Genomic DNA, 259,314 nt, shown 5'->3' with positions numbered 1-259,314 from the left:
GGGTCTGAATTCCTCATTATTATAGCTCTACAGGCCCATTTTCTACCCATTTGCTGATGTGTGTCTGTGAGCAAGTCGTTTTAAAGCGGCCCCTTTAAATAAAAAGGAGTTGCGTCTTTCCCCGCCCGCTCTCCAGGTCGCTGAGTTCACTGTCAGTTCAACTCCCCTCGTTCGGCCATTATTGTAGTTTGATAAGAGATATACGATTACTATAGCTTCAAAGAACATTTTTATTCACACGTTAACAAAATGTCAACAATGGAAGACTTGTCCATCAAGCCTTACATATTTGAGCCAGAGCGAGCAATTCGAAAAAGACGACGACGAACCTGCAGAACAACGTCTTCATATGGATGCAGTGGTGGTATGTAAGTTAACTATTTTGTGTTATTAGTGAAAGTCGACTATTTCTCTTGTTAAAACAAGCACACCCATACGGAAATGTAATATATGACATATATGTCCCTGCAAGTGACGCTGTCATATATGCTAAATATATGACAATATATTGCTATGACATATATCTCAGATATATCTTGATATAGGTTTATAACATATATAAATTGTCCATATTAAATGAGTATATTGACATATATTAATACAACATATGATTATTCTTTATATAATTTTGTATGTTATAACCATATATTTCACTGATATGTTAAATTTATATATGCCAAAATATATTTAAAAAACATACATTTCACATGCTTATGGTTTCCTTTTTATTGTATTCCTTTTCCTTATTTGAACATCTTTTAAACAAGTCTACACAATCCACATTTATTTTCAATTTCTATCCCATTTTAGAATTAGCAATTTTTTTTATTTTAATTTTACCTTATGTTAACTGGCTCATAAAATAAAACAAATACTAAACAAATTATATTTGCAAAATTTACTTTTTTTCATACAATCAACCATATATCAATAAAGTCAATTTCTATATGTAAGACAATATACAGTATACTTTAATACATGCACTACATGATACAGAATAATACACAGTTAATGTCTCCAACAAAGCATGATAGAGCTGCAAAAAACTGATGTCACTGATGAAAAAAATTAAAATGTTCCTTCATAATTATTTAGAAAAGTCACCAGCATACATTGAAGCAATTCATTGAAGAAACCTTTTATACTGACAGCAATTTTTATAACCTTTTATAATATAAATAATAATAATAATATGTTTATTTTATAAAATAAACTTTCAAAGTTCTCAAGGTCGCTTTACAGTTAAGTACAAGTGAGCATCACATAACAATATGACATATAAACAATACAAAATGTTGATACATAGAAACATGACATAGAAAAAACAAATATAAATTGAGATAGTGGTACCAAAACAAAGAAATCAGCAGAAACAAGAAGCGAAAAGATAAGTTTTAAGGTGAGTTTTGAAATTTATGTAATGTTGAGAGGTCTCGGATGTCTTGGGGAATAGAATTCCAGAGAGTTGGGGCAGCAGTACAAAAAGCCCTTCCACCAAATGATGATAGTTTGTGCCGTGGAATCCTTAAAAGACCAGTATAAGAGGATCTAAGTGTGCGAGCTGGGGAGTAGGTATGGATGAGATCAGAAATATAGAGGGGGCAAGACCATGGAGTGCTTTGAATGTGATAAGGAGGATATTGTAGTTAATTCTAAAGCATACCGGTAGCCAATGAAGTCTGCGTAAAATCGGAGTGATGTGGGAAGATTTCTTAGTGTATGTGAGGACCCTAGCTGCAGAGTTCTGTATGTATTGGAGTTTATTTATAGAAGAGTCGGGTAAGCCATAGAAGAGAGAATTGCAGTAATCAAGCCGTGATGTGATGAAAGCATGAACCAAAGTTTCAGCATCGCTGATGTTCAGAAATGGACGCAAACGCGCGATATTACGAAGGTGGAAGAAGGCAGACTTAGTGAGCGAGGAAATGTGTGGAAGGAAGGAAAGAGAGGAATTAAAGATTATACCAAGGTTTTTAACAGTAGTGGAAGGTTGAACCGAAACTCCAGCAATGTGAACATTGTCAACACAGAAACGGGGTGTGATTCGAGGTGAGCCAATAAGAAGTAGATCTGTTTTGTCGGTGTTGAGCTTGAGAAAATTACTAGTCATCCAGGCATTTAAATCATCAATACAGGCTGATATGGAATTTGTGGGAAAAGGAGAATTGCATTGAGAATGAATGTATAGTTGGGTGTCATCAGCATAACAGTGGAATTTAAAGCCATGATGACGGATGATGTTACCTAATGGGAGCATGTAGATGATGAAGAGAAGAGGCCCAAGAACAGAACCCTGGGGAACACCGTGTGGGACAGAGAGAGTAGTGGACTTAGCCTGGCGAATGGAGATGTAATGCTGGCGGTCGGACAGGTAAGAAGTGAACCAAGTTAGTGCAGTTCCAGAAACACCAATAGCAGAGAGTCGCGAGATGAGAATACTGTGAGAGATTGTGTCAAATGCAGAAGAAATATCTAGAAGAATTAGAATACTAGTGGAGCCGGAGTCGGTGGCCAAGAGGAGATCATTGACAACCCTGAGAAGTGCTGTTTCAGTGCTGTGGAGGGTGCGGAAAGCAGATTGAAAACATTCGTAGTGGTTGTTAGCTGACAAGTGTGTTTGAAGTTGGGCAGAGACCACCTTCTCGAGCAGTTTCGATAGAAATGGTAGATTTGAGATTGGTCTGAAATTGGCCATGTTGGTGGGGTCAAGGCCGTGTTTCTTTAGGACAGGAGTGACAGCAGCAGTTTTTAATTCCAGAGGAACAGAACCAGTACTTAGTAGTTGGGAGATGAGAAGTGAAATCGGCAGAGAAATCACAGATGCACATTTTTTCAGTAAAGTAGTAGGAGCAGGATCAAGATGACAGGAAGATGTGTTTGCTTTGTTGATTAGCTCAGAGATATAAGCAGGGGTTGGGGGGGTAAAATTAGTGAGAGTACCAGGTGTAAATGCAGTGGCGAAGTCGTGTGTGTAGACAGGCGAGATCATGGATGGGAAATGATTGTGAATGCTATCAGTTTTATTTTGAAAGAAATGAAGGAATGATTCACAGAGGTCTGCCGGGTTACTAATGACAGGTGCAGGAGGGTTGGTGAGTTTATTGACCACCGAAAACAGTGCTTTGGGACGTGAAGACGCATTATTAATAATAGTAGAAAAGTAACTAGAGCGTGCAGTGTTTATAGCAGATTTGTACAATTGGATATGGTCAGTGTAAGCAGTAAGATGAACAGTCAAACCAGTTTTCCTATAAAGGCGTTCAAGACGACGACCAGCTGTTTTTAGCTTGCGAAGTGCAGGGGTAAACCAGGGAGATGTGTGTGTAGTAGGGGTTTCATCAACTAGTCGACTAGTCGACTAGTCGACTGTCACAACCACTAGTTGGCGCTGTTGGCCTTAGTCGACTAGTCGGAAACAAAATGATGACAAATATATAGATATATTTTTTGTTAACTATCCCTTTAAATACAAGCGGCAGTACTATATACTATAAGCACTATAAGGCGCACCTTCAATTACCTATTTTAGAACATTTTTCAAACGTTTGACTGGGTTTGCATTATGCATCCACTAGATGTGCTAAAGGGAATGCAGCGAGTGCGCGGCGTCAGAGGTGAGGCGTTTATTTAGTAAGCGTGAGCGCGCTGGGGCGAGCACGTAACTTACATTCGCAGCCTGCTGACAGCAGTGTCTGTTCGTGTGTGTGTTAGAGAGAGCGCTCGTGAGTGGGAGATATTTTATACGAGGTTGAACTGGCCGTGTGACAAAGCGGGCAGAAGATGGACACGAGCGCGAGCAATTGATATAATGCGCTCCGGATTATAAAGCTTGAGAAAAGGCCGGATTGAGAAAATTAAAGGCTTTTAAGTGCGCTTTATAGTGCGGAAAATACGAGTACTCTTGCTTTTAGACCAGCACGCGACGTGTTTAATATAGACGCATATTAGCCTACACCAGATTTTCTCTCAAATGTTTGCTTTCACTTTCTATATGGGGAGGCTGCACTTTAGACATAGCCAATTCTGTTTATGTAAATATTGTGTGTATTTAACAGTATTAGCATAATAAGACTTGAAAGATAACTTAGTCCAGCGCTGTTTGACAGGCTTCTAATGCCTGTGAGCGTCGGGGATATGCCGCGTGCTCAGGAAAGCGCACGTTAGAACAGCGCGTGAATTAAATGTTTAACCGGCAAGGCTTATGCAAACAATGAACTTTTGTTAATTGCAGTGTCCCGTACCTATTCCTTAACGTGTGATGTGTAGGCTACGTCGCGTTGTACAGTTGAGAGGCGCCAGAACTGATAGAATGCACTGTAACACTATACTACGACCATATTTCTTCAAAAGCAGATCGTGGAGACATTTACTATTCGTGATGTCGCACACCGCTAGAATAAACCATTTAACGACTAGTCGAATAGTCGTCGACTGTTATGCAAAACTAGTCGACTAGCAAAAATCAGTAGTTGTGAAACCCCTAGTGTGTAGAAGGTACAACTCTACTTTTAAGAGGAGCATGAAATTCAAGGGCAGTGGAAATACCAGCATTATATTTGGTAAGGATATCAAGAGAGCTAGTGTGTTCAGTAATATCAGAGAGATACGTTTGTGCAGATTCAGAAAACAGTACTGGATTTACAGAATTGAGGTTACGGAAGGTTATAGTGGATTTCACCCTGAGGCGGGGAAGAGGCATTTCACAGTTTAGTTCAACAAGGAGGTGATCAGACAGTCCAATTTGAGAACCAAGCACAGAAACATTATATAGACCAGTAGTGCAGACGAGATCCAGTGTGTGACCTTTAGAGTGTGTAGCAAAATCGACATGTTGTACAAGATTGAAACATTCAAATAATGACATAAGTTCACGCGATTCTGCACAGTCAGTATCAACATGTATGTTGAAATCACCAAGTAATATAACACAAGAGGATAAGGCAGAGGAAAGGGTTAACAGTTCATGCAGTTCACTGAAGAAATCTGAGATTGCTTTAGGTGGACGATACAGGAGAATCAAGATCATTGGAGATGTACCAGAAACTTTGAGAGCTAAATACTCAAAAGTTAAAGTCACGTGAAAATCAATAGTTTTGACTGGAATGCTGCTGCGGTGAACAGCAGCCAGGCCACCACCCCTTGATGTCAAACGAGGTTTGGCCAGGTAGCTGTATCCACAGGGAGTGAGAAGATTTAGGTGGAAATAGTCATTAGGAGTTTGCCATGTTTCAGTGAGGAGCAATAAGTCGAAGTTTTTCTCAGTTAGTAGTGAGCAAAGCACAGTAGCCTTATCTGTTAGGGATCGACAGTTAAATAGCGCAACTGCAGGATGAAACACGCAGTCATTGCGCGTTTCGGTCAGAGACGGATCACATGAAACTGTTTTTAATGAGGAAAGGTTTATTCCACGGTGACGAGAAGACACCATAGAACAGCGGGTATCCGAGCGGTTCGACCAGATGGAAGGAATGGCTGAAGACGACAAGCAGCGCGATGAGAAGTGGAGGCGACAGGAGCGATGGACATAGCGGGGTCGCCTAGCAATCCCGAGCTCCGTGCAGAGTCTGTATGTAGTCGCGTCAAGACGAGGACGCGTTTTCATGCAACGCAGTTGGAGTAGCGAGTAGTTAAGCGCCATGGGTACGACACAGCAGAGTAATAATCCCAGAGTTAGAACTCTAGGCAGTACCGGGACCGGGACGTTGGATGCAGTATACATAGTTAGACCGCAAACATGTAGCAACAACACGACATCACTGGCAATTTTAAGAACGCACTTCCCGTTGCAATAGAGTGCAAGAAAGCAGTTACACTCTCAGCGCTAATTATGCACGATCAACGCAGTATGCAGACCTTATCAGATAAATTGAATGATAGGGGGTAATCTGCCACTCAAAAAACTGTCCACAATAGATAAGCGAGGGAGTGGAGACTCACCAGCCACCTACGTAGAAGGTACAGCAGCGCGAAGATCGGCAAACAGCAGCAGAGTAGTGTAGGTTGGATGAGTGCCAGTGATGAGTTGGAGAGTTGTCAGTTGTCAGTATCCGCGATTCCGCGTTAAATCCACAGGGAAATGACAATAATAAAGTCCAGGAAAACGACTGTTCAGTAAAGAAGGAGATGAGCCGGTAGACGCAAAGCAGCAAAACAAACAAACAAACAGAAAAGTTCCAGCAAGAAGCGGCAGCAAGGTGCGCACAGAGTACTCTCACCGGAAACGGAAATCGTTTTATGTCATTTGGTCTGGAAAAAAACTTAATAGTTAGTTCTTATTACCATTCTTTGCTGACAAATCGGTGTCACTGTGAGCAAATGACTTGCATTCCCGCTTTAAAACGAGTATACTTTTCAAATAAAAGTTGCATTCATGCGGTCCCTATAAGCAAACAAAGTCATGTCATAAATTATAGGAAACCTGTAGGAAACCCAGCAACGGCGATTATTAGCTTCTCTTCCATTTTCTACTAATGTTTTGGTAGGAAGTAGGAACAAAAATTTTACTTTGTATGTTTCTCCGGAATCAGCCAGCGCGAAGGACGTCTATATTCCGATTGGTTGCTGGCGTTACGTCATTGCCTAGGCGCGCCAAAATTCAAACGGAATCAAAAAGACTTACGCGCATTCAAAGACCAACGGATGAAGAATGTTCGCCTTGTCGAGTGAGAAGGGGCTCTGCAGACAGATATTATTGTGTCGAGTGGAAAGAAGAAGCTGATAATTAAAGTTGGAGCACTGTTCCATCCAACATCACACATAAAAAACTTCAATATGAATGATTTCTGACGAACTTGATGAGATCTGTAGGCTTTTAATTGAGTGGAGAGGTGGACTGAAGAAAAACTAAAGGCGGATGGCCGTACGAATCAACTGTGTTGCAGCCTTGTTGCAGGTAAGTTAATTTCTGAACTTTTATTATAATTCAAACATTGATATTGCACATTAATTAAAATAATAATCGCTGAACTGCATGAGCTATTTAAAATCTACTGATGATATCGAAGCTAGTACAGATCGGATAATTGAGCAGATATTCAGTGTTTAACTGTTAAGGTTTTTTATTTTTTATTTTATGTATTTTTTTACGCTAATATTATCGTTAACTGCTTTATTGTGTGCGTTGCATTTTCATGTTCTCATGAGTCATTTTCGTGGTCATGTTTACAAGCTGTAGGCCCAGATTAACGTTCAATTTACACCGCAGTGCATCATTCTAAGATATTTAAATGTTTTTAATGTGGGAATAATATATTTTAAAAAAGTAACGTTAAAGATGAACTGAACTGAAAAAAATCGACGATGAAAACGTGTTGTTTATGACAATTAAAAGTAAATTACACTAAACATTTTAATAAAAAATATTAATATAGCTTTTTATAAGCAACGCAAAATTGCGCTTGTTAGCGCTGGCAATTTCGATGACGTCACTGGCATGGTAGGACCCGCGGAGCTCTATAAACAACAGCTGCAGGTCCCATATACACAGACGAAAATGAACACTTTTAACGGCATGGATTACGCATTTGAGCCCGCGAGGGACAGGCCGGTAGTGTCTGACTACCACCACATGGAGGACGATCAGTTTTAGGCTTCACTTATGCCTCGTTTCCACTGAGGGGTACGGTACAGTACAGTACGGGTCGGGTCGGGTACACCATGATCAGGCTTGCGTTTCCACCGCCAACAGTACCCTTACTTGATAGGCGTGGTATGCTGGAAAGAAGCGATCGACGTCATTTTCGCGCGAAGAAAGCGATAACAATGGATGACAGACAGCAGATCTTGTTCTTGCTTCTCGGCATGTTTGTCACTAGAAACAAGCGCTGGCATTAGGCGTTTCCAAGAAGCCAACGCAAAGTCCGACTCAGGAGAATGATCCCGAGGACGCGAGTCCAGTAATTCTGTTTATGGAACAGCGCGTTCTTGAAAGCGGCACTCAGCTCGCTCTGGCTATGCGACTCCGGTTCCCTTTCGTAGTCACTTCGAGTTACGTCAGAAGTGACGGAGATTGGGGGTTTCGCATAGAAAGCCAATCCTCTTCGAGTATTTAAAAACGAGCCAATGGCATGCAATGCCTTGGGGCTGCGGAATTTTGCATAGCGTACTCCGCCCTACTCCGTGAGTATAAAAGGAGGAAGTGAACGCAACCGCAGTATGTTTTCGCTTCGGAGCCAAGAGAACTCTTCACTCCTGAAAGCCATTCTCATTGTTCAAGACTCTTCGAGACGAGCGTCCTCTTCAGTGTTGGTGTGACGGCGGTACCCAGCGAGACTCTGCATTGCCTGCGATCTGAGCAGTGGTCTGCCAGACTTTGCGCTTCTCCCTGGTCGCCTCAGCGCTGAAAGAGTGAATTTCCTCCTCTCTTTAAGTGAAAGAGCTGCACGCGGCACGTCTTTTTAAAGACGACTCGCCCGTGTTCTTCTGGGTGCGTTCGTCTCATGTCATTCTCTGATGGTCGCGATCGCTGCTCTGTGTGTGCCTGGGCTTCAGCATGCAGAGCAGCGTTCGCGGATGTTTCATGTTCCTTCTGAATGGGAACATGAGCATCTCTACACTGTGATCGAGACTCAATGATCTGATAGTGAGAGTCCCCGTGTCCGTTACTCGTTCTGCTTCTTAAAATAGAAGCTGTTCGACTCGCGGATAGGGTGATATGACGGTGAATGTGTGACAAAAAACCCCGACGTTAGTTTCTCGGGTCACACCCACCGCTCAGTGTTAGAGCCAGTGAGCGCTGTATCGCTTCAGACGTCTGCTTCTCTGAGGTACCGTCTGTTTCGCTCGGCGCTCCAGAGAATGATGCGATGACGATCGCAGCATCACAAGGCGGGCTTGACTCCTCGGGAAGTGAGGATGCGGCCGCGGTGCCTCCCTCGGGAGCGTCGGCGTCGCCGTGTCTGATCCCGCGATGATGGCCGTGCTATCTCGGGCCTCCGTGAGCATCGGGTGGGGGTGGAACTCCGCCCTATCCCGATCTCTCGCGGCTGGATAATTGGTTTTTGGGTAACGCTGCCGCCTTACGGCCACGGCCACGGCCAACCCCAATTTCCTTTTTTTCCCCGAGTTGCATGCGGAACTGACACGCACTAAAAAAAAAATAAATAAATTAAAAAAAAAAAAAAAGCGTGCTTCAGTTCCCCGCCCTTCCTCCCCTCGGCGATGCGGCTGTCTGTGGGTACGCTGGGGCTCCCCCGGTCAACCGGCGGTTGCTCTCAGATGCCCCTCCAAAGCCTATGGGTTCTCGTCGTCTATGGCGGCGCGATTCTGTAGAGCGGCGGGACAGGCAGCCTCCGCCCTGCATATGATGAGCACCTACAAAGCTAGCTGCTCAGGAATGTGCACGAGGAGGTGACGGACCAAGCGAGCTGCGAGCCTGCCGCCTACCTTGTCCTTAAACGGGTCACGGAGGCGGTCGCTCGCTCCCTTGGTCAGGTGATGCCCACCGCTGTGGTCCAGGAGCATCAAAAAAAAAAAAAAAGTTCGGCGGTGCGGTCCAGGACTTTGCCCAGCACTTCTCGACCGCCTAGGAGCAGACGAAGGCGGTTTCTCTGCCCCGACGGCCAGCTGCTGCCTCCAACCAGCCGTCGGCTTTGGACGCCTCCGCCAGCTCGCCGCCGGGGACGCCCCCCTGCGGCTCCCTTCCCTCCCACGCGGCCCCAGCAGCAGCCTTCAGCCGGTTCGCGTCGCGGAGGAGGCCACAGGTAAGCGTCCCCCCCCCTCAGGCCGTGTGCCCCGCTAAACGCCAGGCGAAGCGATGTTCCTGAGGCGGGCCGCTCAGTGATAGTGTCATGGTTTTTTTCAGGAGGCGGTGGCAGGGCCCCTCCTTCCCCGGTGGAGGGCCGGTGGAGAATCTTTTGTTCTAGCTAGCTCCCTGAGCTGGTTGAGGAAAAGCTGACACTGTCATTGAGCACACAGACTGGAATGAGCGCGCACGACGTCCAGTGCGTCGCCCCGTTCATTCCTCTCTGTCTCGGAGGGCGCGGAAGGGTGCGTGTGTCGTCCCCGGGCTACGCCAATCCCTTCCCCCTCTGTCGCCAGACCCCCGGCAGAACAGACCCCCGTGCAACGCTCTGCCTTCCCTGGTCTCTTCTGTTGGGGAGCGGGTTTCGACGGTGCATCCGGACGGGGTAACTCCTGCACGCATGCCGGTCGACCCGCCTCGCTGCCCCTCCGGGGGGACGTCTGTGGTTCGCATGACCCCGTTGGCTCACTTCCTGGAAGCCTGGCTAGCGCTTCCCGGGTATCCCGCTGGGTCATCAGAACGATCAGATTCGGCTACGCGATCCAATTCGCACGGTCTCTTCCCCGCTTCAGGGGAGTTCGCTCCACGATGGTTGGTGGCAATGCCCCAGTCTTGAGAGCGGAGATTGCGACCCTGCTGGCGAAGGGTGCAATCGAGACGGTCCCTCCAGCCGAGGTGAGGTCCGGGCTTTACAGCCCCTACTTCATTGTCCCCAAAAAAGACCGGTGGGTTACGACCGATCCTGGACCTGCGCATTTTGAACCGTTCTCTCCATCGACTACCGTTCAAAATGCTCACGGCCAAACGCATTTTCGAATGTGTTCGGTATCAGGATTGGTTTGCAGCGATCGACCTGAAGGACGCGTACTTCCATGTCTCCATTCTCCCTCGACACAGACCGTTTCTTCGGTTTGCCTTCGAGGGCTAGGCATACCAGTACGCCGTTCTCCCATTCGGGTTAGCTCTGTCCCCTCGCGTCTTCACGAAGATCGTCGAGGCAGCCCTTGTTCCCCTTCGCGAACACGGGGTTCGCATCCTGAACTATCTCGACGACTGGCTGATACTAGCACACTCTCGAGCTCAGGTTTGCGAACACAGAGACCTGGTGCTACGGCACCTAGCCCGTCTGGGCCTTCGGGTCAACCGGGAAAAGAGCAAACTTTGCCCCGTGCAGAGGATCTCTTTTCTCGGCATGGAGATAGACTCGGTCGCCATGTCCGCGCAGCTCATGAACGAGCGCGCGCACTCACTGCTGGCTTGTCTTCGACAGTTCGAGGGCAAGAGTGCGGTTCCACTGAAACTATTTCAGAGGCTCCTTGGGCATATGGCATCCGCGGTACGCCGCTCGGTTTGTTCATATGAGACCGCTTCAGCTGTGGCTTCGCGATCGAGTCCCGAGGTGGGCATGGCATCGCGGCTCGCTCCGAGTTCCAGTGACTCCGACGTGCCGCCGAACCTTCTTCCCGTGGTCGAACCTCAGCTTTTTACGGACAGGGGTCCCTATTCAGCGAGTTTCCAGGCATCTCGTTGTCTCCACGGATGCGTCTACCACGGGTTGGGGTGCCATGTGCAATGGGCATGCAGCCGCCGGTTCCTGGACAGGAGCCCAGCGCCTCATGCACATCAATTGCCTCGAGCTGTTGGCAGTACGGCTCGCCCTGCACCGCTTCCAAGCGTGCTCAAGGGCCAGCATGTGCTTGTCCGCTCAGACAACACTACGGCAGTAGCGTACATCAACCACCAGGGGGGGTCTACGCTCGCGCCGGTTGTCGCAGCTCGCCCGCCACCTCTTGATATGGAGTCAGAAGCACCTGAGGTCCATTCGTGCAGTTACATTCCTGGAGACCGGAACTGGGCAGCCGACGAGCTGTCCCGGGCCCGTTCCATCTCCGGCGAATGGCGACTCCATCCCCAGTCGGTCCAGCTGATTTGGGACCAGTTCGGGGAGGCACAGATAGTCCTGTTCGCCTCTCGGGACTCGTCCCACTGCGCCCAGTTTATTCTCTGACCCGCGGCTCTCTCGGCTCGGATGCGCTGGCGCACAGCTGGCCACGGGGCCCACGCAAGTGTGCGTTCCCCCAGTGAGCCTCCTTGCACGGTGGTGTGCAAGATCAAGGAGGACGAGGAGCAGGTCTTGCTGGTAGCCCCCTACTGGCCCACCAAGACGTGGTCCTCTGAACTCATGCTCCTCGCGACAGCACCTCCTTGGCCTATTCCTCTGAGACCGGAAAACTCTCTCAGAGACGGGGCACTCTGTGGCACCCTCGTCCCGATCTTTGGAGGCTGCACGTGTGGCTCCTGGACGGGACGAGGCAGGTTTGAGTTCGCTGCCACCTGCGGTGGCGGCAACCATCACTTCCGCAAGAGCGTCGTCCAAGAGACACCTTTATGCGTTGAAGTGGAACCTCTTCGTCAGTTGGTGTTCTTCTCGCTGAGAAGACCCCCGGAGATGTTCGATCGGAGTCGTGCTTCCTTCCTGCAAGAGGGGTTGGAGCGTAGGCTGTCGCCCTCCACCCTTTGGATTTATGTCGCGGCCATTGCCGCGTCTCATGATGCAGTGAAAGGTAAGTCTATGGGAAGCATGACCTGGTCATCAGGTTCCTGAGGGGAGCGAGGGGGCTAAATCCGCCTCCCTCCCCTCCTGCCCTCTGGGGACCTCTCAGTAGACCTGGGTGCTCTGCAGAGGCCTCCCCTGGAGCCTTTGCAGTCGGTGAGTTTTTGCCCTGTCCTATGTAGACAGCACTCCTGATTGCATTGGTCTCCATCAGGAGAGTAAGGGACCTGCACGCACTCTCTGTTGACGAAGTGTGCCTGGAGTTCGGGCCGGCTTACTCTCACGTATTCCTGAGACCCCGGCCTGGATATATGCCCAAGGTTCCTACCACTCCCCTCCGGGACCTGGTGGTGAACCTGCAAGTGCTGCCCCTGGAGGAGGCAGACCCAGCCTTGGCACTGCTCTGTCCGGTACGTGCTCTCCGCACCTATGTCGACAGAACGCAGTGTTTCAGGACCTCAGACCAGCTCTTTGTCTGTCATGGGGGGAGCCAGAAGGGAAGGGCTCTCTCAAAGCAACGGCTGTCACACTGAAAGAGTGGACGCCATCGCTTTGTCTTACCAGCAGCTAGGCCGGCCGTGCCCCCTTGGTGTGACGGTCCATTCCACTCGGAGTGTGGCCTCCTCTTGGGCTCTAGCGCATGGCGCCTCCCTAACAGACATCTGCAGAGCTGCAGGCTGGGCGTCACCCAACACCTTCGCCAGATTCTATAATCTGCGAATAAAGCCGGTATCCTCTCACGTACTCGTTCGGCCAGTTCTGGATCCGCTCAGGTGTCTTCGCTTGCTCGCCACTCCACTCCCCGGACTGGATAAGTGTGATATCTCCTCAGTTCTTCCATTGAAGTCTTGAGTCCTCCAGCACCGACGATGCGGGCACCACTGCTGTTGCTCTGGATGCTGGCTAGGTGCCTCCATGCGTACGGTTCCCCTTGGTAACCGTCTCATGTGTATTATCCACTGTAAGCCTCTCTGAGCATGTGTCTTCCCTTGGCAAGCCATCTGCCACCCCTGGAGTTGAATTTTAGTAGCCACCTGCGGTTGGTGCTCCAGTGTTTCCATATGCGTTCCTATGTGGCCATATGTGTATTCGTAAGTCCTCCCTTCGGTTGGCAGCTGGTAGCATGTCCCTCCCGGGATATGTTTCCCAGTGTACCTTGGCAATCCTGTGTCAAAGTGGGATCCCCAAAAAAAAAAAAAAAGGTAAGGCAGGGGTCCAGACTTTCGCAGGGCACTGGAAGACAGCTTGAAGATGGCGTGATGGCACAGACCCCCAATCTCCGTCACTTCTGACGTAACTCGAAGTGACTACGAAAGGGAACGTCTCGGTTACGTATGTAACCCTCGTTCCCTGAGTAGGGAACGGAGACGTTACGTCTCCCTGCCACTTCTGCTGTATCGCTGGGTAGACGCCGAGTTCAGTCTTGGCTCCTCAGCGAAGACATACTGCGGTTGCGTTCACTTCCTCCTTTTATACTCACGGAGTAGGGCGGAGTACGCTATGCAAAATTCCGCAGCCCCAAGGCATTGCATGCCATTGGCTCGTTTTTAAATACTCGAAGAGGATTGGCTTTCTATGCGAAACCCCCAATCTCCGTCACTTCTGACGTAACGTCTCCGTTCCCTACTCAGGGAACGAGGGTTACATACATAACCGAGACGTTATCTCTGTATGTTCATTTTTGTCAACAATAAAACGAAATATGCTATAAAACAGCACTCTGCTTCTTTTCGATTTCATTTCAATACATTTTAAACATTCTAAAGCACACAAATGTGCAACGCATAGCCTTGATTATTCACTGCATGTATTTATAACAAAACTAAATATAAAACAACCTTGCCTCTTTTCGTTTAAATTTAAAAATATTAAACATATTCCAGGCAATATGTAGCCTAATGTATTGCATAGGCTATCGCATTGGTACAAATGTTGCAAAAAACAACATTACAGATGATCTTGTAATAAAATAAAAAATGACAAAACTATCTCTTTTCGTTGAATTTCAGTTTTATCAATAATAGCCATTATAAAAGTATAAGTAAAAAGTACAAAAAGATATACAGTAAAGCTTAAATATAACATCAAGAAATTCAGTCAGTCAAATAGCCTACTCAGCGCTCAAAGATATGAAACTTCACGTAGCCTTCTGCCAAAACTATTGGCCAGGGAACGAATTATAGATTCACGAGACCAAAGATCACCTGTTAGGTTTATACAAGACGAACTATATCTCATGTTTAACCACTACAAAGAAATCCGAGTCAGCGGCAAACATCAGAACGACTAGCCGAGGAAAGGCTGTTCCAGGCGGGGGACACGAGCGCGAGCGTCCGGTGATCGCTTAGAATGGATCTCAGTCAAATTATCATAAATCTATAAATAAACCACAGATTTGAGCTTTAAAAAACTACTTTCTCGCCTGAAAAACTCTTAAAACTACATTTTGTGACACAATAACAGTAGAATTATATTTCAACTGTATGCTTCTAATGCCCTTGTAGCACGCGCGAGTGACGATACTCTGTCCACCAATCACCGTTCTGCAGTGAGTCTAGCTCCACCTTTTAGTACCCTTTCACTGTGCTAGGTACCCTAACGAAAGGGTACCCAAAAAGTGGTACGGTACGGTTCGGCTTTTTGGTACCATTCACAAGTTTTGACAGTGGAAACGCAAATAATTGCGTACCGAACCGAACTGTACCGTACCGTACCACTCAGTGGAAACGAGCCATTACAGTACAGGATCGTTTGGGGAGAAGTGATGTGGGCGCGAGCGCTGTGGAGTATGCATACTGCACAGGAGTCGATCTTTTGCAGAGAGGTCAACCTGGAACATTTATTGATCGGCGAAAAAAGGAATCACCGTCGTGCACCGTTCATTTCGGATGCTGTTCGGTGAGAGAAACGTGTTGGAGGAGGCTATGCTGTCTCTAATGGATGTCCGAGCTGAGACGCGAGCGCCCCATCAGTAGCAGGGTATTTTACGAATAGGCGACTAGGCTGGGCTAACTTGTTATACTTTTCTCAGACTGTTTAGATTAACAGCGTACTGGCAGTTCATTCTATGTGCGAGGGTGCATTTAGAAAGGAGAATCCCATCCTTTACCGTGAACTATACATCAGGAATCTTTTCCCCTCAGCCGAATATCAAGGATTCGTGTAACGTTAACGTGATGTGCTGAACTTGTAACTTGTGTAAATAAAACATTTAATGCAGACATTGTCAGACATTTCATGTACTCATTGACGAAAGTACATATCTCTAGATAGTGTGTCGCTAAAAATTCTGTTTCTTCAGCCATGTCAGCGTGCCTCAGACTGTTTACAAGCTACAGCTGTTCTGCTGGTGCGGGTAGGCAGCGGAGTGGCTTACCATGCCAGTGACGTAGTCGAATGTTGAAATCCAACATGGCGGCGCCCGTGTAACAAAAACAACACTTTCAATGTACCATTTTATCCCTTTTAACAAATTCTGCCATTTTAAAAATTGTACCAATGATAATTAATACAATACATCTGTTATGTCACCTTTTTTCAAATTTCAGTTCAGTTCATCTTTAAGGTTTCAGCTGTCAAACACATCATGTAACGTTAAGTTAGTGGAGGAAAAAAATACAATATATGCCTTTAAAGTCTAGAACTACTAACGTTAATACAATTATACTAAAGTAAACATATCTCAAATGTATGTCAATGTAAACTTGCATGATATTAAATTCCTGTCAGTATGTGTGCTAATATTTTGAACACTGTCCCCCATTATGACATCAATAATTTTGTGGGTGCATAAACGTTTACATTTGGTCAGCCTATGTTGTTGTCATTATCATAGCCATATTTGTATCTTTTGTTTTAGATTCTGCATTTTCTATTCCCCCTTTTTCCCCACAGAGAGACAGTCCACCCTAGGAAAACAAATGAGGACATAACATCAGCCCAGTCCAAAACTTCTGAGCAAAAGAAAATGCAGGCTAAACCCTAGGCTTGTTGAAGAGGAGACCAATACGGATCATCTAGACACAAAAGGTCATAAGATTATTTTTTTTTACCAACCTAAAACTAGCATCTGCATTTCAAATGTAAAAAATAACTGGCTGCCCACTATAAAGTTGTTGCTTCAGGATAAAATAAAACAAAATCATTATTACATATTAATTAAACAAATTCTTAACTACATTTAGAAATTAAATGCTTTAAAAACTTTCCATAGATCTTGACAGTCATTTTTCACAGCCAATTCCAGTACATGCAGTCTGTCAGGTGTTTATGTTGCTTTGCCTGTTTCTACTTATATACAAGTCTATATCTGTTTATCTGTTTTAATGCCATCAACTAATCCACTCTGCTAGGCCAGCTGATCTTCATTTTCTGCTAAAGAAATTGAAAATACTGATTATCAAATTTTTTGTGTGTGTTTTGCTTACTAGAAATGCCAAAACTCCTTAGTACAATGGGCAAGCTGGGAAAATGTCATGAAGCGAAGGAACAGAGCTCACAGGAACAACTGGCATCACCTTCCAGCCTACAGGAAACTGAGTATGCTGTTTTTCCAAACTACCGTAGTACAGCAAGTTACAACAGTAAAGACTTATTAAAAACAAATTCAATAATTCCAATAAAACAATTTGTCTTTTTTACAGATGCAGTGATCCAGAAATTTCCTGGAACCACGAGGGGCCAACTATTATTCAAAGTCACTGAGCTGTGGACATCCAAAAATCTCAACAAACTTAAACAATGAACTTTTCTGCTTTGCTTTTCTGGGTTTGTTTTATGTTTTGTTGTAATATTGTATTTGTATATAATAGTGATGGGAAATCTGGTTATTTTCCGCAAATCTGTTCTTTCAGACAGTTTGTTTCAATGAACCGGTAAAAAAAAACAAAAAACGTTTCACCAGTTCTTTTACGTCCTCTCAAGTAATGATGTCAATTCTATCATCCCGGCCGATAAAAATACTTTCAGAAAAAGGCATTAATTAGCCTAGAAACCAAAATCTAGTCAGGCCAATCACGTAGTGTATAGAGTCGGTGGGTGCGCTTAATGATGGCAGAGTTGTAATGGTTCTGCCTCCGTGTTCGGTTCAGAGACGGGGCTATCATGCATGCTCAGTATCTCCAACTCATCAGTTCGCTGTATCGAACGTGTCCAAAACTAAAAGTTCTCGGTTCCGTCCTGGTGATCTCAGAACTGCTGTAGCAGTACGTGCGGCGTATATAGCCTATATATATAGCGGCGTATAGAAACCTGAATATAGCCTATAGTCGACAAAACTAAAAAGTCGATGCATGTCTCCAGTATGTTTAATACGTTATGTTTTGATTAGCACATTATAAATATTTATTTTGCACTTTTAAAATCTTGGCTAGAGTTTACGTCAAATATCAACTTAGAAATTAAATGAGCTGTTCCTGAAAATAATGTTTTAGTATAATAATAGTTTAGCTTTAAAATCTATTCGTTTCCAATCTTTAAAATAATACAGTGAAAAGGCAGTAATTAAGTGATAAAGATGTTTACAATATGTTTTATTTTGTTACACTTATTGGTGTTCAAATAAATACTTAAGAAACATGCATTTCCACTGCATGAAAAAACTGAAAAAAATTGTACGCATGCTCAGCTCATCGGTTCTCAGTATGTCGAAACGTGTCCGAAAGTAACAATTCTCGGTTCTGTACTGTTGATTGAGAAACGGCTGTACCTGTGCGTTCGGTAGTATGTGTATGCTCAGTATCAGCTGCTCGTGCTCATCACTTCTCTCAGCACATGTCTCAGTTCAGTGAACTGTTGAAATTACTGGAGTAACATATACTCCAGGATATTGCTTTATTTCAAGTCAGATGTCTGAAAGTGAGTAGTTGTGGATGCGCTGACGCAAGACGCAAACTGTTTCGCTCGATTCATTCCGATTTGGTGTACCGGTTCACTAAAAACAACCAGTTCAAAATAACGATTCGTTTCAGAACCGGACATCACTAGTATATACTGTATAATAAAGTTGTGTGTACTGTGTACAGTAGTTTTCTAATTTTGCTCAGCTTAACAATTTTTCTTTTTAAATTAAAACGGTTTTAATAAAGTTTTAATGTTTTAACTGTTTTACTGTATTACTTCTTTTTTGCTAACTGCACCGTTTGACATTTAAGGTTTAGGCATGTCATGTGCATTGCATTGCACGTGTGTAAGTAAGTCAATATAAGACAATGTAAGTAAGACAATATAAAAACGTATTAGGGACATATGAAGAGCTCTTTTCCAAAACGCTATTAATCCATTTCAATAGTTTTCAGGAAAACTACATTTTTTACCTAGACCCACACATTTTGTGAATATTCAAATTATCCTGTTTAAATGTTTTATTGGTTCAGTCTGAACATTTTGAGCAATAATTATTAAATCAAACAACAATATTGTTAATGATAATTTAAAAGTTAATTTTATTTTTTTCCAAAACGCTATAAATCCATCCATTTTTTGTATCATTTTTAGTAAAGTCATTTTTAGTAAAGAGTCAAACCTCAAACAAATAGTACCAATTTCAACATATGCATGAAAAAAAAACGAATTATTAAAAATGATCAATATATGATAACGATATTCAAAAAAGGGATGGGCACCCCTCCAGCACATGCACACACACACAGGCTACATAACATGTGAGCAAAGCGGAGCAGCATGACGCTTAAATATAAGTTAAAAAAAAAATAATAAATAAATAAACATAAAATATACGTTTCACATTTGTTTTTAATAATATTACATTACTTATTTTTATTATTTCATCTATGTTGAGTAGGCTATGAAAAGGGAACCGCATGAGATGAGTAAGATAGGATCAAAATTCAAAAGCTGCCCAATATCGGAAAATATTTGGAGTGCGTCAGACATGATTTTGACCACTTATTAAGTTTTGTTTTGTAGAAAGCTTGTAAATTTCGTTTCATATAAATTGTATCTTCATTTTAATAAATGTTTCATCGACAAATTGACTGGATTAATACATTAGAAGTAAATATCAGACAATATAATCAGGACACAGAGGCGCGCAGGTGAACCGGAGCGCGTCTCATAATATGAACCGAACCGAAGCGATGCTTGCCTCACACAGGCCTGAGAACTAAGCTACAGAAAGCTTTAAATATCTACTTTTAAACAAAACAATTAAAAACTAAAATAAATTGGCAACTCTCTGCGTATGTAGGCTAATTCGAAGTATGCGTTTCTCTAGGCCTATGCGCGTTCACTCCGAAGATGGCGAGTAAGCATCATCAACTTTATCTTTGTTGCTGACACTGACAGAAAACACTAGTTTATTAATAAACAATTCAAATGTTTCATGCATAATCATTACTTTTTGCCGGTTCTTTTATGCATACGTTGAAATGCGGAATAGGCAATTAAAAACGCTCATATGGTTTCTCTCCCATTTAATTAAATCAATATATGTGATTACTGATAATACAAATGGCTTAAATGATCTACTACTAGTCGACTAGAAAACTAGGACTCATTTTGAGGAATAAATGAACATAATAAACCTCTGTTCAGAGTGCCGCCGTGCTGGATTGTGTAGAGCGCTCATTGAATTTGAGGATTTATCGTGTTTAGGCTAAAAACAGGGCTGGCGCTTATCGCGGCTTGGAAAGAAACTGTATCTTGCAGTACATTTTAAACAAGGAAATATAGCGATTTGGCATGAAACGTTGATGGAGCAGTGAAAGGGTTCTGTCCACAGCAGAATGACACGACAAACTCATTTTTTTTTAAAATGGCGTTTATCGCTTTTTGGAAAAGAGCTCTTCATATATATGTCACATGTATGTAAGCAATATACTATGCATATATGTGTACTTTGTAGATTGAACATATATACAAAATTTTATATGTCATGTATATTGATAATTATATATGTGACATATATGTATATAAAATACTTTTATACATATATAAAATATATGGGCTAGTTTTATATGTCAATATATGAAATTGTTCCATTTTCGAATAGGTTTTATATATGGGCAGATATATATGTACATATATGTTTTCACTGTCTATGTACATATATTTAATATATGCGTATTTCATACATGTTCATATATTACATTTCCGTATGGGCACTGACAAGATAAATGACTACGGTCTAATCTTACCACTAAATCTGTATTGATAATAATATGATAACTTATGTTTAGAAAAGCATCAGAAAACACTAAATGGTAGAAGGAATTTACCCCTCATTCAGACGAAGTCGATCGGCAAACCCTTCTTTATACTGGCAGAGGTTGTTGAAGTGGGGATCCTTGAAGTGCTTCAGGTCATTACATCCAACAACGGAACATTTTGACTTGCCCTCTCGTAACTTCTGCATCATTGAGCTTGGACTACAAAATCGGAGCGAGAAATAATAATGACGGATTGCTCGAAGTGTTGTACCGGTAGTCGATGTCCTTATTTGTCAGTTCCGCTGCAAATATTGTGACGTAATTGTTAAAATGTAAGAGAACAGAAAAATCTGTACAGGTTGAAAAATATGACCAAAACAGAATATAAAGATATAAACGAAGCACCTGAAGAGAATAATTTCATCTTTTCTGTACTTATAAACACTTCAAATATACAGCAAAATGCATTTAAGGGCTAAAAAAGTGGATTTTGCATGATATGTACCCTTTAAAGGAGTAGTCCACTTTAAAAAAAAAACAAAAAACGTTTGCTGATAATTTACTTACCCCCATGTCATCCAAGATGTCCAAAGGGGTATTGCACAAAAGTAGAATTAAGAAAGCCAGGATAACTGAACAGTCGCGGTTTGACCTAGTCTGATCAGTGCATCCTGGCTTAATCCGTTGCATGTTTGCTGAGCCAGGATGAGAACGCGCGGCTATGTCAAGCCAGGTGTATATAGTTTGGATAAATGCACGTTCACGGCATTCTTAAAAAGAGCGCGAAATCGATCACAGAATCACCGATCCAAAAGTGGACAAAACGCGTGCGGCATACTTTTCACCTAATGAGCAACAGCTTCTTATGGAAACGTATGAAGAAGTGAAACATATAATGAAACATATAATATGTAAAAAAGCCAATACAGATGCTGTAATAAAACAAAGAGAGAATGCCTGGCAAACAATAGCAGACCGATTGAATGCTAAGTCCATAAATATAACCACACTCTAAAAAAATGCTGGGTTGTTTTAAGCCAATTTTGGGTCAAATATGGACAAACCCAAATGTTGGATTTAAAAATGCAATTAATAAATTCAATCCAACAGCTGGGTTTGTCCATATTTGACCCAAAATTGGTTTAAAACAACCGAGCATTTGAGTGTGCAGTGCTCCATTGTAACCCTCATAATTACAATTTGAGGAGTTACTTGTCATTTAAAAAAATAATTGTATATTTTGCCTTAAATGTGACCAGTGGACATACATTTAACATGAAGAATAATTGCAAACACTTACCTACTATGTGTATATTTTATATATTTAGTTTATTTTATGTCTATTATCTCTTTAATCTTTTTACTCTTATCTATTTCTATGTAGGTTTTGTTTCTAATTGATTTAATGTAATCTATAATCAGATATTTTGCACTATTTTTATCCATCTAATCTATTTTATCATTTGTATCTATTCCTCTTAAAGAACAAACATGTCTGGCCAAAAAAGGACTTGGCAGAAAGTCTAGATTAAATACAAGAATATTTTGCAGGCTGGTAAGTGACTTGTCTGCAGAGAACATGGTGACATGTTTGCTGACATTTAATCGTCTGTGCTGATTTTAGCAATAAAAAAAAGTCATATATCTGGTACGGGGGTGGCCCTCCAACCCAAGACTTCACCACAGCACAGCACCACAGGCCTATAAAGGGAAGCCAGTGATTCCAATGGGTCTGCCCTATCTCGGATGACTCTTTCATGGCTGAATGCTCGTCTGAGTATTAAAACTTCCTCATCAACTACATCATCCAACAAAGGGCAAGCCATTGTGAATAGGAAAAACAAATCTTTAGTCTATATATACTATATATTGACCTTGTTGTTACATGAAACCACATTTACGACTTAATGAGCCATTTCTTATTATCTCATCAACTGCAATAAAATAGCCTATAATTTTTTTTTTCAACTATACATTTCTACTCTATATTTGCATGCATAGATATACATAGTCTTTCTATTTCTCATATTGTATAGTAGTTCTTTTGCATGTGTTGGCATTTATTGTGGACAGCAAAGTTATAATTGCTCAGGAAAATCTGCTTTCCTCACTGCAGGTGTATGCCAATAAACGCTTTGAATCTCAAATAATATATTCATCAAACCTCTGACAGTGAAATGAACAGCAGTTTTTAATAATAACTAAAATAGCAGTACGCATTCTTAGATGAATGGCAGTATATCTAGTATTTTAATGCAGGAGCATAAAGTAACTAAAACATTAATATCTAGGATTTAGGGAGGAACTAGTCGATAAATCACTAGGATTAATCTTAGCCTGGTTGTTAGCCTGCTCTGGAGCAGGCTAGCTGCAAAGTGTAAATCTCCATAGTAACTTAATGTAGATTAATTTAGCCTCCATTCGTGCAACCGAGTCAGGGCTAAATTCAGCCAGGATAACTGGAAAATCCCAGCTTAATCCCTTATCTTGCTTTTGTGCAATACCCCCCAAGTCTTTCTTTCTTCAGTCGAAAAGAAATTAAGGTTTTTGATGAAAACATTCCAGGATTTTCTCCATATAATGGACTTCATTGGGAACCAAATGGTTCAAGGTCCAAATGAGAGTTTCAGTGCAAACTGCAAACTGTTCAAAGGGCTTTAAACGACACCAGACGATGAATAAGGGTCTTATCTAGCAAAACTATCGGTCATTTAAAAAATAAAAAAAAGATTTTACAAGCACAAATGCTCGCCTTGCTCTGTTCTGTGATGACTCTCCTGTTCAAACTCATTTATCAAAATGAACGAATCTTTTTTTGAGTCAATTCGTTCATTTCTTTCGTTGAATGAAACAAATGACACGAAAAAAGATTTGTTCATTTCGTTCATTTCATCAGTTCGAACAGGAGAGTCACAAACACGCATCACAGAGCAAGGCGACCATTTGAGCTTATACAACTTAAACTTTGTTATTTTATTTTTTTAAATGAGCGATCGTTTCGCTTAATAAGACCCTTATTCATCATCCGGAATCGTTTAAAGCCCTTTGAACAGTTTGCACTGAAACTGTTTTTTGGACCTTTAACCGTTTGGTTACCAGTATGTCCATTATATGGAGAAAAATACTGGAATGTTTTCATCAAAAACCTTAAAAAACCTTAAAAAAAAATCGCTCCCCAAATGTAGATCTACATTTTGCTTCATTTCGCTCAGACATTTAACGCCGTGTACATACACGTGGAATCACTCGGACATTTCGTTTCGCCGTGGACATACACGCAGATAGCTCAAAATGCAATAGATAACACATCACTTGACTTGAAAGTTTTGAAATGTTTTGAAAAGTGACTTGAAATGTTTACGCAAAGTCATGATGCCATGTTGCGCAGTTATAAATAAATAAATAAATGAGATTTAATTCAAGATTAATACTTAACCAAAATGTCACTTTTAATACTAGTCACTGGTCATTATCTTTACATAACAGTTTCAAATGTTTAGAAAAAAACAAAAGTTAGCAAATATGAGAATGTACTTTAAAAAAAAAATGTATCTGGGAAATTGATACATCATGTACAAAAATATTTATATTTACCATAGCATTACGCTCATTCCTCTCCACCTGTTCCTCATCTTCTCTCATTATCTTGGCTTCTTCTAAACCTCTCTTTCCCTATTATCTTGGCTTCTTCTAAACCTCTCTGTCTTGTTGTCAGATAGTTTTATGTCTCAGATACTCAGTTACCAGAGTCTTTCTCAGTCCTGTCCTGTCTACGGAATAACTTCTACTGCTGGAATTATTCTGTGCTCGTCATTGTACATCCACAGAACCTTACCTGCTTAAGGCTGAAGCTGTTTACCTGCTCCGTGTTCGCCAACTGTATCCAGCTCCATCTGTTTCTCCGTGAGTTTCACGAGTTCACACTTACATATAATTTTGAGTGAGTAAGATTCAATGCGTATTTGGCGTGCTGTCCGGAGGGAGGGCTCCGTGCTCGGAATTCTGCCCGAACCCAGAGTACTCCCCCCGTATGTAAGTGATTTTTTAGAAAGAGGAGTGTGCAGGACTAGGAGTGTGGAGAAGGGGTGGAGGAGGGATGCTGCAAACTGCCAATGGATCGAGGTAAGACTGCTGAGTCTATATATACCCTCTTATCATTGGTTGCTGATTGCTGATTGCCGTCCACTCGTGTTAATTATCTGAACGTGCTCCTCCCGAACTTAGTTATTAACAAAACTTCATTACGAGAACCGCTTCACCAGCCTTCTGTTCGTCCCTACCACAGAGGAGATTTATGTTCATGTGATATTGCCAGTTCTACTGGTATCTTCGGTTGCTGATTATTATTGAACTTTCAGTTTGGATTACCCGTGGTCTGACATTTTAATTCTATTAAAGAACTGTGATTGTTACTCTCGTTTTTTAGTCCTCTCTAACCTCATCACAGTTATAGTGTAATGTTTATTCAGTGTATTTTGTATTAGTAATGTGAGCATTAAAGGATTACTAAGTTATCAATAAAGATAGGTAATGTTATTTATTTTTAGATGAGATCCTAAAAATCTGTTATTTCAAAAAGTCACAATTTAATATGCCATAAATAGTTAGATCCAAATGTTAATAAATTTGTAACATAATAATTTCATTTTTTTAACACTATACATTTAGAACTACTAGTTAATAAAAAAGAAACACCTTACTAGGTTTGCGATGCTAATAACTGGAATCGCATCACCACTGTCTGTGAAAAATGGTCCATGGGTTAAATTTTGTTTAACGTACTACTTGAATGGGCATGAATGCAATTTAAACCCTTTAAATTAAGGAGCATCTTGATAGTTAAAGGAAAGGTAGTAGAAAAAACTTCCTTCATTAATGGTGACGCAATACCAACAGTTTCTGAGAAGCCAGTGAGAAGTCTTGGTCGATGGGGATCTAAAGGACACAGTTCGAGTGGGAGAAGTTAGACGACAAGCAGTGGAAGGGTTGAAGAGCATAAACCACTGTGCTCTATCAGGCAAACTTAAACTCTGGTGCTTTCAGTTTGGTCTACTGCCGAGGTTGCTGTGGCCACTGACTGTGTACGTATATGTATATGTTTCTTTGACAACAATGGATAAGCTGCAATCGTTAATAATAGGGTTTGTACACCTTTTCCAAGGTCAAATTCAAGCACTTTTCAAGCACTTTCAAGGTCCATTATAAAGTTTTTTCCAGGATCTTATTCACCGTAAATTACAAACCAATACATAGTAAAAAAAAAATATTATTTTGCGTTTTTTCCACATTAAAAGAGATAGTATGAAATAAACAGGCAAAATTGTGTTTCGTAATAGCAGAAGGATCAGATATTGAAGCAAAACACAGGTTTTATTTTTCAAAATGTTGTTAGAGGATTTGATCCAAATGACATGCAGTAGGGGTGGGCGGTATGACCAAAATTCTGTTTCACGGTATGACTAACTTTATTTCACGGTAACGATATATTTCATGTTATAGTTATTTATACATGTAGTTAAATCATCATAAAGGGCTTTGTATACTAAATAAACCCAAATACTTCAGAAATGAAAAGTTATTTTCCTTGTTTGACTTTTATTTGGCAAATAATTTTTTTGGCAAACTATTTTGATAGCTAAATATAGTGAAAAAAACATATTAACTTTTAGAAGAACTTCCCCCAACTGACTGATATTAAATACAACTCATAGGTATAATTAAACTTTAAATAAAGTGTTGCTGAATAATTTTTTAATCTCATGTTATTGCTTTACCTTATCAATCAGTTAATATCTAAATATTTTAATTTGAACTAGTATTCATCATAATTTAGTAACTTCCTTTTAATTTGGTAGGATAATATTAGCAATACTATTATGTTTAAATGTGTTCACCTGGAGCTTTCAAGAAACGTTCAGAATCAGTTGCGTCAAGTTCAGAAGTGACTAGAAGGAGAGCAGCAGTATGAAAACCGTACAGCAGCTACTGTTAATGTTGACTCAGTTATACACACCTATATTATACACACCTTGTAACTGCGTCATTATTTAATATGTTACAACTTACCACAGCCGCGGCCCGCGGTACACACTGAAACACCGAGATCCCTCTCAGTGTGTGCACGCGCGTGCTTTGCATCAGTAAAATGCGATCGGTTCATTTGAGCGTCAGGTTGTATCACGGACCGAATCAAATGAAGATTTTATCAGCTGGTTCAGAGGCCAATTGTTTAGAGTTAGAAATTTATAATTCGCGCTGCATATTTAGTAATTTTGCCTCAGGTACCGAATCTGAGACTACCTGGAGGAGGTGCTCCGAGTTCGGCTGCTCCCGAACCATGCCGCGGTTCGCGTGAATGTGAAAGAATCACGGACAGGACTCGGGTGCGCACTTAGTAAAGTGACCTGCGCATGCGTTTTACTTTTAGCTGATTATGATGTAAAATAAAAACACATGTATAAGGGATGATAGTGTTGATGATTTACCTTGGATACGAGCGAGAGTAAGTCTACAGTGTATTCGCACACACATATAGCGCGTGGACTCAGGCTAACAAATTATAGAAGACGTCCACTGTCTCCTGCGTTTGAAATCAGCAGAGAGCCAAATGCGATACACAGTAAACCTGTTGTTCACTCAGCTGCGCATAATAACACCACATTAATAAAAAACACAATATATTGACCCGCGTTCTGTTTTCTATCATGCGTCGTGCACGTTTGTGATGACGTAGGATGCAAGCAAACGCACCAGGATTTGATAGAATCAAGTTGAGTGTGAAACCAGAAACCAGGCCTACGCTGCGGGGCGGGGCGCCGGTAACAAACGCGCTCGGGCCGCAGCAAACGATTTTTTTCGCCATTTAATAAACAAAATATCAGTCAGATAGGTATTTGTTGTGAAAGAAACAGTTACAATTTCAAGCACTTTCAAGCATTTTATCCAAAATTTAAGCACTTTTCAAACCTTGAAAACACAACATCAAAATTCAAGCATTTTCAAGGATTTCAAGCACCCGTACGAACCCTGTAATAAGTTCATACATCAGGAAATGGTTGGGAGTTCCACGCTGCCTCAGCAGAGTGGGACTTTATAGTAAAGGAATATTGCAGCTGCCATTCTCTGCTTTAACCGAGGAGTTTAGAGGTCAGACTGGAGGTCAGGTCAGACTGGAAATGACCTCAGTAGAGTCACAAATGTGTAAGGGAGGCAGCACCTGTGTTAAAAACTGGTAGAAAGTGGTCAGCAAAGAAATCTAGGTAGAGGCAAAGGCTGCCCTTCAAATTGGTGATATCGTGGGACAGGTACAGCATGGAATAGGGGGTTTTGGGCTCAGTTTAGCTCCTCCTAAATGGCACAAGGCAGGCCCAGCTCAAAGGAGAAAGCTGGTAGTCAATGAGGTGCGAAAGCAGGTGGAGAGGATGAGGAAACTGTGTGTCTGCGCCATTCATTCACACAGAGACATGCAGAATATGCAGGATTCAGAAGTCTTTTTACAGATAATTATATATATACACTAGTCTATAGACTAGGGTTGGGCGATGTCTACCAATTTGGCATCAGACAATGTCTACAGTGAAACATAGATATCGGGAGGAAGGTAACATTTTCATTTTCGCAATATTCTCATTTTCGTCTAGATCTCATCAGCAATTTTGATATCGGCAGCTCTGCACCAGCAAATTTCATGTATTTCAGGAGAAACTGATGAATTCATGTGCTGTAATAATAACTTAAATCCAACAGACAGGAATCTCTTAACTGCAGCCCGAAATGTCAGCTAAGCATCATGATATCCAACGCATTCTCACCCCAAGGCGTCACCTTTGACCATGCTTCAATATTTGACGCTTAAGGCGCCCTTTAGCATCAGTTACATGACGCGATCCTACGGCGTCATCAGAGAAAGTCTAATATGAGGAGAACTCCCACTCACATTAAACTTCCGGGTTCTGAACTGTTGCAGTTCCACTCTGGTTCCATATGAGGGCGCTCACAGGCGGAGTGCAGAATGAATGGAGGTCTATGGAGCAATACCCCTAAAAATCCACTTTTCTCATGATATAATTTTTTTTTTTTTTAGAAAGAAGATGCAAATAAATTACACATTACTAGGTGTTCGATTTTTTAGAGTCACTTATTTGCTTTAAAAAGTCTTTTAAAAATGTCAATGACGTCATACACATCGTACGACCAGACACCTGCTTTACGGCAATCCTCCAGTCAGTGGTGCTTCCGCGCATAGACAGATGAGAGAAGCCGCGAAACTTAAAAATACTACTGTTATTGTGTGACGAAATGTGATTTTAATAGTTTTTCAGTCGACAATGTAGTTGTTTAAAGCTCAAATCTGTGGTTTATTTATAAAAATAGCGCCTATTTTAAAATTTGATCTTACATTTTCGAAGTGTGACATACAAGGCTTTACCGGCGTCTCAGCGCTCTGCACCCCGCCTGAATCAGCCTTACCTCGGTTAGTGCTTCTGACGTTTGCCGCTGGCTCTGAAGTCTCGTCTTGTGGTTAAACTTGACATGTAATTCGTCTTGTGTATATCTAACGGGCGATCTTTGCTCTAGGGCACCTTTAAACATTGGTACATATTCAACAGTTCTCTGAGATTTGTTTTCATGATTATCTAATGTAAAGAGTTTTATCTCTAACAACTGTTTAGCTCATAATGCTAGTATATGGGGCATTGAGTAATGAAAATAAAAATCGCTAGTTTGTACCACTAACAAGGCTCAAAATAGCCCAACACTAACTCGGTAGCATAATGAGGGTCCCTGAATGCAAAACAAAGCCTTGACAACGTTGTAAGTGTACAGACCGTTTAATAAGAAGATACTTTATAAAGACGGTTCACTTCGCGAAAACAGGGATGAGCCATCTTTGGAAAACAGACTCGATAAGTCGAACCACGAACAACGAGCCAAGTGCGCTGGTTAGATGTGAATGAGCCAGAACTTTGCTCGTCGTTCGTGGTTCGACTGCTCGAGACTGTTTTCCAAAGATGGCTCCTGTCTGTATTTGTGAAGTGGACTGTCTTATAAAATATTTTTTTTATTAAACGGTCTGTACACTTACAAAAGTTCTCAATGCTTCATTTTGCATGTAGGGACCCTAATTATGCTACCGTGTTAGTGTTGGGATATTTTGAGCCTTGTTAGTGCTATTAACTAGCAATTTTTACTTTCATTACTCTATGCCCCATATACTAGCATTATACGCTGAACAGTTTTTAGAGGTAAAACTCTTTACATTCAATAATCATGAAAAGAAATCTCAGAGAACGGTTGACTATGTACCAATGTGTAATTAGAGCAAAGGTTCATTTTGCGCCGGAGTTCTCCTTTAAGTCTTGTAAATATTTTTTTTTTCCATCTGCTTTTTTAGGATGAGAATTCCACCTTACCAGACCAAGCTGGCCATAGTGAAACAAGAACTGTATCTGCACTTAGAGGAACGCCTCCAATCACCCCTCAGGAATCCACTCCATTGTGGAAGAACAGCCCAAAGAAGACCCTACAGCTTCCCAGTCCTCCAGAATATGTGGTTTATACAGACAGTGAGTTGGAGCAAGCTCGTAAGCATTTCTTTGAAATTTCTTTGAAGTTTAGCATCTATGTTTATTTTTGTCTAACATTCTTTATCTGTGACAAAGCTCGAAGTTTCCCTTTTTAATTGTTAGCTCAATGTGACATTTTATTTTCCACAGCTGAGTATTTACAATAATCTTCACAAGAGGCTTCAAAACGTAAAGTCTCCACAAAAGAGACAGGGACCAACACCAGAGAGGGGCCAACCAAAGAAAAGGTGTCGCATTGACTTCTCATCAAGTGACAATGGAGATGATGATGCGGACTCAAGTGGTGGATCCACTGTTATTTTGCATGAAACACCGGGGAGTAGTTCTGATGATGGCCACCACAGTGCGTGTAAGTTGATTACAACAAGGCTGGGCAATATTATGATACTTTTTAATATTTTATATTACAGATATTTATATTTTACTTTTCTGATTGGGTTTTGATATAATGTGATTAAACAGATGACTGCTAATTTTTCTTATTACTTTGTGTGTTGAGGGTTATCATTTATATAACGTGTGTTATATCTATATTTTGCACTTTTAACTGTCAAATTGTTTTTAATGTCATTATGCAGCCAAAAGAGTCTTTATTATGATTTTTTTAAGGGTGGGTCTGATTATAATTTCACCAACAGTAATTCTGGATTGCCTCCACCAAACAAGCAAAAACAGCAGTATGCGGGCAAGCGTGGACCACTAGTGTTTCTTCCACTGGCTCATGGCCTGATTCGAGATAGCTCGTCAAGCAGGATGGCATTCTGCGCGTGTATAGGCCTTCTGTTTTTTGCCCTCGTAACATGAGCGTGAGATTCAGACTAAATAAACGCGTTCACATATTGTGTCTTGCGCTCTCAAGTTCGCTATTTCAAATGTAGGCTTGTGGGTCGCGGTAAGCGCTCTCATAATTGAAAAGATTTTTCCAGACGCAGCAAGATGAAAACTCTTCAACTTTTCAGAATGCAGCAAGCGCATCGCATTTCATGTGACAAGAACCAACCACCATTGAAAGCTCAGTAAACGTGAAGGATGGGGGTGCGCCCAAACACTACCGGTGTTTTTCTCTTCTCTGTAAATAAATCTTGTAGTCGAGCAGAACTATAGAAAGCGTTTTTTGGTGGTGAAAATCTATCAGCTACTAAAACTTCTTTGTCGTTGTGGAGAGCACAGTGCATGGACTGAATTTTACTATTAATTATAAAAGATAAGCTAATGTGCATTAATGTAAATGTCAAGTAATTTTTTTTTTGACTCATTCTTTTTATAAAAATGATTTTAAGGCTGAAATATGTGAGGTTTATCTTTTTATAACACCTTTTGGTAACACTTTAGAATACGGTTCCTTCGTTAATGAATAACTACACAAGAACTAATGAGTAACACAATATTAACAATCTAGTAACTATTATTAACTAACAAGAAACTCTGATTAACAAATTAGTAAGTAATAGCGCACAGACGAAAGTGGTAGTTTACTATTAAGTTATCAATAACTACTATTTTTTTAACACTTCCCAGAGAACTACTGAAAAGTTTATTAATAATCTAGTAACTACTATTAACTAAAATAAATTCTTATTAACGAATTAGTAAGTAAAACTCACAGATCAAAATGTTACTAGATACTTCTGTGGGAATTACTAATTATTTGGATTCGTATTATAAAGTGAAGATCATTGGAACTAACTAGTAATTACTCAAGTGTTACTAAAGACATTTTCTAAAAGTATACTAAAGTTCACCAAAAATCTCAAACGTTTGCACAAATCATCATGTAGTAACACTTGAGTAATTACTAGTTAGTTCCAATGATCTTCACTTTATAATACGGATCCAAATAATTAGTAATTCCCACAGAAGTATCTAGTAACACTTTCATCTGTGAGCTATTACTACTAAATATTTGGATCCGTATTATAAAGTGAAGATCATTGGAACTAACTAGTAATTACTCAAGTGTTACTACATGATCTAGTCATGATTTGTGCAACCGTTTAAGATTTTTTGTGAACTGTAATACACTTTTAGAAAATGTCTTTAGTAACACTTGAGTAATTACTAGTTAGTTCCAATGATCTTCACTTTATAATACGAATCCAAATAATTAGTAATTCCCACAGAAGTATCTAGTAACACTTTCATCTGTGAGCTATTACTTACTAATTTGTTTACTTACTAATGAGTTTCTTTTAGTTAATAGTAGTTACTAGATTGTTAATAAACTTTTTCAGTAGTTCTCTGGGAAGTATTAAAAAAATAGTAGTTATTGATTAGTTAATAGTGAACTACCACTTTCGTCTGTGCGCTATTACTTACTAGTTCGTTCATCAGAGTTTCTTGTTAGTTAATAATAGTTACTAGATTGTTAATATTGTGTTACTCATTAGTTCTTGTGTAGTTATTCATTAACAAAGGAACCGTATTCTAAAGTGTTACCCACCTTTTTTGTGAAAAATATTTCAAGCCTGAAATATGTGAGGTTTGTTTTTATAAAACCTTTTTTTTTTGTGTGTGTGTGTGTGTGTGTGTGTGTGTGTGTGTGTGTGTGTGTGTGTGTTTGTGAGTGAAAAAATGATTTAAAGGAGAACTCCGGTGAACAATGAACCTTTGGTTTAATAAAACATCGGTACCTAGTCAATCGTTCTCTGAGATTTGTTTACATGATAATCGAATGTAAAGAGTTCCCTTTCGTAGTCACTTCGAGTTACGTCAGAAGTGACGGAGATTGGGGGTTTCGCATAGAAAGCCAATCCTCTTTGAGTATTTAAAAACGAGCCAATGGCATGCAATGCCTTGGGGCTGCGGAAATTTGCATAGCGTACTCTGCCCTACTCCGTGAGTATAAAAGGAGGAAGTGAACGCAACCACAGTATGTTTTCGCTTCGGAGCCAAGAGAACTCTTCAGTCCTGAAAGCCATTCTCACTGTTTCAAGACTCTTCGAGACGAGCGTCCTCTTCAGTGTTGGTGTGACGGCGGTACCCAGCGAGATTCTGCATTGCCTGTGATCTGAGCAGTGGTCTGCCAGACTTTGCGCTTCTCCCTGGTCGCCTCAGCGTTGAAAGAGTGAATTTCCTCCTCTCATTGAAAGAGCTGCACGGGGCACGTCTTTTTAAAGATGGCTCGCCCGTGCTCTTCTGGGTGTGGTCGATTCATATCGTCATCTGATGGTCACGATCGCTGCTCTGTATGCCTGGGCATTCAGCATGCAGCAGCAGCGTTCGTGGATGACTCATGTTCCTTCTGTGGGAACATGACCATCTCTACACTGAGGTCGAGACTCAATGATCTGACAAAAGTGAGAGTCCCGGTCCCCGCCACTCGATCGGCTTCTTCCATGAGAAGCTCGTCGACTCGGGGATCTGGTGATCTGACGGTGACGGTGTGGAATAAAGCCCCGACGATTCCTCGGGCCACACCTCCCGCCTCAGTGGCAGAGCCAGTGAGCGCCAGATCGATTCAGTCGGCTGTCTCTTCAGGGGCGCCGGCAGTTTCGTGCGGCGCTCCAGATGATGATGCGATGTCAATCACAGCATCACAAGGCGGGCTTGATTCCTCGGGAGATGAGGATGCGGCTGCGTTGCCTCCCTCGGGAGTGCCAGCGTTGCCCGTGTCTGATCCCGAGCTGACGGCCATGCTGTCTCGAGCCGCTGGGAGTATCGGGTTAGAGTGGAACCCTCCGCCCTGCCCCGATCTCTCGCGGATGGATGATTGGTTTCTGGACAAAGCTGCCGCCGACTCCAGTGCCTTTCTTCCCTGAGCTGCATGCGGAGCTGACGCGCTCTTGGAAGGCTCCCCTGTCCTCTCGAGAGCGCGATCTAGTCTCCCCCGCCTTTCCTCCCCTCGATGGTGGGGCCGCCCGCGCGTACACTGGGTTGCCCCCGGTGGAGCACTCTGTTGCGATGCAACTGTGTCCACAGAGCGCCTCCTCCCGTGGTCCTCCTAAGCACCCATCCAAAGCCTGTAGGTTCTCGTGCGGTTCTATGGCGGTGCGTTCCTATAGAGCGGCGGGACAGGCGGCCTCCGCTTTGCATGCGATGAGCACTTTGCAGGTTTTTCAAGCGAAGCTGCTCAGAGATATGCACGAGGGCGGGACTGACCAAACGGCATTTAAGGATCTGCGAGCCGCCACTGACCTTGCTCTCCGGGCGACGAAGGTGGCCGCTCGCTCCGTTGGTCAGGTGATGGCCACCAGTGTGGTCCAGGAGCATCATCTCTGGCTCAACCTGGCAGACACTCGGGACGCTGAGCGGACTCGTCTGCTCGACGCCCCACTCTCCCAGGTTGGCCTTTTCGGCTGTGCGGTCAAGGACTTTGCCCAGCAGTTCTCAACTGCCCAGAAGCAGAGGCGATTAAATATATTCTGCCCCGACGGCCAGCTGCTGCTTCCACCCAGCCGTCGGTACAGACGCCTCCCTCTGCTAGCCGCCGAGGACGTCCCCCTGCGGCTCCCCTCCCTCCCACGCGGCCCCAGCAGCAGCCTTCATCCGGGCCGCGGCGTGGAGGAGGCCGCAGGCAGGCGTCACAGCCCCCTCAGGCCGCACGCCCCGCTAAACGCCAGGCAAAGCGACGTCCCTGAGACGGACTGCTCAGTGATGAAGTCGAGTCTTTCCCAGGAGGCGGTAGCAGGCCCCCTCCTTCCCCCGGTGGAGGGCCGGGGGAGAATCTTTTGTTCTCAGCTCCCCGCTGCTCACCCACGGGTGGGCAGCACCCTGAGTTGGTTAAAGAAAGACTTGACATCATCACTGAGCACACAGTCGGGCATGAGTGCGCTTGACGTCCCAGTGCGTCAGCCCACTCATTCCTCTCTGTCTCTGAGGGTGCGGAAGGGAGCGTGTGTCGTCCCTCGACTACGCCACTCCCCTCCCCCTCTGTCGCCAGACCCCCGGCAGAACAGACCCCCGAGGAACGCTCTGCCTTCCCTGGTCTCTTCTGTCGGGGAGCAGGCTTCGACGCTGCATCCGGGCGGGGTAACTCCTATGCGCATGCTGGTCGACCCGCCTCGCTGCCCCTCCAGGGGGACGTCTGTGGTTCGGATGACCCCGCTGGTACACTTCCTGGAAGCTTGGCTAGAGCTTCCCGGGGTGTCCCGCTGGGTCATCAGAACGATCAGATTCGGCTCCCCGTTTCAGGGGAGTTCGCTCCACGATGGTCGGTGGCAATGCCCCGGTCATGAGAGCGGAGATTGCGACCCTGCTGGCGAAGGGTGCAATCGAGACGGTCCCTCCAGCCGAGATGAGGTCCGGGTTTTACAGCCCCTACTTCATTGTCCCCAAGAAGACCGGTGGGTTACGACCGATCCTGGACCTGCGCATTTTGAACCGTTCTCTCCATCGACTACCGTTCAAAATGCTCACAGCCAAACGCATTTTCGAATGCGTTCGGCTTCAGGATTGGTTTGCAGCGATCGACCTGAAGGACGCGTACTTTCATGTCTCCATTTTGCCTCGACACAGACCGTTTCTTCGGTTTGCTTTTGAGGGCCAGGCATATCAGTACATGGTTCTCCCATTCGGGTTAGCTCTGTCCCCTCGCGTCTTCACGAAGATCGTCGAGGCAGCCCTTGTTCCCCTTCGCGAACACGGGGTTCGCATCCTGAACTATCTCGACGACTGGCTGATACTGGCTCACTCTCGAGAACAGGTTTGCGAACACAGAGACCTGGTGCTCCGGCACCTAGCCCGTCTGGGCCTTCGGGTCAACCGGGAAAAGAGCAAACTTTGCCCCGTGCAAAGGATCTCTTTTCTCGGCATGAAGATAGACTCGGTCGCCATGTCCGCGCAGCTCACGAACGAGCGCGCGCACTCACTGCTGACTTGTCTTCGACAGTTCAAGGGCAAGAGTGCGGTTCCACTGAAACTATTTCAGAGGCTCCTGGGGCATATGGCATCCGCGGCCACGGCAACGCCGCTCGGTTTGCTTCATATGAGACCGCTTCAGCTGTGGCTTCGCGATCGAGTCCCGAGGTGGGCATGGCATCGCGGCTCGCTCCGAGTTCCAGTGACTCCAGCGTGCCGCCGAACCTTCTTCCCGTGGTCGAACCTCAGTTTTTTACGGACCGGCGTCCCTATTCAGCAGGTTTCCAGGCATCTCGTAGTCTCCACTGATGCATCTACCACGGGTTGGGGTGCCATGTGCAATGGGCAGGCAGCCGCGGGTTCCTGGACAGGACCCCAGCGCCTCATGCACATCAATTGCCTCGAGCTGCTGGCAGTATGCCTGGCCCTGCACCGCTTTCGAGCGTTGCTCAGGTGTCAACATGTGCTTGTCCGTTCAGACAACACCACGGCAGTAGCGTACATCAACCACCAGGGGGGTCTACGCTCACGCCGGTTGTCGCAGCTCGCCCGCCACCTCTTGTTATGGAGTCAGAAGCACCTGAGGTCCCTTCGTGCAGTATACATTCCAGGAGACCGGAACCTGGCAGCCGACGAGCTGTCACGGGTCCGCCCTATCTCCGGCGAATGGCGACTCCATCCCCAGACGGTCCAGCTGATTTGGGACCAGTTCGGGGAGGCACAGATAGATCTGTTCGCCTCCCGAGACTCATCCCACTGCGCCCAGTTTTATTCCCTGACTGAGGGTACGCTCGGCTCAGATGCACTGGCGCACAGCTGGCCGCGGGGCCCACACAAGTATGCGTTTCCCCCAGTGAGCCTTCTTGCACGGGTGTTGTGCAAGATCAAGGAGGACGAGGAGCAGGTCTTGCTGGTAGCCCCCTATTGGCCCACCAAGACGTGGTTCTCCGAACTCGTGCTCCTCGCGACAGCACCTCCTTGGCCTATTCCTCTGAGACAAGATGTACTCACTCAGAGACGGGGCACTCTGTGGCACCCTCGTCCCAATCTCTGGAGGCTGCACGTGTGGCTCCTGGACGGGACGAGGCAGGTTTGAGTTCGCTGCCACCTGCGGTGGCGGCGACCATCACTTCCGCTAGAGCGTCGTCCACGAGACACCTTTATGCGTTGAAGTGGAACCTCTTCGTCAACTGGTGCTCTTCTCGCGGAGAAGACCACCGGAGATGTTCGATCGGGGTCGTGCTTTCCTTCCTCCAAGAAGGGTTGGAGCGCAGGCTGTCGCCCTCCACCCTTAAGGTTTACGTCGCGGCCATTGTCGCTTCTCATGAAGCAGTGGAAGGTAAGTCCTTAGGGAAGCACGACCTGGTCATCAGGTTCCTGAGGGGAGCGAGGAGGCTACATCCGCCTCGTCCTCCCCTCGTACCCTCTTGGGACCTCTCGGTAGTTCTAAGTGCTCTGCAGAGGCATCCCTTTGAGCCTTTGCAATCAGTAGAGTTAAAGTTTCTGTCCATGAAGACAGCACTCCTGGTTGCATTGGCCTCCATCAAGAGGGTGGGGGACCTGCACGCATTCTCCGTTGACGAAGCGTGCCTGGAGTTCGGGCCGGCTTACTCTCATGTGATCCTGAGACCCCGGCCTGGATATGCGCCCAAGGTTCCCACCACTCCCTTCCGGGACCAGGTGGTGAACCTGCAATCGCTGCCCCTGGAGGAGGCAGACTCAGCCTTGGCACTGCTCTGTCCGGTACGTGCTCTCCGCACCTACGTCGACAGAACGCGGTGTTTCAGGACCTCAGACCAGCTCTTTGTCTGTCATGTGGGGAGCCAGAAGGGAAGGGCTCTCTCAAAGCAACGGCTGTCCCACTGGATAGTGGACGCCATTGCTTTGTCTTACCAGCAGCAAGGCCGTCCGTGCCCCCTTGGTGTGACGGCCCATTCCACTCGGAGTGTGTCCTCCTCTTGGGCTCTAGCGCACGGTGCCTCGCTAACAGACATCTGCAGAGCTGCAGGCTGGGCGACACACAACACCTTCGCCAGATTCTATAATCTGCGAATTGAGCCGGTGTCCTCTCACGTACTCGCTTCCGCCAGTACTGGACCCGCTTAGGTGTCTTCGCTTGCTCGCCATTCCACTCCCCGGACTGGATAAGTGCGATATCTCCTCAGTTCTTCCATTGAAGCCTTGAGTCCTCCAGCACCGACGATGCGGGCACCACTGCTGTTGCTCTGGATGCTGGCTAGGTGCCTCAATGTGCACGGTTCCCCACGGTAACCGTCTCATGTGTATTATCCACTGTAAGCCTCTCAGAGCATGTGTCTTCCCTTGGCAAGCCATCTGCCACCCCTGGAGTTAAATTAAATCCTACTCAGGGAACGAGGGTTACATCCGTAACCAAGACGTTTTATCTCTAAAAACTGTTTAGTGTATAATGCTAATACTGGGGGCGTTGACTAACTAAAAAGAAATTGCTAGTTTATACCATTAACATGGCTCAAAATAGCCCCACACCAACACAGTAACATAATGAGGCTCCATACATGCAAAACGAAGCATTGAGAACTTTGTAAGTGCACAGATCATTTAATAAGAAGATAAGTTATAAAGACAGTTCACTTCATGTATACATACAGAAGCCATCTTAGGAAATAGTCTCGATAAGTCAAACTACGAACGTCGTGCTGAGTGAGCTGAACTGTATGAAGTTCAACAAACTTCTGAACTGTATGAACGGCGTTCGGGGATCGACTTATCGAGACTATTTTCTAAGATGGCTTCTGTCTGTATACGCGAAGTGAACTGTCTTCATAAAGTATCTTCTTATTTAACAGTCTGTACACAAAGTTCTCAATGCTTCATTTTGCATGTATGGAACCTCGTTATGTTACTGCGTTAGTGTGGGGCTATTTTGAGCCTTGTTAGTGGTATAAACTAGCGATTTCTTTTTAGTTAGTCAATGCCCCCAGTATTGGCATTATACACTAAACAGTTTTTAGAGATAAAACTCATTCGATCATGAAAACAAATCTCAGAGAACGATTGACTAGGTACCGATGTTTTATTAGACCAAAGGTCCATTGTTCGCCGGAGTTCTCCTTTAAAGGCTGAAACATATTTACTATGTGCCTAAGGGTAGGCCGGGGATGGCAGGGGTTGGTGGCAATGCAAGTATCTGGATATTTTCCGCAGGGCGAGGGCTTCGATTACCTCTCTCTTTTTTGACCATACATGCGTTTGCATCCCTGGTCTCTAGTACACTGTATTGCTGTGTTCTTGCTCAGACATGGGTGTATGATTGTGTATATTGCCAATGTAATGCCGATTAAACAAACCTTACTGTGATTGACATGACAACGTATGAAACGGCTTCACACACATCATTTTCAACCACAAAGTATATTTATGTGTTAAAATAATTAAAAGTATTTGGTTAAAAGTTTTGATTTCAGATGTAAACACTGATGTTTAAATAAGTGATCAAATAACCCTTTGAAAGTAACTTTTACGCTTCACATAAAGATTGCATCGCCAACATGTTGTGCGACAAATACTGATTGTTTAAAAATGTATTTGTCATTGAATCATTTATTCAAGAGATTCAAACAATGCTGATTCATCCAGTAATGAAATAAGTGAAGTCTTTATAAGTGAATCATTCATTCAGACCAATGTTGTTGTTTTATAATTTTCTTAACTAAGCATGGACCTGATAATTGTCTTGTTTAAGAAAAATAATTGTGAAGTAAAAGTTTATTTGTTCTGTTGTAGTGGAATATGCCATGGCACTATTCAGGGCACTCCCCACACTCTTTCCTTCTCCAACTGCACCACCTAAGAAGATGGGACATGCCAGTGAGGCATTGCTTCATGTCCTTCAGGTGAGAGTTTGTTCACATTTTGTCACATCCAACACTTTTTTTTCTGGTAGTATGCAATGACTTTTATACATTTTGATGATTTTATGTTCTACCCTAAAGAAATTTGTCAGGTTTTTTATTTTTTTACTTTTTTTCTCAGCCAGAAGAAGACCCCACCATCTACCTTCAGAAGAGATCTCTCTCCAGCCCTGTTATAATCTTTGATGGTTCCAACTGTCTTCTCGCTATTGGAACCACTCCCATCACCACATTTGCAAAGGAAGACCTCAGTGAAGGTCTCCTTTATCTGATGGCTTACTACTACACCCTTCATCTTACCTATCCCAAATGCGTGGCGACTCTCCTTTCTGTCATTCAGAACGAAATATTGCAGGACACACTCCATGAGCTAGACGCCACAGCATCATACAAAAAAGCCATGGCAGAGTGGAAGGATTTTATTGGGAATTAGAAGTGTTAAGAATAACATTTTAGCACTGCCAGTAATTTTGAGTAACATCTGAGGTGAAAGTGAGCCATAGTTCTGTGTTAATGAAATGTAAGAAACAACCACTGTTGCCACTGTCGCCTTGCTTTTGGCTTGCTTTGAGCTTGCTCAGTTGGGGTTATTTAGCAATGTTGTTGATCTATGTTGTGCTACTTTCATGTTATCAGTGTGAAGCTGCTTTGATACAATCTGTATTGTGAAAAGCGCTATATAAATAAATGTGACTTGACTTGACAAATGGAGATGCAAGTTTAATTATTTATTTATTTATTTGTTCTTTATCTGCTGTAACACAAAGTACTTACTGGGTTTTTTTTCTTGACCATCTTTGCAACAAGTTGTTCTGGATTCCTATTTCAGTTCCAGTGACAGTTCCTTGAGCTAAAACATGAATGTTATGCACTATTGTACCATCATTTGTTTTTCCTGAGTGTCAGGGAATCTCTTTCAAGTGACAGTTCAACTTTGTGAACAAACTTTAATTTGAAATATTGAATAAATAATTGTTGGCTGTACTAATTCGGCATGGTCTTGATTTCAGTTATTATTTTCTTAAGTAATCTTGTTTTAAGTTTAAATTCTTTGTCTCATTTTAAGACAGGAAAACTAATTTTGACAATTCTTAAATAAAGAAGAACTCCCTTGTTTAGTGGCCCTGGTTTTAAGATCTTTTCTCACAAATTAAGAAAGAAGAAAACACTTAAAAAATAATTTGCAAGCTATAAGTTATTTTGACTAAATGCACTGCTTGGAATACGTATATTATTACTTCTTTCAAAAGATTTTGCACTTTTCCGAAGCCTGATATTTTTTTCTTATTTCAAGAAATCTTATCAAGTGTAATTATCTTACTGCACTGGCAGATAATTTGACTTGTTTTTAGTCTGTATCTTCTTAAATCTAGCATTTATTTCTTGAATTTAGAGTTAATTTTTGCAGTGAAAAACCCCGTAAATGTGGCTTTTCTTTAAGGATAACAACAGAAAAACAACGGTACCGTTGTTTTTCTGTTGTTATCCTTAAAGAAAAGCCACATTTACGGGGTTTTTGTTTTGTTTTGTACTTTTACAGAATTCATAGATTTTAGAGTGGAAGCTAATTCCAATTTTTGTGTATTTTATATCTATTTTTGTCTTGCCTTGGTTTCTAAACCATTTTCAACCCCAAAAAGACAAAGCTATTGTTAATGCTGTGAACCTGTGGTCACAGTCGGAAATAAAAGACCCTAAATTTAAGTTTGCCTGTGTTTTGACCTTTCATTCCTTGACGGCAAGTGGTCAGCTGGCAACATACCTATATACTGGGTGACTATCCTCACCTAATTTTTTAAATACTCTCTTCCAAATGTTTTTTTGTTTTGTTTTTGCAAATTCACTGCTGCCAAAGGTTAATAAATCATTTTTATGACTAAAAAGAGACAAGCAAAAATATATAAGAACAGCAACCATGACTTCTAAAGGCAAATTAAATATTATGATTATAATCTTAACAAACCTTTAATCCTTAATAATAAACGTCAGTGTGTAAACTCAGCAGTACCTATTTTTCTATGAAATAAATACTCTTTCCATATAGAAAAAAAATAATGCAATAAACTCAATGGTGTTTAGTTTCATTTGCAGCCTGTGTTCAAAGTTGGCAATAAGCACTGTTAAAATACATGAAATGCAATACAATAAATAAAACTAAATAAAAATAAAACAGATAATCTCAGTGACACACAATGAAGCAAACTATTTTCTTTGGGCCTTCATACAAAGAAAAATGTATGCCTTTACACTTTGTATTCAAATGTTTCCAGAGCAAAACTCCTTACTGGTTTTCAACAATAACATTTTATATCAGCCTCTGTACTATCTATTGTCTTCTATACTTACTAGCTACACACAGATTACTAGATGCTTAGAAGTGGGACACTTTTAGATTTGGTCTAAACTGGAAGCATTCTTCCAGTTCTAAAATTCGTAGAATTCAAATCTGCCTTACAATATGTTCAAATAAAAAACAACATCACAAATTTACAAATTGATTTGGCTCCGACTTAAATGTACACAAAAAGGTGCAATATTTTAGGAGGAGAAAAAAAAACCCTCATGTAATGGTTAAGTAAAAAACATACACACACACACACACACACACACACACACACACACACACACACACACACACACTCACTCACTCACGCACACACACGCACACACACACACACACACACACACACACACACACACACACACACACACACACACACACACACACACACGCACACACAGTGGGGTTTACAGTGTGCTGCTATAGTATATAATGGCAATCACCTATGAATTTTAGCTATGTGTGACTCTTTAAGAATGATTTTTTATGTATGTTATACGTGTATGAGAAATCTGGTTTCAATAAAATTTTTATTATCACACTGTTACATTTAATTGCATCACTTTGGACAAAGTGCGATTAATAACAATTGAGAAAGGTGAAGTAGTTAGTATTAGTAAAGCAGCAGCAGTGGAAGTAGTAGCAGTTCTTGTTGCTAATTTTAATTATAGTTTTTTTATAGTTTTAACTGTATAACTTCAACAGAGTATACACCTTCCAGGAAGTTTGTCAATGGAGAGTGGCCAGACTCTTTTTGTAAATGAAATGAAGTATGAGAGTCTGGTGGGACCAGGCTAACCTGTCTTGGCCACTGCCTGGAAATCCTCCTAAGGGTCTGCTCCAAAACCACCTCAGTTCTCTACAGGGACTCATTTGACACAATCCATCTGCACACATTCCACTCCGCATACACTAAGCCCCACTATCCAGGTTTTTTTGATAAATCCTCCCAGTTCCATATTCCATGCATGAGCTCTTCCGCTTTATACAACATCACATCTCATATATCTCTGGACTGCCCTGGGAATGGGGTCTGGTGCTGTTTATGTTTATTTAGATCCAAGGGACAATGACCAACCATTTCTCTAATCTGAGATCTCTGGCTGCTACTGTTTTGTCTAAGGTCAGGGAGAGAGAGTTGTTTGGGGTAGGCTCACATGTATTTTGTGACACACATGGATATCACATGCCAAAATTAATTTAGGCTACACATGCCACCTATATTTAAGTGTGCAAAATGTACACCTTGCTAGTATGTTTATCCAGGGCTGCTTAATTGTTTGCTGTATAGATTATACAATATTTTGGAAATTCCTTATCAATAAACTTCAACCGCAGTTGTTGATTTCCCCACTGGATCTCCCACACCACCACAGCTGAAAGATGGTCTACAAGGCAGTTGTAGCAAATTTGGCACCAGAATAGGACAGTCAAGTAATTGTCATGTTCAAGAAACTGAAATTATTCAAGTCTTGGGATACTATCCTGCTGAAAAAGCCATCAGAGGATGGTTATAGTGTGGTCATAAATGGATGCAGATGGTCTGTCACAATACTGACAGCTGTGTCACTGAAACAAAGCTGACTTACACCCAAGTATGATAAGACAATCCCCCTACACCATGACACCACCTCCAGCACCATGACCCATTGAGACTACACATGATAGAACATGTAATTTAAGACATACCTGGCTGTGTATTTGCTGACTGATTTTAATCTGCCAGTAAGAGTTTTTGACAGTTTCCTGTTCTTATCTGTCAGAAATGACACTAGGTGAACAGTTAGTAGGCCTATAGGCCACCTGCCTTGAGGTTGAATGTTTGGTGCACATTTAATTTGTCAGTTTTCTATCAGTTTGTCAAATCTTTTTGTCTTTTCAGACAAATCTGACCTCTCACAAAAAGCTCACTGGATATTTTTGTTTTCATAAAAGTGGGCTCTTAGTCAAAACTTAACTTGATTATCCTCACCATGCCTAATTGACTCAAAGTTACTAGCATGTGATATGCTACCTGGATATTTCAGTTATCTAGCTGTTCAACAGCTGCACATATGTAGTCTATGTTGCAATATTGCTCAATGTGTATATTGAAGGGGATAACGCCAAATTTCACACCAGCTACATTCTGTTTGTTTGTCCCAGGATGTGTTTAAATCTTGATGTTGCAAAACTTGAAAGGTGCACTGAAAGATCTGAGAGGTGGACTAATGTATGGTTGCTTAATACACTCCTGTTTAATATACTCACTGTGTTATAAAATGTTGTTCATACCTATAATGTGACACAGATGTAGAGCCTACATAACTACAAACCACCATAGCTAGCAAGCTAGTGTAATGATATTTATCAGTTTGGCAAAGCTATAAGTCGTGTTAACAGGTTAAAATGAATCTTTTAAAGAGGCAAGGGATAATTCTGACCCCAACGATCATCCCTTGCCTCTTCACTTTCAATGTGATTAAAAACATGAGCATCATGGTCCCTCAAATCTTTAACTTTTTATTTAGGTAGGTAGGGTGTTGAGCGGCAGAGACAGTCACAAGGACAGGATATTCAGGTACAATAACTGCAGGTTTATTGAGAGGGACTCAACATTGAAAAAAAAACAAAAAAAAACATGTAGACCTTTATTCATTAAAACAGAAATACAGGCTAACATTTAGAAAGCAACATGCCATCCCATTTATTTATCTAGTATTAAAAAGTCCATTAAACATCTTCACCTCTATGATCCGCAAACACAATAAACAGTCCCAACAGTGTGTGTGTGTGAGTGTGTGAGTGTGTGAGTGCGTGAGTGAGTGAGTGTGTGAGTGAGTGTGAGTGAGTGAGTGTTACAACTGGAAATTGCCAAAAATATTTTAGGTGTTCACCGAAACACACCCACTGCCGCCTGCAGGGCTGAGCTAGGCCTGTACCCGCTGAACATTGAGATCCAGAAGAGATCTGTTCAGTTCTGGCATCATCTCCATCAGTCTGATCCAGAGTCAGTCCATTATAAGCCCTCCTCGCCAATGAAAGCTCAGCAGAATCTCTTCCTCTACACACACTCGCTCTTCAACTCGTCCATCAGACCCAACTCCCCACTGACCACAGCTGCAACCCCAAAACTATTATTAAAGAGATCCACACACACCTAAAAGACACTCATGATCAATCACTAAAAGCACATTTTGACCTCCAAAATAAACTCCAATGTTACTCGACCCTCAATAGAACCACTAAATTGGCCAGCTATCTATTTATTAAACATTTTAAAGAAAGACAAATCCTCTCCAAATACAGACTAAGCGACCATGATCTAGAGATAGAGAGGAAGACATAGACACACATGGACAGAGAGAGAGCAGAGGATCTGTAGACACTGTGATCTACAGCACATAGAGGATGAGGAACACTTTCTGCTCTTCTGTCCCAAATATAACATTAGAGAAACTTTTCTGCCCAGATTTGAATCCTTGATCCCATCATTCTCTGATCTGAGTGACACTGAGAAAATGTTCTTCTTACTCGGAGAAGATGATGATACAGCTGCACTAGCGGCTAAATATGTGTTAGCTATTCACAAGGCCAGAGACAGCTAATTGTATTTATTCATTTCTTTATATATACTGTGTTTATTTATTTACCATGCTACATATGACATGATCTGTACATATATGTTCTGTTTGTTTGTTCTATTATTTATATATAATATGTTGATGCTTTGGCAACATTGTGTTACACAGCCATGCTAAGCTATATTGAATTGAAAAATTGAATTGAGTGAGTGTGTGAGTGAGTGTGTGAGTGTGTGTGTGAGTGAGTGAGTGTGAGTGAGTGAGTGCGTGAGTGAGTGTGAGTGTGTGAGTGCGTGAGTGAGTGTGAGTGAGTGAGTGAGTGTGTGAGTGAGTGAGTGTGAGTGAGTGTGAGTGAGTGCGTGAGTGAGTGAGTGTGTGAGTGAGTGAGTGTGTGAGTGAGTGAGTGTGAATGAGTGAGTGAGTGAGTGCGTGAGTGAGTGTGTGAGTGAGTGAGTGAGTGAGTGAGTGAGTGAGTGCGTGAGTGAGTGTGTGAGTGAGTGAGTGCGTGAGTGAGTGTGAGTGCGTGCGTGAGTGCGTGTGTGAGTGTGAGTGAGTGCGTGAGTGAGTGTGTGAGTGAGTGAGTGAGTGTGTGAGTGTGAGTGAGTGAGTGCGTGCGTGAGTGCGTGTGTGAGTGAGTGAGTGAGTGAGTGTTAGTGAGTGCGTGAGGGAGTGTGAGTGTGTGAGTGCGTGTGTGAGTGAGTGAGTGTGAGTGAGTGCGTGAGTGCGTGTGTGAGTGAGTGAGTGTGAGTGAGTGCGTGTGTGAGTGAGTGTGAGTGCGTGTGTGTGTGTGTGGTGTGAGTGTGTGTGTGTGGTGTGAGTTACCCAGACAGCAAACTGACATTGAATCAACGTGGAAACGACGTCTCTCGTGACATTGAAACAACGTTGATTTTGCTCATCGAATTAACGTTGAACCAACGTCAGACGCGGCATTCTTCAAAGCTAAATGAAAATCGAAAATTGGTTTGCTTTCATAACGTTGAAACAACGCGTTGATTTCAAGTTGATTTTCCGTTAGTTTTGAAAGAATGACGCGTCTGACATTGGTTCAACGTTAATTCGATGAGCAAAACAATGTCAGATCAACGTTGTTTCTATGTCATATTTCCACGTTGATTCAATGTCAGTTTGCTATCTGGGTAGTGTGTTTGATAGTTTGTGTGTGAGTGTTTGTGTATGTGTACCGTATTTTTCGCACTATAAGGCGCACTTAAAAGCCTTTAATCTTCTCAAAAAACGACAGTGTGCCTTATAAATGGATCAATTAACGTTAGTTAACAATGCTCCGCGTTATTAAATTCGGGCGCGAACTCGCGCTCGTGTCCATCTTATGCCCGCTTTGTCACACGGCCAGTTCAACCTCGTATAAATCAGCTTATGTGTGTCTCCCGCTCACTAACAGACACACTGTCCCCGGCACAAGCGCTCCTCGTTCACAGTAACGGGTCGTCTCATTCAAAACAGCCAGCCGTTGCTTTCAGTGAGCCGCCGCACATTGAATACTCATATGAGTCAGGCTGAGGCTGCGAATGTAAGTTACTTGCGCGCCCCAGCGCGCTCACACTAATAAACGCCTCACTTCAGGCGCCGAGCACATCGCACATAGTGGATGCATAACGCAAACAATCAGGTGCGCCTAAAGTGCGGAATACAGTATGTGCATGTGTGTGTGTGTGTGTGTGTGTCTGATTGGAGCTCAGTACAAGGTGTTAACACAGCAAAACTAAAGCAAAACACTGGAAAGGGGCCTCCTCCGAGCAGGACATTGTTGTCCCGGGCATTATAGACGCTTGAGGAGTCGTCGATCCAACACTGCCACTGCTCCTCTACATCTCCCCATCACCATCATCAGCTCTGAATCGTTGAACATCTCCGTAGGAGCCTGTAAAACATAAGAAGGGTTACAATGGGACAGCAAAAACAGTCCAACATAAAAATCATACAACAAAAAAACTACAACCACAGTCATGAATGTATCCATCTAGATGTGTGTTGGGGGCAGGGGGATAATTCATCGATAAGATTTAGCCAACCTATGTACTGTTCTATGAGACTACCTGTATTACAGCTTAACGCACACATGTTGTATGTGAGTTCAATAGACCTTTCATTTCACTGTAAAGCATCCAATGCCAACCTAATTGTCCAGTCAAAGTAGCCAATGGCTATTTATGGCAATTTACCAATGGCAATTTACCAATGGCTAATGACAAGACGATTTAGCAGGACTGCACAGTAAGGTAGAAACAAGGGCAGAAGCACAACACATCAGACCAACGTAGGACTTTTGTCTGAAATGAAAGAATATTAACATTATGCATTTTTTATGTTAATAGAATATTTTGTTAGTTTCAATTAATTCATAACATATAAGATGGATACAAAGGTCACTTTAAGGTATTCTGAGTACATTGGTAACAAAGCAGCTGCAAGTTAAATATAGAGGTTATCTTATCAGTGCACTACTTGTGGGTATGTTGCTCCTAATATAGACTTATACATATTGTATCTACTGACAATGCCATTCAATCCCGTGATAGTGTAGCTGGTTTAAAAAAATTGTGAAATATAATTAAGATTGTTAGTGAACTTCATCAAAACTTAACTATTTTTGTTTTCGTATTTTGTGTGAGTTGTAATCCGATAAAATGTACATAGTTCTAGTGGGATCCAATTATGCAGAGTACTGTTGTATATGGGGCACATATTGGTGACGCAACGATAGCTCGTGCGATGTGCGATCACCGCCATATTTAGAAGCACATTTTCCGCTGACGGGGTCGGGTGTGCTCTCTCTCGCTCATCTGACGAGCGTGCTGGTAAGAACATTTTGAAGTATATTTAACTATGTAATCGACTTATTTCATGAGATAAACAATGTTTAAGTGAAATGTGATGTCATGAAATTGAATGTAGTTAATTGCTTGAGTGTTTTACCGAGACTGGTTTTGCTTACTAGCTTTCTCTGTGCTGTATGAGCTGTATGAGACTGAGAGGGAGAGACGTGTATCCCACGGAAAAAAGAGTATTAATTGTGCTCTGTATTTCTGCAGGTATGTTAAACTGTTTGTGTTTTATGTTGAGAAATGTTTGAAATGTGTTTGATACATACAAAAAAAGTGAGGTCTGTATGCAAAAGTGATGTGATTGTGCAATTAACCTGTGTTTTGTGTAATTTAACCCCTAATTTGACATTTTTCTCCATTTAATGTGTTTACTACTGCAAGTAAGTGGTGAAGACATTATGTTTTCCCTTTTATATTATTTTGTATGTCATTTAAGGGTGACCTATATGCTTTGTGGCGTTCTGTATTTTGTGATTTTATTTAATTTTATTATTTGCCCTATGTTTTGTAACTATTAGCTGATTAAATTAACATCTAGAGAAGCACATTTTCCGCTGACGGGGTCGGGTGTGCTCTCTCTCGCTCATCTGACGAGCGTGCTGCTTTCTCTGTGCTGTATGAGCTGTATGAGACTGAGAGGGAGAGACGTGTATCCCACGGAAAAAAGAGTATTAATTGTGCTCTGTATTTCTGCAGAATAAAGATCCTGAGACCTCTTCAATCGGCGTTGTCTTCATTGAATAGAAAATAAACACAACCAGAGTAAAACTGCTACAATAGCATTAAAATGAAGTCCCCATTCAAGCTGGGGTTGATTGATCGTACATACTACACTGCAAAACAGCAATGCATTTAACAAAGAATCAAGGAATGTCTTGTTTGCTGGGCAATTGACATAACTGTCATGTTAAGAGTAAAGGGTCATATAAAAGGAGATTAATATATTCACGTCTTTCACAAATTGTACTTGTTTACAAAAACTAAATTTAATTAAAAAAAAACTTCAACAGAACTTTAATAAAAAACTTCAGAACTTTAATAAAAAACTTTAACAGAACCTTTATAGAAAACTATTACAACTTTTATAGAAAACTTTAGTGTGCATGTGTTCGTGTGTGCGTTGAACTAAGTGCAGTATTCAATGTTTTTAGTAGGCTCCCAGGAGGGCCTCCAGGTCTCTCCACTGGAAGAAGAAAAAATACAATTACATTGCTTAATCTTATGAATCTGACACAAATAAGCAATTACACTTTTAACAATAGTTTGACTAAAACAGGCTATTGAATTGGACTCACAACTAAACTGTAAACTACACTGGAATAAATAGACTCACCATCCCTCACAGGACTTCCAAAAACATAGACGTAATCCACTCCCTATGGATTATAATAACATTTAAATGTCAGGGGTAAGTTAAATGAAGTTACATTAACGTGAGGCCAGGCAAAGAAGTCTTGCAACCTTTATACACACCTTTTTTTGTTTTGATTGTCCCAATTTGCACGCCTCGAAAGCATCAGCATAGGGATGTATTTCGCAGTCTGGATAAACAACAAAAAGACAAAAATGGTGTCCCAATGTGGAAATGGTGTAACTGCTGTGATCTTTATAACTGTAAGCGGGGCGGCCTACGAACTCCTGTTTGAGTCTTGAAGATGACTTCTGCTGATGAAACTGCAAACTATCTTCAGTAAAACTTTTCTTTAATATATTATACTTCTGACTCAAGGTCTTCATTCTTCATATCTGGTTCTGGGTCTTTGACTGCATACCCCTTACACTATAAACCCATTTCCCTTGCGTCGCAGAAATTTAAAATCCAGTTAGCTCAAGTTGCCAGTGCAAGACACAACTGTCACGGGGTGCGGTGGTGAGAAGGTTGAAGACAGGAGACTGAAGAGGTTAAGGCTCCAATTCTAACACTTTACTTAATTTCACACTGAAAAACAGGAACGGGTACAGGCAGGAGGACAGGGCAACACGGGTAACATTTAACATCGACCGACAATGACAGATTGAATAAGGAGGAACTAAATACACAGAGGAATCAAACTAAACGGGGTGCAAACAGGTGAAAATAATGATGACAGGACGAGGAACAGGTGGCTGATTGGGGAGTGAGTCCGGGAGTAGAAACAAAAGGATCCGGGGAAGTGTAGTGCAGATGACGAGACAGACTGGTGCAGACGGAGGACTGTGACAACAACGACAGTCACACCTGCATTTAATTTCCCTCCTGGGATTGATCAATCCCAGTAGTAGTACTGTAAAATGTCTATTATAACATCAAGAAACACTCCACCTAAGCTAAGAGAAGAAAACCTTTCTTTCTTTCACCACATTTACAAACACACTGTATTACTGTAATATGGTTTATAACAGACTACCATATATTCAAGATATAAACACTGTTCAACAACCAGAGATAAGACACCCATCTAAAGACACCATAACACAGTAATAACAATAGTACCTATGTTTTAAGTCACCTAGTAATTATGCCTGTAGTATTATGTAGGAAAAAATAAACCCACCTCTGGAGGTTTGTCTCCTCTTCTTGACCATGATTTTTAATTGCTGGATCTGCAAGAAAATGACAGTGGGATTGCATGAGACCAATAAGACGGAATGCACTATTCTACCTACTGTTTACTTGTTTGATAATACTTAAAAAATGTTGTGGCAGAAGAATTGGACCAACATCCAGTATTGTTGGCTGGCTTTCAGTTTGACACATTTGAGTAAGCAACATTTGCTCCAGGAAAAGGCACAGTAATTGATGTCTGCTCAAAACGTCTCGGGTTATGACTATAACCCTTGTTCCCTGAGAAGGGAACGAGACACTGCGTCGATAAAATCGACTCTTTGGGGACGCTCCCTAAGCGTGCGCCTCTGAAGTATGAATGAAACTAATCCAATCCTGATTGGTGTTGCGTCGTGACGTAACATGTGACGGCATACCCGGAAGTATAAAAGTGACGCTGTCACAACACACACTAGCCTCGCTATGAAGCAAGACGCTCAAGGGTCTGAAAAAGGGGGCGTGGCAACACGACGCAGTGTCTCGTTCCCTTCTCAGGGAACAAGGGTTATAGTCATAACCCGAGACGTTCCCTATCGAGGGAACTCAACACTGCGTCGATAAAATCGACTCTTTGGGGAACGAGTACCCACTAGGCCACGCACCGAACAGACCCGCCCCAGAGTGAAACTGATTAGGCACTCAGCAAGGGCCAAGTACGTGTGCACCGGGCGTACTGGGAAGGCTGAGACTGTAAGACCTGATGAAAGTATGCGGGGTAGCCCAGCCGGCTGCCTCACAAATCTCCTGCAGAGGTACTCCCGACAGAAGGGCCCTAGAGGAAGCCATGGCTCTAGTCGAGTGAGCCCTTAAAGTCCCCGTGAAATCAAAATTGAACCTATTTACTTTGTTAGCCCATATTACTAGTCTTGTGGTGAACAATTAATCCGTGCAAGTGAATATATATTAAAAAAATGTTTTACCTTAGTAATCTTTAATCAAAATCTGAAAAGTTACTTCCGGTCTGGAACGGTTTCTTTTTCTGATGACGTAGGTTTCACAGTTTGGGTGGGGAAACGCTTAACCACTCCCCTCAAACCGTTAGTTTGCTATGAGCGAGAGATGGAGAGGAGGAGCGCTAGAGTAAAACCCTGCCCTCTGTTCAATATTCCGTTTCACTTGGAAATACGTCACAGCACTGGAGAAAAATCGTTTGCAACTTCCGGTTCACGGGGACTTTAAGGCCAAAGGTGAAGGAACCCCACGCACCTTGTAAGCCTCAGTAATAGCCTGGACAATCCAGTTACTTATAGTTTGTTTGGTCGCCGGGAGCCCCCTCTTAGGTGACCCAAAGCATACTAACAACTGGTCAGATCTTCTCCAAGAAGCAGACTTTTCCAAGTATACACTCAAAGCTCTGACGGGGCAGAGCAAGTGAAGCCTCTCTTCTCCCGCCGACACATGAGGTGGAGGATGGAATGCCTGAAGGACTACAGAGCGAGCCGTACTCGAAGGAACTTTAGGCACGTAGCCCGGACTCGGGTGCAAAAAGGCCTTTACTTTGCCAGGGGCAAACTCCAAGCAAGCTGGCGTTACCGCCAGGGCCTGGAGATCTCCCACCCTCTTAAGAGAGGTAATCGCTAAGAGAAAGACCATTTTCAGCGTTAAGTCCTTAGGCGAAGCCGACTCTAAAGGTTCGAAGGGAGCGAGGGACAACCCTTCCAGAACTATTGCCAGATCCCAGGCAGGCACCCTGGACCTGATCGCCGGCCTCATCCTCCAAGCACCACGGAGAAACCTAATGACCAATTGGTGCCTCCCCAGAGGTCCACCATCTACTGGCGCGTGGAAAGCCGAAACGGCAGCCACGTACACCTTAAGAGTGGACGGGGAGAGACCCGCAGAGAAACGATCCTGAAGGAATTCCAGAACTGAAGCCACTGGGCAGTTTACTGGATCCAACCTTCGTTCTCCACACCAAGTGTGAAACACCTTCCACTTGAGGCCATATAATCTCCTGGTAGATGGGGCCCTAGAGCTAAGTATGGTTTCAACCACCTCAGCTGATAAGCCAGCATTTAGGTACTGAACCCCCTCAGAGGCCAGACCCACAGCTTCCACAACTCTGGGCGAGGGTGGAAGATTGTGCCCTCCGCCTGAGACAATAGATCCCTCCTCAGAGGAATCGGCCATGGCGGAGCTATGAGGAGTGATATTATATCCGAGAACCATACTCGTGTCGGCCATCTCGGGGCAACCAGAAGTAGACTGATGCCCTCTTGACGGACCCTCTCCAGGACCCCTGGGAGCAGAGCGATCGGGGGGAAAGCATACAGGCGAAGCCTCGGCCAAGCCTGTACCATGGCATCCAACCCCAGCGGGGCTGGATGTGAGAGGGAGAACCAAAGTGGACAGTGGGACGTCTCTCGAAACGCAAACAGATCCACTTCCATCGGTCCGAACCTCTCCCATATCGACTTCACCACATCCGGATGAAGTCTCCATTCCCCGGGCCTCAGCCCCTGCCTCGACAGGATGTCTGCTCCCCGATTCTGAACCCCTGGGATATACATTGCCCTTATTGACAATATCTTTCCCTGGGACCAAAGGATAATCTGATGCGCCAGTTTGCACAGAGGGCGCGATCTGAGTCCCCCCTGTCGGTTCAGATAGGCCACCACTGACGTATTGTCCGTCCGTATAAGGACGTGGCGACCCCCGATGTCTGGGAGGAAGCTCCTCAAAGCCTTGAATACCGCCATCATCTCCAGGCAATTTATATGCCAAGTGCGATGATGGTCCTGCCACAGCCCCTGGTAAAGCGGCCGTCCATGACCGCGCCCCAGCCCGTAAGGGAGGCGTCTGTCGAAACGGTTTCCCGGTGACATGACACCCCCAACACTGGCCCTTGGGATAGGAACCAAGGCTTCTTCCATATTTGCAGAGACTGAAGGCACTTGCGCGTTACTCTGATCATACGGAACGGATTTCCTTTGGGTGAGAACCACCACTGGAGGGGCCTCATGTGAAGGAGGCCCAGAGGAATAATGTTGGATGCCGCTGCCATGAGGCCCAGCATCCTTTGAAAGTGTTTCACAGTGACGGCCTGACCTAGCTTCACCCTGGACACCATCGCCAGAATTGACTCGATACGTGCGGGAGACATACGTGCCTGCATTGTAATCGACTTCCACACGACTCCCAAAAAGGTCGTGCCCTGGGACGGTTCTAGCACACTCTTCTTCAAATTGAGTCTTAACCCCAATTTTTGAATATGGCCAAGAACGACATCTCGATGCCGAACTGCCATCTCCCGAGACTGGGCCAAAATAAGCCAGTCGTCGAGATAATTCAATACGCAAATCCCCTGAAGTCTCAGTGGAGCAAGGGCCACGTCCATACACTTGGTAAATGTGCGGGGAGAGAGTGCTAGGCCGAACGGAAGAACCCGATATTGGTATGCTTCGCCCCCGAAAGCGAACCTCAGGTACCTCCTGTGACAAGGAAGGATGGAGATGTGAAAATAGGCGTCTACCAGTCCTCGGATCTGATTTGACTCACGATTGTTGGTAGACCGGTTCAACACCCTGAGATCCAAAATTGGCCTTAACCCCCCATCCTTCTTTGGAACTATAAAGTACCGGCTGTAAAACCCGGACTCCCTGTCTACCGGAAGAACACGTTCTATGGCTCCTTTCGACAGCAGAGTCTGTACTTCTTGTTCCAACACCTGAGCCTGCTCTGGGACCACCGCAGTGAGCACCACCCCAGAGAACTTGGGGGGGCGGTGCGCGAACTGCAGTCTGTACCCAACTCGTATTATCTGCAGGACCCATGGAGATATGTTGGGAAGATGATACCATCCCTCTACAAAATCTACTAAGGGTACCAGCCTCTCAAGGCTGGCCTCTGGTGTCTTTTCGCTGGAAATTGATGCGGCCCGAAGCGCTGTTAACGGCGGACCTGCATCTTTTCCTAGAGGGCTCCGCTGTGAGAACAACCTCGGTTGTCTCACTGCGGAGGGGGCAGCCCTCTGAAGTCCTGCCTTGGCTAGGACCTCTTTTCCGAAGTCCTCTTAGCCTGAATGACGTCCCTCAGGTCGCCCCTCTGGCCGGAGGACTTCGGTTTTTGGGAGCGTTTCCTCTGTTGCCAAGACCCCGGAGGGGGGGCTCTAGAGGAAACGCTCTCCTTCTGCTCTGCCCTGTGGGAGGAGCTGGCTGATGGTGCTTTGCCCCCCCCTACTAGATTTGGCCTTCGCCTTCCGGGGGAGGTACTGCTGGAACGCCGCAGATTGTTTTCTCGACTCCTGAAACCTGTCGACAACCGAATTAACGGCGTCGCCGAACAGGCCAGAAGCCGAAAGCGGCGCATCCAGCAGGAAGGACCTATCCTTTTCTTTAATACCGGATAAGTTCAGCCACAGATGCCTCTCCGTGGCCACCATGGCCGCCATAGAGCGGCCAATAGCGCTGGCCGCTTCCCTAGTGGCCCGGAGAGACAAATCTGCGGCCTTTCTCAACTCCGCGACATCTTCAGGAGTAGGCCCCTCCCCCTCATCCAAATCTTTCAGGAGGTCGGCCTGGTATGCCTGCAAAATCGCCATCGAGTGCAGACACGAACCAGCCCGACCCGCCGCCATGTAAGCCCTGCCCACTAATGCAGATGTCTCCCTGCAGGGCTTACTAGGCAACACCGGGGTCTTTAGGGAAGACGCCGATTCGGGAGAGAGATAGCTCGCTAAAGCCTCCTCCACCTTCGGCATCTTCCCATATCCCATATCTCGAGCCCCCACAACATTGCTGTAATCTATTACATCGGGACTCGAAATACGGGACGAATGCGGTCTTTCCCACGTTCTCGAGATCTCTTTATGGAGATCGGGGAAAAACGGCAGACCCCGGCGGTGAGGCTGTGACCTGCGCTGCAGGTAACGCTCGTCCATTTTACTGGTGACTTGCGTTTCCTGCTCATGTTGTGGCCAGCTGATGTTTAGTCTGGCCACAGCGCGTGTCACAACCTCCACCAGCTCCTCATAACCCAGGCCGCGTGATGGCGTGCTGAGATTACGGTCGTCCGCATCGATGCTGAGCACGTCCGCTTCCTCAGAAGTAGACAGCTCAAGCACCGGGACCTGATCGCGGGTAGGAGAAACCGCAGCGCGGGCTCCCACACCACTCTCAGAGGCCGTGGGATCAGCCGATGGCGAGCGAGAAAATGCCTCAGCATTCTCACTCTCCTCCGCCAGATCCCGCTGCGAACCCCAGGATCTCAGTCGCCGCATCGCGTCGACATATGCGGGTCCGGAACCCTGGGGAACGCGAGCCTGACCGTGCTCGTCAAAGCACGCCAGCCGGGAGCGCAGCACTCTAATAGGCAAAGCCTCACACATTTCACAAGCAGCCCCCTTGAGAGCTGCCCGTGCGTGCTGCACTCCCAAACAATACACACAGAGAGAGTGTGCGTCCCCACCCGTGATGAAACGAGGGCAGGGATGCACACACCTCTTGAATTGCTCACTGGCCATACTTTCTTCTTTCAATAATAAGACAAACAACACCAAATAAGACAGACAGTTTCAACATAAAGCGCTTGCTGAAGAGCGAAAGCTAGTGTGTGTTGTGACAGCGTCACTTTTATACTTCCGGGTATGCCGTCACATGTTACGTCACGACGCAACACCAAACAGGATTGGATTAGTTTCATTCATACTTCAGAGGCGCACGCTTAGGGAGCGTCCCCAAAGAGTCGATTTTATCGACGCAGTGTTGAGTTCCCTCGATAGGGAACAACAATTCTTGCCACTGGACTTGAAGACTCCTCTCCTCTGTCAACCACAGCAGCCTCTCCAGTTTTTTGGGTGGCTTTAAAGAGTTTTTTTAATTGCTGGATCTGAGTAAGCATGACAATATGATATTTAGACATGCACCAATTACTCAACTTTTGACTGAATCTGTCATTTTTCACGTGATTTGCAGTGACCAGTTGTGTTTGCTGTAAAGTAGTTCAAAACAATGACAATTGGTCAAATTTGGTATAGGCAGGTCAAACTCTATGAAAACTCAGAAATTGAAAACACACCAGAAAATGGCAACTGGTGCGTGTCTAATGACATTAACTGCATCAAAAACATAAGCTGCGTCCCAGTTCGCCTACTTATGCTACGCCCTAAAAGTATGTACTCTTTTTGTGAAGAAAAAGTTGAGAGTGTGTTACTACTTTTGAGTGTGTAGTAAAAGAGTAGGCAAGCTTTGGGACATACTATCACGTCATCTTTAACGGACAGCTCTGTCACGTGCGTCCTATCACAGTAAACTGCCCTGTCAATCATCTCATCACAGTTAAAATCCTCCATTCAATCTAATTTAATTCCCTACCGTTTCAGAGAGAAATGTTGTTGCACGTTCACCTGCCAGTCACCTGTCTAATAATGTAGACAACGTTGAATAAATACATTTTCGTCAGGTTAGATATTGATAGTGAATCACTCAAACCCCTTTATCTAAACCTCTCTACACAACTGCCGGGCTCGCAAGTTTTTATTTTATTTTTATTTTTTTTGCTCGTGTTTGTAGTTCTAACCGAATCCTCATCCAATGCGCGATGGGTTGCGGGTAGGGATGCACCGATCCACATTTTTTCACTTCCGATCCGATCCCGATACCCGACTTTGGATATCGGCCGATACCGATACTTTTCCGATACCAGAGCTGTGTTTGCTTTAATATCATTTATCATTATTGTTGATTTTAAATGATGTTGAAATAAACTCTCTACAGGCAAGGATGATATGTGCGTATGTATGTCAGTATATATATTAAACAATAGATAGACAATTAAACAAAGATACACATTATACAGGCCTACACAGTGCTTTAATTTCAGGAAGGTCTAACATTATTCAGGTATGGTCTAAAAAGAATTATAATAAAGTAATCAAAAGTAAAATAGCACTGCAAAGTTTACCATAGATAGATTTATGCTTATTAGAGCTGAAGTAATTCATTCAAGAGCTGTGAGTGATTTTCTCTTTGCCTTTTGTTGTTTGACTCTCAGTAATGTCGCAATCGTCACATTTATACTGCTGCCCCTTTAAGAACGAGTTCAGATTTCTGATGCACCATATTTTCTCCCAACTACTTCCATAACTACGTTCATTTTAGACATAAACGGTTTAAGTGTTAATCTCCAAGACGGTCGGTTTGACATTTTTCTTGTGCAGGCTACATTTGATCGTTTAGACGCGCATATGAAGCCCAGATTATAATTTGCTTGTCTTGTTGCAGTCTGTTTCGGAGCGCGCGCGCATTGGGAACAGCATTTCTTGCGCAAATTTTGTGCTTTTAATAGCTCTCTTTATTATTAAAAGTGTCCCGCAATTTAGCAACAGCAGAGCCTGCATTTTACAACAATCACAGATCGTGCTGATTCTGTCTTTAAGTTTTAGTATTAAGGAGAAGTGACAGCGCACCGCCGCGATGGGAAGAAAGTTGGCTAGACAGAATGCGGCTATTGTTTTTAATGTTTTTTTACCTCAATATATTCTTTAATCTTTGGAAATCAGACTAATATCATAGATATAACCAGGCTACGTTTCCTCTGTCGTCACTCATTAAGCAGGGCTGTCGTGTTGTGCGTGCTGTGGGACTGCGTGAGAGATCTCTCTCTTTCTCTTCTGGACTGCGAATTGCAAACATGCATCACAGACAAATAGTTTAATTAATACGGCTTTGCAAACATTGCATTTTGCGGTCTTGCTCTGCTGCGGTGTTTCCAGTGTGAAGTATTTCCACACAGCGAACATGTTGGTAGCTCAATCCTATCCTGCTAGCTGGCTGCAAACTGCGGAATGGATTTCCTGAGTGGGGGTCTGTGTGTCTCATTGAGCCCTATTTTTTACAGTCTATGATTGAGCTGCACCTCCGTTCAGAATATCCATTCCACAGTTTGCAGCCAGCTAGCAGATTAGCAGGCCCGGGGAATCCCTTTTGCAGTCATTTCAGCAGACAACGTTAAAGCGCAGACATGGATCATAAATATCGGATTTCTCCGCAGGTTGGATCGGAAAAATCCGATACGTGAATTACGCTGGTATCGGTCCCGATACCGATACTGGATCGGATCGGCCCCATCCCTAGTTGCGGGCATATAGTAGTCCATCCGGGTATCTTTGAAACACTAATTTCTACATACTACGATTTGGGACATACTAATTCTATTCTCGAATACTATTTAGAATGGATAGTATGCGAATTGGGACGCAGCAAAATAGAGAAAATTAACATGGAAATCCCCACTGATAAACACTGATTTCTACCACTGAAACCGGAGGCTCTACAGCCCTCCTCTTTCCCCTCAGAGGTGCAGCAGCAGCAGCCTCTTCCTCCTCCTCCTCCTCTGTCATTTGAGGTGCAGCAGCAGCCTCTTCCTCCTCTCTGCTCGGAGGTGCAGGAGCAGCCTCTTCCTCTTCCTCCTCCTCTGTCATTTGAGGTGCAGGAGCAGCAGCCTCTTCCTCCTCTCTGCTCGGAGGTGCAGGAGCAGCCTCTTCCTCCTCCTCCTCCTCTGTCATTTGAGGTGCAGGAGCAGCAGCCTCTTCCTCCTCTCTGCTCGGTCATAGATGAAAAATCTACACAATTAGTCTGAAAATACTCATCATTAAGAAATATGCCATTAGTGACACTGGGGTTGAGACAAGGGATATACCTGGTTCAAAGCCATAAAAATACATTTTACCAACCTCAATCATGACATTGGTTTTACAATAGTTTAAGTTATGATGCAGAGTGTCATCTCTGATTTACAATGTAAATAAATTAGAACTTGACCTTGTAAATTATGAGGGTATGCCTGCAGTCCAATCACACATTATTTACTAATATACCATACTGTTAAGCAATATAACACACTGACTAGAAGGATGTCACTCGCACTCAAGCCTATCTTTGCTCACGGAACAGGACAACAGAATCAGCAACAGGCACTGGGACACTTCTTGAGGCCAAAGGCAGGAAAGACCAGAGAACATTGTTATGCAGGTAAAGAGGACCCAACAGCGAGGTAACAGAAACAGAGTCTTTAATGAAACGTGAACCCAGGATAGACACAGTGAGGCAGACTGATCTTCTTATTAATTAACAATGAGGAAATAAACTGCCCGCAGAGCGGGCGCCGAAACGAAACTCAAGTCACTGATGAACTTCAAAAAGTCTTTAGGCAGTCGAGAGGAATCTCTGGGTTACGGCAACAGACTGCAGGTCTCACCAGGAAGACGCGGAGAGAGTGGGTACCAGTTCAGATGTAGCCTCAGGAGAACTGGACAGGGTAGATATCAGAGGATTAACAGGTAGCACTAACCAGACGGACACCAACAGGACACGACAGGACAGGACGACGGTGAAACAACCGAGACAGAGGTTTGCTTCCAACATTAGATGCTCAAAAGAGAATCTGACAAAGAACGCAGCAGTGGCAGGGAGAGAAATAGAGAGCTAATCAGGGGAGAAAGGGAACAGGTGGAAAGAGGGAGAACGAGGTAGTCAGAGGAGATGAGGAACAGCTGGAAGAGCGGAGAAAGAGAAAGTAACCTAATATGACCAGCAGAGGGAGACAGAGTAAAGAGAGAGAACCAGACACAACACGACAGGACATGACAAACATGGAATTCTTTTGTCTTGTTCATTATGGGCAAATAAGGATTCAACAGTGGGAGAAGGGGATATGTCTTTTTTATTATGTATTGGCATTACACTTTGACAATGAGTAATACCTGGCTGGGAACAGTTCTCAGGGGAAAAAAATGGCCCACTGATACTGGGGGTCAGGGGTGAATGGGCAGTCTGGTTTGAGCTGATAGCAAGCCAACAGTAACTCAAATAACCACTCGTTATAAAAGTGCTTTTAAGTGCGTTAAAAAGCATCTCTGAATGTACAACACATCTACATTGAAGAAGATCAGCCACTTCAAGTAGATCGTACTAGATGTCACTCCTGCAAGCTTAAAAAAGGACACCGAGGTTAAAATTTGCATAGGCTCAGCAAAATTGGTCAATAAAAGATTGGCCAAACATTGCCTTGTCTGATGACTCTCGATTTCTCTAGTTACATTCTGATTGTGGGTCAGAGTTTTGTGTAAAAGCCATAAATGCTTGACTAAAGACTTCCAGGAAATTTAGGAGATAAGATAAGAAATACTTTATTAATCCCAAAGGAAATGTCTTTGTCACAAATGAGCAGTCACAATTTCCATGCCTCGAAAACATCAGCATAGGGATGATTTATTTTTTTTTAATCTCTGCCCTCTCAAGCACTCCCTTTACATTGGTGGTGACTACCCTTTCATTCATAGAGCATGTTTGACGATCACATAATAAAAAAAATAATAAAAGGACAAAAAGAAAAGGTAAAAAATGAAAAAGAGAGAATAGAAACAGTCTCATGTCGTTCTCAAGATGCTGGTGCTGATTTTCTCAGAACGCAGGGATATGTGTCATCATGCGTATCCTCAAGAAAAACAGTTACTTACTGTGACCTCAATGTCATCAAGAAAATGGCTGACATTTCTGTTGTGCCTCATCCCCTTTGCCCACTCGGCACTCTTCTCCATAAAGGAGTTGAGGCGCTTCTGTACCCTTGTTTTGGTGGGCATGTTTTTCTTTTCTGCCATTTTCTGAAAAAGAACAGATTAATAAAAATTTATTTAGTGTTTGCCCAATAATATATTGAGTATGCTAACGTCACACATAGGCTATTGAACATCTTTGATTGCCTGTAAAGGTCTCTAATAGGTGTGTGAATCTTCACTGATCTCCCCATTCTATTATGATTATCATGTCAGCAATTCGATATCTCGATGCATCATGATGCGTCAAATACATTTTTCTATTAAAGTCATGTAGGATATTTAATGCATGCAGTGCTCTAATACAAAATACAATGGAAACAGAAAACTGCAGCACTAAGCACATGACACTTCCTGAATGTGCAAAACTTAACAGAATAAGTAAAGAGAAATGTCCACGATTCGATGCATCGATTTTTTTTATTTATTTCAATACCTCTAGTCTCTACTAGGGCAGGGTCAGATAAAAAGTATATGATTTTATGATTGTAATCAACCTGAACAATGGTCTCTAAAACACAAGTACCAGGGTATTTGTCAATGCTGCTAACAGAAAACATTAAGTTTTCCATTAAGAGTCTCTATGGTATCTAGTTATGATATGTTATCATTTATCAAATAGTGAGGTATAGGCTAGGAGGAAGCAATAGGCCTAGAACTACTAAATCACAGGTGTGTTGCAGTAATCATGATCATTGATAATATCTCAAATAATTTTTTAGCATTAGTTAATCACAGCCTAATTTCAAAATATCTTTTTTAGTTGATGTCACAATAGAATGCAACCCGCGTCAAATTAAAAAGATTTACATGTTAAATTATTGACTTCAAAGATCTCATTAATAACTTCATTCCACGTTTCTTTGCATATTTGTCACACTATGTGTTACTTTCCACACTTAAATCATTTCTACACATGTGGCAAATTTTAACAAGGTCGAAGCATGACTTTCTGCCACCAGTAGAATCAGAATATTAATGGAATCAGAATATGTGTAACACTAACACTAAATGGGTACACAGAATAACATTTGTAGGCATCTATCTACCTATAAAAACATACTCAATTTGGACAAGCCTACCCCATACTTAAAGGACAACTCCGGCGCAAAATGAACCTTTGGTCTAATTACACATTGTTACCTAGTCAACCTTTATCTGAGATTTTTTTTTTTCATGATTGCTGAATGTAAATAGTTGTATCTATAAAAACAGTTTAGCCTATGCTATAAAGATAGTCTATAGGGCATAGAGTAATGACAAATAAAAATCGCTTGTTATTACCACTAACAAGGCTGAAAATAGCCCCACAGTAACACACATAATAAGAGTCCCTACATTCAAACCGAAGCATTGAGAACTTTGTCAGTGTCCATACAGTTTAATAAGAAGATATTTTATACACACAGTCAACTTCGCGAATAGAGGAAGAAGCCATCTTTGAAAAATAGTCTCTACCAGTCAATCTACGAACGCCGATCCAAGTGCGCTGGTGAGATGTGAATAAAGTGATATGGTGAGCGCGAACAGTAGGCAACATGTACATATTAAAGAGAAGAAAATGGTTCGTGTTTGTGTTTCTTCCGGAAAAAATGGACCATATGAGATTCTGCACAGTTCAGCGCACTTGGATCGGCGTTCGCAGATCGACTGGTAGAGACTATTTTTTAAAGATGGCTTCTTCCTGTATTCGCGAAGTTGACTGTGTGTATAAAATATCTTCTTATTAAACTGTATGGACACTGACAAAGTTGTCAATGCTTTGGTTTGAATGTAGGGAGTGGGACCCTTATTATGCTACCGTGTTACTGTGGGGCTATTTTGAGCCTTGTTAGTGGTAATAACAAGCGATTTTTATTTGGCATTACTCTATGCCCTATAGACTAGCGTTATACTAGCGTTATAGGCTAAACTGTTTTTATAGATAAAACTATTTACATTCGGCAATCATGAAAAAAAATCTCAGATAACGGTTGACTAGGTAACAATGTGTAAGTAGACCGAAGGCTCATTTTGCGCCGGAGTTGTCCTTTAACACAGATTGGGTTCGATTGCAAATGCTTGTCTGATATCGGAACTTGCGATTCTGCAACAAGTAGAATCAGAATGTGTGTTACACTAACACTAAATGGGTACACAGAATAACATTTGTAGGCATCTACCTATAAAAACATGCTCAATTTGGAAAAGCCTACCCTATTCTTAACACAGATTGGGTTCGATTGCAAATGCCTGTCTGACGGGAACTGGCTATCGTAGCTTAACAGCCTTTTAAATACGCGTTTATAGACCACCACGTCCACCAGACAGTCATAGCATAGACATGGTTGCTGAATGTAATATTCGAGCTGACGCAAAGCATGCCAAAAAAAGTAACGTTACTTTTGCATTTAGCAAATTCAGTAAAAGCTACCTCACCACACCTGCTTTTCCGATTTGAGGAAGGAATCACATCCGGGTTCGTTTCAGGGTTGACCGGCACGCGGAATCACGTTTCTTTTTGGCGTTGACGTGCACGCGAATAACTCAAAATGCGTACAGATAACACGCCACTTTGTTTTAGAAAGTGGCGTCTATGTTTACGCAAAAGTCATGATGTCATAGTCATGATGTCATGTTGCAAATAGAGGCCAGATCTGTTTTTTAGTTTCGGGTTGTTAATCTTCTAAAACCGTCAGATTGTCCGCTTTTTGGCGTCTGCCAAAGCAAATTTTTGTCCTGCCAAAGCCTATTTTGATCGGTGAGTGATGTAGAATAGAAACTGCTGCGCTTGATAGGGCACATAAGGAGCAGAGAGAGCACACCAGACACTCTCACGTCTTCAAACAACACGAGCGCTTTCTTGCTCTCTCTCCCTCGCGCATAATCAAATCAATTGACACGATAGTAAAAGGTTGGAAGCCCGCATTTTCAGGTGGAGCATTTGGAGATTTTTAGAGATTATAGACTCAATGAACAATATCTCAACACTAAATTATAAAGGCCGGTTTAGACGCCTGTCTCAAATACAAACTGGTGCAGTTCGATGATTTGGGAAAATAAGAGCCTGGGCTATTATTTTAAGTTTTACGGTATGTACGTATACACAAAGACTGTATCAAAAGGTAACTTCGCGTCCACTGCCAAGATGGATCCATAGAGATACACAAACTGCTTCGGTGTTGCATAGACATCGTCATCGTCTTGCCGCTCCCTCCCCGTGTTCTGTAATTGGTTCCCTAGCTCAGGCGAAAATTTGGTTCATGGTGTCCAGGCTGCCTTGCAGCGTGAATAAAATCGCGCTGTGGCAAGACAGCATGGGGAAACCCAGGCTAGGCGCTTGCACAATCCAATCACGTTTGAGAGGGAAACAACAAATTGAGGGTTTCCAAGATTTTTCTTATTTTCATTTTTTTTTTAGAAGTAGTAATGGGTGCTCACGGTTATGGATAGAAATGTAGTGGAGTAAAGAGTACAATATTTCCCTCTCAATTATACTTGAGTAAAGTCAAGAGTACTCCCCAAAAAATGATCCTCGAGTAAAGTACAGATCCCTCAAAATTGTACTTAAGTACTGTACTAAAGTAAATGTACTCTGATACTGTCCGGCTCTGCTAACTACATACATTTTTGTTTTACAAGATAACTTGTAAAACAAAAATGTTACTTTTCATGTATACTTTCACTGTGATTGTTCTGTGAGGTTTAATTGTGAGTTTTATAGGAGTAAAATGAAAAAATAAGCCCATTAGGGTGTATTTTGGGCATATTCGATTAGTAAATTACTCATTTGCATATTCAAATTCATTTTCAAAGAAACTTCTAATACAAAATGTTTTACTTTTCTTGTAGACTTTCATTGTGTAAAGTTTTATTGTGGTAGGAGTAAAGGAAAAAAATAAGCCTGTTTGGGTGTATTTTGGGCATATTCGATTAGTGTATAGCTCATTTGCGTAATAAAATTCATTTTCAAAGAAACTTGTAATACTAAATTTGTTACTTTTCATGGATACTTTCATTGATTAAAGTTTTATTTTGATAGGAGTAAAGGAAAAAAATAGCCCCATTGGGGTGTATTGTTGTCTGGCCTTACTGCCACACATTTCCAAAAAAAGTGGAGTATCCCTCTAAAGTAGCCTATCTTCTTTTATGTTCAACTGAACACAGAAACTCATACACGTTTGAAACAAGATTAGAGTGAGTATATGATGATATAATTTTATTTGGGTGAATCCCTTTGATAATAAGCCAGAAGCATTAGAAAGCTCAATGTATAATTGTCCCTAACTCATGAACATTCATGAACATAAAATAGTGATCTGTGGTGCATCATACATTAAAACGTATTAAAATGTATTACGTTTATGATGAAAATATACCATCTAACTTTTCTTGGAGAACTTTTATTGGAGGAATCTTATTTACTGCATCAATAGGGTTTTATGTCAGTTTCAGGTTGTTGCAGGCATTATTCAGTTGAACAACATTAATATTTTGCTTTTAAAATAAACAAAAGGCCTACTACAATTCATTAATTTTACGACTTAATAAAATGTCATAGAAGCAAGTCATATTAAAGTAAGTTTTATTTGTAACATTTCTGCTATTATCAAATTATGCATTTTTTTGCTGGATCAGTCAGATTAATAAGATCTGACTCAAAAGAACACCCAACACCCAACGAATTTCGCACACAGAAAATAATTACCAAATGCGAATTCTGAAATGCTATCGAGCGAAACTTTGTTCGCAAAAAGGAATAAATGGCACCACGTGATGCAAATTAATTAACTAGGTCAATCTGACAGGTGCGCTTACCAGTCAAAATGAAGCGCCACGCGACAGCTGATCTATTGAAAAAAAAAGAAGAAGAAGAAGAAGAAAGACCTCGAATTAATCGGTACAAAATTGTTTTTGAAGAATCCGTTTTTCATTTATCAAAATCATACAGTTGGCAGAAATTATCTTTATGGTCATGTGTTTCGTTTCTTTGCTGTGGTGAGTTTGAATTTTTCCCTAATAAGGAAAATTTAGCCTAGGGGATCGTGATTATCTTTCAGATAAGAAAACATTGTTTTTCAGGTTTCTTTTGTTGGGTTTATGTCCTATCTCTGTTCCTGATTCCATACCTATTGGTAAGCAAACATGGTTTAGTTCAAGTGTTTCAGTTAATGCTTTTCTATAGCTAGACAATTGTACTATGGACGACAAGGCATTTTAAGGTGTTATACATTTCTCAGGTATGTTCAGGACAGAGTGCCATGATCGTCATTTCTGGTTGTCTGTCAACTCAAATTTCCTTGGCAGCAAGTTTAAGTTTGATGTTCAAGGTATCAATTTTTTTAAGCATCTCCTTTAATTAACTGTATGTTTTGGATTCTTGTCAAAATTTAACATGCCTGAATTTCTCACTAAATTGTTCCTGGTTTCAAGCATATTGTGTGGGTGAATTAGACCCCGTTTACACCTGGTATTAAAATGCGATCTGTATCCAGATAAGTTATCCGGATAATACGTACTGATTCCATTTACACCTGGCCACATAAATGTGTTTTTGCAAAACGGATATAAATCCGATCTTCACCTCCTGCGTGCAGATTTAATGGATTGCACGCCACCAAAAGCAACAGATCTGAGCGGCATTTTATTGATCATCAGCTAATTTCAAAATCAGAGACATCAATAAGAGAGAGTGGCAACAGGCCTGGTAAGATAATTTCGTTTCTTTATTTGAAGATGTGTTAACTGCGTCTGTGACTTACTTTCACTTTTATTTGCGATGTTTGCACGTTGAATAGACGCTCAGCTGCTCATCTGCGGTGATGCGTGTCGCGTGTCGCATCTGACTAGGCTATAACATGACATATAGCCTATATAACACGCTCTCACTCGTTTATTTTTTAGCATTTTTGGGAGGAGTAAAATATACATATGTGGTTTCAACAACCAGATTGCGTTTACACCTAGTAAAGATCCGGACACAATGCGAGCCAGACTACCTCCAGATGTGGTCAGGCAGATCCGATCACGATCCGATCACAACGCGTTTACACCTTGCATTAGCATGCGTTTTTTATTATCCAGATAACTTATCTGGATACAGATCGCATTTTAATACCAGGTGTAAACGGGGTAATCCAGGGCAGTTTTGTCATTTTGACTTAAAGCTACAATACCTAAGATTTAGCTGCCGCTATAGGGCGCTACATTCAAAACAACAACAACAGCTTTGCTTGATGACGACGTGGAGGAACGCGGAATGATGGGAACTGTTGTTTTCAACTCCACCGTGGATAAATCAGTCAGACGGGAATCAAAAATTAGTTGTCATGTCATTGTCATTAAACTGAAATAACCGCAAAAAAGTCAGGTTTAAAAGTAAATTAGTTATCACAGATGTTACTGTACGAGTCACTGGACGAAGCTATGGTGGAGAGGGTTTGAAGGGGCAGGTCTCTTGAAAGGAGTTGACGTGGCTGGTCCTTCTTTTTGGTAACTTTATAAAAATAAAAAATCAATTTAATGTACATTTGACGCATCTTTTCATGTCGTGGAAGTATTCAAGCACAGCTACAGTTTCACAAAATTAACGTTAAGGGGGTCGCACACCGGACGAGAAGCTCAGCGCCGCGTCGCGCCACATCTTTAAAATTCGAACACATTATTATCTGTAAGTGTACACACACCGGCGGCGCGATTCGGCGTCTGTCCGCAGCGCCCAGCAATGCCTCAGGACCGTGTTCAAAATCCTGCTGCGCCAGAGCGCCATTTACATAGTTTTATATAAAAATGTTTTATTATTTTTGTCTCAAATCGTTGCTAATGGATCCTGACTTCGCCCTATGCTGCAATATGCATTTAGTTTTGCTTATTTAGTTAATTTCCTGTCATTAAACATAACAATATTGCTGGCCATACACTGAGAAAGTGTGTGTCCGGTGTGCGATACTGTGGAGTTGTCCTAAACGTGGCGCGGTGCTTCTCGTCCAGTGTGTGACCCCCTTTACAGCCAACAGTTCACGTTCCGAGAATAAATGAAAAGAATAATTGTGCTCCATTCCATAACAAATGCGCGAAACAAGCTGACGTTTGTTGCTTGATAGATGCTAACGCACAACTACCGCATTTATCCAGGACTACACGCAAGTACGAGAGGAAACCGAGGTAAGCGGATATGACTCGTTTGACTCGCGACTCCCAGCTCACCCCTGCTCACACGCCCCGTTTCCTTGGTTAAAATCGCGATTTAAACATTGTTTGAAACATTTAGAATATTGTAAGTTATCACCTTAACTAAATATAGAACACTGGCCTTGTGATTTGGGGATATTTTAATGCAAAAATCTTAGGTATTCCACCTTTAAGCAATTTATTGTAAAGTCAACACAACACCTGTTGACCAACAAATGATACCTCAATCACAGGACAAAACAAATACAAGATCATAATGGCTTACTTGATCTTAAGGTAGAGTAGGCTTGCTTATTACTGGAGCAAATTTGTACACCTCAGAGTTTAAATATCTAAATTGCCCAATGTCCCAGATTATCCTAGATAATAATGATTTTCCTTCCCTGTATCTTGTCATCAGTGGCGGCTGGTGAAAATTATTGTAGGGGGGGCTGAATAAGAGGGGGGTCTGGGGGTTCCCCCCCAGAAAATTTTGAATTTAGTAGATGTGATTTCCTGCATTCTGGTGCATTTTAGGCCTTAGGCCATGCCCTTACCTATACCAATAAAATAACTTAAACCAGTCAATACCAATGGTCAAATAATACAATAATAATAATAACAGTTTGACAGTTAATGATAATGAACAAGTTGCATGTTTATTATGCTCTGTGTGCGGACAGAAAAAGTGCAAACGCATAATATTGATAAATTATAATATAGGTAATACAAAAAAAAAAAAAAAAAAGGTAATACAACAATCTAGTTTAATCAATCCCCAGCTGTAGACTACATATTTTTGACAAATTGACAATTGGATAATGGATAACAATGTGTTGATACTAGAGAAAGAGAGAGAGAAAAGGCTCTGAAAGAGAGGGTGGGACAACGTTCTTGATTGTAACACCCAAGTATGAGAAGAAAGTTGATTTTAACTAGTATGAAACACAGTAATCTAGCTCAGAACTTTAAAACATCAAAAAACAAGGCAAACACACAGGTATTAATATTCCTATAACTATTTTAATATCAAATGTGTGTGAAACAGTGTTTATGTGCGTGTGTGTGAGTGAGTGAGTGACAGAGACAGACAGGTCAATTCCCACGACTAACTTTACATTATTTCCACTCGACGTCACTGGCGCTGCCATTCTTCTCTCATCTGAGGTAAAAAAAAAAAATGTCCCGTGGTGCGCGTGCACAGTGCACTCCCCTAATCTGATACTGTGGGCGATATTTTCAGCGCCCCCAAACTATAAAATTTGACGGCGCTGATTGGCGAAATATAAACTTTTTTGCATAGCAACCGGGGAACCATTGGCTTAAATTCCAGCACTGTGGGGCTGAGCGAACTGGCGCCCTGAGAAGACAGCCTATTGGCTATACTACTACACCAACGTAATAAAAGTAACGAAAGTGAATGCAAATATCATTCTGGTGAGTTCAAAACACTTTTCAAAGTAAAACCATTATTAGCATATAATTAACACAGATTATTTTTCAAAATTATAAATTATAATATATATTAAAAAAATAGACAGACAGGTCGGAGGGAGGGCGGCGCCCCAGCGCCCTCTATGGGCGAGCCGCCCCTGCTAGTCATTGAAATTATGTAATTGCCTTCACTCTCACAGAAGACTCTGAGGTCCATGAGGTTTCTGGTCAGTGGGCGGCAGAGTGTGGCTATACTATGGCTCTTGACTCCTGGGGTGATTTACTGCTGCGTGTTTCCTACCTGGCCTGTCTTGTGGAGAACCAGGTAAGATATACTTAAATGTTGTTCAAAATTAGGCTTTTCCATACAATAAGTTCAAAGTCAACCCCATGTCACTGAGTTTTCATATATTGAATTTATTTATTTATTAGTAAAACTTCTTCACATTAAATACACTGTAAAAAAAAGTTTTAATAAAAAAAACTTTATAAGTGCTTAACATAAAACATAACATATTTACATAACATAAAAATCTGTTTGTCGGTTCAGTTACCTTACTGAGATAACTGCAAATTGTTTAACATTGCATTAAATTGATTTAAATATGATTTATGCTAGACTGGTTTGGTTGTTTGTGGTTTCAGAAGGAGACAGAATTTCGGTTGCTGGTGTGGTTTATAAATCAGGACTCAAATTGGGAGGAGAAATCCTACCCTTTACAGCTCACCTGCCCTCTTCAGGTCCCATGGGGGCCTCGGGAGCTTGTCTGTGAGCAGAACTACATGGAGGTGAAACAAATCTCTAATATTTTATATTTATAAGTTGCAAATTTCCAAATATAAAACTGTTGTTTGGAAACACAAACCAGTCCCATGATGCTTCTCTATTTCCAAGGTGTCGGTCCTGAAACAGCTGCCTCCTAATAATCACATGGGTACAGCGTGGGTAACCCCAGCGCCTGTGGTAAGAGACTGTGTGCATTTAGACCATTTGGATTTAATGTAACCTAAGCCACGCCATTGATTACTGCCTGAATTCAGCTACTTAAAGCCATAAGCTATATTCCTCAACATTGTAGCTTAAATGATTGCCAATAAATTGATGATTGCTCTTTGACCGTCATCTATTTTACACTTAAGACAACCTAATTTGAGTCTTTATTGATTTTTTTTTTTTTTTTTCAAGAATTGTTTACTTGCAGCAAAATGGACCATTATCTGCTCGAGCATCAGACTTTTCAATTGTGACATCCGATCATGTTTTCATTAAATTTTTTAGAGCATCGCTTGGTCTTCACACTTGTATCATCTTTGTATATCATCATATCACCCAGCCCTACAACTTGCTCTATGATCGCTCTTGCTCTAGCACTAAAAGGCATTACGTACAAAACAGTATGACTTTCTCTAAACCTGCATTGAACCAATACGTATTGTGAAAAGCACTATACAAATAAATTTGACTTGATTGACAGATCGTAATTCATCATTGTAACTCAAACATATTGTAGTTGTGTTTGGTGCTGCTATTGGTACAGAAATTACACAATTCACCATTTAACAGTGTTGTGTGAGCCTCAAGCCCTCCCCAGCTATCAATACATGTTTTTTGTTCATCTTAGGAGCTGGATGAGGGTCTGAGGGAATGGAGGGTGGTGTTCCGCATACCTACGCTTCATCAGGAGGGTGGCATGAAGGAGGAAACTGTGCCAGTGAGAATGGCACACCTGCTGGGCTACCACATTAACACCACTGACAGTCGCATCCTCCTGCGTTGTGCCTACAATTCCAAGCTGGCATACATGCTACAGGTAAAGGATAAATCAGAGGACTAGGGTTCAAAAATGTTCTACTTCTCTTGAGCTTCTCTTGTATTCTTGACATTGCTTTAATTCCAGTTGTAAATGAAATTATAGAATACTCCACCCAAAAATGACAATCGCTATCATTTACTTGCCCTCATTTTGTTCCAAAATGTTATTACTTTATTCTGTGTAACATAAAATAAGATATTTTGAAGAAGATGCATTGATATTTTGGAATTCAGTATGCTCCAATGATGTGTTAAAATTATATTTTGTTTTTTTGTATTAGGAAGGTTATGGACCTGTATTTACACAATGACACAAGGGTGATAAAAGTAGTCCACCCAAAAATAAAAATTAAGTCAATGCTGATGTTCCTTGGTGTAAAAGCCTAAATTTAAAGGGGTGGTTGATTGTGATTTCACTTTTTTCATTTTAAGTAGTGTGTAATGTTGCTGTTGGTGCATGAACATTATCTGCAAAGTTGCAGCACTGAAACTTCAGTGTAGTTCAGTCTTTTAAAAATTATGAAGTTTAATGCCTACAAAAACGACTCTAATGGGACTACACCGGGTTTTATACGTAACTAACCCATACATTTGCATCAACCCTCCCTCCGGAAAATGCAAAAAAGGGCATGGCCATATTTCTGCGGCTCGTCGAAAGTGTGTTATGTTCACCCACCCGTCAGGTCTTTTGTGTTCGGGCTTCTCACGGACGTTGTAGTTCGTCAACAATGGATACAATTTATGTCTATGTTCCTGAAAATTACAGTCGTAATTTAGCTCTCTGTGCTGCGCATTTACGGAAGACAGCTTCCAGAATCTCCACGAATTCAATGCCGGATTCAACAAGAATCTGTTATTAAAACATGAAGCAGTTCCAACTTTAAAACCAGAGGCAGCAGTGGCTGGGCAACAACCTGTAAGTAAGACTCATTTTAAATGTGTTTGCATGTATAATTTCAGACGTAATGTTTTAGTTTTATCAAATGCCAGCGCTGGCTTTATAGCCACTTAGTTATGCTATTTTGTGTCTACCACAAACGCATACAAACATTTTGGACCTGAATTGTATACGTACTAATTTTGTAAATCTATTTTTCATGTATATACTTTGATGTTATTTTTCGATTCGATCAAGAATGTAAGCCAATGCTGTTTGTCTATATTGTAGCCAGTTAGTTTGATGCTATTGTGTAAAACGTGTATAAAGTTAAAAAAATATAGGCAAATTACCATTCAGAAACATTTTGTAAGAGCTGTGTTTAGGGAGGTTCTGCTTGACTCTCTTCATTGCCGCTTTCTGGGTCTGATTCTGGCTCAAACTGAGACTGCAGTACCGTCACCATTATGTACATTTGACAGGAACAGATGCAATTCTCGCCCGTAAAGGTAATGGGCGTGAAGTATCTGGACAACGTGCACAACAGTTTAGCCAATCACAACACACCAGCCCAAACTAACCAATCTGAGCCCATTGCCTGTTTCTGAAGGAGTGGTTTCATTGAATCAGGATGCAAACCGGCCGTTCAAATGATGACAGAGGAGAAAGTTGCTTACAATAAAATGTATTGAAATGTATGAAAAATAAAACTTTTTAAAAAAAAGAAAAACCACGAATACGTTATATTGCACCCCATGAACACAACAGGGCCGGCCCGTGGCATAGGCGGTATAGGCAAATGCTAAGGGCGCTACCACTCAAGGGGCGCCAAAATGAGTGAACGAGTGCATTTTTATTTATTTTTAATTGTTTTACTAATACTACTTTAAAACCATTAATTCAAAATACTACAAAATAAAGCAAAACAACTGCACAAAAACTTAACTAAGACCCCTGACTCCGGTCCGGTGCATCAATCTCCCCCATAGATCTCCCCACGCCCAGCGAGTGCTTGAAGTGCGCCAGAAACAGAGCGCGGCGCGCGAGATCAGTTTACTGCTGGTAATTTTAGCGTCGCCCCTCGCAGTCGCCGCATCTAATGTAGACAACATTGCTTTCGTTTGAGGGTTTACACTCAAGCACTCCCTTCGAAACGGGCCTCGCAGCCATCTAGACACGGTGAAAGTTTCCTCATTGTGACGGATGGCCGAATTTTCATCAAATTAGCATTATAGTCTGCTGCGATAGATACAGTGCCAAAAAGAAGATACAAGGGGATAAAGACAGAGCTAAAGTGATGTAATGAACAGTTTATCTAATTGCATAGTATTAAGATGCTATAATTTAATGGCAGTTATTTATTTCCTTATAACTTTATGCTAATAGTGCTGAGTTCTTCAGATGCGATTTGTAACAAACATGTCAGTCCTTTTTAGACGCATAACTTACTTTCACTTTTATTATTTAATGTTTTACTATACAGTTGGGATATATGGCATTTTTTTATTTAATTGCCAAAATTAATAACGATATTTATAGGCTACAGGTTTATTAAAAGTAGCTACCAGGGTTTCTTGTAAAATTTACATTAAAGACATTTAGCAGTTTCATTCATGTTGAAAACATGAAACATGCCATAATTTAGTGGAAGATTGCTGCCATCAACACCCAAACAAACACTTTTTCTAGTGCTCAATGAATAGTTTGTGCATGAATGACATTTGGAACATGACATCACTGTTGTTGTTGGTTTATTTTTTTGTAATTTAAAAAAAACAAAAAAAAAACCCATCTCTGAACATGACTTGATTATTGCACTATTTTCTTCTGGATCTGCTGTACAGGAGAAGCAAACTTGGTTGCATTATTTTCCTGTTATTAAAGCTGCTTGAAATAATCTGTGTTGTAGGCTAAAAAGCGCTATATAAAAATAAAGGGGACTTGACTTGAATGCTAGATGTAATGCTCTTGCTATATATATATATATATATATATATATATATATATATATATATATATTTGATCACATTTATACTAAATATCAATTATAATGACTAAATAATCAACACAAATGATGGGGTGAAATGGGCTGTAATGCATGGGGCGCCAGGTAAAATCTTGCCTAGGGCAGCAAATTGGTCAGGGCCGGCCCTGGAACACAATCATGCAAAGAAAAAAAGCAGTAAACCACCCCTTTAAATTTCACTGTGAGATGTTCTACAAATCACATTGTTTTTCTGAATGGTTTCAGTTGGGTGAGACAAGCGTGGAAGTGGTCAGTGCCACCATCTTGTACAAGCTAAAATGGACCTTACTGACTATGGACATGTCAGTGGCCTGCACTATGAGTATGTTATTCTTGCGGTTTCCCATCTCCCATTTTAGTCCTCCTTGTTGAGATTTATAGCTCATAAACTGTTGCTTTAGGATGTACTATGTTTCTGAACTTGATTATCTTTTATGCAAACGTTCAACCACCTCAACAAATCCTCTTGTAGGTCAGGCCACAATGGATGGTTCAGATGTGTTATGGTCTCTCCCACGCAACCTCCCCCCTCTGGTCCATCCTCCCTTCATAGAAAAAGGCCTTAAGTTAGGTGTCGGGGGACGTTACCTGTCCGAGTGTGTTGCCCAACAGCGTGGTTACATGATTCATGACAACAATGGAACTTTGGAGATTCGTATTCCTTTTGGTGCTGAAGGAGGATTCATCAAGGTATACCAGAGATCATATGCCCTCAGTGTTTGGTTTAAATGCGTCACCTTTTCTTTTACCCAAATATAACTTTTTTTTAATGTAATGTTTCTATTATCGACTGTCTGTCTCCTCCCTCGGCCAGAGTCACGTGATTGATGGACATTACTCTCAGTCATATTTTGTTGACGTCTTCCTGTTGCGTGAATGGGAGGATACAGCGTGGAGTCTGACTCAGCAACGGACATTCAGAAAACTTTATATTTATCACCAGCCCCGACCAATCATGCTTATTAACAGTGAGAAACACAAACCAAACCGCCTACACATTCTTCTATAGATGCTACGTTACTTTTCACACATAGCCTGGTACAATCTATTTGCAGAGGACAAGGCCATTTGACGCGTGTGTGTGTGTGTGTGTGTCTCCATCTATCTCTCTCTCTCTGTGTGTGTGTAGAGACACTACCCTCACAGGGAGAGTTTTCCATCTCCTTGTGCTGTTTTCCTCATGATGTTTCTCTGGGGAATGTGACTGTTGCTGGTCAGCTGGTGCTCTGGGAGGAAATGGAAAGAAATGGCGTTCGTCTCTCTCAAAACCCTTTTCCGAACAACACATACATGTATCTGTTTCAGATGCCCTTCTATCATCCACTCATCTCACAGAAGGTGATGCACCGCATACATTTATTTGTCAAAGTCTTTTTATAGATGTGTTTTATAAAGCATGCTTCCTTCCCTCTCTGGTGGTTTAGTACTTGGGAGACCGTTTCAGAAGATACACTTTTTTGGGGGTCTTCTCTTTCATTTTGTCTCCTGATGGAGAGATCTACAACTATCCTGCTTCTGCTGAGGCAGACCTGCAGGATGTAGGTATGTAATGTCCACCCACAAAAAAATCTTTGTGGCCAAGGCTATTTACGCTTGCTCTGCCAACAAAATTGCTCATCAGACAAAATTACAAAATAAACTTACCTGGTAACTGGAAGAATTGCATAGGGAATAAGAATAATAGATTTAGCTTTTGACCTGACTGACCCAAGTTTGAATCCAAGGTAAGTTGTAGGGGTTGAATTTTTGGGATAAGGACAAGGAAGGTCCCAATAAGGCAGCATCCATTTATAATTATAATAAAAATGATAATTTACACAATGTTATTCTTGCATACTGTTTCATATACTACAATACACTGATGTTCAAATAGCATCAACCCCTATTTGCAGGAAGTATAAATGGCATCTTACACTCATTGCAAATTGCAGTATTTTCTTTGGACTACATTTTCACTTTGTGTACAGGGCATCTGTCACTATTTGCACTTACAAATTGCCTCTCTTAAAGTCAAAGGTAATCAAGCTAATCTCAAAATGAATACTGTACATTACAATATTGTGATGCCTAAATTCACTTGTAGCATTTAAAAATATTTTACTTCAGTTACATCCTGAACAAGTGCGTACCAGAGTACAAGTTGATTTTACATTCATGCGATATTAGAACTAGTGCATCTGAACTCAGTCCATCTCCTACATGTAGTCTCTGGATCGGTACCACTGTCTATATGGCAGTTTTCACATTATTATTTTTAACTAAATTGCCAGTGTGAAAGCCTCATAAAATGGTGCATAAATGCAGCAAGTCCAAAATGAGCGGCTAAGGCAGCACTGAATGTGTCCTTAATGAATAGAGCAATTACCGAATACATTTATTTTTATCTGTATCCCCTAGTCTTGCCCAAGCTGGAAGGGGAATGTACGGTGCAAGGTGTGCGTACATTGGCTTACTATGGTAATATAGACTCCTCTGAGTGGAGTTTGTATGTAGGAGGAATGAAGCTTAACTGGGAGCTGGTGGAGCTGGGGGGATTCTCACTAGATCCGCATGAGCTCTACCTCAGCCTGGAGGTGCCACTTTATGCCCCTGGCATGGCCTATGAGGTACATGAAAGGCCTGAGACCAGCCATTATTCATTGAAGTCATGTAAGATGATTGTTATGTCAACTTTATAAATGTAAACCCTGAAAGATTAATATACTGGTTTCCATTGTTTCTTAGGGCTTGGGACTGCAAGGTCTGTTAGTGAGCGTTCTGGTGAGTTTAGTTCATCTGGAAACAGCAGAAGAACAGACTCGTGTGCAGCATTGTGTGTTCCCTGTGAGAGAGTTATTGGGTAACTTATACAAGCCACTGTACTCTTGATGGAAACTTGCTCTATACATACTCTAACTTTATCCAGAAGATCAAAAAACATGTTCCCTCTCTGTGCAGTGTGTCTGCCTGATGGAAGAATGGTGGTGATGGTCGACACAGCTGGTGCCTCTCCCCCAGTGAACCCCAATCACACAGCCCTCTTGGATCCTGCCTGTAGACCACTGGAGACTGACCACTCCAGAGCCATATTTAGCTTCTCCATAGACTCCTGTGGCACTGTTGCAACAGTAGGTGTTTGTCAGCCTCGGTGTATAGAGAAATAGAGAAGTTTCTAGTCTAAAGGTGGGGTAAGCGATAATTGAAAAACGCTGTTTGGAAGTTAGTTGGACGGGCACACAAACCACAAACATACTGTATGAAGGTGGAGGAGACAGAACGAGCAAGAGGTAGATTTGAAGAAAGACTGCAAAAATGGATATGGTTAAGGTTATGACTGGGCAAGAGTTTTAGGACCTGTGTTAATATTAGAAAAGCTTTCCAGTGCTGGAGAGAGCAAAGTGGGAAGGCCTGAAAATAGACATGGAGGTTGCTTTGATACTGCACCACACATGAGTAACACTGGGTTTGAGTGTCATTGTTTGTCTGGAGCTGCTGTGCTGTTGGCAACTAACAACCAACTCATAACTGTTTGTAATTATCATTGTGTACTCTATGTACATCTGCGCTTTATTTTTCGTGAAGCATTATTTTGTTGCGCTTCTGCTATGATAAATAGACCTCCACTCTTGGATTGCATGCGTAACGTCAGCTGGTGAGAGTCGTGCTGATGACGGCTAGAGAAGGGTGGTTGGGATTGGAGGGGGAGAAATGAAGAGAGGGGTGTATTTGTTTGGGTTGAATTCAGATATTAACAATGTCCAACAGCGTTTTTGAAATGTCACTTGCCCAACCTTTAAGCAATGCATAACGGCTGTATTTAGCCTTAAAGTACATTCAAAATTTACATTAAAATCTTTTCTACATTAATAACTTGTTTACAATATCAGTTAAAAAAAATATGGTACCTCTATCAATTTTAGGCAATTTCAGTGGCATAATAATGCATAATATTGAGATTCAGCTTTTTTGGGGTTATTTTAATGTGCCCTGGTTACGGTTTAATTATATATTGAAGTACTGTGTAATATTAATTAACGAGCCCGTTCTCATCCCAAAGCGCCATATAGGACGCTTTTGCAAAAGCGTAAATATCCAACGCACATGGCACCCTTTAACGTGAAATGGGACGCAGATATATTTGGGCAGAAGGCGCCCCCTAGTGGTCTAACCCTTACCCTACACCTTACCTAAACTTAACCCTAACCGAAGCGTCTCATTAGACGTTAAAGGGTGCCATGTGCGTTGGATATTTACGCTTTTGCAAAAGCGTCCTATAGACCATTTCAAAAGATGTAAACAACACTGGTCCAGAAACACTTCCTGTTTCAGTTTGTAACTGTTTTCTTTATTTCACATGTAAAGAAAACATCTTAAAGATGTTTGTTTAACTTTTTGATTCAGTTTTAAATGTTCTGTTGGTTGTATTTTATCCCAGCTTTTATGTAGTGTTAAAAAACTGAAACAGGAAGTGCTTCTGGACCAGTGTTGTTTACATCTTTTGAAATGGTCTATATGGCGCTTTGGGATGAGAACGCGTTGAATTAACATGTACTTGCTATAGGGTTAGAGGGAATAGAGTTTGGTTTCGGGTTAGTTGTATGTAATTATGGATAGTTTACTGTTATTAAAGGGTTAGTTCACCCAAAAATGAAAATTCTGTCAGTATTTACTCACCCTCATGTTGTTCCAAACCTCTGTGTTTATTTGTTCTGCTGAACACAAAGGAAGATATTTGGAAGAATGTTTTAATCAAACAGATCTCATTCCCCATTGACTACCATAGTATGGTAGTCAATGGGGAATGAGATCTGTTTGATTAAAACATTCTTCCAAATATCTTTCTTTGTGTCCAGCAGAACAAATAAACACATAGAGGTTTGGAACAACATGAGGGTGAGTAAATACTGACAGAATTTTCATTTTTGGGTGAACTAACCCTCTAATGCAGGAAGTTCATGCAACGCATAACGACACTAAAATGAAAGGTTACCCTTTTTGTAATGGCATAATTATAAATATTTAATTTAAATGTATCTCCCAGTCCTATTTACTGCAGTTTTCCTTTTTTGGCTTTCAGAACTTTATAATTTAATGAACATGTTTTAAATGCAGCATGATGGTGATCAGGTGATATACAGGAATGAGGTGAGAAACATGCCCCCTTTTCCTCCACAACTGAGACCTCTCAGCCAACCTCAACTACATTACAGGTATAAAACCCCTTTCTAATAAATTAATAACAAGCTCATAGTGCACAGTTTGACAGATGAATACAGTCTTCTGCCTTATGTTAGGGAGAATTCTCCAAAAAAGACAGGGCATTGTAGAGAATATCAAATGCACATTGAAACACTAAATGGGGCTTATGAGAGTGTATTTCCTAAACAGTGATGTATATTGCCTGTGTAGCACCAGCTACGTAAGCAAATAAAACTTCAGACAAACCTTATTAAATGCTGTATTTCTCTGGGGTTCAGGGTTCCACTTGGCTGTGTCCATCCGGAGAATGGAAATCGCACTCTTGCCATCTACCTGCCGTCCCATCCTCCCACACCTCTACCTATGAAACAAACGCTCAAAACTGCCTCACTCTCACACACAAGGCATCTTGAGTACCGAGGTGAGGAACTGATCTGTCATTAACAAGATTTCAATCGTAACAGGTACACAACCTACTAAGGTATTTGGCACTCTTTTGGTAGACAGTAGCAGCGAAACCATGTCACAGGCCATGTCACATGTTGGTATCCTTCTCCTTCGCCTTCTACTGTGTGACAGGTGGTTTGACACCAAAGTATTGTGTATATTTGGGCACATTGCCCTCCCATCTGAAAGCTGATTAGTCTGTTTATTTTGATGTCCTAGTTATTTTGCTATACGCTGTTATTTGGTTTGTTTTTAATTTATACGGTAACACTTTACAATAAGGTTCATTAGTTAACATTAGTTAATGTATTAACTAACATGAACTAACCATGAGCAATACATTTGTTACTGTATTTGTTCATCTTTGTTAACATAGTTAATAAAAATACAGCTGTTCATTGTTTGTTCATGTTAGTTCACAGTGCATTAACTAATGTTAACGAGATTTAAATAAAATATTAGTAAATGTTGAAATTAACATTAACAAAGATCAATAAATGCTGTATATGTGCAGTTCATATTAACTAATGTAGTTAACTAATGTTAACTAACGGACCTTATTGTAAAGTGTTACCATTTATACTTGTATTCTACTTTCACAATGGGAAAAAGACAGACAAAATGCACTTTATGGTCTCAGAATTTTGTCGATGGAATTGCAGTGATTTGTTATAGAAGCTAAATTATACAATTTTGTAAAATTAAAAACAACCAAAAGGCAACATAGCATTTTTTTTTTTAATAAAAACGGGATCAGAGTAAATTTTACATTTTATTTATTGAAGTGTTACAACAATAAAAGTTGGACATTTCAAGTGGTAGTTAAAATAATTTACATACAGGTATGTAGAGGTTCAGCTACAGTACCAAGGTTTGGGAACCCTGGTGCTGTTGCATAAATAGCTGCAAAGTTAAGACTAATTTGCCTTAACTAATTGCTAGTTGGGCAGATTAGCTCTTAAGACACAGTCTTACTTTTCATATTTAAATTGGACCAATCTACCTTTTTTGAAAACTTATAAAACATTATGATTTGTCTTGGGGGGGAAAGAGATAGTCTTACTAACTTGTAAGACTAGTCTGGTAACACTTTAGAATACTGTATCTTACTTACTGCAGAATTAATAAGGAATTATTGACGAACTAATAGGTAATTCTTCATTAACTACTTCTTCACTACTGTTCACTACTAAGGAAGATGTGTTAACTAATTAGTATGTAATATAATTTTATGATTGTGTTAAGTATCAGTTAGTTAATCAATAACTAATGAATTCTGTCATCCCTCCTGAAGAACTACTACTAATTATCTACTAATTAAGGTTCAAGAAAAATAACTAAGAAGTAACTACTGAACAGTCATACAAAACTAACGTCAAATTATTTGCATATTTTATATACAGTACTGTGTGTGTCTGTTTTCCTCAGCATAGAATGCCACTGAGTAAATTCATGTATTTAAGACAACGACTGAGGGAAACTGAAAATATAGAGAACTTATTAGTAATTAATAAATAAGTATCAAATAATTCTGCAGGAATTACTGAGAAGCTGGAACAGTATTTTAAAGTGAAAATATAGGGAACCCATTAGTAATTAATAAAGAATTATCAAATAATTAACCAGGAATTAGGCTACTTATAATCTGAAACAGTCTTCTAAAGTGAAAATATAAGGAACTTATTAGTAATTAATAAATAACTTTTAAATAGTTCTTCAGGAATTACTTAGAAGCTGGAACAGTATTCTAAGGTGAAAATACAGGGAACCCATTAGTAATTATTAAAGAATTATCAAATTAATTATCTAGGAATTAGGCTACTTAAAACCTGAAACAGTCTTCTAAAGTAAAAATATAAGGAACTTATTAGTAATTAATAAATAATTATTAGATAGTCCTTCAGGAATTACTTAGAACCTGAAACAGTATTCTAAAGTGACAATGTACGGAACCCATTAGTAATTAATAAAGAATTACCACATACTTCTGACTCAAATCAAACTTACTGTAAACCTTACTGTAAACTTACTAAAACCTTATAATAATAAGGTGTAATATACATGATATGTTTTTGCTTATTTGTAGATCATAGCCTATAGGTAAATGTTTGCACTTCTCTTTCTTATTAGTGCTGAAGAATAACAAACTGACTACTGTGTATGACTGTTAATTAGTAGTTACTTCATAGTTATTTTTCTTGAACCTTAATTAATAGGTAATTAATAGTAGTTCTTCAGGAGGTATGATGGAATTCATTAGCTATTGATTAACTGATACTTAACACAATCATAAAAGTATATTACATACTAATTAGTTAACTCATCTTCCTTAGTAGTTAACAGTAGTGACTTAAGTGTTAATAATGAATTACTTATTAGTTCTTCATTAATTCCTTATTTGTTATGCAGTAAGTAAGATACAGTATTCTAAAGTGTTACCGACTAGTCTTAGCAGTTTATGAAACCGGCCACTGGTTCTGAATGTTATAGTGCATATTGCATCCTAATTTTGGTACTAAGGTATTAAGATTAGTATGACTTTATACATGTACATGCTTTATAACATGCACATTCTTAATGTCTTGCATTAACTTATTTATTCAATATACTCTTACAGATAAAAAAAGGCCCTCAATACCAGTTGGAGGATGACACCCATAAAGGTAATCATGTTTATTTAATCATGTGTATTTGGGTAAATAGAATTACATGGTAGTAAATATTGATGTATTGATTATTTTAAAGAATTACAGAGTAGTAAACATTGAATTGTTTGACCTGTGAATAGGGCATTTCTACACTCACCGGCCACTTTATTAGGTATACCTTTTCAACTGTTTGTTAGTGCAAATATCTAATTAGCCAATCAATGGTGTCAACCAAATATATTTAGGCATGTAGACATGGTCAAGATAATCTTTTGAAGTTTAAACTGAGCATCAGAATGGGAAAGAACATGACATGGTGGTTGGTATTTCAGAAACTGCTGATCTACTGGGATCACACACAATTACCTTTAGGGTTTACAGAAAATGATCCAAAAAAAGAGAAAATCCAGTGAGTGGGAGTTCTGTGGGTGAAATTGTGCCACTCCTGTCTACTAGGAACAGAAAACTGAGGCTATAATTTGCACAAGCTCACCGAAATTGAACAGTATGGGAAATTGTTGCTTGGTCAAATGAGTCTTGATTTCTGCTGTGACATTCAGATGATAGTCCGCATAAACATGAAAGCATGGATCCATCCTGCCTTGTATCAATGGTTCAGGCTGCTGCTGGTGTTATAATGGTGTGGGGGATATTTTTTTTTTTTTTGGCACACTTTGAGCATTGGCACACTTTGAGCATTTAAAGGTGCCGCTTGAATGCGTTGACGTATTTGAATTTTCTCTCTGATATCTACATAGAGGGTATGTGGCTTTATATGCAGTGGCTTTTAAAATGTCCAGATATGGTTTTGCAGGTCCATTTTCAACTAGAATGAAATGGTCTGTTTTTACCTTAATTTGGAAGGGTCATGAATGGTAATGAGTTCTGTTCTGATTGGATGTTTCACAGCGGGCTCAGTGAAACAAATGTACTAATGTTAGATGCCTTGTCAAATAAATATAGCTTCAACTTATGCGGTGGAGAATGTGATGTTAACTAGTAGGATGAAGTAGGGCTGGACGATTAATCGAAAAATAATCGAAACCGAAATTCAGAGCCTATAACCGATGTCATTTTACCATTTCGCTTTTTGAATCCTATTTATATTTCCGCCCACTGTGTGTTAATGTACTTTCCTCTTAAAACATAACTCCGCCCCTTCCAGTCTGCGACATTGAAGCAACATGAGCCCCTTTCACACAGTGTGTTGATCCCGGTAAATTGCCAGAACAAACACCTTCTGTGTGAACACAATCACGACCCGGGATTGGTGCCAGTTGTTGTAATGATGGCGCTTAAGCCGGGATCGTTCGCCAGCGTGAAACAGTACTAGTTTATGATCGAATCAGAGACAAAATGCATAAGTGGTTTCTTGAGAAAGAAATCGCAGCTCATAAGCAAACTATAGACGCCGCTGAGATACGTGACGTTTTTGAGGGTTGTGTGTGATTACATTCTCTGATTCCTTAAATACTGAGTCAAATCAGCAACAGGAGCTGCTTGTACCAAAGAAACACGTGGAAAAAAGAGAGAGACTGACAAACGCCCAGCAACAATTGCCTCCACTCCACAAAGCAGCTTTCGATAACACGAGCATTTACAAACGCTACACAATATGAAAAGGATTTGTTTTTTAGTTTTATAAAAGTTATATTTTGCTTTTACGATGGCAATATTTACAATAATTTATTTTGTTTACAAAAAGAAGCATTTTCTACTTTTTTTTAATATTTTGAAATATTAAAAAGCATTAAAAGCTATCTGTGTTTCCATATTTTAGAACCACATAGAATTATGCACTCTTTCATTAGAAAAAAAACATTTTTACAGTATAAGCCTTGCCAGTGACATGAGATTTTTTTTTTTTAAATAATCGTTCAATAATCGTAATCGAGGTAACTTGTTCGATTAATCGCGATCATGATTTTAGCTAAAATCGTCCAGCCCTAGGATGAAGTGAGCTAACATTGTCTGTGAGCAACTAAACTAACGTAGTTGGTCCCTGACTTGTTGTTGATGAAAGTAAATTTGACAAAAGGGAATTTACATGGGCATCTACAGTATTATTTTGTAGATTTGACAACACAGGCAAGAAATACTAACCTCAGCGTAAATACTTTTAGTTATACTCTTTAGTTATGTGTGCTCGTTACTTGGAGTTTTCCATTTGTTGCTGTGCTAGGATGGACCGTAACACTCATGTTACTGTACGCTGGATAGATAACACAGTGTAAATTATTAATAAAATCACTACTTAACGCTTAAGGGAATGTAGTTGGAATTGCCCCCTTCTTCAGTATGCGACGCTGAGAGAAGCCTGCTTGTTATTGTCCCAGGTTAGAAAATAAGTCTGTGGTGAAATGGCAGAGCAAACTAACAACTTTGTTAGGCTAACGTTATCTGATTCTAGATAAACCTCAACCACGCCTGTTGACATTCTTTTCTGTGGGAAGGGTATGGAAACTCCTCCCATCCCCTGAACAGCCTGGAACATAACATTGTTTCCATGATCTGCCATTTTCCCTATGATCCTCGCTTGTTTGTTCACCTGCAGAACTTCCGATGATTTTGTATGTCCATGTACTGAACTCTTGTTGTTTAACTATGCCAAGATAAATTCAATGTCTCATTCTAGGGCACCTTTAAATGCTACAGCCTACTTGAGTTTTGTGATGGACATGGTTAGCAACTTTGACCACAGTATACCCATCATCTGATGGCAAAGCTCAAGTGATCTCAAACTGGTTTCTTGAACATGACAATGAGTTCATTTCTCGAAATGGCCTCCAGTCACCGATCTCAATCTAATAGATCAACTTTGGGCTTTGGTGGAACTTGTGATTTGACACATGGGTGAGAAGCTGACAAATCTGCAGAAACTGCGTGATGACCAGAATCTCTGAGGAATGTTTCCAGCACCTTGTTAATCTTGAATTAAAGCAGTACTGAAGGCAAGAAAGATGTCTAACTCTCTACAAGCAAGGTGTACCTAGTAAAGTGGCCGATAAGCGTATACTGCTATTTATAATCAAAACCTTTGCATTAAGCTGCATCCAAGGCAATGCATCTCAGAGTAAAGTCCAAGACTATGGTTTTATCCATTGTATCCCAAGTGTTTTATTTGCTAACAGTGGGGTAAACATGAAAAAGGAGCTAACTGAAAATGTCTAATTGTTGTGTGTTTGTTTGTGTTGGATTATTACAAATGTAGCAATAAAAAAACTTGCCTGCACTGTTTCTATGGAGCTGAAGGTGGACCCTAACAGCACAATGAAAGGGGCTCATCCCGTCACATCATAACAACAGTTCTGTCCAATAAAAGTTTCTTCTTGATGAACAATCCATGCTTCCGTTCTGACATTTGTAAAATTTCTCTTGATTTTCTAAAGATGACATTTGTAAAGGAGTTACTTATTAACCAGAACTTCCCATTTCAATAAGAAAGGTGTCACACCACTTCATGTTGTCTTTAAAAGTCAGTTTTTTTTTTCCATTTAAATTGGGCATAAGTTATTATGCTATTGTGGAGTGATGGGGATTGGGATGGGTAGCGGTTGCCTCTGGTACTTTTAGGATAAGTCATTAGGAGTGTTTTCACTGGTTGTTTGGGAGATTTGGTACTGCTGTCTCACGTTCCGTCGTCTCTGGTGATCACTGGTTACTTCTAGCACGTTCACTGCTGGAAACCAGCCCTTCTTTCCATCACAGAGACGCATGCCTTCATACCAACCTTAAGGAGAGGAATGAACATGGAAGTCAGTTTTAGTAAAAGTCCATTAAAAATTTAAGTGATTTTATTTTAACTGTACCTTCACTGGTTTTGCGCAGCACATTGATGACATCAGATGGCTCCAAGTTAAGCTCGTCTGCCTGTTTTCCTACATACTGACTGACGCACTGGACTTGAGGACAATCTGACACACACACACACACACACACAGTGACACACACACTTTATAGAGCAAGATGCACTGTGTAACACAAACACCTTGTCCAAAGTATAATTGGGGTAGCTTATAAGTCTATATTGGAACCTTTTACAATAGCGGAGTTATTTCTCACTTTAGTTTTGAAACATTGGGGCATATACAATAGCAGTATTTAGAGTAAATAACCATTGACTTAATTTTTTATTTTCCATTTAAAGAAAATGCTAAAAGACTGTGTATTCCTTCTCACAGTGTCTGTGATGAAATAAACTCAAAGCTTACCCCAGTCCTCATAAATCTTCTCCTCTCCAAGTGCCTTTTTAATCAAAGGGAAAGCAGCTATCCACCTATGCATGTCTGACCTGGAGAGGGTTAAAAAGAATGAGAGTTGTGAATGTTTAAAAATGTAAAAATACTGGTTATTTACAAAATGGAATAGGCATGCATGTCATGTGTCAACAATCTATTCTACTCTGAATAGATCCAGATGTATGAGTAAAACCATTAATCTCACTCTGTATTAGCCTTGAGCAGGTGTTCACAGGTGCGACCCCGATGGTTTTCCAGGAGGGTCAGAGAGAAACAATGATCCAAGTGTGGTCCCAGAACGTTTTCTGTAGACTGCACCTGAACCAGAGATCGATGAGCATGATCGATCACCACAAATCGGTCTGGACATCCACTGTGGAGGGAAGGGAGGCAGAGAAGTCACTCCACCGAAATTACATGGAACAATTTGTCCCAGAACTTTATTCCCCAGACCCGTTGATGTCTGCATTTCCATTGTGGTCTAAAAGTACTGTGTAAATTAGGCAAATTATTCTAGTAACGTAGAACAACGTACAATGTTCCAGTTCCTGGTGTATTTAGCCGTCCAAATATAAGCTTAAAGGTACAATATGTAAGAATTTTGTAATAAAATATCCAAAAATTACTTGCACAGTGTGATATATTTCCTGCAGTTGTGTACTTACAATATACCAAAAGTCTCCAAAGATTTTCTTATTTCAGAGAAATTCCAGTTTTAAATAAGTGGCCGTCCCGGAAAAAATGTCGCCTGTCAATGCGCAATATTCGCGCTATCCTCGGTTTCCGTTCATACTGCCATAGCCATGACGAAACCATGGCGACAGATAGGGCTGTAGTACTCGAGTCCAAGACCGGACTCAAGACCGTTTTTGGAATTCGGACTCGGACTTGTCTCGGCCACTGGTCTTGCCAAATATGGCTTTTGGTCTGGACTCGAGACCGTTTTTCTATGGTCTCGGACTTGTCTCGGACTCGCTGAAATTCGGACTCGGACTTGTCTCGGCCACTGGTCTTGCCAAATATGGCTTTTGGTCTCGACCGAGTCCAACATTTTTGTATGTGTGTTCATTTATTACTAGACTATCAGGGTAACGTTAACTTAGAAAATGCCAAAATTAACTGACCAAGTGCTCACTACAACGGAGCGCGTTGTAGAGAATCGAGGCGAATCAAACACAACTTAATCAAATTAATCTCTCATGGGATTAATTCACATGGCTTCAACACTCCAAAAGTTCTGGAGCCAACAAAGACCATGACAAGCAGACTTTGGGACAAAGAAGAAGAACTAAAACGAGGATCAATATCAGCGTGGTGTTTTTGAGATGCAGAGAGCTCCACATCCGTGACTAATTTGCACTTGACAGAGCTTCACGAGTCACGACTTAACAGCTTTATTAGATGGGTGAGCAAATATACATAAAACAAATCAATTTATATAACGTTAGCTCAACATGATGAAATGTTTTGAATCTGGTCAGTATGTTATTCTAATGTTGATCTAGCTTCCTTATAGTTTGGTATAGCAAATGAACTAACATGTAGTATAACATTATAACTTTCAACACATTTAAATGCTGTTTAGTGTGTAACGTTAGACCAAGTGAAGCAGCGCTGCGTTACCTCTGTAACGAATTGAAGCAAATCAAACACAACAGAACCTATGTGAGTTAAACACCACATTCCAGAGTCACGGGATGGCTCCAGAGTGTCTGGTTTGGGATAAGGAAAACCCCAGATAAGTTTTTCTTTATGGCCGCAGGCCCAAAAGATGGGCACTAAACAGGAAGAACTGTCAATGCGTTAATGTTTTACTAAGACAGATCTACTAAGACAGATCTGCTCAGAAAGGCCTGACCACCAAGAGGCCTGACCACCTTTTGACCTCCCCCAGCATCATCACTGTTGAGCCGGACAAAGACATAACACAGACCACCTTTCATGGAACATGAGAGTAACATAGACTTACACCCTTTTCACAGAAACTTACTTACTTACAGAACAATTACTGATGGACTTACACATTCAATTCTGTGTTTTCTATTGCCTCCTACAATATAGGTGTGTGGTTATTATGTCTTCCTGCAATTCATGTCTTGTGTTTATTATGCTTAGATCACATATAAGTCATGTAATTGTGACATAACTCTTTTGTGTGAATGAGAGTATCATGCTTCCTATCAAAAGAATCATACGCTTTTAATTCAAAAGATGGCTTGATTGAAATCTGTGTAAAATATTTTGTATAATCTATGTTTAAACTGTGGTCTTTTGTCTCTCTGCTAAGTGCTGGAGACCAGGCAGCTTATGATAAGTAGAAGATAGATCCCTCTCCGAAATGATGCCATTGTCTCATTGGCCAGAAGTTTTCTGGGAGGTTGGACTAACTTTTAAGTTAAAGTTCCGAACAAAGGAGCAAGACCTCATTGTTCAGTTCGTTTGATGTTCGTTCAGTTTTTGTAACTGTTAAGTTTGCGCCTCTCTCAAAACAGCAAGAGTGTTCCTGTTCGCGCTTCTCTCTGAAAACAACAAAAAGCGTGTTTGCATGTTTCTACATCGACCAGACCAAATTTGACCAGCAGACCAATAACCCATCAAGATCGGGGTTAAAACATCTCGTCTCCCTTTCATTTCTTTCCTATTTTTTCTTTTTCGTAAAAGTCTCGTTTCAAAGTTAAGTTTGCTGCAAAGTTCGTTCAAACGTCTCTCCTGCAACGCGCTTCGAATAGTAAAGACTGCAATTCGCCTGCCAACCACACGTGACCGGCAGCTCAGAAACTTCCATCCAGGCACTTCAAAGACAACCAGCCACGCGGACCCGGGAAACCCCTTCGAATCAACACGACAAAGGGAATTCCCTAAGCAACGCAAAGACAAGCAAGTAGTCCAGACTCTAACTGAACTGGTGCTTTAATGTAAATTTAATAACCTCTCTAAGAAACGAAGGTTTAAATTAAAGGACAACTCCGGCTCAAAATGAACCTTTGGTCTAATTACACATTGTTACCTAGTCAACCGTTATCTGAGATTTGTTTTCATGATTGCTGAATGTAAATAGTTTTATCTCTAAAAACAGTTTAGCCTATAGCGCTAGTATAATGCTAGTATATAGGGCATAGAGTAATGACAAATAAAAATCGCTTGTTATTACCACTAACAAGGCTCAAAATAGCCCCACAGTTACACGGTAGCATAATAAGGGTCCCTACATTCAAACCGAAGCATTGAGAACTTTGTCAGTGTCCATACAGTTTAATAAGAAGATATTTTATACATACAGTCAACTTCGCGAATACAGAAAGAAGCCATCTTTGAAAAATAGTCCCTACCAGTCGATCTACGAACGCCGATCCAAGTGCGCTGAACTGTGCAGAATCTCATATGGTCCGTTGTTTCCGGAAGAAACACAAACACGAACCGTTTTCTTCTGTTCAATATGTACACGTAGCCTACTGTTCGCGATCACCTTATTCACATCTCACCAGCGCAATTGGATCGGTGCTCGTAGATCGACTGGTAGAGACTATTTTTCAAAGATGGCTTCTTCCTGTATTCGCGAAGTTGACTGTATGTATAAAATATCTTCTTATTAAACTGTTTGGACACTGACAAAGTTCTCAATGCTTTGGTTTGAATGTAGAGATCCTTTTCTTTCCCATATTGCTTGAAACCTGTGGCCTGCTTTATAATGTGGAACATCCTTCATAGGTCCCATTTACACTGCATGGTTTAAGTGACCCAAATCCGATTTTTCCCTCTCATGTGGCACAGATTGGATATGGCCGGTGAATGTGTAAGCAGGAAAACAACGCATGGATTCCGATTGATTCAGGCCTCACCCTAGCCCCTTTTCCACCAAAGCATTTTGAGAGCCGGTTCGGAGCCGGTGCCTGCGCGCGAACCAGTTCTTTGTGTTTCGACAGCCAAAGAACCGGTTCGCGGCCGGGAAAACTGGTTCCAAAGCTGCACCAACTCTTTGCTGGACTAGAACCATTCTTTTAGCACGTCATGTTTACGTTGGGGGCTGGGGCGGGTTTAGATGTGTTCTAAACATCTTTTCTGACCATCGCAAACCCAGGAGAAACTGCAGAAACACGAAAGCGTTTTTATTTATTTATTTTTTTTATTTGAAACATAAGCAAAGAAGAAAACTGTCACGATATAGAACAAATAAATGGAAAGAAAAAAGACACAAGACAGGGGCACATAACTTATCAGAAAAGATTACATATCAAACGAAAAGATTAAAAGACTTACATATTTCAATTGTTTTTCAAAAGTTTTCTTGGTACACGAGTTAGAGATAATCCCAAAGCAATGTACTTGCAAGCGTTTCTAGTGACGTGCACAGTGACGTAACGACGTCGTTCCCTGGGCGCTCTAGTCAGTGGAAAAACAAACAGGTTCTGATCGGGTTCGCAAGTTGAACCAACTCCGAACCAACTTTGAACCAGCACCAGTTCCGAACCAGTTCTTTTTTTTCGGTGGAAAAGGGGTGTCATATGTGGTAATAATTCAGATATTAATCGGATACGTGCAGTTGTGTGTGCCACGCAAGCATACAAATCGGATATTCCCCAGTAATGTGAGTCGTATGTCATTAAAAAAGTGACATCAACTCAGGTGGACAGCATCAACTGAGATCACATGACTTATTATAGGCGCGATGGAAGACAGAGGATACACACAGTGGAGCAATGCGGAGGTTTTATGTCTCTTGAGTGTTTGGGGCGAAGAGCGCAGGCAAAAATCCTGGGTTGTTACAGAAATGAATCCATATTTGAAGATATTTCATGAGATATGGGGAGGCATGGTTTTAAGTGCTCGTGGCTACAGTGCCAACAAGGGCTCTCCTCTTTTTCAGATTCCTTTATTTGTCATTTTCATGGTGTACATAAAAACGAAATTGTGTTTCACACATACACTATTCAGTAATTCAGTGCACAATTTAAATATAAGTATAAGAATAATAGAATACATTAAAAAGAAAAAAGAAAATTAATAAAATAAATAAAAATGAAAATAATAAATAAATATATAGTTCAAATCATGTTCTCTGGTTAAGAAGTCTAATAGCTGAGGGAAAGAAACTGTTTAATAGCCTACTAGTTCTTGCCCTGATACTTCTGTATCTTTTACCAGACTGAAGGAGTATGAACGTGGCACATGAGAAATGAGTAAAGTCCTCAATGATGCGATTTGCTCTGTACACACAACGCTCTCTGTAAATGTCCTGAATATGTGGCAGTGACACACCAATGATTTTTTCAGCAGTTCTCACAATCCTGTTAAGCTTATATCTCTCCTCTGCCGTACTGTTCCCAAACCAGCAAGAGATACAGTATGTGAGAATGCTCTCGATGGTGCCTCTATAAAACATGGTCAAGGCTGGAATAGGGAGATCTACCTTCTTCAGTCTTCGAAGAGAATGAAGGACTCGCTGTTGGGCCCTCTTGATTATAGCTGTTGTGTTGTCACTGGAGGTCAGCTCATTTGTCAGATGGACCCCCAGGAACTTGACGCTGTTTACTATATCCACCTCAGAACCGTTAATGGTCAGAGGGAGATGGTGCCGACGACTAGTCCTCCTGAAGTCGACAACCATCTCCTTAGTTTTTTTAGTGTTAAGGACAAGGTTGTGTGTTTTACACCATACTGTCAGCTGTTCCACTTCCTCTCTGTAAGCCGATTCATCATTGTCAGTGATGAGGCCAACAACTGTGGTGTCATCAGCGAACTTTAAAATATGATTGGTGGTAAAACTTGCAGAACAGTCATGTGTCAACAAAGTAAACAGTAAAGGGCTAAGTACACACCCTTGTGGTGTACCCATGCTCACTGTGGTTGTCTTAGATATTCTTTTACCTATTCTGACGGTCTGCCGCCTCTCCGTCAAAAAGTCCAAAATCCATCTACACATGCCATGATCCACTCCCAGCACTATCAGCTTTTCAATCAGTTGTTGTGGCACAATTGTATTAAAAGCAGAGCTAAAATCAATAAATAAAATTCTTGCAGAAGTGTTCCTGTTTTCCAGATGTGTCAGACTGAGATGGAGCAGGATAGATAGAGCATCCTCCGTTGATCGGTTTGCTCTATATGCGAATTGCAATGGGTCCAAACTGGTAGGGAGACATGATTTGATGTGGTTCATGACAAGCCGCTCGAAGCATTTCATGACTATTGGGGTCAGGGCCACAGGACGATATCATTCATGGTGGCAAATTTGACGTCTTAGGCAGAGGTATTATAGTTGCACTTTTGAAACAGATGGGCACTCTGGGTTGGCTGAGGGAGATGTTAAATATGTCTGTAAAGACATCCTTCAGCTGTTCGGCACAATTCTTCAACACACAACCTGGGATGTGATCTGGACCAGCCGCCTTTCTATGGTTGATTTTAGAGAAAACCCTCTTCACGCTGTCTGACGTCAGCTGGAATGCCTGGTTGATGGAAGGCAGAATCTGCCTTTGTGCTAATTTATCATCTGTAATCTCGAACCGAGAGAAAAAGTTGTTAAGATTATCTGGTAGAGAGGGATCATTTTCTGTTGTTTGGACAGTAGGCTTATAGCCTATAGCTGTCCGAAATCCCTGCCACAACCGCCTTGTGTCCCTGGTGTCATTGAAATTACTTGACAACTTTCTTCCATACTCTCTTTTTGCCTCTCGAATTGCTCTCTTTAGATCATTTCTTGCTAAATTGTACGCTTCAGTGTCACCAGATCTAAATGCAGCATCCCGAAGCCTTAGCAATGATCGAACCTTTTCTGATCCTCCTCGATTGATGACTTTTCAAACATCGGATTTGGGCATCAAAACATCCAGTACAAATGCACCCTTTAGTAGTTTTCCTTTAATTGGGCTCACCTTGCAAACTAATTATCACAGGTGTCTGAGATTGATTTCAGTGATCCAAAGAGGAACAACAGGTCCTCGACATAATAGAGCAGCTGTGTTTGCAAATGCAAACAGACGAAAAGGGTTTGCACCAACATAAATGTGACTGAATGCATCCATGATCACCAAAGCCAAATGAAAATGAATACATAGGTCGCTCTTTTGACGCAGGTGTAAGTTCTGTCGCATACTGTGATGTCGGCTGCTCAAAACTCAGTTTTTCTGTTTGCATGCAAACATGCAAACAAAGTTTTCCAAAATGAGAGTTTTTAGAAAGAATCCTTTTCAGAGGCGAATTCTCCATTTGCGTGTAAACGAAGGGCACCAACGAATGGAAATGTTTTTCAAAATAACCATGTAAACGGGGCCTAAGTCTTTGATTAGCTGGTTCATGTAGGTTTTATTGGGGTTGGAGCTAAGCTCTGCAGGACAGTGGCCTGCCAAGAGCAGGATTGGATACCCTATAGACCAGGGGTTCTCAACACTGACCCTCAAGGTCCACTTTCCTAGAAAGTTTAGCTCCAATCTTGATCAAACTCACCTGTCAGCTAGCTTACTAATGCTGAAGACCTTGATTAGCTTCTTCTGGTGCTTAGCCTATTCAGTTGCATACTCATGACACATAGCAACACAGATAAAATAATTCTTAATACATTGAATCTTTTATTGAAAGTAGTCTTCTTTTACCTGTTGAGATGTGGCTTCTCAAGCAATTGTGTAAAAGGAACTTTACATTTTAAAAATATTTTAAAAGTTTTTTGTAATACCTTTTTTTAGTGGTGAGAATGAGAAGGTCATTGAAGAGGAACATGTATACAGGAGTACATTTGTTGCGGATGCTGAAGAGAGACCCTCTTTTGCTTAGCTCTTGTAGTTCCCCCTGTTTTTCTAAACAGCGTGTTTTAGAAACAAGTGGAATGGCCTGTAGAAGTCAAGAAACACAAATTATTATTGTAAATTTTATCGGTTAAATCCAGCAAATAAATATATTATTTTGGCATATTAAAATAATACATGTCTGCCTTTTATATGTTAGTACAAGAAAATGGTAACTTTCAGAAATTTCTAACAATATGGTAGCTGAAGTTTTATTTGACCTATTCGAACTCGTTCATCAAAATGAACAAATCTTTTTTCGAGTCATTTCGTTCATTTTGTTCATTGAATAAAAGAAATGACTTGAAAAAAATATTCATTCATTTTGATGAACGAGTTCGAACAGGAGAGTCACGAACGTGCATCACAGAACAGAGCAAGGCGAGCATTTGTACCAATAAAACTTAAACTTTTTTATTTATTTTTGAAATGACCAATCGTTTCGCTAGAAAAGACCCTTATTCATTGTCTGGTAGCGTTTAAAGCCCTTTGAAGCTGCACTGAAACTGTCATTTGGACCTTGAAACTGTTGGAGTCCATTGAAGTCCATTATATGGAGAAAAATCCTGTAATGTTTTCATCAAAAACCTTAATTTCTTTTCGACTGAAGAAAGAAAGACATGGACATCTTGGATGACATGGGGGTGAGTAAATTATCAGCAAAGTTTTTTTTAGAAAAGTGAACAAATCCTTTAACAGTTCCATTTATGATATAAAGTAATAAATGTATAAAATTATAAATTCATATAAATTATTGCGCTTAACACTCTCCTTGAGAGGCTTACTGTGACTGCTGTACATGTCCAGATGAGATTGCATCTGTAGGATCAGTATGTGTCTGCTTAGGTGCATTTTGTGTCAAGGTGGGGTGACCTGTCCCTGTGTATGTGCACTTATTCCATCGAAATCCATAAGATCCCTGCATTCAGGTTCCTCTGTGCATTCTTGTGTTGCTGAAGGAGTGTGCTCCTGAAGGCAACAACGATTTCTCCTGATCAGCTTTCCTTCTGTCGATTCTGTAATGTTTACGATTTATAACATGTGACTTATTTTATATTATTTCCACATGTGATGTGTTTTAGTTTGGAAGCAGACATTGTTTATCAAGTCCACAAGGGGGCGTTGGAGTTTCATAGTTGAGTTGAGACTGCGGAAGCAGTGGTGGGATTCCGTTAAATGTGTTGACAAAGAAATTAAAAAAAATTGTAACGGAGATTGAGAAGTTCACTAAAAAGTCTGAATACTACTTTGCTGTGTCAGAGTATTATTCAGAAACTTTACAGTTTCTACTACATAAGACCTTGTTGTGGAAAAAGAACCTTGAATGGTCCACTGGTTGGTCCAGGCTTTTTGTTTGTCCAATCTGAATCCTTAACGCAGGTAAGTTTCTTTCTTTATTTCTGTGATTGTTATAGAATTCTTGTTTACCTTCTGCTAGAGTATCAGTATTTCTGACTTCTGGCCAGGCAGGTTTCAGGTTCTCTTCCAGTTCACGGACAGCGTCTCCTTAACGCAGGTAAGTTTCTTTCTTTATTTCTGTGATTGTTATAGAATTCTTGTTTACCTTCTGCTAGAGTATCAGTATTTCTGACTTCTGGCCAGGCAGGTTTCAGGTTCTCTTCCAGTGAAGTAAGTGTGTTTCTAATTTTCATCCTTCATCCCATGAGTAGTTCTGCTGTGCTTGAACCCTTTGGAGACTGATGGGGTGGCGCTGTAAGACATGAGAGCCAGCAAAGAGAGTCTTTTAGCCTCAGAATGATCTTGGCAATCTGTACGGCCCTTTCCTCATGGACATTGCTCGATGGGAAGTGGGGACTTGAAGTAAAATGAACAAACTCAGCTTGCATGAGATCCTGGAACGGGCAAAGGTGGCAATGAGTTTTTTCAATCACTTGGCTGATAGAGGGAGGAGGAAGTGACAGGATCTGGACCAGGTAATTACCAAGTAATGGCATTTATTGTGTTCACACAGGCTAATGGCCATTTTCTCCCAGGTCCTACTGGGTAATTCACTTGGACAATGGTTCCTTTCATTGTGCTGCCCTTGTTTCGTCTCAGTATGAGCCCTCCTGCAAATTCGGTTAAATGTCCTCTGAGATGTTAGGCCACCAAACTGTCTGATTAGCCCTTTTAAGACACCTATGTAGGCCTTAAAGAACAGGATGGGTTCTATCGATGATTTCCTTCCTCATACAGGTAAGAACATGTATAATCTGCATAATCTGGCCAGCCATTTCCAAACTACCAGAGCATTGACTGCAGCTGGCTGTAAGATTCAGTCACGTCCAAGTGATCTGAGGCCGCGGGCACTTCGGTCTGTGCAAGCCCTGGAAAGCACCGGAAGTGATCTCTCTCACGGTTGCGAAAAAAATTTAATGCTGTCTGTTGATGTATTGAAATCGTCTTCCATTGCGATTTCCTGTATATCTAAATATGTTTAGATTTTCACAGTGAAAGGTAACACTTCCGAAATCTCTGTGTAAACAATGAGTGAAGTACATGCGCGAGATATCATTTCTGGCGCTTGTGCAGACCAAAGTGTCCACACCCTCAGATCACTTGGACGTGGCTGTGGTTACATGAGGTAAAAACAATATGTTCACTTTCTCACACAAACCACTCGTTTCGTGTCTTAGGCCATCAATGTGTACTTACATTTATGAGTCATTAAATCATGTTTAATTTGGACTTCTCTGTGTATGCTCTTTGAGGTGGACCCCATATTATATGACTGACAGACAAGAACGGTTTGAAAATTGAAAATACTGTGGAAATAAAGACACCTGCATCTTGGATGCCCTTGAGCTAAGCTAAAACATATCAAAAATTACATTTCAAAGTGAACTATCCCTTTAAGAGGGATTTAATAAACTCCACTAGCTGAGTCCAATGAGCCAAATATCTTGGCAACAGAGAGATAACCTCTGTTGTGGAAAGAACAAATTTCTCCCTCATTACTGCCTTATTTAGCTTTCTCAAATCAACACAGATGCAAACATCTTCATTGGGCCTTGAGCACTGGAACTATGGCTGCACACTGGTTTGGTTACTTAGCCATATGGAGAAAGAAGGCATCATTGACAGAGTTCAGCTTTCACCTTGGGCAGAAGAGAAGGAGGTAGATGACTTGATTCACTGCATAGGGTTTAGCTCCTTTATTTAAGACAATTTCCACTAGTTCTGTTTTCAGCTTGCTTCCCTGATGTGAAACATCTTTTATTTTATTTATTTGCATTTATAGTGTCAAAGTTGGTGTGACCAGGTGTTCTCCTCCCATGTTGTTTATTTTAGTTAACTAGTGCTCGCCGCCTACAAATTTTCTTTAAAGGGGGGGTTGACTGCTTTTTTTCTTTGCATGATTGTATTTATGGGGAGCAATATAACATGTATTCGTGTTTTTTCTTTTTTTAAAAGTCTTATTTTTCATAAACTTCACCTTTATTGTCAGCCACGCTCTCCTCTGTCCCCTGAACGAGCTGTTCACTTCCTGATTCTATGAAAACACTCCCTCAGAAACACGTAGTGGGCTCAGATTGGTTAGTTTTCCCCGGTGTGTTGTGATTGGCTAAACTGTCGCTCACGTTGTCCGGAAGGTTTACACCCATTACCTTTACAGGCGAAACGTGCGTGTCATGAGCTTCGGTCCAGATGTAAATATATGTCGAACTGCAGTATCAGTTTCAGGCATAATCAGACCGAGAAAGCCGCGATGAAGAGAGTCAAGCAGAACCTCACCACATACTACAGCTCTTACTAAATGTTTATGAATGATAATTTGCTAAATTTTTTAACTTTATACACGTTTATTTTACACAATAGCATCTGACTGGCAACAATAGCAACTGACTGGCTACTAATGTTATACTCAAACAGCGTTGGCATGTTTAAGTTCTTGATCAAATCGAAAATAACGTCATAAAGCATATATCCATGAAAAATACGTTTAAAACATTAGTACTTATAGAAAATTCAGGTCCATAATGTTTGTACGCGTTTGTCGTAGACACAAAATAGCATAGGCTAACTAGTAGTGGCTATAAAGCCAGTGCTGGCATTTGAAAAAAATAAAACACAAGGCTAAAGTCGGAACTGCTTCATGTTTTAGTAAAAGTTTCTTGTTGAATCCGGTGTGGAACTCGTGGAGATTCTGGAAGCTGTCTTCCGTAAAATGCGCAGCACAGAGAGCTAGATTACGATCGCCATTTTCAGGAACATAATCAAACATAAATTGTATCCATTGTTGAGGAAGTATAGCGTCCATGGGAAGCCCGAACACAGAAGACCTGACAGCTGCGTGAACAACATACTCGACGAGTTGACGTGCCTCATAAATATTCGCATGCCATTTTCTGCATATTCTGAGGGAGGGGTTGATGCAAATGTGTGGGTTAGTGATGTACCATAACCCAGCTGTAGTCCCAATCGAGTCATTTTTGTAGGCAATATACTTCCTGATTTTTAAACTTACACTGAACTTTCATCACTGCAACTTTGCAGATACTGTTCATGCACCAACAGCAACATTACACACTATTTAAAATGAAAAAAGTGAAATTGCAGTCAACCCCCCCTTTAATCAATGACGTATCATTTTGATCTGCTATAAATAGCCTATCTCTACTCTTGTTGACACACATAATTTCCGACTGACCCGGGGGTTCTCCTTTGCGTGGTGACTGCAGCTGTATGCCAGTTTTTCCCGCTTTTGAAACGACACTCTTTCTTCTGGTAAGCTGTTACCTCAGTAAGCGGTTGAAACTGCTGAGGAGTTTGAGCTCATTCTTCTTCCTTGCCTGTTGCCAGAATTTAATACGAGGAATCGCCGTTGTCCATACCACCTACTGTTTTGTGTGTTATTTAGCTAATATGCATGGTTTATTATATGTTAGCTGAATGACTGTTATTACTTTGTTTTCTTTGTTTTGAAATGATTTGCTGCGAAAATTCTAGTGTTTGTTGATTTATCATTATCTGGGTTTCTGTTGATTTATAACCCAATTGTGATTTTTCTGATTCTCTTTGTGTTAGCTGAATGACTGCTATTACTTCGTTTTCTTTGTTTTGAAATTATTTGCTGTGAGAATTCTAGTGTTTGTTGATTTATCATTATCTGGTTTTCTGTTGATTTATAACCCAATTGTGATTCTTCTGATTCTCTTTGTGTGTGTGTGTGTGTGTGTGTGTGTGTGTGTGAGAGAGAGAGAGTTAATTGCATTTTTTGCTAGGGCTGCAGCCAGGAATCCTCCTCAGTTTTCTACGCGTGTTGGTGGTGGTTTGAAAACTGTGCGTGTTGGTGGTGGTTTGTGTGCAGTAAGGCGCATGGACTTTGTCTGAAACTTACAATTTGTAGCAAGTTCATACAGTGAGTGAATATATGTCTCTGCTTTCTCCCCCGGTAGCTGGTGTAATGTTCCAATAAAGCAACTGAGTTTCTCAAAGTCTGAGCTTTATTAACAACAAGCTTTTGACCGTAACTTACATGCAAACATGCAATGTGACTACTCTAGATAACTGCAGACTAGCATTCTCCTTTGGTTGTCTGCAACTTGAATCTTAACATAAACTCGGTTGCCACATAATGGAGTAAAGACACATTAACTATAACAACGATATAAACGTTGTTTACTTAACAAATGTAACATTGAACTTTGAAATTACAATAGTCAGAAACAACATTTGTTTTCTTTTTTTTTTCTCAAAGTCTTTCTTAATCTTGCAAAGTCCTTGAAGTCGGAGTTGTGATAATTCGTCCAGACATTGTTTGCACTCTTTTTGGTGAACTAACTGTAATGTGACTGTAATCAGACTCAGGTAGATCAGTTCCTGTTTGTTCATACTGAACTGTGCTGTCTGGGACGTTATTCGGCGCAGTTACAAGTTGATTTTGACCATGAACTTAATTTTTACTCTGAAAATTTTTACTCTCACTCGTTGAGAGGTTGAATGACCTCTGAGAGATGAGGAACATACCTGCCCAGGTAATGAATCATTCCTAGCATTCTCCGTAGGTCTGAGATGTTCTTTGGCTTTTCAAGGTGAGTGATAGCTTCGATTTTTGCTGTGTCTGGGCGAATGCCCTCTTTGTACCTACATGTCCCAGGTCCTACATGTCCTCAGGTACCTACATGTCCCAGGTACCTGAGTTGACTCTGACAAAACAGGCACTTTTCCGTGTTTAGTGTGAGACCAGCCCGGTCAATGGCTTCCAGAGCCTTCTGCAGTCGCTGCTTGTGTTCCTCTGGAGTGTTGCTAAATTCTAAAATATCGTCCATAAAGACTGCAACTCCTTCAAGGTCTTTGAGGATTACCGACATTTGCCATTGGAAGATTTTGGGTGCGCTGGTGATACCGAACGGTAGCCTGCGGAAAAATATCTTCCAAAAGGAGTAATGAACGTTGTCACAGTTTAGCACAGTCCATATCCAGTGGAAGCAGCCAGAAGTGACTACTACTACTTATTTTCCCTGTCTTCTTTGGAATGGCCACCATAGGGGCCAGTGGCGCAAAAAGTGGGTATGCGCTAAATGCGGCGCATAGGGGCGCAGCACAATGGGGGGCGCCAAAGCGATGGTTAAAAAAAAAAAAATTCTATGTGTAGCTGCCGTTGTGCGTTTCTAAATAATTTCTGCATTCCTTCAATGTTATATAAAAGTTTAGAGGACTAACAGCCAGGCTAGAGTAGGCGCCCTCATGGAGAAGGGGGGCGGGTAATATCGCGAGCGGGCGGGGGCGCCGTGAGCGCTGAGCGAGCAGGTACGAGTAGTGAGTTGTCGTCGAAAAAGATGGATAAAACAAAATGCTGTGGGGCTAAAAATAGAAAAAGAAAGAGAGAAAAGGAGATGGCATGTCAATTGATGCGACAGCAGCTAAATAACTGCTTGCATTGTAGGATTTAAAATGTGACATCCAGGCATGGCCATCGGGACTACCGGGAGATTCCCGCTGGGCCGACGTGCTTTTCAGCCAATACATTTCATCCTTTTTTAATTTATTTGTCTTAACGGCCCACAAAACTCATACGGCGGCCCATTTGTTTGTTGTTTGTTTTTGTTTTGTTTTTTGCTTAATTGGCGGCGCTGTGCTAGTGTAATGCATTGGTAAAAAAAAGTCAGCTTTAGTTTTTTTTTTTTTTTCTGACACACTGGCCCATGAAATATGTCATTATGCGCTTATTTTTTTCAAGTATAGAAATTAGTGCAAAACTAATTATGAAAGTTTCCTTTATTTTTCTGTGCATTTGTTTTACAATAGCCTTTATCTATTACTATCATGGGATTAATATTATAACTATTATTATGTAGGCCTAGTAGTGTAATGTAGACAGACACTAACTAAGGGGTTAAAATTTTTCTCTGTTTAATTTGCACCCTGAATATGGGTTGGAGCTTTTAATTTTGAACTCTCAAAGTGCACCAGACTGCTGAATTTAACATTACAGAACACAAAATTTTCTTACGGGGGAGCATGCCCCCGAACCCCCCTAGAGAAACAGAGGTTCACCTACCACAGTTTTACCTAAAATCCTGTTAGAAACACTGGTATTGCTGTTCCAATGGAGCTTATAGTTTTCTTAGGGGGGGTTCATCAAGGTGGAGTAGCTATAGTATAATTGTTTTAATAAACAACAATTTTGCACTTTTTGCACAGAATTTTTTTTTTCTGTTAGCTCTCATTTCTTCCTACTCACTTATTACACAGCACACTTACATTACATTTATTTTTCCTTTTTTTTTGGGGGGGGGGGGGGGGGTGGGGGGCGCTAAAATTGTTGCTGCATACCCCTCTGAAACTGGGTAGTGGGGCGCACCACTCAGTAGGCTCAGTGATCTTGTGAATGTAGATTGTACCATTCTCTCTAGCTCCGCCTTGACTTCTGGAAGCAATGGTACGGACACCATCTTGCAGCGTGCACACTGTATGGTACAGCATCCTCTTTCAGGCAGATTTTAATGGGTTTTGTCTTCACTAATCCTCGTGTGGAATCGTGCACGCTCGTAAAATAACATTAACTTTCACTCCAGTACAAAGTAGTCATCAAGCTTCCCGATCACAGTCTCAAAGCTGTCTGGGGGTTTCTGAGTTTCTCAAAGTCTGAGCTTTATCAACATCAAGCTTTTGACCGTAAATGAAAGCTTTAGCATAAGTTCTGCCAGGAAGACTTACCGCATCACTTGTTACCTTCAGGTTATCCAATCACGTTCTTATTCTTGTCAAATAAAAGATCGGTACTTACACATGTTTGAGTTTGCAGATGCCGACGCGACAAAAAGTAGATGCTGCATTTATTCATGCTCTCGTTTAGTCGCCAGGCAACATGTTTCAGGATATTGCTTACAATTTTCGAGATTCGACGATGTCCCGCCCTATTTCCTACTGCACCTTGAGGTTCCCGCGCTTAGTTTTTGCATCTCCCCGTAGACACAGCGGTCTTCGGAGAGTTTTGATCAGCTAAGGCCGAGAAGTTCTGGCTGTCTTTAGGCTAAAGCACTCAGGAACCGCGCTGTCTGCACAGGTGCCATTATCCCGCAAATCACCGATCCACCGACATGAATCAACAACTCTGCAAATCACGAGACGATCTAGCTCTCACTGGTTTCAAGTTCAAACTCCACTTCCAAGGCTTTCAATTCGTTTTGGTAGGCACCGCACCTCCACCAACCACTGTTAATGTGTTCCCTCTACCTGATTAAAATTCATTCAGGTAAGTATTTCTCCATGGCTTCCTATACGGCTGAGTTGAAATCATGGTTAAAATTGGCGTCCACAATGTCGATGACGTGACGCTATCTGATCTTTACGGCAGATCTGCAGACGGGCCGGATAGCTCGCCTTAATGCTATACCAAGTGTAAGCAAAGTTTTGCGTTTCCGTCAGTCCGATATTCCACATTTAAGTTGTGATCTAATAATATCAGTGTTGTCAATACCACGCTCTCATTTGCAGTTTGCAAATACCCACTAACATCTGTGTAACTGATTAAAAAATCAAGCATGTTTTTGAGTTCTAAAGAGCTCTATACTTATGCAATATCACAGTGTCGCGCTCGTCATCACATCTGCTTACTCAAAGTTTGGTTGCGTGTGTTTATAAAACAAATAAAAAAATAAAAAAATAAATAAATAAACCTGAGCTAAAGAGAGCAAGTTTATCATTTGGCTGTTATGCTTATATTGCAGTGGACATATCTACAATGGCAGCAAGTTACATATTAATTGTGTAATAGTAAATTCACAAACAACTATTTTCACCATATTAGTCTATAGCCTACTTTAAATTCAAATAAGTCATTTAATATTTAAATGACTTGGATCTACAACATTGGAATTGTGTACAATCGCCGTAATACTCAACCTTTCTGTTGGCTACTTAATCCACTGAAATGTGTGATCGGAATAATAATTAATGTGAGGGGTGTTTTCACATTAATTTACAGAGATGCAGACTAAAGGATCAAGGCAGCTGTGTGTCTCTGGTTAAAGCCATATAAAACTGTTAACTCAGTAGAACTAATAGTCATATTACCGTAGTATTATTTATGAGAAGTAATCAGTGAAGAAGGCTCCAGTGACATTGTCTTCGCTCAACTGTATGATTTACATTTCATGTATCATTCTATTCAAGAGTCTCAACTGGTTGTGGCCAGCGATCTCCCAGCCATGAATAGGGCTATTTATGCAAGAGCAACTCGGGAGCCATGGCAGTCATATGCTTCACACCTGAGAAAAGGATTCCACAATCAAGAGACAACAGATCAAGTATCACTTAGATTCTCTTTTCACGTTCTGATCATGGCTGGCTGTTCCTTCCTCGTATACAATTATGGAAATTGTAATTTAATATTTCTTCCATTCATAGTTTGCTTACAGGCATCCAAATTCATGCAAGTATTTTAATCCTAAATTTTTCAATTCTGTTCACTGTACCTTCTCTTTGTTGCTTAAGGCATAGCAAACTATGACTTATAACAGTGATCGAAGTTTCAACAGCACGTTTGCAGCTTCGATTAACTATCACCGCAAGTTTAAAACGTTTTAGTTCAATCAGAATCGCACCAGATGGAGTCTCAAGAAGTGTCAACATATAGTCAACATTCCATCGATGAAATATGTAGTTCATGCATTGCTATTATGATTAGGTTATTCTGTCTCAACATCTATATTGTAAATCATGTCCTGTTGGCAGGATTCATGTAAATTTAGTTTGTGATGCACTAACCTGGAGAGATGTCACTAGCTCCTCCCAGTGCTGTTATAATCTTTAAAAGAATTCTCAAATGAATTTCTCTCACTCTTTAAACTTTGAGTGTTTAACCTTGCAGTTGTTGGTTATGCTTGAACGGCAGCATTACACTCCAGTCAGAAGCAAAATCCATTTAACCCCTTCGATTACGTCTGTCTGCAATGGTCTCTTTTTCTAGTGATAATCATATCGTAGCTGTCTGTCACAGCGTTCATGGATCATACATTCAGGGGATTCACTCCAGGGGCCCTATTTTAACGATCTGAAACGCAAGTGTCAAAGCGCATGGTGCAAGTAACTTTGTGGGCAGGTCCCGGCGCTGTTGCTATTTTCCCGGCGGGATAAATACCTCTTGCGCCTGGCGCAAATCTAAAAGAGGTTGGTCTGAAGTAGGTTCATTATTCATAGGTGTGGTTTGGGCGTAACGTGAAATAAACCAATCAGAGCGCCATCCAAAATACCCTTTAAGATCAGGTGCGCATGTTGCATGATGGATTGTTATAACGGCGGGTTTACCAGGCAATGACCAATTGTCTTCTGGAAGTGTAAAATAGCACCAGGGAATGTTTGCGCCGAAACATGCCTCCTTTTTGCGCCGATCCGCCCAGGGAGTGCAAGTGCGTCTGTGGAGGGGAAAATCCCGCTTTGCGTGCGTGCAAAATAGGAATGAGACATGCGTTTGTGTATAAGTCATTTGCGCCGGGTGCAAGATAGGGCCTCAGGAGTTAAATACTCAGATTTTCCCCATGGTCTCTCTAATTACGTTTATCCCTTATTTCCTTCCTCTTTTTCTTAAGAACTAAGAATGACTATAAAGGCTCGGCATCACATTATCAATTTATAAATTTGCAAATTCTGTCCCTTCTCATCTATGGTCAAATTTCGATTTATCATAACTAACGGAGCACTACTCTCTAAACCTGGTTCAGGACTCGTCAGTTCTGAAGTCTATCCTCCTCCCTGTGTACTGGCATTCCTAAAGGACTGGGGCTGCCATGACAGCAGCCGAACGTGGTAGCCCAGCAAGCTCTTCAGTGATAATTAGGTAAATTCTATACAATTACTGGTGGTGGTATCAGGCAATGGCCTCGTCTCTATGTGGCGCAGTAGCCATATAGTTATTCATATATAAGCCATATATTTATTCATATATAATAAAAAAAAAAAAAGGATACGGCCTATCATGGCTATATCCGCGTGGTCTACGGAGACCTGTCTATGTCTGGCCATCGTGGCTATCTGTGTGGTCTAACGAGACCGGTATGTGTCTGGCTTTCGTGGCTGTATCTATGGTCTACCGAGACCCATCTATGTCTGGCTATCATGGATGTATCTGGTATATCAAGTCCAGTCTATGTCTGGCTATCGTGGCTGTATCTGTGGTCTATGGAGACCTGTCTACGTCTGGCTATCATGGCCGTATCTGGTATATCAAGTCCAGTCTACGTCTGGCTATCGTGGCTGTATCTGTGGTCTTTCAATACCTGTCTATCATGGCCATATATGTGTGGTCTAACGAGACCTGTCTATGTCTGGCCTATTGTGGCTGTATCTGTGGTCCATCGAGACCTGTTTATAATCTGTGTGGTCTAACGAGACCTGTCTATGTCTGGCCTATTGTGGCTGTATCTGTGGTCAATCGAGACCGGTCTATACATGTATCTGTGGTCTATCGAGATTTCTCTATGTCTGGCCTATTGTGGCTGTATCTGTGTGGTCTAACGAGACCTGTTTATGTCTGGCCTACATGCCATATGCATGCATAAGTTCCGCATTTCAGCTTCCGGTTGGGAAGATTAAAGCGGAGGAAAACCAAGGAAAACGGGAGAGTCTTAAATTACTGTCCTCCCGTCTTTGAAACGAAACTTTCATACGTTTAAATGTAATTTTATATATAGTTATGTTTATTTAATACAATTTTAAAAAGAAGCATAAACACAACGAGGGGCGTCTGTTTTGTCTATTTTTGTGACAAATGTTTCTTTTGTAAACCATGGAGTATAAAATTCAATATAAATTCTCGGTATTGCATTGGACTCTTCGATCGGCGGAAGTTATCAAGCATCTTTAAACCTTCACCGGCAATACCGCCGTGCATAGAGCCCACTGTGGCTGTATCTGTGGTCTATCAAGACTTCTCTATGTCTGGACAATCGTTGCTGTATCTGTGGTCTTTCGAGACCTGTCTATGTCTGGCTATAATGGCTATATCTGTTGTCTAACGAAACCGTCTATGTCTGGCCTATTGTGGCTGTATCTGTGGTCTATTGAGACCTGTTTATACCTGTCTCTGTGGTCAATCGAGACCGGTTTATGTCTGACCATCATGGCTATATCTGTGTGGTCTATCGAGACATGTCTATGTCTGGCCTATTGTGGCTATATCTGGCCTATCGTGGCTGTATCCGTGTTTTTTCAAGACCTGTCTATGCCCGGCCATCGTGGCTATATCTGTGGTCTATCGAGAGCTGTCTATGTCTGGCCATCGTGGCTATATCTGTGGTCCATCGAGACTATGTCTGGCCTATCGTGGCTGTATCTGTGGTCCATCAAGACCTGTCTATGTCTGGCCTATCGTGGCTGTATTTGTGGTCTTCAAGACCTGTCTATGTCTGGCCATCGTGGCTATATCTGTGATCTATCGAGACCTGTGCATGTCTTGCCATCGTGGCTATATCTGTGGTCCATCAAGACCTGTCTATGTCTGGCCTATCGTGGCCGTATCTGTGTTCTGTCAAGACCTGTCTGTGTCTGGCCATCATGGCTATATCTGTGTGGTCTAAGGGACTGTTCGTTATTTATTTAAGGGGCCACCGGAGGAGATTTGAGATCTGTAGTCAAAAAAGACTTGACCCTTCCCTCGCCAGCAATATTTTTTTCTATGACCCTCCAAAATGATTGTGAAAAAAGGCATGACCCTCCCCGATAATTTATTGATTACTTCTGTACTGGTTTGCGCTTGGCAAAGATGTTCAGAATCAGAGAGCCATGATACACGACTAAACTCCTGCTTTCTCATCTTACTAGGGCTGTAACGATAGACCAAACCTACAATTCGTTTCGTATCACGAGTTTTGATTTGAATTTTTTTTTTTTTAAATCATGTTTTCGGTGCTGATGCAGTGGTGACGTTTGTAACGTGCAATTTTGTGCTTAAGTTGAAAGGCATTTTGTGCATAGTAAAACATATCTGCAACATTTATCAAGTACACTGATAATTGTGCTTGCATTTATTAATAATTATGATACTAAAATCATAATAAAGTAGTATGCTTCCCTTTCAATAGTCCAAATTAACGGCCTTTTTCGTCTTTCTTCTGTCGATTTCATCAGCTCCTGATTGATCAAAATTCAGATAGATCGACAAACCGGCTCATTCAACCGCACAGCGCACACACTTCACGAATTCAAGCTTACAGCTCAGATTTACTCACCAACACTGTTCTGGAAACGCAATAAGAATGGAAACTAAAATATGGTGGCACATATCAGCTGCAGTTCGGGCGCCTCAGTCCCAATACACTCGACATAGGCCTACATTCACATTTATGTTAATGCAGCAGTAGAGTTACACACACAGGACAATGCACTTATTCACAATAACAAACGTTCATTATTTGCTCGTGCTTTAAAGCTTTGCCGGGTAAACATTTATTTGCCGTTCTTTTCTAATGCACTTTTTCTGAGCGCGTACTGAAACGCGCGCAGACTGTCAAACAGCGCCACTGCGCCACTCGGATTTTTGTTGGGTCAGACCCATCTGACAGCGATGGCCCGGGGGCCGAGACCGAGAGAGCTACATGGAAAAAATATGCACCAAACAAGCCACTTGAAATTTACCTGTTTTGATCAATAGAAACGTTGGATGACCCTCCCCTATAGACTAAAAAAAGTTGGATGACCCTCCCCTCATCAAAGAATAAAAAGACATGACCCTCCCCTATTTTCCTCCGGTGGACCTTTCCATAAATACCGCACGGTCCCTAACGAGACCGGTCTATGTCTGGCCTATCGTGGCTATGTCTGGCCTATCGTGGCTATGTCTGGTCTATCGTGGTTGTATCTGTGGTCCATCGAGACCTGTCCATGTCTTGCCTATTGTGGCCGTATCTGTGGTCTATCAAGACCTGTCTGTGTCTGGCCATCATGCCTATATCTGTGTGGTCTATCGAGACCTGTCTATGTCTGGCCTATCGTGGCTATGTCTGGCCTATCGTGGCTGTGTCTGCGGTCTATCGAGACCTGTCTATGTCTGGCCTATCGTGGCTGTATCTGTGGTCTATCGGACCTGTCTATGTCTGGCCTATCGTGGATGTATCTGTGGTCTTTCGAGACCTGTCTATGTCTGGCCTATTGTGGCTTCATCTGTGGTCTATTGAGACCTGTCTATGTCTTGCCATCATGGCTATATCTTTGTGGTCTAACGAGACCAGTATGTGTCTGGCTTTCGTGGCTGTATCTATAGTCTATTGTGGGGTTCGCCGGTCCTGGTCCTGGGGGGGCACTGTCCCTGCGGAGTTTGGCTGCATCCTGATCAAACACACCCGAGCAAGCTAATCAAGGACTTCAGGATCAGTAGAAACTCACAGGTAGGTGTGTTTTGATCGGGGTTGGAGCTGGGCTCTGGTGGCCCTCCGAGGCCGAGATTAGTGAACTGAGGTCTATCGAGTCCAGTCTATGTCTGACCTATTGTGGCGTATCCGTGTTCTATCAAGACTTTTTTTATGTTTGGCTATCATGGCTGTATCTGTGCAGTCTATCAAGATCTGTCTATGCCTGTATCCGTGGTCTATCGAGACCCGCCTGTGTCAAAAGTGTCTGACCACACGCGTGGACATCACCTAAATCAGGGAGCATGCGGTCACCTTCGGCGACGGTATGCAGCTCAAGGATGAGCTCTGAATCAGCCCTACCCAGTTCTTCAGGGAGTGGTCAGGCCCACACCTTCCCCCGGTGGAGGGCTGGGGGAGAATCTTTTCTCAAAGAGCTGCATTCCATCTCCGAGCACACAGAGCAAGGTGAAAGTGCGCAACGGCCCCGTGCCTCGCCACTCTCATTCTCCTCTGTCTCTGAGGGTGTGGATGGGAGGTGTGCCGTCCCTGGACCACGCCGCTCCCATCCCCCTCTATCACGAGCCCCCGGCAGAGCAGACCCCCGTGGAACGCTGGTCCTTCCCTGGTCTCCTCTGTCGGGGCGCGGAGCTCGACTGTGCACCCGCGGGGAGGTAGCACCTCCGCGTCTGCTGGTCTCTCCGCCCCGCTGCCCCTCCGGGGGGACGTCTGTGGCTCGGGTATCCCACTGGATCGGGTCTGGGAGCTTGGTTAGAGCTCCCCGGCCTGTCCCGCTGGGTCGCCCGAACGATCAGACTCGGCTATGCAACTCAGTGCGCACAATCTCCTCCCCGCTCCGGGGAGTTCGCTTACGGTGGTCGGTGGCTATGCCCCAATCATGAGAGCGGAGATTGCCGCCCTGCTGGCGAAGGGTGCAATCGAGACTGTCCCTCCAGCCAAGATGAGGTCTGGGTTTACAGCCTTACTTCATTGTCCCCAGGAAGACCGGTGGGTTACGACCGATCCTAGATCTTCGCGTTTTGAACTGTGCTCTGCCGGTCAAAATGCTCACGGCCAAACGCATTTTCGAGTGCGTCCATCCTCAGGATTGGTTTGCAGCGATGGACCTGAAGAACGTGTACTTATGTCTCCATCTTACCTCGACAAAGCAGACCGTTTCTCGGTTGCGCTAGAGAGAGGCATATCAGCACACGTTTCTCCTATTCGGCTTAACTCTGTCACCTCGCGTCTTTACGAATATCGTCGAGGCAGCCCTTGTTCCCCTTTGCGAACACGGGGCTCGCATCCTGGATTATCTCGATGATTGGCTGATTCTGGCACACTCTCGAGAACAGGTTTGCAAACACAGAGACCTGGTGCTCTGGCACCTAGCCCGTCTGGGCCTTCGGGTCAACCGGGAGAGGAGCAAACTTTGCCCCGTGTTTCTCGGTATGGAGATAGACTTGGTCGCCATGTCCGCGCAGCTCACAAACGAGTGCGCGAAATCACTGCTGACTTGTCTTCGACAGTTCGAGCGCAAGAGTGCGGTTCCACAGAAACTTTTTCAGAGGCTCCTGGGGCATATGGCATCCGCAGCCGCGGCAACGCCGCTCGGATTGCTTCATATGAGACCGCTTCAGCTGTGGCTTCCCGATCGAGTCCCGAGGTGGGCATGGTGTCCCGGCTCGCTCCGAGTTCCAGTGACTCCAGCGTGCCGCCAGACCTTCCTCCCGTGGTCGAACCTCAGCTTTTTACGGGCCGGAGTCCCTCTGCTGTGAGTTTCCAGGCATGTCGTTGTCTCCACGGATGCCTCTACCACGGGTTGGGGTGCCATGTGCAATGGCCATGCAGCCGCGGGTTCCTGGACAGGACCCCAGTGCCTCATGCACATCAATTGCCTCGAGCTGTTGGCAGTACGCCTGGTCCTGCACCGCTTTCGAGCACTGCTCAGGGGTCAACACGTACTTGTCCGTTCAGACAATACCGCTACGGTAGCGTATATCAACCACCAGGGGGATATATGCTCACATCGGTTGTCGCAGCTCGCTCGCCACCTCCTGTTATGGAGTCAGAAGCACCTGAGGTCCCTTCGAGTAGTGTACATTCCAGGAGACCGGAACCTGGCGGAGCTGTCACGGGTCCGCCCTATCTGCGGCGAATGGCGACTCCATCCCCAGACGGTCCAGCTGGTTTGGGACCAGTTCGGGGAGGCACAGATAGATCTGTTCGCCTCTCAGGACTCATCCCACTGCGCCCAGTTTTATTCCCTGTCCGAGGGCACGCTCGGCACAGACGCACTAGCGCAGAGCTGGCCGCGGGGCCCACGCAAGTATGCGTTTCCCCCAGTGAGCCTTCTTGCACGGGTGTTGTGCAAGATCAAGGAGGACGAGGAGCAGGTCTTGCTGGTAGCCCCTTATTGGCCCACCAAGACGTGGTTCTCCGAACTCATGCTCCTCGCGACAGCACCTCCTTGGCCTATTCCTCTGAGACAAGATCTACTCACTCACGGACGAGGCACCCTGTGGCACCCTCGTCCCGATCTCTGGAGGCTACACATGTGGCTCCTGGACGGGACGAGGCAGGTTTGAGTTCGCTGCCACCTGCGGTGGCGGCAACCATCACTTCCGCTAGGGCGTCGTCCACGAGACACCTCTACGCGTTGAAGTGGAACCTCTTCGTCAACTGGTGCCCTTCCCGCGGAGAAGACCCCCGGAGATGTTCGATTGGTGTCGTGCTTTCTTTCCTGCAAGAAGGGTTGGAGCGCAGGCTGTCGCCCTCCACCCTTAAGGTTTACGTTGCGGCCATTGCCGTGTCTCATGATGCAGTAGAAGGTAAGTCCGTCGGAAAGCACGACCTGGTCATCAGGTTCCTGAGGGGAGCGAGGAGGCTAAATCCGCCTCGTCCTCCCCTCGTGCCCTCTTGGGACCTCTCAGTAGTTCTAAGTGCTCTGCAGAGGCATCCTTTTGAGCCTATGCAATCGGTAGAGTTAAAGTTTCTGTCCATGAAGACAGCACTCCTGGTTGCATTGGCCTCCATCAAGAGGGTAGGTGACCTGCATTCTCCGTTCATTCTCCGGAGCCGGCTTACTCTCACGTGATCTTGAACGGACTCCCTCGGTAACTGTCACATGTGTATTATCCACTGTAAGCCTCTCTGAGCATGTGTCTTCCCTTGGAGCTAAGTTTCTAGCCACCTTAGGTTGGTGCTCCAGTGATCTCAATATGTAGTCCCTAACTCGGCCATATGTGTGTTCTTAAGTCCTCCCTACGGTAGGCATTTGGTTGCATGTCCCTCCCGGGATATGCTTCCCAGTGTACCTTGGTATTCCTGTGTTAAAGTAGGAACTCCTGGTTATAAGGTAAGTTCAGGAGTCCAGACTTTCGCAGGGCACTGGAAGACAGCTATGAAGATGGCGTGATGGCACAGACCCCCATTCTCCGTCATTCCGATGTAACTCGGAGTGACTACGAAAGGGAACGTCTCGGTTATGGATGTAACCCTCGTTCCCTGAGGGAACGGAGACGTTACGTCTCCTTGCCACTTCTGCTGTACCGCTGGGTAGACGCCGAGTTCAGTCTTGGCTCCTCAGCGAAGACATACTGCGGTTGCGTTCACTTCCTCCTTTTATACCCACGGGGTGGGGCGGAGGTACGCTATGCAAATTCCGCAGCCCCAAGTCATTTTCATGCCATTGGCTCGTTGTTAAATACTCGATTGGCTTTCTATGCGAAACCCCCATTCTCCGTCATTCCGACGTAACGTCTCCGTTCCCTACTCAGGGAACGGGGGTTACATCTGTAACCGAGATGTTTTTAGTCAAATAGCACCCCTCCACGCCCGTGAAATTTTTCTCCCTCTAACAGCAAGAGCCTTCTACAGCCTTCTACAGCCTACACACAGCAATACAAACAACATCTCTCTGCATGCTCTCTTCACGTCGTTGTAGTAAAATAAGAATAATTAAAAAAGTAAACAAACATCAAAATCACTTCGCTGAGAATAGAACACCACTTACCAGCAGTCGCAAGAGTTGAAGCTATTCTCTGGGAATGCGCGAAATTAAAAAATGCGCGTGCAGCGTGAGGAATCGTCCCGGATGAGTTCGTCAGGTGAAAGGTCATCATGTGTCATTTTATTTATGGCTATATTATTCATTAATTTTACTACTAGTTAGATTGGGTAAAATTTAAACTGGTTAATATAAACTGGTTTCCACAAAGAACCCATTTGAGGCACATGCTTCTGAAATGTTATGACCATGTTAAGAGTATAAAACCCCCACAATTGTTCACTTTTTAGACATGTTACTTTTGTGATTAGTAATTAATTGGTTATTATTTCTTAGTTCATTGTAGTTCTCAATGAGGATATATTTCTTTAGTAATAATCAAATACCTACCAAGGAACTACCTTTGTACTAAATTACCTATTACTTAATGCTTAGTTAATATTGCTTCCATATTACATAGTTAATAGTATTAACTTCGGTGTTAATGCAGTACCTATTACTTCCTGCATAGCTACTTGTTAACTACGGACCATTATTTTAAAGTGTTACCAAAAATGTTTATTAAACATGAGCATCCTAAGGCGCCCCTCAGCCACACGTTGAATTTCTTACATAATTACTGATTATTAGATTGAATTGATGATTATTGTCGATCTTTTCCGGGGGGTTGCGTTACGTTACGTTAGGCAAGTGCTCAGTTGCTGGCGCGTTGATTGGAATCGGTATAAACCTTCTGGTCCACAGGGACGAAAACAGAGAAAGCAACAAAATAAAAAGAAAGCCCAGTATAAAGGTAAGCCTTCTCATCTCAGCAGGGGCGCAACTACCCAGTTTCAGAGGGGTATGCAGCAACAATTTTAGCGCCCCCCCCCCCCCCCCCCCCAAAAAAAAAGGAAAAATAAATGTAATGTAAGTGTGCTGTAATGTAAGTGTGCTGTGTAATAAGTGAGCTAACAGAAGAAAATAAGTGCAAAATTCTCGTTTATTAACACAATTAAACTATAGCTACTCCACCTTGATGAACCCCCCTAAGAAAACTATAAGCTCCATTGGAACAGCAATACCAGTGTTTCTCACAGGATTTTAGGTAAAACTGTGGACCTCAGTTTCTCTAGGGGGGTTCGGGGGCATGCTCCCCCGTAAGAAAATTTTGTGTTCTGTAATGTTAAATTCAGCAGTCTGGTGCACTTTGAGAGTTCAAAATTGAAAGCTCCAACCCATATTCAGGGTGCAAATTAAACAGAGAAAAATTTGAACCTCTTTTAGTTAGTGTCTGTCTACATTACACTACTACATAATAAATAGTTATAATATTAATCCCATGATAGTAGCCATAAAGGCTATTGTAAAACAAAATGCACAGAAAAATAAAGGAAACTTTCATAATTAGTTTTGCACTAATTTCTATACTTGAAAGATACTTGCGCATAATGACGTATTTCATGGGCCAGTGTGCCAGTGCACAGCGCTGCCAATTAAGCAAAAAACAAAACAAACAACAAACAAATGGGCCGCCGATGTATGAGTTTTGTGGGCCGTTAAGACAAATAAATTAAAAAAGGATGAAATGTATTGGCTGAAAAGCACGTCGGCCCAGCGGGAATCTCCCGGTAGTCCCGATGGCCACCGAGATATAGCCTACATGTGTTGGGATGTCACATTTTAAATCCTACCTGTTGGCTTTCAGCAATGCATGCAGTTATTTAGCTGCTGTCGTATCAATTGACATGCCATCTCCTTTTCTCTCTTTCTTTTTCCATTTTTAGCCCCACAACATTTTGTTTAATCCATCTTTTTCGACGACAACTCGACTACTCGTACCTGCTCGCTCAGAGCTCACGGCGCCCCCGCCCGCTCGCGATATTACCCGCCCCCCTTCTCCATGAGGGCGCCTACTCTAGCCTAGCTGTTAGTCCTCTAAAGTTTTATATATCAATGAAGGAATGCAGAAATGATTTAGAAACGCACAACGGCAGTTACATATAGAAATACAATATATAGCCTATATAATTTTTTTTTTTTTTTTTACCATCGCTTTGGCGCCCCCCATTGTGCTGCGCCCCTATGCGCCGCATTTAGCGCATACCCACTTTTTGCGCCACTGCATCTCAGCCATTAAAGTGTCAAACAGAATAAATGTACTTCCCGGTGTAGCCTACTTGAGATTCCCGGTGATCGACGTGCTTTTTGGGCCGTTACATCTCATAGCCTAATTTTATTTATTTTTTGACTTAACGGCCCATAAAACTCGTACATCGGCAGCCCATTCGTTTTCTTTTGCTTGGCGGCGCTGAAGTTGCTTCCAAGTATACAGCTTACTTACAAGTATAGAAATTTGTACAAAATTAATTAAAGTTTCTTTTATTTTTCATTGCATTTGTTTTACAATATAGCCTATTATGTAGTAGTAGTAATGTAGACAGACACTGTAACTAAAAGAGGTTTGAATTTTTCTTTGTTCAATTTGTAAACTGAATTGCACCAGATTGATGAATTTAACATTTAAATTTGATTTGAACATGAATTAAACATTGAAATGCACAACATTACAGATGATTTTTCAACTTGTTGAAGTTTTGGAGTGATTATAAGAGCATTTTTGTTTAGTTTAAAAAAATGCTCATCATCAGTTTTGGGCATGTTACTTAAAACAAGTAATTAGTTATAGTTAACTTACTAGTTACTTCTCACAAATAGTAACTGAGTTAGTAACTGAATTAAACCATTATAAAAGTAACTAATTACCAGGGAAAGTAACTTGCGTTACTTAAAAAAAAGAGTTAAAATAGGTCTATGTCAAATAACTTGGATGCACCCAATATTAAACATGTTAATTTAAAGAAATGGATTGGACACTATTGAATAAATTATTATTATAAAACATTGTACACTTATCACTATCGTAATGTTGCTGTGGGACAATGTGGGAGACACCAATAAAATGCAATTATTTATTTTAAAAATGATCACTACTATAGTAGAACAATACATAACATACATACATAATACATAATTTTAGGTTTAGGTTTAGAACTTTTAATATTTAATATTGCACAGACCACAACTGGCCAACTGTTACGAAGGATGACGTCTTTTATGCAGATGAAACTGGTTGCGTGAGAATCAGCCAATCAGAAGCGGCACTGCGTTCTCCAGCTCTCAGAAGAATTAGATTAACGGTTCAGTTCGGGAAAGTTTGGAAGGAGTGCTGGTGTTGAAAGAGTCAGACTGTGCCATTTACAGTATACTGATAATATTAGAGTGTTCCTCCCTTAACTTACAAGTTTCTAGAATTGTGTGCGTGCAACTACCAGTGAGTATATTGATGTTTGTTGTTCATTTTACCTCAGAATAATGTTGTGGCGCGTTGCTGCTCGTTGTTGTATAATAGTGGTACTTCTCACTGCCTGTGTTTAACTTTAGTTGTTAAGAAGAACGCTGTAAATTATTGGTGTTGCTCTGCAAGCCTTATATTTCTCAGTTTAAATAATGTCTGTTGTTCTAGCACAGAACAATATTGTTTGTTTTAAGAAATAACTTCGCAACTTATAATTATTATATGTTTAGTTAAATTTAGCATATTGTATATTGTTGCAGTTAATGTGGATTTAATCTTTGAACAGGGATATAGTGTATTACTGCATTTTTAGTATTGGATTTGCTTCTTGATAAACATTTATAGTATTTGCATTTAAGTCATTCATAACAAAATTATTCTTTAATAATTGTGTTTGTTTATTATAGAAGTTACCTGCTAGCTATGTAATAACTATTTGACATTTATACAAATAGTTTACATTTACTGATTTATGTCTGTATCTCTGTTTCAGAACCACACATACACCTTTGAACTTTTATTTTATTAAAACACCTTTAACGGAACATCTTGTCTGCATTCTAATCGAAGCCCCCTGGTGGCCACAACCCTTTAAAGAACATCCAAATTATACAGTCCTTTTCAATCATCAGAACATTTGGTCCTTCGAGCCGGATGCAGAGTGGTCACTGTGGGATTATTGAAAGATGTCCTTTGATCAGTATACACGGCCAGATGCCCGACCCCGCCGAGAGATACGGCGACCAGCCTGGATGGAAGATTATGACATCCCCCTTCAATCATTGAAACCGTCCTCTCGTTTGCCTCATCAAGTGGCTAATCTGTCAGAGCAACAGCGGCCTTACGACAGCATGGTGAGATTCCCAGAGAGACACGCCAGGATGACGCCTCTCACACCACCGTTGCAAGAGGACGAGAGCGTCATGCGGGGAGCTGAAGCTGCCTATCTACGCCCTTTTGATTATACAGAACCCTTCTTTCAGAGTACGCCTGCCTCCACCAGATCGAAGCTTGCCCCAGAAACAGCGCCTGAGGTCCTTGAAGCTCTTTATAAGCTCAGGGAAGAGAATAAAAGGCTACAAGAACAGGTAATGAACATGCACAGGCAATTTGACACCCGCACTTCCCTTTCAAACCTACCAGCACTGCGAAAGAAAGCCTTTTCTGCTTTACCAACCCCAGCCCCTCCTCAACAGCAACAGAACATAGAGCAGGGTGGCAGTGGGTACCAAACCACGCCTATTCCACCGCCTGTGCAAGTTGGGGGTCACACTCTGCCTCCGGATGATGACGACTGGCCACTGCCACCACCCCCTGTAGCAGACAACGTTTATCAGCCATCATCACAGGACCTTATGGCAGAGCTCATAACAGCACTGAGAGACATTAAGACGACACGTCAGCAGGAGTATCCCAGTCACCCTGAGCCCCATCCTCCAGAGCCCAGGGTACAGACACCAGAGTACTGCATGCCCCCCCACTACCATGAGACTGTGTACCATGGGCCTAAACCCACAATCCCTGTTTTCACCAAAGGAGATCCGAGAGAGTTTGCCAGACTTAGGGTTGCTCTGGAGAACCTACTGCCTGTGGACGCTACAGAGCGCTTTAAATACCAAATCCTGGTGGACCACCTGAGGTATGAGGAGGCACTTCTAATAGCGGACTCATACACTAACTCATTGCAGCCTTACACTGACACTATGACAAGCCTTATTGAGCATTATGAACAGCCTCACCAGTTAGCTCTCAGGAAAATAGCTGATCTAATGGAGGCCCCTAGCATTGCACGTGATGATTCCATTGGGTTTAAGAGATTCGCTCTGAAAGTGAGAGCACTCGTGGCAATGTTAGATCAGCTGGCGGACAGTTGAAAAACTGAGCTTCATTGTGGTTCACATGTGACACGGCTGCTGTCCAAATTGCCTCATGTTATACGGGCTGAATTTAAGAGGTTCCTGTACCCAATGCGGGTTACAATCCCAAGCCTAATGCACTTTTCCGACTGGCTTGACCATGAGCTGAAGATGCAGGAGACGGTGTATGAGCCTCTGATCAGTGAAGACAAGAGCAGAGCAGAACCCAGGACAGAGCGCCGCCGCGATGCTAAGAGTGGCAAGAGCACCAACATCATGCACACCAGAGACCAACCTGAAAGCACACCGACTGTAAAGAAAGCCTTATCCAGCACCAAGCAGCTAGAGAGGACAGCATACTGCCCTTACTGCTCTAATACGCAACACTTCCTAGATAAGTGTGCAAACTTCGCACAGCTTACAGTGGAACAGATAACAGCTTGGATCAAGACCAACAAAAGATGCTGGCGATGCGGTCGGACGCACCAGGCTGCACAGTGCCGTTTAAAAATTACGTGTCACAAGTGCAAAGGGAGACACCTGCGAGCTTTGCATGAAGTAAATGTAAAACCTGCAGCTGAGGATACATCCTGCCTCATCAGCACAACTAATGAAGTTCTGTACATGGACAGGCAGGCTGGATGTAGCCAGGTCTTACTGAAAGTGAGTAAAGTGTTGCTGCGTAATGGTGAACACACCTTGGAGACATATGCCATCCTTGACGATGGGTCCGAGCGGACCATTCTCCTCCCTGCAGCTGCTCAAAGTCTAAAGCTTACTGGTGAGCCAGAAAATCTGATCCTCAGAACTGTTCGACAGGACATCAGGGTTTTGCATGGCACTGCAGTGTCATTCTCCATCTCCCCAGTAGACCATCCAAAGAAGTCCTTCAAGATATACAGAGGATTCACTGCTGATCAACTGGGTTTGGCTGAGCACAATTACTCCTTGAAAGCACTTCAGAGGAAGCACAAACATTTAAGAGGCCTCCCACTCCCGACGATTAACAGAGTGAAACCCCTGCTGTTAATCGGGTCAGATTATACCCACTTGATCACTCCAGTAGAGCCTGTGCGTTTAGGACCCCACGGGGGACCAGCTGCAGTGAAGCATGTGTTTGATCACAGTCAGCCAGGTGAAGATGTTCGAGTGTCGGTAGAACGATCCTTTTATGTAGACAACTGTCTGAAAAGCCTCCCATCCGTGGAAGAAGTCCATGTGTTCCCATTCTTTTCTACGGGCATGGACTGCTTTGGGCCTTTCACAATAAAGGTTGGCCGTCGCCACGAGAAGAGATGGGGTATACTATTTAAATGTCTGACGACGCGCGCTGTGCACGTGGATGTTCTGTCCAGTATGGATTCGGATTCCTTTCTGATGGCCCTTCGCTGTTTCATTGCACGAAGAGGTAAGCCAGAAGAGCTCAGGTCTGATCAGGGCACTAATTTTAAGGGAAGTGAAAGAGAACTCCAGGAGGCTTTCAGGTCATTACACCCCACACTCCAGGAGCATCTGGCTAAACATCAGATCAGGTTTCAGTTCAACCCCCCTAGCGCCCCACACTTCGGAGGAGTCTGGGAAAGGGAGGTGAGGTCTGTCAAAGCTGCACTGTATGCCACCATCCAGTCACAGACTGTTCCCGAAGAGGTCCTACGGACAGTACTTATTGAAGTGGAGGGGATTTTAAACTCAAAACCACTGGGTTATGTTTCGACCGACGTAGCTGATGCTGACCCAGTAACCCCCAACTTGCTCCCCATGGGGCGGCTCGACCCCTCTTTACCACAGGCTGTGTATGCTGAATCTGAGCTCCTGAGTCGGCGCCACTGGAGACATACTCAGGTGTTGGCTGACCGGTTTTGGTCCTACTTTGTCCGACACTACCTCCCGACTCTTCAGACTCGCTCCAAATGGCACAAGGACCCTGCACAGCTGCAAACTGGAACCATAGTGATGGTAGTGGACCCACAGCTGCCAAGAGCGCAGTGGTCTTTAGGTCATGTCACTAAGATTATTCCAGGAACTGATGGGAGAGTCAGGACTGCCGTAGTCAAGAACAAAGATAAAATCTACACGAGGCCTGTTGCTCGCCTTGTAGCTCTGCCTGCCATACCAGGCACTGATACGGTCAGTCCTTCTTAGAGTGGCAAATTTAGTGTAACAAATTTGGGGGCGGCTGTTACGAAGGATGACCTCTTTTATGCAGATGAAACTGGCTGAGTGAGAATCAGCCAATCAGAAGCGGCACTGCGTTCTCCGGCTCTCAGAAGAATTAGATTAACGGTTCAGTTCGGGAAAGTTTGGAAGAAGTGCTGGTGTTGAAAGAGTCAGACTGTGCCATTTACAGTATACTGATAATATTAGAGTGTTCCTCCCTTAACTTAAAAGTTTCTAGAATTGTGTGTGCAACTACCAGTGAGTATATTGATGTTTGTTGTTCATTTTACCTCAGAATAATGTTGTGGCGCGTTGCTGCTCGTTGTTGTATAATAGCGGTACTTCTCACTGCCTGTGTTTAACTTTAGTTGTTAAGAAGAACGCTGTAAATTATTGGTGTTGCTCTGCAAGCCTTATATTTCTCAGCTTAAATAATGTCTGTTGTTCTAGCACAATGTATAATATTGTTTGTTTTAAGGAATAACTTCGCAGCTTATAATTATTATATGTTTAGTTAAATTTAGCATATTGTATATTGTTGCAGTTAATGTGGATTTAATCTTTGAACAGGGATATAGTGTATTACTGCATTTTTAGTATTGCATTTGCTTCGTGATAAACATTTATAGCATTTGCATTTAAGTCATTCATAACAAAATTATTCTTTAATAATTGTGTTTGTTTATTATAGAAGTTACCTGCTAGGTATGTAATAATTATTAGACATTTATACAGATAGTTTATATTTACTGATTTATGTCTGTATCTCTGTTTCAGAACCACGCATACACCTTTGAACTTTTATTTTATTAAAACACCTTTAACAGAACATCTTGTCTGCATTCTAATCGATGCCCCCTGGTGGCCACAACCCTTTAAAGAACATCCAAATTATACAGTCCTTTTCAATCATCAGAACACCAACAAATAAGTCGAAAAATAAATTATGCTTAAATGTACCAAAAATAAAATAATAATAATAAAAAAATATACAAACATGCTTTGTAGTGAACATTAAAATGATAAACAGTTTAACAAGAAGTGTTCCCAGAGAAGAATTCCCAGAACGTTCCCTGCAGGTTATTTTTTAGATTTTATTTGTATAACAAATTAATTAAAACTTTGCAGATGATACCAATAGGCTACAGAGATTATTCTAATGCTGAAATTTTTAATTTATTTATAAACAAACAACTATATAATGCGCTAAAAATCAATCTCGCCTAGGGCAACCAAAGGGATAGAGCCGGCCCTGGTCATGAGAATAAAGGAATGTACATATGTGTTTTTAAAGTCCCTGTAAAGGCAATTCTACAAAAAAGCTCTAAACACATTATGGTAACACTTTACAATAAGGTTCATTAGTTAACATTAGTAAATGTATTAACTAACATGAACTAACCATGAGCAATACATTTGTTACAGTATTTGTTAATCTTCGTTGATGTTCGTTAATAAAAATAAAGCTGTTCATTGTTTGTTCATGTTAGATCACAGCGCATTAACTAATGTTAACAAGATTTTAATGAAGTATTAGTAAATATTGAAATTAACGTTTACAAAGATTAATAAATGCTGTATAAGTGTTGTTCATTATTAGTTCATGCTAACTAATGTAGTTAACTAATGTTAACTAATGAACCTTATTGTAAAGTGTTACCCACATTATAAATGTTGCATATGTATTGCTAAAACATATTACAAAGACTGTGAACTGTGAAGTACTGAAATGTGGAGTTAGACCGTTAAACAGTTTTTCACCATTGCAATTTTACGGATTGTTTAGGCGGGGCTAAAACAGGGCTCGATAACGCACTGGAGCCCATGAGCTCCAGGAGACGCCCCTATTTGATGACGCACAGAGTATGATCTCTCCCCTTACACACAATAACACTCCCCGAGCACATTCGCATTCACTGCTCAATCGCGAGTGACTGTCAGTACAACTACAGCTGAGTCTACAGTTTTCTAGCTAGCTATGCCTTCGACACAGAAATGCATAGGCTGGATGCGATCATGTACAAAACAGATCGGTATCTTCATTTAAATTCCATAAAAACGATCACATCAAGAAGAGGTTTTTAGAGAACCAACCTTGGTGAAGAGCTGAGGATCACCGTCAACACCCGCCTTTGAAGTGATCATTTTACACTGGGTAGTTTTATAAACTTTCCTCAGAGACAACTGGGATTCACTGATAATCCACTGTTACTGGTGAATGGGGCCGAAACGACTATCTCCCGCCTCAGCGTTCATCCTCCCGTCCCAAAAGCAGTATCGGCTAATATCACCATCCACAGCTTTCTCGCTAGTGGGCGTGGTTTCAGCGCAGCCAGCGGACACGCCCCCAGCATTTGAGTACCGAGATAACTGCTCATTTTTTCAAGATTTTGATAGCTTATTTTATGTACTTGCCGGCTTTTTATCATTCAAATTTGGCTGGGTGGCTAATAACATATTTTTCTGTGGTGTGACAAACTCAAAACACATACTTAATTTTGACTTTACAGGGACTTTAAAACTTTTACTACTTTTTGAACTCTCTCCGTCAAGTGTCCCTTAACCCTGGGTATGTTCTGCGCATGTTTGAAGAGGACATGGAAAAGGTAAATGATTTTAGTCGTCATATATCAAGCAGTTGCATGCATGCTTGATAAATAGTTTAATTTGTTTATGTGCCATTTATATATATATATATATATATATATATATATATATATATATATATATATGAATCTCATGGTGATTAGTGTGTGCAATTAGAGGGCGTGTTTAATTCTTTAGGTGAAATTTCCAAGGTGGGGTAGTCGGAAAGTAATATCAACCTGGTTGTTGCAATAGCAATTGGTTCGTTGAGCACGGGTATAATTAGTGTTCTGCCCAGCCTTAAAAAGTTCTCGCCTTGCCGCGTGTGTGTGCGTGTGTGTGTGTGTGTTAGAGATGCACCGATGTATCTACAAATAATCTTAATCCTTAAAAGAGGTCTTAACCCATTTATTCCCAAATTTTTCCCAGACACAAAAATATCCAAATCATGTGTCATTAGTATCCCTAATCAATCATATTTTTTTTTAATTTTTAGGGAAAAGTGTGTGAAAAAGTGAGTTTTATGATCGGTCACAATTGTGACCGGTGGGATAATGGGTTGTATCAACCATTGGACAGACTGAATATAGGTCTATTGGACCTGTGCAGTGTGTGTGTGTGTGCGCGTGTGTATGTGTCTGTGCGCGCTTGTGGGGTGTCGTGTGGGGTGTGTGTGTGTGTGTGTGTGGTTGGGATGTGTGGTGTGCGTGTGTGTGGGGTAGGCGCACCTGTGGGTTGTGTGGTGTGTGTGCGGAGTGTTGGATGTGTGTGTGGGATGTGTGGTGTGTGCGGTGGGGTGTGTGGTGTTGGGTGTGCATGTGGGGTGTATGGTGTGTGTGTGGGATGTGTGGTGCTGGGTGTGGATGTGGGATGTGCGTGGTGGGATGTGTGGTGTTGGGTCTGTGTGGGGGGTGTGTGGTATGTGATGTGAGTGTGTGGGGTGTGTTGTAATGTGCAGGATATGTGTGTGCAGTGTGTGGTATGTGATGTGACTTGACATGTGGGGTGATTGAGTGTGTGGTGTCCGTGAGCGGGTGTGCATGTGGGGTGTGTGATGTGAGTGTGTGGAGCATGTGGAGCTTGTGGGGTGTGCGTGAAGGGGTGTGTGGGGTGTTGGGTGTGCGTTGTGGTGTCCGTGAGCGTGTCTGCATGTGGTGTGTGTGGTGTGAGTGTAAGAAGCTTGTGGGGTGTGGGGTGTGTGGTGTGCGTGGTGGGGTGTGTTGCGGTGTCCCATGAGCGGGGTGTGCATGTGGGGTGTGTGTGTGGGGCGTGTGATGTGAGTGTGTGGGGCGTGTGATGTGAGTGTGTCGGGCGTGTGGTGTGCCTGCGTGCGTGTGGGGTGTGTTGCAGTGTGCGTGTGCATGTGGGGTATGTAATGCGAGTGTGTGGAGCGTGTTGGGTGTGTGTGGGGTGTGCGTGGAGGGGTGTGTGTGTGTGGGGTGTGCGGGTGTATGGTGTGTGATTTTGCGTGTGTGTGGGGTGTGTGTGGCGTGCGGTGAGTGTCTTGCGTGGGGTGTGTGGTGTGCGTGTAATGTGCGAGTGTGAGTGTGTGTGTTTCTGTTTGTAAAATTAGGTAGTAAGTTAGGTAGCAGCAGAAAGTAAGGTAGAACAGATAGCCTTTGTGTATTAGCATGTAGATACAATGTGTTTTCCCACCGGTCACTATTGTTGCCGTGAGTTTGTGAGTTCTATGAACACAATAAACAAAGTTGAGTAATTGCAAATGCATATATCAATACTAGACACCCTAAACATGATGTGTACCAAAAATCTATATGTCCTATCTTTATTTTAACATACTTTACTAATCGCTTATTTGGGAGCTTTCTTGCTGCCATCCTCTTCTCTTGGCACAAACAGGAAATAAACAGCTCTGGTCATGTGACTATTTACAGTAAACATGCAACACTGTACATATTTCATTGAGACCCTTTATTATTTCAATATCAGCTGGAAATGCATTGATAGATTATACAGTAACATTTTTATAGCCTTAGAAATTAAACATTTTTTTACGGGTTTTTTTTGTGACCGGTGGGATGGTCAAAATTGTTAGGAGTACGGATGATGCCTTTTAAGAGGCTTAAGAGTTTCTTTAGCAGAGGAGAAAATGGTAGACGGAAAGGGAGAAGAAATGTGTTGCAATAGATGACAGTGAGTTAATAAGACACTATAGACGAGATCGTGCAAGGATCATGTTTGTGACTGATCTTATTAGAGACAAACTAATATCTCAGACACAGCACAGGAATGCCATAACGCCAGAAATAAAACTAATCATTACATTAAGATATTTGGCAAATGGGAAAATGCAATAAAGCAGCAGTGATCAGCACTTTTAGAACCTCTTATTATGTAGCAGTTCATTTAGTTTCCACTGGACATTACCACCTTGCAGGCTCAAAAAAACTGTATTTATGAATATAGCAGGCTTCCCTGGTGCGCACAAGCAGGGGAATGAACCATTAATAATTTGCACTATAAGCTCCCATGTCTCCTTCTTGCTCCGTGCCGTGACACCTGGCCCAATTTTTTTCTTTAAAGAGCCCCTATCATGGATTTTTGAAAATGACTGTTCATATGGTGTGGAATATAGCTCTAAGGGAATGAAAACATCCTGCAAAGATTTGTATCTGAAAGTGCACCGTATATAAAGTTATTTTCTTTCAAAAGTGAGAGTCGACTCTGAGTCTATGAAATGAATTGTTTTTGAAACGAGTCATTAACTGTTACATCGTGACGTAGAGACATACCGCGCCCAGTTACTGCGCGCGCAGACAGAAGTGTAAATTTGAAGTCTACACATTCAAATACTTCATCATAGCATCATGTCGAGAAGTTCTACAATGCAAAGATAGTTTAGCCACTTTGTTTTCATTTACCAGGGACGAGCATGTGAAGAATCGGTGGTTATAGTTCATATTTGCAATGATACCACAACAGTATAGCCCGATTGTGTTCTCATCATTTTAATTAATCGTTCAAAAACATAGATTAATTCAAATGTGGAGTTGCAAATGGTTGTTCCTGAAGTGTATATGGATCAGCTTCCTCCTATGAATCACAACCTGTAAGTATTATTAATAATTGTTGCTTTTATGGGTTTTGAATGGTTTTGTAGCATCGGGCGTGAGGAGGGAAGGGGCAAAAGTATGTGTGTGCGAATGTGTGTGTAAGTTACGCTCAGCGCAGCTTCTAGGTCTCCAATGTCATTTTTTAAAAATATGTGAAATATTTGTCGCTGTTATTGGAGTTGTCATAGAGTGTCTTGTAGTACTGCAGTGCTTTATCAATATGTTTATGCGTTATGCTAACAAACAATAACTGACTGGGTCTGTCATCTGACCAATCACCGCCGATTAGTGTCACACAAAGGCGTGATTTGGAAAAATTAGTCGTTGTTCGAATCATTTGGGAGTCGGTGAGCAAATCAGTTAAAAATAAATGCATATTATAAGACAAATAAAGTGTTTTTTTATCCTTGCATGCATGTTAAACTGTTTTTGGGAACTCCTAAAACAAAAATAGGAACATTTCAAATGCTATGATAGGGGTTCTTTAATGATGGTCAAGTGTTCCTCCACTAAATGGACTAACAGTAAACACTGTTCTTCTGTCCAGTTGGGCTTTCTCATCTTTCTTGGTTTTGATTCCATGTTTGCTATAATAAAACCAACATTCAAACCACCACTTAAATAGACAGCGATCAGTGTAATTGGAAAGAGTGGAACATTTTTTATCATTCTAAGCCAATCAAATACCTTAGGAAATTAACAACATGGTAAAAAGAAGGATTTATATATACATAATGTATATAATGTTTGTGTGTGTCTGTCTGTGTGAGTAAGCTCTACCTAAAACTGCTCTTTTTTTCCCTTCTTGGACAACCAACCAATCACAGTCTTCAAAAGAGTGTGTCATACATAACAACGGGGTCAGCCCCGCCTACTCACTAAGATGAAAGTTTTTATCTTTTCCTTGCTCAGAGTTGCTCTCAGATCAGTCCCGAATCGCTCTTAAGCTAAGACTCCCACGTAAAAGTTTTTAAGCTAAATTAAGAGTTTTCTGAGAGGATTCTTAGAATCTTTATGAATACGGGCCCTGGTGTCTGTGCTGTTTTGGAACCCTACCTGGTCACCGAAACTGTGGCTTCTGGAAGTGTTGTCACAACCATGCAGCGGGTGATTGTCAGGCTCTGCAATCTTTCCAGCAATTACTACATTACTGAAAGGAGCCTGACCTCTTAGTTGAAACATATCCAAAAGAGAGCTTTTAAAATTACACACAGCAATAAGAGGATTGCAGTCTTCAAGAGCAGAGTGATGACACAGTTCATCAAGAAATTAGAAGACTGACAACTGCCACTGACTTATCTGAGCATCTCCAAGACCTTTATGCTGCTTCAAGCAGAACATTAAGTGAGGAACAGCAACAACAACTTGTTAAGCTCCTGCATTAATACAGTTTTTTATTCACCATTTCGGATGATGACTTGGATTCTTAACAGCTGTCACTCGCTAGGCCAATACGCCAGCCTGTAAGATGGACTCCCCTTGGATTTCAAGGGAAAGGGGATAGGCATCTCAAAGCTATGCTGGAAGCAGTAGCCATTACACCTTCCTCCTTAGAGTAGGTGTCATCTGTGTTGTTACTCCGTACACTGGTGTGTCGACTATCTGCGGCTAAACAGCCTGACAGCAAAGGAAGTTTATCCTCTCTTGTGTCTTCTCTACCTTAGACCTTCAGTCTGGGTACTGGCAAATTGCAGTAGATGAAATGGACAGAGCGAAGCTGGCCTTCAGCTTTGATTTAAGGATGTGGAAGCTTGGAAAAACCCCACAAGTGTGCATGAGCGAAGGGCCTTCCTTGGATTGTGTAACTACTACAGGAAGTTTGTTCCAGCATTTTCTGAGTTGGCTAGCCCTTTAAATGAGTTGGCTAGCTCCTTCAAAAATAAGTTTCAAAATGTCTTCACACAGCTCAAGGAAAAGTTAACTTCTTCACCGATACTCAGGTATCCTTACGTGGAAGGGAAATATATCCTGGACACATGCTTCAAATAACAGCATTGGAGCAGTGTTATCACAACTCCAGTGGGGAGAGGAGAGAGTTATCACCTACACAGAGTGGTGGAAGGAATGTACTTTTTTTTTTACTTAAGTAAAAGTAGCTACTTAAGAAATAGTTTACTTGAGTACAAGTAGAAGTACTGAAAGATAATGACTCAAGCAAGAGGAAATAAGTAGTTTGCAGAAAAACTACTCAAGTAACTCTGTTACAAAGTAGTGTAGTTTTATTTTTTCTATTTTTACCCAAAATGAGTTGATGTGAGCATTAAGTTTCATTTATACTGAAAGCCGGAGGGTGCTCTCTCACAGAAAGTCCACAAGTGAGATTCATAGAAATATTAAACTTATGATGTTCCAGGAAATCCCTTATAAGGATAAATGTATCAGATATCGCTACAGCTGAATAACATGCAGATAGAGATGTTTTAACTGATGAAAAATGAAGACAAGAAACACGATTGTGATAGTATATCTGTTTATCTGTGTTGTGTTCCAGCCATTTTCATAAATTATATGTATTTATAATGCAACGGTAATCGACGTATCCTGTATTAGAGTATATAATTTAATTAAATAATATATTTTCTGTCTCATTCCATAATAAGAAGCAACATGGTACCACAGAAGCAAGTTATTTCAAACACAAATTACGTTATATGGTGATTTGGGAGCAAAACCATTTATCTCAAAAATAGTTGAAGGCTATGCTAAGCATACACACTAGCTATCCCTGTTGCCAGGAGCAATTGTTTTTCAAACTTATTTTGAAAAGTAAGTCATAAGTAAGTTTTTTTTTTTTTAAGAATGGTAAAAGTAAAGAAGGGTAAGAGGGTGGTTTGATCAAATAAACTATTAACACTAGAAAAGGGGTAACATTTACAGATGGCAGTTTTTTTGTTTTTTTTTTTAAATCTACTTAAGTGATTTTCAATCTACTTAACTGATTTTCAATAACATATCCAAGTCTCCCCGTTACTGACTTTTTCTAAAATTCAAATTCTGATGCAATATTAAGATGTGATGGTGGGATCCACAATATACTGTTATCAGGCGGGGATATCAGGCATCTCGTCCATTGCGCTCTTCACTCCCTGCCCACCATCTGAATTTCGCTCGTCAACACAATCACGTGACTGCAAACCACCTATTTTGTATCAGTGGAATCCTTCCCACAAAGGAGCAAGTAGCATTGAAAAGTCCTGCAATGAGATAATACTGGCTGGCTGGCCGCAAGCTTCTAGCATAGTAGAAGTCAGATGGAAGTTCCAGACTTCCTGCACAACTTGGAAAAAGGCTTAAGAGAAGCACATGGCAGTGCCAGAAAGCACCTCCGAACAGCTCAACAACATCAAAAGAAGAAGTATCATTTCAGGGCTTAAGAGATGATACTGTATATTGTGTGGGAGATCTTTTGTATATTAGGCACAGCACCAAAAAAAGGGACAAAGTCCAAAACACCAAGCATCTTGAAAAGGGCCCTTTGTGATATCTGCCTGTTGTGAACCTATACTTTATGAGGCTCAGGGGTTACGACACAAGAGAATCATGCATCATGATTGCCTCAAACCTTATGACTGTGAGGTGAGCGCCAAATGAGCCACATCCTGCAAAAGAGCAATGGTACCCCGGATAATCCTATCATTAAATAACCTTAGCTTGAACCGGAACAGCTTTCAACACAGTACGGTAGTGAAACAGAATCCATTTCTTCTGCCCTGAGCTCAAGGAGAACCAGGACAAAGGAAGAAAATAGCAGCCAATGGCTCGTCAACATAGGCAACAAAATGTCTGATGTCCAAACTGGGACAAGAAAAGACAATGCAGAGAACATAATTTAGTTACAATAACTAAATTATGCAGAGAACATAGTTATTGTACCGCTAGATACAATAACTAAAACAGAAAAGAAAAGAAAATGACTGTGTTCCAGGCTTCAGTTAACTACAAGTAGTTATGGGCTGTTACTTCAGAGTCAATGCTTTTGATGACTTTTTAGAACTAGAAGCAAATAGAACCCTTTCTCCTTAATGTTCACTATTACATGTAAATTTTTTAGTTCCTGTTTTGGTTACTGTTATTGGGTTATTTTTTTCTGAAGGGACTCAATCAGTTTTGGGAAAGTTAATTTTCTATATGAACTATATAGTTCAAAGTTCAGTTCACAAATTTTAAAATGAACTAGTTCAGTTCATAGTTCATACTTCAAAAAATGAACTAGTTCAGTTATTTTTTCCATGTTGCTGCGAGCTTCGCCGACCTTGTCATAAAACCCATTTAAATGATCGTACGACACCTCCTTCCTGCTTTGTCGACGGCGGCCGCGGTGCGACACGTGTCTTGTGTTGCCAGATTGCAACGTGATCTCATGAGAATACGTATGTATTTGTACGTTAAGTGTAGTTCTATCATACGCACATATAATTACGTTTTATATGTGCAGAAACGTATATCACTGACGTATTTTAAGTACTAAAATGTAAAATATTTACGTATTGACAGCACAAAAACGTAATTTATGTACGTATGAACAAATCCACACATTTGTACATATCACAATTTATGCATATTAAAATCGTAGCATTATGTTTTGACTCTATTGCATTCAACTGCCTTATTAATTAAGATTTCAGTTGCATTTATTGATGTAATACTCATAAATATTAACATTTTGCTAATTTTGCCAGCATGGTGTTAAACAATACACTATAAAACCTTAAAAATACATTCTTTAAAGTTACTCGTTTAACCATTTTGTAATAGGCTATAGTTTATTTACCGTGAGACACATAAAGGGTTTTCTCCTATAAAACACAACATAAATTCACAAAAGACATACATTTTATTAGTTTGATGTAATCCAAATCTTCAGAATCCATAGCCTACGTTGTTTGCAAGAAACGACTCCTAATTCAGCCTTTTATCCTCCTAATTCAGCCTTTTATGATCTTCGTCTCTATTCTCAGCAGCGACCGTACACGTCAAATCCCGCGTTGGTGATGAATTCAAATAAAAAAATTGTGCACTTGAGAAGCGTTACATCATGTTTTATGGCAGTGATATCAAACGTTCATTGGCAAGATCTTCCCTGCTGCGACATGAAGGACTCAGTGATGGTTGGTTTAGTTCATTTGAAATGGTGCGAAACTGCAAACCGAAGCCGGATTAACATTTTCATTGATTATTAATTTAAATTCTGCTCTGTACTTCATACAAAACTATTACAATACTGCCAGAGAGGACTGCGACTGCAACGCATCATCATGTGAACGGCTTTTGTATTGACATTTTCGCAATAAATACATTATTGTGATTATACTTGTCTGTTAGTTATGTTTTTCTTTATAATTGTAGTTTATGTAGTTTTGAGGAATTGATATGGGTAGGTTTAGGGGTAGGAGTAGGATTGGTGGCTCAAAATATCATTTAATGCTATATTGTTAAAAAAAACTGCCATTACGTTTTATCCTTTTTATATTCTGTATAAAATGGGTATGTTTAGGTTTGGGATTAGGGTTACGGGATCTTACATTTATCTATAAAATGGTAAAAAGGGAAATTATACAGATATTGTAATGATCACCAGCTGGAGTGCCCCTGAGAGTCACCAGAGGGCACTCCACATCAGACTGATTTATTTACAAAGCTACATTTCCCATCATACACCTCCCTGGACTGATTACACCAGACACCATGCACTGTACTGATTGCACACACACCTGCACTTCATTTACACACACATAAAAGCCACTTCCACACACTACTTCTCTGTGAAGTATTGATTTTCCTTGGTGATCATTTCTGAGAGTGTTATCCTGTTTCTTGTTTATCTTGTTTTGATCTTGGACTGTTTCCTCATCTGTACGATTGTTATCTGCCTGGCCTGACTTGGACTGTTCTTGGATTTCTGATTATTGCTGCCTGCCCTGAATTCTGCCTGTTGTCTGGATTACCCCTGCTGTTTGAACTACCTTCTGCCCTGTTTGACCCTGCCTGTACGACCTTTCTTATTAAAAGCTGCAAATGTATCCAACTGAGTCTTCCCATTCATAACACATTATTTTGCCACACCAAGATCCAGCAGTTACCAAAATGACCAGCAGGAATCCTGTAGCACGGATTATGTGTCTCCGTCAGGGAGATCGGCCTATTGAGAAGTACAGTATGTGGAAGAGTTTATTGATCTAGCACATCTCACCTCAATGAACACAGAATGTCTTATGATCTTTTTTCGGGGAGGACTATCTGAACCGCTCAGTTCATTCATGCCCTTGCATGATCCTCACGGGACTTTAGAGCGCTACATTGACCTGGCCCTTCTGTTGAGAGTATCATCGTTTACTGTGGGCATGGTAGAGGACCTCCGTGAGCTTACCATATCCCCTCAGCCAAAGCTTCATGTCAGCCACGTCCAGCCAGAGCTTGCTTCACCACGACATGCCTGAGCTTCATGCCGAGCCTGTACATTACGTCAGTCCAGCCGAACCTGCACTCCACGTCACTTCTGCCGAGCCTGCGCTCACCGTCAGCCCTGCGAGCCTGCGCTCACCGTCAGCCCTGCCGAGCCTGCGCTCATAGTGCATACTTCAACAACACCGAGTCCGCGCGCCTGCGTACAACCTTCACTGTCAAGCAGACTTTTGCGTTTTTACCGTTTACACGGGAACGCGGCGGTGGAGCGTTTTTAAGATTTCCACTCTGGAGGGTGGTTTCACTTTTTCGCGTTTTTAAGCCCCAAAAACGCCGTCGCCGTGTAAACGAAAGGCACATCCTTGTGGATCTTGTTTATTAGATCCAATACCCACTAAACTACTGAAAGAACTATTACCTGTAGTGGAAGAGCCTCTCCTCAATATTATTAACTCGTCTTTATCTTTAGGTCATGTCCCAAAAATATACAAGCTGGCTGTAATAAAATCGCTCATTAAGAAACCGCAATTAGATCCAAATAACTTGGCAAATTACAGACCCATCTCAAATCTTCCATTTATGTCCAAAATACTTGAAAAAGTAGTGTCCGCTCAATTGTGCTCTTTTTTGCAAGAAAATGATATCTATGAAAAATTCCAGTCAGGATTCAGACCGCATCATAGTACAGAAACTGCGCAAGTTAAAATTACAAATGATTTACTTTTAGCTTCTGACCAAGGCTGTATCTCAATACTAGTCCTACTTGATCTTAGAAGTGATGTGTCGTTCATGAATGATTCGTTCATTTTGAACGAATCTTTAATATGACTCGGGACTATCGAGTTGTCTCAGGGAGTGATTCGTTCATGTTGTGTTACCCGCGCATGCGCATTGCGCAACATATGGATTCTGAATCTGTACTGGAAACAGAAATGATTAGTTCATCTCTCGAGTCTCGAGTTCGGGTTCGGGGCGAGTCCGAGTCTTTCGTTCTTCCTGTCAGTCCCATAGAGCCTATGCTGTCAGTACCGGAAAGAGAAATGATTAGTTCATCTCTCGAGTTCGGGTTCGGCGGGTCCGAGTCTTTCGTTCTTCCTGTCAGTCCCATTGAGCCTATGCTGTCAGACCACCGGAAAGAGGAATGATTAGTTCATTTGAGTCTTCGGGTTTGAGTCCTTCGTTCTTTAGTCACGTGAATTGTCACCGTATTGAATATCCAAATTCAAACTAATTCACAAACCTTTTACAAACAAGCACGTAGATGATGTATAATATAATAGTAGTTAATTAATGTACAATATATAATAAAACACACCACAGATGCATAATATAGAAAAGAGATGGACAGGGACAATAATAAGGAATAATGGAACCTTTGTTTATAATGTTTATTGAACATATTTTGTATTTTAATGCCTATATAACACAATATTCAGACGCAGTCAATAATACGAATCTAATGTTGTATTTGATGCGAGACCCGTGGCCACGTACGTGAGAAAAGAACGACGGACTCAAACCCGAAGACTCAAATGAACTAATCATTCCCCTTTCCGGTACTGAAAGCATAGACTTAATGGGACTGACAGGAAGAACGAAAGACTCGGACCCGCCGAACCCGAACTCGAGAGATGAACTAATCATTTCTCTTTCCGGTGCTGACAGCATAGACTCTATGGGAGTGACAGGAAGAACGAAAGACTCGGACCCGGCCGAACCCGGACTCGAGAGATGAACTAATCTTTAATCTTTCCGGTCCTGCTATATCGCATGGCACGGCCCAGCAGACAGCACAGATCAGAGTCAGACACTGACGAGTCAACAGCTAACGTCTCGAGACATGAGAGAAGGAGAACAAACCTGATAAATATGAAGTTGCAAAGCAAAGAACGTCTCGGATCAGGAGGTGAGGTGAACTATAACAGGGTCAGACTACAATAGCCTGAACTTGAGACCCAGCAACTAATTAATAGCTAACGTTACAGTTATTTCAGTTGCTTTTGGCTTTGGCTGCATTACCCTATTATTTATGTTATTTTTACAAATGTAATTAAGATTTTCGTAAGTACTAGATGTTTTGGGATATTTAACATGACATTTTAATTATATAATTATGAAATGACCGAAATGAACGAAATAACTCGATAAAACATTCGTTCATTTTACTGAACGAGACTCAAAGATCCGAATCAGTAAAATGATCCGAACTTCCCATCACTAGATCTTAGCGCTGCGTTCGACACTATAGATCATATAATACTCTTGGATCGACTACAAAACTTCACTGGTGTCCAGGGACAGGCATTAAGCTGGTTTAGATCGTACTTATCGGACCGTTCTCATTTTGTCTGTTTAAATGGGAAAAAATCAAAGATAACGTCAGTAGACTATGGAGTACCGCAAGGATCGGTTTTAGGCCCTCTGCTATTCTCAATATATATGCTGCCACTTATATATGTTATATATGCACGACACTCAATTATATATTTCATCACGACCAGATGAAAACACTAACTCATCTAAAATGACAGAGTATCTCAAAGATATAAAATGCTGGATGACGCGTAATTTCCTGCTATTAAATTCAGATAAAACAGAGGTATTACTTATTGGTCCAAAAAACTACTCACAAAACCTCTCACAATACAACTTTAATATAGACGGATGTCCTGTTACTTTATCCACTACAGTAAAAGACCTGGCTGTTATACTAGACCGCAACTTGTCTTTCGAAAATCATATTTCATATGTTACAAGAACAGCCTTTTTCCACCTTAGAAACATTGCTAAGCTACGTAACATGCTATCTGTTTCTGATGCTGAAAAATTAGTTCATGCATTCATGACCTCGAGACTAGATTACTGTAATGCTTTATTAGCCGGTTGTCCTGCATCCTCAATAAACAAGCTACAGTTAGTACAAAATGCAGCTGCTAGAGTTCTTACTAGGTCAAGAAAATATGATCATATAACACCGATTTTATCATCTCTACACTGGTTACCTATTAAGTTCCGCATCAACTACAAAATACTACTACTGACCTATAAAGCCCTAAATGGTTTAGCACCTATGTACTTAACGGGCCTTCTTTCGCCCTACAATCCACCGCGTTCCTTAAGATCACTAAATTCAAGGCTTCTGGTCATTCCTAGGATATCGAAGTCCAGTAAAGGAGGGAGGGCGTTCTCGCATTTAGCTCCAAAACTCTGGAATGGCCTTCCCGATACGGTCCGAGCCTCTGACTCGCTGACACAGTTTAAAACTAGATTAAAGACGCTTCTCTTTAGTCAAGCATTCACATAATGCTTACCTTCTAGTCCTCTGTTATGCCATACGGAACCGTTTGCCACTGAAACTGCTTAACGCACCAGTGGGGCTCGACAGCCTTTTAGACAAACGGGTCGGCGCGTATGGTTGGGTTGCGGAGAGTTCAGGTTACGGAGAGTTTGTGAGTTATAACGGAAATCATTATGAACATCAGCTATGCTAATTATTTCCCATCTGCCTTTCTGCTGTTATCTCGGGACGCTTGTCCCGAGAAAAATGGCGTTCGTCAGGTCCAGTTTTGTGTCCAGCCTCTCACGGGGATTTCGGATGCCCCAACGCCTGTGATGAGACGACTCAACGCCTGTGAAGAGACGACTCAACGCCTGCGATATGTTATGGCGCCGTTTGATTCATAAACAATATTTATATTTAATATTTATATTTAAACAATATGAATGTAAGCCAGAGGAGAACTGGCCCCCGACTGAGCCTGGGTTCTCCCAAGGTTTTTTCTCCATCCAATCTGATGGAGTTTTGGTTCCTTGCCACTGTCGCCTTGCTTTTGGCTTGCTTTGAGCTTGCTCAGTTGGGGTTATTTAGTGTTTAGCAATGTTGTTGATCTGTGTTGTGCTACTTTCATGTTATCACTGTGAAGCTGCTTTGATACAATCTGTATTGTGAAAAGCGCTAATGTTAAATGTGACTTGACTTGACATCCGATAAAATATTTTTTTACAATTTCACCCGCGAGCGTTCTCGTGTAAACAGGGCCTAATAAAGTTGGCAGCATTTGGATCCTGATTCCTCTCTTGCTTCAACCACTTCATGACAGAAGAACTCACCAAACATGAATCCAGCAGCACAACTGATATATCTCCGTCAAGGAGACCGACCGATCGAGGACTACGTAAGGGACTTTTTGGAGCTGGCTCATCTGTCTAGTGTGGATGATTTGTGCCTTGGGGCGGCAGTGGCTCAGTGGTTCATGTAGGTTGTCTACAAACCGAAAGGTTGGTGGTTCAATCCCCGGTTCCACCTGACCAAGTGTTGAGGTGTCCATGAGCAAGACACCTAACCCCAGCTGCTCCCGACGAGCTGGATGGCGCCTTGTATGGCTGACACTGTTGTCGGCATGTGTATGAATGGGTGAATGTGAGGCAAATTGTAAAGTGCTTTGGTGGCCATTGGGTCTATGAAAGTGCTATATAAGTGCAGTCCATTTACCATTTTTGGTATTTTTTCGTTGAGGTCTTTCTGAGCCGCTTGGCTATATAATGATACAACTGCATGACTTAAACGGGACCATTGAGCAGTATATCGACTGGCCCTTTTACTGAGCAGTTTGGCATTAACTGTGGGCTTGGCAGATGAGAAACCACACAAACCCAGAGAACCCCCACAGGAACAGCCCGAGTTCCTTCACGTCACTTGAATTTGCGCCTAACAATAGCACACATTTATCTATTAATGTTAGAGCGAGCAGACATGTTAAGTTGCTAATTACATGTTTCAAATGAAAAGCCATATTTGAGGTTTATAAATGATAGGTGAACATTTGGATTTCCTGGCCAACATACTGTAATTACCACAAGGACCCTCCGTTAGGGATCTGTTTGTGAGACTGCTTGACTTCACCACTTCCTGTGTATTTTTCTGTCTATTAAAAACTGAAAATGCCATTTTCGGCCGATAATTGTAACGGCCGAAATTTTGGTGCATACCTACTTCTAGGCATCTGTTAACAGAATAAAACCTTCCTGGGTTCTGTAAAGCAAGAGTATGTAGATATATTCTAAAGAAAATATTCTACTATGGCATAAGGCTATACTTTCTGGAAAATCTATTTTTAAAGAGTCCATTAGTTAATTTACAGACCTTGAGTTTGTCAAACTCCAATTTGTTGTAGATGTGGATGAGCTCCTCCATTTGTTTCATCTGCCCCACCTGTGTGTTTGCCTGCGTGATAAGCTACAAACAAGAAGATAGAGATCAAAGCTGGACATGTAAGGTAAAACAAATGCATATAGAGATATTTAAGAGTTATGAACCATTTTTTAAAAGACGTTTATATTTAGTTTTATTGTCCCACTTTCTAGTGGTACACACAATCAGAATTATTACATCAATGTTCAGTAAATAATCACAATCTTCCATCAAGCAAAATGTCCTATTAGCCCATCCGTAGACGGTTTATGTTGCCAAGAAAAGTTGCAACTCAGCATTTTAATTTATTTATCTGATGTTACGTATAATGATATTTGGGTCAATGACATGATGGTCAGATCTATTAATTTATTATAAATGACATTTAAAAAAATAAATTCACACACATACTGTACACCTCTTCTGTTATGAGCATGTTATTCATTTCTGAATTAAAATTCAAGCAAATGTATTAAAAGCAGTGGAAATTACATGTCGCTAACAATGAAAGTAGATGTGCTGTAGATATTAAAGGTCAAAGGTCAATGCTGATTTAACCCTTTTTACCTCAGACACAGAAGCAAGGGCCTTGGAAGCAGTTTCCTCCTCTTTAGTGCCCTTTGTAGTCCGCTTTTGGATATTCTGCAAAAGGTTGAAATTGATCCAGGCACTATTGTCTGCTCATTTCACATTTACAAATGAGAGGAACAGGTATTTTTGAGAACATTATAATGTTAAATTGCACCTGTATAAGTATTTTGATGCGTGTGATTCGCTGGAAAGGCAGAAGCATAAAGGATGTGAAGGGCAGACGTTTGCAGAGTGGAGATACCTCCAGCCGCCTCATCACAACTGAAAAATCCCTGTTACTCTCCCTGCCAGTACATACACATAAACATAAACAACTCTTCAACACTACATTTATTTATCACTTAACATGTATGTTTTGGTCATTGTACTCTAAAAGTAAATACACTTTAGGTATTTAGAAGCTTTCACTGTTGTTTTAGATTAGAATTATTATTTTGTGGTTGTGTGTTTCACTACAAATGAATTTAGGTGTGTATAAATGTCTCACATCAGTCTGCTGTAGGTCTTTTCTTGGTACTGCTGATTTCTGACGTAATCAATGAAGACTGAGAAATAGCTTTCTGCATGCTCATGAATGATGTCACACACGTCAGATATCACCACACTCTCATCGACTCGCTTCAGCAGATCACCTATAAACCTATGAAAAACAGATATGTTTATTCATTCCCATGAGGTAGTTTGGTTAATGTTTAAGTTTACTTCCATGTACTTACCTATTAGTACTTTCTAGGTAAGTACACTGTAAGTACTGTACTGTAAAAGGAAGCGGTACCAATTTATTCTTATTAAAGCCATTCCAAATCCATGACTATGTCATGATTGATCATTTGACCTTGACTGATATGTTTTTCAGTGACAAATGAAATAAATTTAGGCCTGTTCCTCAACTGAGCTATGCATATTCATTTTATACTTATGTTCTTGCTCCTCCGTCTATGTAATAAATGCACACTCTTAAATGATCAATGTTTTGTAGTGTATTTCAACTACTCAGGTAAGTGCAATGAGGGCCATAGCAAGGGTATCCGGTGCTCTAGTGTAGGTTGTTGCCTTGATAGCACGCAAAAAAAAAAAAAAATCTGCCTGTTATAGCTTGTGTAATTGCCAGCCATTCTTTTGCCATTTATCAAACTTCTCAACACACAGCCTGTCTGTTTTGTTTTTAATCAATGCACAAATCATAGAAATACAGATTGACATTATCTGTGCCTAAATTCTGATTGAGTGGGCAAGGCAGACTTTTAAGTGGGCTCCACTCACCCCTGCCCATGCCTAGATCCAGAAGACTTAGAATACAGTAATATTGTCACGAAGTGATTTTGTGTGTTTTCGTTATTAGTTATTGCCCGTCTATTATTTATCCCAGGTGTTTCTCATTTCTCACGCCCCCTTGTTATCTTGTCTAGCTCGTTTGTCCTTGATTATTTAAGCCCTGTGTTTCTGCCCTGTCTTTGTTGGTTGTTGAATTTATGTGTGTTACGTTGGTGCTTTCATGATTCTCGAGTCCTGCTTCTAGTCTTGTGTCTTGTTTCTAGTTTGTTAATAAAGCTACACTGCGTTTGGACCCAGCCTCAGCTCTGTTTCTCCGCACAACGTCACAAATATAGTGCATTAGTTATGTAGGCTAATTTTATTTCTTTTTTTCCTTTTTTTTTTTTTTTTTTTTGAGTAAATGATTGACTTTCATTATGGGTAAAATATTCAAGATTACTTTTCAAAGATTTCATTATGAGTGAACAATTTCATAATAGTAAATTTCATGCTGTTCCACACACAAGTGTCAGAAGACTTGGCATAAAGTTCACAAGCTTAGACTTATTTTATGGTACCTTTTTGGAGTACGAGTTACACTCTATTTTTGAATAGAAAAGAGTAGGTCATTTTGTAGTCCTCAGATAAATGTAAAAATTCTCATTGTTTCTCCTCTATCCCTCTCACCTCTCGCTGACTTCATAGACCTGCAGGAGGTTGGAGAAGAGGGCCTTCCTATCATGAATGACCATAGTCTCTTTGAGTTCCCGTGACCCCAGGAAGTGATCCTTCAGAACCCGCAAGGAGCGCAGGTAAGAGGCCTCCGAGGTGAGCACCTCAAACATGCTCTAAAAACACACAAAGATTAAAATAAAGATACGTACAAGCTAAACTTGAACAAAAAATAAAAAAATAAAAAAAATATTACTCTAACCTCTTGTCTCTGTATTTCAGTGCGAGCAAGTTTGTATAAAATTCCACTTTCCTTCACCACCGGTAAGTCTTGCCAGAGAGTAATCTCTTCGGGGCCTCTTTTGGATCGGGGGTCAACCACCCCCAGCCCTCCGTGACCCTCAAGACCCAGAGTTTCACTAACACTTTTCCTGTTGCAATCAGGGCTATCAGTCTGGATCTGACTGGCTTCTTTCGAGACTTTAGCCTGGTAGATCTGATACAGAGGTTCTGGGGATGACATGTGTTTGAGAAAGTTTGGTTGAATCACAAAAGATCCAAAGAAACATTATTGCACCTAATGCTTATTCAACTTATCCAGTGTACTATAAATCCTGCTCCAATACCTTCATATTAAATAAAAAAGAAAACCACTAACTCTAGTTTTAAGATGAAAATATTTTTCTGGTAAACCTTTTCAAACAAAATGTCCCCTCAATATCTGAAAATCCTTTTCCTTGTAGGGATATTGTTTGGTCCCATGAGGAAAACAGCTTATAAGTAATACTAGTGATATTAATTGAAAATGCAAAAATGCAGAAAGTTTTCTGTAATGAGAAGGTTTAGAAGTTGGGGTAGGGTTAAAGTTAGGGGATATACAGTATGTAAATGTAATGTCCCCATAAAAACAAGGAAACCCAACATTGTGCGTGTGCGTGCATGCTTGTTTGTGTTTCATGTAGTCATTTAGGTATCTCACCATAGTCACTGTTTGGCTCCCAATCACTGGAGATCCTCCGTGGGCTTTCTGTTTTGTCAAACAGCCTGTAAGAAACCTACAACTATTTAACTTGGCCACACATTACTGGGCTCAAACTAGAATCAGTCACAGATCCTTAAGGCCAAATGACAAGAGAGTTCTTTTTAAAATGTAATTTCTAAACCTAAACTCACAACAAACCTGGGAGACAAAAGAGGTAATTCTCACCACCTCGGACTTTCACTTTGACAGTCTTTCCTGTTAGCAGTGAGTCTGAAATTAAACCTCTCTTTTTCAAATCCGTAAAAGTTGGATATGTCAGGTTTTTATTTCAGGGAAAGAGGATGTGTAAATTAAACTCAACGAATATTAATTGGAAGATGGCGTATTAAACAAGTCAGAATAAAAAACAAGTCAGTGTGTGTGTGTGTGTGTGTAAGCTACTGTCATTATCATTTTAATATTTTCACATCAAAAATATTTTTACAAAACTTTTAACAGCCTACTGAGCCCCCAAAAATAATTTGACTTTTAAGAACTGTAAACTTACTCTTTCTTGTCAATAGACTCCCAGTCTTTGATATTCCCATTTTCATAGCTCTCACCTAGAAAAAAAAAAAAACAGCTTTCCAGAAATCTAGACAAATATCTGTTTCATTTGAGTAATGAATACAGCATTTAAAAGAGATATTTGAGAGGAAAAAAAGACAGAAAAAAGAACTCATAGCATATCTTGATGTCCACAATGATTTCAGCAAGAAGGAAATATTCCTGGAGCAATTAGGGTAGGGTCTAGGCTGGTTTTAGGGGCTTGGACAATGTTACACAGGAACATACTTTAATGTTTGGGGTTATGAACAGGGTTGAGACTATGTTTATTTTCGACAAGAGTGTTGTTCTAGGATCAACACAAGGCATTAAAGGGTTAGTTCACCCAAAATTGAAAATTAAGTCATTAAATACTAGCCCCCATGCTGTACCAACACCGTAAGACCTTCGTTCGTCTTCGGAACACAAATGAAGATATTTTTTATTAAATTTGAGAGCTGTATCACTATCACATAGGCACTCTAAGGGATCGAAACTTGACGGCCCAGAAAGTCAATGAAGAAAATGTTTAAATATTCCATGTGACAACAGTGGCTCAACTATAAGTTTATCAAGCGACGAGAATACTTAAACGAGATTTCAAGAGATTTCCACAACACATGCGCGAGAATTGCGATCTCCTTCAATTACTTCAGTTCAGTTTTCGCGCATGCGTTGTGGAAATCTCTTGAAGGTTTCAGGCCCACAAGGAAGAAAAGGAATAGTCAAATAAAGTCGTTATTTTTGTTTGTTTTTTAGCACAAAAAGTATTCTAGTCGCTTGATAAACTTATAGTTGAGCCACTGTTGTCACATGGAATATTTAAACATTTTCTTCATTGACTTTCTGGGCCGTCAAGATCCATTCCTTTAGGCAGCCTATGTGGTAGTGATACAGCTCTCAAATTTAATCAAAAATATCTTCATTTGTTTCAAAATGAAAAGGAGGGCTTGCTGCGCTTCTGTAAATTCACAAATGATCCGGTGCATCCAGGGCAGGACAAGATCAAACATAAAAAAAGAATCGCCAGTGCAACGCATAAATCTTCTTGGTAACAAATTTATTTGAGGTGCATAACAGTGACTTGACTAACGTTTCGATCTAAAACTACATCTTCATCAGAGTCCTTCTATATCTTCATTTGTGTTCCGAAGACGAACAAAGGTCTTACGGGGTTGGTACAGCATGGGGGTGAGTAATTAATGACTTAATTTTCATTTTTGGTGAACTAACCCTTTAATTCAAAAATTGTGTCATTCTTGGCGAAATCTTAGCCATTAAAAGTGCACAGTAAATATTAAAGTCGTACACACTTTTTCTCTAATAAAACTTCTGTTCTCACCTGATGGGTTTAGCACAGGCATAGGGCGAGACATTCTTCCACGCTCACAGTTGCTGGTGTTTCTAATAGGTAGACCGCCCCCTCGAAGAGAAACCACACAGGCCAATGCTGGCTGAGAAGTCCGCCTCTCTGTCTTTTGCTTAAGTGGAGGGTGATGAGGAAGTCTTGGGGGAGGACGAGGGGGGACAGCTGGAGCAGTAACATTTGATGGCAAAAGATCCAAGTATATATGATCATCGGTGTGGTCAAGCTGTGTGTATTGTTGGCTATTTTGATAATCAGAGGACTGATAAGTCCTTGGCGGTACAGGGGGGTTTGAGTGGTTTTGAAATGACTCATCAGCGTATACAAACCCTTTTCCTGCTAATTTTTGAGGGCTGTGGTGAAGCAGAAAGCTTTGGCAATTTACACACGGAGGCAATACTTGGGGTTTTGAATGGCGAGATGGACTATTCTGTGGCCTACTGACTTCATTGCTGGTTAAAACATCCTCCTTTTTTAGAAACTGATCTCTCTTGATTTCCCTTGATTCAATTACAGTATCCTGTAGAGGTACCCAGACCAGTTTCATACCAGGCCTTTGAAGGTGGCAGATGCAATGACAGTGTTTCTCCTCTGAGGTTTTTGGTGGTACAGTGTAGCCCTGATGATTTTCTATGGTGCCACTCACAGAGTTATTCATTTCACTGCCATCAGGAGCTGAGGGAATGAAGGGTGGTCAGGTGCTTTACTAAGCTTATCAACAGGCCCCAACAGAATCAGATTTTTTAAAATTATATTTATTATTTTCTACTGGTAAAATAATAGGCTATTAAAAATGGTATAATGTATATTGGTTAGTGAATACATGATCAGATTAGCCAAATATTTCATTTATTTTGTTCTTAATTAACTTTTACTATGATAAGTGACAGGGCATTCATGACTTGCATAACGGTTTCCTTATACAATACTCTAACCCAGTGGTCCTAAGTTGGTTTTGCTTTAATACCCATATTTTACAACTTGGTGTTGCATCCCAAAGAAAAATGGAGTAACACTTTGTATGAAGCCTATGCAAAAAGGCAGTAACTGCAGTTTTGGTAAAGCTATAATTATTACAATTTTCATGACATTCAAGGCATCCTTTGTTATGTGACAAAACATCTTATTTTAAATGCGTGTCGTTTTAGAGAAAAATGGTAGTGGTTTGTACAGTAACTGCAAAAAGCCCTAGCAAAAGACATTTTTCTCAGTTCTGCACTCTACGTAGTTACTGCCTTTTTGCTTTGTATGGCAGTATGCTTATGATGAATTATAGCCTCATATATACTTATTTATAAGTAAGTAAATTACTATTCTATAAAAATATCTTTTTTTTTAAATCTATAAAATATAATTACTTATAAGTCATGCACTAGCTTTTTCAATGTGCATACTTATAATCAATTATACACTGATTTATAAATGATCAAATATAAAATAGTTCCAGAGACATTTGTTTTCTGTATCAATTAGTTATCAATTATGTATTCAATGGCTAATGTTTGCATTAGAGGTCATGAATTCTAACAAATCTACATCTCAGCCATATGCATAGTATAGCAGTTTTAATTATTCTTTAAAAAATACTGTTGCAGTGTTTTGCTAGTATGTTATTTAAAAAAAAGATAGATGAATGATTTCTCTGTCTCCCAACTGAAATAAAGAAATAAAAAATCTGAATCGCTAAAAAGTCATTGTAACTATACTAAAATAACATTATAGCAATGCTGGTTGCATCTTTATAAATACATTCATGGAACCCCTAGGGGAAAAAACAGATACCTAAATAAAATGTAATTTCATACTACCACAGATCCATTAACATACTGCAACTGTGACTTGAGACTTACTGATATAAATATTCGAATTAAACTTTATTTTGAGTACTTCTTCATAGCACAATGCATATTTCTTAATATTAAGCTTAGAATGTGTTTTAATGTCACTATTAATAAGGATACTAAGTCTTTGTATAATATCAGTCTTTAAATGTATTTAAAAAGTATAAAAGTATTTAAGATGTACCTAAAGTATACTTGGAATAGTTCCACTTTAGCACAAACAAACATAAGTGTATCTCATATTTCTGGTTAACTAAACTGAATTAAGAACAAAATTACTTGTTCCAATTTAACAGACTTTAAGTGTACCAATTCAGCATACTAAAAGTACAATTGCACTGTGTTTATTTTAAGTACATAAATATGTAAATGCATTTGTCATATACTTAGCATAAAATAAATGTATTTAAAAAAAATTTATACATTTTAGTATATTGATTTTTCACTAGGGACCATACAACTGACTAATCAATACTTAAAGGACAACTCCGGCGCAAAATGAACCTTTGGTCTAATTACACATTGTTACCTATTCAACCGTTATCTGAGATTTGTTTTCATGATTGCTGAATGTAAATAGTTTTATCTCTAAAAACAGTTTAGCCTATAACGCTAGTATAATGCTAGTATATAGGGCCATAGACATATACACTAGACCTCACCTTGGGGTTCTAAGCATGCGTCAAAACCGCCGCCATCTTGGAACAGGGGTCTTGTCATAGGAAGTAGCTAGGTAACGCTGCTATCTCTGCCTTTACTTCGAATTCATTGATGGTGGCGGACTTAAGTGCAGCGTATGATTTTCACTGATGAAATCTGAACTAGGAAGAATGTTTTTTTTTTTTTTAATTCTTTCTAGAATCAATGATAAATACATGTCTGACCAAAAAAACAAGAAAAATCGCATTCATGATGATTTATGGTGATTTTATTTCCGTTAGACCTGTGTCTACTTCATTGACGCTGATGCATTAAAGTGGAGGGGCTCCCCTGTTTCAAGATGGCGGCTCTATTGACGCATTCGTTCCAATGAACTGTCGTAGCCAAGGTGAGGTCTAGTGTATATGTCTATGATATAGGGCATAGATTAATGACAAATAAAAATCGCTTGTTATTACCACTAACAAGGCTCAAAATAGCCCCACAGTTACACAATAGCATAATAAGGGTCCCTACATTCAAACCGAAGCATTGAGAACTTTGTCAGTGTCCAAACAGTTTAACAAGAAGATATTTTATACGCACAGTCAACTTCGCGAATACAGGAAGAAGCCATCTTTGAAAAATAGTCTCTACCAGTCGATCTACGAACGCCGATCCAAGTGCGCTGAACTGTGCAGAATCTCATATGGTCCGTTGTTTCCGGAAGAAACACAAACACGAACCGTTTTCTTCTCTTCAATATGTACACGTAGCCTACTGTTCGCGCTCGCCTTATCACCTTATTCACATCTCGCCAGCGCACATGGATCGGCGTTCGTAGATCGACTGGTAGAGACAATTTTTCAAAGATGGCTTCTTCCTGTATTCGCGAAGTTGACTGTAGATGCGTTCCATTCGACCGAAAGTGGACTGCGAAGTGGACTTCACAGGGTATTTCGCCATCTTAAGTGAGATTCCAATTCGAAGGGAACGAACATGTTCAGTTCGAAGGGCACTGCAAACTAGGGCTGAACGATTAATTGCATTTGCGATAAAATCACGATATGATGAAACGCGATTTTGTAATCGCAAGAGCTGCGATTACACTGGTCACTTGACACGCGAGAGAAAAGCAGTCTGCAAGATAAAGCATCAACTTGCCACGCTACACGGTCTGGCGTCCAGGAAAGAACAGTTTATTGTGTTATTTATTCTCTCCTCTCCTCAACAATCCTGGATCGATTCAGAGAATTTCAGAATTGAGTCTGAGCTTAGTTTTTAAACACAGATGCGTGATGACGGTGCGCGTGCTTTAGAAACGAACCGTGTTCTGAATCTGCTTGCTTCTATTTTCTCGCTCTCTCTCTTCCTCACTCACACACACGACACCGCTCGAACCTTCCAAAACATAGTAACATTATTTCATAAAGTTCGGAATTGAACCGAATTACAAGGACATTCGCGGGCTTCATTGAACAGGTTTTGCGGCTTTGCTTGATGTTATAACGTTACACTTGCAGTGCGCATTCTCTCCCGCGGGAATTGTCCTACAAATGCTTCACAGAGGCATTATTTATGTCTTTTGGAATGCAGTTGGCTTATATATTAAAACTATGAAAATCACTGAGAAGGCTGCTTTCATTTTAAAATACTAACGCGTGCTTTGTGAAGAGCGCTCGTGCATGCGGCCGTGAGCGACTCATTGGTTAAATGTGCATAAACGTGCATGCCAAAATCCTTTTATGACGCGAAATTAATGTAAACACGGTCAGTTATATCTTAAACCAAGAGGACAAACCACATTTACAATTTCAAAAGAGACATGTGCATTAGTGTGAATGCAGCTTATCATATCTAAACTGAGGGGGAATCACTCCAACTCTTGAATGAAAAACATTCAGACAGCCTACTTTTAAATACTGAGACCACTCTTTCTTTATTGCTTGTAATGCTTTTTTGTTTCTCTTTATTTACTAGCTTTCATATTTTGAAGCTATATTATTTTATATAGCCTATTTAAAATTCTTAACATGTAATTGGTTTAATTAAATGTTTTTATATATATATTTATTTTTTAAAGTATGTGTTTTTACACATGTAATTAAATACATATTTTAAGTGTTATTAAGATTAATTAAAAGAAAAAAGTAGATCAGATCATGAGCTGCCTCAAGATTCCCATCCCTACTGTACAATGATTTATCGCTTGTCTTTGTCGACTAATGCAGAAGGTAAAAATTTTTTTTTTTAAATCGCATATTAAATCGCAATCGTAATATTGGTTAAAAAAAATCGCAATTAGATTATTTTCCATAATCGTTCAGCCCTACTGCAAACGGCATAGGGAATAAGGGAACATCGATACATCACTTCACAGGAAGTCAGTGAAGTCCACTTCAACTGATATACCGTGTTCAGGGAGTAGGGAGCAGTGAACACTGCGTAGGGACCATAGACTGTAAAAAAAATATGGACGTATGTCCGTGACGTCACCCATAGGTTTCTGAAGAGCGATTTTGAGGCCTAAAATGGGCGGGGCCAACCGTCGCCATCTTGGCAGTGCGTCACCTCTCGTCACTACCGGATTAATTAAAATGGGCAAAGAGGCGGGACGCGGGTGGAGCTGAGGTGCTAATGCTATGCTACTGCCGCTGAATTGACAGCTGATTAAAAAAGTAAAGCCAATGGTTAAAGTTCATGTTTTGCCCTTCGAAATATAATAATAGTGAAGACGTAACTAAAAGTGAGACTACCTAACTTTTTTTATCAACTTTATTAATCTCACAAATGGGGCAATGGGCTCTATGCACGGCGTTATTTCCGGTGAAGGATTAAGGATGCTTGATAACTTCCGCCGATCATAGAGTCCAATGCAATACTGAGAATTTATATTGAATTTTATACTCCATGGTTATACAAATGAAACGTTAGTCACAAAAACAGATAAAACAGACATCCCTCGTTGTGTTTATGCTTCTTTTTAAAATTATATTAAATAAACATAACTATATATAAAATTACATCTAAACGTATGTGCGTTTCGTTTCAAAGACGGGAGGACAGTAAATATTGAAGACTCTGCCATAATCCCGTTTTCTCCGGTTTTCCTCCGCTTTAAAGTCCCCGTGAAATAAAAATTGAACCTATTTACTTTGTTAGCGCATATTACTAGTCTTGTGGTGAACAATTAATCCGTGCAAGTGAATATATATTAAAAAAATGTTTTACCTTAGTAATCTTTAATCAAAATCTGAAAAGTTACTTCCGGTCTGGAACGGTTTCTTTTTCTGATGACGTAGGTTTCACAGTTTGGGTAGGGAAACGCTTAACCACTCCCCTCAAACCATTAGTTTGCTATGAGCGAGAGATGGAGAGGAGGAGCGCTAGAGTAAAACCCTGCCCTCTGTTCAATATTCCGTTTCACTTGGAAATACGTCACAGCACTGGAGAAAAATCGTTTGCAACTTTCGGTTCACGGGGACTTTAATCTACACAACCGGAAATGGACGAGCATCCTTAAGTCAAATGCGGAACTTATGCGTGCATATAGCCCATTAGTTAAGAGCATGTATACAAGTACATTAACACAGATCACACATTTCTCACAACAAGCAGTCAACTATGTGCATTATTATTCTGCTATTTAAAAATGTATTAGTCACTTACAATATTGCTCTAAGCTTGTGCATGTGACAGTGATTCAAGGCAAGCACACATGTCAGTCGGCATCACGTCAAGTTCGTAAAGAGCTTTAATTCAGTCCATTTTACTGATTTATCTGATTTTGGCCGCCTCTCAGTTTCTCAGATGAGTCAAACCAAAGATATTACCTCAGAACTTCAAGTAAATGAACTAGAAATCCGCGCTCATTCAAGGGTGTGCATCTATTGCATGGACGGAGAGAAAGCACTGAAATCATCAAACATCCATTAGTGCATGCGAGGGAAACAGCTGGAAACACGGCGCTGGTCGTTCTCTCCATACTCAACACGACGGAATCCAACGGCGTGCACGGGCGAAGGTATAATATTAAATTGTATGAAATAATCCCGGAAAAGCACAACACAGCTGAGGGTGACGCTAACAGACAGCAGACAATCGACAGTGAGTGAACGCGGCGGCAAGAATCCACCTGTCACTCAAGTGGCCACGCCCTTAATTATGCAGAACTTTAAGGCTTAAATATAATTTCAGATTAGTTGTAAAAAAATTCACCCCCCTCACAGTTGTCATGAAGGGAAAAATGAGCTATAGACCAAAGCCACTTTTTGCTCCAGGCTGTAAACATGTTTTTTTCTGCTGTAAAGTTGGGCATTTTAACATGGGGGAGATACAGATTTAACTCGCTTCTGCAGCCTGCCTCAAGCGGCCACTCGATAAATTACAGTTTAATTCACTTCCGTGTTGGCTTCAAGAGAGAGACGGGGAGGTTGCCGCTTGGTCACGCAGTGTTCACTGTGTATAAAATGTGTATAGTGTGAATAAAATATCTCCTTATTAAACTGTTTGTACACTGACAAAGTTCTCAATGCTTTGGTTTGAATGTAGGGACCCTTATTATGCTACCGTGTTTGTGTGGGGCTATTTTGAGCCTTGTTAGTGGTAATAACAAGCGATTTTTATTTGTCATTACTCTATGCCCTATATACTAGCGTTATACTAGCGTTATAGGCTAAACTGTTTTTAGAGATACAAATTTACATTCGGCAATCATGAAAACAAATATCAGATAACGACTAGGTAACAATGTGTAATTAGACCAAAGGTTCATTTTGCGCTGGAGTTGTCCTTTAAAAATCAGTGTATAATGGATTATGAGAATGCACATTGAAAAAGCAAATGCATGGCTAATTTTGCTGATAATTTACTCACCCCCATGTCATCCAAGATTCCATGTCTTTCTTTCTTCAGTCGAAAATAAATTAAGGTTTTTGTTGAAAACATTCCAGGATTTTCTCCATAAAATGTACTTCAATGGGAACCGACCAATGGGAACCAAATGGTTCAAGGTCTAGTGCAGCTTCAAAGGGCTTTAAACGACACCAGACGATGAATAAGGGTCTTATCTAGCGAAATGAGTGGTCATTTAAAAAAATAAATAAAAAATAATAATAATTTTATAAGCACAAATGCTCTCCTTGCTCTGTTCTGTGATGAGCGTTCGTGACTTTCCTGTTCAAACTCATTCATCAAAATGAACAAATCTTTTTTTGAGTCATTTGACGACCCCTGCTGTTGGTCTTGAACATTGCCGTTGGTTCCTGAGCCCACTAATTGCATTAAAATGCCTAATTGCTTCAACACTGGAAACACCTGTGACCTTAGACGCTTAAAAGATTACCTTTTTTTTTTTTTTTTGCTGTTTTGCTTGCGTTGTATTTTGTTGCTTTTTGCATTTACATTTCAAACCTCAACATTGTATTACACTGTCAACCATGCATCGTGCTCTACACACTGATTTTGCTGATAACTAACTACAGAAACACTTTTATTTTCTTTAACTGTTGTCATTTCATTATTTTGTTTTTGTCTTATCATTTGTAGTTAAATAAACATTAGTTTTGAGCCTATTATTTGGTTTGCGTGTGTCCCTTGTTTTTGTTGCTTCCCTTGAGCGGTCGTAACAAATTGGGGGCTCGTCTGTCCTTTGGTAATTTGATTGCATTACATTTTTGGATGCTTAGTTTGATAATTGATTATTTGTTGGACACACGAAAATGTTTTTGTGCCAAAGTCAATTTGTTCACTGTGTGAAATCACCAGTTGGTAAATGAATGTGCAATATTGTTTTTTTGAACGTGAGTTTTCTCTGATAGGTATAGCGGCATGTTTCTTTTGAGATGTGTCGGATTTGTTAATTTTCTGTAGTGTTGCGGTGGGTAGTAGTAATTATTTCGGGAGCACATCCGTGTTGAAGGCGTCGCTGGTTTGACAAGTTGCGTTTTTCACCCAGCGGGCTACAGTGCATTAATACCCCCTACCGGTAATCGCATGAAGACTAGGGTTGAGTTAGGTAGAAGTATTGGAAAGCTAGGGAAAACGTCTCAGGTTACGACTGTAACCTATGTTCCCTGAGAACAGGGAACGAGACAATACGTTGAATGACGCAATGGGGAACGCCTCAGGCGTGACAGGTGTCTAAAATCAAATATCAACTCACAGTAATCAGGTTGACCGGCGACAGCCCGTGCATCATCAGCTTGAATGATGAGCGCGTCAATCTGGATGTATAAGAAGGGCGCCTTGAAACCGTGACAACATCCTATCGTCTGAAGGGACTGTTGCAGGCAGGCCCCGAGGCATGGCAACGAGACGTATTGTCTCGTTCCCTGTTCTCAGGGAACATAGGTTACAGTCGTAACCTGAGACGTTCCCTTTCGAAGGGAACTCAACAATACGTCGAATGACGCAATGGGGAACGAAATACCCACTCCGCCATGCTGAGGGGAGTGCATGCCGAAAAGGCAGTGACAACTGTCAGAACCAGTAATTCCAAGGAACACTGAAACCACTCACCCTATGTTACATCGGGCTGTCAGTGACAGCACTCCCTACCGGTCATAGCCCAAGCTAATGAACCAAGAAAAACCAGAACGTACTAACGTGGGTAAATCGGGGCCAGCTCAAAGGCTTTAGGACCACCACTTCAAAATAGAAGGGGTCCCTTCTAGGGAGTGTGGCTAGGGGGCCAAAGGGACCCCCAGCCAATCACTATTCAGGAGAGCACTCCTCCTGAAATGCCCCCAGGCTGGCCTGGTGATCTGTACTAAGACACACAGTCTGGCCATAGCCTGTCCGTCCAAGACAGAGCCTCTGGAAATTGCCTAGGAAAGGCATCCAAAAACTGAAGGCCCACGAAGCTGGCAGAAACCATCGAGTTTCGGATCACAGAGACGGGATCCTCCGGAGAGTGTGACTCAACCTCAAAACAACGGGAATCGTACACTCAATCCACGAGTTTCCACCTAGTGCTCGCTTTGAGCACTGAGGAAGTAAGAGAGGGATCGAAATCAGGAAGGTCAATGAGACCTAAGACCTGATGACCCCCTGTGTGGGGAGCTCTGAAACATGAGGGCTCATGTCAGGAAGGCCGTACATTGTGCGGCCTGAAACCCCACGACCACAGCATGTGGAAGCTCATCCTTCAGGAAAGCCAGAGGCTAGAAACCTGACAGACCCACAATATGGGGCTACCTCGAAAAAGGTCTAATGAGACCTAAAACCACCAGTTGTGGGAGATAGCTTGAACAAGGGAAGTGCCTGTCGTAATGTATTGCGACAAAGACACATCTAGAGTGGGACCCAAAGTGAAGAACCGGAGTCTGAACCACATAAGAAGGGACCGAAGCATACTGCGCGTGACCCTCACCATAAGAAATGGATTTTAAAAAAGTCCACAAGACATCTTGTCGATAATAGGTGAAGTATGGGTTTGTGTACTTCACTCTGAATTCAGGAAGGCCTGTTGAGGCCTGTAACCTAGCGACCACAGTGTGTGGGAGCTCATGGCCAGGAAGGCCTGGTAAGGCCTGTAACCTGGCGACCACAGTATGCGGGAGCTCGTAACCTGGCGACCACAGTATGTGGGAGCTCATAACCAGGAAGGCCTAGTGAGGCCTGCAACCTGGCGACCACAGTGTGTGGGAGCTCATGACCAGGAAGGCCTGGTAAGGCCTGTAACCTGGCGACCACATCCGGTGGGAGCTCGTACTCAGGAAGGTCAGGGAGACCCAGCCTGGTGTACCTGAAAAACCACACCAAGTGGGAGCAACTTCCAGAAGTTAGCTCTTAAGAACTCTTAAAGTGGGACCCGAGGAAAGACCGGGGTCTGAGCCACATAAGAAGGGACCGAAGCATACCGCGCGTGACCCTCACCATAAGGAATGGATTTTAAAAAGTGCACAAGACATCTCGTTGGGTGACTTACCACAATAATAGGTGAAGTATGGGTTTGTGTACTTCACTCTGAATTCAGGAAGGCCTGGTGAGGCCTGTAACCCAGCAACCACAATATGTGGGAGCTCATAACCAGGAAGGCCTGTTGAGGCCTGTAACCTGCCGACCACAGTGTGTGGGAGCTCATGACCAGGAAGGCCTGGTAAGGCCTGTAACCTGGCGACCACATTGGGTGGGAGCTCGTACTCAGGAAGGTCAGTGAGACCCAGCCTGGTGACCACAACCTGTGGGAGCTTACTCCACCAAGTGGAGGCTACTTCTTCCAGAAGTTAGCCAGAGAAGGGCATCCCTGTAGCCTACTTAAGTGACAGGACGCCTCTTAAAGTGGGACCCAAGGGAAGACCGGGGTCTGACCCACATAAGAAGGGACCGAAGCATACCGCGTGTGACCCTTACCATACGAAATGGATTTTAGAAAGTACACAAGACATCCGGTCATGTGATTTACCACAATAATAGGTGAAGTATGGGTTCGTGTACTTCACTCTGAATTCAGGAAGGCCGAACTTGAGGCCTGTAACCTGGCAGCCACAACAAGTGGGAACCCATAATCAGGAAGGCCTGACAAGGCCCAACACCCGATAGTCCCAATGCATGGGGAGCTCACATTCAGGAAGGCCGCTGAGGCCTGCAGCCTGACATGTGAAGACTCACCACTACAACTTAGCGACCACGAAAAGTGGGGGTTTCAAATTCAGGAAGGCCGGGTGAAGCCTGCAACCTGACATGTGACAACTCATAACCAGGAAGGCCAATGAAGCCTGAAGCCTGGTGACCACAGAGTGGGAGCAAAGTGCTCAGGAAAGGTGGTGAGGCTGTAGTCTGGCTACCGCAGCATGTGGGAGCCCACATTCAGGAAGGCTGGTGAGGCCTGTAAACTGACTACCACAGTATGTGGGAACTCATAACCAGGAAGGCCCCTTTGAGGCCTGTAACCTAACGACCACAATGTAGGGGAGCTCATAACCAGGAAGGCCTGGTGAGGCCTGTAACCTGGCGACCACAGAAAGTGGGAGCTCATAACCAGGAAGGCCTGGTGAGGCCTGTAACCTGGCAACCACAGTATGTGGGAACTATAACCAGGAAGGCCCCTTTGAGGCCTGTAACGTAGCGACCACAATGTGTGGGAGCTCATAACCAGGAAGGCTTAGTGAGGCCTGTAACCTGGCGACCACAGTATGTGGGAGCTCATAAACAGGAAGGCCTGGTGAGGCCTGTAACCTGGCGACCACAGTATGTGGGAGCTCATAACCAGGAAGGCCTGGTGAGGCCTGTAACCTGGCGACCACAATGTGTGGGAGCTCATAACCAGGAAGGCCTGGTGAGGCCTTTAACCTGGCGACCACAGTATGTGAGAGCTCGTATCCTGGTGACCACAGTATGTGGGAGTTCATAACCAGGAAGGCCTGGTGAGGCCTGTAACCTGGCGACCACAATGTGTGGGAGCTCATAACCAGGAAGGCCTGGTGAGGCCTTTAACCTGGCGACCACAGTATGTGAGAGCTCGTATCCTGGTGACCACAATATGTGGGAGCTCATAACCAGGAAGGCCTGGTGAAGACTGTAACCCAGCGACCACAGCATGTGGGAGCTCATAACCAGGAAGGCCTGGTGAGGCCTGTAACCTGGCGACCACAATAAGTGGGAGCTCATAACCAGGAAGGCCTGGTGAGGCCTGTAACCTGGCGACCACAGTATGCGGGAGCTCATTACCAGGAAGGCCTGGTGAGGCCTGTAACCCGGCAACCACAGTATGTGGGAACTATAACCAGGAAGGCCCCTTTGAGGCCTGTAACGTAGCGACCACAATGTGTGGGAGCTCATAACCAGGAAGGCCTAGTGAGGCCTGTAACCTGGCGAACACAGTATGTGGGAGCTCATAACCAGGAAGGCCTGGTGAGGCCTGTAACCCGGCAACCACAGTATGTGGGAGCTCCCACAGAAGTCTCTCCGTGGCCACCATAGCACCGACGGAACAGCAGATTGCTTGGTGGCCCGGAGTCCCGCAGCAGATCAGTCTGGTAGGCCTGAGGACCACAAGGGCGTGCAGAACCGCACCTGCCTGACCTGCTGCCGTGTACGCTCTGTCATTCAAGCATGAAGATGTCTTGAGCAGCTTGGATGACAGGGTCAGAGCTCTTAGTGAAGAGGACCAACCAGAGACGAGATAGTTAGCCAACGTCTCGTCCACTGGCGGCATCGACACATATCCGTGCTCCACGGCTCCCTCCACAGCAGCGAAACTAGCCCGCTGATGCAGATAGAGACGTGAGGAGAACGGATTCTTCCATACCCTCTCAATCCCAGCGTGGAGATCAGAAAGGAATGGAAGGCTCATCCGGGCTGGTGGCTTATGGGTGGGGAGGAACCAGCCATCCAAAATACCATGAGCGGGTTCCTCCCAGACGCGCCTCCACTGCAACTGCAATCTGTCTGTGGCGCGCCCCATAATGTCAACCAGCTCAGCGTACACTGGGCAGGAGGGCTGAAATGGTTCGGTCTCAACCAAACTGACATCCTTTTCTATATATATATATATATATATATATATATATATTACATATTACAGCCAACTCCTGCCCTGCCCGAAGAGAAAAGTTACAGATTCACCAAAGAGAGAGAGCGCTCATTTTCTCTCTTCTTAGATGTTCAGCGTTAATCTGTAACTCACCCTCGTCAGCTGGTAGATCATCCGCGAGGTTAACGCCCCTCTCCCAAAAATCTGCCAGCTCCATCTGAAAGCTCCACGAGCTCAACCGCCACTGAGCCTCAGCTCGAGCGGGAACCGGAACCGCGGGGTTCAGATGCCGCGCCCACTTCCCTCGAGAAGTGGGTCAGACGAGAGCAGAGAGTTCTGAAAGGAAAACTCTCAGTTCGCGGAAAAAACTCCTTTGAGAGCTTCCCGCACATGCTCTTCTCTCAGGCAGAACACGCACAGATCGTGTGAATCCTCCGGTGTCAAATATCTGGACACAAGTCGGCACACTCGCGCAAAGTGTTTCTCCACGTCTCTGCGCGCTTAATCGTTGATACTATCACACAGACAAACAGTCCCTGAAGACGAAAAGATGTTGTCAGGGTTTCAAGGCGCCCTTCTTATACATCCAGATTGACGCGCTCATCATTCAAGCTGATGATGCACGGGCTGTCGCCGGTCAACCTGATTACTGTGAGTTGATATTTGATTTCAGACACCTGTCACGCCTGAGGCGTTCCCCATTGCGTCATTCGACGTATTGTTGAGTTCCCCTCGAAAGGGAACGTTATTTGAATGCACTGTGCTGATTATATTTGTTCTGGTGATTTCAGCATGGCTGATATTGATGAGTTTGTTAGTTCACCTTCTAACGAACTTTTGAACGGGTGTACTAAAGAGCAATTATTGAGTATTGCTGAACATTATGAAATTGTGATTAAAGATAAAAGGCTCAAAGAAAATGTTAAAACAGCTTTGAAAACTGAGTTGATTAGAAAAGGTATCTTTGATATTGAGATGGAGGAAAAAGCCCTGCTGAAAAAAAACAATAGAAACCATTACAGAAATGGTAATGGTTTCCACTACAAAACCATTACAAACCATCAGCCGTTAACCATTAAAACCATTACAAAATGGTGTCCATTACGTAGTGTGTTTTGGGCCATATTCTATTAGGATGTATTGGTTTGTATAGGTTTCCATTACACATTTGTATTGGCAATGATATATTTAATGGTTTCCATTAGAGTTTGTATTGGTTCTGATTTGTAATGGTTTCCATTACAAACATGTATTGGTCATGATTTGAACATATTTAATGGTTTCCATTACAAACATGTATTGGTCATGATTTGAACATATTTAATGGTTTCTATTAAAAATTTGTATTGGTCATGATTTGAACATATTTAATGGTTTCCATTACAAATTTGTATTGGTCATGATTTGAACATATTTAATGGTTTCCATTACAAATTTGTATTGGTCATGATTTGAACATGGTTTCCATTACAAATTTGTATTGGTCGTGATTTGAATATATTTAATGGTTAGGACAACCTATCTGTGTGGGTCAGGTTTTGACCTGATCACTCCCGACAAGAGCTGTTAAACCTGAAATCACATGGGACCAATGTTTTGACCAATGGCTATGACCAGTTTTTAAAAACTGTATCTAGCCTATTAATCATGTGTAGCCTACATTAAATCATTATTATCAAACCAAAGGAAACACTAAATTTATTGGAGTCCTAATGGTTCATAATGGTGTCCAGTAGATACCAACATGTAACCTATAATTTTCAAAGGTGTTCTATTGGTCCTTAATGGTATCGAATAGAAAACGTTTACCACCAATAGAAGAAAGCAAATTACCAATAGAGACTTACTAGGACCATCACAGTTTCAATTAAAACCAATACAGAGAAAAAGACAAAACATGCCACCAATAGAAGAAAGCAAATTACCAATACTTGGATTGCGCATGCGCGTGCGCGTGTTTGTGTTTGTAGCTCCGGAGAATTTCTTCACCAATCCTTGATTTTCTTCTTTACCACTTATTTATAAACAAGCACTTTCTATTTTTATATCATGCTCCTCGCGACAGCACCTCCTTGGCCTATTCCTCTGAGACAAGATCTACTCACTCAGAGACGGGGCACTCTGTGGCACCCTCGTCCCGATCTCTGGAGGCTACACGTGTGGCTCCTGGACGGGACGAGGCAGGTTTGAGTTTGCTGCCACCTGTGGTCCCAGCGAGTCTAGGTGACGGAGTAATAATTCCACATGACCGATTAGCACCTCTCGCGAATGGGCTAAAATCAGCCAATCGTCCAGATAATTTAGGATGCGCATTCCGCTCGACCTGACGGGAGACAGCGCCACGTCCACACACTTCGAAAAGGTGCGGGGGGCAAGAGCCAATCCGAACGGGAGAACTGAATACTGGTAAACTGTGCCCTCGAACGCAAATCTCAGAAAACACCTGTGGCGCGCTGCTATCTGGATATGAAAGTACGCGTTCTTTAAGTCCACTGAAGCGAACCAATCCCCGGGACGAACCTGTGCCAGAATTTGCTTCAGAGTTGTCATTCTGAACGCGCGCTTGTGAAGCGCTCTGTTTATGGGTCTCAAGTCCAGGATCGGACGGAGCCCCCCCCCCTTTCTTCGGTACCACAAAATAGCGGCTGTAGAAACCGCTCTCCCTCTTGTTCGGGGGAACCGGTTCTATAGCTCCTTTCTCGAGCAGGCTGAGCACTTCTTGTCTCAGAACGGGGGCATTTTGGGGCAGTGTTAATGACTGGATCACGCCGTTGAAGCGGGGTGGTCTGCATCTGAACTGAAGCGAATACCCGTGACGAATTATGCTTAACACCCATGGGGAAATCCCGGTAATTGATTCCCACGCGCCCAGAAAATGACTCAGAGTGTGAGCTCGAACTGTGGTCATAGCTCCAGTGTAGTGTTTAGACTGGAGCCGCGTTCCCGCGAGGCAGAAACCCTTGGCGGGAGGGCGGCTCGCGGTGGGCTGAGTGTGGTGCTGGCAATCTCTTGCCCATGAGATGCCATTATAGTCATAGATTGTGGCCCTACACTGTCCCGTGAGAAGGCGGGTGACACAATGTGAGGTGCAAGAGGAAGAAAAAGCTCCTTTTGTGAAGGGGTACATGCTTTTATTGAACAAACAGCATTTACACACATTCGATCGTCTCTCAACAGAACATGAGGGATACGATGAACACGGCGCTTGGAGGCTCCCGCGCTGAGGGAAGGACAGCAAGCCCCCCTTCGCGCTCTCTCTTCATCTTGCCCAATCCATCAGGAAGACGGCTTTGGCGCGGAGGGGGGCGCGCTGTCCTTCCCTCAGCGCGGGCTCCTTCTCTGGCCTTGGCTCTTCCTCCCAGGACCTGGCCACTGTCTTCCCCGGGAAGCACGAGCATCCGGCCCGGTGCGATGCACTGTGGGCTGACTCCCTGAACTCTGAGGGCGGCGAGTAGCTGAAGACGAGCGCGAACGCTGCTGAGACGGGGGTGCTCGACGCGGGATCACGTGACTCATGGCTTTGGCACGTTTCTGGGTCTCCGAGAAACGCTCCGTGACAGCCTTCACCGCGTCCCCAAAGAGACCAGCCTGGGTGATGGGAGCATTAAGCAGGGTTTTCCGGTCAGAATCTTTAACATCTGACAGAGTCAGCCACAGGTGTCTGTGGAGGACGACCAGAAAACCCATAGAGCGACCGACAGCTTGCGCTGAGCGTTTAGTGGCCAACAGCGCAAGGTCCGTCGCCGAGCGAAGGTCCCGGACGGCGTCAGCGTCGACAGAGGCGACGCCATCCAGAGACTTTAGCAGTTTCGCCTGGAATACCTGGAGGATAGCCATGGCGTGGAGAGCTGAAACTGCCTCTCCCGCTGCCGCGTACGCCTTATCCGCCTGGTGGGCCGTGAATCTGCAGGGCTTGGACGGCAGGCTGCGGTCCACGCCCAGTGCAGACGTAGATGGGCATAGGTGAGAGGCGACGGTCATACACACATATACATACATACATATATACACACACACACATATATATATATATATATATATATATACAAATCTCTGAGATTGTCTGCAATGTATTGTCTGCTATATTTGATTTATATATTTCCATATAATTTTACATATATTTAAAATATATTCCACAATATATAGAACTCATATCTATACATATATTTTATTTATATATTTCCATACAATTTTAAATATATTTAAAATATATTCCACAACATATGGAACATATAAATATAAATATATTTTATTTATTTCTATATAATTATACATATATTTAAAATATATTCCACAACATATGGAACACATATCTATACATATATTTTATTTATATATTTCCATATAATTATACATATATTTAAAATATATTCCACAATATATGGAACACATATCTATACATATATTTTATTTATATTTATATTCCATATAATTAAACATATATTTAAAATATATTCCACAATATATTGAACACACACACACACACATATATATATATATATCCATACAATTTTATATATGTATGTATGTATAGCACATATATTGCAGTATATTAAAGCATTGAAAAGACAGACTTTAAAAAGACAAACTATATGTAAAAAATATAGTGACTATTTTGGTCTTGATTGCAATATATGTATCAATATATATAAATATATGGACTATGCATATATTGGACAATATAAATATTAAATCCTATATACAGTATGGGAATATATTGCCTAATATATTACATGGTATATTCCAATACATTGCAATATATTTTTGTTTCGTAAGGGACCTTCTTTTTCTGATTGGGCTTCTCCGTGTATTTTAGTTGGAAAGTCAGACGGTACTGTAAGATTTTGTACGGATTTCCGTAAAGTTAACGCCTCAACAAAGCCGGACTATTTTCCTTTGCCCCGAGTCGAGGATTGTGTGGACCAGGTTGGTTCAGCCAAGTTCGTCAGCAAGTTTGACTTGCTGAAGGGCTATTGGCAAGTGCCTTTAACCAAGAGAGCACAAGAAATTTCGTCTTTTGTCACCCCGTCAGGGTTACATTCTTACCGGGTCATGAGTTTTGGTCTACGAAATGCTCCGGCGACTTTTCAACGCCTCATGAACCGTGTAATCTGTGGTCTTGAGGGTTGTGCCGCCTATTTGGACGATTTAGTCGTTTTTAGTGACAGTTGGGAGTCTCATTTAACACGGTTGCGTTCGGTGTTGAGACGTTTGTCTGATGCTCGACTTACCGTGAATTTGGCCAAATGCGAGTTTGCGAAAGCAACCGTGACGTATCTTGGGAAGGTAGTGGGGAATGGAGAAGTGTGTCTGATACAGGCTAAAGTGCAAGCCATCCAGAATTTTCCTTCCCCAACGACCAAGAAAGAGCTTATGAGGTTTTTAGGGTTGGTAGGATATTATCAATCTTTTTGTCACAATTTCTCTACTGTGGTAGCACCACTTACAGACTTGTTAAACGGTAAGACAAAGTTTTTATGGTCTTACAGTTGCGAATTGGCTTTTGAGAACGTAAAATCCCTGCTGCGTTCAGCACCCGTGCTTATGGCTCCATGCTTTGATAAACTTTACGTTGCACGTTGATGCCAGTAATGTTGGGGCTGGAGCTGTTCTTCAGCAGTCGGATGTGGATGGAGTAGACCATCCAGTTACACGGATCATAATCTATTAACCTTTCTCAATGGGCTATATGCACGCATAAGTTCCGCATTTGACGCAAGGATGCTCGTCCATTTCCGGTTGTGTAGATTAAAGCGGAGGAGAACCGAGGAAAACGGGATTATGGCAGAGTCTTCAAAATTTACTGTCCTCCCGTCTTTGAAACGAAACGTACATACGTTTAGATGTAATTTTATATATAGTTATGTTTATTTAATATAATTTTAAAAAGAAGCATAAACACAATGAGGGGTGTCTGTTTTATCTGTTTTTGTGACTAACGTTTCTTTATTATAACCATGGACTATAAAATTCAATATAAATTCTCTGTATTGCATTGGACTCTATACGACCGGAAGTCATCGAGCATCCTTAATCCTTCACCGGAAATACCGCCGTGCATAGAGCCCATTCTTTTCAGTGTCCGTTGGTTCCTGAGCCCACTAATTGCATCAAATTGCCTAATTGCCTCAACACTGGAAACACCTGTGACCTTAGACGCTTAATCACCATCTGAGCCAAGGGAGGAGGGTTTTTGGTTTTGGACTTTGCTTTGGTGTTTTGCTTGCGTTGTATTTTGTTGCTTTTTGCATTTACATTTCAAACCTCAACATTGTATTACACTTTCAACCATGCATCGTGCTCTACACACTGATTTTGCTGATAACTACAGAAACACTTTTATTTTCTTTAACTGTTGTCATTTCATTATTTTGTTTTTGTCTTATCATTTGTAGTTAAACAAACATTTGAGCCTATAATTTGGTTTGCGCGTGTCCCTTGTTTTTGTTGCTTCCCTTGAGCCAAGGGTCGTAATAGTCATGACTCGAAGGGTCCTAGATAAGACCCTTATTCATCATCTGGTGTCATTTAAAAAAGCTTTTGACATCTAAGAGGTCATCATATTATAAGTTTCAGAACTGAAAACGTCCTTGTTAGTCCAATAAAAGCTTTTATTGACACAGCCTCTAAAAACGACTCGTTTTTAAAAGTGGGGAACTATGACGACAAAGAGGATAAAACACCACCCCCACAGAAGATGATCAACGCCTGCTTCACCACGGCAGGTTTAGCCCATCGATTAGCCCATTGATAACCCACCGATTCGCGCATTACACACATAAGTATCATACATGTACATGCTTACCTCAAACTGGATCGCTACCGAGCAATACAGAATATTGTGCAGTGCCTGGTTGTGCAAGACAGTCGCTGCATAAGCTTCCTGTGGATTCCAATAGGACTGCATGGATAAAATTTATTTTTAATGACGTTCCAGCAGCTGATGAGGTAAAACATCGTCGTCTGTTCGCTTCATTTCACTGAGGATTGTTTTGTCAACAAGACTGGATTTGCAGACCGATTAAGAGTAAAGAACGGTGCTGTGCCGTCTATATTGGATCTGACAGGAATATTGTGCAACACACGGACTCTGGGTTGAACATGTATGGGCGAATCCGGTTGCCATTTGACAACATAGGACGTTTTCCCCCACGTACACCGACGGGTGAGTTAAACTCATTATAATATGCAAAACTGTTCTCCACTCGCAGCAGTGGGTGTTTACTTCCAAGTCTTCAGTGCGACACGCCCATAAAAACCAACTGTTTTTTAGGTAGGCTCACAACCAGGGTACAAAATAGCCTATTACTTGTGCATTTTGATGTTTTTGAATGCAAAAACCAAGCGAACATTATAAGTTGACCTCAGACAACAATATAATAACATTTAAAAAGCCAGTTCATGACCCCTTTAAAGCCCTTTGAAGCGGCACTGAAACTCTCATTTGGACCTTGAACCATTTGGTTCCCATTGAAGTCCATTATATGGAGAAAATCCTGGAATGTTTTCATCAAAAACCTTAATTTCTTTTCGACTGAAGAAAGAAAGATGTGGACATCTTGGATGACATGGGGGTGAGTAAATTATCAGCACAAGTTTTTTTTAAAAGTGAACAACTCCTTTAATGAGTCTTTATGTATATTTATAATATATAATAATACTAATATTACTTATTAATATTAGATATGAATAAGTATAAATGGAGCTATAATTCATTATAAGCATGATATTCACAGCAAGTGTTAAACGGTAATTCATATAAACGTAGGCAAAATTTGAACATTTAACATTGAATGCCTCTTGAATCTCGATGGTTTCATGCTATCAACAGCCAGTAATGGACTTCACAAAACATGTTTATTCTCCTTGCAAGTTACCTGCATTTATGTCAATAACAAATACTGTAAAGGTTTGCATAATAGAGGAAAGGAAATCTTCAAGGAAAGTGTCAAGTGTAGGTTTCATATAATAGCCTACTTATATACCTTATTCAACTGTTTTAATTGAATTACTCTAAACCTACATCGCATACAATATAAAGCACACACAGATACATATTTTAAAAAATCTTTACCTGATCGATGCACATCCACATCATCTACTGCCAGCTGACAATTTTTTTCCAGGATCTTTTTTTTATCCCATTCTCTACATCCACTTTTATTAGGTGTTGAGAATGAAGATATATCCTGGTTTTCTATCCTGGTTGGACATCTGGCTTCAACCACCAAAGCCTGTCTATTTTGGCTCATATCTTCAGAGTATCTTCTTTCTTTACTGTTGACGTTTATTGCTGTTTGCGTGCCTTTTTCTGGTTCAAAGTTAAGCAAAGCCTGAGCCACTTTGCTTGATGAACCAAAGAGGCTTGACTGGTGTAAAGTATTAAGGTTTGGTTTTGGTGGAAGTTTAGGTTTCTGTGGAATGGTAGGTTTTCCACTTGATGGTTTGCAGATTGATTTATCCATTTGATTCTCTAAAAGAATTTCCGTGTCCAAATGAGCAAGATTTACACATTAAAATCCAGAGACTCATGGACTACTGCACAATATTACATACTATTAAACTTCCAAACACAACTACTAATGCAACAAAATCCCAAAATTTCAGCCTCTTCTTGGTCAGTGAAACCTGTGTTGTCACTCTTTGTTCAACATCTTTAAAACAAGAAAATAAGTTTATTTACCTTTCATTGAGCAATCAGGGCTGCCATACACAATATGTCAAGAAATGTTTTATCTCCGCTGGTGTGTTATCCTAACCTCTGAGCAAACTTGCTCTAAGTGTTGTAAATAAATGTCACTAATGATGATACTTCTCTTTTCAGATGTTGTGCTTTGGTCTTTCACATGGCCTAAGAGGGAAGTAGGTCACCACACCAAATGGACTGTTGTACATTATATAGTGACACACTGACACTGTAGATCCAGGAGATAAGATGATGCAGTTTAAAAAAAATGTATAATCCAAAATCAATTTTTCTCATTTCTACAATTGTGACTTACACTAGGAAGCTATCTGCTGATGTTTTTACCTGTGTATGATGCTGGTGTCCCCTTTTTAATTAACTTAACCAGCAAGACTTCCTTTGCCAACCTGCCTCACAATAAATGTTTCTTGTTCACCATTTTCAAATACAGCCATATTTTATTATATTATATTATATTATATTATATTCCATCCATTCTCCAAAACTCTGATCCTCTGTAGGGTCACGGGAGGGCTGGAGCATATTATATAAATGTTGTTGAGCTATTCAGAGACATTTCCTCTGGAAACTAAATACCACCAAAATTGCACAACTTTCCATGTCTTGCTTCAGCTTTAAACTACCTGAAAACTCCCAGTTCAACATTTCAGCAAAGCAGCTGATTGTTAACCATAATAGTTGACAATAAAAGCACAAGACTCTATTTTCCTACATACAATTATTTTATTGTTATTGTCAAGTTACTAATGACACTGCTATACAACCAAATGTATCATATGTTCAAAATATCTATTCATTGACAAACAGTAAACATGGTATCTTTTAAAAAATGTCTAAAAAATATATTTTTTTAAACATAAAAGTAAGCAAGGATCTCAGTTCCTCTATGACACGTAAGCTGATGTGTGTTACTTTCTCGGTTCCTTCATTTTACATTTACTAGATTTAATTCCTCTTTTTATGGCAACATCCTCCATGACCAAAAATTCCCTCATGAAACTGTAAATATACAAATACAGATAACATTATCGGTAACGTTACCTCATGTACATTACAATAATTTTGCATTTCCACCAGAGCTACATGTATCAGGAAAAAAATCTTAATTTGTACAATTTGTGAGTTGTGGTAATTTGCTTACTGTTTAAAAATAGTTTTAAAAATCTCATGTGCCCATGTAGGGAAGAGCGGGGCACAACCTAACGCATTTTGGTTTTGGCTCAATTAATTAAAGAGCCCCTATCATGGATTTTTGAAAATGACTGTTCATATGGTGTGGAATATAGCTCTAAGGGAATGAAAACATCCTGCAAAGATTTATATCTGAAAGTGCACAGTATATAAAGTTATTGTCTTTCAAAAGTGAGAGTCGACTCTGAGTCTATGAAATGAATTGTTTTTGAAACGAGTCATTAGCTGGTTCGTAGTGACGTAGATACATATTGGCCGCGGCCAGTTACTGCGCGCGCAGACGGAAGTGTAAACTTGAAGTCTACACATTCAAATACTTCATCATAGCATCATGTCGAGAAGACGCTGTGTTCTATAATGCAAAGATAGTTCAGCCACTTTGTTTTCATTTACCAGGGACGAGCATGTGAAGAATCAGTGGTTAGAGTCCCGATTGTGTTCTCATCATTTTATTGACGAATAACGTTAGTTCAAAAACATAAATGAATTCAAATGTGGATTCGCAAGCGGTTGTTCCTGAAGGAGGGCTCAGTAACTTACTTACCCAGTGTATATGGATCAGCTTCCTCCTTCGAATCACAACCTGTAAGTATTATTAATAATTGTTGCTTTTATGGGTTTTGAACGGTTTTATAGCGTCGGGCGCGGGGCAGTATGTGTGTGCGCGTGTATCTGTGTGTGTGTGTGTGTGTGTGTGTAAGTTACGCTCAGCGCAGCTTCTAGGTCTCCAATGTCAATTTTTTTTTAAATATGTGAAATGTTTGTCGCTGTTATTGGAGTTGTCATAAAGAATAGAGCGTCTTGTAGTACTGCAGTGCTTTATCAATATGTTTATGCGTTATTCTAACAAACAATAACTGACTGGGTCTGTCATCTGACCAATCACCGCCGATTAGCGTCACGCAAAGGAGTGGTTTGGAAAAATGAGTCGTTGTACGAATCATTTGGGAGTCGTGAGCAAATCAGTTAAAAATAAATGCATATTATAAGACAAATAAAGTGTTTTTTTATCCTTGCATGCATGTTAAACTGTTTTTGGGAACTCCTAAAACAAAAATAGGAACATTTCAAATGCTATGATAGGGGCTCTTTAAAAAATAATTAGGTTAGATTATTATTATTTTTTTACACAAGCAACATACACATCTCTGCTACAAATGAACACTTAGGGCCCTATTTTAACGATCTGAAACGCAAGTGTCAAAGCGCATGGTGCAAGTAACTTCGTGGGCAGGTCCCGGCGCTGTTGCTATTTTCCCGGTGGGATAAATGCCTCTTGTCTAAAAATCTAAAAGGGGTTGGTCTGAAGTAGCTTCATTATTCATAGGTGTCCCAGATAGCAGACTGACATTGAATCAACGTGGAAATATGACATCGAAACAACGTTGATCTGACATTGTTTTGCTCATCGAATTAACGTTGAACCAACGTCAGATGCGTCATTCTTTCAAAACTAACGGAAAATCAACTTGAAATCAACGCGTTGTTTCAACGTTATGAAAGCAAACCAATTTTCGATTTCATTTAGCTTTGAAGAATGCCGCGTCTGACGTTGGTTCAACGTTAATTCGATGAGCAAATCAACGTTGTTTCAATGTCATGAGAGACGTCGTTTCCACGTTGATTCAATGTCAGTTTGCTATCTGGGGTGGTTTGGGCGTAACGTGAAATAAACCAATCAGATCGCCATCCAACATACCCTTTAAGATCAGGTGCACATGTTGCATGACGGATTGTTATTATGACGGCGGGTTTACCAGGCGCGCGCCAGGAGCGTTCACAACCGATGAGACCGACGCTCTCGTCAGGACGGTGAAAGACAGAGAGGTGACGTTGTGGGGATGGGAGAAACCCTCGCACATCAGCGTCGGTTAAACATTATATACGTATGTTTCTTGCCACTATTGGGCAAACAGGTCTGATCCTTCAGTACTAAAATGGGGTTTATGCCCAGCTGCACTACTTCCTGAACTTCAGCCAGCTCCTTGTTTCCTGTCTGCCAAATTGATTAATTCAGATGTACCTGACCTCAGTAGTCATGGCAACAATAATCAGACACACCTGAATTAATCAATTTGGCCAATAATGGCAGACAGGAAACAAGGAGCTGGCTGAAGTTCAGGAAGTAGTGCAGCTGGGCATAAAGCCAATTAGCCTTAAAAAATGGGTAATAAGGTTTTTTCATCTTCATGTAAACCACAATGATTTCCATCATGTGTTAATATTTTTCCTTGTTATAATGTATGATTTGTAAAAATAAAAACTACTGCATCTGTGTTGATGAGAGAATAAGTGTATGCGCGTTGTGTACCCGCTACATTATGGCCAAGCATGCGCGCTTAAAATAGCATTATGAACAACGCGCCACTGACTTTAGACCAGGTTTTTTCTGGTCAGTGGCGCAATTGTCTTCTGGAAGTGTAAAATAGCACCAGGGAATGTTTGCGCCGAACCGCCCAGGGAGCGCAAGTTCATTCCTTAGTTTACCGACGTGCGTCTGTGGAGGGGAAAATCCCGCTTTGCGCGCGTGCAAAATAGGAATGAGACATGCGTTTGTGTGTAAAGTCATTTGCGCCGGGTGCAAGATAGGGCCCTTAAAGTTTTTTTCTAGGACCTACCATTTTCGTACAGTTGCACTTAAAGTTTAGCCCGATTGTGTTCTCATCATTTTATTGATGAATAACGTTAGTTCAAAAACATAAATGAATTCAAATGTGGATTCGCAAGATTAGCGAATCTAGCGAATCTCACTATCTCACAAACTTAAAAGGAGAGTTTGTGAGATAGTGGTTTTCTAACACAGACTCTCGTATAATGGAAATCATTATGAACATCAGCTATGCTAATTATTTCCCATCTGCCTTTCTGCTGAAAAATGGCGTTCGTCAGGTCCAGTTTTGTATCCAGCCTCTCATGGGGATTTCGGATGCCCCAATGCCTGTGATGAGAGGACCAACGCTTGTGAAGAGACGACTCAACGCTGGCGATATGTTATGGCGCCGTTTTATATAAACAATATTTATATTTAATATTTATATATAAACAATATGAATGTTAGCCAGAGGAGAACTGGCCCCCGACTGAGCCTGGGTTCTCCCAAGGTTTTTTTCTCCATCCAATCTGATGGAGTTTTAGTTCCTTGCCACTGTTGCCTTACTTTGGCTTGCTCAGTTGGGGATATTTAATATTTAACAATATTATTGATCTGTGTTGTACTACTTTCATGTTATCACTGTGAAGCTGCTTTGATACAATCTGTATTGTGAAAAGCACTATATAAATAAATGTGACTTGACTTGACTTAAAGTGACAGAAATGCAAAGGTTACAACTTACCCAATATGTGGGGTTAATTGTAACAGATAGAGGGGTTAGATGTAACACTTGTGTGTAACACACATAATTCAGTATTATTTTATTTGAATAGTTTGATATTGTTTGTGCATCTGTATAGACAGATATCCATACATCCATCCCTCATCCAATCATCCTTCTATTGTGGATCAATATCATGGATAGAGACATAGAAAAGGGCTGCACAGTTTTGCGATAAATAATAATAAATAAAATATTGTAATTGCAATTAAATTAGATTTGTGTGTGGCAGCTGCATGTACAATTATTATTATGAATAATAATAACAGTCATAATAATACAAATGAGCTTAGAATAAAAATTTAAAGGGTTTATTGCATTAAAAACAGGCCATATTTTTAATAAATAAACAAGTTATCATTCATAGTACACTAAATTTTAAACATTTTAAATTCCAACATTGTTTGTGAACATCCAACAAAGTTAAATGTATACTCAAACCTGAAAAGTTTTGTGGCTCCGTTTTCATTTGATTATCATTGTACACTTGGCGGCTTAGTTGTAACACTGTGTTACAACTAACCCCGCCGTATATTACATATTTTTAAGCCTAGCTAACAGTCCCTAAGAATTGCTGACATGTTTCAAAACGGTGCTATGTTTGAGCCAACAAGACAGTGATTAAGGCAATATGAAGTTTGATTTGAAAACGTATACACCCAACTCAGAAACTGAAAAAAATCTATGATAGAAATCTATTTCATCTATGATGAAAATTTACTTGCATGGTGTCAAAACAGTCTTTGTTCAGTATCTTCACGAAATATAATCAAAACTCTCCGCAAATTCGCGGGAGACCATTATCTGGCAGCGAGAGAAGAAGATCAGAAAGACAGCCTGCTTGATCCTGACGAACTATGTAAAACGTCCGTGTTACATTTAACCCTGCGTTAGGTTGTGCCCCGCGCTCCCCTACATACAGTAGGTCTACATGTGGAGACCTTTTGAGTTACACAATCATTATTCGATTACATAATTCATGCCTTTGTTGTTCACCACGAATAATTTCCTGTGCACCCATCAGTTTCTTTTTTTTTTTTTCATTTTGTGTTTTGCTTCTTTCTAGTTTACAATAGCACACACCCCCCTCCTTTTGCTTCCACATAGTTGGGATCCAGGTCATTCGGGAGTTTTCCATTTTGTCCCCAGATGTTAAGCTCCCCATACACGCCTGTCTCGATCATCTCATCCTGCCAAGGAATTGGTACATTCCCAGTTGCAAACTCACCGTAGAATTCATTGTCTTTGTTGTCGATCACAACACCTTTGATAGTGCTGAATGCTCCCACATCATCAATGTCCTTGGCATATACCATTTTAGGATCCGGAACAAAGGGAGGAGAAAGCATACCTGTGTGAAAGATGGAAAGAAAGAAAAAATTTTTTTTTTTTTTTAATTATTTGAATTATGTTTAAATTATAATACCTGAAAAAGGAAATACATTGGTCTAGTGATGGTATAAGATGGTCATTTGATTTTTATCATATGATTTTATGATTACCATATTCATATACCACTATATTTGCATATTGGTACTTTAAAGAATATGTCTAAAAAACATTGTTAATACCATAGTACTTTTTCATAAGTGGTTTATGATGCATATTCTTCACTAAATATCTAATGGACCATACCAGCCTCTAGTCTCCCCCAGTTGAGCTCTTTAAAGAAGGACTGGTTCTTCAGCTCAGCACACTCATTATTCTTAAAGCCAAGTCTCTTGTCTGGTTCTTTCTCCATCAGTCCTTCACAGAGGTCTTTGAGCTCCTGACTGAAGGTTGGGGGGTATGAGACAGGGTCATTCAGAATCCGTCGTGTCACTTCATTGTTGTCTACCTATGATACAGAAAAAAAAAACTGTTGAGTTCACTTCGAATTACTTTAATTTAATTAAAGTATTAATAATTTAATAATTAATAATTTAATAATCAATGACTTCATCTTTGTCACTGCAAATCACTGTTCGTGAAGGCCCCTTAACAGAGAGCCAAAGTGTATGCGTGTGTGTACCTGCTCTCCACGACACCTGAAAGGTCCCTTGGCAGCAACCATCTCATACACAGTGACCCCAAGAGTAAAGTAGTCTACAGTGTAGTCATACTCTTTCTTCTGTAGTAGTTCTGGAGCCATGAAACCTGAGGAGGAGACATACAGTTTCTGTTACTTGCCCCTAACTAGGTCCATCATTGACTTCACCTTTAAGATGAAGCTGTTAGAATACAATTCTCACTGTTGAAGTACACCTCTCAAGTGGACAATGCTCTTTTCACCCCTCCCTTTTAGCGATCCGGTGACAAGAAAAATGACCCAAAAGGTATGTCGAGCAAGCAGGGGACCTATCCAGCTCCCAGACAGACGTGACGCCGAGATGTCACTGGATAGACCAGACTGCCCTCACTGAGAGGAGATGACAGTTGGGGTCCTGCACACCAGGATCTCTATCGTGCTGGAACTGGCCTTCGCTTCCCCCTATCACCCAGGCAAGCCATGGGAAAGGAAGCAGCGGCAGCTGCGTTAGGAAGGCTCATCGATGCCCATGTGTCCCCTGGTAACCTGAGCCTAAGTTCTCACATGCTGAGGACAGTCTTTGCCCCTCCGATGGAGCTTGCAAACCGATCTCATTTGGTGCTTTGGACAATGACACCATACGGCCTCAGAAAAGGATGACTGGTTTCATCCTTAGCAACACCATGGGCACCTTTTCATAGAGGCTATTGGAATCTCTGAAGCAATCTAAGGCCATGAGCCACTTCTTGCTCAGATGCGCCAGAGTTGTCCCTCCCATAAGCTCTAGATCATTGTCCACCCAGTGGTCATCTCGGCAACATGACAGACCTGCCACTGCCACTTCCTCAGCCCCTGGGAGAGTCTTAACCGGTGGTGAGATCGAAGGGAGTTAAGCACTTTGTGGTAAAGTGCACCTTGTTGAGCCCCGAGGGACGATGTTTTGTCAAGCGCTGTCATGACGACACCACAGAAGTTTTTTTTCATGTTTTTTTTTTTTCTGAATGGGAGCGGCTGACAGTCATAATTCATATAAAGGTATCTACTCTTTCTCTTTATCGACTTTTTTAATAACATAACTCCTGACACAAATTAAGACATAACTGTCACTATAAGTTTCTCAGAATACAATAGTGGACAAATACTGAAACTTGAGTCTTATATCGTAAAGTTTGTCAAGATAATAACGGTAAATAAGATAGTAACATTGAATTATATAAAAAAATAAAAACGCTTCAGTGCACCGACGCTCGGCAACGGTTAAGAGGTGCCATGAGCGTGCTGTAAAAATGTTGAGCTAATACTTCACATACACACTCTGGGGACAACAAAGACTTATTTTACATATTGAAAAAATGGGCATTACACCACCCCTTTAAAAACAGCTAACACGAAAATAACTAAATATGTAACACACACAATCTTATATTGCAATTGACATACAGTAATGTAAGTCTCTCAAAATACACCATTTTAGAAAAAAATGGGAATGATTATATATCAAAAGAATAGAAACATTTGGATATTTTTTTCTTTTTGATTTAGTAATTAATGCATCACATAGTGAAATCTTAAATTTCAATATTTCATTTAATATATTATTTTAATGACTTCAACTTTTCTGATGGATGAAGTTCAGTGAAATATGTATGTGTATTTTTTGTTATTAATCTGCATTGCGTTGTGGATAATAATATACTATTATTAGTTTTAACAGTTTAAAAAGCATTCTTTTTTAATACAGTATTTTACAGCTATACACACATGTACTGTACACACCACCAGTAGAAAGGTGGTGACAATACTCGGGTAAGTTTTGAAACACAAATGAAGATATTTAAGAGAAGTATTCCATTCTATTTGATGTTTCAAAAAGTTCATAAAGAGATACGTATCATTGAGAATTAGACGTGGTCTGGAAACCACATGTTCATTTTCTCATATTTGAGGCGTGGTTTACGAATGCCCGGAGCCATATTATTGGGTGCTACCATGGGTGTCGGAAGCAAAAAAAAAAAAAGTGGGTGGGTTATCCTTCAGAATTATTTTTTTACTGGAATAGATTAGGGGAGTTCTTGAAGCCAAATAAGTCCAAATAAAAATGAGCACAAATCCGTCTATGTGTGCATCTCTCAGAAATCAGAGCATGGCAAGTAATATCAACTCAAATAGGCTACTACATCATATACATGTAAATTATACCATATGATATCATATATTATTGTATGTCTATATTTAAATGATAGCAGGCACCTTGACGTCAATTTGGCATCAACAAATAGTCAAGATTTTGACCACCATGTATAACATGCATAAATATGCATATTTTCATTATATTTTGTGATTATTTCCTTGTGGTTGTAAAGAGGCCAAACAAAGGTATCAATCTGACATGATTTTTCTGGTCCCTACTGCCACAGTCCTTCGTCTGCACCAGTCTGTCTTTGTCATCTGCACTACACGTCCCAGGATCCTCTTGTCTCCATACCTTTGGACAATCATCTGTACCAGCAAGCCCCAGCAGCAGCGTTTCCAGGAACTCTCGCCGGTTATGTGGACCATGTGTTGTGGTTGAGTGGGTCAGCCCTCACCGTTGGTGAGGCTAAAGATGACAGCACCATTCAACCACACACACCAACCATCTTCCCTTCACCAGCCTTCTTTGCCGTCCTGCCCGCACCAGAGACCGTCCCGCCTGCGCCAGAGACCGTCCCGCCCGCGCCAGAGATCGTCCAGCCCACGCCAGAGACCGTCCAGCCCGCGCCAGAGACCGTCCAGCCAGCGCCAGAGTCTCATCCCGCTGAGACAGCCCGTCCAGAGTCTCGTCCCGCCGAGACAGCCCGTCCAGAGTCTCGTCCCGCCGAGACAGCCCGTCCAGAGTCTCGTCCCGCCGAGACAACCCATCCAGGGTCTCGTCCCGCCGAGACAGCCCGTCCAGGGTCCGTCCTGAGACCGTCCAGCCAGAACCCGAGACCAGGATCCCACCCAGCCTCCCTCTCCCGCCGCCTCTCATCTGTGACCTGTCAGCCCTTCTGTCTTCCAGCCCTCCTGACCCAGCCTGGTCGGTGGATCCCCGGTCTCTTCCTCCAACCTCCTCTCCCTGGACACTTCTTCGGCCCCTCGTCCCATCTGCTCCTCTTTGGCTCCTACCTCCGTCAGCTCCACCATGGCCCCTCAGTCCAGTTCAGGTCCAGTTCCGCCAGGCTCCCTCGTCCCCCCGGATTCACTTTGGTCCCTCGTCGTCCTTCCCTCACCTATGGACTTCCATCCTCCGGCTTCGCCTCGTCATTTCAACCCCCTGGTTCTGTTGGACTCCTCACTCCCCTCAGTTCGCCGTTGGTCCTCACTCCCTCTGTCTCCACCGTGTCCTGTCGTGTCCCTGTCGTCACTTCCGTCACCTGAGCATACGGTATCACCATGTTCCTGCAGTCCCTCATCATCACCCTGTGTCGTCGGCCCTACAGCTTCACCCTGGTCTCCTCTCCCACTTGCTCCGCCGCTGTCAGTCAGCCCCCTGGTGTCGTCACCCTCTGTCTTGGCTAGAGGCCTGCATTTCAGCCAGAGCCCGACGGGCCCCGACTTATTTACACTCCTCGGGTCGGGCTTCGGGCCAATTTTAACGTCATAGTTCACACGCGGGCCGGGCCTCGGGCCTGTTTTAGGCTTATCTTTTTTATAGCCTATTTTAGATATTACTTAAAATAAAATATGAGAAGATGACTATTGAAAAGCAAACATAGAAAGACGTTTTATAACCTATCATACTGACATATATGACTGACAGTCTGCTCACGGCACGCACACGCGCACACAGGTTTCCCGGCAACGCGATCCGCGCGTCCGGCTCGTTCTCTGTTTAGTGTCCCGCCAGCAGCAGAAGTAGTGAGCGTGACTTCAGCGCAGCTGGAAAAAGTACGACTGGATTAAAACTTTCCACGGTGGATGGTGCTTTTTCTGCACGATGCTCTGTAAGAGACTGTTTGGGAGGTTGTCTTGTTTTTTGTTTGATTGGACTTAAGTTTCATGAGTCTATTGGAAACTTTTGGAAATACGAATGGCCATGTTCTGTAGTGAAGACTTGATTTTTGAGGTAAGATAACGTCTGGGGTTATGACTATACCCTTGTTCCCTGAGAAGGGAACGAGACACTGCGTCGATAAAATCGACTCTTTGGGGACGCTCCCTAAGCATGCGCCTCTGAAGTATGAATGAAACTAAGGAGGATCATGGGCCAGTTCTTGACTATTTCTTAAATTGGTGTGAAAAGTCAAGCCTCCTTCTAAACACCACAAAAACAAAAGAAATGTCCATTGATTTTAGAATGACACAATCATCAAATTTAACTTTTATTAACGGGGAGGCTATACAATCGGTTACAAATTATAAATATCTTGGCATAGTGATTGACCATAAGCTTAAATGGGATCTGTGGTCTGACCTCATCAGTACTAAGACTCAACAAAGAATGTACTTTTTAAAGAAATTGTCATCTTTTAATGTTCACAACAAAATGCTTCAGATGTTTTATTCTTCTTTTATTGAAAGTGTGTTGGCCTTCTGCATCATCTTCTGGTTTGGAAATGCTACTGAGGCACAGAAGAAGTCTGTAAGGAAAACAGTAACACTGGCCAGTAAACTATTAGGGATCACGTTACCAAGTGTGGAATGCATTTACAGGGAAAGAGTAATGAACAAGGCAAAAACCATTGTGGGAGACAAGAGGCACCCTCTTGCCTCTTCATTCGAACTACTGCCTTCTAGGCGACGGTACTGCCTCCCTCTATTCACTAAAAATAGATCAAAGTCTTCATTTGTGCCTCAAGCAATTAAGCTTTTAAATAGCTAAGTTACATAGGTATAGGATACTCAGCTGGTCTGGTATTGCTTAAATCAAATAGGTAGTTAATAAGTGTAGGGTATGTGGAATTATGGGCTAAGTGTAGTAGTATGTGTCTTTGTATTTTTTCTTTTATTTATTTATTTTTGTGTGTGTGTATGATGTATGTCGTATGTATGTTGAAATGCCTACTTGATTGCTATGCAAACAAATTTCCTCACGAGGACAAATAAATGTACTTACTTACTTACTTACTTACTAATCCAATCCTGATTGGTGTTGCGTCGTGACGTAACATGTGACGGCATACCCGGAAGTATAAAAGTGACGCTGTCACAACACACACTAGCCTCGCGATGAAGCAAGACGCTCAAGGGTCTAAAAAGGGGCGTGGCAACACGACGCAGTGTCTCGTTCCCTTCTCAGGGAACAAGGGTTATAGTCATAACCCGAGACGTTCCCTATCAAGGGAACTCAACACTGCGTCGATAAAATCGACTCTTTGGGGAATGAGTACCCACTAGGCCACGCACCGAACAGACCCGCCCCAAAGTGAAACTGATTAGGCACTCAGCAAGGGCCGAGTACGTGTGCACCGGGCGTATTGGGAAGGTTGAGACTATAAAACCTGATGAAAGTATGTGGGGTAGCCCAGCCGGCTGCCTCACAAATCTCCTGCAGAGGTACTCCCGACAGAAGGGCCCTAGAGGAAGCCATGCCTCTAGTCGAGTGAGCCCTTAAGGCCAAAGGTGAAGGAACCCCGCGCACCTTGTAAGCCTCAGTAATAGCCTGGACAATCCAGTTACTTATAGTTTGTTTGGTCGCCGGGAGACCCCTCTTAGGTGACCCAAAGCATACTAACAACTGGTCAGATCTTCTCCAAGAAGCGGACCTTTCCAGGTATACACTCAAAGCTCTGACGGGGCAGAGCAAGTGAAGCCTCTCTTCTTCCGCCGACACATGAGGTGGAGGATGGAATGCCTGAAGGACTATAGAGCGAGCCGTATTCGAAGGAACTTTAGGCACGTAGCCCGGACTCGGGTGCAAAAAGGCCTTTACTTTGCCAGGGGCAAACTCCAAGCAAGCTGGCGTTACCGCCAGGGCCTGGAGATCTCCCACCCTCTTCAGAGAGGTAATCGCTAAGAGAAAGACCATTTTTAGTGTTAAGTCCTTAGGCGAAGCCGATTCTAAAGGTTCGAAGGGAGCGAGGGACAACCCTTCCAGAACTATCGCCAGGTCCCAGGCAGGAACCCTGGACCTGGTCGCCGGCCTCATCCTCCAAGCACCACGGAGAAACCTAATGACCAATTGGTGCCTCCCCAGAGGTCCACCATCTACTGGCGCGTGGAAAGCCGAAACGGCAGCCACGTACACCTTAAGAGTGGACGGGGAGAGACCCGCAGAGAAACGATCCTGAAGGAATTCCAGAACTGAAGCCACTGGGCAGTTTACTGAATCCAACCTTCGTTCTCTACACCAAGTGAGAAACACCTTCCACTTGAGGCCATATAATCTCCTGGTAGATGGAGCCCTAGAGCTAAGTATGGTTTCAACCACCTCAGCTGATAAGCCAGCATTCAGGTACTGAACCCCCTCAGAGGCCAGGCCCACAGCTTCCACAACTCTGGGCGAGGGTGGAAGATTGTGCCCTCCGCCTGAGACAATAGATCCCTCCTCAGAGGAATCGGCCACGGCGGAGCTATGAGGAGTGATATTATATCCGAGAACCATACTCGTGTCGGCCATCTCGGGGCAACCAGAAGTAGACTGATGCCCTCTTGACGGACCCTCTCCAGGACCCCTGGGAGCAGAGCGATCGGGGGAAATGTGTACAGGCGAAGCTTCGGCCAAGCCTGTACCATGGCATCCAACCCCAGCGGGGCTGGATGTGAGAGGGAGAACCAAAGTGGACAGTGGGACGTCTCTTGAGACGCAAACAGATCCACTTCCATCGGTCCGAACCTCTCCCATATCGACTTCACCACCTCCGGATGAAGTCTCCATTCCCCGGGCCTCAGCCCCTGCCTCGACAGGATGTCTGCTCCCCGATTCTGAACCCCTGGGATATACATTGCCCTTATTGACAATATCTTCCCCTGGGACCAAAGGATAATCTGATGCGCCAGTTTGCACAGAGGGCGCGATCTGAGTCCCCCTTGTCGGTTCAAATAGGCCACCACTGACGTATTGTCTGTCCGTATTAGGACGTAGCGACCCTCGATGTCTGGGAGGAAGCTCCTCAAAGCCCTGAACACAGCCATCATCTCCAGGCAATTTATATGCCAAGTGCGATGATGGTCCTGCCACAGACCCCTGGCAAAGCGGCCGTCCATGACCGCGCCCCAGCCAGTAAGGGAGGCGTCTGTCGAAACGGTTTCCCGGCGACATGACACCCCCAACACTGGCCCTTGGGATAGGAACCAAGGCTTCTTCCATATTTGCAGAGACTGAAGGCACCTGCGCGTTACTCTGATCATACGGAACGGATTTCCTTTGGGTGAGAACCCCTTGGTCTTCAACCACCACTGGAGGGGCCTCATGTGAAGGAGGCCCAGAGGAATAATGTTGGATGCCGCTGCCATGAGGCCCAGCATCCTTTGAAAGTGTTTCACAGTGACGGCTTGGCCTAGCTTCACCCTGGATACCATCGCCAGAATTGACTCGATACGTGCGGGAGACATACGTGCCTGCATTGTAGTCGAGTTCCACACGACTCCCAAAAAGGTCGTACCCTGGGACGGTTCTAGCACACTCTTCTTCAAATTGAGTCTTAACCCCAATTTTTGAATATGGCCAAGAACGACATCTCGATGCCGAACTGCCATCTCCCGAGACTGGGCCAGAATAAGCCAGTCGTCGAGATAATTCAATACCCGAAACCCCTGAAGTCTCAGTGGAGCAAGGGCCACGTCCATACACTTGGTAAATGTGCGGGGAGAGAGTGCTAGGCCGAACGGAAGAACCCGATATTGGTATGCTTCGCACCCGAAAGCGAACCTCAGGTACCTCCTGTGACATGGAAGGATGGAGATGTGAAAATAGGCGTCTTTCAGATCTATCGTGACAAACCAGTCCTCGGACCTGATTTGACTCACGATTGTTGGAATGGTCAACATTCTGAATTTGAACCTTCTCAGAGACCGATTCAACACCCTGAGGTCCAAAATTGGCCTTAACCCCCCATCCTTCTTTGGAACTATAAAGTACCGGCTGTAAAACCCGGACTCCCTGTCTACCGGAAGAACACGTTCTATGGCTCCTTTCGACAGCAGAGTCTGTACTTCTTGTTCCAGCACCTGAGCCTGCTCTGGGACCACCGGAGTGAGCACCACCCCAGAAAACTTGGGGGGGCGGTGCGCGAACTGCAGTCTGTACCCAACTCGTATTATCTGCAGGACTCATGGAGATATGTTGGGAAGATGATACCATCCCTCTACAAAATCTACTAAGGGTACCAGCCTCTCGAGGCTGGCCTCTGGTGTCTTCAGGGTATTCTTTTCGACTACCTGAAGCTGAATATTGGCAGGCTGTAGTCGATTCGGTCCCTGCGACCATAACCGATGTTTTAAAATCGTCTTTTCGCTGGAAATTGATGCGGCCCGAAACGCTGTTAACGGCGGACCTGCATCTTTTCCTAGAGGGCCCCGCTGTGAGAACAACCTCTGTGAGAACAACCTCGGTTGTCTCACTGCGGAGGGGGCAGCCCTCTGAAGTTCTGCCGTGGCTAGGACCTCTTTTCCGAAGTCCTCCTAGCCTGAATGACGTCCCTCAGGTCGCCCCTCTGGCCGGAGGACTTCGGTTTTTGGGAGCGTTTCCTCTGTTGCCAAGACCCCGGAGGGGGGGCTCTAGAGGAAACGCTCTCCTTCTGCTCTGCCCTGTGGGAGGAGCTGGCTGATGGCTGGGGCTGATCGCTTTGCCCCACCCTACTAGATTTGGCCTTCGCTTTCCGGGGGAGGTACTGCTGGAACGCCGCAGATTGTTTTCTCGACTCCTGAAACCTGTCGACAACCGAATTAACGGCGTCGCCGAACAGGCCAGAAGCCGAAAGCGGCGCATCCAGCAGGAAGGACCTATCCTTCTCCTTAATCCCAGATAAGTTCAGCCACAGATGCCTCTCCGTGGCCACCATGGCCGCCATAGAGCGGCCAATAGCGCAGGCTGCTTCCCTAGTGGCCCGGAGAGACAAATCTGCGGCCTTCCTCAACTCTGAGATGTCCTCAGGAGTAGGCCCCTCCCCCTCATCCAAATCCTTCAGGAGGTCGGCCTGGTATGCCTGCAAAATCGCCATCGAGTGCAGACATGAACCAGCCCGACCCGCCGCCATGTAAGCCCTGCCCACTAATGCAGATGTTTCCCTGCAGGGCTTACTAGGCAACACCGGGGTCTTTAGGGAAGACGCCGATTCGGGAGAGAGATAGCTCGCTAAAGCCTCCTCCACCTTCGGCATCTTCCCATATCCCATATCTCGAGCCCCCAAAACATTGCTGTAATCTATTATACTGGGACTCGAAACACGGGATGAATGCGGTCTTTCCCACGTTCTCGTGATCTCTTTATGGAGATCGGGAAAAACGGCAGACCCCGGCGGTGAGGCTGTGACCTGCACTGCAGGTAACGCTCGTCCATTTTACTTGTGACTTGCGTTTCCTGCTCATGTTGTGGCCAGCTGATGTTTAGTCTGGCCACAGCGCGCGTCACAACCTCCACCAGCTCCTCATAATTCAGGCCGCGTGATGGCGCGCTGAGATCACGGTCGTCCGCATCAATGCTGAGCACGTCCACTTCCTCAGAAGCAGACAGCTCAAGCATCGGGACCTGATCGCGGGCAGGAGAAACCGCAGCGCGGGCTCCCACACCACTCTCAGAGGCCGCGGGATCAGCCGATGGAGAGCGAGAAAATGCCTCAGCATTCTCACTCTCCTCCGCCAGATCCCGCTGCGAACCCCAGGATCTCAGTCGCTGCATCGCCTCGACAAATGCGGGACCGGAACCCTGGGGAACGCGAGCCTGACCGTGCTCGTCAAAGCACGCCAGCCGGGAGCGCAGCACTCTAATAGGCATAGCCTCACACATTTCACAAGCAGCCCCCTCGAGAGCTGCCCGTGCGTGCTGCACTCCCAAACAATTCACACAGAGAGAGTGTGCGTCCCCACCCGTGATGTAACGAGGGCAGGGATGCACACACTTCTTGAACTGCTCACTGGCCATTCTTTTCAATAATAAGACAAACAACACCAAATAAGACAGACAGTTTCAACATAAAGCGCTTGCTGAAGAGCGAAAGCTAGTGTGTGTTGTGACAGCGTCACTTTTATACTTCCGGGTATGCCGTCACATGTTACGTCACGAAGCAACACCAATCAGGATTGGATTAGTTTCATTCATACTTCAGAGGCGCACGCTTAGGGAGCGTCCCCAAAGAGTCGATTTTATCGACGCAGTGTTGAGTTCCCTCGATAGGGAACCTGCATGTTTGTTTTTAATGTAATTTATTTGATTTGTTTAGATTGCATTGTCTGTATTGTATTGTAAATTGTACTGTACGAGCGCTGTTGCGAGCAGCAGAGCAGTTTGCCTCAGCTTTTCAAAAATGACAATAAACGTTTAACAAACGTTTAAACTAACGTTAACTGTCTGTGTCAATATTTTTAAGTTGTTTTATATCTATGGATTTTATTGTAGCCAAGTAAACCTTGCTAAAAAATCCAGCTAAAACCAGCCTAGGCTGGTTGGCTGGTCTTAGCTGGTTTAAGCTGGAAGTAGCTGGTTTTAGTTGGTCACCCAGCCTGGCTTAGCTGGTCAAGCTGGTCTCCCAGCCTGGCTTAGCTGGTTTTCATCTGGTCTCCCACCCTGGCTTAGCTGGTCAAGCTGGTCTCTCAGCCTGGTCAAGTTGGTGGTCAGCTGGTCAAGCTGGTCTTCCAGCCTGGCTTAGCTGGTCTCCCAGCCTGATCTAGCTGGTCTCCCAGCCTGGCTTAGATGGTCAAGCTGGTCTCCCAGCCTGGCCTAGCTGATAAACTTCTTACCTAATTTAAAATTAATCAGATTCCATAGTCCATATACAGATAAGGTTTAGGCATCATAGTTTGGCAGCCTAAATTATTAGGTGTTCAAGCACTTTAGTACTATCAAGCACTTTAGGAAACACGCAGTTTAATTATTCAGTGTTATGATAACAGGTTAAACGTTGATAAGACGCAAATAAAAATATTCTATATTTGTGATATTTAAACGGTCTATTATTGATGAATATATTAAATATATTGTTCTTGTTTTATTATAAATTTTAACCAGTGCTAATTTAAATAAAATTAATGAAATTTAAATTGGGTGAATAATAATTTACTCATTACGTACTTTAACTAACTCCTCCTAGGGATTTAGTCGGATCGACTTCAAATTTTTGCTGTGCCTTCTAAAGGCATTGACGATGTAAAGTTGTGCTATCGGCGCGTTTTCATCGATGGGCATGTCCGTGGCGTCGATGATTCGCCATGAAACAGGAAGTTGTAGTAACTTGGCTGTAAATGCCCAGATCTGCACGAAATTTTACACATTTGACAAGAGTCCCGCCCTGAACAAATCTACATGGCAACATTCACCCACAGACATAGCGCCACCTGCTGGCAACAGCAAGTGACCTTTACAAGAGTCCCGCCCTGAACAAATCTACATGCCGACATTCACCCTAAGTCATAGCGCCACCTGCTGGCAACAGGAAGTGACCTTTAACGAAGCAGCGTAGCAAATGCACAGCCGCACTGGCTCTGCTGCAGAAAATGCAACGCGGCTGCCTCAGACCCCGACGTGCTACAGGTGTGAGGGCCCGCCCATCGCTGCTTGCAGCTTTAATTAGGGCCCGAGCACTAACAGTGCGAGGACCCTATTGAAACTGTTAGGATTATTAGGGCCCGAGCACTAACAGTGCGAGGACCCTATTGAAACTGTTAGGGTTATTTTTTAGGGCCCGAGCACCAGTGTTGGTCAAGTTACTTGGAAATAGTAATTAGTTACTGATTACTGATTACTTCTCAAAGAAAGTAATCCAATTACTTTACTGATTACTTATTTTCAAAAGTAATTAGTTACTTTACTAGTTACTTTACTAAGTTACTTTTCAAAAACATAATGCACGACCTGAATACGCTAAAGCATAGACCTTTCAGCCTAATTCTATTCTTTCTGCATATTCCATCATCTAAAATGTAATCAAATTAAACATTCTCTTTTTTTAAACTTGTTTTATTTGTTTCAATATTTTAACTTTATGCACATTGCATCAAGTAAAAATTAAATTAATGGAATCTCAGACTAGAAGAAAATTGTTGAACATTTAAACCTATATTTTCTGCACATTCCACCATTTCAATGAAAAAGACAGCCCCTCTTCTGTTAATATAAATTTCTACATATTCCAGCATATCAAATAAATATATTTTGTAAAATCCTTCATTTGAATAGATGTACAAATACAATAAAATCATGAAAGTCGCTCCTGACTATTTTACAAAGTATTAACACTTACGTCTTTTAACAGTAAAGTGCAGAGAGGAGTAAAAATTAGTTGATCAAAACAGAAAATGCTGTTGCATGCCACATTTTGGCTTCAAGTTTTTTTTTTTTTTTCTTCTTTCTTTCGGAGTTAAACAGTGGTGGATGTACCATAGCCGCAGCGGTCATGTCAGACGGGGGTTCAGGGTTTTTTTCAGTAAGTTTCACATTCCTATACCGGCTTGCTGTTTTACGTGTGAGACTGTTTCGTGACATGCTTGCTCAGATTTGAGGTAGAATTTTGACATTCTCCAACGGGGGTCCAGTTTCTAGATCAGGATGCTCTCTGCATAGTACGCAAGTCTCTCTCTTGCTCTCCTCATCGTGTGCGCGATACGAAGTTTGGACTTTGGAACACAGTCTCGCATGCGCGCTCGCTCTAGATTCCGGGAGATTTTAACTAATTTGTGGTATAACTAGTCAATCACAAATGTGGCTCAACGGATAGATTTATAGATATAGTCATCTTTCAGGCATTTGACGGACGGGATTGACACTTCAGCGCGAGAAATCGGGGGGGTGTCGTGTGAGCGTGTGTGAGAGTTGGCAGCTCGGCTGCTCTCTCCCGCGCTCTAGTCGTCTCTCACTGATGTCGCGGCGCTCATTCATAATTTTTATTCACGCACGACTCATGTCACGAGACAGTCTGACTTAACAAAATCACGGTTAACTAACGCAGTAACGCAGGCTGTTTACGGGGAAGTAACGGTAATCTAATTACTGTTTTTAGGGCCCGAGCACTAACAGTGCGAGGACCCTATTGAAACTGTTAGGATTATTAGGGCCCGAGCACTAACAGTGCGAGGACCCTATTGAAACTGTTAGGATTATTATTATTATTAGGGCCCGAGCACTAACAGTGCGAGGACCCTATTGAAACTGTTAGGATTATTTTTTTTTATTTTTTTTTTTATTTTTTCTGCAAAGTAAGTGCCATTTTCGGGGCCGCAACATGCTCAAAAACTCACCAAATTTGGCACGCATGTCAGGACTGGTGAAAAATTTCGTATTTTGTGGGTTTCGCAGATGGGCGGGGCAAAATGGCACGCTAGCGCCACCTAGAAAATTGGAAAAAATTAGCCCCTCGTCCACGTTCAACCTACATGCACGAAATTTGGTAGGGACGTGTATCATATCAAGACGCACAAAAAAGCCTCAAGAACCCATACCCTAAACTCGACAGGAGGTCCGCCATTTTGAATTTGGCGGCCATTTTTGGACGATTTACAGACTCCGTACTTTAACGAACTCCTCCTAGGGATTTAGTCGGATCGACTTAAAATTTCTGCTCTGCCTTCTAAAGGCATTGACGATGTAAAGTTGTGCTATCTGCGCGTTTTCGTCGATGGGCGTGTCCGTGGCGTCGAAGATTCGCCATGAAACAGGAAGTTGTAGTAACTTGGCTGTAAATGCCCAGATCTGCACGAAATTTGACACATTTGACAAGAGTCCCGCCCTGAACAAATCTACATGCCGACATTCACCCACAGTCATAGCGCCACCTGCTGGCAACAGGAAGTGACCTTTAACGAAGCAGCCCCCGCCGCTTGTTTGACCGACATGTACGAAATTTCTGTGGTACATCTACCATGACCAGACGCACAAAAAAGCCTCAAGAACCCATACCCTAAACTCGACAGGAAGTCCGCCATTTTGAATTCGGCGACCGATTTGGGACGATTTACACACTCCGTACTTTAACGAACTCCTCCTAGGGATTTAGTCGGATCAACTTCAAATTTCTGTTGTACCTTCTAAAGGCATTGACGATGTAAAGTTGTGCTATCTGCGCGTTTTCGTCGATGGGCGTGTCCGTGGCGTCGATGATTCGCCATGAAACAGGAAGTTGTAGTAACTTGGCTGTAAATGCCCAGATCTACACGAAATTTTACACATTTGACAAGAGTCCCGCCCTGAACAAATCTACATGCCGACATTCACCCACATTCATAGCGCCACCTAGTGGCAAGAGGAAGTGACATTTAACGAAGCAGCCCCCGTCGCATGTTTGACCGACATGTACGAAATTTCTGTGGTACATCTACCATGTCCAGACGCACAGAAAAGTCTCTTGGAGCGATGCCCTAAACTCAACAGGAAGTCAGCCATTTCTAATTTTACCACCATTTTTGGATGATTTACTCATTACGTACTTTAACTAACTCCTCCTAGGGCTTTAGTCGGATCGACTTCACATTTCTGCTGTGCCTTCTAAAGGCATTGACGATGTAAAGTTGTGCTATCTGCGCGTTTTCGTCAATGGGCGTGTCCGTGGCGTCGATGATTCGCCATGAAACAGGAAGTTGTAGTAACTTGGCTGTAAATGCCCATATCTGCACACAATTTTACACATTTGACAAGAGTCCCGCCCTAAACTAATCTACATGCCGACATTCACCCACAGTCATAGCGCCACCTAGTGACAGCAGGAAGTGACCTTTAACGAAGCAGCACCCGTCGCATGTTTGACCGACATGTACGAAATTTCTGTGGCACATCTACCATGTCCAGACACACAGAAAAGTCTCTTGGAGCGTTGCCCTAAACTCAACAGGAAGTCAGCCATTTCTAATTTTACCGCCATTTTGGGATGATTTACTCATTACGTACTTTAACAAACTCCACCTAGGGATTTAGTTGGATCGACTTCAAATTTCTGCTGTGCCTTCTAAAGGCATTGACGATGTAAAGTTGTGCTATCTGCGCGTTTTCGTCGATGGGCGTGTCCGTGGCGTCGAAAATTCGCCATGAAACAGGAAGTTGTAGTAACTTGGCTGTAAATGCCCAGATCTGCACAAAATTTTTACACATTTGACAAGAGTGTGAAGTCGTAACATCTCAAGACTCCGACCCTTCCTCTCCCAGCACAATACACACATCCTTGTTCAGGCTCTGATCATATCCCGCATTGACTATTGCAACGCTCTCCTCATGGGCACCACAAATAAACTTCTCCATCGTTTGCAATCCATTCAGAACTCTGCAGCTCGTATTATCACCAATGCAAGATCAACTGACCACATCACACCGATTTTTATTCAGCTCCATTGGCTTCCTGTACCTTACCGGATCAATTACAAAGTTCTTCTGTTAACCTTCAAAGCTCTCCATGATCTGGCCCCTTCATACCTCTCTGATCTGCTTCTTCCATACAATCCTCCTCGAACACTTCGCTCCTCCACTGCTGGTATTTTATCTGTTCCAACATTCAGAATGAGCACCATGGGGGCTAGAGCCTTTAGCCGTTCTGCACCACGTCTGTGGAATTCTCTCCCATTTCACATCCGTCAAATAGACTCTCTTCCTCAATTCAAATCTCAACTTAAAACTCATCTGTTCAGACTAGCTTATTCTACTTAGATTTTCATTGAGACTTTATTTTATTTTTTGATTGTACCAACTTGATTTTATATTGATATTATTTTTGGCTAGTTTTAATGTTCTGTTTTAACTTTTCTCTGTAAGGCGTCCTTGGGTGTCTTGAAAGGCGCCCTGAAATAAAATGTATTATTATTATTATTATTAAGAGTCCCGCCCTGAACAAATCTACATGCCGACATTCACCCACAGTCATAGCGCCACCTGCTGGCAACAGGAAGTGACCTTTATTGAAGCAGCATAGCAAATTCACAGCCGCACCGGCTGAGCTGCAAAATATGCAACGCGGCCGCCTCACACCCCGACGCGCTACAGGTGCGAGGGCCCGCCCATCGCTGCTTGCAGCTTTAATTAGGGCCCAAGCCCTGAAAGGGCGAAGGCCCTATTGTTTTCCTAACGATTATTATTAGGGCCCAAGCCCTGAAAGGGCGAAGGCCCTATTGTTTTCCTAAGGATTATTTATTATTAGGGCCCAAGCCCTGAAAGGGCGAAGGCCCTATTGTTTTCCTTAGGATTATTCTTTTCTATTATTATTATTATTATTATTATTATTATTATTATTATTTTTTTTACGACTATTCGGGCACTTTTGGGGCCCTTAACATGCTCGAAAACTCTTGAAACTTTGCACACGGGTCAGAACCCGCGGCCATCAGAGCCGGGCTGAAGATGGTACCCGGGCGTGGCAGGGGGGCTCGTCAGCGCCCCCTGGAATGGGGTCCGAACACTTGGTCCATAACTCAAACACGCTTGCATGTAATAATATGAAACTCGGTACGCATGTTGATCTCATCGTTTCATCTATACCTCGCGCTTTTACTTTTTACCCCAGCCCAACAGGAAGTCGGCTATTGAGGTTTGTTTGTAAAACGCTCGCAATGTTATTTGAAATACTCCTCCTAGAGCTTTGATCCAAATTCGACGATACTCGGTCAGCGTAAAGTGAAGACATTGAGGATGAAAGCTTGTGTGGGGATTTTTGATATCTCGAACGGTTTGGCCGTGGCGAGGAAACGAAATCATGGCGAGAAACGTGAAACAGGAAGTTTGTTATAACTTCAGCATACATTAACTGATCTTGATGAAACTTCAGCAGTGTGTTCGCTGTAAGAGGACGATCACATGGATGTGACTATTGTGAGTCAAAGTTATAGCGCCACCAACTGGCAGCAGGAAGTGTGTCACTTTCAAAATGCTCTGATATCACCCTTTTATTTTTACCCGATTTGCTTCAAACTTCATATGTATAATGTAAACATACGGCAGATGTAGACCTGTGAATGGATTCTTGATATCTTTGAAACTGTTGCCGTGGCGACGCATCAAACTTTACCCTTCTTTTAGGATGCTTTTAGGATGCTTTTGAGACCCTTAGCATGCTTCAAAATGCATGAAACTCGACAGACACATCACATTTATTAGCCAGTAGACACGTGCAATGTTTCAGAAACGGGCGTGGTGAGGGCTCAGTAGCGCCACCTTTTGACAAAAGTAGGGTTGTTAGTTTTATCTACAGTTACAAAAATCGGTATGTATATTGTACTCCTCGAGCCGGACAACTTTCTAATTGAGACTCATTAGCTAGGACCCACAGAAAGTCAGATATGTTTGTTTGAATGTGGTCTTGCTTAATCTGAGCCTACATCTCTGTCTTTGCCTGTCTGTGTATGTGTGTGTGTTTGTAGGGGGAGGGGTCTTAACCATTTCACTCCTGTGTGTATGGCCTGCATAAAAAATAAATGCCTTAAGCCTGGTATTTTTTTAAATAAGTTTTTTATTTTTTATAAGTAAAGGCATATAACCAGTTTAATTGTAGTGCATTAATAGTTTTATATAATTAGTTTATTAATTAAATTAACTTGGTCCATAAACTTGATCTGAAAATTTGGTCCATAAATCAAACACACTTGCATGTAATAATATGACTTGAGTGTTAATCACATCATGTTTTCAGTTTGAATATAAAATATATAAATTATGTAAAAAAAAATAAAGTTGATCCAGCTGGAGCGCAGGCTGAGAATAGCGCTGTCATGACTGGATCAGAGATCATCAGTCATGCCTTCTCATACCTTACGCGCACACCACGCCCACTTACATCAGATCACATCAACATGTCAGCCGGAGGGATAACGAGGGTCGTCGTCGCTTTTGGATTCAAGAATTTCTTACAACAAGATGGCAAAAGAACAGCGCTTTGCAAGACATGCAACGTTAAGATCGCGGACAGTCAGATGACAACCTCCAATTTCGTCCGTCATTTGAAGAGCCATTCTGCCCACTGTGCCCAGTAAGTGCTTGTCAATTTGTTAATGTTATCTGGTTAGCTCGTTCGTAGTTAGCTAGCTAATGTAAGTTAAAGGAGAACTCCGGCGCAAAATTACACATTGTTACCTAGTCAACCGTTATCTGAGATTTGTTTTCATGACTGCCGAATGTAAATAGTTTTATCTATAAAAACAGTTTAGCCTATAAGTGACGTCCGACATTCTGCATATTGTGTTATTTTGTTAAGCCCCACTAAAGGCATAAAAAACTGTAAAGCACAATCAAGTTTTCACACTATATTCCAAGACTTCTAAAGTCATTCAATAGCTTAATGTGTGGTAAAATTAATATTTTAGTCTCTAAGTTAAAGTTAACGGAAAGTCATCTCGCCTCAGTCATTCTCCATGCATCAGCATTAGCGCGTCGCGTTCGGTTGCGACAGTAACACGACGACACTCTCTTTAAGATCAATGTTCCCAATAGATAAGGCATAAAGGTCTATGATTTGCATAAAATGACTATCTTGCTGGAGTGGAGTTTATTGCCCTTTAGAATACACTAAGCATTAGTGCTGCACGATTAATTATATCGCAGTCGTAATAGCGATCTCAAACCTATGCAATTATATAACGCAAAATGCCGCGATTTTATATGAAATAAACAAAGTAGGGCTATTAGCGCAGCATCTCTTCTTTTTTGTCATCCTTTGACTAGTGTTACAAGATCCCCCTCTTATTGGTTCAAATGCCTTTTCGCATTTTGCACGACAAGAAGTGAAAAGCTGCCTGTGAGTGCCCTAGATTAGAATAGATGATACTCGCATAATGCGCATGCACTGACCGTGTGCCAGCCCAGAATAAACAGTTCTCTTTCGAGCTTGAACGAACAATAGCACACACAATTATGCCAAAATGTGATTTTGTCTAGTATCTTCATAACATAAGAAAAGTCTATGGATGAAAAGAGTTGTGCTACGAGGCGCGTGTGAGATCCGCGTCTCGGCAACGGGTGCTCTTAAAGGGCCAGCAGCGAATAAAGCGTTCTTTCAGTAAAGTTAAAAGAACAAAGGGAAATTAGAAAATTACTCACTGATCTTGAGTAAAGAACTTTTGTAGCTTTTATAAGGATTATTATATATATAATTTATGATTCAGGCAGCGCAGACTGTTTGATAACTTTATTCAATTTCTGTACCTGTTAAGACAGGAAGGGCACAGGTAAATATGTTTTTTATTATGGGTTTATGTGGGGATTGTTTGAAGTTCACTTAACTTAAAAGCTGTTATATATTTTTTTTAAGCCTAATAATTTTTTAAAAAGTTGATGGCTTTCAATTGATGGAATCACTGTAATGTTGGTTTGGTTGATGGTTTATTGATCATTATAGGTGTTATCAATCATTTATTGTTGTTGTTGTTTTTAGTTTGAGTTGAGAAATAAACATTAATCTGTGTGTGCATTTTACTTTAGAACCAAGCAAGTTGGACTCATGAAACCATTTTATTATATCGGAGTCGCAAATCGCAATTGCAATATTGGCTCAATAATGGCAATATGACATTTTCCCAAATCGTGCAGCCCTACTAAGCATAGATTATAGATACCATCCCTTCGCTATGTTCTTTTCAATGTGAAGCGTTGCGTGCTGTGACTTGGTGTTGCTTCAAGTGCATCATTCTGCACACGGGATGCGCATGATTGCTTATAATACTTTGGGGAGACAAGGGGGCGTGGCCTAAGGGAATAGCACTCGTGATGTTAAGTGATGTTACCCCGCCATCGCTGATACAACCTTTAGCAGTCATGTTTTTGCTTCTTGAGAGAGAGAGAAAGTGTGTGTGTGTGTGTGTGAGCAATGGCGGTTCTAGGCGGGGGCCTGGGGGGGCCAGTGCCCCTGCGACAACAAGCTTGGACCCCCTTGTGGCCCCCTAAATGTGGAGTCAGTGTGAAATATTTTTTTATAGTGTGTCACGCATTGAGCATGACAGTCACTCGTTTCAGTCTTTTGTCTCACACTCCCGTCACACATTGTATTTCTCATGCGGAAAAACTATTAATAATATATTTAATATACGCAATTTCTCTGGCCGCGCCGCTCTCACGTGAGAATCAAGCGCGTCTCGCCTGGAGTTCAGCAGTCGACCCTGCTACGCATCAGCCAATCAAAAAAAGAGAAGTGCTACTACATTGGTTGTTAGTTTTATCTACAGTTACAAAAATCGGTATATACATTGTACTCCTCAAGCCGTACAACTTTCTAATACATAGTCATTAGCTCGGACCAAGAGGAAGTCAGATATTTTGGTCTGAATATGGTGAGCCTCTCTCTGAGCCTACGTCCCTGTATGGCAAGCCCTTTTAACATTTAAAAGCTAAGTTTGCCTGTCCGGAATTAACATTGTAGATATCAACAACGTCTTTCTGTCTAGTCGTTACACTTTGGATAGTTTGTATTATCATTTAAGATATCTTTAACATAATTGTGACTAGTCGAAATGACAGAGTATGGCAAGCCGCTTTAACATTTAATCATGAAAGGGCCAAAGCCTTCGGCACCGCCACCCGGGTGCCTTTAGGTAACTAAAGGAACCGGGGTTGCGGTGCCTCCGGCTTGGGCCCGCCATCGCTGCTCGCAGCTATATTTATTATTTTGTAACCTTTTGGGCATTTTTGGGGCCCTTAACGTGCTCGAAAACTCTTGAAACTTTGCACATGGGTCAGAACCCGCGGCCATCAGAGCCGGCCTGAAGCTTGTACCCGGGCGTGGCAGGGCGGCTCGTCAGCGCCCCCTGGAACGGGGTACGAACACTTGGTCCATAACTCAAACACGTTTGTATGTAATAATATGAAACTCTGTGCACATGTTGATCTCATAGTTTCATCTATACCTCGCGCTTTTACTTTTTACCCCAGCCCAACAGGAAGTCGGCTATTGAGGTTTGTTTGTAAAACGCTCGCAATGGAATGTTAAATACTCCTCCTAGAGCTTTGATCCAAATTCGACAAAACTCGGTCAGCATGAAGTCAAGACATTGAGGATGAAAGTTTGCGAGGGGATTTTTGATATCTCGAACGGTTTGGCCGTGGCGAGGAAACGAAATCATGGCGAGAAACGTGAACCAGGAAGTGTGTTATAACTTCAGCATACATTAACTGATCTTGATGAAACTTCAGCAGTGTGTTCGCTGTAAGAGGACGATCACATGGATGTGACTATTGTGAGTCAAAGTTATAGCGCCACCAACTGGCAGCAGGAAGTGTGTCACTTTCAAAATGCTTTGATATCACCCTTTTATTTTTACCCGATTTGCTTCAAACGTCATCTGTATAATGTAAACATACGGCAGATGTAGACCTGTGAATGGATTCTTGATATCTTTGAAACTGTTGCCGTGGCGACGCATCAAACGTTACCATTCTTTTAGGATGCTTTTGAGACCCTTAGCATGCTTGAAATTGCATGAAACTCGACAGACACATCACATTTATTAGCCAGTAGACACGTGCAAAGTTTCAGAAACGGGCGTGGTGAGGGCTCAGTAGCGCCACCTTTTGACAAAAGTGGGGTTGTTAGTTTTATCTACAGTTACAAAAATCGGTATGTATATTGTACTCCTCGAGCCGGACAACTTTCTAATTGACACTCATTAGCTAGGACCCACAGAAAGTCAGATATGTTTGTTTGAATGTGGTCTTGCTCAATCTGAGCCTGCTGTCTTTGCCTGTCTGTGAATGTGTGTGTGTTTGTAGGGGGAGGGGTATTAACCATTTCACTCCTGTGTGTATGGCCTGCATAAAAAATAAATGCCTTAAGCCTGGTATTTTTTTAAATAAGTTTTTTATTTTTTTATAAGTAAAGGCATATAACCAGTTTAATTGTAGTGCATTAATAGTTTTATATAATTAGTTTATTAATTAAATTAACTTGGTCCATAAACTTGATCTAAAAATTTGGTCCATAAATCAAACACACTTGCATGTAATAATATGACTTGAGTGTTAATCACATCATGTTTTCAGTTTGAATATAAAATATATAAATTATGTAAAAAAAAATAAAGTTGATCCAGCTGGAGCGCAGGCTGAGAATAGCGCTGTCATGACTGGATCAGAGATCATCAGTCATGCCTTCTCATACCTTACGCGCACACCACGCCCACTTACATCAGATCACATCAACATGTCAGCCGGAGGGATAACGAGGGTCGTCGTCGCTTTTGGATTCAAGAATTTCTTACAACAAGATGGCAAAAGAACAGCGCTTTGCAAGACATGCAACGTTAAGATCGCGGACAGTCAGATGACAACCTCCAATTTCGTTCGTCATTTGAAGAGCCATATTCTGCCCAGTAAGTGCTTGTCAATTTGTTAATGTTATCTGGTTAGCTCGTTCGTAGTTAGCTAGCTAATGTAAGTTAAAGGAGAACTCCGGCGCAAAATTACACATTGTTACCTAGTCAACCGTTATCTGAGATTTGTTTTCATGACTGCCGAATGTAAATAGCCTAGTTTTATCTATAAAAACAGTTTAGCCTATAAGTGACGTCCGACATTCTGCATATTGTGTTATTTTGTTAAGCCCCACTAAAGGCATAAAAAACTGTAAAGCACAATCAAGTTTTCACACTATATTCCAAGACTTCTAAAGTCATTCAATAGCTTAATGTGTGGTAAAATTAATATTTTAGTCTCTAAGTTAAAGTTAACGGAAAGTCATCTCGCCTCAGTCATTCTCCATGCATCAGCATTAGCGCGTCGCGTTCGGTTGCGACAGTAACACGACGACACTCTCTTCAAGATCAATGTTCCCAATATTATACTTTATTTGTAGATAAGGCATAAAGGTCTATGATTTGCATAAAATGACTATCTTGCTGGAGTGGAGTTTATTGCCCTTTAGAATACACTAAGCATTAGTGCTGCACGATTAATTATATCGCAGTCGTAATAGCGATCTCAAACCTATGCAATTATATAACGCAAAATGCCGCGATTTTAAATGAAATAAACAAAGTAGGGCTATTAGCGCAGCATCTCTTCTTTTTTGTCATCCTTTGACTAGTGTTACAAGATCCCCCTCTTATTGGTTCAAATGCCTTTTCGCATTTTGCACGACAAGAAGTGAAAAGCTGCCTGTGAGTGCCCTAGATTAGAATAGATGAGACTCGCATAATGCGCATGCACTGACCGTGTGCCAGCCCAGAATAAACAGTTCTCTTTCGAGCTTGAACGAACAATAGCACACACAATTATGCCAAAATGTGAGAGTTGTGAGTTGTGCTATGAGGCGCGTGTGAGATCCGCGTCTCGGCAACGGGTGCTCTTAAAGGGCCAGCAGCGAATAAAGCGTTCTTTCAGTAAAGTTAAAAGAACAAAGGGAAATTAGAAAATTACTCACTGATCTTGAGTAAAGAACTTTTGTAGCTTTAATAAGGATTATTATATATATAATTTATGATTCAGGCAGCGCAGACTGTTTGATAACTTTATTCAATTTCTGTACCTGTTAAGACAGGAAGGGCACAGGTAAATATGTTTTTTATTATGGGTTTATGTGGGGATTGTTTGAAGTTCACTTAATTTAAAAGCTGTTATATATTTTTTTTAAGCCTAATAATTTTTTAAAAAGTTGATGGCTTTCAATTGATGGAATCACTGTAATGTTGGTTTGGTTGATGGTTTATTGATCATTATAGGTGTTATCAATCATTTATTGTTGTTGTTGTTGTTTTTAGTTTGAGTTGAGAAATAAACATTAATCTGTGTGTGCATTTTACTTTAGAACCAAGCAAGTTGGACTCATGAAACCATTTTATTATATCGGAGTCGCAAATCGCAATTGCAATATTGGCTCAATAATGGCAATATAACATTTTCCCAAATCGTGCAGCCCTACTAAGCATAGATTATAGATACCATCCCTTCGCTATGTTCTTTTCAATGTGAAGCGTTGCGTGCTGTGACTTGGTGTTGCTTCAAGTGCATCATTCTGCACACGGGATGCGCATGATTGCTTATAATACTTTGGGGAGACAAGGGGGCGTGGCCTAAGGGAATATCACTCGTGATGTTAAGTGATGTTACCCCGCCATCGCTGATACAACCTTTAGCAGTCATGTTTTTGCTTCTTGAGAGAGAGAGAAAGTGTGTGTGTGCGTGTGTGTGAGCAGTGGCGGTTCTAGGCGGGGGCCTGGGGGGGCCAGTGCCCCTGCGACAACAAGCTTGGACCCCCTTGTGGCCCCCCTAAATGTGGAGTCAGTGTGAAATATTTTTTTTATAGTGTGTCACGCATTGAGCATGACAGTCACTCGTTTCAGTCTTTTGTCTCACACTCCCGTCACACATTGTATTTCTCATGCGGAAAAACTATTAATAATATATTTAATATACGCAATTTCTCTGGCCGCGCCGCTCTCACGTGAGAATCAAGCGCGTCTCGCCTGGAGTTCAGCAGTCGACCCTGCTACGCATCAGCCAATCAAAAAAAGAGAAGTGCTACTTAATAGCCAATCAGAAAAGGGCACTATTGTATCTGGGTAAAATTTAACGCAACAACCAATGAAAAAAAGCATATCCTGGAATTGTTCATATGATTCTGTTACAACATCTTCCGAAAGTTTCTTCACCCGTCCCACAGATGAAACTAATCACTGGAGCTCCGAACATCACTTGGAGCACGGAGTAAGTCATGATCTCCTGTTTTAATGTTACAACAAATTCACAACTTGTTTGACAAAAACTATGACAACTTGACTGATGTAAGATGAATCTTTCCCGTAGCGTAAGCTAGCTTACGCAATGCTCGTTCCCTCATCTAGAGAGAACCGAGGTTACGTTAGGTAATCGATTCGTTTCCCATTTAATTAGTATCAGTCTGTAACTTAGACAACAGTTTTACAGCCTGTTCACTGACAACACCTGCTCAGAACAAGTAGTCTAGGCCTAGTCATCTTATTACACGAATCACGATGACTGACATATTGTCACATTATAAACATCTCTCTCTCCAAATAGGCTTAATAATTTTATTAGCACTAGATAAATTAAAGTGTATTGCATAGTCGATATTATAGGTCACTTTTAAAATCATGTCATATTTTATAATTATATCCTGGCCAAGGATGCATTAATTATTGCTTCTGTCTTTCAAAGATGTCAGGAAAAAAACAATTATAAAAAAGCTCATTCACCCTGAGAGGAAAGCCCCCTAAAAAGGCCAGTTTAGAGGATAATTTGCTGATCTTTTTGCAAAAAAAAAAAAAAAACCCACAAAAATCGTAGATTAATTTGTAAAAATTATATATATATATATATATATATATATATATATATATATATATATACATACTGTATATTCAATGTAAAAAAATAAAATGGAAATTCAAATACAGACTGATATATGTAATGCAAATGTAAAAATATAATGCAAATGCAAATTGTTGGATAATTATAAACATGGTATTTTGCTTATTTATGCATTCAGTGCAGTGCAGAAAATGATAAGGTCTAAATGTAACTGGCCCCTCTAACAGTACAACTGGCCCCAGCTTGGCCCCCCCAGTTGAAATGGTCTAGAACCGCCACTGTGTGTGTGTGTGTGAGAGAGAGAGAGAGAGAGAGAGAGAGAGAGAGAGAGAGAGAGAGAGAGAGAGAGAGAGAGAGAGAGAGAGAGAGAGGAGAAATGTAACAAAGTTTAATATTGTTTGTAAACTGTGTTTGAGAGAGAGGAAGGTGTTCAGAGAGTCTGTAGGATGTTAAGCTGTTATTTGTTTTATGGACTCAATGTTGAAAATTTAAAACATTTCAAACACACTGTTGGCAGAAGTGAAAAATAAATAATTTTATGAAGTTACAATTTTGTTTGATTCCATGGTGTATTTTACTGAACATGAGTATTTACAATGCAAATTATTGTAATTTACTGGCAAATACTTATCTTGTCTTTTCATTTTATTAAGATCAGATTCTGCATGTAAAATTAAAATAATAAGGTGACTTGACTTGCACTTGACTTAACCTACTACAAGACTTGACTTGACTTGACATAGCCTGTGACTTGACTTGACTTGCCCCCCCCCCCCTTTTAAATGTATAGTTTGCTTTAAATAAAAGTAAGATAAATTGGTAAACTACAAATTGGTAATTGAAGCTGAATGAATTTAAAATTAATGTGCTATATTTCAATACATTTGCTTTCCTTAATATTGTAAAACACTAACCTCATTTATATGTGTGTGTGTGTGTGTGTTTGTATGTATATATATTTTGCAAAGCCCTCACTGATGCAAGCTCTTCTGCACACTTCTCTTCGACAGTCAATGCGGAGGTTAAGTTTTTGCACGTCGTGCAGAATAACCCTCTTTATATATATATATATATATATATATATATATATATATATATACTTAAAAAAGCGGGGGTTAAGTTTTTGCACGTCGTGCAGAATAACACTAAAGGCACCATATATATACTTAAAAGTGGGGTTGTTAGTTTTATCTACAGTTACAAAAATCGCTATATACATTGTACTCCTCAAGCCGTACAACTTTCTAATACATAGTCATTAGCTCGGACCAAGAGGAAGTCAGATATTTTGGTCTGAATATGGTGAGCCTCTCTCTGAGCCTACGTCCCTGTATGGCAAGCCCTTTTAACATTTAAAAGCTAAGTTTGCCTGTCCGGAATTAACATTGTAGATATCAACAAAGTCTTTCTGTCTAGTCGTTACACTTTGGATAGTTTGTATTATCATTTAAGATATCTGTAACATAATTGTGACTAGTCGAAATGACAGAGTATGGCAAGCCGTTTTAACATTTAATCATGAAAGGGCCAAAGCCTTCGGCACCGCCACCCGGGTGCCTTTAGGTAACTAAAGGAACCGGGGTTGCGGTGCCTCCGGCTTGGGCCCGCCATCGCTGCTCGCAGCTATATTTATTATTATTATTTATACGACTATTTGGGCACTTTTGGGGCCCTTAACATGCTCAAAAACTCTTGAAACTTTGCACACGGGTCAGAATCCGCGGCCATCAGGGCCGGGCTGAAGATGGTACCCGGGCGTGGCAGGGGGGCTAGACAGCGCCCCCTGGAACGGGGTCCGAAAACTTGGTCCATAAATCAAACACGCTTGCATGTAATAATATGAAACTCGGTGCACATGTTGATCTCATCGTTCATATATACCTCAAACTATTACTTTTTACCCCAGCCCAACAGGAAGTCGGTTATTTAGGGTTGTTCATAAAACACTCGCAATGGAATTTGAAGTACTCCTCCTAGAGAATTCAAACACACGGCACGAAACTCGGTCAGCATGAAGTCAAGGCATTGAGGATGAAAGTTTGCGAGGGGATTTTTGATATCTCAAACGGTTTGGCCGTGGCGAGGAAACGAAATTATGGCGAGAATCGTGAAACAGGAAGTGTGTCAGAACTTCAGCATACATTAACTGATCTTGATGAAACTTCAGCAGTTTGTTTGCTGTAAGAGGACGATCACATGGATGTGAATATTGTGAGTCAAAGTTATAGCGCCACCAACTGGCAGCAGGAAGTGTGTCACTTTCAAAATGCTTTGAAATCACCCTCTTATTTTTACCCGATTTGCTTCAAACTTAATCTGTATAATGTAAATACATAGCAGATGAAGACCTGTGAATGGATTCTTGATATCTTTGATACTGTTGCCGTGGCAACGCATCAAACTTTAAAATTCTTTTTTTTTGATGATTTTGAGACTCTTAGCGGCTTTTGGGGCCCTTAACGGGTTTGAAAACTCTTGAAACTTTGCACACGGGTCAGATCCCACAGCCATCAGAGCCGGGCTGAAGATGGTACCCGGGTGTGGCAGGGGGGCTAGACAGCGCCCCCTGGAACGGGGTCCGAACACTTGGTCCATAAATCAAACACGCTTGAATGTAATAATATGAAACTCGGTACACATGTTGATCTCATCGTTTCATCTATACCTCACACTCTTACTTTTTACCCCAGCCCAACAGGAAGTCGGCTATTGAGGTTTGTTTGTAAAACGCTCGCAATGGAATGTGCAATACTCCTCCTAGAGAATTCAAACACACGGCACGAAACTCGGTCAGCATGAAGTCAAGGCATTGAGGATGAAAGTTTGCGAGGGGATTTTTGATACCTCAAACGGTTTGGCCGTGGCGAGGAAACGAAATTATGGTGAGAAACGTGAAACAGGAAGTGTGTTATAACTTCAGCATACATTAACTGATCTTGATGAAACTTCATCAGTGTGTTCGCTGTAAGAGGACGATCACATGGATGTGACTATTTCGAGTCAAAGTTATAGCGCCACCAACTGGCAGCAGGAAGTGTGTCACTTTCAAAATGCTTTGAAATCAACCTCTTATTTTTACCCGATTTGCTTCAAACTTCATCTGTATAATGTAAATACATGGCAGATGAAGACCTGTGAATGGATTCTTGATATCTTTGATACTGTTGCTGTGGCAACGCATCAAACTTTAAAATTCTTTTTTTTTGATGATTTTGAGACTCCTAATGGCTTTTGAGGCCCTTAACGGGTTTGAAAACTCTTGAAACTTTGCACACAGGTCATATCCCACAGCCATCAGCCCTGGGCTGAAGATGGTACCTAGGCGTGGCAGGAGGGCTAGACAGCGCCCCCTGGAACGGGGTCCGAACACTTGGTCCATAAATCAAACACGCTTGAATGTAATAATATGAAACTCGGTACACATGTTGATCTCATCGTTTCATCTATACCTCACACTCTTACTTTTTACCCCAGCCCAACAGGAAGTCGGCTATTGAGGTTTGTTTGTAAAACGCTCGCAATGGAATGTGCAATACTCCTCCTAGAGAATTCAAACACACGGCACGAAACTCGGTCAGCATGAAGTCAAGGCATTGAGGATGAAAGTTTGCGAGGGGATTTTTGATACCTCAAACGGTTTGGCCGTGGCGAGGAAACGAAATTATGGTGAGAAACGTGAAACAGGAAGTGTGTTATAACTTCAGCATACATTAACTGATCTTGATGAAACTTCATCAGTGTGTTCGCTGTAAGAGGACGATCACATGGATGTGACTATTTCGAGTCAAAGTTATAGCGCCACCAACTGGCAGCAGGAAGTGTGTCACTTTCAAAATGCTTTGAAATCAACCTCTTATTTTTACCCGATTTGCTTCAAACTTCATCTGTATAATGTAAATACATGGCAGATGAAGACCTGTGAATGGATTCTTGATATCTTTGATACTGTTGCTGTGGCAACGCATCAAACTTTAAAATTCTTTTTTTTTGATGATTTTGAGACTCCTAATGGCTTTTGAGGCCCTTAACGGGTTTGAAAACTCTTGAAACTTTGCACACAGGTCATATCCCACAGCCATCAGCCCTGGGCTGAAGATGGTACCTAGGCGTGGCAGGAGGGCTAGACAGCGCCCCCTGGAACGGGGTCCGAACACTTGGTCCATAAATCAAACACGCTTGAATGTAATAATATGAAACTCGGTACACATGTTGATCTCATCGTTTCATCTATACCTCACACTCTTACTTTTTACCCCAGCCCAACAGGAAGTCGGCTATTGAGGTTTGTTTGTAAAACGCTCGCAATGGAATGTGCAATACTCCTCCTAGAGAATTCAAACACACGGCACGAAACTCGGTCAGCATGAAGTCAAGGCATTGAGGATGAAAGTTTGCGAGGGGATTTTTGATACCTCAAACGGTTTGGCCGTGGCGAGGAAACGAAATTATGGTGAGAAACGTGAAACAGGAAGTGTGTTATAACTTCAGCATACATTAACTGATCTTGATGAAACTTCATCAGTGTGTTCGCTGTAAGAGGACGATCACATGGATGTGACTATTTCGAGTCAAAGTTATAGCGCCACCAACTGGCAGCAGGAAGTGTGTCACTTTCAAAATGCTTTGAAATCAACCTCTTATTTTTACCCGATTTGCTTCAAACTTCATCTGTATAATGTAAATACATGGCAGATGAAGACCTGTGAATGGATTCTTGATATCTTTGATACTGTTGCTGTGGCAACGCATCAAACTTTAAAATTCTTTTTTTTTGATGATTTTGAGACTCCTAATGGCTTTTGAGGCCCTTAACGGGTTTGAAAACTCTTGAAACTTTGCACACAGGTCATATCCCACAGCCATCAGCCCTGGGCTGAAGATGGTACCTAGGCGTGGCAGGAGGGCTAGACAGCGCCCCCTGGAACGGGGTCCGAAAACTTGGTCCATAAATCAAACACGCTTGCATGTAATAATATGAATGAAAAACTTCATCTGTATAATGTAAACAGATGAAAAACTTCATCTGTATAATGATGAAAAACAGATGAAAAACTTCATCTGTATAATGTAAACATACGGTAGATGTAGACCTGTGAATGGATTCTTGATATCTTTTAAACTGTTGCCGTGGCAAAGCTTCAAACTTTGAAATTATTTTAGGATGCTTTTGAGACTCTTAGCATGCTTGAAATTGCATGAAACTCAACAGACACATCACATTTATTAGCCAGTAGACATGTGCAAAGTTTCAGAAACGGGCATGGTGCAGGGACTAAATAGCGCCACCTTTTGACAAAAGTGGGGTTGTTATTTTTATCTACAGTTACAAAAATCGTTATATACATTGTACTCCTCAAGCCAGACAACTTTCTAATTCATAGTCATTAGCTCAGACCAAGAGGAAGTCAGATATTTTGGTTTGAATATGGTGAGACTCTCTCTGAGCCTACGTCCGTGTATGGCAAGCCCCTTTAACATTTAAAAGCTAAGTTTGCCTGTCCGGAATTAACATTGTAGATATTAACAATGTCTTTCTGTCTAGTCGTAATTACATTTTGGATAGTTTGTATTATCATTTAAGATATCTGTAACATAATTGTGACTAGTCAAAATGACAGAGTATGGCAAGCCGTGTTAACATTTAATCATGAAAGGGCCAAAGCCTTCGGCACCGCCACCCCGGTGCCTTTAGGTAACTAAAGGAGCCGGGGTTGCGGTGCCACCGGCTTGGGCCCGCCATCGCTGCTCGCAGCTATATTTATTATTATTATTATTATTATTTTTTTTTTTTCTGCAAAGTAAGTGCCATTTTCGGGGCCGCAACATGCTCAAAAACTCACCAAATTTGGCACGCATGTCAGGACTGGTGAAATATTTCGTATTTTGTGGGTTTCGCGGATGGGAGGGGCAAAATGGTTCGCTAGCGCCACCTAGAAAATTGGAAAAAATTAGCCCCTCGTCCACGTTCAACCTACATGCACGAAATTTGGTGGGGACGTGTATCATATCAAGACGCACAAAAAAGCCTCAAGAACCCATACCCTAAACTCGACAGGAGGTCCGCCATTTTGAATTTGGCGGCCATTTTTGGACGATTTACAGACTCCGTACTTTAACGAACTCCTCCTAGGGATTTAGTCGGATCGACTTAAAATTTCTGCTGTGCCTTCTAAAGGCATTGACGATGTAAAGTTGTGCTATCTGCGCGTTTTCGTCGATGGGCGTGTCCGTGGCGTCGAAGATTCGCCATGAAACAGGAAGTTGTTGTAACTTGGCTGTAAATGCCCAGATCTGCACGAAATTTTACACATTTGACAAGAGTCCCGCCCTGAACAAATCTACATGCCGACATTCACCCACAGTCATAGCGCCACCTGCTGGCAACAGGAAGTGTCCTTTAACGAAGCAGCCCCCGCCGCTTGTTTGACCGACATGTACGAAATTTCTGTGGTACATCTACCATGACCAGACGCACAAAAAAGCCTCAAGAACCCATAGCCTAAACTCGACAGGAAGTCCGCCATTTTGAATTTGGCAGCCATTTTGGGACGATTAACACACTCCGTACTTTAACGAACTCCTCCTAGGGATTTAGTCGGATCGACTTCAAATTTCTGCTGTGCCTTCTACAGGCATTGATGATGTAAAGTTGTGCTATCTGTGCGTTTTCGTCGATGGGCGTGTCCGTGGCATCGATGATTCGCCATGAAACAGGAAGTTGTAGTAACTTGCCTGTAAATGCCCAGATCTGCACGAAATTTGACACATTTCACAAGAGTCCCGCCCTGAAAAAATCTACATGCCGACATTCACCCACAGTCATAGCGCCACCTGCTGGCAACAGGAAGTGGCCTTTAACGAAGCAGCCCCCGCCGCTTGTTTGACCGACATGTACGAAATTTCTGTGGTACATCTACCATGACCAGACGCACAAAAAAGCCTCAAGAACCCATACCCTAAACTCGACAGGAAGTCCGCCATTTTGAATTTGGTGACCGATTTGGGACGATTTACACACTCCGTACTTTAACGAACTCCTCCTAGGGCTTTAGTCGGATCGACATCACATTTCTGCTGTGCCTTCTAAAGGCATTGATGATGAAAAGTTGAGCAATCTGCTTGTTTTCCTCAATGGGCGTGTCCGTGGCGTCGATGATTCGCCATGAAACAGGAAGTTGTTGTAACTTGGCTGTAAATGCCCAGATCTGCACGAAATTTTACATATTTGACAAGAGTCCCGTCCTGAACAAATCTACATGCCGACATTCACCCACAGTCATAGCGCCACCTGCTGGCAACAGGAAGTGACCTTTAACGAAGCAGCCCCCGCCGCATGTTTGACCGACATGTACGAAATTTTTGTGGTACAACTAACATATCCAGACGCACAGAAAATCTCTTGGAGCGATGCCCTAAACTCAACAGGAAATCGGCCATTTCTAATTTTACCGCCATTTTTGGATGATTTACTCATTACGTACTTTAACAAACTCCTCCTAGGGATTTAGTCGGATCGACTTCAAATTTCTGCTGTGCCTTCTAAAGGCATTGACGATGTAAAGTTGTGCTATCTGCGCGTTTTCGCCGATGGGTGTGTCCGTGGCATCAATGATTCGCCATGAAACAGGAAGTTGCAGTAACTTGGCTTTAAATGCCCAGATCTGCACGAAATTTTACACATTTGACAAGAGTCCCGCCCTGAACAAATCTCCATGCCGACATTCACCCACAGTCATAGCGCCACCTGCTGGCAACAGGAAGTGACCTTTAACGAAGCAGCATAGCAAATGCACAGGCTGAGCTGCAGAAAATGCAACGCGGCCGCCTCAGACCCCGACGCGCTACAGGTGCGAGGGCCCGCCCATCGCTGCTTGCAGCTTTAATTATTTTTTTTTTATTTTTTCTGCAAAGTAAGTGCCATTTTCGGGGCCGCAACATGCTCAAAAACTCACCAAATTTGGCACGCATGTCAGGACTGGTGAAAAATTTCGTATTTTGTGGGTTTCGCGGATGGGCGGGGCAAAATGGCACGCTAGCGCCACCTAGAAAATTAGAAAAAATTAGCCCCTCGTCCACGTTCAACCTACATGCACAAAATTTGGTGGGGACGTGTATCATATCAAGACGCACAAAAAAGCCTCAAGAACCCATACCCTAAACTCGACAGGAGGTCCGCCATTTTGAATTTGGCGACCATTTTTGGACGATTTACAGACTCCGTACTTTAACGAACTCCTCTTAGGGATTTAGTCGGATCGACTTAAAATTTCTGCTGTGCCTTTTAAAGGCATTGACGATGTAAAGTTGTGCTATCTGCGCGTTTTCGTCGATGGGCGTGTGCGTGGCGTCGAAGATTCGCCATGAAACAGGAAGTTGTAGTAACTTGGCTGTAAATGCCCAGATCTGCACGAAATTTTACACATTTGACAAGAGTCCCGCCCTGAACAAATCTACATGCCGACATTCACCCACAGTCATAGCGCCACCTGCTGGCAACAGGAAGTGACCTTTAACGAAGCAGCCCCCGCCACTTGTTTGACCGAAATGTACGAAATTTCTGTGGTACATCTACCATGACCAGACGCACAAAAAAGCCTCAAGAACCCATAGCCTAAACTCGACAGGAAGTCCGCCATTTTGAATTTGGCGCCTATTTTGGGACGATTTACACACTCCGTACTTTAACGAACTCCTCCTAGGGATTTAGTCGGATCGACTTCAAATTTCTGCTGTGCCTTCTAAAGGCATTGACGATGATAAGTTGTGCTATCTGCGCGTTTTCGTCGATGGGCGTGTCCGTGGCGTCGATGTTTCGCCATGAAACAGGAAGTTTTAGTAACTTGGCTATAAATGCCCATATCTGCAGGAAATTTTGCACATTTGACAAGGGTCCCGCCCTGAACAAATCTACATGCCGATATTCACCCACAGTCATAGCGCTACCTAGTGGCAAGAGGAAGTGACCTTTAAAGACGCAGCCCTCGCCACATGCTTGACCAACATGTACGAAATTTCTGTGGTACATCCACCATGTCCAGACGCACAGAAAAGTCTCTTGGAGCAATGCCCTAAACGCAACAGGAAGTCAGCCATTTCTAATTTTACCGCCATTTTTGGATGATTTACTCATTACGTACTTTAACTAACTCCTCCTAGGGATTTAGTCGGATCGACTTCAAATTTCTGCTGTGCCTTCTAAAGGCATTGACGATGTAAAGTTGTGCTCTCTGCGCGTTTTCATCGATGGGCATGTCCGTGGCGTCGATGATTCGCCATGAAACAGGAAGTTGTAGTAACTTGGCTGTAAATGCCCAGATCTGAATGAAATTTGACACATTTGACAAGAGTCCAGCCCTGAACAAATCTACACGCCCGAATTCACCCTAAGTCATAGCGCCACCTGCTGGCAACAGGAAGTGACCTTTAACGAAGCAGCGAACCAAATTGACAGCCGCACCAGCTGAGCCGCAGAATATGCAACGCGGTCGCCTCACACCCCAACGCGCTACAGGTGCGAGGGCCCGCCCATCGCTGCTTGCAGCTTTAATTAGGGCCCGAGCACTAACAGTGCGAGGACCCTATTGAAACTGTTAGGATTATTTTTTTTTTCTTTTTTTTTTCTTTTTTTTTCTGCAAAGTAAGTGCCATTTTCGGGGCCGCAACATGCTCAACAACTCACCAAATTTGGCACGCATGTCAGGACTGGTGAAAAATTTCGTATTTTGTGGGTTTCGCGGATGGGAGGGGCAAAATGGCTCGCTAGCGCCACCAAGAAAATTGGAAAAAATTAGCCCCTCGTCCACGTTCAACCTACATGCACGAAATTTGGTGGGGACGTGTATCATATCAAGACGCACAAAAAAGCCTCAAGAACCCATACCCTAAACTCGACAGGAGGTCCGCCATTTTGAATTTGGCGGCCATTTTTGGACGATTTACAGACTCCGTACTTTAACGAACTCCTCCTAGGGATTTAGTCGGATCGACTTAAAATTTCTGCTGTGCCTTCTAAAGGCATTGACGATGTAAAGTTGTGCTATCTGCGCGTTTTCGTCGATGGGCGTGTCCGTGGCGTCGAAGATTCGCCATGAAACAGGAAGTTGTTGTAACTTGGCTGTAAATGCCCAGATCTGCACGAAATTTTACACATTTGACAAGAGTCCCGCCCTGAACAAATCTACATGCCGACATTCACCCACAGTCATAGCGCCACCTGCTGGCAACAGGAAGTGTCCTTTAACGAAGCAGCCCCCGCCGCTTGTTTGACCGACATGTACGAAATTTCTGTGGTACTTCTACCATGACCAGACGCACAAAAAAGCCTCAAGAACCCATAGCCTAAACTCGACAGGAAGTCTGCCATTTTGAATTTGGCAGCCATTTTGGGACGATTAACACACTCCGTACTTTAACGAACTCCTCCTAGGGATTTAGTCGGATCGACTTCAAATTTCTGCTGTGCCTTCTACAGGCATTGATGATGTAAAGTTGTGCTATCTGCGCATTTTCGTCGATGGGCGTGTCCGTGGCGTTGATGATTCGCCATGAAAGAGGAAGTTATAGTAACTTGACTGTAAATGCCCAGATCTGCACGAAATTTTACACATTTGACAAGAGTCCCGCCCTGAACAAATCTACATGCTGACATTCACCCACAGTCATAGCGCCACCTAGTGGCAACAGGAAGTGTCCTTTAACGAAGCAGCCCCCGCCGCATGTTTGAGCGACATGTACGAAATTTCTGTGGTACATCTAACATGTCCAGACACACAAAAAAGTCTCTTGGAGCAATGCCCTAAAGTCAACAGGAAGTCGGCCATTTCGAATTTTACCGCCATTTTTCGATGATTTACTCATTACGTACTTTAACTAACTCCTCCTAGGGATTTAGTCAGATCGATTTCAAATTTCTGCTGTGCCTTTTAAAGGCATTGACGATGTAAAGTTGTGCTATCTGTGCGTTTTCGTCGATGGGCGTGTCTGTGGCATCGATGATTCGCCATGAAACAGGAAGTTGTAGTAACTTGCCTGTAAATACCCAGATCTGCACAAAATTTTACACATTTAACAAGAGTCCCGCCCTGAACAAATCTACATGACGACATTCACCCACAGTCATAGCGCCACCTGCTGGCAACAGGAAGTGACTTTTAACGTAGCAGCCCCCGCCGCACGTTTGACCGACATGTACGAAATTTCTGTGGTACATCTACCATGTCCAGACGCACAAAAAAAATTTCTTGGAGCGATGCCCTAAAGTCAACAGGAAGTCGGCCATTTCTAATTTTACCGCCATTTTTGGATGGTTTACTCATTACGTACTTTAACTAACTCCTCCTAGGGATTTAGTCAGATCGATTTCAAATTTCTGCTGTGCCTTTTAAAGGCATTGACGATGTAAAGTTGTGCTATCTGTGCGTTTTCGTCGATGGGCGTGTCCGTGGCATCAATGATTCGCCATGAAACAGGAAGTTGTAGTAACTTGGCTGTAAATGCCCAGATCTGCACAAAATTTTACACATTTGACAAGAGTCCCGCCCTGAACAAATCTACATGACGACATACACCCACAGTCATAGCGCCACCTGCTGGCAACAGGAAGTGACTTTTAACGTAGCAGCCCCCACCGCACGTTTGACCGACATGTAAGAAATTTCTGTGGTACATCTACCATGGCCAGACGCACAGAAAAGTCTCTTGGAGCGATGCCTTAAACTCAACAGGAAGTCGGCCATTTCTAATTTTACCGCCATTTTTGGATGATTTACTCATTACGTACTTTAACTAACTCCTCCTAGGGCTTTAGTCGGATCGACTTCAAATTTCTGCTGTGGCTTCCAAAGGCATTGATGATGTAAAGTTGTGCTGTCTGCGTGTTTTCGTTGATGGGCGTGTCTGTGGCGTCGATGATTCGCCATGAAAGAGGAAGTTGTAGTAATTTGGCTGTAAATGCCCAGATCTGCACCAAATTTTACACATTTGACAAGAGTCCCGCCCTGAACAAATCTACATGCCGACATTCACCCTAAGTCATAGCGCCACCTGCTGGCAACAGGAAGTGACCTTTAATGAAGCAGCGAACCAAATTCACAGCCGCAACGGCTGAGCCGCAGAATATGCAACGCGGCCGCCTCACACCCCGACGTGCTACAGGTGCGAGGGCCCGCCCATCGCTGCTTGCAGCTTTAATTAGGGCCCGAGCACTAACAGTGCGAGGACCCTATTGAAACTGTTAGGATTATTTTTAGGGCCCGAGCACTAACAGTGCGAGGACCCTATTGGAACTGTTAGGATTATTAGGGCCCGAGCACTAACAGTGCGAGGACCCTATTGAAACTGTTAGGATTATTAGGGCCCGAGCACTAACAGTGCGAGGACCCTATTGAAACTGTTAGGGTTATTTTTTTTTTTTTTTTTTTTTTTTCTTTTTTCTGCAAAGTAAGTGCCATTTTCGGGGCCGCAACATGCTCAAAAACTCACCAAATTTGGCACGCATGTCAGGACTGGTGAAAAATTTCGTATTTTGTGCGTTTCGCAGATGGGCGGGGCAAAATGGCACGCTAGCGCCACCTAGAAAATTGGAAAAAATTAGCCCCTCGTCCACGTTCAACCTACATGCACGAAATTTGGTGGGGACGTGTATCATATCAAGACGCACAAAAGAGCCTCAAGAACCCATACCCTAAACTCGACAGGAAGTCCGCCATTTTGAATTCGGCGACCGATTTGGGACGATTTACACACTCCGTACTTTAACGAACTCCTCCTAGGGATTTAGTCGGATCAACTTCAAATTTCTGCTGTACCTTCTAAAGGCATTGACGATGTAAAGTTGTGCTATCTGCGCGTTTTCGTCGATGGGCGTGTCCGTGGCGTCGATGATTCGCCATGAAACAGGAAGTTGTAGTAACTTGGCTGTAAATGCCCAGATCTACACGAAATTTTACACATTTGACAAGAGTCCCGTCCTGAACAAATCTACATGCCGACATTCACCCACAGTCATAGCGCCACCTAGTGGCAACAGGAAGTGACATTTAACGAAGCAGCCCCCGTCGCATGTTTGACCTACATGCACGAAATTTGGTGGGGACGTGTATCATATCAAGACGCACAAAAAAGCCTCAAGAACCCATACCCTAAACTCGACAGGAAGTCCGCCATTTTGAATTCGGCGACCGATTTGGGACGATTTACACACTCCGTACTTTAACGAACTCCTCCTAGGGATTTAGTCGGATCAACTTCAAATTTCTGCTGTACCTTCTAAAGGCATTGACGATGTAAAGTTGTGCTATCTGCGCGTTTTCGTCGATGGGCGTGTCCGTGGCGTCGATGATTCGCCATGAAACAGGAAGTTGTAGTAACTTGGCTGTAAATGCCCAGATCTACACGAAATTTTACACATTTGACAAGAGTCCCGTCCTGAACAAATCTACATGCCGACATTCACCCACAGTCATAGCGCCACCTAGTGGCAACAGGAAGTGACATTTAACGAAGCAGCCCCCGTCGCATGTTTGACCGACATGTACGAAATTTCTGTGGTACATCTACCATGTCCAGACACACAGAAAAGTCTCTTGGAGCGATGCCCTAAACTCAACAGGAAGTCGGCCATTTCTAATTTTACCGCCATTTTTTGATGATTTACTCATTACGTACTTTAACTAACTCCTCCTAGGGCTTTAGTCGGATCGACTTCACATTTCTGCTGTGCCTTCTAAAGGCATTGACGATGTAAAGTTGTGCTATCTGCGGGTTTTCGTCGATGGGCGTGTCCGTGGCGTCGATGATTCGCCTTGAAACAGGAAGTTGTAGTAACTTGGCTGTAAAAGCCCAGATATGCATGAAATTTTACACCTTTGACAAGAGTCCCACCCTGAACAAATCTACATTCCGACATTCACCCACAGTCATAGTGCCACCTGCTGGCAACAGGAAGTGACCTTTAACGAAGCAGCGTAGTAAATACACAGCCGCACTGGCTGAGCTGCAGAAAATGCAACGCGGCCGCCTCAGACCCCGACGTGCTACAGGTGCGAGGGCCCGCCCATCGCTGCTTGCAGCTTTAATTAGGGCCCGAGCACTAACAGTGCGAGGACCCTATTGAAACTGTTAGGATTATTTTTTTTTTCTTTTTTCTGCAAAGTAAGCGCCATTTACGGGGCCGCAACATGCTCAAAAACTCACCAAATTTGGCACGCATGTCAGGACTGGTGAAAAATTTCGTATTTTGTGGGATTCGCGGATGGGCTTGGCAAAATGGCACGCTAGCGCCACCTAGAAAATTGGAAAAAATTAGCCCCTCGTCCACGTTCAACGTACATGCACGAAATTTGGTGGGGACGTGTATCATATCAAGACGCACAAAAAAGCCTCAAGAACCCATACCATAAACTCGACAGGAAGTCCGCCATTTTGAATTTGGCGGCCATTTTTGGACGATTTACACACTCCGTACTTTAACGAACTCCTCCTAGGGATTTAGTAGGATCAACTTCAAATTTCTGCTGTACCTTCTAAAGGCATTGACGATGTAAAGTTGTGCTATCTGCGTGTTTTTGTCGATGGGCGTGTCCGTGGCGTCGATGATTCGCCATGAAACAGGAAGTTGTAGTAACTTGGCTGTAAATGCCCAGATCTGCACGAAATTTTACACATTTGACAAGAGTCCTGCCCTGAACAAATCTACATGCCGACATTCACCCACAGTAATTGCACCACCTGCTGGCAACAGGAAGTGACCTTTAACGAAGCAGCCCCCGCCGCTTGTTTGAGCGACATGTACGAAATTTCTGTGGTACATCTACCATGACCAGACGTACAAAAAAGCCTCAAGAACCCATCCCCTAAACTCGACAGGAAGTCCGCCATTTTGAATTTGGCGACCGATTTGGGATATTTACACACTCCGTACTTTAACGAACTCCTCCTAGGGATTTAGTAGGATCAACTTCAAATTTCTGCTGTACCTTCTAAAGGCATTGACGATGTAAAGTTGTGCTATCTGCGCGTTTTCGTCGATGGGCGTGTCCGTGGCGTCGATGATTCGCCATGAAACAGGAAGTTGTAGTAACTTGGCTGTAAATGCCCAGATCTGCACGAAATTTTACACATTTGACAAGAGTCCTGCCCTGAACAAATCTACATGCCGACATTCACCCACAGTCATAGCGCCACCTAGTGGCAACAGGAAGTGTCCTTTAACAAAGCAGCGAAAAATTTCACAGCTGCACCGGCTGAGCCGCAGAATATGCAACGCGGCCGCCTCACACCCCGATGCGCTACAGGTGCGAGGGCCCGCCCATCGCTGCTTGCAGCTTTAATTTTTTTTTTTTTCTTTTTTCTGCAAAGTAAGCGCCATTTTCGGGGCCGCAACATGCTCAAAAACTCACCAAATTTGGCACGCATGTCAGGACTGGTGAAAAATTTCGTATTTTGTGGGTTTCACAGATGGGCGGGGCAAAATGGCACGCTAGCGCCACCTAGAAAATTGGAAAAAATTAGCCCCTCGTCCACGTTCAACCTACATGCACGAAATTTGGTGGGGACGTGTATCATATCAAGACGCACAAAAAAGCCTCAAGAACCCTTACCCTAAACTCGACAGGAAGTCCGCCATTTTGAATTCGGCGACCAAATTGGGACGATTTACACACTCCGTACTTTAACGAACTCCTCCTAGGGATTTAGTTGGATCGACTTCAAATTTCTGCTGTGCCTTCTAAAGGCATTGACGATGTAAAGTTGTGCTATCTGCGCGTTTTCGTCGATGGGTGTGTCCGTGGCGTTGATGATTCGCCATGAAACAGGAAGTTGTAGTAACTTGGCTGTAAATGCCCAGATCTGCACGAAATTTTACACATTTGACAAGAGTCCCACCCTGAACAAATCTACATGCTGACATTCACCCACAGTCATAGCGCCACCTGCTGGCAACAGGAAGTGAACTTTAACGAAGCAGCCCCCGCCGCATGTTTGACCGACAGGCACAAAATTTCTGTGGTACATCTACCATGTCCAGACGCACAGAAAAGCCTCTTGAAGCAATGCCCTAAACTCCACAGGAAGTCGGCCATTTCTAATTTTACCGCCATTTTTGGATGATTTACTCATTACGTACTTTAACTAACTCCTCCTAGGGATTTAGTCGGATCGACTTCAAATTTCTGCTGTGCCTTCTAAAGGCATTGACGATGTAAAGTTGTGCTATCTGCGCGTTTTCGTCGATGGGCGTGTCCGTGGCGTCGATAATTCGCCATGAAACAGGAAGTTGTAGTAACTTGGCTGTAAATGCCCAGATCTGCATGAAATTTTACACATTTGACAAGAGTGCTGCCCTGAACAAATCTACATGCCGACATTCACCCACAGTCATAGCGCCACCTAGTGGCAACAGGAAGTGACCTTTAACAAAGCAGCGAAAAATTTCACAGCTGCACCGGCTGAGCCGCAGAATATGCAACGCGGCCGCCTCACACCCCAACGCGCTACAGGTGCGAGGGCCCGCCCATCGCTGCTTGCAGCTTTAATTTTTTTTTTATTTTTTCTGCAAAGTAAGCGCCATTTTTGGGGCCGCAACATGCTCAAAAACTCACCAAATTTGGCACGCATGTCAGGACTGGTGAAAAATTTCGTATTTTGTGGGTTTCGCGGATGGGCGTGGCAAAATGGCTCCCTAGCGCCACCTAGAAAATTGGAAAAAATTAGCCCCTCGTCCACGTTCAACCTACAAACACGAAATTTGGTGGGGACGTGTATCATATTAAGACGCACAAAAAAGCCTCAAAAACCCATACCCTAAACTCAACAGGAAGCCGGCCATTTTGAATTTGGCGCCCATTTTGGGACGATTTACACACTCAGTACTTTAACGAACTCCTCCTAGGGATTTAGTCGGATCGACTTCAAATTTCTGCTGTGCCTTCTAAAGGCATTGACGATGTAAAGTTGTGCTATCTGCGCATTTTCGTCGATGGGCGTGTCCGTGGCGTCGATGATTCGCCATGAAACAGGAATTTGGAGTAACTTGGCTGTAAATGCCCAGATCTGCACGAAAGTTTACACATTTGACAAGAGTCCCGCCCAGAACAAATCTACATGCTGACATTCACCCACAGTAATAGCGCCACCTGCTGGCAGCAGGAAGTGACCTATAACAAAGCAGCCCCCGTCGCATGTTTGACCGACATGTACGAAATTTCTGTGGCACATCTACCATGTCCAGACGCTCTGAAAAGTCTCAAGAACCCATACCCTAAACTCGACAGGAAGTCCGCCATTTTGAATTTGGCGACCGATTTGGGACTATTTACACACTCTGTACTTTAACGAACTCCTCCTAGGGATTTAGTCGGATCAACTTAAAATTTCTGCTGTACCTTCTAAAGGCATTGACGATGTAAAGTTGTGCTATCTGCGCGTTTTCGTCGATGGGCGTGTCCGTGGCGTCGATGATTCGCAATGAAACAGGAAGTTGTTGTAACTTGGCTGTAAATGCCCAGATCTTCACGAAATTTTACACATTTGACAAGAGTCGCGCCCTGAACAAATCTACATGCCGACATTCACCCACATTCATAGTGCCACCTAGTGGCAAGAGGAAGTGACTTTTAACGAAGCAGCCCCCGTCGCATGTTTGACCGACATGTACGAAATTTTTGTGGTACAACTAACATATCCAGACGCACAGAAAAGTCTCTTGGAGCGATGCCCTAAACTCAACAGGAAGTCAGCCATTTCTAATTTTACCGCCATTTTTGGATGATTTACTCATTACGTACTTTAACTAACTCCTCCTAGGGCTTTAGTCGGATCGACATCACATTTCTGCTGTGCCTTCTAAAGGCATTGACGATGTAAAGTTGTGCTATCTGTGCGTTTTCGTCCATGGGCGTGTCCGTGGCGTCGATGATTCGCCATGAAACAGGAAGTTGTTGTAACTTGGCTGTAAATGCCCAGATCTGCACAAAATTTTACATATTTGACAAGAGTCCCGTCCTGAACAAATCTACATGCCGACATTCACCCACAGTCATAGCGCCACCTAGTGGCAACAGGAAGTGACCTTTAACGAAGCAGCCCCCGCCGCATGTTTGACCGACATGTACGAAATTTTTGTGGTACAACTAACATATCCAGACGCACAGAAAAGTCTCTTGGAGCGATGCCCTAAACTCAACAGGAAATCGGCCATTTCTAATTTTACCGACATTTTTGGATACTTTACTCATTACGTACTTTAACTAACTCCTCCTAGGGACTTAGTCGGATCGACTTCACATTTCTGCTGTGCCTTCTAAAGGCATTGACGATGTAAAGTTGTGCTATCTGCGCGTTTTCGTCGATGGGTGTGTCCGTGGCGTCAATGAATCGCCATTAAACAGGAAGTTGTAGTAACTTGGCTGTAAATGCCCAGATCTGCATGAAATTTTACACATTTGACAAGAGTCCTGCCCTGAACAAATCTACATGCAGACATTCACCCACAGTCATAGCGCCACCTGCTGGCAACAGGAAGTGACCTTTAACGAAGCAGAGCAAATGCACAGCGGCACTGGCTGAGCTGCAGAATATGCAATGCGGCTGCCTCACACCCCGACGTGCTACAGGTGCGAGGGCCCGCCCATCGCTGCTTGCGGCTTTAATTAGGGCCCGAGCACTAACAGTGCGAGGACCCTATTGAAACTGTTAGGATTATTAGGGCCCGAGCACTAACAGTGCGAGGACCCTATTGAAACTGTTAGGGTTATTTTTTTTTTTTTTTTTTTTTTTTCTTTTTTCTGCAAAGTAAGCGCCATTTTCGGGGCCGCAACATGCTCAAAAACTCACCAAATTTGGCACGCATGTCAGGACTGGTGAAAAATTTCGTATTTTGTGGGTTTCGCAGATGGGCGGGGCAAAATGGCACGCTAGCGCCACCTAGAAAATTGGAAAAAATTAGCCCCTCGTCCACGTTCAACCTACATGCACGAAATTTGGTGGGGACGTGTATCATATCAAGACGCACAAAAAAGCCTCAAGAACCCATACCATAAACTCGACAGGAGGTCCGCCATTTTGAATTTGGCGGCCATTTTTGGACGATTTACAGACTCCGTACTTTAACGAACTCCTCCTAGGGATTTAGTCGGATCGACTTAAAATTTCTGCTGTGCCTTCTAAAGGCATTGACGATGTAAAGTTGTGCTATCTGCGCGTTTTCGTCGATGGGCGTGTCCGTGGCGTCGAAGATTCGCCATGAAACAGGAAGTTGTACTAACTTGGCTGTAAATGCCCAGATCTGCACGAAATTTTACACATTTGACAAGAGTCACGCCCTGAACAAATCTACATGCCGACATTCACCCACAGTCATAGCGCCACCTGCTGGCAACAGGAAGTGACCTTTAACGAAGCAGCCCCCGCTGCTTGTTTGACCGACATGTACGAAATTTCTGTGGTACATCTACCATGACCAGACGCGCAAAAAAGCCTCAAGAACCCATACCCTAAACTCGACAGGAAGTCCGCCATTTTGAATTCGGCGACCGATTTGGGACGATTTACACACTCCGTACTTTAAAGAACTCCTCCTAGGGATTTAGTCGGATCAACTTCAAATTTCTGCTGTACCTTCTAAAGGCATTGACGATGTAAAGTTGTGCTATCTGCGCGTTTTCGTCGATGGGTGTGTCCGTGGCGTCGATGATTCGCCATGAAACAGGAAGTTGTAGTAACTTGGCTGTAAATGCCCAGATCTACACGAAATTTTACACATTTGACAAGAGTCCCGCCCTGAACAAATCTACATTCCGACATTCACCCACATACATAGCGCCACCTAGTGGCAAGAGGAAGTGACATTTAACGAAGCAGCCCCCGTCGCATGTTTGACCGACATGTACGAAATTTCTGTGGTACATCTACCATGTCCAGACGCACAGAAAAGTCTCTTGGAGCGATGCCCTAAACTCAACAGGAAGTCAGCCATTTCTAATTTTACCGCCATTTTTGGATGATTTACTCATTACGTACTTTAACTAACTCCTCCTAGGGCTTTAGTCGGATCGCCTTCAAATTTCTGCTGTGCCTTCTAAAGGCATTGACGATGAAAAGTTGTGCTATCTGCGTGTTTTCGTCGATGGGCGTGTCCGTGGCGTCGATGATTCGCCATGAAACAGGAAGTTGTAGTAACTTGGCTGTAAATGCCCAGATCTGCACGAAATTTAACACATTTGACAAGAGTCCCGCCCTGATCAAATCTACATGCCGACATTCACCCACAGTCATAGCGCCACCTGCTGGCAACAGGAAGTGGCCTTTAACGAAAGCAGTGTGGCAAATGCACAGCCGCACTGGCTGAGCTGCAGAAAATGAAACGCGGCCGCCTCAGACCCCGACGTGCTACAGGTGCGAGGGCCCGCCCATCGCTGCTTGCAGCTTTAATTATTATTTTTTTATTTTTTCTGCAAAGTAAGTGCCATTTTTTGGGCCGCAACATGCTCAAAAACTCACCAAATTTGGCATGCATGTTAGGACTGGTGAAAAATTTCGTATTTTTTGGGTTTCGCGGATGGGCGGGGCAAAATGGCTCGCTAGCGCCCCCTAGAAAATTGGAAAAAATTAGCCCCTCGTCCACGTTCAACCTACATGCACGAAATTTGGTGGGGACGTGTATCATATCAAGACGCACAAAAAAGCCTCAAGAACCCATACCCTAAACTCGACAGGAGGTCCGCCAGTTTGAATTTGGCGGCCATTTTTGGACGATTTACAGACTCCGTACTTTAACGAACTCCTCCTAGGGATTTAGTCGGATCGACTTAAAATTTCTGCTGTGCCTTCTAAAGGCATTGACGATGTAAAGTTGTGCTATCTGCGCGTTTTCGTCGATGGGCGTGTCCGTGGCGTCGAAGATTCGCCATGAAACAGGAAGTTGTAGTAATTGGCTGTAAATGCCCAGATCTGCACGAAATTTTACACATTTGACAAGAGTCCCGCCCTGAACAAATCTACATGCCAACATTCACCCACAGTCATAGCGCCACCTGCTGGCAACAGGAAGTGTCCTTTAACGAAGCAGCCCCCGCCGCTTGTTTGACCGACATGTACGAAATTTCTGTGGTACTTCTACCATGACCAGACGCACAAAAAAGCCTCAAGAACCCATACCCTAAACTCGACAGGAAGTCCGCCATTTTGAATTTGGCGACCGATTTGGGACGATTTACACACTCTGTACTTTAACGAACTCCTCCTAGGGATTTAGTCGGATCAACTTAAAATTTCTGCTGTACCTTCTAAAGGCATTGACGATGTAAAGTTGTGCTATCTGCGCGTTTTCGTCGATGGGCGTGTCCGTGCCGTCGATGATTCGCAATGAAACAGGAAGTTGTAGTAACTTGGCTGTAAATGCCCAGATCTACACGAAATTTTACACATTTGACAAGAGTCCCGCCCTGAACAAATCTACATGCCGACATTCACCCACATTCATAGCGCCACCTAGTGGCAACAGGAAGTGACCTTTAATGAAGCGTAGCAAATTCACAGCCGCACCGGCTGAGTTCCGGAATATGCAACGCGGCCGCCTCACACCCCGACGCGCTACAGGTGCGAGGGCCCGCCCATCGCTGCTTGCAGCTTTAATTATTATTATTTATTTTTTTTTTTTTTTTCTGCAAAGTAAGTGCCATTTTCGGGGCCGCAACTTGGCTGTAAATGCCCAGATGGGTGTGTCCGAAGCGTTGATGATTCGCCATGAAACAGGAAGTTGTAGTAACTTGGCTGTAAATGCCCAGATCTGCACGAAATTTTACATATTTGACAAGAGTCCCACCCTGAACAAATCTACATGCCGACATTCACCCACAGTCATAGCGCCACCTGCTGGCAACAGGAAGTGGCCTTTAACAAAGCAGCCCCCGCCGCATTTTTGACCGACATGTAAGAAATTTCTGTGGTACATCTACCATGGATAGACGCACAGAAAAGTCTCCTGGAGCGATGCCTTAAACTCAACAGGAAGTCGGCCATTTCTAATTTTACCGCCATTTTTTGATGATTTACAGACTCCGTACTTTAACGAACTCCTAGGGATTTAGTCGGATCGACTTAAAATTTCTGCTGTGCCTTCTAAAGGCATTGACGATGTAAAGTTGTGCTATCTGCGCGTTTTCGTCGATGGGCGTGTCCGTGGCGTCAAAGATTCGCCATGAAACAGGAAGTTGTAGTAACTTGGCTGTAAATGCCCAGATCTGCACAAAATTTTACACATTTGACAAGAGTCGCGTTCTGAACAAATCTACATGCCGACATTCACCCACAGTCATAGCGCCACCTAGTGGCAACAGGAAGTGACCTTTAACGAAGCAGCCCCTGCCGCATGTTTGACCGACATGTACGAAATTTCTGTGGTACATCTACCATGTCCAGACGCACAGAAAAGTCTCTTGGAGCGATGCCCTAAACTCAACAGGAAGTAGGCCATTTCTAATTTTACCGCCATTTTAGGATGATTTACTCATTACGTACTTTAACTAACTCCTCCTAAGGAATTGGTCGGATCGACTTCACATTTCTGCTTTGTCTTCTAAAGGCATTGACGATGTAAAGTTGTGCTATCTGCGCGTTTTCATCGATGGGTGTGTCCGTGGCGTCGATGATTCACCATGAAACAGGAAGTTGTAGTAACTTGGCTGTAAATGCCCAGATCTGAATGAAATTTGACGCATTTGACAAGAGTCCCGCCCTGAACAAATCTACATGCCCGCATTCACCCTAAGTCATAGCGCCACCTGCTGGCAACAGGAAGTGACTTTTAACGAAGCAGCGAACCGAATTCACAGCCGCACCGGCTGAGCCACAGAATATGCAACGCGGCCGCCTCACACCCCAACGCGCTACAGGTGCGAGGGCCCGCCCATCGCTGCTTGCAGCTTTAATTTTTTTTTTTTTTTTTTTCTGCAAAGTAAGTGCCATTTTCGGGGCCGCAACATGCTCAAAAACTCACCAAATTTGGCACGCATGTCAGGACTGGTGAAAAATTTCGTATTTTGTGGGTTTCGCGGATGGGCGGGGCAAAATGGCACGCTAGCGCCACCTAGAAAATTGGAAAAAATTAGCCCCTCGTCCACGTTCAACCTACATGCACGAAATTTGGTGGGGACGTGTATCATATCAAGACGCACAAAAAAGCCTCAAGAACCCATACCCTAAACTCGACAGGATGTCCGCCATTTTGAATTTGGCGGCCATTTTTGGACGATTTACAGACTCCGTACTTTAACGAACTCCTCCTAGGGATTTAGTCGGATGGACTTAAAATTTCTGCTGTGCCTTCTAAAGGCATTGACGATGTAAAGTTGTGCTATCTGCGCGTTTTCGTCGATGGGCGTGTCCGTGGCGTCGAAGATTCGCCATGAAACAGGAAGTTGTAATAACTTGGCTGTAAATGCCCAGACCTGCACGAAATTTTACACATTTGACTAGAGTCCCGCCCTGAAAAAATCTACATGCCGACATTCACCCTAAGTCATAGCGCCACCTGCTGGCAACAGGAAGTGACCTTTAACGTAGCAGCCCCCGCCATATGTTTGACCGACATGTACGAAATTTCTGTGGTACATCTACCATGACCAGACGTACAAAAAAGCCACAAGAACCCATACCCTAAACTCGACAGGAAGTCCGCCATTTTGAATTTTGAACACCCTAAGTCATAGCGCCACCTGCTGGCAACAGGAAGTGACCTTTAACGAAGCAGCCCCTGCCGCATGTTTGACCGACATGTACGAAATTTCTGTGGTACATCTACCATGTCCAGACGCACAGAAAAGTCTCTTGGAGCGATGCCCTAAACTCAACAGGAAGTAGGCCATTTCTAATTTTACCGCCATTTTAGGATGATTTACTCATTACGTACTTTAACTAACTCCTCCTAAGGAATTGGTCGGATCGACTTCACATTTCTGCTTTGTCTTCTAAAGGCATTGACGATGTAAAGTTGTGCTATCTGCGCGTTTTCATCGATGGGTGTGTCCGTGGCGTCGATGATTCACCATGAAACAGGAAGTTGTAGTAACTTGGCTGTAAATGCCCAGATCTGAATGAAATTTGACGCATTTGACAAGAGTCCCGCCCTGAACAAATCTACATGCCCGCATTCACCCTAAGTCATAGCGCCACCTGCTGGCAACAGGAAGTGACTTTTAACGAAGCAGCGAACCGAATTCACAGCCGCACCGGCTGAGCCACAGAATATGCAACGCGGCCGCCTCACACCCCAACGCGCTACAGGTGCGAGGGCCCGCCCATCGCTGCTTGCAGCTTTAATTTTTTTTTTTTTTTTTTCTGCAAAGTAAGTGCCATTTTCGGGGCCGCAACATGCTCAAAAACTCACCAAATTTGGCACGCATGTCAGGACTGGTGAAAAATTTCGTATTTTGTGGGTTTCGCGGATGGGCGGGGCAAAATGGCACGCTAGCGCCACCTAGAAAATTGGAAAAAATTAGCCCCTCGTCCACGTTCAACCTACATGCACGAAATTTGGTGGGGACGTGTATCATATCAAGACGCACAAAAAAGCCTCAAGAACCCATACCCTAAACTCGACAGGATGTCCGCCATTTTGAATTTGGCGGCCATTTTTGGACGATTTACAGACTCCGTACTTTAGCGAACTCCTCCTAGGGATTTAGTCGGATGGACTTAAAATTTCTGCTGTGCCTTCTAAAGGCATTGACGATGTAAAGTTGTGCTATCTGCGCGTTTTCGTCGATGGGCGTGTCCGTGGCGTCGAAGATTCGCCATGAAACAGGAAGTTGTAATAACTTGGCTGTAAATGCCCAGACCTGCACGAAATTTTACACATTTGACTAGAGTCCCGCCCTGAAAAAATCTACATGCCGACATTCACCCTAAGTCATAGCGCCACCTGCTGGCAACAGGAAGTGACCTTTAACGTAGCAGCCCCCGCCATATGTTTGACCGACATGTACGAAATTTCTGTGGTACATCTACCATGACCAGACGTACAAAAAAGCCACAAGAACCCATACCCTAAACTCGACAGGAAGTCCGCCATTTTGAATTTGGCGACCGATTTGGGACGATTTACACACTCCGTACTTTAACGAACTCCTCCTAGGGAATTAGTCGGATCAACTTCAAATTTCTGCTGTGCCTTCTAAAGGCATTGACGATGTAAAGTTGTGCTATCTGCGTGTTTTCGTCGATGGGCGTGTCCGTGGCGTCAATGATTCGCCATGAAACAGGAAGTTGTTGTAACTTGGCTGTAAATGACCAAATCTGCACGAAATTTTACAAATTTGACAAGAGTCCCACCCTGAACAAATCTACATGCCGACATTCACCCACAGTCATAGCGCCACCTAGTGGCAACAGGAAGTGACCTTAAACGAAGAAGCCCCCGCCGCTTGTTTGACCGACATGTACGAAACTTCTGTGGTACATCTACTATGACCAGACGCACAAAACAGCCTCTTGGAGAGATGCCCTAAACTTGACAGGAAGTCCACCATTTTGAATTTGGAGGCCATTTTTGGACGATTTACACACTCCGTACTTTAACGAACTCCTCCTAGGGATTTAGTCGGACCGACTTCACATTTCTGCTGTGCCTTCTAAAGGCATTGACGATGTAAAGTTGTGCTATCTGCGCATTTTCGTCGATGGGCGTGTCCGAAGCGTTGATGATTCGCCATGAAACAGGAAGTTGTAGTAACTTGGCTGTAAATGCCCAGATCTGCACGAAATTTTACATATTTGACAAGAGTCCCACCCTGAACAAATCTACATGCCGACATTCACCCACAGTCATAGCGCCACCTGCTGGCAACAGGAAGTGGCCTTTAACAAAGCAGCCCCCGCCGCATGTTTGACCGACATGTAAGAAATTTCTGTGGTACATCTACCATGGATAGACGCACAGAAAAGTCTCCTGGAGCGATGCCTTAAACTCAACAGGAAGTCGGCCATTTCTAATTTTACCGCCATTTTTTGATGATTTACTCATTACGTACTTTAACTAACTCCTCCTAGGGCTTTAGTCGGATCGACTTCACATTTCTGCTGTGCCTTCTAAAGGCATTGACGATGTAAAGTTGTGCTATCTGCGGGTTTTCGTCGATGGGCGTGTCCGTGGCGTCGATGATTCGCCTTGAAACAGGAAGTTGTAGTAACTTGGCTGTAAAAGCCCAGATATGCATGAAATTTTACACCTTTGACAAGAGTCCCGCCCTGAACAAATCTACATGCCGACATTAACCCACAGTCATAGTGCCACCTACTGGCAACAGGAAGTGGCCTTTAACAAAGCAGCCCCCGCCGCATGTTTGACCGACATGTAAGAAATTTCTGTGGTACATCTACCATGGACAGACGCACATAAAAAAAGTCTCTTGGAGCGATGCCTTAAACTCAACAGGAAGTCGGCCATTTCTAATTTTACTGCCATTTTTGGATGATTTACTCATTACGTACTTTAACTAACTCCTCCTAGGGCTTTAGTCGGATCGACTTCACATTTCTGCTGTGCCTTCTAAAGGCATTGACGATGTAAAGTTGTGCTATCTGCGGGTTTTCGTCGATGGGCGTGTCCGTGGCGTCGATGATTCGCCTTGAAACAGGAAGTTCTAGTAACTTGACTGTAAAAGCCCAGATATGCATGAAATTTTACACCTTTGACAAGAGTCCCACCCTGAACAAATCTACATTCCGACATTCACCCACAGTCATAGTGCCACCTGCTGGCAACAGGAAGTGACCTTTAACGAAGCAGCGTAGTAAATACACAGCCGCACTGGCTGAGCTGCAGAAAATGCAACGCGGCCGCCTCAGACCCCGACGTGCTACAGGTGCGAGGGCCCGCCCATCGCTGCTTGCAGCTTTAATTAGGGCCCGAGCACTAACAGTGCGAGGACCCTATTGAAACTGTTAGGATTATTATTATTTATTTTTTTTATTATTTTTTTTTTCTGCAAAGTAAGTGCCATTTTCGGGGCCGCAACATGCTCAAAAACTCACCAAATTTGGCACGCATGTCAGGACTGGTGAAAAATTTCGTATTTTGTGGGTTTCGCAGATGGGCGGGGCAAAATGGCACGCTAGCGCCACCTAGAAAATTGGAAAAAATTAGCCCCTCGTCCACGTTCAACCTACATGCACGAAATTTGGTGGGGACGTGTATCATGTCAAGACGCACAAAAAAGCCTCAAGAACCCATACCCTAAACTCGACAGGAGGTCCGCCATTTTGAATTTGGCGGCCATTTTTGGACGATTTACAGACTCCGTACTTTAACGAACTCCTCCTAGGGATTTAGTCGGATCGACTTAAAATTTCTGCTGTGCCTTCTAAAGGCATTGACGATGTAAAGTTGTGCTATCTGCGCGTTTTCGTCGATGGGCGTGTCCGTGGCGTCAAAGATTCGCCATGAAACAGGAAGTTGTAGTAACTTGGCTGTAAATGCCCAGATCTGCACGAAATTTTACACATTTGACAAGAGTCCCGCCCTGAACAAATCTACATGCCGACATTCACCCACAGTCATAGCGCCACCTGCTGGCAACAGGAAGTGACATTTAACGAAGCAGCCCCCGCCGCTTGTTTGACCGACATGTACGAAATTTCTGTGGTACATCTACCATGACCAGACGCACAAAAAAGCCTCAAGAACCCATACCCTAAACTCGACAGGAAGTCCGCCATTTTGAATTCGGCGACCGATTTGGGACGATTTACACACTCCGTACTTTAACGAACTCCTCCTAGGGATTTAGTCGGATCAACTTCAAATTTCTGTTGTACCTTCTAAAGGCATTGACGATGTAAAGTTGTGCTATCTGCGCGTTTTCTTCGATGGGCGTGTCCGTGGCGTCGATGATTCGCCATGAAACAGGAAGTTGTAGTAACTTGGCTGTATATGCCCAGATCTACACGAAATTTTACACATTTGACAAGAGTCCCGCCCTGATCAAATCTACATGCCGACATTCACCCACATTCATAGCGCCACCTAGTGGCAAGAGGAAGTGACATTTAACGAAGCAGCCCCCGTCGCATGTTTGACCGACATGTACGAAATTTCTGTGGTACATCTACCATGTCCAGACGCACAGAAAAGTCTCTTGGAGCGATGCCCTAAACTCAACAGGAAGTCAGCCATTTCTAATTTTACCGCCATTTTTGGATGATTTACTCACTCCGTACTTTAACGAACTCCTCCTAGGGCTTTAGTCGGATCGACATCACATTTCTGATGTGCCTTCTAAAGGCATTGACGATGTAAAGTTGTGCTATCTGTAAGTTTTCGTTGATGGGCGTGTCCGTGGCGTCGAAGATTCGCCATGAAACAGGAAGTTGTAGTAACTTGGCTGTAAATGCCTAGATCTGCATGAAATTTTACACATTTGACAAGAGTCCCGCCCTGAACAAATCTACATGCCGACATTCACCCACAGTAATAGCGCCACCTGCTGGCAACAGGAAATGACCTTTAATGAAGCAGCCCCCGCTGCATGTTTGACCGACATGTACGAAATTTCTGTGGTACATCTACCATGGCCAGACGCACAGAAAAGTCTCTTGGAGCGATGCCTTAAACTCAACAGGAAGTCGGCCATTTCTAATTTTACCGCCATTTTTGGATGATTTACTCACTACGTACTTTAACGAACTCCTCCTAGGGCTTTAGTCGGATCGACTTCACATTTCTGCTGTGCCTTCTAAAGGTATTGACGATGTAAAGTTGTGCTATCTGCGCGTTTTCGTCGATGGGCATGTCCGTGGCGTCGATGATTCGCCATGAAACAGGAAGTTGTAGTAACTTGGCTGTAAATGCCCAGATCTGAATGAAATTTTACACATTTGACAAGAGTCCCGCCCTGAACAAATCTACATGCCCGCATTCACCCTAAGTCATAGCGCCACCTGCTGGCAACAGGAAGTGACCTTTAACGAAGCAGCGAACCAAATTCACAGCCGCACCGGCTGAGCCGCAGAATATGCAACGCGGCCGCCTCACACCCCAACGCGCTACAGGTGCGAGGGCCCGCCCATCGCTGCTTGCAGCTTTAATTTTTTTTTATTTTTTATTTTTTTATTTTTTTTCTGCAAAGTAAGCTCGATTTTCACGGCCACAACATGCTCAAAAACTCACCAAATTTGGCATGCATGTCAGGACTGGTGAAAAATTTCGTATTTTGTGGGTTTCGCGGATGGGCGTGGCAAAATGGCTCGCTAGCGCCACCTAGAAAATTGGAAAAAATTAGCCCCTCATCCACGTTCAACCTACATGCACGAAATTTGGTGGGGACGTGTATCATATCAAGACGCACAAAAAAGCCTCAAGAACCCATAGCCTAAACTCGACAGGAAGTCCGCCATTTTTAATTTGGCAGCCATTTTGGGACGATTAACACACTCCGTACTTTAACGAACTCCTCCTAGGGATTTAGTCGGATCGACTTCACATTTCTGCTGTGCCTTCTACAGGCATTGATGATGTAAAGTTGTGCTATCTGCGCATTTTCGTCGATGGGCGTGTCCGTGGCGTTGATGATTCGCCATGAAAGAGGAAGTTATAGTAACTTGACTGTAAATGCCCAGATCTGCACGAAATTTTACACATTTGACAAGAGTCCCACCCTGAACAAATCTACATGCCGACATTCACCCACAGTCATAGCGCCACCTAGTGGCAACAGGAAGTGTCCTTTAACGAAGCAGCCCCGGCCGCATGTTTGAGCGACATGTACGAAATTTCTGTGGTACATCTAACATGTCCAGACACACAAAAAAGTCTCTTGGAGCAATGCCCTAAACTCAACAGGAAGTCGGCCATTTCGAATTTTACCGCCATTTTTCGATGATTTACTCATTACGTACTTTAACTAACTCCTCCTAGGGATTTAGTCAGATCGATTTAAAATTTCTGCTGTGCCTTTTAAAGGCATTGACGATGTAAAGTTGTGCTATCTGTGCGTTTTCGTCGATGGGCGTGTCCGTGGCATCGATGATTCGCCATGAAACAGGAAGTTGTAGTAACTTGGCTGTAAATGCCCAGATCTGCACAAAATTTTACACATTTGACAAGAGTCCCGCCCTGAACAAATCTACATGCCGACATTCACCCACAGTCATAGCGCCATCTAGTGGCAACAGGAAGTGACATTTAACGAAGTAGCCCCCGTCGCATGTTTGACCGACATGCATGAAATTTCTGTGGTACATCTACCATGTCCTGACTCACAGAAAAGTCTCTTGGAGTGATGCCCTAAACTCAACAGGAAGTCGGCCATTTCGAATTTTACCGCCATTTTTGGATGGTTAACTCATTACATACTTTAACTAACTCCTCCTAGGGATTTGGTCGGATCGACTTCAAATTTCTGTTGTGCCTTCTAAAGGCATTGACGATGTAAAGTTGTGCTATCTGCGCGTTTTCGTCGATGGGCGTGTCCGTGGCGTCGATGTTTCGCCATGAAACAGGAAGTTGTAGTATCTTGGCTGTAAATGCCCAGATCTGCACGAAATTTTACACATTTGACAAGAGTCCTGCCCTGAATAAATCTACATACCAACATTCACCCACAGTCATAGCGCCACCTAGTGGCAACAGGAAGTGACCTTTAACGAAGAACCCCTAGTTGCATGATTGAACGATATGTTCGAAATTTCGGTGGTACATATACCATGTCCAGACGCACAGAAAAGTCTCATGGAGCAATGCCCTAAACTCAACAGGAAGTCGGCAATTTCTAATTTCACCGCCATTTTTGGATGATTTACTCATTACGTACTTTAACTAACTCCTCCTAGGGCTTTAGTCGGATCGACTTCAAATTTCTGCTGTGCCTTCTAAAGGCATTGACGATGAAAAGTTGTGCTATCTGCGCGTTTTCCTCAATGGGCGTGTCCGTGGCGTCGATGATTCGCCATGAAACAGGAAGTTGTAGTAACTTGGCTGTAAATGCCCAGATCTGCACCAAATTGTACACATTTGACAAGAGTCCCGCCCTGAACAAATCTACATGCCGACATTCACCCACAGTCATAGCGCCACCTGCTGGCAACAGGAAGTGACCTTTAATGAAGCAACGTAGCAAATTCACAGCCGCACCGGCTGAGCTGCAAAATATGCAACACGGCCACCTCACACCCCGACGCGCTACAGGTGCGAGGGCCCGCCCATCGCTGCTTGCAGCTTTAATTTAGTTTAATTATTTGTTTGTCTGAGTTGAAAAGTGTCAGTTGATGATAGCAAACGCATGGGCGATTGGATTTTGCAATTGTTGTCATGGAAATGCCAGGTGAGGGACGAAATAGGGACGTTCGCAAACTGGCCCGCAAATGTCCTCAGAACGTCCGTCAGCGAACGTTTTAGAATGGACCAAATACGAACGTCATCGGAATGTCCGCCAGGGAACGTTACAAAGCGGACCAAATGCGAACGTCATCGGAATGTCCGTCCGCGAACGTTACAAAGGGGACCAAATGCGAACGTCATCGGAATGTCCGTCAGCGAACGTTACAAAGGGGACCAAGTGCGGACGTCCTCCGAACGTCCGTTAGGGAACGTTACAAAGCGGACCTAATGCGGACCTAAGGGGACGTTTGAAAAGTCCGGGGGACCCTTGTTTGTAGAGACCTTGCGAGTGCCACGCGAAAGCTAGCTAGTCCCCATAGACATATACACTAGACCTCACCTTGGATACGGCAGTTCATTAGAACGAATGCGTCAATAGAGCCGCCATCTTGAAACAGGGGAGCCCCTCAACTTTAATGCATCAGCGTCAATGTAGTAGACACAGGTCCAACGCAAATAAAATCACCATAAATCATCATGAATGCGATTTTTCTTGTTTTTTTGGTTTGTTCCAATGGTCAGACATTTATCATTGATTCCAGAAAGAAAAAGAAAAATTTTATTTATTTTTTTTTTTTTAAAAACATTCTTCCTAGTTCAGATTTCATCCGTGAACTTCATACGCTGCACAAAAGTCCGCCACCATCAATGAATTAGAAGTAAAGGCAGAGATAGCAGCGTTACCTAGCTACTTCCTATGACAAGACCCCTGTTCCAAGATGGCAGCGGTTTTGACGCATGCTTAGAACCCCCAGGTGAGGTCTAGTGTATGTACTAGTCTATGGCTAGTCCCGCGCACACTCTCTCCCTTTGAAGACTGATCTTGTGAAATGGCTCAAAAATACTTATAGATAACACCACTTGTCTTGAATTGAAAGTGGCTTGTATGTTGACGCAAAAGTCATGATGTCATGTTGCCCTGTTGCCCTTTGGAACACCGCTGCACAAATCAGTCCAACACAGCGCTGTCAATATCTGAGAACCAGCTTTAAAAAAAGTTATTAGCCAGAATGTAAGGACCCTATCTAATAAGGTGAGCTAAGTTATTATTAGAATACTGCTGGATTTTCGAGGTTAACCACGCTGTATAGCTGGTTTATGGACGCGATCTAAATGTTTATTCGTAATGTTAAATGTCCCTCTAGTGGACAGAACGTGTAACAACAACCACAGGCTAGTGGCATTGGCGATCCATAAGATTGAGTAATGTCGTAAATATTAATAATAGGATGAATTTTATTACATAAAATATGGAATGGAATTTGAATTGTATTATAGAGGAAGATTAACAGCCCCTAAAACAATGATATAATTGTAGTAATTTAAGTGTATGGACAATCAGAAATTAAATAAGCCGTCATGTCTTATTTTTTAAACTCAGTAACACTGAACAGGACCTCAAATGTTTCTTTATTTTGCTGTTATGAGGCATATCCCTTCGAGGCGTACCTGGGGTCCCAGCATATCCCTGTGTTTTGTCTTTTCCTGGTGGTAATTCAACAGCCAACCCCAGATCAGACAGACGTACATGCCCTAACAAAAACAAACAAACAAACAAAACATTCAGATGAGATGAAGCAAAAAGTGGAGAGGCAAGCAGTAAATAAGCATCTCAGTGTATATCTCACCGAGATATATCCAGCTGCAGACCCGCAGCACCACCAGTTTCAGAACCCCAGTTTCAGAACCCCAGCGCCAGAACCGGAAGTGAAGGAGGGGCGGAATTATTATTATTGCATTATAATTATTTTAGCAAGCATGTAAGGACAAACCGGGCCTTGAGTTCCTCATTTGATACATTGTAAGTTAAATTTAAACAAAATTGTTGTGATAAAACAGGCCTAGCTTGGGTTGAATTGGTCCTTTTGTATAGATTTTTAACAAAATAATGCCGAATTTTCTCTTTTTTTTAGATTTTGACATTATTTTACACGAAAAATGCATGCTGCACATTGTGAAATAAAGTATATTTTATAAAAAATACCCATGCTTTTTTTTTTTTTTTTTTTATTAAACAATCAACATCATCTTACAAATACATCTTCAATATCAAAACAATTTAAGATTTTTGTAAACACAATAAATAAATAAATAAATAAATAGAACATAAAATATATCACAGAGGTCTAATGAGTTATCAGATTGTGTATAATTTTGAAAACCTCCAATGATTGTCTTGTTTTATATCTTTCAAAGCTTTATTATACAAAGTTAACTCCTTCATAAAAACCAAAAAACAAAGGTCTTATCTTCCTAAATCTACACGTATGTATAAACTGCTTAGCTAAAATTATTAAACTGTTATACATTAAAATAGAGTCTGGTTGAACCAGGCTACATAAAAATGCCCATAAAGTATTATATTTTTCACCATCATGATCAGGAAGTAACTCGTAATACACTGAAACGAATAACTGAAACTGTATACAATTATTTTACACAAAATCAATGTTTTAAAATGCTTATTGTACAGTAATGTATAGCATCATAACATACGTAGAGAGTAGGACGTTTCTTGTTCAATAAAAGCTGTTTCATGTGTAAAATACCCTCTAAATTACGTTAGGTGGCGTTATTACGTTTCAAATCTAAGCTCCGCCCCTCAATTACGTTCCTGGCGCTTCACTTCCGGTTCTGGCGCTGGGGTTCTGAAACTGGGGTTCTGAAACTGGTGGTGCTGCGGGTCTGCAGCTGGATACTAATAGATCTCACCTGCATCATCCAGGAGGACGTTTTCTGGCTTGAGGTCTCTATATACAATCCTGTGCTGGTGCAAATGCTCAAGCCCACAGATGATCTGAGCCGTGTAATAACAAGCTCTAGTTTCATTAAAGCCTGGATTCTTCTCATCCACATTATACATATGGTATCTAAAGCAAGGAGCAGGAGTAAAGGATAGAGTTAAAAAGTTTGTCATTCAGTGGGTAATAAAGAAACACAAGAAATGATTTTACATTTTTTTTAATAGAATTAGGTTAAAGGTGATCAAGCAGTTTTTTTAAACATGGTAACTAGTTTGTTGGTGGTACAAGATGGTCCCTGAAAAAAAAAAAGAAAGCAACCATGTTCATATATTGAGGTGATGATTGTAGGTGATTACTGTATTGTTGATGCTGGAGCACATATTTTTTCTATTTTTATTTGTTTTAGAGAATGTTATTCAAAAATGTTAAGCGCTAATGTGGACATGAACTTCTGTCCTTGTGAAGCTGAGCCCAGAGAAATTATGTTGCGACGCAAGCAGACACTACACCTTCACAATATCAATGCTGCTGCTAAGAGTATCTCAACAGATTATGCTAGATTAGGAAGAAAGCTGCTACAATTCTTACATAAACACACCACATATTCTGTACAACATTACATTCGCGCACATTTAACTAGCTATTTTCAGAATTATTTTGCAATATAAAATATATAAATATATAAATATGAAGTAGATATATTTTTGCTTATAAAAAAGTACAATAGCTTTAGCATGTTAGTTTTTTTTTTTTTTTTTTTGCATTGTGTTCTTTAATGTGCTTTGGAGGGCTATGTAAATGTATAACCAATTCACATATTATTTTATGAGTAATTTAAATAATGGCAATGATATTTAATACAGTTTAGTTATAATTTATATTATACCCTAACCTTAACGCTACCTCTAAACACAAACCTCACAGAAAAGTTTCAGAATTTTTACATTTTCAAAAAGCATCATTTACATTTAGTACGATTTGTAAGATGTTTTCCTCATGGGGACAAAAAAAATATCCCAACAAGGTCAAACTATTTTTAATACTATCCTTGTTGCAACAAGGACTACATACACACACACAAACACACACAAACATAGATATATAAGTAAGACCTGAGGTCTCCTCCATTCATGATCGTCATGACCAGGCAGAGGTCTGTTTTGGTCTGGAAAGCATAGGCCAAAGTCACAATGAAACGACTATGGACTTTAGCCAGTATCCGCTTCTCAATTATAGCTCCCTATGGGAAATCAAGAAATGAGAAATGTTACAACAGAAAAGAAAAAAGATAAAAGATAAAGAATTGAAAAATGGTGGCCACATTTAGTTATGAATATTTAAAAAGTTATTTAAAAGGACTGAGGTTGTACTACACAGAGGGTTGTTTTCAAAAGATTTAACATGAGGACTAGAACACATTTGCTAAGGCTGACTGAGACGAAGACCACCTGTCATTAGCAAACACTAATGGGCTTCATGCACAGCTGCACTACTTCCTGAACTTCAGCCAGCTCCTTTGCTGCGTCCCAATTCGCTTACTTATACTACGCCCTACAAGTATGTCCTACTCTTTTTGTGAAGAAAAAGTACATAGGCTACTTTTGAGTGTGTAGCAAAAGAGTAGGCAAGCTTTGGGACATACTATCACGTCATCTTTAACGGACAGCTCTGTCGCGTGCTGCGTGCATCCTGTCACCGTAAACTGCCCTGCCAATCATCTTGTCACAGTTAAAATCCTCTATTCTATCTAATTTTATTTCCTACCGTTTCGGAGAGCACGTTCATCTGCCAGTTGTGGGTCTTTCATGCTCTCCTCGTGTTTGCAATTTGAATATAATGATGCATTTAAAACTTAATGGCTGTGTCTTTACAAAAGTTCACAATGATGCTGCAAATGCAATAATGTGGACAACATTGAATAAATTCATTTTCGTCAGGTTAGATACTGATAATTAATCACTCAAAGCTCTTTATCTAAACCTCTCTACACAACTGCGGGGACTCGCGCGTCTTCCGTATCGACTACGTGTCTGTAGTTTTTTAACACTTTTTACTCGTGTTTGTAGTTCTAACCGAATCCTCGTAAACGCGCAATGGTTTGTGGTCAATATCAGCCGTTAGAGTGTGCATCGATAGTGTACACTTCGGATTCTGACCGGAAAAAGTAGACCATCAGGGTATCTTTGAAACACTCATTTCAACATACTACGATTTGGGACGTACTAATTCTATTTTCGAATACTATTTAGGACGGATAGTATGCGAATTGGGACGCAGCACTTGTTTCCTGTCTGCCATTATTGGGCAAAATGTATTAATTTAGGTGTGTCTGATTATTGTTGCCATGACTACTGAGGTCAAGCACACCTGAATTGATCAATGTGTCTAATAATGGCAGACAGGAAACAAGGAGCTGGCTGAAATTCAGGAAGTTTTGAAGCTGGTTAGCCTACTTCAAGAGGTGCTTGTTAACCACATACTTTGCTTTTCTATGGTATTACAACTGTGTTTTTATAAATCTAAAAGCCTCTGTACAACTAGGAAGTTCAGAAATCTACAATCATCTATTTGCAAAGGCGTTTTCAATGTTTAAAGTCTCGGAAGGGATTTGAAAGGGCCAACCATAAGCAAGAAAATTAGTGACAATAATGAAATTTCCAAGCAAGAAAGTATAAACATTTCTTGGACGAGTCTATAAATGTTAGTATAAGGTTAATTCCATTTAGCCTTCCAATACCTTTACAGGCAAGTAGGTTAGCCTCTCTTGCTTCCCCTACTGAACTCTTAGCTTTCATGGCTTTTCTCCTTTCTGTTTTTGTGTGGACATTACTGCCAAATTCCAAATGAGTTCTATTCTTTTAACCCTTAAGCATTCTTTTTCTTTTTTTCTTATCGTTCTTTCTGCTTCTCACTTCCAGCTGAGCTGCTTTGTGGAGTATCAAGCAGAGCCTGCAAGCCTCTTTGCACTGAGCCAATACTCTAGGATTAGAGCTGCTTAATACCATGTTCTCAGGTTAATCTAATCTCATGTCTTTATGTGTCTCTTTCCTTTTTTCCACAGTTGCTCTCTCACCTACTATGTGGTTAAGAAATGAACCGGGGCTATGGGATATGCATACTTATCGAGATTTGAAGTCTGCAGCTGGATGAAACCAAGTATGCATCAAGTATAACTTTATTTACTGATAAACTAGATCTCTCACTTACATCATAACCTTTACGTTTCTTCAACCTCTTCTTGTTCAGTTTCTTGTTAGCATACATCTTCCCTGTCGCCTTCATTTGGCAAGCATGGACCTCACCAAATCCACCTTTCCCAAGCACTCTGAAATCCATGAACCAATCTTCAGTAACGGGCTGGCTCTCCAGCCATTTAAACTGTATGTAGCGGAGAAAGTACATGCTGTCCTTGAAGCCACAGACTGCTTTAGCTTCTAGGTGGACAAGAAGCTGCTGTTCGCTTTCTTTAAACAGATCTCCTCGAATGTTCTTATGGTCCTCTTTCACCCTGCTCACAGCTTTGTCCTCCAGAAAGTTGCAGAAGTTCTTGGAGGACGACTCGTAATATTTGTTGACCATGTTCTGTGCTTTCTTACCTCGGTCCTTTTCCTGGGCAATGTTGTAGTCTTCAATATCTTTCCACAAATCTACAGGGTTTTTGTGAGCAGGTTCACTTTCAAGGTATTGCTGAAAGAGGCGCTTACCAATCGGTTGGCGTACGCACATACTGTCGAAGGAAGAATCTACTGTAGACTTCATATGTTCACATTGTCTGATGTGAGGAAGGTTCAGCTTGGCGCGATATTTTTTGTCACGCATTGTTGCTGCAGCAGCACCGTCTATACTCCCGCGTGCTGACACATAGGCCGAGTTGGCCACAACAGTCTCCAAACCTCCCATATCCATGTTTCTAAGAAATAGAAAGATAAGGGGAAAGGGAGTTTTGGGGTTAAGCATCCATCTCAACGTCTGACTTGTAATGTATCTTAACATTCAGTAATAGCTCTATTACCTTTAGCCTTAATCTACTATGTATTAAGTGTAAGTCAATTGCTGCATATTGATATTTTTTACATTTGTCTTTTATTTAGCTTCAGCATTAGTTTTAGTGTTTCCTGTTTACTTTCAAGGTGGCCTCAGGCTTAATGTTAGGTAGGGATCAAGCAAAAACCTAAAGTCAAGGTTCAGCATGTAGAATCGGCATCTGCCCATCAGTGTGAGAGAGAGAGAACTCTGATTCGCTGTTTAGTTTAGTGAATGAGTCATAAGAATAAAACAACAGGCTTTTTAATAGGCCATAATCAAGACGGTACAGAAAGAAGGCTTACATCATAGTGTTCCTGGGCGAATATTTTATTAAAAACATGAACCGAGTAGAATAAAGAAAGTGATCAGCATGATTGATATTCAAGATGGTAAGCACGTGCTGATTTGTTTACAGTTTGTGGATTTGCAACGGTTTTCCTTTTTACTCTGAGTGTAAGTCAATTGTAAGTCAATTAAGGTTTGGTGTGTCCCTAAGATTTACGGACACCCAACAACTGTCTACTGACCTGTCAATGGGGTTAAGAGCAAGGCTTGTCTTCACAAATGATTATCTGCTAAAAGAGGAATAATAATCTCCCTTTTTATCTACATTACCACAGAAATTCATTTGCACTTACAATGGAAGTCTATTGGGGCAAATAAACTAGAGTTCAAAAGCAGAAATTAAAAAAAGAAATTACAATATAAACAATATAAAAAATAACAATATACACTTTCAGTTAACTTAAGGTGTTAATGTGCCTTTTATTCAGACTGGCTGAGTTTCTCAGTGACCCTGATACTTTCTCATCCAATTAATGCTCACCTTTAATGTTGTTGTCAAACTTTACAGCTGTAAATGTTGTGAAACCTAAGCAGCATGACTTCAGCTATAGGCTTAGGTTACATCTTATTTGCTAGAATACTGTAAATAAGGGTTATGTTATTGATTCTCACCGCATGGTGTGAAGACATGTTTTAGTGACAGAATGTGATCTGCCAAGTTTTTGACTAATTTAAACAGGTGTTTAAAATGTTAAAACAATAATCAACTATATTTAAATAAAAAGAAATGCAGGATGTGCATTTGCAAAGACCTATGTCTAAATGTGTCCTGTTAACTTTAAAAATCATTTGAATGCATATTCCATCATAGTTATCACTGTCAAATATTTAATTTTTACAAAAAGCAAAACAATTGCAGATGAATGGGCAAATGATTATGCATTAGAGTAACATTCAGCAATTAGGCTTTTTTAAAAAAAAAACATTGTAAAGATTTACAAATCCAATGTCTTTTGTTGAGGTGTATGTTTAAAAAAAATATTATGGATAACAATTTTGATGGTTCCACAACTGACATTCTACTGACTATAAGTAACTTTGCAAATATGTCTATTATTATTCTAACCTACTCCCTAGCACCTCACCTAAACATAAATATCAGCGGCCTATATTGTGAAGCCGGTTTAGGTGCCTAGCCAGGTATGTTTCAGTTTGGCAAACCCTGAGATTTAAGGCACCATGAAAGTGCCTTAAAAAGCTTTTAGCAGTGATCATCGCCATAGGAACTTGCATTCCACGGCAGGTTATATTCTGGGTCAGATATACCTACGTATATACTGTGTATATTATTAATTATATAAATTAACCTCACAACATTCACTTGCACAGATAAAGCCAGATATTATCTTTTTTTTATTAAATAAATTACCATTTATTTTTTAATCTCTCTGTAACGTACAGACAGAGACAGTCGGATCCATGTGCAGCACTTTATTATACTTGAAACAAGCAGACAAACTCAGATACAGAATTAAACAAAGGGGCAATCCAGAAACTCATGGTCTAAACAGGCAATGGTCGAGGCAGGCAGCACAGGTTCGTGAACAGTCCAGGAAACAGGCAAGGGTCAAGAGTCCAGGGAAACACGGAGACACAGAACAGGGACTAACGCTCGGAATTGCACGCTTACAGGGTAACAAGACTTCGCAAGGGACACAGGGAAAACTCAGGCTTAAATAAGGAACTCAATAACCAATAATGAAACACAGCTGAACATAATAAAACACAAAGAGTCCATGGGGAAACATAACAAGGGGAGAGAGTGCCCTCTAGTGGTTCTCGAGGGCACCACGGCTGCTGATCGTCACATAACCCCCCCTCTAAGGAGAGGCTTCCAGACGCTCCTAAGAGCTCCGGGGGGAGGTCAACGGGGGCTGGGATGGAGGGTCAGGCCCATGGAGAGGCAGGAGGACAGGCACATGGAGAGGCCTGGGGCCTGGGGACCAGAACAGGGCAAGAGACCATGGGGAAGCACGCTTGGAAGAGTACCAGGATGGAGCAGACTCAGACAAGGGCGGAGCAGACTTGGGCGGAGCAGACTCAGACAGAGACGAGGGCGGAGCAGACACAGGCGAGGTCCATGACAGCCTTGCCTCCATGGCCCTAACAGACTCAGAGGTCCATGTCAGGATCACCTCCATGGCCCCCACAGAGTACCTACTGCCCCCCCCAAAAAAAATACTTCGGGAAATTCACGGGAGGAACCTCTGGGTGGTGAACGGGTACAGGAAAGGCCTCCCGGAGCTTAAAGGGTGCAGGCAGAGCGAGGCGCAGAGGCGGGGCCGGCAGGGCGAGGCGCAGAGGCAGGGCTGGCAGGGCGAGGAGTCTGGGTACGCTCACTGGGGCCTGGCGAACCGAACGAGTCCTCCTTCTCCTCCTCCTGCGGCGGCGCGTCACAGGGCTAGACACACTCGCTGGGCTGGACAACTCACTCACTCCAACGCTCACTTGAACAGGAGATTCAGCGCTCACTTGAGCAGGAGATTCAGCGCTCACTTGAACTGGAGATTTAGCGCTCACTTGAACTGGAGATTCAGCGCTCACTTGAACTGGAGATTCAGCGCTCACTTGAACTGGAGATTCAGCGCTCACTTGAACTGGAGACTCACTGGACTGACTAAATTCAACACTGGACACACTTGATTCACTCCGCTCAGCACTTGACTCGGCACTCGATTCACTCAGCTCGGTATTTGACTCACTTGATTCACTCGGCTCGGCACTTGACTCACTCGAGTCGGCTGGCACACGCTCAAACTCCGGTTCGACCCGCGACACCTCCGCTGTCTTAGGAACAGCACTTTTAACAGGGCCAGTGCGGGATACGGGCTCGAGGGGTCCGACATGATGAGTGGGTTTGGCAGGAACGATATGCTTAGAAGCTCCTCTGACGGTCCTTAACTCTTTCCCCGCCAGCGTTTTTAAAAAAAGTTGCCAGCCACCGCCAGGGTTTTTGACGATTTTCGCTAAATTTGAATGCCCCCGCTGAATATTTTCTTCCATGAATATATGAAGATGATATATATAAAAATAAAGATCTGAGCCTCTGCTTTTAGGCAAAAAAAACGTTTTTATTTTATCTTCATCTGTTCTTTTTTTATTGCCTCTTGAACAGAGGTAGGTTTTGTCAAAAACAACATTTTGGACAAAAAACTGAGAAAAAGGTGTTTTTATCAAACAAGTGCATTTAAAAGCAGAATACATTCAGATGTTGTTTCCTTCATATATAAAACTTTCCAAAATAAATTAAAAACATAAAATAAATGTAAAATATATCAAATTTCCCAGGATGTAAGGGAAATGTAACTTTTGCAATAAAACTTCTGCCTCTGCCTCTCTGTGTTCTACCTGTGAATAATGAATAATTGGAATTACAATAAACAGGCCTAGACACACACACACACACACACACACACACACACACACACACAAATACATATTACAATGTGGTAAATGTGCACAAAGAGAGAAATAATTTGACAATTACACCTTCATATTTAGACAGCCACACATAAATGCCTGCACACACACATACATATTATAGTGTCATAATATTATACGATCCATCTGCGGCACGTCCATGGCTAGCATGAACATGTGCATCTCTCTCACTGACTACTTCGTCCCGATCAGATTCAGAATTATCAAATAAAGAGTGATCGGACTCCGAGTCCATTAACCTCCAGTACTTCAGCCATATACCTCTGCATTGTCTGTCTGATACATTCTCACTACTCCACTGTTTGAGACGATTGCAATCTGTTTCTCTAAACAAAGAGTTGCGCAATCATTCAGGACATGCGCGTGGGTCTTCCTTACCGTATACCACCTAAAACACGGATACCCGGAAAATTCCGTGTTTGGCGCAGATGCGTTTTTTCATTAAACACGGAAAATTCCGTGTTTGGCGGGGAAAGAGTTAAGGGAGGATCAAACAGTTTAGCGAGCTGAGGCTTATGCGGCGTGCGGAGTGAGTGAGAGAAATCCGCCGCATACGAACCTCCCTGGCGCAGGGAAAAGAGCAGTTCCTCGGGACCCTCCTTTTCTGCGGGGAGTTCAAAAGCCTTTCTGAACAGGGCGGTAAACACGTCGAAAGGAGGAAACGACATCCGACCTGGTTCCCAAAACGTGCCTGCCCACTCCAGAGCCTTTCCAGTCAACAGTGAGCAGATGAAAGAAACGCGGTCGGTATCCGAGGCGTATAACTGGGGCTGATGCTTCATATATAAACTGCACTGCTGAAGAAATCCCTCACACGCTTCAGGTGAGCCATTAAACTTCTCGGGAAAAGGCATACTGGTATAACGGGGTGCGGTACTCACACTGGGTTGCGGTGGAACAGGTGCAGCGGGAGCTTGGGCTTGATTAGTGCTTGTGCTCTGCGGAGACCATGACTGCATGGAGCTTGCTAGTTCCTCGAGGAGAGAAGTTAGTCTCGCCAGCTGAGAACTATGAGAGGCTAGCATTGAAGCTCGGGTCTTGACCACGGCGGATAGATGCTGAAAGTCTGCTGGATCCTCTAGTGGTTCTCGAGGGCACCACGGCTGCTGATCATCACACTCTCAAAGGCACATAATGTTACTTTTCGCCACTAGATGTTGTTTATTCAAAACTAAGGCGAGGCTTGATGATGCATTATGGGAATAATGGGAGTTGTTGTCTTCACCTCTACAGACGGCAGAGAATATAATGAAACTCAGGCAGAAATCATGTTCATTGTTGTCCGGTAAGGCATTATTAATGTAACGAAAGCCAATTGAGCAATTGCTAATGATAGACAAGCACAACACAGCTCGAGAGCAGTCGATCTTTTATTAACCCTTTCACGCGTACGATCACACCGGTGTGATCAGTCTTGGCTGGTCCCTGGAGCGTACGATCACACCGGTGTGATTAGAACGTTCAGTGCACACGTCAGCAACTGCTAAATTCAAACTTGCTCTCGCGCGTTGGCTGGCGCTCAGCCAGAGACAGACGCACTCAGTGCTGTCATATATCACAACTATTGAGTGTTTTCAACCACATAATCTTTATTTTAGGTTTCAGACATTTAAATACACATATGTACTAGCAAAACAATGATTTTGAGTTTGTAAAATACACACAGATGTCCATAGAAGCGGCAATAATAATCCTTTCAATTATATTAAGAAGACACGTTTTATTCATATCAGATACACATTGTGTAAGTAGCTTAACATTTGATCCTATTCTTCTCCCAGTTCACCAGCCATTTACTATCATGTATTTCGTGAGAAGTGGATGAATTGACGTTATAAATCCAACAGATCCGATTCTCTGAACTGAAAACGAAACTAAAATGGCGCCGCCCATTGTGCATACAGCTCAACTAACGCGATCATTATAAAGATGTCTAAACAACAAAACCCATCCATTTGCACATATTTGACAATCGGAATATCAGTGTTTCATGATATAGCTAATACATTTTTGAATATTTTTAATAAAAAAGGAAAAATGACATAAAAGCAGATCATCATTCATTCCGCGCTCTGTTCTGGTTGTGCTGTGTCACGTGACAAGCAATGACGCGTCACCATGGAAACATTAAAGTGGCAAGTTCTAAATAACGGTCGACTTGAAAAACTCACGCTGGGGGGTCAGTTAGAATATTTTAAACTTACGTGTGAAAGGGTTAAGCCGCAGATGCTTCCGCTTCTTCTGGTAATGTGTATGTGGAGTAAAGCAGCGCTGTTTTATCATATTAGAAACATTTGAGTTGGTTGAAAGTTGTTATAATGCTACTCTGTGCATTCGCTTGTCGGCTACCACATGAATCACTTGTTGCACACTCCAGTGAGCTAGATAGATATTAGTGGTAAACATGGCAAATATCATACTCGCGGTAAATAAAGAAAACGAGATTTAAACTGAAAGACTATCTGTGTTAAGCTTTATAAAAAATTATTAGTTTTCTGTCGATGAATATATCAAAACAGTTGTTCACCTGTCTAATAAAACACATAATAAATTAAAGTGTCTTTGGTGTTTCCATGGTTTCTACAAAATATAATGGTAAATTGACGGTAACGCGGGTATGATGTCATGTCATGGTCCGTGTCCTGAAACTGCTTATGGAAGTATGGAATTACACAAATAAACAAAGTATATAACATTGTTCTAGTGTTTTTTGGATATTTTTATCCAAAAAATCTTACATAGTGTGCCTTTAATCTTAGAAAAGAGAAAGGTAGAAAAGAGAAATTAAGTTTGCTGCTTCTCTCATGAGAAGTGAATCACAGTTCCCTTTCGTCCTGGGAACTCCAACGTGTCATCAGGGAGTTCCCTGACGAATTGGGATCAGGCTAGGGAGCCTTATTACCTCTGATAGAATTAAAAACGAGCCAATAACAATTGACATGCAATCTTTGCATTCCGCGAGCCGCCTACAAGCGCGGATATAAAAGCGGAAGTAAAACATTGCATAGACGCTTTTTGCTTCGGAGCCTCTCAGAGCTTACATGCTGTTCTGAAGCTTTGAACGAGCCTGGTGAAGAAACGTTCGGTGTGCTGGTGTGACGGTGCTTCCAGTGATCCTCGTCTCAAGTGCAGCATGTGGTTGCTATGTCCGAAGACCGCCTCCTCCTGGCGGGGTGTCCCTTCACTCCCCTCCCGCGCCTGTAGGTTTTCCTCTGGGCTGACCAGGGATGCCTACAGTGCGTGTGGGGACGCCGCCTCCACCCTGCACGCCATGGCGCTTTTGCAAGTACACCAGGCGAAGGCGCTCCATGACGTGCAGGCGGGTGGTCCCGACCCAGCTCTGCTGCAGGAGCTGTGTGTGGCGACGGACTTCGCTCTCCGAGCGACGAAAGTCACCACACGTTCGCTGGGTTGGCGGTGTCCACGTTGGTGGTCCAGGAGGGCCATCTTTGGCTGACCCTGGCAGATATGAGGGAAGCGGAGAAGAACAAACTTCTCAACTTCCCCGTATCCCAGGGCAGCCTCTTTGGCGACGCGGTCGAAAACTTGGCCCGGGAGTTCTCCACCGCCCAGAACGGGAGCATTCTCCACCGCCCTCCAACGGTCCCTGGACGGGACGCAGAGGTTCTAGGTGATCTACCACAGGCAGTGGTAAACACCATCACTTCTGCTAGAGCCACCTCTATGAGGTGCCTCTATGTCTTGAAGTGGAACCTGTTCGTCGAGTGGTGTTCCTCCCGCCAGGAGGACCCCCGAACTTGCCCGATCAGAGTCGTGCTTTCTTTCCTACAAGATGGGTTGGAGCGTAGGCTGTCCCCTTCCACTCTCAAAGTGTATGTTGCAGCTATAGCTGCACATCACGATGTAGTAGAAGGTAAGTCTGTGGGGAAGCACGACCTGGTCATCAGATTCCTTAAGGGTGCTAGGAGGTTAAATCCGCCTTGTGTTTTGCACTCTGTACCCTCTTGGGACCTACCTCTGGTACTCAGAGCTCTCCAAAGTCCTCTCCAAAGTCCTTTGAGCCTTTGCTGACAGTAGAGCTGAGTATCCTGTCCATTAAGACAGCGCTCCTGTTGGCATTGGCCTCTTTCAAGAGGGTCGGGGATCTGCAGGCTTTTTCGGTCGACGAATCGTGCCTAGAGTTCGGGCCGGGCCTTTCTCATGTTATATTGAGACCCGCCCCGGATATGTGCCCAAGGTTGCTACCACTACCTTCGTGGACCAGGTAGTGAACCTGCAAGCGCTACCCCAGGAGGAGGAAGACCCAGCCCTAGCTTTTCTCTGTCCAGTCCGCCCCCTGTGGGTTTACATTGACAGAACGCAAAGCTTCAGGACCTCAGACCAGCTCTTTGTCTGTTACGGAGGCCAGCAGAAGGGGAAGGCTGTCTCCAAGCAGAGGTTAGCTCACTGGTTAGTGGATGCTATCACCCGAGCGTATGAAGCTATGGGTGAGCCTTGTCCTCCCAGGTTGCGTGCTCACTCCACGAGAGGTGTTGCCGCCTCCTGGGCTTTGGCTCAAGGCGCCTCGCTGACAGACATCTGTAGAGCTGCGGGCTGGGTGACACCGAACACGTTCGCTAGATTCTATAGCCTACATGTGGAACCTGTTTCCTCACAAGTACTTGCTTCGGCAAGGGGTGCGAGGGAATAGGTTGTGTCGGCTTGCTACGCCATTCCGTGCCTCAGCCGGATACGTGCGTCTTCTGCTCCGTTGGCCCCCTATGTTGGTTAGCCTCATGAGTTCCTCAATCACCTCTCTGGTGCCAGACGTGGCGGACCGCCAGGCGCCAGGTCTACTACCTCTAAGGGAGTTGTTGTGTAGACTGGGTGTTATGTCCAGTGGTCTCTTCGGTGACCCATTATGCCATGTGCAGTCCAGCCGTGTCTTCCCCTTGACAGACTCGTTCTGTCGTCCCTGTTGAGTACGCTCCCACTTTCCTTTGGATTGGGACTACCTCAGGTATTGCCGTATGTTTCACTATCCCCCTGGGCTAGTACATATGTGTATTCCAGGCCTTCATCAGGTGGATGGCTTCCGCAGCGTTCCCTTCCCCTTTCTTCGGGTTGGGCACGCTTTCCCAGTGTTATCCAATGTCCACTGATTGGGTCTTGCGGAACAGCAGTGTGACTCCCTAGCTAGCTACCGTTATTTCTGAAACTGCGTGGTAGTGTGGCTAGGCGCTGGAAGGGGCCAGCACCATGGCGTTTTATTAGGGATCCCAATTCGTCAGGGAGCTCCCCGTCGACACGTTGGAGTTCCCAGGACGAAAGGGAACGTCTCGGTTACGTATGAGTACAGGGAACGGAGGTGTCGTCCCTTCGCCATGTTGCTGTACCTTCGCTGAGGGCTGGACTCTGTTTGGCTCCTCAGCGAAAAGCGTCTATGCAATGTTTTACTTCCGCTTTTATATCCGCGCCTGTAGGCGGCTCGCGGAATGCAAAGATTGCATGCCAATTGTTATTGGCTCGTTTTTAATTCTATCAGAGGTAATAAGGCTCCCTAGCGTGATCCCAATTCGTCAGTGAACTCCCAGACGACACGTCTCCGTTCCCTGTACTCAGGGAATGAGGGTTACATGCGTAATCGAGACGTTTCTCCATAGGCTCTTTTGAGATGCGCCTTGCCTTGCCTGAAATGTAGGCGAGAGTATGCGGCTGCAGTGAGCGGAGGAGTGCAAAAAGTGCAGCCACTAATAACGCATTTTAATAATCATAAAATAAATAAACACAAAATGAAAGTAAAGACTGCAGACCCTTACGGACGACTGCCATACACACATAATAAAACAAACAAAACACCATGTAAAGTCCAGGCCTGGTCCTCTCTCATCCTTCACTGTAGTCACTCCACTGTTTACAGTATGCTTCCGAAGCTCCTACGTGAGAGATACAAGACCGGTGCAGTGTGCAAGTGGCGCTCATCATCAATCATGCCTGTAAAGTATGGACTAGTGGTTCATTTTAGGATGGGAATACAACAGAAAGATTCCAGCCAGAGAATCCTTTATTTCCAAGATCAGGATCCAATATACAAGTTCATATAATTGAGTGTATGTGTGCTTTGCTTTTCATAAAATGCACACAAAAGTAAAGAAAGGGGTCTCTGAGAATCCTCTCATCATCCCTGAGAGCGAACAACTGAGGCGCACGCATTCCTGTCCAGGTGCAGTTCACGTGATTGAGCATGAGTGCACTTAGGAAACATCAGCGCTGAACAAATAGGCTTTCAGACAATGCCACTTCTCTCACGGCACTCGGCCTCGTCTTGCTTGCCACAAAGACACCCAAAGTACTTGTTATTTATTTTATTCCATCCAAAAGACGCATTTCTCTAATTTAAAAAAAAAAATTGTTTAATTCAGACATCTTTTAGATTTTGATGACAGCAATCACATAGGGCCTATCTGACAGAGATATGCCACTGTGTGAGAGTTTGGGAATATTCACACATACTTTATACACATTAAAGCACACAGTTTCAAAATCAAACATTTTAAAAGACAACAATACATCACCAATAAGCATTAAGCTGTGTCATCAGCAAATAATTTCCCATCTTGCTTTTGGCCCTGTTTACACCTGGTATTAAGATATGCTTGTAAATGCTGTGTAAATGCTGGCCAGTGTAAATGCTGGTCGAACGCTTTCAAACTGCCACAAAAGACCACCTGCTCTCTGCCCTCGAAGAAATCGGGACAAAAGTGGTTGAAAGTGGACAAAAGAGACAGATTAAAACACCATGTTTAAATGTGAATGTGTCTCCTTTGTCTACATGTGATCCGATCGACCAAAACGCATCTTAATACTAGGTGTAAATAGACTTTGATGAGCACAGTAGGGGGAGAGCAACTGGGTCTGACTGTGGAATCCCACACGGCCACCTCGCCGTCACAATAGTATTTTGGCACAGATCTGCATGACATCAGAGCAAGGCAGCCCACAATGATCAGTGGTAATTGGTTCTGCACAGATTTTGCTCATCTCAAACAAGCCTTGTGTTTCAAGGAATGTGATTGGCTGTTCACACTTTCATGTGCAAAAACAAAAGTGTTGAGTTTATAATTTTGTTCAGTGTAACTATATGAATTATTATATTATTATTATTATTTTAAGTTCTTTGATGGTTCATTTTTGTTGTAAAAAAGTTATTAATTTAGTTAATTTAGGCTATATATGTAGCCAATTTGGAGAAAATCGTGATGTCATCATCCAGCTCAGTTCTCATGTAATGGTGTAAATAGAGGGAGATCAATAATATTGTTGATTATTAAATGTCTCCAACTAAGTAAGCCAAAAGCCAAAGGCAACAATGGCAAGGAACCAGAACTCCATCAGGTGACAGAATGGAGAAAAAAAAAACTTGGGAGAAACTGGGGGGCCAGTTCTATTCTGGCCATTCTATTTTCAACAGAATGTTCAAAAGGGACTATCAAAATAAAGTGTCACCAAATGTTCTCCTTGACTAAAGACACCAAATGATTTCACAATTGTCTCCTCTTAAGTTAAGAGATCTCAGTAACATTGTGCTCAGACTATTCTCCTCAGCTAGACATTCTGGATCTCTCACATTTTTCTCTAAAGTTTATAAGAGATCTCAATAACACACAGTAAATAAATAAAGAGATCTCCCATGTTTCTCGTTTCTCCTTTTGGACTCCTTTCTCCCAGAACTTTATCATGTCTCAGTTGTTTCTACTTTTATTTCAGGAATTTTAGGAAAAACATATGAGACACTGTAGTTACTACACTGAGATACATATGAGAATCACAACTAAGTCTCATGATCTTAGGAAAAGCAACCACTGAGCAATACATTTTTCATCTGGGATAGTATAAGCGGCATGGAAGACGGATGTGAAGGAAGCACATGGGAAACAGAGCAACTGGTTATAACCCAAATATGGGTATGCCTATTGTGGACTGCTGATAACCGTCTACATATTAGCCAGCGCTGATATGGGTGACAGAGCAAAAGACCTATTTGAATGGCTGATGAGGCTGCCATGAGAAGACCCACTAGTCGTAGGAAGCTGAGATGAGGCAGCTTCCGTCAAACCTGGAACTTCTCTATGGCTCCCAATATAGCCTGCTTCCTGCATGTTTGCTTTTAGTCTTAATGCAGTGCCATGCTCCAGTAGGTGATGAAGAGCAACGGGGATGTGGAAACATGCATCCTTTAGAGTCACAGAAGTAAACCACATGTGGGGTTTGATGGCTTGTAGGATATCTATGACATGCAGTATGCAGAAAGGAAGGTATTTAGCTTCTGTTCAGGCATCTGAGGTCCAGGATAGACCTGAAACTTCCATATTTATTGCAAACGAAAAAGTATTTTGAATGAAATCCTCCAGGGTGGTATGAGTGGCAAAAGGGCAAGCAGTTGGTCTAAAGCGAGCATGGGAGGCCTCCTTTCTTGAGGCAGAGCCAGGTCAAACAGCCAGTTGATTGTTCATGTCTTTGTTGGAGCTGAGTTGTGCAAAGAATGGCCATTCGATGTGTGGATGGCCCATTATAATTTACACTGTGCTGAAAGTGCTGGGATTGAGACTCCACTGCACGAACTCTGTACCCAAGAGCTTCTTGAGCAGCTGGACCAAAAACTTGTCCAGAGGCAGCAACATATGATCGATAGGACAGAACAAAGGCTATTAATAATCTTTCATTGTGCAAAAGTAGTATGATATGAAAGGCTCCAATACATCGCACAGCACTTATGCGCATCCCGAGTGCTGAATGATGCACTTGAAGCAACACGGAGTCACAGCGCGCAGCACGTGACTCTGAGCGCGTCGAGTCCGCACTGAACAGTTCAAAGCACAAAGGAAATACATGTGTACCGTAGTATATAATATACAGTATCTAGCTATGCAATCGTTTATTGAGTCTTTTCTTTTAACAGTTTTACATTTCGGTTACTCTGCGCGACTGCGCGTGATGAACAATAGTGCTCTGACTCTAGTGTTGTGCTCTAACAGACACCTGGTAGAAAGTAACATGATGATTTAGTTACAGCAATAAAGTCCAGCAGATCAAATATAATAATAGTAACATTGAATCATCTTAGAAAGAGTTTAATCGTGTTGACTGTTGTACCCGAACTGCGGAAACTCTAGGAAGATTTGGCGAATGCAAAATGTACACTGGTAAGGAAGTGGTGAAACAAGTTTGTTGTGTTTAGCACTTAGCACTTAGCACAAAAAAATTGTGTTTTGTTGGAGATCTGACCTCTTGTACTCAAACCACTTCCATATTATTGAAGTAGCTCCCTTTTTAGGAACTAAATCTTGATCTGATCCGGAAATGCTGCCGTGCTGTTGTGTGCGCGCTAAGTAACGTATACGCCATACATCATCATGCCACTATATCATCAATATCATGTCCTCACACAGCTATATCATCAATATCGCGATATGACACTTTTTATCATGTAAAATTTTATACCGGTATTATCGTGGACGGTATGATATGGCACAGCCCTACCAGGTACCAGTGGTAGCTGGAAAAGACTTTTATGGCAAGCTTCTAAGAGTTTATCTGCTTCCAAACCTGCATCCTAGCTTGTGTAATAAACCCAAGAGCCTTTCCACTAGAGAAAGCAATTAAACCTAAGGCTTGCAAGGAAGCGTAAAGCAACTCTGATGCAGTATTGTCCAGTGGGGTAACGTTCATAGTAAAATAAAGAGCTAACAATAGATGAGCCATGGAGACTACACGACTTAAGCCTGTGACAGTGTTGTAAATCCTGACCAACAGATAATCAGTACATCTACATTCCAGGCTAGGACAGCGAAGATCCTGTCTAAGGGCTTCTCCTGGCGATACCACCAGCAAAGAAATGCACAGCTCTACTGGAGGCATGTTACCAAGACCCTTTACAAGGCTATCAGCTATACAGCTAGAGTACAGGTCACACACTGTGGTCTGGATGAGGGAGCTGGCCAAAACACAGAAGAAACAACCTCTGTAAAGACAGAACAACTTCAAGGAAATCCTCTTGCTGAGAGACTGAACGACGAGGTGGGTCTAATTTCTGTTTAGCAAACGCCTGAGTCTATATCATGCCGTGAGAATACCGCTGAAGAAGCAGCAGTCCTGAAGACTGAAGTCGTCGCTATGAGAATGTTCAAACTGGGAATGTGAAGGCAATGTTTCATCCAAAGGGGATAATAGTCCTGCTCATCCTTATCTAATTAATCAGAGGCTGCAAGAGACAAGGTGTCTAGTTCCTGTCTGTAAAATATGTATGCCAGCTCCGCTACTTGTTGGGTCAGTGTGACTAAGGGGGGTTCACATCCTGTTGAAGGCTTTTCAATGCTTGCTATATACCCACATGCAGTGCTGTCCCAGCTGGTGGAGCACAATTTTGCCAGTTGATGTCGTCTTGCCTCCAAAGACATTAAATTACACTCAGAATATTGATCTATTAAAGCCGCTCTGAGTTGATCAATGCCTAAGCAAGTGGGATATTGAATAAGGGCATCAATAAGTCCATTGGACCAGAGCAGAGAGAGCATGAAGCTGCAATTAATTCCCAAACCAGTAAATGAAATCCCCTGGTAACCAATGGGATAATAATAGAATATTAGATTCAGAGAAATGGCAGCGTTGAAGAATAAGGTGTTATAGTTGCTACGGTAACCCCGGTCAACTAAACATAACTCTGGTTTACCAATGAGCATTTGTATAGTAGGTGTCTAAAGACAACAAGCAATACTACACACAGTTTGATAGAACCCTGATTAACCACTGAGTTCATGTAAAAAAGATGTCAAAATTATCCTGTGACATTCTAGAAGAATATATTTTGCCAGAAATGTGATAAAAACTTCTAACAACAGACGTACAATTTTTGCCCGGAATATATTAACAGAATAGGTACCTGTTAGTTTTAGAATGATAACATTATAAATAATTAGCTTGTATATCTGGTTGTCCCCCTTAATTACCCAAAACTTAACATTTGTTCCCTTATACCTACACAGAAGTGACTATAATTACAGAAACATACACCATAATTTCGGTTTACTTAAGAAGTTCTTTGCAGGTTGTATATCTGCTTGTTACCCCTTTATTACCCAAAACTTAACAAATTGTTCCCTTATACCTACACAGAAGTACACTACAGAAACGTACACCGTAATTTCGGTTTACTTACGCAGTTGTTTGCGGGTCGTAATATAAAGTGTTACCAATAAATGGAACTGTAATCAGTTACTGTACAGTTACTGACAAAAAATGTGTAATTAAAATACTAAGTAATTCGTAATGCAGTTATGTGTAAGTAAAAGTAAATGTGTTATACAGTAACTTATGAAAATGTTAACGATTACAAAGGGGGTTACATGTAATCTGTAAATTTCAATAGTAACCTTCCCCAACACTGGAACTACTACAGTGGAAGTTCAATCTTAACATGTGTTTGGGTGTGACTGCATCAATCAAGCTAAACCATTCAACAATGTTTCCAAACGTATTGTAAGAAAAATTATCACAAACATTTTCTTTACTTAATGTGAATTCTAATAGTATCAATAACCACAAAGTAAGATCTGATCACTTGCTAGTCCCTGATGAATGACAGCAAAAACTTTGCTATTAAAATGATGATGATTATGATTATTAGAAAAACTGTTCTTGACCACTTATCTGAATAATAGAGTAGTTAAATATGTATTATAATCTAATAATATAATATATTTGTTTGTATTTATCATTAAATCATTACATTTATTTAATTATAAGTTTATTAATAATTAATACCCGGAGGTTATGTCATATACAAATGGCCATATATTGTGGTATTACTTTCAAACTAACCCCTTAAAGAGACTATTTTACTAACACATCTCAAAGTAAACTGTTAAAGTGAAGTGTAAATGAACATTACAAATCATATGGCTAAAATGAAATAAGGTTAAGTTGTAGGTATCTATTCATTGTTAAAGGCCTTTTTTTTTACACATGTGTTAATGACATTTTTATTCATACTTGAACTCATACATACAAAAGCTAGAAGACATACTTACTTACACTCTTTGTAAAAAAATAAATAAATAAATAAATAAATTTTTGTCTGCAACCCTGTAACAATTTCCCTGTGCCAGCAAAAATATCTTGCACCTGTATAGTTTGATTGTGAAATGTCTTCTTCACCAATATTAAAACCAAAGCTATGCCTTTGCAGCTACACCTGAACAACATACACACAGACACTAAATATTTTCCATCATACTACAAAATAATTTGTCTTTAATGTTTCTACCTTTATTTTTGTAGCTCTCCCTTTTGTAGAATCCAATTGTAGTTTAAAAGCTTCCTGAATCAAATCCAAAACGTTGACCCCTCTGTCTTAGAACTCCACAGACCAGATAAAAACCCCTCTCCCTCTGCAAGCATTGTAAAACTCAGATTGCCCACTGGTACACCTGCCTCCAGATAACGTCATTCAGTGGGTTGCCTCATTCTTTCTCTCCCTCCCCAGTTTCACTCTCGTTCGGATTGCAAAGTGAGGAAAGTGAGGAGGCGCTTACAGTCCATATGAAATCCAAACTGATAATTCAATTAGCCTGTAGATTACGGTTGGTGGATTAGAATGGAAAGAGATTTGTCACATTCTATTAGTTTAAGTCTGCTGTGGGTCAGATCAGTTATCAAAGGGGTACTGCACAAGGAACAAGTCCCTGCTCAGGATGCATCAACTCTTGTCACTCTATCTTGTGTTTGTCCAACCCGATCTCACGACCAAGTCGTACGAATTCGACGAATGATTAAAAAGTGGCTAATTCGTAACAATTCATACGACCTCACTCATACGAATTAATACGATTTTGCTAAATCGTACATATTTTACGAATTGGCCAATTCGTATGAATTCGTACGAATGACCTACCCCTGACCCCGCCCCTAAACCTAACCATCACGTGGGTTTAGACAAATCGTACGAATTAGTACGAATTAGACACTTTTTAATCATGCGTCGAATTCGTACGAATTGGTCGTGAGATAGTGTTGGTTTGTCTTGCCCTCTGTCAGAATTCAGCTTCAAATCAAAACTGCTGATCTTAATGCATATGCATCTAAATGCGTATGTTTAAAGTTGTGTAGACAAATACAAATAGTGCCTAGGCATGAACTTTGTTAAATTATGAACTATACTTTACTACACTTCTTTACTGCAAGGATACACCTCAAAAAGTTGGTTTTGGTAAAACTAAAGAACACAGGCGTTTTGTCTTTAAAGGGTGAGTCCTCCCAAAAATGAAAATTAAGTCATTAATTACTCACCCCCATGCTGTACCAACCCCGTAAGACCTTCATTCATCTTCGGAACACAAATGAAGATATTTTTTATTAAATTTGAGAGCTGTATCACTGCTACTGTATCAGGCACCCTAAGGGATTGAAACTTGACGGCCCAGAAAGTCATCGAAGAAAATGTTTTCTCGCGCATGCGTCGTGGAAATCTCTTGAACTCTCGCCTCAGGCCCAGAGGGAAGAAAAGGAATTGTCGAATAAAGTCGTTATTTTTGTTGTTTTTTTCTGCACAAAAAGTATTCTCATCGCTTGATAAACTTAAAGTTGAGCCACTGTAGTCACATGGAATATTTAAACATTTTCTTAGATGAATTTCTGGGCAGTCAAGTTTCAATCCCTTAGGGTGCCTGATACAGTAGTAGTGATACAGCTCTCAAATTTAATCAAAAATATCTTCATTTGTGTTCCGAAGATTAATGAAGGTCTTACGGGCTTAGTACAGCATGGGGGTGAGTAATTAATGACTTAATTTTCATTTTTTTTTTGGTGAATTATCCCTTTAAATCTACTTTATCGGTGCAAATTCTCTCAAACACTCAATAAAATTGAGGTGAGTGGTGAGTGACTCGGAAGAGTGGATCTCATGGGGGAGTGAGTTCCAGAGCCTATAGAGCTGCCCTGGAAAAGGTTCTGTCCCCTAAACTGCAGAGCTTGGATTTCTGGATTCAGAGGAGACCGGCTGAGGAGGATCTGAGGGACCGTGAGGGTTGGTAGGGGGAGAGGAGGTCAGTGAGGAATGAGGGGGCAAGGTGGTGGATGGCTTTATATGCTGATTAAGACACAGGGCTAGGTGTACAGACACTGTCACGGTGTGAGGTGGTGGAGTGCAGGAGTGCAGGCAGAAGGAATAGGAGGAGTCCAGATGAACGTGAAGATACTCATTTTAATCAAACATACAGGTAGGAGGACAGGGAATCTCCAGGTAACATACAACATCGACCGACAACCATTGATTAAAACAGAGGGAACTAAATACACAGAATAATCAAACATAATGGGGTGAAAACAGGTGAAACAGATGATCAAGACGAGGAACAGGTGGCTGATGACGGAGTGAACACGGGATAGGGTGACGAGAGGATCCTGGGAAGTGTAGTGCTGAAGACAAGACAGAGTGGTGCAGACGGGGGACTGTGACAGAACTCCCCCCTCCCGGGAGGCGTGACCTCACGCCGCAGAACAGAGGAAGGAGGGGGGACGAACTGGGGGCTGAGAGGGGCGTGGCCAGGGCGGAGCAGGCTGAGGGCGTGGCCAGGGCGGAGCAGGCTGAGGGCGAGACCAGGGCGAAGCAGGCTGAGGGCGTGGCCAGGGCGGAGCAGGCTGAGGGCGTGCAGGGCGAAGCAGGCTGAGGGCGTGGCCAGGGCGGAGCAGGCTGAGGGCGTGGCCAGGGTGGAGCAGGCTGAGGGCGTGGCCAGGGCGGAGCAGGCTGAGGGCGTGGCCAGGGCGGAGCAGGCTGAGGGCGAGACCAGGGCGAAGCAGGCTGAGGGCGTGGCCAGAGCGAAGCAGGCTGAGGGCGAGACCAGGGCGAAGCAGGCTGAGGGCGAGACCAGGGCGGAGCAGGCTGAGGGCGAGACCAGGGCGGAGCAGGCTGGACGGTCTCCGGCACAGGCTGGACGGTCTCTGGCGCTGGCTGGACGGTCTTTGGCGCTGGCTGGACGGTCTCTGGGGCTGGGCTGGTCGGGCCCAGCGAAGAAGAGAGCTCGGGCTCGGAGAGACTGGACGGAACCAGCAGTGAAGAGCGTTCAGTCTCTGGAGGGCTGGACGGAACCAGCAGTGAAGAGCATTCAGTCTCTGAAGGGCTGGACGGAACCAGCAGTGAAGAGCGTTCAGTCTCTGGAGGGCTGGACGGAACCAGCAGTGAAGAGCATACTGTCTCTGGAGGGCTGGACGGAACCAGCAGTGAAGAGCATTCAGTCTCTGGAGGGCTGGACGGAACCAGCAGTGAAGAGCATACTGTCTCTGGAGGGCTGGACGGAACCCGCAGTGAAGAGCATTCAGTCTCTGGAGGGCTGGACGGAACCAGCAGTGAAGAGCATTCAGCCTCTGGAGGGCTGGACGGAACCAGCAGTGAAGGGCATTCAGTCTCTGGATGGCTGGACGGAACCAGCAGTGAAAAGCATACAGTCTCTGGAGGGCTGGACGGAACCAGCAGTGAAGAGCATTCAGTCTCTGGAGAGCTGGACGGAACCAGCGGTGAAGAGCATTCAGTCTCTGGAGAGCTGGACGGAACCAGCGGTGAAGAGCATTCAGTCTCTGGAGAGCTGGACGGAACCAGCGGTGAAGAGCATTCAGTCTCTGGAGAGCTGGACGGAACCAGCGGTGAAGAGCATTCAGTCTCTGGAGAGCTGGACGGAACCAGCGGTGAAGAGCATTCAGTCTCTGGAGAGCTGGACGGAACCAGCGGTGAAGAGCATTCAGTCTCTGGAGAGCTGGACGGAACCAGCGGTGAAGAGCATTCAGTCTCTGGAGAGCTGGACGGAACCAGCGGTGAAGAGCATTCAGTCTCTGGAGAGCTGGACGGAACCAGCGGTGAAGAGCATTCAGTCTCTGGAGAGCTGGACGGAACCAGCGGTGAAGAGCATTCAGTCTCTGGAGAGCTGGACGGAACCAGCGGTGAAGAGCATTCAGTCTCTGGAAAGCTGGACGGAACCAGCGGTGAAGAGCATTCAGTCTCTGGAGAGCTGGACGGAACCAGCGGTGAAGAGCATTCAGTCTCTGGAGAGCTGGACGGAACCAGCGGTGAAGAGCATTCAGTCTCTGGAGAGCTGGACGGAACCAGCGGTGAAGAGCATTCAGTCTCTGGAGAGCTGGACGGAACCAGCGGTGAAGAGCATTCAGTCTCTGGAGAGCTGGACGGAACCAGCGGTGAAGAGCATTCAGTCTCTGGAGAGCTGGACGGAACCAACGGTGAAGAGCATTCAGTCTCTGGAGAGCTGGACGGAACCAGCGGTGAAGAGCATTCAGTCTCTGGAGAGCTGGATGGAACCAGCGGTGAAGAGCATTCAGTCTCTGGAGAGCTGGACGGAACCAGCGGTGAAGAGCATTCAGTCTCTGGAGGGCTGGACGGAACCAGCGGTGAAGAGCATTCAGTCTCTGGAGAGCTGGACTGAACCAGCGGTGAAGAGCATTCAGTCTCTGGAGAGCTGGACGGAACCAGCGGTGAAGAGCATTCAGTCTCTGGAGAGCTGGACGGAACCAGCGGTGAAGAGCATTCAGTCTCTGGAGAGCTGGACGGAACCAGCGGTGAAGAGCATTCAGTCTCTGGAGAGCTGGACGGAACCAGCGGTGAAGAGCATTCAGTCTCTGGAAAGCTGGACGGAACCAGCGGTGAAGAGCATTCAGTCTCTGGAGAGCTGGACGGAACCAGCGGTGAAGAGCATTCAGTCTCTGGAGAGCTGGACGGAACCAGCGGTGAAGAGCATTCAGTCTCTGGAGAGCTGGACGGAACCAGCGGTGAAGAGCATTCAGTCTCTGGAGAGCTGGACGGAACCAGCGGTGAAGAGCATTCAGTCTCTGGAGAGCTGGACGGAACCAGCGGTGAAGAGCATTCAGTCTCTGGAGGGCTGGACGGAACCAGCGGTGAAGAGCATTCAGTCTCTGGAGGGCTGGACGGAACCAGCGGTGAAGAGCATTCAGTCTCTGGAGGGCTGGACGGAACCAGCGGTGAAGAGCATTCAGTCTCTGGAGAGCTGGACGGAACCAGCGGTGAAGAGCATTCAGTCTCTGGAGAGCTGGACGGAACCAGCGGTGAAGAGCATTCAGTCTCTGGAGAGCTGGACGGAACCAGCGGTGAAGAGCATTCAGTCTCTGGAGAGCTGGACGGAACCAGCGGTGAAGAGCATTCAGTCTCTGGAGAGCTGGACGGAACCAGCGGTGAAGAGCATTCAGTCTCTGGAGAGCTGGACGGAACCAGCGGTGAAGAGCATTCAGTCTCTGGAGAGCTGGACGGAACCAGCGGTGAAGAGCATTCAGTCTCTGGAGGGCTGGACGGAACCAGCGGTGAAGAGCATTCAGTCTCTGGAGGGCTGGACGGAACCAGCGGTGAAGAGCATTCAGTCTCTGGAGGGCTGGACGGAACCAGCGGTGAAGGGCATTCAGTCTCTGGATGGCTGGACGGAACCAGCGGTGAAGAGCATACAGTCTCTGGAGGGCTGGACGGAACCAGCGGTGAAGAGCATTCAGTCTCTGGAGAGCTGGACGGAACCAGCGGTGAAGAGCATTCAGTCTCTGGAGAGCTGGACGGAACCAGCGGTGAAGAGCATTCAGTCTCTGGAGAGCTGGACTGAACCAGCGGTGAAGAGCATTCAGTCTCTGGAGAGCTGGACGGAACCAGCGGTGAAGAGCATTCAGTCTCTGGAGAGCTGGACGGAACCAGCGGTGAAGAGCATTCAGTCTCTGGAGAGCTGGACGGAACCAGCGGTGAAGAGCATTCAGTCTCTGGAGAGCTGGACGGAACCAGCGGTGAAGAGCATTCAGTCTCTGGAAAGCTGGACGGAACCAGCGGTGAAGAGCATTCAGTCTCTGGAGAGCTGGACGGAACCAGCGGTGAAGAGCATTCAGTCTCTGGAGAGCTGGACGGAACCAGCGGTGAAGAGCATTCAGTCTCTGGAGAGCTGGACGGAACCAGCGGTGAAGAGCATTCAGTCTCTGGAGAGCTGGACGGAACCAGCGGTGAAGAGCATTCAGTCTCTGGAGAGCTGGACGGAACCAGCGGTGAAGAGCATTCAGTCTCTGGAGGGCTGGACGGAACCAGCGGTGAAGAGCATTCAGTCTCTGGAGGGCTGGACGGAACCAGCGGTGAAGAGCATACAGTCTCTGGAGGGCTGGACGGAACCAGCGGTGAAGAGCATTCAGTCTCTGGAGAGCTGGACGGAACCAGCGGTGAAGAGCATTCAGTCTCTGGAGAGCTGGACGGAACCAGCGGTGAAGAGCATTCAGTCTCTGGAGAGCTGGACGGAACCAGCGGTGAAGAGCATTCAGTCTCTGGAGAGCTGGACGGAACCAGCGGTGAAGAGCATTCAGTCTCTGGAGGGCTGGACGGAACCAGCGGTGAAGAGCATTCAGTCTCTGGAGAGCTGGACGGAACCAGCGGTGAAGAGCATTCAGTCTCTGGAGAGCTGGACGGAACCAGCGGTGAAGAGCATTCAGTCTCTGGAGAGCTGGACGGAACCAGCGGTGAAGAGCATTCAGTCTCTGGAGAGCTGGACGGAACCAGCGGTGAAGAGCATTCAGTCTCTGGAAAGCTGGACGGAACCAGCGGTGAAGAGCATTCAGTCTCTGGAGAGCTGGACGGAACCAGCGGTGAAGAGCATTCAGTCTCTGGAGAGCTGGACGGAACCAGCGGTGAAGAGCATTCAGTCTCTGGAGAGCTGGACGGAACCAGCGGTGAAGAGCATTCAGTCTCTGGAGAGCTGGACGGAACCAGCGGTGAAGAGCATTCAGTCTCTGGAGAGCTGGACGGAACCAGCGGTGAAGAGGATTCAGTCTCTGGAGGGCTGGACGGAACCAGCGGTGAAGAGCATTCAGTCTCTGGAGGGCTGGACGGAACCAGCGGTGAAGAGCATTCAGTCTCTGGAGGGCTGGACGGAACCAGCAGTGAAGAGCATTCAGTCTCTGGAGGGCTGGACGGAACCAGCGGTGAAGAGCATTCAGTCTCTGGAGAGCTGGACGGAACCAGCGGTGAAGATCATTCAGTCTCTGGAGAGCTGGACGGAACCAGCGGTGAAGAGCATTCAGTCTCTGGAGAGCTGGACGGAACCAGCGGTGAAGAGCATTCAGTCTCTGGAGAGCTGGACGGAACCAGCGGTGAAGAGCATTCAGTCTCTGGAGAGCTGGACGGAACCAGCGGTGAAGAGCATTCAGTCTCTGGAGAGCTGGACGGAACCAGCGGTGAAGAGCATTCAGTCTCTGGAGAGCTGGACGGAACCAGCGGTGAAGAGCATTCAGTCTCTGGAGAGCTGGACGGAACCAGCGGTGAAGAGCATTCAGTCTCTGGAGAGCTGGACGGAACCAGCGGTGAAGAGCGGTCAGGCTCAGAAGGGCTGACGGTGAACGCGGGCTCGGCAGGGCTGACGGTGAGCGCGGGCTCGACAGGGCTGACGGCGAGCGCAGACTCGGCAGGGCTGACGGTGAGCGCAGACTCGTCAGGGCTGACGGTGAGCGCGGGCTCGGCAGGGCTGACGGTGAGCGCCGGCTTTCGGGGGACGAGCCTCAAACGGGGGCGCCGAATCGGGTGGAGAATCCCCTGGAAAATCCCGGCGTCCATGTTGCTTTTTGGTCGGTCGATCTGTCACGGTGTGAGGTGGTGGAGTGCAGGAGTGCAGGCAGAAGGAATAGGAGGAGTCCAGATGAACGTGAAGATACTCATTTTAATCAAACATACAGGTAGGAGGACAGGGAATCTCCGGGTAACATACAACATCGACCGACAACCATTGATT

The 259,314-nt window shown here is 42.7% G+C and overlaps 5 protein-coding genes and 1 long non-coding RNA gene across 10 annotated transcripts; 3 read left to right on the top strand and 3 right to left on the bottom strand.

Moving 5' to 3' along the window:
• Positions 1 to 16,116: 16,116 nt before the first annotated feature.
• On the top strand, positions 16,117 to 17,037 carry LOC148981641 (uncharacterized). The gene is made up of 3 exons (XR_016168170.1): positions 16,117 to 16,325; positions 16,727 to 16,835; positions 16,940 to 17,037. It is a non-coding gene; the product is annotated as an uncharacterized LOC148981641 (long non-coding RNA).
• Positions 17,038 to 39,455: 22,418 nt separating this feature from the next.
• On the top strand, positions 39,456 to 40,443 carry LOC120479322 (uncharacterized). Its single transcript, XM_089129724.1, has 2 exons — positions 39,456 to 39,722; positions 39,862 to 40,443. Exons 1-2 carry the CDS (start codon positions 39,624 to 39,626, stop codon positions 40,171 to 40,173), a joined length of 411 nt encoding a protein of 136 aa, XP_088985850.1. The 5' UTR covers positions 39,456 to 39,623; the 3' UTR covers positions 40,174 to 40,443.
• A 25,961-nt stretch (positions 40,444 to 66,404) lies between these two features.
• On the top strand, positions 66,405 to 86,538 carry LOC120472315 (uncharacterized). 4 transcript variants are annotated; one of them, XM_089129968.1, is made up of 19 exons: positions 66,447 to 66,603; positions 66,688 to 66,740; positions 66,846 to 66,935; positions 70,413 to 70,534; positions 70,855 to 70,998; positions 71,105 to 71,173; positions 71,832 to 72,020; positions 75,151 to 75,247; positions 75,398 to 75,615; positions 75,740 to 75,893; positions 76,055 to 76,263; positions 76,350 to 76,467; positions 77,323 to 77,531; positions 77,650 to 77,764; positions 77,863 to 78,032; positions 80,017 to 80,114; positions 80,382 to 80,524; positions 83,168 to 83,213; positions 86,410 to 86,538. In XM_089129968.1, exons 1-18 carry the CDS (start codon positions 66,575 to 66,577, stop codon positions 83,200 to 83,202), a joined length of 2,262 nt encoding a protein of 753 aa, XP_088986094.1. In that variant the 5' UTR covers positions 66,447 to 66,574; the 3' UTR covers positions 83,203 to 83,213; positions 86,410 to 86,538. The 4 variants fall into 4 exon arrangements, 3 of the variants coding, with proteins under 3 accessions (XP_088986095.1, XP_088986094.1, XP_088986093.1); XM_089129967.1 differs by having other exon boundaries at positions 70,410 to 70,534; XM_089129969.1 differs by lacking the exons at positions 66,688 to 66,740; positions 66,846 to 66,935 and having other exon boundaries at positions 66,405 to 66,505; positions 70,410 to 70,534.
• Positions 83,192 to 165,909, bottom strand: arhgef15a (Rho guanine nucleotide exchange factor 15a). Of its 2 annotated transcripts, XM_039662456.2 has the most exons (16): positions 165,703 to 165,909; positions 165,094 to 165,492; positions 144,039 to 144,737; positions 142,659 to 142,713; positions 142,109 to 142,173; positions 141,392 to 141,639; positions 141,145 to 141,305; positions 139,691 to 139,843; positions 139,358 to 139,487; positions 139,180 to 139,254; positions 138,565 to 138,657; positions 95,103 to 95,257; positions 87,642 to 87,809; positions 87,410 to 87,489; positions 87,008 to 87,112; positions 83,192 to 86,928 (listed from the first exon to the last, which is right to left on the bottom strand). In XM_039662456.2, exons 1-16 carry the CDS (start codon positions 165,707 to 165,709, stop codon positions 86,768 to 86,770), a joined length of 2,754 nt encoding a protein of 917 aa, XP_039518390.2. In that variant the 5' UTR covers positions 165,710 to 165,909; the 3' UTR covers positions 83,192 to 86,767. The 2 variants fall into 2 exon arrangements, with proteins under 2 accessions (XP_039518390.2, XP_039518392.2); XM_039662458.2 differs by lacking the exon at positions 165,094 to 165,492 and having other exon boundaries at positions 165,703 to 165,908.
• A 5,449-nt stretch (positions 165,910 to 171,358) lies between these two features.
• LOC148981640 (rhodopsin kinase GRK1-like) lies at positions 171,359 to 175,464 on the bottom strand. The gene is made up of 4 exons (XM_089129771.1): positions 175,317 to 175,464; positions 172,303 to 172,427; positions 171,927 to 172,128; positions 171,359 to 171,642 (listed from the first exon to the last, which is right to left on the bottom strand). The coding sequence occupies exons 1-4, from the start codon at positions 175,462 to 175,464 to the stop codon at positions 171,359 to 171,361; spliced, it is 759 nt and encodes a 252-aa protein (XP_088985897.1).
• A 117-nt stretch (positions 175,465 to 175,581) lies between these two features.
• On the bottom strand, positions 175,582 to 235,690 carry LOC120472285 (rhodopsin kinase GRK1). Its single transcript, XM_089129770.1, has 5 exons — positions 234,956 to 235,690; positions 232,861 to 232,988; positions 231,717 to 231,874; positions 230,454 to 230,537; positions 175,582 to 175,976 (listed from the first exon to the last, which is right to left on the bottom strand). Exons 1-5 carry the CDS (start codon positions 235,652 to 235,654, stop codon positions 175,582 to 175,584), a joined length of 1,464 nt encoding a protein of 487 aa, XP_088985896.1. The 5' UTR covers positions 235,655 to 235,690.
• Positions 235,691 to 259,314: the final 23,624 nt, after the last annotated feature.

Source organism: Pimephales promelas, chromosome 4 (genome assembly GCF_988280905.1).
Source record: "Pimephales promelas chromosome 4, fPimPro1.hap1.1, whole genome shotgun sequence".
NCBI classification, from domain to species: domain Eukaryota; kingdom Metazoa; phylum Chordata; class Actinopteri; order Cypriniformes; family Leuciscidae; genus Pimephales; species Pimephales promelas.
Note: the sequence above shows the minus strand (reverse complement) of the source record. Positions and strands in the feature narration are given on the sequence as shown.

Bases quoted from the DNA above. Each gene is read 5' to 3' on its own strand.
- LOC120472315 (XM_089129967.1), top strand. From the start codon at position 66,575: ATGGTCATGTGTTTCGTTTCTTTGCTGTG. The intron at 75,894-76,054 runs GTGAGAAACACA...GTGTGTGTGTAG, and splicing joins ACCAATCATGCTTATTAACA to AGACACTACCCTCACAGGGA. The intron at 76,468-77,322 runs GTATGTAATGTC...TGTATCCCCTAG, and splicing joins GGCAGACCTGCAGGATGTAG to TCTTGCCCAAGCTGGAAGGG.
- LOC120479322 (XM_089129724.1), top strand. From the start codon at position 39,624: ATGGCACTATTCAGGGCACTCCCCACACTCTTTCCTTCTCCAACTGCA. The intron at 39,723-39,861 runs GTGAGAGTTTGT...TTTTTTTCTCAG, and splicing joins CATTGCTTCATGTCCTTCAG to CCAGAAGAAGACCCCACCAT.
- LOC148981640 (XM_089129771.1), bottom strand. From the start codon at position 175,464: ATGGTGGAGCTGACGGAGGTAGGAGCCAAAGAGGAGCAGATGGGACGA. The intron at 172,428-175,316 runs GTCACAGATGAG...TCTCCTCCTCAG, and splicing joins GAAGACAGAAGGGCTGACAG to GTTTCATGGCTCCAGAACTA. The intron at 172,129-172,302 runs GTACACACACGC...TCTGTATCATAG, and splicing joins TCAGGTGTCGTGGAGAGCAG to GTAGACAACAATGAAGTGAC.
- arhgef15a (XM_039662456.2), bottom strand. The intron at 138,658-139,179 runs GTAAAAAGGGTT...TCTTGTTTGTAG, and splicing joins CCCTTGCTTCTGTGTCTGAG to CTTATCACGCAGGCAAACAC. The intron at 86,929-87,007 runs GTACAGTTAAAA...CCTCTCCTTAAG, and splicing joins GCTGCGCAAAACCAGTGAAG to GTTGGTATGAAGGCATGCGT.
- LOC120472285 (XM_089129770.1), bottom strand. From the start codon at position 235,654: ATGGATATGGGAGGTTTGGAGACTGTTGTGGCCAACTCGGCCTATGTG. The intron at 231,875-232,860 runs GTCTTACTTATA...TCCTTGCTTTAG, and splicing joins ATGAATGGAGGAGACCTCAG to ATACCATATGTATAATGTGG. The intron at 175,977-230,453 runs GTACGCCTCGAA...TATCTAAAATAG, and splicing joins GGGATATGCTGGGACCCCAG to GCTATAAAAAAGATAAGCCT.